At 37.5% G+C, this 260,571-nt stretch overlaps 1 long non-coding RNA gene and 1 other non-coding gene across 4 annotated transcripts; both read right to left on the bottom strand.

Annotated features, from left to right (window-relative positions):
• Window positions 1–44,749: 44,749 nt before the first annotated feature.
• On the bottom strand, window positions 44,750–154,762 carry LOC132596797 (uncharacterized). 3 transcript variants are annotated; one of them, XR_009562814.1, is made up of 3 exons: window positions 154,553–154,762; window positions 116,904–117,064; window positions 44,750–47,382 (listed from the first exon to the last, which is right to left on the bottom strand). It is a non-coding gene; the product is annotated as an uncharacterized lncRNA (long non-coding RNA). The 3 variants fall into 3 exon arrangements; XR_009562807.1 differs by lacking the exon at window positions 44,750–47,382 and adding an exon at window positions 78,203–78,330; XR_009562809.1 differs by lacking the exon at window positions 44,750–47,382 and adding an exon at window positions 110,003–110,187.
• On the bottom strand, window positions 140,297–140,423 carry LOC115846019 (small nucleolar RNA SNORD22). The gene has a single exon (XR_004036747.1). It is a non-coding gene; the product is annotated as a small nucleolar RNA SNORD22 (small nucleolar RNA).
• Window positions 154,763–260,571: the final 105,809 nt, after the last annotated feature.

Raw genomic sequence — 260,571 nt, 5'->3', positions numbered from 1 at the left:
TCGCTTCTCTGCCCAAAAGAAACCCACAAAGAGAATCAGAAGTGGGAAGAAAAAAAGCCCACCGTTTTCCTCTGCTTTTAGATCCCAAACTAATTAATTAGATGAAATCAAGTTCTACCTATTAATCTAACAAACAAAATATACTGCGTACAGAATGGGTTTAGACATCTTCCCTCCACCAAGTTTATTTAAGGTTCTTGGCAGGAGCTTCCACTGGAATAGGCAGCTTCTTGGATGCTTTCTACTTGCAACTAGACACCTAATGGTTTTTCTCTTGGCTGAGAAACTCCATAAACAGAAGTGAGCGAGAGACCATGTGGCTCCAGCAGTCCCTGGAAAGGAGGGGCAGGCAGGGCGGTGGGATGGAGGCTGCTCTTGGCTGCTGTTTTAAGATGCATCCAACAACGAAAACATCCTCTCTGAGAAGCATGAGGCCATGTCCTTAAGAGCCGGGGTATCCTCTTGACCTCTGAGAAGCTGGGTGAAACTTCCACTCCATCCTGGGTGAGCAGGTTGCTTTCAAACAGCCCTTTTGGTGCCAAGGCAGATGCAGGGGTAGAAAATCCTTTAGAGCTGAAAGTCTGAGCCTAGTTGTACCAGCACGGTGTACGATTTGGGGAGAGTTACTATGCCATTCTTAGCTTCAATTTTTTCATCTCTAAAATTGGGATAATATTTAAAAATTACCATTTATTCAAGGCAATAACCCAGGCACTACGCTAGCATGTTAGGTTTTCTCATTTAATCCTAAATAGAAAAGCAACCCAGAAGTAGAGTTTGAAGGTGGGCCCATTTTCTGACCTCTTCAAGCCCCAGTTTTCTCATCTGTAACCCGGAAATCACAAGAGTTCTTACCTCCCAAGGGTTGTTGGGAAGATTACCCAAATAATATACAAAAAATAGTTACAAGAGTGACTGACACGTAATCGGAACTCAGTCTATGATGGCTATTAACAGTCCTCAACAGGTAGCTATTATCCCCTTTAAGGATGTGGAAATTGGTACCAATAAACTAGCAGACCTGGTATTCACGCTTAGGTCCGTTGGCCTTTAAAACTTAGCTCAAACCACCAGGCTAATAAAAATTGCTGTTGCCAGAATGCTCTCCTTGCCTTTGCCTCACTCCCACCCACCCTGCCTTCGCTGGGCCCACTGATGTCTATGAATCATCCCAACACTCAGCGTTATTATTGTAGTTCCCAGACCAATCCTGACTTAAGGGAGGAAGTTCCAAACCAGACTCAGCCTCTCCATCCTTTGAGGCTGGAGACTGAGTCACTCTTCCTGTTACTGGGAATTCAGGACAAAGATTTCCAGCACTAACCACAGGGTCCTGTCTGTTCACTAAGGAAACCCCCGCAGTGATCTCACAAAGGAGAGGAAAGCCTTGCGGTGATGCTGACCACGGTCTCTGAATCCCACCCCCTCCCTCACTAGCTCCTCCACCTTCCGCATCCAGTCCTTCCCCCTCTGCAGCTCCCCAAACCAGGCTCAGCTTGCTGTTGGCAATAACAATGACACCGTGATGGGCACTTTATACACCGCCCCTCTAGTCGGCATCATATTCCTCGAGGCAGCTATCTGTCTCTCAAATTTAAATTGAGGAAACACGCTTCAAATGATTACATGATGTACCCAAGGTCACACAATCATTAACATTTATAAAAATCACAATCTTTTGCATTTATTCTTTACTGATTTATCTGAATCACCTAGAACAAGGTTTCTTCACCTCAATACTAGTCTAGGTATATTCTCGTGGGAAGTGGAAAGGGAGAAAGGGTTTGCCATGGCCCTTATTTTTAATTAATTTTTGTTGGAGTGTAGCTGCTTTACTGCCATTGCCTTTCAATGGCATAACATAGAAGTAGCACACATTGTCTGCCTACATTTTATTACCTCCCCTCTCATCCCATTGGCCAGAACTTAGCTATCTATGGTGGCAAGGAAGCCTGGGATGTTTGGCCTTTCTTTTGTATCCGTATAAAAATCAGGGATTGTGTTGGTTCATTTTATGTGTCAACTTGACTAGGCTAAGGGGTACCAGATAGCCAATAAAACATTATTTCTGGGGATGCCTGTGAGGGTGTTTCTGGAAGAGATTAGCATTTGATTCAGTAGACTGAATAAAGAGATCTTCCCTCACCAGTGTGGTTGGCTCTGCCCAGTATATGGAGGGCCCAGATGGAACAAAAAGGAAGGGAAGGGTGAATTCTTTCCCTCTCTCTTCTTGAGCTGGGAGGTCCATCTTTTCCTGCCCAACCCCTGGTTCTCAGGCCTTCGGACTTGGGCTGAATTACACCAGCAGCTCTCCTGGGTCTCCAGCCCTCAGACAGCAGACCATGGGGCGTCTTGGTCTCCATAACCTTGTGAAGCAATTCCTATAATAAATCTCTTCTTGTATGTTTTTTTTTCTATATCTGATGGGTTCTGTTTCTCTGGAGGACCCTGACTAATTAATACAGGAATTCTACTGTTGTAGAAAAAAGAAAATAGACTTTGGGAACCACTAGCAAGTTCCACCACATCACTTTACAGTATTGTCATGAGTCTCCAGGGCTTTGTAAATGTGAGAGTGCTTTGTGAGCCCTAAGGAGAAAACCCCCCCAAACCAACAACAACACTGAACTAACCCTAGCTGCAGACTTCTTCTAAAGAAACTCTTACACCACAAATCCTGAGATTTTTTACCAACTCATAAAAGTAAGAAAGATGGAGCAACAACCACATAAAGTTTCCCCAAGATTAGGGTTAAGGTTAGGGATAGAGTTAAGGTTAGGATAGCTTCGTTTCAGCTGGGAGTTGCAGCTGAGGCCTGGGTGAAGGGCTCAACGATGACACGGATTCTGAATGTACAGGGGTTTACCATTAGCTGGGCTACAAGTCATTTGATTTTCACGTATGTCATTTTTTCTAGAGCCGGGCTCGAAGAACCCCTCCCGTCCTCACGTGGCCGAGCACACAAAGAAGGCTGCTGATAGGCACAGTTTACGGCAAAGAGCCTTGGACTTGGGAATTGAGTCTGTCTCGAGTTGCACGGGTCTGCTTTGATGAGGACAAGCTACAGGTCTCATCTTGATTTTTCTTATCTGCAAAATGAAGGGAAAGGACTCCAGGATCTCCAAATTCTATCGTGCAACATCATCCTCTAAATCTGGGTTTCCACGGCCACTACGTAAGACGGATGGGGGACAGGGGCCGTGCCAGGGGCTCCCTTTGGTGGTCTGAATAATCCAGTGTGGCCCCCACCACAATCATTGCCTGGCTGGCTCTCTCGGTTCAGTCGAGGTCCAGGCATAACAGGCCCGCCCTGCTGCCTCTGACCGAGGTATATTTAGGGAGACGCATGTGGCTGTTTACACAGGCCTGGGAGCTGGGGCCTGGCTCACCCTGGCCCGAGCCTCTCACTTTCTCTGAGAACTGGAATTCCCCAAATTTTCCCCCAAATTAAAAGAACTAACAAACTGTATTACAAAAACAAACAGAGTTTGTTTTTCTTTTAACAAATAAAAACTAATTTATGCTCAAGCTTTGTTGCCTCGAATCAACCCGACCGCACGATTTCACTGCCAACGCTTTTCTGTATTAACTTCTCAAGTTCGTCAAGCTTAGCCCTTGCTGGAAAAAGTATAGGGTTTGCAAGCCACTAATTGGCCTAAAATGCTCCTCTATTTTATATAAACACACAGCATAGTATCAAAAATAGAGTTGCATTCATTAGCTTAAAAATCCAGCTTCCCATGTGAAACCTTTTTTTATACCCCTTAAGATTTAGGTCTGCGTCTGGAGTTAAAGGAAAACTTGTTTTTTAAACATGTACTCTGTAATTTCACATAAAACAAAAAAGATGGCTTTGATTTCTATCTTTGCCTATTAATGTATTTTATAAGCAGTGAGGCCGAAAACGAAAATCTTTCCCTCAGCTATTCAGTGCTAATATTATTAGGAAAGTAAATCTGAAACTACGCAAAACCAAAGCAATAACAGGACAACAACAACGACAGGAAGAAAAGAGAAATAAGCAGGTTCTTGTGGGTTCTGCCACAGGTAGGTGATTAAATCTCCGTCACATTTTGCAAACGACTGTTTGCCGTCCTCCGTGATTCCCAGTGGTCCAGCCCACTCCACCCCTCACTATTTCTGCAGATGACTCTTCCTCTGTTTCACTGAGAGAAAGATAATTCCATGTGTCTCCTTGGCCAGCTTCTCCCGAACTCGGGGTCCATCTGTGGCTTCCTCCTTCAGGCCTCCTTCCTCCGCTGGGTCTCCTTCTCCCCCCTCCTTTGTTACACGAGGCCCCACCTGTGTTCTTGGTTCCACAGCCTCACACCCCCTCCTCAACTTTACCAGCCTCTGCTTCAAATTCGTTTCGTCTACTGATCATCTGACCTACAAACACGTTTCCCCCCGTTCTCAAAACGATGATCTATATTGCCATTCCCCCAGCTCGTCCCATCCTAGCTGCCTCTGTATCAACTTCAGATTATCAAGAGTCATGTACATCAGATGCTACATTGCCTCATTCCATACTCACTTTTCAAAACTTTTGAAATCTTCACCTTTGAAATCTAACGTTTATGCCCAAAGAGACGCCTGACACTAGTCTTTCCATATTTAATGATAAACTCTGGATTATCAAATTTAGTGATTCTTTTTAGTCCTCCTGTGAATTGACTTCTGTAATAGGTGACACTAGACACACTGATCCTCCCAGTTGCCCGTTAACCCAGGACTAGAGACATGGGCAGCCCACTGCCCTTTCCTCGATGCCCTGCCCTGGCATCGAGCCTTGGATCTAGAAGGACACTAGTTTCCCCAAGGACAAAAGGCCCTGCAGGCCTGTTCCTAATTGTAGGATGATGACTCCAATTTTGACTACATTCAATGAGGCAGTAAATTTCTCCTTAGCGTCCTCTACAATATAGGTTTACTCTTAGCATCATACATATATTTCAATGAACAGAAGTTCTTACGTGTGGAAACTCAGCTCCCCGACAACCAGGGATCAGACCCATGCCCCCTGCAGTGGAAGTGTGGCGTCTTAACCACTGGACCAGCAGGGAAGTCCCAGAAGTTCTTACTTTTAATATAAAGAAATGTATGCATTTTTTTCTTTTGTGGATGGTGCTATTTGTATCTTGTTTATATAGGTAGCTTCCAGACCAAAAAGTATGGCATCAGCTCCTCCTTTGAGGGACCAGACACACATTTTCATTCACTTCTTGGAAACTCCCATTTGGTCCTGGTAAACGGAATTGATAACTGCCCAGTGTCCTGGGATCAAGGCTTCAGTGTGGTCTTTCATCCCTTCCAGGGCCCATCATCATAAAAACTGATTGATTCCATTTTTCAAAGGGTCTGGAAGGTGTCCATTATTTTGATACCTGCAGCCAAGGCCCTAGTATAAGCCCTTCCTACCTTTCGATTAGACTATTTTAATGCAAGCTCAGGGTCTCCCGGACTGGACTCCGAATGCTCTCATCTTTGGTTTATCCAACACATTGCTGTCAAATAACTTTCTTATAGTGCATAGCTGATCATAACATTATCTCTCTGTGATTTTCCCATGGCTCACAAGGAAAGATCACTCTCCCTTGCTGACCTGAGACCCACCCCCTCCACGATCTGCACCTTACCCTATGCACGAGTTCACCTGCTCTACTCACTGCATGCTGATTACCATCTACTCTTTATGTTCCTGGAACTGATTTTAGTGTGTTCTGCCTACTTGGAAGGACTTGACCCCAGAGACAGCACTGTAAAAGGTCACTGTCCCATTAAGTCTCAACTCAAATGTTATCTACTCTAAGAATCATTTCTGGATCCCTGTTTACATCCTCCTTTTGGAGTTATTGCTCTTGGAAGTAATTTCTCCCTCAACTTAAATCCCACTCATGTTTTTTATCTCCCATCCTCAGTTCTTTGAGAGGCAAGTTTCTTTGGGAGGCAAATGAGTTCTTCTTTATTTGAAGAATAAATTAATGGAAAGAGAAGATGGGAATAAAGAGGAAAGTGGCAGGGGAAAGAGGGAGAGGGAGAAATAAGGAGAAAGAACTTTGGGGAGGAAAGAGAAGGGAAAAGAAGATGTGGTGGGAGGGGGAGAAAAGGGAGACAGATGAGAGGCCTGAGTTGAGGAGAAAGGGGAGAAGGACCACAGCAAGGGAGGTGAGTGCTCAGCAGAGACACCAAGACAACCTCTACCACCAGATATAAAAATACTCAGTTTAACAGAGTGTGGCCACACCAGGAATAGACTAATAGAACAGACCTGTGAGCATATAGGGAATGTAATTCAAGGTGGACCCGGCAATCAGAACAGGGGACAAACTACAGAGGCATCTGATTAGTGATATGGAAAAGAATGAAACTGCATTCCCATCCCATATCCCCCCCCCCCACACTAATTCCATTTAGTTTAGAGATTTAAAACCAAAAGGAAAAAAAAATTAAATGTTTAAATAAACAAATATGAGAATAATTTGCATACGTAGGAAAGAGAAGGATTTTTTTAGCAAGATACAAACAGCACCATCCTTATAGGATGGTGTAGGAAATGTAGGAAAAAATTCATACATTTCATTACTTTCAAAGTAAGATCTTCTGTTCATTGAAATGTACCATGTTAAGAGTGAAAAGACAAGTCACAAGCTTGAAGTGTATACATGTAACATATATGAACAACGTAGAATTAATATGCAAATACACACTCATACAAACATGCGTATTTATACATTCTATAAAAAATTAAAAATAATTAAAAAGTTGGGCAGGTTTTATTCAGTAGTGAACAGAAAATAGATGGCTTCTAAACATGGGAGAAGATATTTAGGCTTTTTGTTAATAAGGAAAACAAAAAGGGTATGAATGAAATGCTCATGGTAGACAGGGAGACCTCCGATTGGGGTGCACCTTGCTACACCCACTTTGACAAACACTTGGCTTTAAATATGTTACACGGACATAAAGCCTTGAATTAGAGAACATTCTACTAAGAGCAGAGTCAATTTCCTGATGCCCTGACTCCTCTCTCACAACTTTCTTCCAAAAATTGAGGGTTCAGGATTGGCTCTGTAGTTATATAAATATAAAGCAAGTCCCCACCCATCGTCCTTGGCCATTACAGTGAAGTCACCATAAATCTGAATGCTGATGCTGCAGATTAAGATGCCAACTATTCTGTCCAGTGATGTAAGTGGGTGTCTTCAGCCAGAACCATGCCCTTGAAGAGGGTGAGAAATGTTTTGCCTAAGTGTGTATCTAGAGCTGGTAATTTTCCAAAAACAAAAGGAATCGGTTCCAGAAATTCTGAGAGCTTTCTCAGCCTCTCCAAACTAAAAGCTGCCAGCAACCTCCTAATGGCAGTTCCAGCAAAGAAAAAAGAGATTCTGTCTTTCCTGGGTACCAGCATCATACCTGCTTCACAGATAGTCTGTATTCTGAATACATACCCTAAACCAGATGTTTTCCTTTATATCAAATAAATTGAAAAGAATGGTTGAAGCTTTAAAAAAAAATTGATGGTTCATTCAAATATTCAAAGAGAAAACTACACGGAATGTACACATAAACATTACCCCCAAAAGAGAAAAAGGGAATGGCAAAAGAAAGTGGTTGTTGATGAACACAGATGTGAAAAGTATCGCCACTAAGAAATGGGTGGATTCTATGCTCCAAGATATTCCCCAATAACCCAAAAGGATATATGAAAAGTTTATTAGAACTACCGTTTAAAGTAAGTTAAAGTAGGGCTTAAAGAAGAAAATGACATTTCAGATGTTTAATTGGCAGATGTCAGAAAGTAAGTAAAGGAGGGAAATAAAGCCATGAGAAAGCAAGATAGAAAAGAAGTTGACAATCTAATTAGGAACAGAGAGGAAAATTGTAAGAAAGAAAAGCAAAAGTTAAAAAATCTATACTTTAAAATAATTTAAGTAATAGGAAAAAATAATAATTATAGAAAGTAGACAATGGGATCCAATCGACACAAGAACATGGTTAATAAAGAGGGTAATGGAGGAGAATGAATATTCAAGCATATTTTTCTGAAATACCAGGAGATAAATTTCTGGATTTCTAGGGTCTGCGGTAAATAGTTGGTGATGATGGGGGCACTACCCACCCTCTGCACCGTGCACATGCCACTGCTCACACCGAGAGGTGGAGGGTGTGTGCCTTTCATTGACCTTGTGACTGGCTTCTACCAATACCTGTGGTGGAGGTGAGGTTCAGGCACTTCTAAGCCCAACTCTTAAGAGTCCTAATGGCTTTCACTTCAGGTAAAATAATTCCACTTCAGGGAAGATTTCCTTTCCTGACCTCTCCAGGAAGAGTAAGGATTTTCCTGATGCTTGACATCTACAGGGAACTGTGAATATTTTTACCCTAATTTTCGTCACATTGCAGCAATCCCCCACCCAGATCTGAATGATCATGTTAAGATTTCTGTCCAACGAATAAATGGGTTGAATGATACATGAATGAACATCACAGAGATAGTAGTGACCACCATCAGAGAGAATAACGCCACTAAAGATAAAGAAAAAAAAAAAGGATGAGAATGAATAATCTATATTTAGAGGGTCAAAAGTAACCTGAAGAGTAAGATATTGTGGAGGTCCTTCCCACTCAGTTAACCAGATCTTGGATAAGCCTGCATGTGCATGAAAAGATTATTGGGCTCAGAAGTGAGTAAGAGAGGACAATTGAAAAATGAACTAAATCTAAATAAAAATGGAAGGAAGCTGAATGAAGGAAATTGGAATTGTTTTGATGGCATGTGATAATGCCCAAATGTGGCCTTAGTTTAGGGAGTCTAAGACAAGGTCCAAGGTCCCGCTGACAAGCTGAGAAGGTAAATACAGAAATCAGGGTGAAGCCAAGAGCCTCAGATAGGGCAAAGGAAACCCAAACTATCTACAGGAGAGAGGAACCTCATTGTTTACTCTCAGGATCTGCAGATTGAGCTTACTCAAATACAAGTTTACATATTAAAAAGAAAAAGATAACAAAACATTAAAACTTCAGTAACTTTCTAAACCCTGTGTTTTGCTTCCACTTTGGACCTATACATTTCAATTATTCCCACTTACCTCTCAACATTTAAATAATCAACTGTTATCCTCTAGGGAAAATTATACCTATAGGTACATATAAGTTATATCTATATATCTGTATCTATCTATACATCTGTATCTCTATGTATGTATTTAATTTCCAGGTTATATGTCTGTCTTTTCAGGAAATAACCAAACTTAATCATTATTTCTTGGTTCAGACATCACCATGCTATTGGCCACTCCCCAGCCTGAATCATCATACCACTTCTTTCGGTAATATCAAATTACTCATTCATTTATTCAATAAATAATTATTAAGTGCCTACTATATGCCAGACCCAGTGAAACAGGTGGGGATACAAAATAAACTCTACAAGTATGAACTCTGTTGTACTACTAGGGTCCAGGCTAAGCTTCTATAACAAAGAGACCCTGAAGTATAGAAAAACAAATAACAAAATGTTTATTTCTTTCCTGTACCAGTCTATCGACCGGTCAGGCTATCCTTAACACTTACAGACCCAACATGTCTGTTCCAGTGTTTGCTGTATTCCAGCCAATGTAAAGGAGAGCTCATGGGGAAAGAGCAGGAAAGTTCATGGACAATCGTATATGAGGAAAAGGCCTGAAAAGATCATACATCTATCTGCTCAAATGCTTTAGATGAGAGGGGAGACACATACCTCAACTGGCTGTCAGAGGAATGGGAAATATAGTCTTTAACCTGGCAGCTCTGGGTCAGCTAAAAGTCTGCCATGCATAAGTGGAGAGGAATGGATATTGGGCGACCAGAAGTCATCTGCTACATCTCTTGTCGGCCATCCTAGAATCTCCGTGATGTTTCAGTGATAAGTGATGAATAGTGACTATGCCTTTAACAGAGACTTTGGGGGCCACGGAAGTTGACCTGGATGAAAGTCATTTAAGCTGGACTCTTAGGATGTTTAGGGATTAGTAAGATAAAAGGTAGAGTGAAGGAGTGCTCAGGCAGAAGGTGGAGTGTGCAAAGATAAATGAGGGCAATTACGGCAACTCATGGAAAGTATCACTAAATCCTAGATTGGTGTCTGGTACCTAATTGTCCCTGGTACATAACAGACACTCAATACATATGTACTGGTGAATAAATGAATAATCCATTGAGTTCAAATACCAGCACCTCTATTCCCAACAAGCAGTTTTCCAGTCTCCAAATTCTTCTCGTGATAGAGAATTTCTATCAAAAATACTGGATATTTATTTATTCAGCCACCAAGCCAGCCAGTCAACTAGCATTTACTGAGTATCTGCTATTGTAAATCTTGGGACATAAAGCAATGAACCAAAAGAGAGACTCTATTCAAATGGCAGTCTATGAGGGAGGGCAGAAAATGAAAATTAGTCAACCACAAAATAAAAAATCAACACTGCGACAAAAAATAGTAAAGGTTGCCATGAGAGCTTGACCCAGGATTTGATCTAGATAAGGATGCCCAAGAAGGCTTTTCTGAAGATATGATTAAAGGACACTGAAAGATACAGAAGGATTAGCTACTTAAAAAGGGGAAGGAAAACTGTGTGTGGTAAGTTCCTTTGTAGAGTGGAATCCTGGGGTCATAAACGAGAGTCAGAGAAGCCCAGTTTGGCTGAATTGAGGCTGGAGGAAATGGTTGAAAATAAATCAAATGCTGGATGACCACCCACTAGTGAGTTTGTTAAAGACTGTTGGGTCTTGCCAAATTTTGATGTGTTCTTTTCCCCCTCACATATGAATGAAGGTCATGTGAACAATTCTTACCAATAGCCTGTGAGCAGAGCATCCCTGCCAACTTAATTAACAGCGGTTGTGTCTTCTCCATACTCTTCCTCTCTTTCACCCATGCACCTGGAGGCAAAGGGCTCTGGCTTTGTGGGTAGCACGCCTGACGTAGGGGCCCTAAACCCCTCCTTGTAGGAAGCACTGATTTCACTGACACCATAGGGATTAGAAGATCCTCTGGTCCCTTGTTGACTCATCCTCCTCTTGCGCCATCCACTCCTCTCCCTTTGGGGACGTTGCCCCAGCAGGGATTCCATTGCTTTGCAGTATCTTTGGCTCTGGTCCTTGCTCCTAGCATCTCCTCCACCCAGGTACCAATGATGGTAAATGGTATTATAGACGATCCTATGAAAGTCCTCAGGACAGACTGTGATGGTGCTGCCCAGGTTTCAAGCTTAGCCCTCATCACCAACCTCACTCGGTCACGTTCAGCCAGTAACTTACCTATCCAGGTCTCAGTCACATCATCTGTAAAATATCGATCATAAACATACTTAGTTTTATGCGTGGTGTGAGGATTAAATGAGTTAATATATATATAAAGCCCCGAGCACAGTATCTGGCACATCGTAAGCTTTCAGTAAACACCAGCTATTAATCTTATTTTCCTTATTAGACATTGAAGAAGAACTAAAACAATAGTAACAAAACTAAAACAAACAAGAAAACACTTGCACTCATGGCTAAAGAGACTGTTCATTTTCTGGTTCAATCAAGAGTTTTCTTTTTCTTTGACATGCAAGATCCTAACCTTTTCTGGACCCATGTGAATCTGGATTGAAATGCCAGTTCCTTATTTTAGGAACCTTGTGGTCATCTGCAGAGACTTGCCCATTCAGTTTATTTACTCATTGTATGTAACTGAGTTACCTTCTCCCATTTAATCTTCTAAAGGCCTGCCCCCGGTTAATTATCAACCCTGGAATGGCCTTTCTATTTGCATGGCCCTGCCTCTCTGCTTTGTATCTTTTGCCCCCTCACATTGGTATGGCCCACGCTTTCATTGGGTTATATACTGCCCTGACTTTTTTGGGAAGAACAGATGCCCATTTGAGTTAGAGACACAAAGATGTGGTGACGCTAAATTTACAACACTATGAAGCCATGCTTTCTCCCACTGTAGCTCAAGGTGGTTATTTTCATGTTTGCAAATTGGAGTAAAACCCAATAGGAAGAGTGAGTAGGAAGCCCTTTTTCTGCCATGGAGGGCATGGGGGAAGGAGCAGGGCTAACTTCAGGAAAGAAACAACATTGGAGACATGCTTAGAATTTTCTCTGCAAGGGAGGGAAGTGCATTCTAGACCAAAGGTCGCTGGGATGCCCTGTGCCTCTCAGTAGCTGTGGCCTCCCTCTGGTTGCCTGGGTAATGTATTGAAGACACACACAAGTCTGGCCCTGCACCATCTAAGGAAACCTGATTGACCTCATGATATCCACTGGCGACAGGAAAGTAAGCCGTGTAATATTTCAAGCTGTCACAAAGGAAACCACTTTCACAAAAGTTTATAGGGGTTAAAGGCCCCTCCACATTGCAACAGCTGTCACTGTTCCCTCTCAGTTCAGCAGCACCCGCCTCCTCTGAAGAGAACCATAGCAGTCCTACCCCCAGCTGGCTGTGTGGCCTGTCTCCATGGTAGAGGGCAGGCCAAACCTCCAATCAACCTCCCTCTCCTGGGGATTTCACCTAATGATGTCCTGAGAGACAAAAAATACTACAATAGTAGTAATATTTGGTCTCTGTTGAGTTCTTGTATCTCAGGCAGTTGTTATGTCTTTTATCTCTTACAACACACATCTGAATGTAATATTATTATCCCCTGTAGGGGAGAGGGCTTCCAGTGAAGTGATCTTCAAATACAACAAATATAATATATTCAAATAGACACATTCAATATGTACATGGAATAAATCGCTCTGGACACCTGGCTTATGAGGAAAAGTTATTGAGAAACATTTCAAACATATTTCCCAAGTCCAGCCTGCGTGTCTCATCTCTGCCTGTTTTCCTGTCTGGATCCGTCCTTTTCAAATGTGCTCTCTGCAGAGTCCTCTGAGTTCCTTGAAGCCTCCCACTATGACTGAAATCCTGACGGGGCCGAGGGAGACGGGTGGGAGAATGCCAGGGAAAAACCAGTGGTCCAGCAATTACAAAAGTGAGTAAGTCTGCAAAGACAGATGAAAACTGAAAGGCAAAAGGCTCTGCCTACCATGTAAAGGAATTATTTTAGATCCTTTAGCGACCTGCTCACCACAAAGCAGAATGTCTTCTGAAGGCAACATAGTGCTCTATGGATCATGGTTTCCAGCTACCAAATTTGAACAGTACTGGGACTCTCAATCGCCTTCCCCATGAATTCGACTGATTTGCACTTATCTTGTACCTTTGGATAAAAACCGTTTTCAGCTAAGCCCTTATTCTATCACCTTTCAAACCATCTACCATCCTAGCTACCAGGTAGGATAAGCACTTGTAGGAGAGCCAAAACATAAATAATACTATGAAAATGCATATCTCAAAGAAATATATCTATTCAAAGTAGTATGTACTTATTTCACAATATTCTCTTCTTAGGATAAGAATGGAATATATTGAAGACTAGATGTACTTCCTTCAATTTCAAGAAACTATGACCAATCTCTAGCTAAACAAGTTGTCTTCCTTAATACAAAACAAAGCTCTCAACCTGAATATCACTACTTAGTTTATTTTCCAAGCTTCCTCCATTTGTTTCTTTTTTTTTTTCAGAAAGGTGAAATTTTATTCATTTTCTAAAAGTTTCCAATTTAGTTTTAAAATTTTTTATTTTATATTGGAGTACAGTTGATTTTACAGTGCTGTGTTAGTTTCAGATATACACAAAGTGATTCTGTTATACATATACATATATGTATTCTTTTTCAGATTCTTTTCCCATTTAGGTTATTACAGAATACTGAGTAGAGCTCCCTGTGCTATACACTAGGTCCTTGTTGATTATCTATGTTATATATAATAGTGTGTATCTGTTAATCTCAAACTCCTGATTAATCTCTCTCCCCCTCTTTCCCCTGTGGGAACCATAAGTTTGTTTTCTAAGTCTGTGAGCCTGTTTCTCTTTTGTAAATAAGTTCATTTGTATCATTTTTTTTTAGATTCCACATATAAGTGATATCATGTGATATTTGTCTTTGTCTGACTTTCTTCACTTAGTATGATCATCTCTAGGTCCATCCATGTTGCTGCAAATGGCATTATTTCCTTCTTTTTTATGGCTGAGGAATATTTCACTGTATATATATGTCTACATTTGTTTCTGAAAGTGTTGTGAACTTATTTTTCATAATTAGGCAGTATGTCTCATCAGCTGACCAGCATATCAATATGTCTTACTGTGTTATGTATGACCCTTATCAGCAAAATACATGTTACATGAGCAATCCTGTCCCCTTTCGTGTCTGAGAGCACTTCATGTACCTCTGATCTCCAAATTGCTATCTTTAGGAGTGGCAAAGACAGGCCCATTTCTCATCTAACCTGCTTCCTGGCATCCCAGCTAGACTCCCTTATAGGTACTTATGTATCTCTTTGCCTCCCTTGTAAGTAAGACGTGACCAAAATATTGCATTCTCCCATCGGAACAGGAGTGCAGGCGACAGCACATCTTCCCGGCCGGCCATGCATGGTCCTCCATGCCCTTCCTCTTCTGTAGCCTGAGGCTGATGAAGCCACCTGTCAGAGAGAGAAGGCTTCAACAACCTATTGATCAAGAACCTATTTTATAATAACTTTATATGGAGTATAATCTGTAAAAATATCAAATCACTCTGTTGTGCACCTGAAACTAATACAATACTGTCAATAAACTATACTTCAATAAAAATAAAAATACCTCTTTGGGACTTTACATGAGCCAAAAATGAATGCCTGCAGGTTAAGACATTGAAATGAAGGAGGTGATGGTGTTAGAATAGTATGTACTACATAAACCAATAACCCAGCCAACACCTGCCTTGGGCTCCAGACCTGGATTTCTAAATATCTCTTGTCTACTCATAGCAAGCACAGCATATCCAGAACTGAAACAATTATTTTGGACTCCAAACTTATCTTTCTCATTTTTAATCACCACCCACTCTACTTACCAACCTAGGGATTTTGGCTCATCCTCTCTACCAGGGCTTCCACAGCTTTGGCACAAATACAATCATCCGGCAGACTTCTTATAACACTGAACTTCGCACCCCCCCCCCTCGCCGCACTTCCTCCATCCCACTGACTCTGATTGAGGAAGTCTGGGGTGGGGAGTGACCCCAGGTGATGCTGATGCTGCCACTGACCACACTTTGAGTAGCCCTGCAGTACACCGTCTCCTCCAAACCATCTCCCCTTCCCCTTCCAATTTGCTCTGAGTGCTAAGTAGCCTGCCCCCCAATTTACCTCTTAAACCTGTCCTCTTTTCTTCCTTTTTCTCTTGGCCTATTTTTATCTTCTGTTATGTTTATTGACTTGGTAAGTGGTCTGCCTCCTTCAAACCCATTCTTCAGACAACTGTCAGAGTGGCTTTAAAACCCACCCAACCCACCAGCCAACCAACCAACCAAGACATTGTGTATCTTGGTTTTCCCATTTCAAAATACTTAATATATTGATTTGTAAACTTCTTCCTTCTTTAATTAGTGTAGTTTTCCTTACACAGGAGAACTCTTTCCTTAATAACATTTTGTGGATGAATGAGGCTCGTCTCTGGCTGAACTCTGAACGGGGACTGGGATCCTGGTACTCAGTCCCCTTCTTTCACCCACGTGGCAGTGTCTGATGGATGTGCTGGTAAAACCTATGGCTTCTCAGAGTTTGAAGATGACTTAATCAGATGGAGTCTCAATGTTCATTAAAAAAGAGATACAAACCTGACAGCATGGCACTGATGAGTCGTCATCTTCCAGCTCCAATTTAGGTGTTCAGTTTCATGTCTTGACTCTTTCTTTCCTTCTGTGGATGTGAGCTCATCCTGGAGCCACCTGGCTGCTCACAGTGAACTCTTATGCTACCAAGTGTGTACTTTCCTTTCCTTAGGATGCCCTGGGCACACACCACTGAGCCCAGCACTTGTACCCCATCACCAGGAAAGCTCTCTCAGCTTCTCATCCCAGGACCCCCATCACCCCAAGATGGAGGTCTTCATTTTATCTTAATCTCTGTTTGCATCCCAGTCAAAATTGCCATATGTTTTTTTGAGGACTGAACTCTATGAAAGTAAACCCATGTCCTTGTATACGTTTGTATATCATCATTTTTTAATATGGAATATGGACACATGTGTTGGTAATAAATGTTTGCTGTGCCCTAGAGCAAGATAGGATGGTTAGCCATCAAGATTATCCTCATAAATCTTGTAGGATATAATTTAGAATCATTACAAGAAATAATTTCCTATTATGACAAAGAAATTAAGTACTGTGCAATAGTGCCACCTGTAATTATTCTATGCTTTTTATTTATAATACAGTAAGTCCCCTACATATGAATGAGTTCTGTTCCAACAGCGTGTTCATAATTCCAACAAAATTAGCCTAGGTACCCAACTAACACAATCAGCTTTGTAATTACTGTACTGTAATAGGTTTATAATACTTTTCACACAAATAATATATAAAAACAAACACAAAAAATAAAGAAAACATTCTTAATCTTACAGTACAGTACCTTGAAAAGTACAGTAGTGCAGTACAACAGCTGGCATACTGGGGCTGGTAGCAGTACCAGCTACATCACTACTGCTTTTACACTTGCTTCTGGACATCCTGGTCTTGGAATAAAGATACTATACTACTGTACTCTATACATTACGGTGCAGTAAAGTACACAAAAGCACAACCACTTGTAGAGGATGCATGCACATGACAGTGTATGCCAGACCCGTGAACTAACTTACGTGATTGGACATGCAAATGCACGTTTGCATCTTTGAAAGTTTGCAACTCGAAGGTTTGTATGTAGGGGACTTACTGTAAATCAGAGGAAAGATAACTTCATTGTATTAGTCATTTAAGGTCATTTGGCCATCCAACCCTTCTGATTGGAAATCTATGTCTTCAAAAGGACTCAGTTGCAATTTATTTTAGCCATCACAAGTGAGACATTATCCCCATCACAGTCTCAATGAATATGACTCCCATTCTACATATTCCTGGGGTGTAACAGAGTTATTATGCCAGAGTCACATGTAAATTTAATTCTCTTTCAATCTCATTGGACACCCCTGATTCCTCTGTGACCACCTCTAGCAGCAAATGGCTGATGAACTAAGAAATATTCTGTGCTGGAAGTAAGTATATTTCCCCCCTTAATTTGGAAAAACATGCCTTACTTCAATGCAAGAATTTTTAGTGTGTTGCCATTATATCTTAGCATGAATGGTAAATGACACAGACCTGATAAGTCGTTTCCAAGAAAGCTGGAAGTTAATTCAAAACAGGAGTAACCTCTTCCCCAATATATGTAAAATTGCTGCCATCCTGAAGTTCTGACTCCCACATGGATTACTAATTTCCAATAGCATGAGTGAGAGTTGCACATACTTATGAAGGAATAGGCTCCCCGAATACAGTTCAGTATTTATTGTGATTAAAATGTATCACGCTTTTATGTTTTTCTGCCTTGTTATGAATGTAAAAGCTGTTGTTAAATTATTTTCATACACTTCATATCACATTAAATGTATCATTTTAAACACATGGTATGACCTGCATTGTTTTCTTCAGGCTTCCAGATTTGTGGGAGCATTTATGCTGGTCATAACAAAGCATTTGGTACTCCAATAGTGTTTACGGTGCTTGGTAGTTTTGTCTCTTTAAATTTCGAATTGGTTGCCAGTCCCAAGCTGGTGCATTCTAAGCTATAACTTTCCATCAACTGATCCAAAGGCGTTCTTTCTCCCTTTTGAAAATCATGGCTGATTAAAAGTCTAATGCAACAGCTGTTACTGATCATGTGATTGATATGTTTTTAAAGACAGATGTTGAGTATTAAAAGCAGAGCCCTGCAGATTTCTCCGCAGTCAATGAATATTTCTGAGTGGCTGCTGCTCTTTTCCCCACTTTTCCACGTGGCCTTTTCTTATTTTTTTCTTCTCTTGTCTTTTCCTTTTTTTCTTTTTATTTGTTGAACTGAAATAGTTTTAATCAAACAAGTTATTTAGAAGTATATCCAATACCCTCCATTCTCCAAAGCAAGTACTGGAATAAAATCCATCTTTGATGGTGAAGGGTTCTCTAAACTCTCAAGAAATCATGAAAATATCTTTAGATTCTGAGTAAGAACACAGATACAGTGAAATTCAGTCACCATGTACTCCTCCAGTCGGGGAGTTTCTAAATGGTCTAAATTGCCCTAGAACAGAGCATATGTTCATTAGAAAGCATATTTCTAAATAACTTCAGTTTTCATGATTTCTTAACGTGTTTTTTCACAAATCAACTCTCACGTTAGGAAAATTTTAAAAAGACATCACAAAAAAATAGGTATCTATGTAATTATAATTGAATCACTTTGCTGTACACCTGAAACTACACAACATTGTAAATCAACTATACTTCAGTAAAAAGTAAACTAAAATAGACTAAGACATCACACATGCATTATCTTAACTCTTTTTGAACATTTAAAATCATGTGCTCTCCTGGTTTTACACATCCCTTTGATAACTCCTATCCTGAAGTTTTTGTGCCTGAATTTATGACATGCAGGTGAATTTATATCATGATACGGATGGTATGCTAGAAAGTGATTTATCGGGCAGCATCTCCTAGAAGAAAGAAACTGTGCTATGAAAAAGAGAGACAATATTATTTATAGAGAATCACAGCACTTTAGAACTGCAAAGAGCTTTGGAAATCGCTTCAGAAAGATCTTGAATGTAAAACACTTGATCTTGAATGTAGAAGCTTAGGAGTGAAACACAAGCCAGAGGGCCCACAGAAGGATTCTAAGCCAGCACATTTACCGTGGTGTTTGGAACCTTCTAGGTTCTTCCAGTTTGGGTGGTCTTACAGGATCCTGCCCACCTCTACTGGTTACCCAGCAAGAATGGAAAAGCCATTAGCAAAGCCCAAATGAAATCACCACGAAAGTTATAGGACTCAGTTTTGTGATAAATAGTATGCATTTAGGTAATAACGTTCACCCCTGAATTATCTGGGGAAAGTCTCAATATTATTCCCATTCCAGGTATAAAGAGCAAAACAGTAATTTATCAAAGTGACTGAGTAACTTGAGCTTTCTGTGAATAAAAAATGTATTATTAAAAAGCAAGTTATCAATTTATCTCAGTCCTTAAAAAACAACTTCTCAAAGGAAAAGCAAGGGTGGATCCATTCAGCTCAGGGGAGAGAAATCAGTACATCTTGCTTTTTCCTCATCAGCATTCCTGAGCTGTGTGTCATTTACATGGATTTCACATCTCTACTCATGTCATTACTATTATCCTCAGCATCAGAATCAGTTTTCGTTCAGTCTGCATGAATTTAGAGCAGTTTTCAAAAACTCTCACAACCTTTTTAAGTCCCCTGGTTTTGTCTTGACATGTGCAATATTTGGTCTGGGACTAATAACTTAGTGTGGCTTTCAACTTATAAGCAGCCGTAATCGTCAACACCATTTTCACCCACAAATGTGGATTGAGTAGGCTATTGCACCAGGCACGTTATCAAAGAATGTGCTCAGAGTGGCATCTACCCAGGGCCCAAACTTTGCACGAAACCATTTCCACCCTGATCAATGAGTATACTTTATTTTGAGTGTTGGTTAATACACATCAATTTCCTGGCACTTTCTAACGAGGCTGTGGCCCCTGAAATCATATTAGCTGGGAAATCAAGGGCATAAAAAGGCAATTTATATTTAAACATCATACTAAAGTGCACAAACATTTGATTTTTCTGAAATTTTAAGTGAATTTAGTTAAATACAGTCCTAAGCTGTGTAATACACTATGTTATTGTTCCTATTCAAAGGCTTCTTTGATTTTGTAAAAAAAAAAAAAAAGAATAAACAGAAGCCCCAGGAGACCAGAAAGGGGAGGGCTCAGTCCCTGTGACCATAGCAGAGCCCAATAGGAAGGAGAAATACTGTTCTTTCCTGCAAGGACTCAGCCAATGAAAAGCCACGGCCTCTTTGTTTACACAGCCCTCTTGACTTCCTTTCTCCTCCGTAAAATGTTTTCCTTCCCTTGCCACGTGGGGCTTGTATGTGGCTCACCATGCTTGCAGACCCTGAGTGCAATTCTCTGCTGAGATCCCAAACACACCCATCTTTGCTGAAGAAATATATGGCAGTCTATTGATTTTATGTCAACAATTTCAGTCGAGGAAGATTCCAAAATACCTCACGTCTGTACTGTATCTGATAATATTTTCAATCACCAGCAGAGAAGCCATAGAAATCTCCTCTTTCTAAGAAACAACTTTATTTACATGTGAATAGGTTTACCTCAATGCTTTAAAGAAAACTGTATGATTACTATTAAAACTAGTTTAATTCAGAATTTCTCAACGTCTGCTATATTGACATTTTGGGCTGGATACTTCTTTGCTATAGGGAGTTTACCTGCACGTAGTAGGACATTGAGCAGCATCCCTGACCTCTATCCACTAGATGCCAGGTACACTCTGTCAAGAGATAAACTGAGTCATGTTAAAAAGAATTTCAGGGGCTTCCCTGGTGGCACAGTGGTTGAGAGTCCGCCTGCCGATGCAGGGGATGCGGGTTCGTGCCCCGGTCCGGGAGGATCCCACATGCCGTGGAGCGGCTGGGGCCGAGAGCCATGGCCACTGAGCCTGCGCGTCCGGAGAGAATTTCAGTTTATTTGAGCAAAAATTGATTTGCATCAAGTAGCATCCAATCTAGTAGAGAGGAAGGAGCTCCAAGTTGCTGTGTAAAATGAAATACTTTTATAAGCCAAAGGGACTGAGAACAAGGAAGTTCTACTAGGAAAAAAATGAGGCTGGTTATTGCGAGGTTCCTTTCCTTTAGGGGATGCCAGAGGTTTATCAGGTGGATGAGCTCCCTAGTGCTGATCAGGTGATTCCTGATTGACAGGTTTAAGGTTCTATTGCCAGGAGAACCAAAACTGTAATGAAGTCTCGGTTTGCTGACATGGGGCTTGACATAAATGACACCACTTTGGGCCTGTTGTATCGTTTTCTTAATAATTTGCAAGTTGTGACATCAAAAAGTCTCCAGACATTGCTAAATGTCCCCTGTTACAGGTTCACCCCCTGGCTGAGAACTTCTAGCCTAACATGTAAATTTCTGTTTTCAGGGCTCATTGCTGGAATTGTCCCTTAAGATACTGCATTTTCATTGTCAGGGTCCTTCAAGATTGCTGGTCCAACAGCTGCATGGATTTCCACGGTGAAAGATATGACTTTAATTTCAGTCCCTATATCACTAATTCCAGGAAGCAATTGTTCCTGAGTTTCTCCACAGGCAGATTGTTTCTGAAAGAGTCACTGGCTGATGTTAGGTTATTATCAGACTTCAGCCTCAGAAATTTTTTTTGTTGGTTAAATTTTAGGGCTGAATCCTAAAGTAATATACAGTAGCTTCCGGAAGTTAAATTTTTTGTGATTTTTTTTGTTTTGTTTTTTGAGCAGAGAAAGTTTTATTGCAGGGCCAAGCAAGGAGAACAGGCAGTTCACGCTCAAAAGACCTGAACTCTGATCTTTTGTGATTTAATGTATGCATATACTAAAAACCTTATAATCTGCAAATCTCAGTAAAGAACACCAAATTACAAAAGCTTGATAAACTTAAGGAAGTGTCATAAGAAGTAGACTAATTTTTTCTAATAATAAATATTTATAATGTATTTGATTTTTTATGTGGTTTTAGTTTTATTATTTTTTTCTTGATATATCACACCCAAAATCTTATCATTGCATTAAATAAAAAATTAATAAACTCCAACTTTTTTCACGTTTCATCTCACTTTATGGCAAAGTCCATAGTTTGCCAGAATGAAGCTTGTACACAAAGAGCTTTTTGCCTTATTGAAATTCTCCAACAGCAGATGCATGTAAGCCTCCAATAAAAAATAGCTCTTTTGAAAATTTAAATTCAAGCAGCTACTTCGCTGGAAGCCAGTGAATTCTGGACAAGATCTGAGAAATCTGGATGTTATTACTTAATGTAAAATTAATCTTATTTTTTCCATCTGTAAAATGGTAAAAATATCTGCTTTGAAAATGTTTATAGAAATAATGTGATTGTTGTGATATGTGAGGTATGCTTCCAGCTCTTCCAAAGAAAAGCACTAGTCATTGTGTTCCTTTTCTGTTTGTACACATCAAGAGAATATACCAAATAACTCTATAAACTGTTGAACTTACCTGCTTAATAAATGCCCTTTGATGGCTGTAAGAATTTTAATCAGTTCAAAATGTCAACACGCCTGTGTTACCCTAAAGCTGGCATACTGTTAAAACATAGCCTTATATTTCTCATTTAATAACTTTAGACTGGGTGAAAAAGGCTTTCTTTCTTACTGTCTAGAACAACTATACTGAAACCAGGTATGGTTATATTCACAAAACAAACAATGCTTGATCTACTCACTTATGATTGTTGGCTGTTGCCCTGCTGCCTTTCTGATAGCTACATTCATTCCCAGTTTTGGAACAGTGCTCTCAGATTAATCATATTCAATTTGGAATATAGAAATGTAGCTCAAGAAAAGAAAAAATAAAAGGTGTCTTGGAGAGACTTTGGGTTTTGTGAGCAGATAGTGAAAAAATGGATGAGAAAAAGGCAAATACCAGGAAGATATGTTAAAATTTTATAATATATATAATATATAAATAAATATATATTTTACAAATTTATAAATTATATAAATTGATTGATTGATCTCATTCTTTTTTTATTGAAATATAGATGATTTACTATATTGTGTGAGTTTCAGGTGTACAGCATAGTGATTTGGGATTTTTTTGTAGATTATATTCCATTGTAGATTATTACAAGATAGTGGGTATAATTCCCTGTGCTATACAGTAAATTCTTGTTGCTTTTCTATTTTATGTATAGTAGTTTGTATCTGTTAATCCCATACTCCTAATTTGTCCCTCCCCCTCTCTTTCTCCCCTTTGGCAACCATAAATTTCTTCTCTATATCTGTGAGCCTGTTTTTTACATACACCTCATTTGTTTCATTTTTCAGATTTCACTAAGCATTATATTCTCTACGTCCATCCATGTTGCTGCAAATTGCAATATTTCATTCTTTTTTAATGACAAGTAATATTCCATTGTAACTATATCCATATCTATATCTATATCTATATCTATCTATCTATATATATATACATGCCACATCTTCTTGATGGGCACTTGGTTTCCTTCCATGTCTTGGCTATTGTAAATAGTGCTGCATGTATATTAATGTTTTATTAATTAAATATATATATTTATACATTTTATATATTGTATTTAAAACCACACTCATGCTTACCGTGGTGCCCTGATGCATACAGTAGGAGCTTAGTGGATACTTGTACAACATCTGATATATCTATGTAGCTCTCTGCCTCTCTCACCACCCTACACTGTGGAGTCCTGCCTTGTGTGTGTACAAACCAGCTCTCAGCCAAGTTCCCTGCTTTCTGATATCTAGGCCCATGAATTCCACCTGCCTCATCAGCCCTGCTTTGAGCTCAGCCTCTGTCAGCAGAATGGACCACTGTTCTCCACTTGGTTTCTACCTCTTCACGCTGGAGTATGGAAAGTCCTGGGGTTTGTTTTTTGTGTTTCCTGCTCTCAAGGATCATACCATCTGCCTTCTGTTGTCTGGTACCTTAAAGTGTTGTCTAGCATATATTATTCAGTTTTAAGATTATTTTCTGTGGCAAAAGTGAATGGGTGCTCGTGTCCAATTGTGGTACTCCATTGTGAATGGAAGAGGAAGTTGAAACACACATGCTGTTGGATGTTATGTCTGATATCATGGGTCACTACAATTCCTGTTTACTAGAAAATGTCAATGAGGATTTATCTAAAGAATCTACTTCCCTTTTTTTTTGGTAAGGACCTTACTCTCATCTCTTTTAAAAATCAGAGCCAAGTTGATGCTACGATATCTTGGCAAGTGACTAAGTGCTGTGTGTGTGCATATCTTTTCTTTGTTCTAATTCATTCAAGTTGATCTTTTCTTGTTTATTTAAAATGATAACTGAGCATGTCCTTTGAGCATAAAAATAACAAGGACAAAGCACACAAATAAATTCAAGAAAAGAAAGCTCTCATGAGAGGCCTGACTCTTCAAAAACAAAATACATAAACTCTACACAATGAATGGAAGCAGAATACACAGTTCCAATAAAACACTTCAAAGAGAATTCTGGTTTCTTCTTAAATTAACCTTCAGTCTGACATGTTCATAATGCCTGCAAAAGGCAACAGATTGGTATTAGAATGGTAAATTATATCAAAAGATGTGTTTCAACATGGATATTATATTAATTAATTAATTTATTTAGTCACAAGTTCAGTTTAAAAATAAACTCACTTATCAGGGCAGGTGTAGCTTAAGGATGAATTCAGAAAGTTGCAGATCTATTTCAGATTTTAGGAAAGTAGATCCCACATTCAGACTGATGCAACTGAAAGGACTTCCCATGAAATGTAGCTCTTTTGGCAGTGAGTTGTTCTACCCAAGGATTAATAGTAGCCTTTGGAAAAAGATAGAGGAAGGCTAGCAAGTTGCCTTTAGTAGCGCATATATCTTCATCTGTTTCCCAGAATTTGAGGTGGATTGAGTGAATCCATCCATACTTGTATTTCAGGGAATCTTGATGAGTTTAAGGACTTAATCCAGGGTCTTAGAACACAAAACTCACTGGTTCACAGTGTAATAAACATATTATTTTGGACTCAATAATTTAGTGTAGTTAGAAGCACAAAATAACTAAGTTAACTAAGTTCACCAGCTACAGAGAGACACTATAACCACTGGTTACATGAAAGAGGAATCTTCCAGAAAGTCAGAGCCATGGATGGCCAGATCTTAGGTGATCATGTAGTCAAGAATCTCAGGTTCAGAAGAGACTATTGCAGATCTCCTTTTTCAACAAAACACTACTTCCTTGCTTGATGGTCTTCAGCCCACATGTGAACCTCCCCATTGAGAGAGAACTTGTTATCACCTAACAATCCATTGAAGTTTTCAGAAATTTAGAAAAAGTACCTTATGGTAGGCTACGTGGTTTAGGAGAAAAAGCATGGCCTTCAGAAATTACTGAATTTACTTTAACCTTTGTTACTTCCTACTTTTCTCACCTGTCAAATGGATTTAACAAGGTGTGCCTCTTAATGTTATTTGTCCTATTTTTGAGAAGATGAAATGAGAAAGTCTTATGACTTCTTCAAATGTAGGAGATAAATATTGTGATAAATAAATACTATTGTTATCTTCAATAAAATGTGAAGAAACTGAAGCCCAGAGAGGTTAAAAGAATTGCTCAGTGTCCCACAGGTAGAGAGAGGCAGGGCTTGTATTGCATTCAACCCCTGGCCCCCACCCCTTACTCTTGGTTGATGTTTAGAAGGTGCTTGGAGCATTCACAGAGGAAGTTCCCCACGTGGAGCAAGTCCTCTTGTTAATTTTTCTTTGAAAGAAGTTGGCCTCTGTCCTACTCAGACCCCTTCACACGTGGCTTACTCTGTGTGCAAAGTGGGACAAGCAGGACATTTCAGCATTTCCTCTCTGAGACCAAGGTCCTCATTAGCCAGAAGTTCATGCCCCCAGTTGCTATACGGCATAGTGGTTAGTCTCAATGCTCTGGTGTTAAATGCCTGAGTTCAAGTCCAGGATGTCCTACTCACTGAGGATGGCCCCTTTGGAAAGTTACTTAACCTCCTTTTTTTCTGGTTTTAAATGGGGATGATGTGAATTCTCAACTCACAGCGTGGCTATATATTTCGTGTGATTGGGAGCGGTTGGAACAGAGTAAGTATTTGATAAATGCTGGACATCCTTTCTATCTCCCTGCACCAAGAATAAAACAGGGAAGAGTTTTGTGAGGTGCTGTCCAAATGGCAAAACAGGAAGAAGACCTGCTGATAAGGTGTTCTTTATAATGAACGGTTTTTCCCACTTTTGTGCGACATTATATGACAACAGTGCCCATCTGCCTAGTGCCAAGAAGGTGCAAGCCACTAAGGATGCAGCTCATGAAAAGATCCAATTTTGTCCCCAAACACCTCTGGGATCAAGCCCCCCGGTTAGTATCAATATATATTGTTTCCTGACTTCTGAGACTTAAATTAGCAGAGCTAAGAAACTTTCAGATACAAGCATAATTAATATATTAAACACACTTACCTACACTGACAGATGCATGACTCTCGTGATTAACCATTTTCCCTAGAAAATGTGTTTTCTGACCGATACTGAAGACCCCGACGATGACATCCTATAGATGACCGTGGTGATTACAGCACAGAGTGATTCATTAGCCACATTCGTTTTTAATATGTTATATTCATATTTTCATGTTCCTCCAGAAAGACGAAGGAATGATTTCTGATTCCAACCTGGACCACATGTCTCTAATAACAGCTCTTGCTGTGCCAATTTTCTTTCCTTTTTTGTTTTTTGGGTTTTTTTACGTAAAGATACATGGGTTGTTGAGTAGCTTCGATGTTCTAAGATTAAACTGATGAGATCAGGCAAGCCTGACTGCTTTGTTTTCTAGGAGTCAAACAGACTGCAAATTTACAGGGTATAAGTAGTTCAGTTAGACACGGAGGCACCACCAGGGAGACAGATGCTTATTAAGTTCATGGATTAATGCAGAGACAGCATGTAGAACATGCCTTCAAGGTCTGAAGCTTCCAGCTGTATGATTTGGACACCGCAGTTGTGGTTGTTAGGACAGGCTGCTGGCCGACACAAATAGAGCCAGTTCTAGGGCAGTTAATAAAAACCCTGCTAATTACCTTTGGTTTTGTTTGCTTCTTGATGGTTTGCTGTATATAAATTAAAAAAAAATGTCCATCAGTGCTTTCAGACTAAGATCTGCATAATGAAAAAAATGATTTAAATGTGATTCAAAAGTAACAAGTGAGGTCTTGAAAGAATCACAGAGAAAGATGGTGAAAAGTTTACAGCCAGAGTTAGCTTTTCCCCTCATTCTTAGATTGCTGATTGTAACAACCTTCTCTTTTATGTTGCATGGAGTTAGCCTTAAAAAAAACACTCGAGACACAGGGTAAATTACTTTTCTAGGCAGTCTTTTCTTCCTTTCTCCTTTCTTCTCTTACTTCGTTTATAATTTTTCTATTATTTTTTCCTCCTCTATTTCTTTATTTTGACTTAGATTCTTTTCATCTTTATCCCCATGCCTTGTTTTGCTGAATATTTGCCCACCCAGGCCCCCTGCTACAAGGATAAAGCACATTCTGATGGAAGAGAAATGAAGAGAAACTAAAGAGATCTGGTTCTATGTGTGACCCTAACATGGGAGACTGGTATTATGGGCTTAATAGTGATCCCCAAATTCATATGCTGAAGTCCTCATCCCCCAATACCTCAAAATGTGACTGTGTTTGGATATAGAGCCTTTTAAGAGGTGAGTATATTTAAAATGAGGTTTTTGTAGGGTGGACCCTACTCCAATATAACTGGTGTCCTTTCTTTTTTTAATTCTTTATTGAATTTGTTACACTATTGCTTCTGCCTTGTTTTGGTTTTTTGACCGTGAGGCATGTGGGATCTTAGCTCCCCGACCTGGAATCGAACCTACAACCCCTGCATTGGAAGGCAAAATCTTAACCACTGGACTGCCAGGGAAGTCCCTGCTGTCCTTATAAGAAGAGAAGATGAGGATACAGGCACACACAGAAGAAAGACCACGTGAAGACAGAGGGAGAAGGCGGCCGTGCACAAGCTAGTGAAGGAGGATCAGAAGAAACCAACCCTGCCAACACCTTGATCTTGGATGTTTAGCCTTCAGAATTGAGAGAAAATAAATTTCTGTTGTTTAAGCCACCAGTCTGTGTACTTTGTTAAACAGCCCTACCAAACTAATACAACTGGTTTAATATATTCCCATTCCTTCACAAGACTCAGAATATATCCCCATTCCTGCCAGGATAAATTAACATTATTCTATTCTTCAGTCAGTCAATAATTAGTTACCAAGATACATCTCATCACAATGACCAAGACAGGAAGAGATTTCTACCCTCGTGGAACTTACCAAAATGTCACAAGCAAAAGTGCTTGGTAAATAAACTTGTTAAATACATTTACTGGATTATTGGAAATATTTTTATTTTCAAAAGCAATGATGGAAAGGCCTGCATTAACAGAGGTGTCAAATTCCAAAGCTCAAGACTTTTTACATGTATTCATCCCCGTGGTAATAGTTAACGTTTATCAAGCACGTACTGTGTCGAGTGCTTTATTAGCGATAGTTTGTTTTATTTCCATTATGACACAAATAGGTAGATGCTTGTATTTTCCTCATTATACAAATAGGAGAGCTGGGACTCAGGCATTTAAATAACTGGCCCAAGATCGTGCAGCTGAAAATAGCAGCAAGTGACAAATCAGTATGTGGAAGTTGAAAGTAAAATCACAACACAATAAAGTCGGCATGTAATAGAGTTGTTAGAAATAACAGCTGGAAAGGTTTGACTGGAAGAAGTCTTCCAATGAGTCAGGCTCTGACCTTGGCCTCATGCACAGCCTCCTTCAAACACCAAAAACATGGTAAATGGAAAGAAGATGAGCAAATTAGGAAAAGGGGGAGATATATTTTGTCTGCTGATAATTTTTTTTTAATATATCTGCAGGAGGGGCTGATGTGTAAAGAGGATGAAAAATGAAGCAGGAAAGAAATGATAGTGATATAATCAGCAGAAAGTTTGGTGCAATGGGGCATGTACACCCCAAGAAGTCTTCTTAATTGGGCTTTTTAAATATCAGGTGACAGAAAGGAAGGAGCAAAACTATCTAATGGTGGTCTCCAATCCTGACTTGTCTAGAGAATTGCTCTGTAGAAATGGTTAATTTCTGATTGGTCCCAATTTTTATTTGTCTAATTAAAGGGTATTATAGTTTAATATGGATTAAATAGATTTAGTCTTTGTATATATAAATAAAACAATATTAAAGAGCCCTACTAAGAATGTTTTCTGGCATGCATGTGAGTGTGTTTATGTAAAAGTTTCTTCCTGCTTATAAAACAAAACAAAACAACAAACTGAAAAGCCATTATTGGTTGGATTTTAATATGTAGAAAAACTAAGTTTATTTTCCTTTAGGCCAAGTTTTTCTTGTTATTCAACTAAATAACGTAAGTCGTAGAAAGCCCTGAATTATTTTAATCTTTTAATTATTATAGGTGTGATATCCATGCCCAAGAAACTTAAACGTTGAAAAACAATAACATAATGACATGCAAAAAAAGTTACACATTCTCCCGTCCGCAGAAGTATTAGCCTTCCTATGGCAGCTGATTTATTATTGTTTTGTAGGAAAGCAAGTTCATGCACATTTATTGAACAAATATAGAGCTTTATAAACATTTTAAAAGCTATGAATGGACATCATCAGAAAATCTACAAACAACAAATGCTGCAGAGGGTGTGGAGAACCCTCTTGCACTGTTGGTGGGAATGTAAATTGATACAGCCACTATGGAGAACAGTATAGAGGTTCCTTAAAAAACTAAAAATAGAATTACCATATGACCCAGGAATCCCACTATTGGGCATCTACCCAGAGAAAACCATAATTCAAAAAGACACATGCACCCCATTTTTCATTGCAGGGCTATTTACAATAGCCAGGTCATGGAAGCAACCTAAATGCCCATCGACAGATGAATGGGTAAAGAAGATGTGGTACATCTATACAGTGGAATATTATTCAGACACAAAAAGGAACGAAACTGAGTCATTTGTAGAGACGTGGATGGATATAGAGACTGTCATACAGAGTGAAATAAGTCAGAAAGAGAAAAACTAATATCGTATATTAAGGCATATATGTGGAACCTAGAAAAATGGTATAGATGAACCAGTTTTCAGGGCAGAAATAGAGACACAGATGTAGAGAACAAACATATGGACACCAAGGAGGGAAAGTGGGGGTGGTGGTGGTGTGATGAATTGGGAGATTGGGATTGACATATATACACTAATATGTATAAAATGGATGACTAATGAGAGCCTGCTGTATAAAAAATAAAATAAAATAAAATTTTTAAAAAAGCTATGAAACTCTGACTTTTAAAAATTGTAGACATAATCCAAATAGGAAACATAAATAAGACTGAATGAAATGAGGATCAGGCTTGGCAGGGTGTTGAACACTTAAGGACAATCCAGTGAACAGAATGTGGTTGTTTTGCTGTTTTGATTAGTGTATAAATAAGCCAGAGCTTGTAAGATAGCTATACTAGAAAGACATTTAATACTACTTTCTTTATTCTGTATAAAGAAACCCAATCTGTAATGATGGTTACATAGGCCATGATTCAACTTTTATCTAGTATGTCAGCAGTCATAGGTTCTTACTTTCCTGTAGGACCACCACATTTTGTTCAGTTTTCATACAAACGTGCCTGTAGTTGATTGCATTTTTGTCCCTAATTGTTTGTTTCTCTCCTTGTAAGATGATCATACTTCTTTCTCCATTGAATTCAGACTTGGCTGTGTACTTTGCTTTGGCCAATGAAATGGGAGTGGCAGCGAAGTGTGATGCTTCTCAGTGCTAGTTTTAAGGGCCCTTGTGTGGTTTTACCATTGCTCTTTGCTTTTGACTTAAGAATGGCCCATCGTTGGGAGATGCTGTTCCTTAAGCCTGGGCCCAGGAATGAAGAAAATTGGAAACAGAGCCAAAACCAATCCATGCTGGAGATGTCATTTAAAGTTAAAACAAGTTTTGTTGTTGTTGTTGTATGCCACTGATACTTTGGGGGATGCTTATTACTGCAGCAGAATCTAGCTTAAGCTGATTGATACAGCATCCTAAATAAAGTTTCTTATTTGGCCAAAATACAGTTGAGATACTAAAATGAGTCACGTGGTCTAAAGTCCAGTGTCTTCCCTGTTTCTCCTTTTTCCCTTCTCTCTGTTCCTCTCAATTTCTTTCTGTGAACAGCTCTGGAGTGATAACCACTGTGTTGCTACATTTATAATCCCCGAGCATATCTAAATTAAAAAGGTGTCCCCACACATACAAAATAAATCATGAAAACATGATTAGAGGTAATCTCATCCAATGTTCTCATTGCATATAGGCCTGTAATTTGAAGTCCAGAGACACACATTGTGTTGTCCAAATTCATGCAGTGAGAGAGTGACAAAGTGAACTAGAAAGCTAATATCAAGGCTCCTGGTCCAGGGCCATTTCCATGAGAGGCTTAAGAATCCCCAAGGAATTTCAAGATGCTACAAGGAGATCTGACACAATATTCTTTTCTTTTCAACATTTGGAAAATGACTCATATACATAACAGACAGCAGGAAGACAAGAATGAGGCATTTGGGGAACAAAAAGATAACTTCTCAGTCTGTTTCTAAGAACTGAGAGGAAACACGGAAAAGGCAGGAATGCATGCACTATTGGCCACTTACCCTTGTTGGATCAAACAGTAGGGTTTCATCAGAACAAGCCAAGTGGAGCCCATGAACATAGGAATCTCCCCATACAGTTATTTTTCCATCACAAAAGAAAAAGAGGCAGCACAAACGCACAGCCAAGGGCCGTATCCTAGTTTCACTGCAGTTGGGAAAACTAAACCTCTCCCTTTGATTGTTACAATAAATGTGTTGGTACCATTATTTTTCAACCTTTCTCAGCCATAATTTCTCCTCTAGACTCAGGAAATAACCTCCTCACCACACCACCTCTTTTTGTTTTGTTTTTGTTGGGATAACATTGCTTTACAATGTTGTGTTAGTTTCTGCTGTACAATGAAGTGAATGAGCTATATGTATACATATATCCCCTCCCTCTTGGGTCTCCCTCCCAGTCTTTCTCCATCCCACGCATCTAGGTCATCACAGAGCACTGAGCTGAGCTCCCTGTGCTATACAGCAGGTTCCCACTATCTATTTTACACATGGTAGTGCACATACCACATTTTGACCCCTTCCAATACATTCCCAATCCACAGACTCATCTTTTGCAAACACAGCTCCTGTTATGTTGGCCTTCTATTAAACCATCAATCTTTCCCTAGCCATTGGGGCCAAGTCCTACAAGCGGTCTCCAAGCACCTCTTTCTCTACACACATCTTTATCTTCCTGTCTCTCCTAAGCTCCAGCTGTACTGGATTCCTCTAGGATCTTAAAACAGGCTCTCCCACTCCCGGGCTTCCGAACATTATTTTCTTTGGCTGGGACATTTCTTCCTTTGACCTCGCCTTATTTGTCCTTCAGATCTCAATTTCCTCTAGGTATCTCTGGCCAAATGCTTCACCCAACAGAACCGTATGCTCTTCCGTAGCATTTATTACACACCCATAAGCATTTCTTTAATCGTGTGGAAAGGTAGGTATCCATCCTTTCCATGGATGGGTCTCCAGCAGCTCACAGAATGCCTGGAAGGTAATAAGTCACTTAAAATTGTATTTGGTGTGTTACGATTGTCTGAAATTGTCACCAACTTCCTCAGGTTTCATTATAAATATCTCTCTTCAGGAAGGCTTTGTAAAAAGATGATTAGATGAGGGTATGGCAAGGGTGGGAAGGAAAAATAGAGGGCCAGGGGATTTGTGGTAATAAGGGTCTAGAGAAAGAACATGACAAAGTCCAGTGAAAGATGTACTCGGGATAAGTAAACCTCGAAGAAAGAGGAGAAAATTCAGGAAAGGGATATTGACCCAGCAAGAGGGGGTGACAGGAGGAATCTAAAGAACAAGAAAAACCCTTGACAGACAGAGTTAATTGATTTGAGCGGCTCTTGTTTTCCTCTAAGAAATCTGACCAATATTCAGAAATGAGTCTACAATGAAATTCAGTGTTTCAGGCCACTCAGTAGAGTTTCCAGGGGTTTATGTGTCTCTTATTTCCCCACATCCCAGGCTGGAAAAACACAGTCAGAGAAGTACAGGCTGCTCTATAGTTCACCGGGCACAAAATGCCTGACAGCTCTTTCGGGAGCTCCATATCAACAAGGAAAGAAAGCCAGCTTGTCAGATATGATCATCTCTCGCTCGTTCAGCACTGTGGCTATCTGGCCCTGGGATATCCCGTGGGGTACCACACAGCTAGACCGAGGATTTAAGTCTCCACTATGTTGTGACAAGATTCCCACGTTTTAACTTTGTGATCTCAATTCTTTCATTAGAGGAGATGTCTCTAGACCACATTGGAAGATAGAAAATCGTGCTATCATGTTTTAACTTTGTGATGTCAAATCTTTCATTAGAGGGGATGTCTCTAGACCGCATTGGAAGATAGAAAATCCTGCTATCTGGAATCTGTACACAGAAAATGTCTAAGAGCTGCCAAAATCTATCTTAGGCAATAGAATATTATCTTGTGTGTGAAAAGGAAGTATACTTAAATGGGAAGGCACATTTGTTATACACATGTTATATAACTGGTCCTGTGCTGAGCACTTTCCTATTTACAGGGAAAGTAACAAACACTCCTTTTGTCCAATGCTAAGGACATACCTTTGACTAGATTCTGATTCCATTTTTAACTCAATACTGGATATTTAAAACAATCTTGAAAAAGAACAAAATGGGTAGACTCATACTCCCGATTTCAAAACTTACTACAAAGCAACAGCAATCAAGATGGTGTAGCACTGACATAAAGTTAGACATGTAGATGGATGGAAATTACAAGGCTATCCCAGATTCACATGGCTTTTGGCGGGAGTTACTGCAAAATTGCATTGTAGAGGGCCTGAATAGAGGGCAGGGTGAAGAAATGTGGGCATTTTATCACCAATATGCAACAGTCTATATCTTCTGCCAGAGCCCTTCATATTCCTTCCACTTGCAAAATTTCTTCACCTCCTTACATATCCTCAAAGTGTTATCCAATTACAGCCTGAGGATCAAAATTCAGTATCTTGGGCTCTACATCAGGTCCTGATATGGCTCCTCTCGATTCAGAGATTTAAGGACCAAAAAGACAAGATATCTGTTTCACATCCCCCAAACCTACAAGGGTGGAAAAGGAGTATGGTTCACTTAATAATCATTCTCATTTGAAAAGGTAAGAAATGAGACATAGCAGTCATTGTTCCATAGCCTTTCAAAATCCTGTTGAACAAACATTCCCAGATTCCCTGCTCTGGCAGTGGGGAGTATTTCCACTGGAAAATATGACCTTCGAGGAACTTTCCCAGTTCTTTATTGCCTTTTTGATTTTCAAATAATTTCATTTTTAGTCTTGCAGCACTTTTGCTTACATAACTCCTTTAAGAACTTTTTAGGTTTTCTGTGAATCTGATTTCATTCAGTTCTAACGGTGAAGACTATACCTACAATTCAAGAGACAAGCCTTTCTCTAGATTTAATTATAGTTATTTAAGGCATATCAAGTTCTTGTGGGATTTCTAGAATCCTTTAAGATTTCGAGAAGTTCTTTTTTTTCCTAGCGGTTAGAAGGCCCTCTGTGAATGGGAATGCATCATAGCACAGAGCATAGAAGCATCATAAAAGATTGTATAAGCACCCACTTTACTTGATCTCCTCCTCAAGCTGTATTTTACGAACTGTTTTGCTGGCTAGAGAGGCTAGGGATAAAAAAATAGTTTTATTTTCTAACCCGACAAGGCTTTTCTCTTTGATATTTCCTCTAAATTCTTCTTACAAATTGCTCAGTTCTTTCTTTAGCCCATCTATTTCTATATCTTTTCACGCAAAGCTAGAAGCAACTTGCTGACACATTCAATATTCTAACTGAAGGTCTTCTTAACCAAATCCAAAAGTTCACTAGGTCCTTCATTTTCAATTTCCAAGTGAACACAGTATTTTTCTGCTACTACGTAGCCTGAGTCTCCTCTTTTCCAGCCTTAATACATTTTTTAAATCATTTTTTACAGGCTTTGCTAACAATTTTCTTGCCATTCTGTCAGCTTCTTCCTGCCACCTGGTTCTAAAGCCAATGCCATATATTTTAAGGTTTTTTTTATGATATTATTCCTTCTAGGTATCAATTTCTGTATAAATTATTTATTGACACAGTAAGCTACAATAATATCCCAAGTTTAATGCCCTAAGTAGCAAGCACGTATTTAATTCAGAAGTCATTTCTCTGGGCTGGTCTTGTCTGATAACCGACTCATAGGTCTACAACCAACGGGCTGGTCACCACCTCCCCAGAGGTGGTGTTTATGCCAGATGCATGGATATCATTCTGCTCCTGTCCCTTCCACATCCAACCTCTAAATCCTCTAACTTGTCAACCTCTCTTGCTCTCTAGAGCCTTAATCCCACCTTTCACCTTTTCTTTTATATTCTCTATATTCTGTGTTATGTTTCCATAAAAGATTATGTATCATAGATATGATATAATTTTGTAACTTTCTCCTCATTATAAAATATTTTAAAAAGCAAAGCACACATTATGCTTTTAATTCATCCTTGCAAGATGTACACAGGCTCCTGTACATGACCTCTAGCACGGATTATAGTAATACTTACCCGTTAACAATTCTCATACTGAGTTTTGATTTCTACAAATTCATTCTCCCTTAGATAGTCATTTTTGGTTGTTTGTTTAAATGGAAATCTAATTTCACCACTTCTCTATATAATAGCCTCTGATTGCTTCTGGGATAAAACCTAAAATGCTCTCACTCCCCAACTCTGCTCCCTATGTTTTCAGGGATCGCCTCTCAAACACTGCTCACATTGAAATCCTTGCTTTAGGGACTTTCTCTGGACAAACTTAACTGTGACATGTTCTGAATAAGCTTTGAAAGCAAATGATGAATGGATAAGTGTGAAAATGAATCATTAACCACAGTAAATATCAGCTTATGATGGAGTCAAAAACAAATATAGATTTGTATCTAAAAAATAATATTTTATTAAGAAATGTAAGGATTCAGTTTTTGAAGTTTGACATTATCGGGGAAGATAATTTCTCAACAGTGTGCTAATAGATTGTTCCTCTTGTTCGTGAAACTAAAAAGATGCTCATTTCAACTGAACCTGGTAAGTTCAGTTAGGAACTGAACTAGGAACTGAACAGTTCTGAACTGAACAGTTAGGAACTAAATTAGGAAGAACCTAATTTATCTTTAATGCTTTTACCATTACTTTATATTCTCTATATCCTGTATTACATTTCAGTAAAGATTATTTATCATAGATGTTATGTCATTTTGGAAATGTTTTTTCTCCTTATGAAGTTTTGTAATCACAAAACATGCATTCTGCTTTCACTTCATCCTCATGAGATATATACAATTTCCAAATAGTATTTTCTTTCTTTAAAAGAGTCAGGGCCTGAATTGATTTTTTAAAAAATTAGACAGGTTTCTTGAAAGCCTTTTGCTTTATTTTGCTTTATATTGTGAATGCTATTACACCTAGCAATTCTACCATATTTAGAATCGAGTATAATCTGCTTTCTATAATTCTGCTTTGCATCATTATTTTAAAATTTTTCCATTTTTGGCTTAAAGGATATAATTCTTTTTTTAAAAGTTACTATCAAATGTCCTAAGATTTGTATTAACTGTCTCTATTTATTAAATCGACCAAAAGTTCTTAAATGCTTTTGCACAAAAAATTAATAAGTTTAACCATCATTATTAATGTTTATATCATTTTACTAATCATAATAAGTACATATTTACAGTTCTATTGATCAATAGAATTTCAATATATAAAATGCATAAAAATATTTTTTCATTCAAAATTCTTTATCGGTCTCTATTTGAAGGAGAGTATCTGGATATTAATAACACATCTTAAGGCGTGCCTCGCAGTGTGACTAAGGTGGAGATGCCTGTCAGGTGTCGGGCAGCCTTTGTGTTCTCACAGAGGTCTGTGTGACCCCTGACCACGGGCAAGCACAGCCCTGACTCAAATAACAGTCCTCTGATTAAGTCCTTCAAAAGCCCAGGCTGAAGCTGAATGGGAGATTTGAGCCCAAATCTCTCTTTTTAACATGTTCTCTAATTTTGCCTCACAGCGACCCTTGAGAAGGGTATTATTCCTGTTTCACAGGTGAGAAAACTAAAATTTAAAGATACTGCATCATCTAATGAAAGCTGCTGACCTGACAAGAGGTGAGGCCAGGCCTCAGATGTAGATATGTTAGATTTTAAAACTGAACTTCTTATATATTATCTTAAGAGATCATCGTCTTGTGAGAAGGAAAAATAGAAGATGACAGAGTTATAGTACAGACTGGAGAGTAAGGAGAGCCATAATAGTTTCAAGGTTGTATCTCTCTTCACAGTGAAGTGGGTGGCCTCAACCTTCCCTCATTCTTTCTTCCAAAATTCCTTCTGGGTTCTCCTGTCCTTATTAACTCAGAGCACAGACACTGCCTTGGCAGATTCTTTATCTATCTATTTATCTATCTATCTATCTATTATCTATCATCTGTCTATCTCTATCATTTATTATCTATCTATCATCTGTCATTTATCATCCATCTATTTATCTATCTCTGTCATTTTTCATCTATTTATCTATTATCTATCTATTACCTATCATTTGTCTATCTCTATCATTTATTACCTATCTATCTATCAGCTGTCATTCATCAACCATCTATTTATCTATCTCTATCTGTCATTTTTCATCTATTTATCTATTATCTATCATTTATCTATCATTTATCACCTATCATTTATCTATCTCTATCATCTATCTGTTATCTATCTCTATCACCTATCATTCATCATCTATCGATCGATCTATCAATCTATCATCTATGTATCCACATCATACACAGACTTAATTCAGTGCCTACTCCAGCTGTTCCCGTACATGAAAACCACACAGAAAGCTCTTCTATGTCAAATCCAAGCACATCTCTGCTCTTTTCAGGTCTAGGTATCCTCTAAGTGGAGGACTGAACCAAGCCTGGTCCTGCTGCCTGGGGGAATGTGTTTGTTTATCTTAACACATCTAATAGGAGTCTAATAGGAGTATAGAAAGTAGGGCAACCAGCTGATTAATACTCCTAGAACATTTGAAATTAATCCAGAGACCAGAAAGATGGTCTCCACATGTTTTCAATTTCAATTTTCTGTTCTGCCTAATCATTTTATCATGAGGTTAAAATCATCATAATAAGTCTTAATTCATTTTATTACAGTTCTGGCATTACGCCTATGCAAAATGGTGACTTCTTTCAGTAAATAACATATGCTGAGAGGATTAACTTTATTAATGGTTCACAGAGATCTGTAGTAGAAAAATATGTATTTTTTCAGATATATTAAACACTATTTCCACTGATACCTTCTTTATAAGTCTGATAGGCATGTCAGAACTAATAAATTGCTTCTCTTCACTTCCATTAAGAGTGAAAAGAAAGGTTAATGAGTTAAATAGACAAGAGAGAAAGTAGGAATAGTTAGCTAATATGTTACATTTGATAAGTAATTTTCAAAATGCTGGTAAAGGATTCACCCAGATTGTCACAAGTACGTTGACACATGGGCTGAGTCCTGAGAGGAGAGTTGAACATGTGTTTACTCTAATGCCAGAACATTTTGGGAAATCAGCAAAAGGCTGAAAATAAGGATTTGGGCTTCAGGTGAAGAAAAACAAAAGGTGGATAAGATATTTGGAAATTCCTTTTTTTTTTTAACAAAGTATGACTAAAAGGCATGTGTTAGTGTTTCGTGTTCTTGTGAATTTCTTCAACAAAAGGGAATTTGTTGAAGATTCAACTCTCTTATATGGTGAGAATAAATGACTTCCGGTTATTATGCATAGGGGCATACCTAGAACAGAAAGCTTTCCTTGGGAGGTTTGGGGTGGTAGTGGGTGTTGTCTAATCATCACTTAAAAACTTGTCAAAATGATGTCTTGCTTATTTATTTTTTCTTTATAATTGACCTCATGTTATTTGAGAAGGCCCCATATTTTAGTTGTTTATTTATTTTACCTTTTTAAAAATTGAAGTATAGTTGATTTACAATGCTGTGTTAGTTTCAGGTGTACAGCAAAGTGATATATATATATTTTTTTTCAGATTCTTTTCCCTTATAGGTTATCACAAAATATTGAGTAGAGTTCCCTGTGCTATACAGTAGGCCCTTGTTGGTTATCTATTTTATATATAGTAGTGTGTTTGTGTTCATCCCAAGCTCCTAATTTATCTCTCCCCCCTTATTTATACATATTAGTGTAAAAATGGAGAGAATTAACCTCCTATGCAAGTCAAAAAGTTAAAAGTTTAAGATAAATAGAAAATTAAAATTTTGCCTGCAGACGTTCATGAATTCTAATCACAAATAGTATAGTTTTCCAGAACCATAGTAGTTAATGGTACCTTTAGGACCGATTTTGCAAAGTGAAGTCTCCAGTTTATGGAATATTTTACTGTGGGTCCTCTTTGGAAGAGGGGAGTGAGGTGGGACCCCCTTGGACCATAGTTGTTCCTCTGATCCTGCTGGGTCTTCTCAGTTGCTAGAGATGCAAATCAGAACTAGAAGTTATCCTTCGGTGCTTAACCATCACCTTTTTCCATCAAGGTGCTCCTGAACAGATTGCCCACATTATATACTCTTCCCATTAGGTATTACGTTCCTTGGTTTTGAACTGGTATCATTGCTTTTCAATCCTACTCTGCTTCTTGTGAGGGCAATTTTTTAAATCTTCCCAAATGCAAATCCAATTAAGTCATTCCCCATGATTCCTTATTGTTCAAATTCCTTAAAAAGGCAGATAAATTTATTTGGGGATATAGGCACCTGTATCACCTAAGCTCCCCTCCTGCACACAGGCATCTCTTTCTCACGTGTATCTTCATTTCATCCAGGTCGCCTCATCATTCTCCCTCCAGCCTTCATGCTTTAGTGTTTATTCACTTCATATTTAGTGTTCCCTTAAATGGGAATACATAACCTCCCTGATCTTTCCACTGAACTCAAAATTCAAACCAAACATAAACCCTATATTACTGAAAAGTTTCCTATTGTTGTAACAAATTTCTCCCAAAACAATATCATAAAACAACACAAGTGTATTACTTTATGATTCTGGAGGTCAGAAGGCCACAGTACATCTTACTGGGCTAAAATCAAGGTGTCAACAGGCTCCACTTCTTCTGAAGGCCCCGGGGGACAATCTGTTTCCTTGATTTTCCCAGCTTCTAGAGGTTACCTGCATTCTTTGGCTCATTGAATGGATGAATTCCTTTCTCCATGTTCAAAGTCAGTAGCAAGGCATCTTCAGTGCTGATGACCTCCTCCTTTTTCTTATAGGGACCCATGGGATTCCATTGGGTCCACCTGGATAATCGTCTCATGTCAACGTCCTTAATATAATCACATCTGCAGAGACTCTTTTGCCATGTAAAGTAAGGTATTCATGGGCTGCAGGAATTAAGATGTAGACATCTTTGGGAAGGGACATTATTCTGTTTACCTTAACCCCTCAAGCAAGTCCTCCTTTACCTCTCACACTTCTGACTCCATTTATTTTAATTAGAAAGTTAGCATATTGCACTAGGTATAGAGGCAAAACAAAAATACCTGCTGCAATTCCATGAAGGTGACAATCAATAATGATGAGCAGTGTTTTCCTTCATTGTATTTGTGTTCTCAGTCTTCATCATCAAATACCCCCCAGAAGAAACTTCTAGTTTTATAATTTGATGTATCTTGAGCTATGTCTCACATCTATTGTATATGCAAAATAGGTCTTTTGTAAGATCATTTTAATTGAAATGATGACAAGAGACTCAATCTGTTGTCATTTCTCATAGTGTTCTATGATTTATCGATTATAAAGTTTAGTATTATTTCAAAACTTTGAGGGTAAGAGCTGTTTGTTACTAAGGTGAGATTTCAAAAGAGATGGGAAAATATTAACGGCTTACCATACCATGATAAAATTAAGGCATCCTCTGAAGTTTTTCTGTCTCTTAAGGAAGTGAGGTGTACCTCCGATTAAAGGATGGGTTCTGGATTAGCACATTGAACAAGGGCTGAACTGAGAGATGGCAGAGTTCAGAGGGATGGCTGGGACCCCCAACAAAGTCTCCACTGCCAAAGGTCCAGCCAGCCTTTGTTCTTATCAAACATCGGATGTGAATCCAGGCTCCTGGACTGACTTTCTCAAATAAACTCTCTTCATTTCACTTCAATGTAATAAAAAGGACTTTTTCTTTTCCTTTTTTTTTTTTTTTTACCATTTCTCTACCTTATCCTATTTAAAATCAATAAAAACAAATATAAATTGCTATGGTTTAATCCAAATAGCCATTATAGAGATAGTTTTGTGTATGTGTGTTTTTAAGAATAGAAGGCATTTTTAAAAGGTATTTCTTTTGTAATGGGAAACCACATTTGTGAATGTCTTTGGGAATTGCTCACAGATGACAGGGCTTACTTTGTGTTGTGTTTTTGCACAGATGGTGGGTCTGTGCATGGGGGAAAGACTCATTTACTGTTAGGGTCCACTTTTGTCTACAGACAAAATTGGGTATGGCCTTATGTAACAGAAATCCAAATATTGAGTTTAATAAAAATTGAAATTCATTCATTTCCTTATTTATATATTAATTATTTCACTTATTTATTCATTCATTTTGTGATAAGAAGAAATTGAAAGGTAGGTGATTCAAGGCTGGTGCAGGGGCTCAACTGTATCCTGGCTGAAGACCCCTGGATTTTCTGAACCGTTCCCTCATGTCTGTTACACCTCCAGTCATCCTGTCAGCATTTCAGACAGATAGAAGGAGAAAGCACAGGTGCTAGTTGGTTCTCTTTTAAAAGGTTTCTTGATAAATTCCACCCCAATTCTTCTGCTCACATCTTATTGGGGAGAATACAATGGTTTCCAAGCTCAAAGGGAAGTGAGGACAGTTGAACAGTTGTGGATTTTTTGTTTTTGTTATTGTTTGTGCTTGGTCGTGTGTTTGTATATATATATATGAATAGTTTTTTTAAAGCTAGGTATATTGACCTACAACATCTAGGCTCTACAGGAGAATGTAGCAGTCTCTCAAACTAGCCATCTGCCAAAATTGTTCTCCTCTCAAGTATTTTAACTTTTAATTTTGACACTGAATCTTAATGTAAAGGTAAAATATACAATTGAAGATAACTCTGGAATGATATTGCTTGTAAAGATTTGTTCTAGGCTTCCTTGGTAGGCTTGGTTTCTCCTATGATCTTTAGTCAGTGATGATTTTGAGGAGAAAGGAACTCTTCTGTAGTTAGTAAATTGGGGTCTTGCTTTTATAATCTACTCTGTGTTTGCTTGAGAGGCTTCTAGAAGCCTTTAACAACAAAGAGAAAAGGTCCCACACTTTGTTTTTTCCTGGTACTGTTTTAAAGGTGACTCAGTCCTTTCTTCCCATGTGCTCTTGTCCTTATCAGGGACAATGTTTCACTGGGATGGGTGAAGAGGGGAAAATCCAGTTTTCTGGCAAACAGAACGCTGCTACCTTTCGTCTCTTCTCAGGCTGGTCCAGAAAAAGACACAAGAGACTAAGAATTAGAAGATAGAGCCTCTGTACTTCCTTCTGCCCAAACTTCACTTTTAAACTCACTTTCTGCTTTTGTAAATAACGGTGGTAATATTTCCCTTCCAACATTACTGGGTTGTTGTAAATATAAGGTCAGCTATGTAAAAACACGTCAAGAAATTTAGAAGTGCTGTATGAATTATAGGAAATGATAGACTTCTCAGAAGAGTTTACAAAATACTCCTTAGAGATAAGCAGAGTGCTCTACATTAACTTACCCATAAATGTTTTATTGCGAGAAACACAAAATGAGGAGTAATTCTATCTCCTAGGTGATGTAAATTGCAGGGGAAAAGTAGTGAATTGCTCAGTTCCAATCACGTGTCTTGAAATATAATAATAACTATTAGAAAAGCTTTTTCATCTAATTTATAGTTTCAAGGTTTTAAGGAAATGCTAATAACAATCAAAATAATAACTCTCAAGGAGGATTCAGTTAATCATTATACTGTTCTATGGTGTAAACGCTGTTATTAGCACCATAGTACACAAGAGGAAATTGAGGCACAGAGTTGTTAAGAAACTTGAATAAAGTCAGAAAGCTAAAAAGTATTAAAGGCAGGATGACCTGCTAAACTTCTGGCTCTAGAGTTTGAGCTATTGATCAGCGAGAGCTACACAGTTAAAAGTTTTCAGGAATAAAGACACAGACCTACTAGAGAATGGACTTGAGGACACGGGGAGGGGGAAGGGTAAGCTGGGACAAAGTGAGAGAGAGGCATGGACATATATACACTACCAAATATAAAACCAATAGCTAGTGGGAAGCAGCCGCATAGCACAGGGGGATCAGCTCGGTGCTTTGTGTCCACCTAGAGGGGTGGGATAGGCAGGGTGGGAGGGTGATGCAAGAGGGAGTGGATATGGGGATATATGTATATGTATAGCTGATTCACTTTGTTATAAAGCAGAAACTAACACACCATTGCAAAGCAATTATACTCCAGTAAAGATGTTAAAAAAAAAAAAGATCTGAAATTTTAAAAAAAAGTTTTCTTTCACGGCATCGGAAAATAAGGTTTAGTGTTCATCATTGATTGAGGAAGCATATTAAACATGTTCTGTGCTTCTTCGAAGTTTTCTGAATCAGTACTCACAACGTTACGTTCACTCAAATCTCAGGTCTATTTAGCTGGCTAGGGAGCTGGCTTAATTGAATTCCCAAAGTGTCCTGGATATCATGGTCTTTATACTTCAGAGACCACAAGGAACTGCTAACATAGACATGTAAGGACATATAGGCTTTGAGACTTGGGGAGACAATTTGTACAATTCTATTCAGTTCTCAAGAGCCCAGGGTAGAATCTGTTTGTTACTAAATGCCTGACCTTCTGGGTCTCAGCTTCCTTATCCATCAAATAGAGATAATGGTACCCAACTCACAGGATTATTGACAGTCAGATAAGTTAAAAACATATAGCACAGGTCATGATATATGGAAAACTCTTAACAGGTGTTGGATGAATTATAGCAAACTTTTCTGTGAAAATGGGGTAATACTTATAACTTGCGTTGTCAAAATGATTGGGTTGGAATTGTTTCTTGTTAGCCAATGAAGTAGAAAAAGAACCACTAATGCACAACAGGAGGCTGTCTATAAAATGAAACTCTATTTTCAAAATAAATCCCAACAGAGCAAATGTAAGTCAGCCATTAACACTTTTCCAAAACCTGTGATACAAAGTAACATAATCAAATCCTCTTCAGGCATATGTCATTCATGAGTGTTTATGAGTTGATTCTGAAAGGAATTCCCAGTCTGAGTAAGAATCTTAACTTGTCACTCAACATTTACACGTCTGACTAGATACAAGGAAGCTATTTTAGATAATCTGGAATATAATCTTGTAATCAATGTTAGGTACAGTTTAATAGATTATGTTAAGTGTAGAAAGGATATACAGCATTCTCAAAATGCAATAAACAAATTACACTATGTTATAGCTATCCTCATATAGTACTGAGTTTTCTCTGTCAGGGGACTTTTCAATTAAATCAGTTGAAGGTGTCCAAACATTGGGTCTCTAAACATTAAAACACACACACACACACACACACACACACACACACACACACTTATGCATATCCAAATTAAAAACAGCAGCTCTACAATCAGAAAGTAATTTTATATGCAGGTATGTAAGTATGTAGTAGGAGTCTACTCCTGTACTCTTTTATTGTTCATTCAAATATAATTCTCATAATGAAAAATGAGCTCTGAACCTGAATGAATCTAGTGGACAGACTGGGGAACTGGGCAAGAGGTTAAGGCAGGCAAAGCTTCTCATCAAAACGTCCCTAATTTGGGGCTTCCCTGGTGGTGCAGTGGTTAAGAATCTGCCTGCCAGTTCAGGGGACACGGGTTTGAGCCCTGGTCTGGGAAGATCTCACATGCTGCAGATCAACTAAGCCCCATGCGCCACAGCTACTGAGCCTGTGCTCTAGAGCCCACGAGCCACAACTACTGAGCCCACGAGCCACAACTACTGAGCCCGCGTGCCACAACTACTGAAGCCTTCATGCCTAGAGCCCATGTTCCGCAACAAGAGAAGCCACCGCCATCAGAAGCCTGTGCACTGCAACGAAGAGTAGCCCCTGCTCGCCACAACTAGAGAAAGCCTGCGTGCAGCAATGAAGACCCAACACAACCAAAAATAAAAATAAATAAATTTAAAAAAAAAAACCTTCTCTAATTTTTGTTTGCAGCCCTTCTTCACTTTATAGCACTTGTCTCTAGGTATATAAAGGTTCTGGAGTCAGATGGATCTAAGCACTTACATAATCTCTTTGAGTCTTTATTCAGTAACCTGGAAGTTATGACTAGTAGCAGCTGCCTCTAAATGTTGTGAGACTGATCTAACAAAATGTGTCTCAATTACCTGGCTCAATGCAGGCATTCAAAGAATAGTACTTATTATCATTCATGCTGTCACCTGGCTTGCAGGGACTTACAACTTGGTCCTATTCTCATGATGCTGGATTTTATTGAATGATACACATGCACATGCACATACACGCATATCCACAGAAATACACAGAAACACAAACATATATGTTACTGAAAGTGGGGTCTGCCTTCTTGCCACTTGAAAGCCAATACTTGGGAGGTAAGGTTGGTGGAAAGGAAAGTTTGCTTTGTTTTGGATGCCAGCAACTGTGGGGAGGGCGGACTCCTGTCAAAAGGCCGACTCTCTCCCTCCCACCCCCATGACAACCAGTGGGCAAGAGCTTTTATAGGCGGAGGGAGGGGGCTATATGCAGAAACAGCACAGTCAGCTCTGACACTCATCTTGAAATTGGTCATGCAGTGGTCCGACCAGCATCATCTTGATTGTTTTTTAAGAACAGTTAATCTTCAGTTCTAGGGTCTGTTTGTTCCCATTTCTTTGAGGCCAGTTCCTTGGAACTGTGGCAGCTTATGTCATGGCTACGGTCTGGTCGACATGTAGTTAATGTCTTCCATCTGGCGGGGGTTTCAGTATCTATAAAACAGTTCACAGGACATGACTATGAATATTATCTATAGCCCTTGAGGAGGAGCTAAAGGCCTTTGTTTAATGACTAAACTATTATTACTTGGTCTTATTTGACTGTTTTCCTTTGCTTCTGCATTTTCTCACTTCTCTGATGAAATTTATTCTTTTACTAAAGTTTTTCTACAGACAAAAGGCAGGCTGAGGACATGGGCGGGGGGGCTATCCTGGGAAGGCCCCAGAGGGTCCTGCTTCATTTCTTACATACAGATGCTGGGCAGTGGGTTTCATCAGAAATTGCAGAGCCATGACTAAAACATGGTTTCTACCGCTGAACCAATTCACAACTAATAGAGGAGATGGCAGATAAACAAATTAATTAATCTGGACGCAAGTAACTCCATGAGTAGATTAATGCATTTATACATGAGCAATGATTAGTCCCAAACCAAGGCGTATGGTCAGAGAGGGGCTGGGAAAGGAGGGGTGGGATGTCAGAACGAGTGATCAAATGCCCATGAGGAGCGAAATGATAGAGGGGGAGTCAGATAGCACTGAGAGGTTTCTGTCCTAGGTTCCTGGTGGTGGGGTTCAGCCAGCAGGGTCTAAGTAAGGCAATCAGATTTGGTCGGGGTGTGTTGAGTATAAGATGCTCTTGAACCTGAGGATGTACCAAGGAGGTTGCTTAAAGTTTCAGTATTGCTCCCAAATATTTCTGTCTATCACACAGTCTGTAAACAATGGAACATCTCTAAGTCCCATTAAAACAAACGTCCTCACCAGCATGATTGTGACAGATAAAGCTTATGATGTTCCCTCTTCTATATAATGATTTTATTTCAGCAAGAGCCTCAACACCAAAATATAATGTTTAATGATCCCCACCATAAAAACATAAATACACACACACACATGCACATACTAACACTGTAAAGTATGCAAAATGGATAACATAAGAAATTTTCTTGTTACACTGGGTCCAAAAGGGACACTTATTTTGCAACATGGTGTGACTTAGGTTCCCCTTCAAATGACAAGACTGCCTTCTCTACATTAGTGGCACTGGGTTATTCTAAACATGCTTTTCAAGGCTGCCAACTGCTATTCAGTAGTTCTTCTCTGTTAGATAGTTATTGCCATCTTGGAAGGTATTTGGATGAAACATTAGCTAGATATTTCCCAGCCCTGTTGTGCTGAGCCTCTGATGTGACATGATGTAGAGTATTCGCTGCCTGAAGAGATAAGGTGCACGTCCACAAGTGTCAGACATGAAATAAATGATTGGTTAGTCAGTGCTCTGTGACTCACAGTCCATTGACTCCTTGGCAGTGCCACATGACTTTGCGCATGTTTTGGAAGCCCAGCGAGACCTAGTGGAGAAGAAAAATGTGGATAAGTCAGTGCGTGTGTAACTCACCCCCTACCAAGTTGGCAAGTCAGCAACGGCAATAGCTGTATGATAGTTGGACTCACATACAATAAACTGTGGGAGGGAGATCTCTCACTATTCCTTTAGAAATGAAGTCTTTTTTTGGGGGGGGGACTTAAAAAAACATTTATTATCTCACTCAGTTTCTGAAGGTCAGGAAGCAGCTTAGCTTGATGGTGATGACTTGGGATCTAATGAAGTTGGCCATCGAGATGTCAGCTGGAGCTACTTTCATTTGAGGCTGGAGGGTCCTCTTCCACACCCATCCACATGACTGTTGACTGGACACCTCACCCCCTCACTACGTGGGTCTTTCCACAAGGCTGACCAAGTGCCCAAGTCTTAACTTCAGATTGGCCCCAAATCTATTTTTAATTCTGTATATGAATCAAGTAAAAGATCACCTAGAACCATGTTTATGCTACAAAGCTTATCCTGATCTCAGAACTGCATGATGTCTCCATCATTGATTGAAAGTTCCAGTTGCCACTGATTGGTAGTTGCTTGCTAGCACTTTATTTTAAGAAAGATCCTTAATGCTCTTTTGAGGTCACCCAAGATCAAGTGTTGGGTTCAATTACCAGGCTTCCCACAGTTGTTAGAGGGAGAAACACAGCTCAGAGATTCTCTGTAAAGAGAGTCTCTCCTTTGGGCTTAGATTTATGCCTATAGAGACTCAGCTCAGATCAGAAGCAGCCTTGGGTGGGCTCCATCTAATCAGCCCCCATAACCCCCTCCTGTGCATCATTTCCACACAAAATCTGTGAGCTCAAACATCTCTTCCCCATTTCTACTGATCTTTTTGAGGACTTGCTATTATATTACAATAGGCAGATCCTTTTATGAGTATCAGAGCAGGGCATCCATCCACACGGACCACGGCAGCAGAGACTTCCTGGAAAATTACAAATCTTCACAATCACCCTGAAAATTGTGTCCAATTGTGACAAAAGATCTGTCAATATCATGAACCACAGGTGAGTAGTTCCTGGAATTGTTCAAACAATAAATAAAAACGTTTTAAAATACCTGAAACTAACACAGCATTGTTAGTCAACCGTACTTCAATATAAAATAAAAATTTTAAAAATTAAAATCTCAAAACCTTCCAAAATACCTGAAAGGAAGCGACAGAAACCTTTTTATTAACTCTATTACAAGACTGTAAAATGCAAACACATTCAGCTCAAAGTCAATGTCTTTTCATGCTGAGGAAAGAAGTGAAAAGAAAAAAGGCTTAAACTTGACAGTTTCCTCTACAAGAGAAACTACAACACCTGCTCATTGCTGCTGAATACAATGGCTTTTATGCACACACAACAGTGAACCTCATAAAACAGTGTTTTCTGTTTTACAATTAAACAATTCTATCCCGTGTCTAAGACTATGGAGGGATACGCTTCAGTTGAATTACCGCTCTTGGCTCACGGTAAAAATTGTTAAAATGTGTAGAACCTGCTTTACATTAGGGAACCCCCTTTAGCCTTCTGGTGGCTCTGAGTCATATAAAGGTGCTCAACTCTCCAATGTCCAGTGTTGATAATCAGTCTGTGAATTATACAGACTCTGCAGGTTTTTCCCCTTCACCTCATCCTTGTCTTTTAGTCTTTTTGTTGTGGTTTTGTTTCTGCTTCTGTTTGCTGGCTTGACTGTGCTTTGGTGTCTCTGTGAGAGAATGGAAAATGGAGTGAAAGCAAACAAAACAGTCATTTCTTTTAAAGCTTGGGTTAAAACAGTGTCTAGAGGATCTTGACATTTCAAAGGAGGTCAGGTATTCAGGTTTTCCTGACCGCCCTCAACTTCCTGGCCTCCAAAACTGACTCCGTTGCCAAGAATTAAGGGTTTCCTGAAGAACTGGCTGAATGCATCAGAAAAACTAGCATTCCCTAAAACACGTGGACTAGAGACCCTTCATCCCATGTATACGGTACCCCACACTTTTTCATGTGTATCCCCTCTCTCATGTTTCAAAGCGAGGTGCAGCTGTACTGAGCTCCAGAGGATAAGATGAGGGTAAGAGGCAGAGCCGAGGTTTGGACCCAGTTACAAAGGCAACGCTCTTTCCTCACCTCCAAGTCAACTCTTTTTAGTGGTAAATATGAAACCGGGTTTAACAATTTGTTTGAAAGTCTCTGTTTTTATAACATGTGGTTTGTTGATCTCACAAACCCTCAAGGCTTAGCTTAGCCTCAGGATCAAAGTTTACTTTTCCCCATAGTTATGATGGTGTTTTCATATGTTATTTAAAATATATGATGGTGAAGGCACACTAGAAAATAATCTTGATAGTGAACTTTTGTTCTCCAGATACTGTACTTCCCCTCAGTGGGCTCAGTGAGGTAATGTGCAAAAGAGATTTTGCAAAATGAGGTGTCTTCCAGCTTGAGTGTAAGGGGTGCATCTGGGTCTCTCACAAAAGTGTGTTTTGAGTAGGTCTTTGACTGATTTATAATTCACTAGTTTTGCCAAATGAAGCATACGAAAATCCCCTATTTTGCCTACTGTGAATAAAGCTGCTATGAACATTCTTCTACAAATGTTTACATAAACATACATTTTCATTTCTCCTGGGTAAAAATACCTAGGAGTGGAATCTCTGGGTCATAGGTAGGTTTACTTCTAAGTAAATAAAAACACTTGAAATCATAATTTAAAAACATCTTCTCGACATCAGTGTTGTTTTCACTTCTCTCTCCTCAGGAAGAGATCATTATAACAAAGTTCTGTGGGAATTCCTTCCCACATGGCAACTTTTCTCTGTCTCCTGCCCTTTCCTTACTTCCAAGGTGAGAAAATCACAACATATTTTATGTACTGAGAGTTTGGGATGGACATGTACACACTGCTCTATGTAAAATAGATAACCAATAAGGACCTCCTGTATGGCACAGGGAACTCTGCTCAATATTCTGTAGTAACCTATATGTGAAAAGAATTTGATGAATAGATACTTGTATATGTATAACTGAATCACTTTGCTGTACAGCTGAAATTAACACAACATTGTTAATCAACTCTACTCCAATTTAAAATAAAAATTTAAAAAATGACTTGGTAGATTTAATAAAGATTTAAATTGAAAAATAAAATAAGATAGTCAAACTCAAAAGCAGAGAGTAGAATGGTGGTTATCAGGGGCTTGTGGAAGGGGGACTTGTTATTTGATGTTATAAAGTTTCGGTTATACAGATGAGTACGTTCTAGAGTTCTTCTGTACAATCTATGATTAACAATACTGTGTTGTACACTAGAACATTTTCCGAAGTGTAGATCTCATGTTAAGTGTCTTACCACAATAAAAAAAAGTAAAATAAAAGATAAAAAGAAATTAAAACAATAAAAACACACTTTACACACCTCCTTCTACTAGCTGGCTGCTTCTCTCTTCTTCCTGGCTCATGCTGCCAAGTAGGAGACTCTGAGCAGTTCAGCTGATCACTGTCACCCTACACTTGGCCAGCTCTCTCACGCGCACACAAAATTGGTTGCTGGACCCTACGATTGGCTGAGCACCCTAAGGCAAGGAGGTATCTTCCCGACATCCCACTACTTGTAAGCTTCACATGAGCCTCTCACCACCCACACAGCTGCTGGCCAGACGGACAAGGCTGAGGTTTCTCTCAGTGTCCTGTCTTCTGATGCCACCTCCCAAGATATCCGCAATGAGGCTGCTGGTGCCCTGGAGACCTCATGCTACACACAACTCTTGGGAAAAAGAGTTCAAGCCTTCTCTGTGCTCTTCTGCCTACAGTCTTCCTCCCCAAGGAGGAGTGACCTTGATAGATTGGTCAATTTCCAGGCCACGAATTCCCATTTTCTAGGGGTGGATGTTTCCAAGAAAATAAAAATGAAAGCCCTCCTCTTCATAACTTCTTTCCTCCTTCTGAAACTGAGAAGGTCCCTGTGGGACTCCTGGGCACAAAAGGAGCCCGTTTGTCCCCCGTTTCTTGTAGGCAAGACTCCAGCCTCCGTGACGTTCCCTGAGTTCCAAAGGGCAGATTCGAATAGTTGCTTATCAAGGGAGGAGAAGCCAAGAAACCACCTGAGGCGAGATTAAAGGGACCAGAGAAGCTCGTCAAGATTAGGAGACCCTGCACACACCCTAATCGTATCAGCAACCCCACCTTTGAACTATTGCTATAAAACTCCTCACCAAATCCTCCCGTGTTGGGACACACAGTTTTGAGAGGCATGAGCCTGCTGTGTCCCCCTTTGCCTGGCAAAGCAATAAAACTATTCTTTTCTACTTCACCCAAAACTCTGAGATTTGCTTTGGCACTTGTGCACAGAGACAGATTTCAGCATCATTTCCATCCAACCAGACTAGTGACTGAGGAAGTCCAGGCAAATGGCCAGTCAGGCACTCTCTCTCCCCTGAGATGTTGTCTTTTTTATCTATTTGGTGTCTAGACCGGAATTACAACCAGCTGGACTCTAGGCAGGTGGGTCAGCACTCAGTCTCACTCTTTCTCTCTGACCCCTCTTCTGGCACTGGTGGGGATGCTTGATTCAACCTGTCCTCCCATTGTACTGGTAGGCTCTGCTGCTTATTAAAGAAATCAGCACTTTCTCAGCTCAGTCTTCCCAGGTGTGTGGTTTCTACTGTTGTGTAACAAATACCACAACCATAGCCCCTTAAATCAACACCCATTCTTTATTGCATAGTTTTGTAGGTCAAGTTTGCACTGAAAGGCTCCTCTGGTCTTTGGATATTCAGGACAACATTGGCCCAAGTTAGATCCGGTAAAGGAGCACTTGATGAGCTAATTGATGAGTTTACAACAGCCCTGCCTTAGAACTCAGGACCCAAGCTCTAGTTAGCGACGTAGTATTACTTTGTGTAGCTAGCATCGATCTTATGTTCATATTGCAACCGGGGGTTTCACAGGAAGAAAGATAATTCTGTTGTGTTAGTACAGGTCCTCCAAATGATAAATGCTAAGACAGGGTTAAGCTTTCAAGAATTGTCTTAGGGGAAAAGCCTGTGTGAAGGAAAATGGGGTTGGTTGGGAGGTGGGAAAGGCTGGGAGAGCAGTCAGACCCAGAGAAGAGAGAGGGAAGGAAAGTTAGATAGAAGTGCCTAGACTTCTGTACTATCTAAGGAAGGCTCAGCAAGGCTGTCAAGGGCTCTTTTAAATTTTTTATTTTTAAATTTTTTATTGAAGTATAGTTGACTTACAACGTTTCAGGTATACAGCAAAATGATTCTGTTATGTATGTCAGGTTGGCCCAGAAGTTCATTCGAGTTTTTCCATTTTCTTATGAAAAATCTGAATGAAATTTTTGGCTAATCCAATAGGTATATCTATTCTTTTTCAGATTCTTTTCCATTATAGGTTATTACAAGATATTGAATATAGTTCCCTGCGCTGTACGGTAGATCCTTCTTGGTTATCTATTTTATATATAGTAATGTGTATATGTTAATCCCAAACTCCTAATTTATCCCTCCCTTCCCCTTTCCCCTTCGGTAACCATAAATTTGTCTTCTATGTCTTTGAGTCAGTTTCTGTTTTGTAAATAAGTTCATTTGTGTCATTTGTTTTTCTTTTAGATTCCACATAGAAGTGATATCATGTAATATTTGTCTTTCTCTGACTTTGTATGATAGTCTACATGGATAGACCTAGAGACTATCATACAGAGTGAAGTAAGTCAGAAAGAGAAAAACAAATATTGTATATATGACTTATATGTAGAATCTAGAAAAATGATACAGATGAACTTATTTTCAAAGCAGAAATAGAGACACAGACTTAGAGAACTGACATATGGATATCAGTGGGGGGATGAATTGGGAGAGTGGGACTGACATATATACACTACTATGTATAAAATAGATAACTAATGAGAACCTACTGTACAGCACAGGGAACTCTACTCAGTGCTCTGTGGTGACCTAAATGGGAAGGAAATCCAAAAAAGAGGGGATATATGTATACTTAGAGCTGATTCACTTTGCTGTACAGCAGAAACTAACACAACATTGTAAAACAACTATACTCCAATAAAAATTAATTTTTTAAAAAAAGGACTCTTTAAGCTAAAGTTTGGAGTCCCCTGTCACTCAGGAACTGGTTAATGTGTCTAAGGCAGGGCTTGGTCAATCTTAGGCCCCAGCCTGTACTCAAAGGTTGGCAAGGAGCAGTTCTGCAAAAGACATAGCCTCAGGGAAAATGCAGCTGGGTCTTTGGTCAACTAAGCTCCCTCTAGTTGAAGGTGGAGAGGCACACACCCATGACTACCAGACAAGCTGACATGGATTTTGGTATTCCTTGGTCACCTAATCAAAATACCTAATAAATGCTGACCTGAAAGCACTCCAGTTTATTGCCTGACACATGGATAGCCCTGCATCCTCTGGGCCTTAGGCTGCAGTCATGTGTCCATGCCCTTTATTAAAGGAAGCCAGCACCTTCTCACCCCAGTTGTGGCAAGTGTGTTAGTTTTCTACTGCTGTGTAACAAACACCACAACGTTAGCACTTTAAAGCAACACCCATTGATCACCTCACCGTTACATAAGTCAGAAGCCTAGGAGGCCTCAACTGGGCTCTCTGTTTGGGTCTCATAAGGCTGAAGTCAAAGTGTTGGCCAGATCAGACTCTTATTTGGAAGCTCTGGGGGTGAATTTACTTCTAAGCTCTTTCAAGTTGTTGGTAGAATTCAGTTCCTTGTGGTTGTAGGACTGAGACTCTGGTCTTCTTTCCAACTGTCAGCCAAGGCCACTTTCAGCTCCTGGAAGTCTGCCTTCAGGTCCTTCCACCTGTCCCCTCCAACTCTGCAAGGATCCTCATGTCAAATTCCTGCCCAAACACTTTCTGATTTTAAAAGGCTCATGTCACTAGATTGGGAACCTGGAGAATCATCTATCTCTAGGTCAAATATTAATAACCTTATGTACATCTGCAAAACTACTTTGTCATGTAGTATAACATAATCACACTAGTGAGATCTCATTACATCCATAGGGAGTGATCTTAAAATGCTGGCTACCATGCAAGATACTCCAAGGGGGCTTCTTCCAGTTCATGCTGCTTGCTTGTTTCTCCTGAGTCCCTCTCCTCCACCATCCTTTTCCTCACATGACTTTATCCCGTACTGAATGCAACACCTTTTCCATAATCCATCAATAGTATAGCAAATAAAAAACTAATATAGGGCTTCCCTGGTGGCGCAGTGGTTGAGAGTCCACCTGCCGATGCAGGGGACGCGGGTTCATGCCCCGGTCCAGGAAGATCCCACATGCCGCGGAGCAGCTAGGCCCGTGAGCCATGGCCGCTGAGCCGGCGCGTCCGGAGCCTGTGCTCCACAACAGGAGAGGCCACAACAGTGAGAGGCCCACGTACCAAAAAAAAATAAATAATAATATAATGTGCTTTTACTATCTGTTGGAGTACTAGTAGGAAATTATATCAGAGCATAATAAATACAAAATATTGAAATAAACATGAAAAAATTCGAAACTTTCTTCCTGGCCAAATCCTAATACTTGTTCATGACTGTCTTGTCAGGGTCAATTTTTCTTTTTAAAGACCTCTCCCTCCTTCTCCTGTGTGCTAATCATCAATGACTTCTTTAGGAGACAATGTCACAGTTCACCACTTACCCCCCCACTATCCAAAGCTACTCAAGCACACATTCTGGAGTTTTCTTAAGCAAAAGAATCATCAACCAGGTCTTCATTCTCAGCCATAGTCTCCATCCATGCCCTCACCTCCATTGGGATATAGAAAGGGGTTTTAAAAAAGATTTATTCTATCCCTGTATACAGCAAATCACTAGAGGTATAGATTTTTTGTTTTGTTTTGTTTTGCTTTCTTCCAGGTAAAGAAACTCACCATCAACCCCACCAGCTCCCAAGGAGAGCAGCACAGCCTGAAGTCCTTGTGTGTTTGTTGGAGGCTAAAAGATTGTTTTCTATATCCTAGTGCTCTAGTCATGCATTCCAAAGTAGCGTGGCTTTGTGCCCCGCTTAGTATAAAATAGTCCTCTCATCTCTACTCTAAGGACTCTCTCTTCCTAGAACATGTGTGGGTCTTTCAGGCTTTACATGGAAGGAAATCGACAGACATGAGATGCCACCTTCTCCTTACAACAGAGGGCCCCTTCCTTGCCATGTCTTTCTACTCAAGACGTTTCCCCCAGCCCTTAGTGCAAACCAGGTCTTGACGAGGAGTCTGCCCATCATTCACCAATGTGTCTGAAACGCTGCAAAGAATATGGACTCTACCAGTTCTGGAATAACCTACACAGAAGAATTTGCAAATTCTTCTTTTCCCTATGTACCTGGACAGAGGGTCTTCTAATCCCAGCATGGAAGTGCTTTACCAGTCTTACTGGTCAGATTTGAAATTGCCCCTTTCACTTCTGGTTTATATGGTTGAGGTCAGAGTGTTAAGGTTTATGTGTTACACAGAAAAGATTCACTGTTCCTTCTTGTTTTTCTTGTCATAAAGAGTACAGTACCAGAGTGGCAGAACTTAATGAATCAAGTCTTTAGACTGACACTCCAAGCAGCACCTGCTGGCAGCTGGAAGTGACCTTGCTATAAACCTCCTCCCCCAAGGTCAGGCCACATTCACACTAGGGCCTTGTGAACTCACTACCCTTTAAACTGATGATAAGTGTTCTTGTTTAAAAATGAGGTGTTTTAGGTCAAAATTTTGTTTTCCATGTGTTGAATCCTTCCCTGCTATCAGTGCTAAATATCTGTAAAAATAGAAAAGCGATGGTGAGCTGCATTTGTGTGTGTGTGTCTTTTTACTGTAGCTCCAAGATTGTACATCGTTTATATGCTCTGCCTACATTATGTTAATACCTAAAATAAACATGGGAATTTGATTCACGCTTAAAAGTCTTGCATATGCCAGGGATAGTAGCCATGTTTCCAGCTGGGAAACCAAAGTTCTGTAGTTATAATGGGCATGACAATTTCTGTGATTTTTTTTTAATTATTTATTTTATTTTTGTCTGTGTTGGGTCTTCATTGCTGCGTGCAATCTTTCTCGAGTTGTGTTGACCGGGTGCTACTCTTCATTGTGGTACACGGGCTTCTCATTGTGGTGCCTTCTCTTTGTTGTGGAACACAGACTCTAGGCCTGAGAACTTCAGTAGTTGTGGCTTGCGGGCTCTAGAGCACAGGCTCAGTAGTTGTGGCACGTGGGCTCAGTAGTTGTGGCTCACGGGCTCAAGAACACAGGCTCAGTAGTTGTGGCGCATGGCCTTAGTTGCTCTGCGGCACATGGGATTTTCCCAGACCAGGGCTCGAACCCGTGTCCCCTGCATTGGCAGGTGGATTCTTAATCACTGTGTCACCAGGGAAATCCCAATTTCTGTGATTTGACAAACAAATCAAGGAAGGGGTAATTATGATAATTCCTATGATTTGACAAGCATTGCCCATCACAAGCACTGAGGAACTGAATAGTCGGCTTGACTTTGAAAAGTCTTTTAGCTGCAAAATGTGAAATTATTTTCTCTGTTAGTTCCCTAACGAAATAGTGGTAAGAAATGTGTGACAGTTACTTTTTTAAGTTTTTCAAAATAAATGTGATTTTTCTAGAGACACTCTTTTAAATAAGTTCGGATAAAGACAGCCTGCAAGACAGCTAAGAAAATGCTCTACTTATCTCCGGGCAGAAAAATTACAGTACAACCAATCTTGCTTTGAGAAAATGCTCATGAAAAACATTTTACAACAAAAATTTTATTGTCATGCAAACAAGCATGGGATTTGATAAACAAAAAAGTGCCTCAAATTAAGTTTTCTTGTTGCTATCCAATCATTTTCAGGATTTGCATAGAACTTTACACAGGAAACTCCATCTACATGTTAAAGAGAGTAGATTCAGTGATCCAATAACCTCAGAATTTACTCTAAACAAATTGCCTAAGAACAGCAATATTTGGTTAGTGTTTTCTCTGTGTCAGGCTCTGTGGGATAGATTATTCTATTGAAGCCTTACAAAACCATTTCAAAATATGTATTTATTTATTCATTCATTTGTTCAGTTAGTCAATCAAAATTTTATTCATCTCCTGATCTGTACTAAGCATTATTCTGGGTAGTTAGTAGGTATCAGTGAAGAAGCAAACCCCTCTGCAGTCAAGGAGCTTACATTCCAGTGGCGGAAGAGAGAAAATAGGCAATAAATATATGTAAATTATGTCACCTATTAGAAGGGATTAATTTCATTTTACATTTCAAAAGGATGTCTCTCTTTGCCTAATGAAGGCTATAGGTAGGTAGCCAAAGGAAGCAGGGAGACAGAGAAATGAAGTAAGAGGCTTTCACAACAATTCACACAGAAATGAGGGTGACCCTGACCCTCATTTCTGGTAGGCTTTTTAAAAATTTTATTTTATTAAAGTATAGTTGAATTAACATGAACAACATTAACAATGTTGTGTTAATTTCTGTTGTACAGCACAGTGGTTTATATATATATATATATATATATATATATATATATATATACACATATATATACACATATATTCTTTTTCAGATTCCTTTCCATTATGGATTATCACAGGATATTGAATATAGTTCCCTGTGCTCTACAGTAGGACTTTGTTTTTTATCCATTGTACATATGTAGTTTTCATCTGCTAATCCCAAACTCCTGATTCTTCCCCCCATCCCCCCACCCTTCTCCTTTGGCAACCACAAGTCTGTTCTCTTTTTCTGTGAGTCTGTTTCTGTACAAAGAGTTTATTTCTGTTCATTTGTGTCATATTTTAGATTCCACATGTAAGTGATTTCATATGGTATTTGTCTTTCTCTGACTTACTTCACTTAGTATGATAATCTCTAGGTCCATCCAAGTTGCTGCAAATGGTATTATTCCATTCTTTTCATGGCTGAGTAGTATTCCATTACATATATGTACCACATCATCTTTATCCATTCATCTCCTGATGGACATTTAGGTTGTTTCCATGTCTTGGCTGTTGTAAGTAGTGCTGCTATGAACATTGGGGTGTATGTATCTTTTTGAATTATAGTTTTGTCCAGATATATGCCCAGGAGTGGGATTACTGGATCATATGGTAGTTCTATTTTTAGTTTTTTTTTTTGAGGAATCTCCATACTCTTTTCTACAGTGGCTGCACCAATTTACATTCCCACCAGCAGGGTAGGAGGGTTCCCTTTTCTCCACACCCTCTTCAGCATTTGTTATGTGTAGACTTATTAATGATGGCTATTCTCACCAGTATGAGGTAATACCTCATTGCAGTTTTGATTTGCGTTTCTGCAATAATTAGCAATGTTGAGCATCTTTCCATGTGCCTGTTTTCCCAAAGTGATAGCCTTTATAAGGAACAGCCAATAGAGTGGCCTGACTGAGTTGATTTCAGGGCTGACTCTAATATTTTGGCCTAAACCACTATTAGGATGTAGCTGTATTAATGGAGATGGGAAGGGTTACATGGGGAGCACGTTTGGGGTGAAGATCAAGGACTTTGGTTTGGGACCTGTGGAAAGTATGATATCTCTTGGACATTCCACTGGCAATGTCATGTATGCAGTTGGATATAGAAGTCTGCATTGACGAATGAGGGCTGGGCTAGAGATTAACTTTCAGAATCACTAGGATACAGATATTATTCAAATACATTTGGCTGGTTGAGATCAACAAGACAATCCTACAAATAGATAAGATGACCGAGATCTGGGCCTGGTAGGGGAAGGTGTAAGGATAAGAGGTGAGGAGGAAGAAGAAACACCATCAAAAAGGGCTGGAAGGAAGGACAAAGGAGGTAGAGGATAAACCAGAAGGATGATCAAGAAAGTACGGTGGTTGGAAAGTCAACTGAGTACCATGAAGAATATTATTTACCTATGTATGTGGCTCAAAAGGTTTAACAATTTGATTAAGTTTCATAGAACTAGCAGGTGGTAGAAATTGGACTTAAAACCTGTTTTTTTGACCTCAAATCCGGGTTGTTTTCTCCAAACACTGGAAGCTTAGCATAAGAGATATAGTTGTCATAACTGTAATAAGGACTACAAACGTGAATACAAGAGAGTAGTGCTTTCTTGTCTCCAACAAGAAATGTAGACCAAGTTTAACCCAGAAAAGTGAGTGCAATCCACTGATTTTTGAGTGACCTGTAGATGGTTGCTTGATATGAATATATTTGCGTTCTTATTTTACCCTAAAATGGTTTCTTGATAGTGGTTTACTGGAGATTCTATTCCCATTTAATTAAGATATTTTCAAGAGTATATTTTAAGAAGACTTAATGTAAAGAAGGCAAAATATACAGAAGAGAACAGAAGAGGCAAAAATGTGTAGTAAACACTTTCTATGGTACATTGATTGTGCTCAGCTTTGGGGAAGTAGCTACTCAGCTGAAATATGTGTCTAAAAACAGAAAGGGCTTAAGGAGTCCTTTTGTCCAAAAGTTATGTAACTGCCCTGGGGAACCACTCAGCTACCAAAGAGAGGAGATCTGAATTTTCGGGATTCCACAATCTTTTCTCCATTTTAATCAAAGAAGCATCCCTCATATCTGTTTTATACACAAGGCTTCCTAGTAAGATTTTCTTTGACTAAATGGTCTCACAAACAATTGATGCTAATCCAATTTTTATTTTATCTGTAAGAAAACTGAGGACCCAAGAGGTCTGTGACTGGTACAGGATCATAGCTATCAAGGCTTAAGCTAAACTCAGATCTTAAACTTACGATCCCAAATCTAATGTGTACGCATGTGTGTTATTTCTCTACACAATAGTCCCATCCTATGATGGAGGAGTGAGGGAATCCCACACTGTTTTTTTCTTTTAAAAGATGAATACGAAATTCTCACAGATTGGCTAAGTAACAGCTATGTTTAGATTTTAGTTCAAAGTAGTTATTGAGTAAACTCAGGGGAGAAAGTACCCAAATTATGCAGGGCTGACTTCTACTCTGTGTAGTCTAATAAGGCATCACACCTGTAGCAGGACAAAACCCTCAAAATTCTATCTCAAAAACTATATGTGAAGCTTTGGACATTGTAGGACCTAAACAAATTTTGCCATCACCAGGGTCACCACAGTGATGGAATACCATGCTTAAATGTGCCAATTGGTGCCTCTCAGACTCTTGAACATCCTCCCCTCCCTTTACGTTTCTCCATCGCGTCTAGAAACTCACTGCTTCTGAGTGCCTAAGATTCCTGCTAATTGTAATCGCTAATACTTTTCAAGTCTTATATGCTCGGCACCGCCCTGTGTTTTATATAATGCTTTATTTAAATTCACCACAACTACATGAGGTTTCTAAAACCACTTGTAGCTTAGAAGTGAAGAAAATTGAAGCAGTGAAGTAACTTGCCCAAACTCACTGGAATTCAAATCTGATACTCTGACTTGAAAGCTTGACATTGAACCACCAGGTGTGTGTGGGGACATAAGCAGGTTTGTTCCTCCAGGGTTTTACCATATGCCTCATGTTTCCTGAGTCATTCTTTCTAAGGATAATGGTTTTATTTTTCCATAGGACTGTACACGTTATTTTGTATTTTCCCTAAGCATTGCATCATGAAAATAGGCATCCAAAATCTCTTGCTGTATAACTCATTCCATCCAAGCCTTTCCTACACAGCAAATCTAAGAAACTAATATGAGGGATGTTATTAATAGTTCATGGTGGGATAACTTGAGTCCCCTACTTTGCACTCATCCTATATTACATTTGAAAAGAGACTTCTCTGAACCAAACACTAAATAGCTGTGGAAAGTTTAGGCTCCATAATAGGATTGAGAATGAATGCAGTTCTGACTTTGCTGATCTCAAATTACTCCATCTGAACAAACATCGCTGCCATCTATGAAGTTGAGCACATCCTAAAAGCACTCAATTTGTAAACCACTCAGCTTATATCCACCAAGAGTCTATTCCACGACCTTTCAACTGGGATGTTTTCTGTGCTTAGATGTTCTTCTGTGCTGAGTACTAATACCACACCTTCCCCCAACATTCTGGAAAATGATCCTTCCTACACTCCTTTTCTTTTGTTTTTCAAAAAATTTACTGAAGTATAGTTGATCCACAATGTTGTGTTTAATTTCTGCTGTACAGCAAAGTGACTCAGTGATATACTCTTTTTCATCCTTCCTACACTCCTAATTACAGGATTTCAGTTGGAGCAGTCGTGGGTTTACAGCACTCAGCCTCCTTAGCCAATCAGGTTGTGATTGTTGATTGGTCGACGTTGCCTGAATCAACCAGAATCCTGTCCTAAGGTTTTGGAATATGAGTATATTATGAATCCCTCTTGGTCCCCTTCTGTTTGCTGAGCTGGGGTGGGGGGGATGTGTTTTGGTAGCTGTGAGGTCATAATACCTACTGTACAGGAACTCGTGTCTCAAAATATAAAGCAAATCTGAAAAGAGAATCCAAGACAAGGAAACTGGTAGATTCTGGCAGCTTTCAAATGCCTGAGTCCAGCTGTGCCCTTGTCACCCTGCAAATTGGAAGCAAGATGCAGGGCTGCCAGAGCAACGCCTGCTCAGAAGAGTTCCCTGCTAGACCCCTTAAATTTCTCCCTGAGCTTTGTAAGAGAAAAGGCAGCAGGCAGAAGCTGAAGGAGTTTTCTTTTTACAAGAAAACCTCTGAAACCTTGAGTTATGACTGTGACAGTGTGGGAAAGAGGAGCAGCCACCCCTCTAAGTCCTGAGAACCATGTGGCTTCCGTTCATCACCAATTCATCAAGTCAGAGTCAAGTCATGTGTATTTGGCAATAGATCTATTGGAAAGGACACCAGAACTTCCATAGTGGTTATTGACACCAAGGGGCAGAGAAAATGTCATTGTCATTGGAATTGTGTAAAATACCTCAGAGACTCCCAGAAATCCTTTTGTGAACTTTTGGAATAAAGGGTAATTGGGGCTGGAAAAGCTGTTCTAGTTAATGTGAAAAAGTCATAAAAACATGAGTTATTAAAACAGTTACACATTAGTTTCCATTGAGAATCAGTAAAATATAGAATATACTAGTGCCATTTTACTTTATATTTTTAAAATATTTCTTCTTAAAATTACATGAATCATAGTTTTAAAAGATTGAATTGTATAGTGGTGTTCATAAGTAAAAGAGTAATCTCCTCCTCCAGTTTTACTTAGAAATAATTACTTAATTTTTTTGTCTTATCTGTATTCTTAAAAGTACATTTATGCAGCTACTTATTGATTTATCCACTTTGCCTAATTTATTGATTTTTTGCTATGATTCTCCCTACCTCCTCTACACCCTTTTAGTATATGGCTCTTCTGTTGGTAATATAAATAATATATTGTAAATATATATAATATAAATATATATTATATTTATATATAATAAAAATATATATAGTGTTAAATAATATATTGACTCTACTATTTCTTCTTCCATCAATATTGGCAGTTTATTATCACTCTCCACTTCTTTGAATGAGGGTACAAAAACCTCTAACCTTCTACTCTCTAACTTCTCTTCCACTTCCCATATTCTGGCAGATTTATTGCTGCTTTCAAATCAAGAATGGTAACATATACCTTTTGTCTGGAAACCCAAGTGAATCTTACATGCATTGCCCAAAGAGTGAAAATAATTTTGCATTACTATGACTCTATTACTGTTATTTGTGTCACAACCCAACAGTGTAATACAATACGTTGCAATGCTCCTGTGTCCTTCCTTCTTGCTCCAATGTGTTCTCTAAGGAAAACAATCATATGGATTCTCCTTTCTTACATTCTACCAGTTGCTCAAAATCCTGACAAGTGTGTAACTTTTTAACATATGTCTCTTTTGTGGGTCTTGTAATATCTACAAAATCTGATGACTATCCTTCTTCATCCTTGTTCTTCTTTGTTCTTAGGCTGGAAGCCGTGTGTGTGTGTGTGTGTGTGTGTGTGCTCATGTTTGTGTAAACATATGCATTTAACCACATCCATATTATTTTCTAGTATCATTAATTCTGTCTACTTAATGGAGTGATTTCCATTTTTATTCTGAAGGCTTCAGAATGCTTGTTTTATTCTAAACTGGTTAGATCACTTTTTTTTTTCATGGAAATTTAGATTTTACTCTGTTTTTTATTAATTAAATTTTATTGGAGCATAATTGCTTTACAATGTTGGGTTAGCTTCTACTGCACAGCAAAATGAATCAGCCATACCTCAACATATATTCCCTCCCTTGTGGATTTCCCTCCCTTTTAGGACACCACAGTGCATTAAGTAGAGTTCCCTGTGCAGAGCATTAAAAAAAAAGAACTCACTAGAGTTTTTCCTTTATATTTTCTTTCTTTGCTATATTCTGTGCCTCTATAAATTCAGAATTTCAATCAAAGATTTTATATATATACAATCAAAAGTTATATATATAAACACATATATGTATATTCAGAATTCTCTCCCACGACATTTTTTTTTGTTGTTATTCAGACCTTCCTTCTCCCAGAGTCTCTGTCTTCTCTACATAGAGTAACTCTTTCTGTGTTGAATTCAGTGATTCCTATAACAAACTGAAATAGCATCATTTTAAAAAAGTATGTGCGATGAGCCCCCCTTCCTGGGCAGCTGCTACAGCTCCATCAAACCTGGTGGCACACACAGTCCATGAGAGGGACACTCACAGAGTGACAGGCTCTGGTGGCCAGGGGAGATGGCACTTCTGGGCCACACAGAACAGCTCCTACGCAAGACCACTCCTGCAGGACTGAGGGAAGTCTCCGTTTCCCCTAATACATATAGACAAACACAGAGAAACAGAAAAAATGCAGACCCAGAGGAATATGTTCCCAGGCAAAGAACAAGGCAAATCCCCAGTAAAAGACCTTAGTGAAACAGAGGTAAGCAACATACTTGATAAAGAGTTCAAGGTAATGGTCATAAAGATACTCACTGGTGTTAGGAGACACATGGATGAACACAGCCACAACCTCAACAGAGAGATAGAAAAGTACCAAACAGAAGTTATAATTGAACTTGAAAATACACTGGAGGGGTCCAACAGCAGATTGGATGAGGTAGAAGCATGAATTAGTGAGCTGGAAGACAAAGCAAGGGAAAACACCCAGACAGAGCAGCAAAATAATAAAAGAATTAAAGGAAATGATAATACCTTAAGGGACCTTGGGGACAACAACAAACAAAATAACATTCACATTATAAGCGTCCCAGAAGGAGAAGAGAAATAAAGGGCCAGAAAAATTATTTAAAGAAATAATGACTGAAAACTTTCCTAACCTAGGCAGGGAAACAGATATCCAGGTGCAGGAATCCCAGAGAGTTCCAAATAAGATGAACACAAGAGAAACACACTGAGACACGTTATAATTAAAGTGGTAAAAGTTAAGGATAAAAAGAGAATCTTAAAAGCAAGAGAAGAGTGACTCATTACATACAAGGGAAACCCCATAAAGCTATCAGCAAATTTTCCAGTAAAAACTTTATAGGCCAGAAAGGAGTGGCATGACATATTCAAAATGCTGAAAGAAAAAAACTGCCAAGCAAGAATTCTCTACCTAGCAAGGTTATCATTCAGAATTGAAGGAAAGGTTAAGAATTTTACAGAAAAGCAAAAGCTAAAGGAGTTTATTACCACTAAAACGGCCTTACAAGAAATGGTAAAGGAATTTCTCTAAGCTATAAAGAAAAGGCACTGACTAATAATAAGAAAACTTATGAAAGTAATAATCTTACTGGAAAAGTAAATAATTAAGAAAGATAGGGGATCAATCATTTATAAAGCAAGCACAAAAGGGGAAAAAAGAAAAGAAGTAAAACTAATTAAAAATGTAATGATTAGTCAAAAGATACACAAAATAAAAAGATGTAAAATGTGTCATCAAAAATATGAAATGTGTGTGGGGCGTTAAAAATATAAAACTTTGGGCTCTTTATTCTGTGTTCTGATGGCTCTTTAGATGACTTATTTTGTTTTTTTATTTTCTGGAATTATTTAAGATCTCTTTATCCTTGGTGCACAGAAATTTCCTTTTTCTCTTATGTGCTTTTCTGGCACCTTAAATATTAGACCTTCAGAGATGATCCACTTTCTTCAACCTTTCTTTCAAAGTCTTACTTACTTGGGATTTTACCTACCAGGAGATGACTTAATTTTACATTTTAAAATTCCTATTAATTTTTTTGGCAATCACACATTTAATTGCCAAGATAATCATTGTGTTCTCTGTTAATTCTTTTTCATTATCGTCTGTTGCTATTTTATAAATATATTTGTTCCCAATTGTCTCTTAGTTACAAATTAAAATTTAAGCAAAGTCCTCTTCTTTTTTCTGAATTACCTCTATTTTCTCTGGAGTCAGCTTTTCTTTTTATGTTGGTCGTGATCAGTCATGATAACTTACCTGAGTAGTTAGTGATTCCTGCTATCTCCTAATATTCGTGAGTGAGGAAATTTCCTTTTTCTTCTTAACTCACTTGTAGAGATTTAAAGTTGCAAAAGACTTTAGGAGATCAACTATTCCAGAAACTTTATTTAGAGATGAGGAAATCATTTCATCTGGAAAACTCTGGGAGAATATTCAGTCTGACTTGCATCAAAGAAGCAGTGTGTGTTAGAGCTAGCCTGAAACACAGATCTCCCAATTTTTAAATTCAGTGCTTTCACCATGAAATCTTGAGATATTTATTCATTTTTTGTTTTTGCCATTGTTGCTGTTGTTGTTAACAGAAGGACATGAAAGGGGTAGAGGATGACTTTCCTTTGATGGTGGGTGGAATTAGTTTGAGGTCAAGTAGTTTCCTTTGCTGTGATTCAGATGATTCTGGCCATGCCTTCCCTAGAATCTATTGTATGAAAAATTGAGATGCTTTCTTACAGAGAGCTTCATTCTAAGAAGAGGAAGAAAGAAGGATTTTAATTTGAGCCCAATGTTAAAACCTTAGCCTTAACACGCGGGGCAGTTCGGAATTTAGCAAGGTGCTTGACATGGAGATGAGTCTGTTGGCTCCACCTATGGATTTATGCTTGGTTCTCTGAATAAACAGGAAGAACTACTCCATTAAGGCTGTATATGATATTGGAAAAATGCAGTTCTTCAGTACCATTTTACCAGAGAATTACAGCGAAAGATGAAAGAAGGTTACTTCGAGTTCCCCATACTGGCAGTTCTGGAAGTTTGAGTCAGCACTCCAGGGGGGTCGTGGTTCCCCAAAGCAGCAGAGCTTGGCGGCCAGATTGCTGTTATCCAACGAGATTGTCAGCAGGGAGAAGCAGTCCCTGCTGAGGGTGACTGCAAGCAGCCAAGAGAACAGTGATGCTAACGGAAGTGGTTATAATTCAATCGAAAGCAGAAGTAGAGAAAAAGAGGCTGGTGCGGTGTCAAGTTTGGTTTGGTTTGTAAAATCTCCTGGAACCTCTCAGAAATACTTCGAGATTGGAGGAAAGATAGGAAAGGAATTACTGAAGACTAAAGCCCTGTAGTATCCAGTGGACAAGATTTTCATGGAAATAAGTTAATTTCATAATCTATATATGCCCAAAGTTCATTTTATTTTGTAGTAGCCAAAAATCATCAATGAGATACCAAGAGGTCTTTCTTTAATTATTACTTAATTACATCAAAAATCTGAAGACTGTTATTTTTACTTAATAAGTACAACCATAGTTTTTACCAAAATTATTAAAATTAACAAAGCAGAGAAGATAAAAGTACTTTAGTACTTTGAGCTCATCTATTCTTTGAAAGTGTGAAATTTATCAAAGCAAAATGCCTCCTAACTTTGTAATAGAGTTGGACTTATAAAAAGTCATACCACTATTCATTTTGCTTTTATCAACCTCTGAACTATTAAAACTTAAAAAGCCATTTAAACTTTCTATTATGTCTATCTGTCACTGACTGCTGTAAAACATAACATTTTAAGAAAAGATTTAGTAAGAAAAGTGACAAGGCATAAAATAGTGAAAAAGTATAAAGAAGTACATCAGGAGATTTAAAAAAAAATCAGTGACAGAGGAAGGGCAAACTGCTTGCTTAACCAGCAAGCTTTCTACGTTAGTTATCCATTGCTGTGTAACAAATCACCTCAACACTTAGCAGCTTAAAAGAATGAAGACTTGTTATCTCACAGCTTCTGGGGTCAGGAATCTGATGCGGTTTGGTTGGGTTCCTCTTGGCTCAGCATCTCCATAGGCTGCAATCAAGGTGTTGGTCCAGCTTCAGTCACACCTAGATTGGACTACAATGGGATCCACCTGCCAGCTCACTCAAGCAGCTGTGGCCTCAGTCTCTCATCACGAGTCACTTTCCACCAAGACTGTCTCAGGATACAGCAGGTGGTTCTCCCCATAGAGAGTGAACTGGGAGAAAGCAAAAGAGAACCACCAAACGAGAAAACACATTTGTTGGTACCCTAATCTTGGAACTGATTCCCTCACCTCCACCACATTCAACTGGTTAGAATTAAGTTTCTGGGTCCAGCCCACACTCAAGAGATTGTGGCTATACAAGAGTATAAATATCTGTCAAAGAGGATCATTGGGGCCCATTTTAGAGACTGCCAACCACACTGTCTAAGATGGAAAATGTTGGATCAAGGGTTAAGTGCTATATTCATGAATTATTGGGCAGTTTGCATTTCGGGTGCCCTAATTCAGGCGTCCCCAACTCCCAGGCCACAGACTGGGACTGGTCCCCGCAAGCCCCCTGCTGTCTGTGGAAAAATTGCCTTCCATGAAACTGGTCCCTGGTGTCAGAAATATGGGGGACAGCTGCCCTAATTATTTCTTCTCACACTATCACTCTTTTTCATCATGAAAATCATCCAGATTTATTGGAAACTTCTCTGTTTAGAATTCCTTCATCTTTCTTCTGGATAATGATCATTTCCTCCTAAATGGTGTATCAGCATCTCCACTAGCAAACCCATCAGATCATCCTTCACACGATAACCAGAATGATTTTTTTTTTGAAACTCAATTGGATCATCCACTACCCTCCAACCCCCACCCTTACCCTTTGTTTTAAAATTCTTCGGTGGATTCTTATTGCACTTTGGACAGTAGACCAACATGTTTAATATGGCTTATATATTCTTACATGGCCTGGCCATAGGCCACCTTCTCAACCTCAAATGACAACAGTTCCGCAGGCTTTGTTTCATCCATACCATGCTGGCCTCTATCCTATCCTTAAACTGCCTTTCCAATCCCGCTGCTGGTGTCCACATTTGTTATTCTCTCTGCCTGGGTTGCTTTGTCTCCTTCCCTTGACCCCTTATCCTCAACTCCTTTACCACTTACCTCTACATCTGCAAATGGAAAATTTTTCCACTTCAGCAGAACTTGCCTGGAAGATATCAAAACTAAATTTCATGACAACTCTAACTGGATGTTAATTTCATCTCTAACTGGATGAAACTTGTAGAAGACCATGAACTTTGAGTGACCTTGGTATACCAAACCATTACTGGATCTAACTGAAGACCCTTCACTGGTCAATAAGCTATGAGGGTTTTTTACCCAACCTTAGATAGACCTTGAATTCCTTCATCATCTTATCCAGAGAGCTAGTTTTTAATCCTGACTTATCATATGGTCAACAATACCCTTTAGCACTCAAAAACCATAACTTTGCCCTGTCCCTGAATGACCTAATGAAGTTCTTCATTGGTTTGCATTCCCTTGTTTTGCAAGTTAGGAAGACACAGTCTTGACCTTTTTTCTCCTTTTTATGAGTTCTGGTGGTCTACTTTTTCCTCTCTAGGCCTTGACTTTAGAGCTCTCTATTAGCAAATTTTGTGATGAGTATTTTTCTGTGCCACTCTACTTCAAGTACCCAGGAGGTGGGACCACTTACCGTGATACCACTCAGCACTCAACAAAATGCCAGGAAATAAATAGGTTCCCAACACATATCTGTTGAATGGAAGAGTACACAACTTTGCATTTTATGACCTTGCATTCTAAACCAGGAAACCACATACCGTGAACTTATTCATTTCCTTTTCCACTGGTTTAGGTCTTCATTTTCAGGCAACAGCTGTCATTTTTTAAATTTAATCAAGATTCATCTATCTTAACTGTTGTGTTAGTTTGTGTTTACCAGTTGCAAAAGGCATTTAATGGTTTGGAGAAGGTGGTCTCTCCTCCCCTTCCTTCTGACATGCCCAGTAATGTGCTTGGCCAGCTGTGCAGTGCTGTCCGTGTACACAGAAATTCTTTTCTGAAAAGCACAGGTGATCAGGTTACACCCTGAAGCCTGAGATCTGATTACTCTTATTATAGTAGCTTGAAAAGTAACACATGTTATTAGGAGTCCTTAAATTACTCTCTTTGGCTCTCTAAAAGGAGCTCTGGTATTTGACTCAGCGATCTCACATGGCTGTAAATTCCACATTTTAAACATGCATTTTCATGGGACTTCATATTCTTTGACAGATTCTATGTGTTATTGCTCTGAAAGTAATGAAAGGAGAAACTGAGACCAAGTATTCTAATGGAAATTTATGGAAACCCAAGTCTTGGAATTAAGTGTGTGTGAGTGCTGGCCTGACCAAATTGTCTTCTCCACCCCTTCAACTACCCTCTTCTTTTTTGCTGTGTTCAAGCAATTTAATTCTGCATCTAATTTTAATCTGTAAACCATATCCTCTCCTGGAGTTGTAAAGCATGTTTTAGCACTTAACCAGCAGGAGGGGTTTGTCTAAGGTAGGAGGACTGATAGCACAGAACAGGCATCTAGAAATGGCTTTGTGTGATTTGGCCCCACTAGCAAAGGCTTATGTGCCTGGGTCCAAGCTGTCTGTCCAGGGCTTAGAGAGATTCAGGCAGGGAATATAGTGGAATCTTTTATTCTTATTATTTGGTGTTGATTTTCCAGAAAACTTTGCATGGGGAGGGGTGGTTTAAAGGACTCTGAAGGTATTCACAGAGGGAGCAGGAAGAATGAGTGAATTTGTCTGAAGAGGAAGTGGGACTGACTTGGAAAATGTGATTAAGACCTGTTAAAATTATATTGAATTGTGATGGTGTCGTGGAAGGTAAAAGAAAGGATTTGTAAAAATAAAAATTTAGCTGCTAGATAAATGCTAGCTCTTCTTACTACCTATAATTTATAGTCTTAGAAATTAGGAAAAATTTGTTTATACCTAGGAGTTATTCTTAGCTTAAGGTCAAGGGGAAAGTTAGATTTTTAAGTCAGCATCTAGGATAAACATCATGTAGAGATCAAACAACCCTTGGAAATTCTTAAAAACACTTGTAATCTTCAAACTGTGCATTTAATTTGTGGTCAATGGTGGGGAAAAATTAAACCCATTCCCAAAATCTTTCCATCATTTTTTTCTTACTTGCATTACCTTTTCAGGTTTGTGTCTATTTTTTAATAGAAGGAATGCAACCCAGTGGACTTCTGGGAATAAATATTCTATTTCATTGATTCTAGATGCATGTTTTATATTTTAACATCTCTTAAATTGAGATGTGTCTTATAATTGATGACATTTTAAAATAATGGTTAGAGTTCTTTTTCTTTCTTTCTTTCTACTTTCTCTTACTACTTTATACAATGATGGTCTGTGTTGCCATTATTGGTCTATTAGCTGGAAGAAATATTGTAGTTAAATTCATATATGGTAAATATATAAGAGAATGTTAGGAATCCACTCTGGAGGCTAGAAATTAATGCCACTGTTGTACATGTAGTTTTCTGAAAAAAATTACAGTCTCTTAGCCAAGACTCAATTTTGACCCGTAGTATCTGGCATAAAGCATCGTATCATATGAGTCAGTCATTGAGGGCTTGGCTTGCTATGTAGCCATGCTTATGACTCATTCATTCACATAATATTTGTTGAGCTCTTATCATGTCTTTGACATTGCTCTTTGTGCCAGTTTGAAGCAGCAACCAGAACAAGTAAGTTTCACTGATGAACAAGAAAAACCAGGTCTCAAATCACTTAAATTATAGTGCCATCCTTCCAAATATGGAGTCTGAGAGGACACACCTTGTTCTCAGACTGTATCTTTATATTTCACTTAAATCCCAGGGATACTTAACTTGGGCTGAATTATTGTCTTGAAAGGAATATACTATTCTTTCTTTTCTTAGAAGTTGTTATGCATTAACGGCTAGATTCTCAAAAATTGGATATAAATGAAACGGTAGAGTTTAGTGCTATCACTCCACCAGTTATGACAACAGATATATGACTTATTGTCTTGTCCCCACCTTCAAAATTGTATGTTCTTCCTCAAACGGTTCCTATGAGGATTAAAGAAGACAGTATACCTAGATCATTGTGTGAACTTAGTAAAGTAAATGATAATTCTATTTAATTTTATTTCTTTTTGCAGTTGACTAAAAGTTAAGCATAATTTGTGGTGTGACTTTTTTTGAAACAAGACCTAGAGTCTTTTAGGATAGTAAAGAGGTGAATGTTGTCAGCTTGAACAAATCAAAGAAAAACAAAGCAAAAAAAAGAAAAGAAAAATTAAAAAAAAGATGTCATGCATATGAGAAGTAAAAGGACCACAATTTCAGCAGTAAGAGTTAAATAAAAAGAATAAATTTTACATAATGGGATCCTATGATACATAGGATAGAGTTTACTACCCTTACTACTACTGAATGTTTATTGTGTCAGGTATTGAGCTAAAGTCATTGCATAAATTATTTCATTTATCCTCAGAAAACATTATCAGATAGAAAATATTATACTAATTATATAGTTAAGAAAATCGAGTCTTAAGGAGCTTAATTAATTTTGCCAAAGCTGCTTCTTTAGTAAGTTGGGATTTAATCCTCAGTTTGAGTTTTACTTAATTATAAGCAGGCTCTTCAGTCATGAAAACATTCTTGGGTTATTATTATTTTCTATCATATTCCTGTTATAATTAATTGCCGCATTCCCCATTGTTGGACATGTAGCTTGCTGCCATCATTAAATTTTTGAAAATAATGTTGCTTTGAACGTCTTCATACATACATACATTAAAGAGAATCCTAGAATAAGAATGAAAGATTCAAAGTTTACAAACATTTAAATTTTTTTAATAAATAGTGCCAAATTGTTTCCATAAAGTTTACATGAGTTCATATTCTCATGAGCACTGTATGGTTTTGAAGGCAAAGAATAAATACCAGTGTTAGCTAACAAATAAGCTAGGGTAAATTTCAAGGCTTCAATCAACTTGTAGATATGTAAAAGCCATCCAAAAGCATAGCAAAGACAGCTGGGAAAATGAGTGCTGGACTTGGAATTTTGTGGATGAAAGCTGCCCTGTCCATCTTTCAGGGAACTGCTGTTCTTCACTAATTACCCTCTGCTTCTGACTTACTGACACATAAGTAAAGTAAAATGAAATCTACCCCACATCTTCATGACATTATAGATCTCTTACACACCTACTACCTCCTGACTGATTTAATGGATTTTAGCTCAAGTTCCCAAGGGAAAAATTATGAAAGTCGCTGCCAAGCTTATGGACTAGCTCCCCTTGGGACAGGTGTGTGCCATTGGTCCAATCAGCCATCAGTGGGGAGGTCACAGTTTCAAAAAAGGCAGATCAAGCATAAAGTGAGTATTAGCAAAAACCAAAGATAATCATACATTATACAGTACGAGTACATTTCTTTCAGCATTAGTGGCTTCTATGTTCTTTTGTTCATCAATTAACTTTACTAAAGATAAATTACATCTCATTGTTTTAAACTTGAATTTTCATGAGTGAAGCAGAATTTTACATCATATATGTAAAATTTACCTCTCTCATTTGCATTTCTTTTGTGACTTCTCTGTTCAGATCCAATGTTCTTTTCTCTCTTGAGGTGTTAATTTCTCCTTATTGAATTTTCTATATTAAGAACATATATTTTTAAATTTTACATATTAAGCATATTAATAATTTGTCTTATTTATTTCTCATATTCTTTTTCATTTGGCAACTGCCTTTTCATTGTATGTTTTTTTGACATGCTAAAGATCGAAGTTCAAGTAGTCAAATCTTCTCATTATTTTGTTTTCCTTTTTCCCCCTTCTTTGTCATTAATATTTTAAAAGTTCTTCACCATTTTAAGAATAGTAACTCTTCAACCTCACTTACTTTAGAAAAATTTTTTAAATTGCAATTAGCTCCTTAATGTACTGAAATATAACTTGAGAGCTTCTGTGAAGTTTCAGGTAAAATTCCACTTTTTCCCACTAGGCTAATTTTCACATTTCCCACTAGAACAATCCATCTATTAAACATATTAGGACTTTTTATTCAGAGTGCATTAAAGGATTCTGTAACACAATTAATTTTTTTAAGGATTTTTTTTTCAAATGCTATGGGGAAAGTATATTGACCAGATGGCTGATTGTAGACAGAAAGTTAGTTAGGTGACTATGGAATAGTCCAAGTAAGAAGTGTGAGTTTCTCAATGACACAGGAGAAGTACATAGAAAAATTGGACTCTTAGCAGGATAGTGAGAAGTGGACATCTTTAGGACTTCATGATTATATGTGCATGGAAGAACAGAAAGGAAGAGTCAGGAGCATGTGATGGTGTCCAGATTTCTGGCTTTGGTTGCTCAGGAGATGAAGGTTGTTATCCCTTGGGGAAAAGACGATGAGTTTGCTGTGGTCATGGATGGACAAGGGTCTATGGGAAGAGCAGAAGACAGAGCTGCAGATTTGGGATATCCTGACTGGAAATAAACACTAGAGTATCAGCAACATCTAAGCAGATATAAACATCGTACAGGTGACTGAGATCCCTTGAGAGATTGTAAAGCATGGGAAGAGAAGCAACTTTGAAAACCAATGATGTGTCTCACAAAGAAACTAGTTATGCTAGGTTAGGCAGATTAAGATGGGCCTCTAAACAGTAAGACTTCACTGTAATAAAGACAGAAAGAAATTCCAATGAGAATAGGCTCACATCAATGGAGACTAGAGTTTAAAAAAGGAACGAATGTCAGTAGTGACAGACAAGAAGGGGTGTTCAAGTGGGATCACTGACAGAAAAGTGTGGTTTGTAGGATTCGGCTCTATGGAGCTTGCTGGTGATTTGGTCAAGAGCAGCTTCAATAGAATAATGTTATGCATGAGTGAGAGTAATGTTAGACGCAGACAAATTACAGACAATTAAGGTGAAATAGAAAGTCATCAAGTACAGAAAGTGCTGTAGCTGCCACATCCTATGTCCAAAGACCTAGCTTGAAACAGCAGGAAAGAAATGGGATGATTATTTGGAGGATACAGCGGTACAGAGATTTTTCTTAACTTTCTTTGTTTCTATTTGAAAAAGGAGAAAACTGAACTGTGTTACACGTTAAATGAAAAGAACAAATATGGCGACAAAAGAGAGAGATATTAGGGAGGAAGACCTGTCCTGAGCAAGGAGAAGGCAGTAAGAAAACCACAGGGCAGAAGCCTGGGCATTCAGAGACCATGAATGAGGAAGTGGGGGAACAGTCAGATGAACTAAAGCTTCTCGGTGAAAACCAGAGGTCACTATCTCTGCTGCAAACAAGATGGTGGAGAAGAGCAGTTGAGGAAAAAGGAGAAGGTTTAGGCTAATTCCTGGGGAGCAGGCTGGGAGAATGCAAGGTCGGAGTTGAGGGACCAAGGGATTTGGAAACCCATGAATACATCCAAACACAAAATCATAGGATTGTGTGATTGTTTTCAGCAACGCTGCAGCTGAAAGGACAGTTGTTTTGGGGATAAGAGAATGAGAAACTAGAATAGTAGGAGATGATAGGCTGAGAGTGGACTACCACAGTTTAGGTACTGGATGTGGTGAAATATTTGATGGTCATGACGAGATCTAGAGCAGAGGCTCAGGAATGGGCTTCTGCAGTGAGAGTTGAAGGTAAATGGAACTGAAAAGGGCAAGAAATGGGAAGAATAATGTATGTGACAGATTTTTAAAAGTAAACATTGAAGCCTTCCAGATATTCCTAATATGGACACTCTATAAGTATTTATATTGTGAGTATTGTAACAAGAATATAATGGTTATTATCATTACAAATGATAAGCTTAAAACTGCTGTGATCAAATTCAAAGACAGTTGTACTAAATAAAAACAGAGCCAAACTAGTTAGGAGAACAAAACCAGGCTGTATTATAAGCCCCACAGACTTATGAGGCTGTGGTCCTAAGTCTAATGATATAGATAAGGTTCTTAGAAGGGAAAAACACAAAGAAGGTGGATAAAATTTCATCTTCAAGCTGGATTTAATTATGGAAATTAATCTGCTCTCTGACTCTTAGAAGTGTTCTGACAGATATATAGTTATATATATTTTCTTCCCTCCTTAGCAAATTCCATGACAAGAGCAAGTATTCTTTGAGTCAGTCCCCACCCAGAGCAGCAGAAATAAAATTACCTGGTGATTATGTCCCAATTTATCAGGAAATCTAACAAAAGATGCAGAGAATGGATACTGTTAAGTGTTGCTGTTTTAAGGGCAACGGTACCAATGACAAAGATGCTGATGGACTTCTCATGCTTTCTTTTACACCCCTGTAGGAAGATGTGCAAACTTAGATGGTTATGTTACAGATTCCATGAGCCAAACAGTTTACCTTTTTAAAAAAGTGCTCTATTTATAACTTACAGAAGTGTAGAAGTGTTATTCTTGTTTAAACTAGTGCCTTTTTCATCGAAATCTGATCGTATGGTATACATTGAATAAATAAACCTGAAGACTCTGCAGATTGGAAAAGTTAAAGTAAACCATATTACTACTTTCAATGCATCTTTCAAGGATGAACTAGCTCTTGACTGCAAAATGCGGGGCCACAGTTGCATTCATCGTTCAGTGAGCTTGTCCACACAGCTCAGCCCACCGACAGCAATGAATGTTGATTGTGACCTTTTAAGAAATAACCTCTGCCAGGGGAAGAGAAGGTCCTGGTGTGTCCTGTTTTGGTTTCCTGTCTTCAGCAAATTCTGAAGCCACGGTGGAGATGGTGGTTGGCCATAGGGTACAATCAACGGTCGATGGTTTTGATTTTAATTCCAAACTCACCGACAGCGTTGAATGTTCACTGAAGCAACCTCTAAACTCAGAATTCTGTTGACTTTACAGGATCTGTGAGTATCTGGAGGGGGTGGGAGGGGAGACAGAAACAACAGAGTAGCTGTAGTCATACGTTTGATGCATTTTAAGCCATTTCTAAAGAATCAGAAAGAAGCAGCGTGATTTCTCCAACGGAGACTTTGGCAGGACTCCACGTCACATTGTGAGAGAAGGATCTGTTTTATTGAGCTAAAAAAATGCCTATCCTGGATTAGTTCCAGGGATGAAATTATCTCACTATTGATGACATGGAGAATTTGTTATTCAAAGTAGCTTGAGGTATCAAATCAAAACAATATCTTCTAATTTAAATATGGTTATTCTTATAGTAGGTAAACATGATGTATTTAGATTATACAAATTAAACAGAATTTCTTACATTTCCTAAAATCATATTAATGTTAGTCAGTGTTATCCTTTTATATTTAATGTATTTTTTCCTAAAATAAGGTTGTAAAATTAGTATCATTTAGAAACTACTGAACAAATAATAAATGAAGAAACCAACTCAACACATTTTTCGTAGCTTATGACACAAAGACTTCATTAATACTATGAAAGGTACAATCTTGGTATGCTTCAAAACCATTCATTTCCAAGGTTTTGGATATGAATATCCTGTTTTTTGTTTGTTTCTGTTCTTTTCAAAACCATTCATTTCCAAGATTTTGGATATGAAAATCCTGTTTTTGTTTGTTTTTGTTCTTTTCATATCTCCTTTCTCCAAGAGTTCTTTGTGATTTATACTTATTTTTAAATTATTGTGAACTCCAGTGAATGTATTTTTAGGACTGCTTTCAATAATTTTCTATCATCAATTCAAAAAGTCACTTTGCATGTATCAAAACCAGGGTAAAAAGTCACTATTTCATGCATTAAACTGGCATCCAATGTGGTTCTAATTATCTGTGGGTGAGACAACACACAACAATTTGGGCTACTACTTTGAAGGTGACCATAGTCTATTCAATTAAGACAGTTGTTCTTGAAATATAAGTGAAACAGGTCCTCTAACCTTTTATACCTTCTAATATTCACTCAGTTAAAATATTTTAAAGCCACTAATTGTTTAATACCTTCTAGACAATCTTTTTTAGGGGCAGAGGGCTTAATGATCTATTGGGAGTTCATACTGAGGTGACAAAATCTTAGAATATAAAAACGGTGACTAATCTGGATTCTGTGGTGTTTATTTCTTTTGAAATAAGCAAATTTTTCCTATGGGATAACACTCATTAGGAAGGTGTGCTTTATCAGTAGGTATTTCTGTGTTGCTGCTGGAAAGAATATTATCATGGGACTGGGGACTCACTTGTTTGCATTATCAATTACAAATGAAAGCCTATGACTCCTGCTCTGTTGTCTGTCTGTTGCAATATTAGTGTCAGGTCAACATACAACCATTTTCAATCATGCCTATTCATCTCTTGGTACATCTGCTAACATTTGTATAATAAGGGTGCTATGAAAAAAGGCTCTAAATTGTGTATTTTGCATTAACACAAAATATGCATTGGCCTACTAATAAGCAAATCTCTAGGGCAGTTGGAATGAATTGCAACACATAAACTTGTTTTTCTTTGTATTCCAACATATTTTCCTAGAAGTCCTTAGCAGAATATAATTAACTTAAAATTCTTAAATATAAAAATGATTCACTTATAGCAATAAGAAATTCCATTAAATGTCATATACACATAAAATAACAGTAGTAAATTCAGTAATGAATTCTTTCTTCTTTCCTTGGACTAAACCACATGTTTCACACAGTTATAGTTGGTTGAAGATAATACCTCATCTCTGAGTAGTTTAACTTTTCCACAACTGGAAAATAGGATCTTATTCTTGCTTGCAGGTACCTAGTGCCAAAAAAGAGAGTAAACTTTAGGGCCATATATTCTCCGATATTTTTGTTCTGTCCTTGGCTTTACTTGCTGGTTCAACTTAGTCTTTCACTGATTCAAACGTGGCTTTCAATCAGTACTTTACATCTTCCTATGTCTTCCACATCTTTATTTTCATGACATAATCCTTAGTTGTCAAATATTTATATTTAAAACATTGAGATTCAATGGTACCGAGGTTTTACATTTTCTGTAAGGAAGTGTGTAGTGTCATTTTGGGGAGAACACACTGTCCTAATTCCAGAACTCTAAGTGGATGGCAGCAATCTGAATTCTTGCATAGTTTTCCTTGAATGAAAAAAGCCACAAGCAATAGGTCATTTATAGACAAATATCTTCCTTTCCACTTGCCCATAACTTTGGAGGGTCGTGTGGGCAGAATAAGACCAACTTGTATCAAGGCCAGATTTATTTTAGCCTTTATTTCTCCATTCCTAAGCTTGTGAGAATATTAAGTATTTCAGTTTTCCTTAAGGTTAATAGGTCATAAATAAACAAAAGCAATTTCTTTGCTTTGAGCAAGAGGGTCACAGAATACATGAAATACCACTTTTAAACATAGTCAGTCCTAATGTGAATTGACAGAGGAACACCAGGAGGTAGTGTGATGTGCCCCTGTAAAAGGCCATAGGGATTTGGGATGCTCGAGTTGTCTGTTTTAGGAATAGATTATATATCTTGCCTGATGACCTGTGTTTAATTTAAGTGACTGTTTCTGCCAGTCCTTCCAGAGGGCAAGTGTGTGAAATAGAGCATCTCAATGTCAGTCTGCAGTTCTTCCCTCTGCCTGACGCCTTGACCTACATTGAGCACCCGGGCTCTGATCTGGACAAACGAAAGGGAAGGAGACTTTCCTACCGCATGAGTCTTACCCTTCATTCTACTTTGTTTGAATGCTTTAGGGGAAGCTCATATTCATGAATATTTATAGTTTAATCAGCTTTACTTTCTGTTCATGGAAATGAATATTTTCAAAATAGAAAGAGTGAGAAATGTTGCTTCAGAAAAACAGCCATTGCTGTTCCCCCTCCCCTCCCCTTCCCCTCAAAGGACATAACGCTCTCTCTGAAACCTATAAGACATTGAGAGGCCGCTTAACTGTTATTTGGGGGCCCCCACCCCTTTCTTAAGTCGATTTCCACTTTCTTAGAGGATTTCTTCCTCTTTCTCAGATATGAAATCTTATGAAATGTTTCAGCACTGGTGCTTTCACCTTACCAATTATACAGTTAAAGTGAAATATAGATCAATGGAACAGTATAGAAAGCCCAGAGATAAACCCATGCACATATGGTCACCTTATCTTTGATAAAGGAGGCAAGAGTATACAACAGAGAAAAGACAGCCTCTTCAAGAAGTGGTGCTGGGAAAACTGGACAGTTACATATAAAAGAATGAAATTAGAACACTCCCTAACACCACACACAAAAATAAACTCAAAATGGATTAAAGATCTAAATGTAAGGCCAGACACTATAAAATTCTTAGAGGAAAACATAGGCAGAACACTCTATGACATAAAACACGCAAGATCCTTTTTGGCTCACCTCCTAGAGAAATGGAAATCAAAACAAAAATAAACAAATGGGACCTAATGAAACTTAAAAGCTTTTGCACTGCAAAGGAAACCATAAACAAGAGGAAAAGACAACCCTCAGAATGGGAGAAAATATTTGCAAACGAAGCAACTGACAAAGGATTAATCTCCAAAATTTACAAGCAGCTCATGCAGCTCAATATCAAAAAAAAACAAACAACCCAATCCAAAAATGGGCAGAAGACCTAAATAGACATTTCTCCAAAGAAGATATACAGATTGCCAACAAACACATGACAGGATGCTCAACATCACTAATCATTAGAGAAATGCAAATCAAAACTACAAGGAGGTATCACCTCACACCAGTCAGAATGGTCATCATCAAAAAACTTACAAACAATAAATACTGGAGAGGGTGTGGAGAAAAGGGAATCCTCTTGCATTGTTGGTGGGAATGTAAATTGATACAGCCACTATAGAGAACAGTATGGAGGTTCCTTAAAAAGCTAAAAATAGAACTACCATATGATCCAGCAATCCCACTGCTGGGCATATACCCTGAGAAAACCATAATTCTAAGAGTCATGTACCACAATGTTCATTGCAGCACTATTTACAATAGCCAGGACATGGAAGCAACCTAAGTGTCCATCGACAGATGAATGGATAAAGAAGATGGGGCACATATACACAATAGAATATTACTCAGCCATAAAAAGAAATGAAACTGAGTTATTTGTATTGAGGTGAATGGACCTAGAGACTGTCATACAGAGTGAAGTAAGTCAGAAAGAGAAAAACAAATACAGTATGCTAACACATATATATGGAATCTAAAAAAAAAAAAGGTTCTGAAGAACCTAAGGGCAGGACAGGAATAAAGATGCAGATGTAGAGAATGGACTTGAGGACATGAGGAGGGGGAAGGGTAAGCTGGGACAAAGTGAGAGAGTGGCGTGGACATATATACACTAGCAAATGTAAAACAGATGGCTAGTGGGAAGCAGCCGCATAGCACAGGGAGATCAACTCGGTGCTTTGCGACCACCTAGAGGGGTGGGATAGGGAGGGTGGGAAGGAGATGCAAGAGGGAGGGGATATGGGGATATATGTTTATGTATAGCTGATTCACTGTGTTATAGAGCAGAAACTAACACAACATTGTAAAGCAATTATACTCCAATAAAGATGTTAAAAAAATAAAGTGCCTATTACAGATGCTCATTCTGGGTAATTATCATGGTAATTATTGGGACTTCTGGCTACTTCAATAGAAAAAGTGGAAGCATTAAAGCGTCAGAGTCTGAGTCAATGCAGAGAGAGCCAAGTTGAATACTTGGACATGGTTCTTCACCGAGAAAGCAGAAAAAGCAGGGCAAGTCATGCCAAAGCTTGGCTTGGGTTAGACAGCTTTTACTACTGAAACACTGACACCCCAGAGGGGCTATAATTTTGTTTTCCAACAGACTCATAATTACTGATAGCCCTTACTCCTGTTGACGGCAAAGGGCCAGAAACGTTTCTCGTTTTCCTTCTCCTATAAACTGTGGAAATAATTCCACACTATTCACTTTGTAAAATGTCTTTATGAATTTTTTTTGGAGAAGAGATGCATTTCTAGCACAACCTTTGTACTATTTGGCAAAGTTATTAGGAAGGAGGAAAAAAGTGTTTGATGTTTAATATATATATTAACTGGATATATACATATGAAACCCATACTGTATATATGTTCCAAAATACACTGTAAGTCATTGAAAACTATTTTTTTCACAGGTAAATCGGTCTAACTGACATTTATGGAGCCCTTATAATTTTTTTAAAAAATTGTATTTTCTGGAAAGATTTGTAAATCTACTGATGTGATGTTTGTTTTTGGAAGTATTCACAAACATATTTATGTCTTTTGTATAAAAAACATATACTACCTCAAATATTTACAGTTTCATTTAGTAGAGAAGGTTAACAAAGAAAGAACCAAATCGAATGTTTTAATAAAAGCCTAGAATTATTGATATTTTGTGCTTATCTTACTTTCCTTATATTAACCATTTATTATTACAAGTTGGATTAAAACTTTTTTTTATACAAACTATGTGTATATGTCTAAAGGTTTTCTCTGCATGGGAATTGCAGCAATTTAAAAGATGTACCTTACTGGGAAACACAATACAATAGTTAAAAAAAGAGCAAAAGAATTGGGTCATTGTTCTGGGGTCTGCCACTCACCGGCGTGGTTACCGAACCTCCCCGAGCTTTCATTTCCTAGATCAAACCTGGATAATAAAATCATCCTCATGTACACTAGTTCACTTTATTCTAAACAATCCTGTATAATAGATATTCTTCAGGGGATAGTGTGATACTTATTATATAAGGGGTAAAAGATTTAAATCTAGGTCTTGTAAGATTTTAATGCTTCTTCCCTTCAGAAACTGCTGCTTTCCCACTTCTAAGATTAAAAAAAAGAGAAATATTAGATTTATTTTCTAAATAGCTTCCTAATATGTCATTCTTTAAAGACCAACACAATAACATTCCCAGTAAGATCAGCCCTTTGCTCTGTCACCCTCTTACCTAGTAGGTGGTACTGCCTGACAGGTAGGGAGAGCCCTTCCAGGACACGTGGTTCTCAAGAGAATCGATGTTGACCTAAAAGTTAAAATTCATCTCAAACTCTCCTAAAGAACCATTGATTAACCTAATGTGTCTTTGTCTTCATCACCAACGTTAACACAGAGAGTGGGGACCAGAGCACAGTCAAGATGGCTTTTCCTGATCACCTTTTAAATTGTTTCTTGTCCTTGACCTCCTGTCATAAATCATTTTCAATCGAATAAGTGTGTCATGGGCTCTACATAGAATTAGACCAGTGTTTCCATATTATTGTACATTTAAACAGTCATCAAATCTTCATATTTTTTAATGTTTCAAAGTTTGTCTACTGGAAAAATATGTCAGCATTTCTTTGCTCTGAAATTTAGACTTTTTTCCGAAGCAGAAAAAGGAAAGAAATATATACATTACTACATTTTTCCAAAAACCGTGAGCTTATTTTTTAGTTATACTGAGCTATCAAAACTATTCCTTTATGAACAATTAATCATTTAAAGAACCAATTAACAAGAGCATTTTAAAAAATAGAATAAACCTTCTTTACAGAAAAAGGAACAAGGATGGTGTTCAGTTTGGAGTGAACTGAATATAGTGAAAAATTCAAATCATAGTTGAAGCTAGATTGTTGTTTGTTTGTTTTTTTTCAGAGTGAAGAACCATTCTGTCAATAGTACAGCCATCATGACTTCAACAAATGTGCCAATGTCATGTTCAGAATGTTTATTTTTAGCAAAGAAATATAATGTCTGTGATCTCAGACTTTGCAGGAATATTTGATGCATCCTTCAGTTTGGAAAGGAGATATGTGTTGACTGGTATTCAAAATAATTTAAAAATTAACTCCCAGGGAACACTATCATGGTAGTAACTCAACTTGTCTTATCCTGGTTTATTATTAATCATGTGAATTAATCTTGGAAAATTAAGAGCAATATGTGTGTTACAGAAAATAAGTCTTTTTCTAGGAAACATGCTAATTTTTGAAAAGAGGTAGACCTCTTGCTTACACAGATTGTTTAAAGTTTGTCAGCAGAAGAGATCAGATATGCATAATAAAAAAAATGCTAGATTTTTAGTTTTCATGTAAAGCAATCAAATACTACTTTATAATTATATCATTACATTATAAACTGAGATTACAACCATATTTTTAGATTATTGATAGCATCTTTTGAATTGTCTATGCTCCATTCAAAATAAGGTCTATGACTTCGAGTCTCCCAAGCTTTTTGACTTCATTCCCCACTAACTGTGTTATTAGAATATCTTACTATTTTTGGAAGATATTGTGAATGTATTTCTGGCTTCATAAATTATACAAGCATCTGTTCTGTTCTTTCAATCAGGTTACCAAATGTTTTTTACATCAACCTGTGTGAAACAATGTATATAATACAATTTTATTTCCCATGAGTTTTTAGTAAGCACTGACTTTGTAGCAAAAAAGAAAAAAATCTTTGAATGATTAGGAAGGTGAAAGGGAGATGAAAAACAGTAAACAAAATATGTATTATAAAGTAGGATCCATGGGAATTATAAAAAAGAATTTATGATATAAAAGTGGTTTATAATAGTTTTCTAGGGGTCCATTCTACCTAGAAATTTTAAAATAAATGAGATCAGCAGAACTCGATAATTTTTAAGTACAAGCTGTATCTCTATCAAAAGATTACTTCTTGTGGCTTTAGTATTATATAAAACTCTATATTTGGAAAATATGAGAGTTTATAAAGATTTTTTTATATCAAGTTCTGATATGCAGAACTTGATATAAAAAGTTTTGTTGTGCCATCAAAATCACTTTTTATTTTTTCTTTTTGGCCATACCTCGTGGGATCTTAATTCCCCTACCAGGGATCTAACCCAGGCCCCGGCAGTGAAAGCACCAAATACTAACCACTGGACCTCCAGGGAATTCTCCAAAATCACTTTTATTAGAATTTACCCTTAAGAATGAATAATCTAAAGGAGACTTGAACATGCAAGAACATTACCTAACTTGTGGCTGAGAAAAGATTCCAACCAAAAGTCAAGAGTCCATTAAAGTTAACTAACACATTGCTCAATAAATCTTATGAAAATGAAATACCTTAGCACAGTTATTCATCAGATAGATGCCATATGATATGTTTGAATTAATTGTCTAAGGAATTTATGCACTGATTTTGAATGCTGATTAATGACCTCTTCTAGACATGAAATTCTATGTTTTAAAATTCTACATATTAAAAGAACAAACAGGCAAACCCCCAGTATTTAGTTAACAGCTCACAGTACTTTTTTTAAAGAAATATTAATAGATCAGCTTGTTCCTTGAACAATAGGACCATGTGGCAACTCAATTTGTTGAAATCATAATTGAAGAGAGAAAAGACAAAAGACTTCATTCAGAGATTACTTTATGTTTGTACCATTGTAAGAATGTTCCTTATTAAATGTGTAGCAATAATCCAGATATTTTTACAATTTTTAAACTACTCATTGTATTCTTTATAACTGTTTCTCCTCCAAAAAAAGTTACACAGACATTATTATCTATTAAAGTACATCTCCAGAAAGAGAGGCAGAGACAGAAAGAGAAAGAGAGAGAGAGATAAGAAAGTAAGAAAGAAACTTTCCTTCTATCCAAATTTTCAAATCTTCACTGTTGGGCTGCTTTCCTTTCATATTGACATATTTACAGAAAATCAAATGGCTTAAATTTTCAAAAAGGACCATATGATAAATGAAAGCTTATGAGAGATGGAGTTAAACCATCTTTGATGTTACTAGGTAATAGTGGAAAATTATGATTTGATTTAAGCAATCTTTATGAAATTACTATTTACAACCCTGTAAGGACACCTCACCACCACTAATCCAGGGAGAAACACCTAGTTTCTCGCAAAGATATGTGATAACTGTACCATATTTTTCGGAATTATTCCTTTTGAACTTAATTCACAAGCAGCCTCTCTCCTGTATTAATCGTAAATGGTTATTGGAGACTAATGCAGAGGGAAACTGACACAATGACACATTTGTAGAACTGTTTTTAACAACCGTTATTTACCATGTATAATAGAGTGGCTCTAGAGCTTACAAGTTTTTAATCAGTGAGGGTATTAAACAGATAATCTCGGCGCAAAGTCAATGTAGGTGCTTTTTTTAATGTCCTCTCTGAAACTCCAATTAAATACACTATTCTTCCCAGTTTCCTGTCTTAAAACTAGTTTTTAGTGTTGCCTGGAGGCTGGTGAACAGCTGCAACATTCCAGCCATGAAGCTAATGCTTTTTAGTGATGAGAAAATTACACAAATGCAAATACTGTTACGTATCTTCTGGAAAAGGATTTACAAATACATAGATTTGGGGGAAAAAAAAACCCTTAGATATCAAAGGATTTCAGGCATAAGGGTATACATATGCCCATATGTACCTTAACTGCTTTATGGAAAAGATGGTGATCATTGTACAAATAAACACATCATATAGCCATAGGATGGAGACAAAGTTATTCTTTAAAAACATGAAATGTTATGCTCAATTGACATAGAGACTCAGATACACTGAATAATTGGGGACAAGCTATTGGACAGTGACAGAATTCTACTCCCTATCCCAGCCCCTTTTCATCATCCTATGTATACAACGTATTAGCTTCTATTTTTAGCACCTTTTCGTTGCCCAATTATTAGCTACGGATTTTTTAAATCAAAATTGCACAAAAGACAGTATAAATGATTCTGTATATATACTTTGAGACTTAAAGGCCATTTGCTATTTCCCACTGAACTTGAAAATGAGAGGAGAATAAGGAAGGATAGTAAGTTAAGGACAAGTACACCAAGAGATGTAGAATTCTAGTTTCAATACTGAATCTTTTTCTATGCGACATGACTTTCAAGAATAAAAAATAGATACACCCATCATTGCATGAAGGTACGTTGATAATGCTTCTCTTCCTTTGTTTGTTCTCTCACTAGACGGTGAGACCCTTGAGGTCAGAAACTGTTTCTCAATTATCCATGGACTCTGGGGACCTAACACATCTCCTTGAATACAGTAGGCGTTCAATGTTTACTTGTGTCTTCTTTAATTTTCGAGCACAGGTCTATATCCAGCTGCTCCACAAGACACAGTCTACATCCCATCCATCCCTCATTTACCTGACGATGAAACACGGGTGCGAGCAGCTAACTTCCACGTTGGGGCCCCATGCGTCTGGATGATGTAGAACTTAAAGTCGGTCACAGACGCTAGTCATCCTCCAAAATTTTAACACGGAAACATTCAAACAAATTAGTGCTCATTGGAGATCTTGGCCACCACCAGAATCACTGATATCAAGCAACGCCAAGGGCCAAATTTCAGACAAATAATTCTTTTTGGTTCTTAAATAAGGTGTTTCATTAAGTTAGGAATTCTACTCTTCTATGCAACAGACCATATACTTTCTTCTAACAATATAAAAAGGATGACACTGTTCAAAAACTTATACTCATGAACATGTTTCTAGACCTTAATGTACTTTTTGAGCAACTGTATACTTCTTCCAATAATATTCTCATTTTAGAAAACGTTTCTGTTGTCTCTACTGATCCAGACTAGGGTACTATGGAAAGTATAATAATTTGGGGCCTATTCTTTAAGTTTTCCAAGTTTTATTTAGTGAAAGCCTACATAATGTGCTCTGGGTAGACCGAAGTCCTCCGTAGAAATGAGCTTTTCTGCTTCTGTTCCTACCAAAACATACCTCTGGCTGTGAGTTTTGGGCTCCACTCCCTCTTGTATCTAAATATTTTAACCACATACTGTTTCCCCATTGAGGAAAGGTCCAGTTTAAAAAAAAAAAAAAAGATAATTTGATTCTGTCCATCAAAATGACCTTCAGAGTTATTTCATAAACACAGGTGAAAATTCGTGTTAATTTTTTCATTCCAGTCCGTGTGAATTAATCTGATCAGCTATTATATGCACCAAACTTTGTAACATTAAGGATATTTCGGCTCTTCTGAAAATTGAATCATCAGAGGAAAGTTGTCATCTTTCAGAATCTTTAAAAAGTAGGGTTAAAAAATAAGTGGGGCTGGATTTAAAGACAATTCCAAAAAGTGATTGGGGGCAGATCTCCTGGCTTGTGTTTCCACCATCTAAGGCGATTAATTCTGAAGGCCCAATGGAGTTTGGATTATATACTGGGATACATTTATCCAAAAATCAGTAGCATTAACATAAGCTTGACATTTATAAAAAGTCTCAGCAAATGGAAAATTAGCTCCACAGTCAATTTAAAGAAACACAAAGGTTTACTTACTAATGGTTAAGATGCTATCAATAACAATGTTCTTAAGGGAAAATGTTCCACCCTTCTTGGATTTTTTTTTTCTTTGTTAAAATTATGTTAGCTAGAAGATATTTTGCCCAAAAGATACCATTAGAAAGGCTTTTAAAAATATCATAATTTATTCTAGAGTCTTCTTTTTCCAACACTTCTTTTGCTGTTATTAAATTCAGCTTCTATCAGTGTCTAAGTTGATAATCACTCCATTGTCATGTTATTACTCTTATTTTATTTTTCAGTACAACTTTCTCAGGGAGATGCCTGTTTACATTGTGATCATCATATTATACCTGAAGTTGCATTTCTTAATGTAACTTTGGATTTCTGCTTATTGCTCAAAAGAAGAAACTCTGAACAGAAATCAACAACTTATATTGCATAGTTACCTAAAAGGCTAAGGATTCCCCAAACAGTTTCAAACATATTGACTAATTTGAGCATTCCAATTAGTTTCTCCCCATACCACATACTTTTCCACAGGGAAGGCATATTTTACATAATGATATTTACAGAGAAAAATCTGTCTTTTGGAAAGAAAGCTATAAAATATAGTATGTTTCAGTCTACTTTCAGCTTTTATTTTATGGTAAAAAAGAAAAATAATTTTGGCAATTACTTGTCAAAAAATCCCTTCGGTTATTTTCACTGTTTTAGGGTAACAAAAATATTTTACTAAATGGGGTTTTTGACCTAAACGTTAATTTAAAAATAGTTTCCTTCACATTTTCAATTCTACATTCTCCCCAGTTATGTTAAGATCACCTGAATGATACAAAGTGTTGCTAACTTATGCTGACTTAAAAGAAACCATAAAAGCAAAATTCTATGGACCGAAACTACACAACTGTAATTCTAATTAACAAGATTAAGTCCATGGGATATTTTTCAATGAGCACTTTTAAGTTACCACAGTTTTCCCACACTTTACTGAAAACCTCTGAGGGCACTGTAGAGAAATATTACCGTTTCTTTGGGATAAAAAATTAGTATCAAAAAGCTAAAACTGTCCTTTGGAGGCAAAAGATATGAACAAGATTTCCTTTCTATTATGGGAAATAGCTTGACGTATATGGCAGAAGGAATGGCAAAGGGCTCCGTTTTCCTAATGCCTTTAAATATAACTTTTTCTTTAGCTAAAGCCAATCTTACATTGAAAGTACAATTTTTGTAAACCTCTGTGGTTACTAAACATACATTACTGAAATGGACAGTAAAATTTCAAAATTAGCTGTATACTCATTATCACAAATCTGGAATACTTTGGGAGAAATAGTGGAATAAAAAATATACACAGTACACTGAGAAATCCAAAACAGATGTCTCCTAAAATTCAGTATATTTACATACTTGTAAATAGTATATCTTTCCAAACCATGACATTTCTTCTTTAGGATAGTTTGTGTGTGTCCATGGGATAGTGGGGGTGGGAGAGGGAGAATACATTTAATTCAAACTTAAATGCTTGATGAAACTAAGATCGAGTCCTTAAATTATTCCAAGAGCAACAGAACATTTCTATTTGAAGCAACATTTGAGTGAATAAAGATTGTTGATTTGATTTAAGTTGATTTATTTTCACACTTTTGCATGCATCCTGTGGAATATTTGCTCAATACTCACTCCATGGTTTTTATATTTTTAAAGATTTCAGAGATTGATACATAAAAATACAAGCCAGGGCTGTTTTCAAACATCTTTCTGCAGGAAGATGGCTGAAATTAGAGGCTTCATCTCTTCTCTTATTTTATGGCTTCCTAGCTTGCTTTGGAATTCTCAGCAGAGTATCGTCAGGTAGTAGTTACAAAACCTTGGAAACATAGGGAAAGTCTTCAAGAATCTGAAGTTAATATTTCCAAACAGGATCAACCCATTTTTTCCCTTAGATTTAGAAGCTGACGTGAAAACCAAATGATAACTTCTATTGCTATTTTAGCAGCTGCACATCAAAGCCCCAAATACAAATTGATAAAATATTTTTCCATCTAAAGCTACCCTTGCATAAATTGTTTTCTTAGTAAAATAACATAATAAAGAAAGGAAAGAAGAGATGGAGGGAGGGAGGGAGGGAAAGGGGAAGATTTCTAAATGGGCATGTTACTATCCTAACAGCAATTTCATCTTAAAAGAAAGGGAAAACAAACCAACAAACAAACAAAAAAACTTTTTAACATTGCTTCATCTTTGTTTTTCTTTGTGAAATTTAAAGTTATGAAAACCTATGGTTTAGTTACAGGGAATATCAATGTGAGAGGTTGATACCAAATAGAGCACATATTATACTTTAAGTAAGTGGCTCTGCAATACTTCTTTGATTACAGATTATCAACTGAAAGTGATCATAAATTTGGATTATTTCCACTTTAGCTAAAACACAAGCATACGCTCTCTCATAAGAAGAAATCTTAAAAAGTAACTCTAAAATTAATGATGATTTCATGAAGTAGCGTTGACAAATGATTCGAGCTCATTCTGTTGATATTTCTTTTATTATAAAGAATATTCTAGGATTATGTTTCCTATCAAAATAAATTAGTACTTAAACTCCAATTCTTTTGATTTTTTTCTTCACCTAGTCTAATCAAAACACTTTATCTCATAAAAGAGGAAATGGATGCTTAGAAAATTTAAGTGACTTTGCCTGAAACCCACTAAAAATATAGAGTTAGAGCCCGGAGTCAATTCACAGTCACAATCGTGGACCAGTTTCAATCATCATTTCCTCTTCTTTCAGGTGCTCCGAGAAGCTCATGAGGCTACAATTCTTTTTCCAACTTTCAGGACTGTCATTATTGCTCCAGCCCTTTTTCTATTTTTTGGTTCATCATATGAATTTATTTTTATTTTGTTTTAGCCAAAAGATAACACCTAGAGTTTTATAATCTTTCATTATAACATCATGTATCTCCTAATTGTTTTTAATCTCCTTTACCTTTTGATTTTAAAAAATGCATTTAAGGGACTTCCCTGGTGGTCCAGCGGTTAAGACTCCATACTTCCACTGCCGGGGGCACGGGTTCAAACCCCACCCCCCCAAGATGCATTTAAGCACCTAGAACTTCCCAGTTCCTTCGGATCAATGTCATCACACTGGTGCCACAGGGACAGTGAATCTCCTGTCCAGCCCTCCCTGCCCAACCACCCCAAAGCCACTGGCAAGTACATTTGATCTCAAAATGCCATAAAACATTAACCTCCATTCATTTGCATTTTGAAGGGCAAGGATGATTAATGTATTTTTTTCTTTGCTATTTTTTTCTGGGACTAGGAGTGGAATGCTTTCTGTTTTGTAATAAATAAAAACTTTTAATCCTTTAATCCTTAAACCCCTGGATACTTTTTCTTCCTTCCTTCTCCCCCTCCCCTGACCCTCTCCCTCCTCCTGTTTCTTCTTCTCCAAAAATAGCTACCTTATTTTTCATTATTTGGAAGGAAGAAGGGGAAATATAACTTGGAAACAGAATAAAGCATTACCTGCAGAACTATACATTGGACCTTAAAATTGTATGTTCTCAATATATCTTCCCATTATTGAACTGATATTCAAAAAAATCAAAAACTCAAGTTCCATTTGATCCACGTGAGAGATACGTAACAATATATTGTGCGAGATGTTTACCAACATGTGTTATTAATATAGACATTTAGGTTATGGAGTAACCATGACAAAAGTTCGGATTTTGCTATTTACGGCTTTGCCTCTTGCCTTTCACCTCCAACCAAATCTGTATACACCAACGTGTAGATCATTGGATTCTTAAAATATAAAACTATTCTAAATATCTAGAAGAGTGGAATATGAGAAGCGGGAAGTCCATAAAAATGAAAAAATAAATTTTCTGAAGTCTTTTCAGACCAGCAAAAAAGCTCATCACAGAGGTCTGCGACTCTTCAATAGAGTCTGTGCTTTGTCAGACATCAGAAGCTGTCCTTGGCACCTGTCCTCTCCTGTGACAGAGTTGTGGCCCCATTTTTGCCTCTACAACTATGAGAAGAATCCATAAACAAAAAGGTGTGTTAGTTTTTTTTTATCTGTGATCCTTGATAAGAAGATTGAGGGAGTAGGTTTCCCAGAAATAAAAGAAGTACTAGGTGACAGTTAAGTTGGGTTGTTTGAACACATAATTCATTGAAAGTGATTTTCCTACATCATTTTATTAAGTGAAAGGAAGATACTTAGAAAAGGTCAGGTAGAATACTTTTTTTATTCTAAATGAGAAATAACCAAATTAAAAATCATTTTCCTTCCATTTGAAACAGAGCAGTCACCTAGTAAGATGACTCTGAGAGCCAATTGCAAGGTGACAGCCGCTGACCCTTTGTGCTGTCAAGGCCGGAGATGGCCGTGCTCACCTAACGATGTTCCTTCACTTCAGGCTCCTGTGAGGAAGCAGCATCAGGACCCTGACGCTTGGGTTTGAAAGGGCAGATGTAACCTAAAGGGGCTGATTTGGGGGTGGGTTCATTTCTGTTTCTTTTTTCTTTTTTTCATTTCTGTTTCTTTTTTCCCTTATGTATTTATGTTTTTTTTAATTGAAGTATAGTTGATTCACAATGTTGTGTTAGTTTCAGGTGTACAGCACAGTGTTTCAGATATATATGTATATATAAATTTTTTCTGATTATTTTCCATTGTAGATATTACAAGATACTGGATATAGTTCATTTCTTCTAAGGAATATTCCAAGGGACCTCTTAGCTCTCTTCCAGGGCTCAAGTGACAGTTTTCAGGTGTAGGGCCAAGGGCCAGAGCAAGTCCTCTGACCTAGGGAGGTGCCTGGTCCCTGGCCAGGCATTCGTCTCAAGGAGGACTCAGCACATCCATTAGAAACAGAAAGTCTGTCTCCAAGGAAGCCGAGGGGCAGCAGAGCGCGCGAAGGAGCCCTTGTCTGCAGCTCCTGGCTGTCTGCTGAGGGTATAATTACAGGCTGGAAAAATGCAGCCCCACAGAGGTACACGGGCCTGAGTTACAACATAGCAATTAATTAGAGCAGCCCATACTCAAAGTCCTGAAATATGAACACGTTTTCAGGACAAATGGAATTAATTTATAATGTATAGTAGGCAGTGTGCCCATTGCCGTGCCTTTTGGACAAGCAAAATAATTAAAAGCCTACATGTTCTACCAACTCTACGTGAATTTTTGGACCAATTTCTAGAATTCTTTTTGGGATTAAATACAGCACATGCTTTTTAAACTTGACAAGTAAAATCTGTATAGCACAGGGAAATATGCTAGATACCTTGTAATAACTTATAATGGAAAATAATATGAAAAGAATGTATCTATCTATCTATATGTAAACATATATATGTATGTATGTATAACTGAATAACTTTGCTGTACACTTGAAACTCACACAACATTGTAAATTAACTATACTTCAGTTTTTAAAAATCTACTAAATAGATTAGATTCTCGCTATCATACATAGAATTAGACTAAATGAAGTATAAGAAAGGCCCAAGACTCCTATTTGGCGTCTTTTGAAAAAGCAGCTTCCTTTCTGTGGTGAGGCTGAAAGGGCATGCTCTGGTGTTACATTGAATCTGTGGGCACCTTGACAATGAATTATTAGGTGATTTGAAAATGTTCTTTTCAGAAATGCCATCATATTTATTGAACATTCCAGAGAATATGCTGAATGTAGAAAATTGTTAATAGAAAATATTGATCAATAAGGTATTTAATAAAGCACAGTCTTTAATGCTACCATGTACCCTCTTGCTGGGGATGATTATAAACATACCCAGGATTGGGGTTGAGATTATCAATAGTGATAAATCATTTCCTCCAAAGGTGGATAGTTTATAGAGGTTACATGATCTGCCTGGTAATGTTTCGGTGTGCTTGTGAGACCAAACAGTAGTTTGGAGTAAACAACTTCTGTGACAGGAAACTATTTTCATTTCACTGATTGATTATTTGATAAAATACTGCTATATATTATGAACATAAGTGCAGAAAAATCCGTAACACAGACTAGGACTAAAATGTTTCTGGTTCTGTTACCTACGAAACAGAAACAGACTCACAGACAAAGAGAAGAGACTGTGGTTGCCAAGGGGGATGGGTGGTTGGGAGGGATGGAGTGGGAGTTTGGGGTTAGCAGATGCAAACTATTACACATAGAATGGATAAACAACTAGGTCCTACTGTAGAGCACAGGGAACTATAGTCAATATCCTGTGATAAACCATAATGGAAAAGAATATGAAAAAGAATGTGTATGTGTGTGTGTGTGTGTGTGTGTGTGTGTGTATAACTGAATCACTGTGCTGTACAGCAGAAATTAACACAACGTTTTAAATCAACTATACTTCAATAAAATAAATTTCAAAAGATGTTTCAGGTTCCATGAGTGGGATGGCTATGCATGATATGCCTTTTAAAAAATAAGCCTAGGACTTCTCTTTTTATTATTCTTTATGTATTTTCTTAGGTAAAACTTTCCTCGTGCCCCTTTCTATCCTCAGTTGCCTTCTGGGTGTTGAGTTGTTGTTGTCATAAGGGCTGTAGATTGGGAAGAAACTTGAGCATTCATTTTGTTGTTTTTCTTTTCTTCGACCTATAACCATGAATCTATCCATGGCATACAGTAAGTAACTTGTACTGAATACTGTGTATACATCAGATATTCAGCTATGTGTGTTAATTCTCTCAACATCTCTCAACACCTGAATTTGGTAGGCTCTCTTATTATCAAATCTACATCCTCATCAGGGTTTACATCAACAGCCTGGATAATTCCTCTCCCTTTGTCGCCTAGCTCTCTTCTCCTTGTTCACTCTGCTCCAGTCACACGCGTCTTCCTGCTGTTAATAGAATGTGCCAGATACGAACGACCTCACGGCCTTTGCACGTGTGGTTTCTTCTGTCTAGAATATTTAGCCATCAGTTACCCCATGGCTCATTTTTCTCACTTCATTCATGTCTTTTGTCAAAGGCCTTCTGAGAGAGGCCTTCCCTCACCACTCTATCAAAATTAGTACCCAAGTTGGCAGGACTAGTCAGGAGCTAAGCTGGGATTCAGTCTTGGCCAGTGTGATGCCACAATCTGTGTTAAACAGGGGTCAGGAAACTACAACCCACTGGCCAAGTCCAGCCCAATGTTTGCTCTTGTAAATAAAGTTTTATTGGAACACACACATACAAAAAATAAAATAAAATAGTACCCTGGTTTCTCTCTCTATCCACTTACTCTATCTTGCTTAATTGCAGATATCACCATAGGACATATGTTAGATTTGAATGCAGTCATTTAATAAATAGATCACAAACCCCTGACAGATACCAGCTGCATTCTAGGGCCTTGGGACAGAGTAGAGGATAAAACAGACAAATGTCCCTCCCCTCCTGAAGTTTATCCTTTAGTGAGGAAGATGTAACATAAACAAGACAAATAAGTAAAGATAGGGTATGTTAGCACTAAGGACCAAAGATTTTTAAAAAATCAGGCAGAAAAGGGAATAAAGATGTGACAATGGTGGAATTGAAATTTAAAGTTGGTATCCAGTAAAGGTGACTTTTAAATACGAATCTTAAATTCTGGGAAGGGGCTAGCCCTTGGTCCATCTATAGGAAGAAAATTCCAGGCAGAAGGAAGACCTCACTATAGGTGGAGGAAGCAGAGGGCCCATGTCACTTATCAGCTGATTGTCCCCTAGCACGAGAATTCACCACCAAGAGAGCAGGATTTATCGTTGTCTGGTTCACTGATAAATCCCCAGAGCCTAGAACTGAGAGCTCCCACTAAGCATGTTTGAATGAATTAAATACGGTAATTACGCACAGTTTACAAGTGAAGAAGTCGAGGCACAGCAGTTGAGTAACCAGCCCAAAGTACCCAGCTGGACATAAGCATCCAGTTGGACATAAGTGGTGATACACACTTTGAACAACACCAAAAATCTAAGCCACAGCCTGAGTTCTCACTACTGTCTTCAGATGTTCTGGGAGTCCCCAGTTCTCTCTGAAGGTAAGAACACAAGGTATGGAGACTAAATGCTGAACTGGGAATCAGAAAAGATGACAAAAAGAAGAAAAGAAAGGAACTATCCTGGATTATCCATTTCATTCCCAATTTTAAATTTAGACTCAGATAGGCTAACACATGTCCAAAGTTTAATTCGAGAATTATCTGAATTGAAGACTGATGTGATCACCACTGGAGAGACTGGCAAGAGATGGGCAATTGGTTTTGGGCCCACCATATCACTTTATGACTTTGGGCAATATTTTCTCTCCGTGCCTCAGTTTCTTTGGCTGCAAAATGCAAAGACTGGACTAGATAATCCCAACATCTTTTTCCATTTTAATAGTCTCTTTTCTCTAAATATTAAGTCCTGAAAATACTCTGGAAAGTTTTGAAGAATTCTTGTCCATTAAAGAGATAAACAACCCGATTAAAAAATGGGCAGTAGAATTGAATAGACATTTTTCCAAAGAGGAAATGCAGATGGTCAACAGGCACATGAAAAGATGCTCAACGTCGCAAATCATCAGGGAAATGTGAATCAAAACCACAATGAGATATCATATCACACCTGCCAGAATGGCTATCATCAAAAAGAACACAAACAACAAATGTTAGCAAAGATGTGGATAAAAGGGAACACTTGTACACTGCTGGTGGGAATGTAAATTGGTGCAGCCACTATGGAAAACAGTGTGGAAGTTTCTCAAAAAACTAAAAATAAAACTACCACATGACCCAGCTATTACACTGCTGGGTAAATATCCAAACAAAACAAAACAAAACAAAACAAAACTCCAAAATACTAATTTGTAAAGACACATGCACCTCAGTGTTCATTACACCACTGTTTACAATAGCCAAGACATGGAAACAACCTAAGTGTCCATCAACAGAGGAATGGATAAAGAAGATGTGGTACATATATACAATGGAATACTACTCAGCCATAAAAAAAACGAATGAAATTCTACCATTTGCAGCAACGTAGATGGACTTGAAGGACATTATGCTAAGTGAAATAAGTCAGACAGAGAAAGACAAATACAATATATTACTCATATGTGGAATCTAAAAATTACAACAAGCTAGTGAATATAACAAAAGACAAGCACACTCACAGATAAAGAGAACAAACTAGTGGTTATCAGTGGGGAGAAGGAAAGGAGGAGGGACAATACAGGGGTATGGGATTATACATGCAAACTATTAGGTATAAAATAAGCTACAGGGATATATTGTAGAAGACAAGGAATACAGCAAATATTTTATAATAACAATAAATGAAATATAACCTTTAAAAATTTGGAATCACTATATTGTACACCTGTAAGTTATATAATATTGTACATCAACTATACTTCACTTAAAAATAAATAAAGAAAATAAAAATGAATAAATAAATAAAGAGATGAGTAGAAATTATCCATAAACAGAAATGGATAGAGGTGTTCCAAGGAGAAAGGGTTTTTTTTTAATACATTTTATTTTTATTTTTTAATTTTATATTGGAGTATAGTTGATTAACAATGTTGTGTTAGTTTCAGATGTACAGCAAGGTGATTCAGTTATACATAGACATGTATCTATTGTTTTTCAAATTCTTTTCCCATTTAGGTTATTATAGAATTTTGAGCAGAGTTCCCTGTGCTATACAGTAGGTCCTTGCTTGTTATCTATTTTAAATACAGTAGTGTGTACATGTCCATCCCAAACTCCCAATCTATCCCTACCCCCCGAGAAAGGAATTTTAAGAGAAGGCAACAGGGCATAACAATTCACGTGTTAGGGAAATGGTACCCAAGTATTAGATGGGTAGGGCTGGAATATAAGGCGGGGAGAGAGGCAAAGAGGATGTTTGAAGAAGCTAAGTTCCTGAGCTCAGAAAATAAAGAGTTTTCCACACCGTGGTAGGAAGTTTGGACCCTATTTGCTGGGTAGCAGAAGTATGGACACTTTCTACAAAGAGTTCATGGAGGGTTGTTGTATATATTTCATGTGGTCACTGTGCACTACAGCAACAGTTGATCGGTTTCTTGTCCTAAAATGTTTTCTTTGACATGAATTGTTTCAATGAGAAAGAAGAAAGAAGAGACAGAGCTTTAAAGACTGATTGGAAGAATTATACAGATGTAAAAAATAACATCAGAAGACCACTCTATCTCCCTTCCACTCTGTCCCACGCGAGGTCCTTATAGACTGTGAGTCATGTGGTCCATACTCTCACACAGCTCATCGCCAAGTGGAAGACAGTGTTAAACAAACACAGAAACTTGTTCTCCAAGTCACCTAACAGTATATCATGTCTAAGACTTAAGAGAGCAATTCTAAGTTGAATATGAAATTCTAGAATGTTCAAAAGGCCACCAGTACATGAGAAAGGTAATTGTTAAAAAGAGTTGCATTTATACGTGGAATCTAAAATAAGACACAAAAGAACCTATCTACGAAGCAGAAACAGACTCAAAGAACAGACTTGCGGTTGCCAAGGGGGAGGTGGAGGGAGGGATGGAGTAGGAATTTGGGGTTAGTAGATGCAAACTATTACATTAAGGATGGATAAACAACAAGGTCCTACTGTATAACACAGGGAACTATATTCAACGTCCTGGGATAAACCATAATGGAAGAATATGGAGAAGAATGTATATATATGTGTAACTGGGTCACTTTGCTGTACAGCAGAAATTAAAACAATATTGTAAATCAACTATACTTCAATTTTAAAAAATGGTGTTAAAAAAAAGAGTTGCAGGTCTCCTTTAAATGGTTGGTTCAATGGTCAAGAAATTAAGGAACAAGAAAAGCTGCTTATAGACAGTCCCCCTGCCTACCTCCACCCCCAAACATCATTTATTTTTCCCATCCCTGTCTCTCCCCTCCTCCCCTTCATTCCTTGTCAGGCTTTGCTGTAGCCAGCTGCATGAAAAGCTCAAAAAGCTTTCTTTACAGACTGAGATTCACCAGTCTTTACACAGTATTGTATTTCTTGAAGACTTACATGTCAAATAACCCATGTGTGCCCTTCATTTTTAACCAGAAATTGTGCTCTTCCCCCAGAATTATATATAATTCATTTGCTTGGTAACACATTAGCATCTCTACAATATAGGCCAATAAAACATATTAAAATACAGTTTCTGGTAATAGCTTGTAAAATGCACTAACAGAATTTTGTAGAAATCCATTTCTGAACAGATAAGTCAAAAAGACAAGAAAATACTCTGGGCTTGGACCATATTCGAAAATTCCAGCTACTTTCAAATCTAAATATTTAACTCATAGTGGATCAATACATTTGACTTAGGCCAAACCAAGTTACCACTGTAAAGAAGAGTGACCAAATTCTGGAAATTACTACAATGTCTACCAGAACATTGAATTCAAAAAATGAAAATCGTTGTGTGTAATAGTGATTGTTTCAAAGAAGAAAGGGGATTATTGCATTGATGGTTTTGATGTGTCTGTGTATCACATACATCAATATTTTGGTAACATACTTGTATATATATTTTAAAAATAATATCATTGCCTTGCTGTAAGTAGTTAATTCTTTTCAGAAGTAAATTAATGTCATGTATAAGCTTCATCTTCCCCTTCCCATTAGATCCTCATATTTCCTAAGTGATGACAGTCATAGAACCCGCTTATTTTCCAATATTGTTCTTTCCCCTTCTCGGCCTTCGTGACTACCATTCATAATTTTTAAATTAAAGCCTTCTTTTACTCACCTACCCTCATATATTTTTTTAGAATATATCTCTTACCTTCAAATTGTTCAAAGTTTTTAAGAACATTCTGGGTCTCACTTTTTGTGTACCTTTGTACAGTGACTATTTGGAAGTGACGAGAAGAGCGTCACTATAAAAGAAGAGCCACTTCACAACCTTGAAAACAGGCTCTGGAGAAATGTCTTCTAAGAATCAGAATGTAACCCTTCCACACATGAATGACTATATCAGCGGTAAATGGCAGATTTTTTCTTTTTAATGGCAGATACTTTTTGCAAAGTGGATGACTGAGAGATAACTAGCTCAACCTTGTATGGAAAAAGACTATGCAATTAGTTAATCCATCATAACAAAATCAAATTTTATTATTTTAAATGGAGAAAGTGAGGACAAATAACCATTCTCCCTTGGAAATGAAATTATCCTGATATTTCGGAATGTTTGAATTTTTAAAATGTGTACAATACTAAAACTATAAACATAGGTATGTTTCTATTTTTCTCTGGTGAGCCCTATTTTGCTTGCATCTGAAAATATTTCCAAATTATTATCAACTATCTTTTACCAACAAAATAATTTTTTAATTCCTTTATTTTAGGTTTAAGTAATGATTAAGCTCTGCTCTGTTTTATGCTAATAAAACTGAAATGTGGAGTAAGTGAAATCAATTGGATAAAAGTAAAGCTTACTTAATAATTCATACTCCAGGAAAGAAGGACCATAGGGGGCGTGGATGAGAGCTTGTTCGGGCATAGGCATTAGTGGTGGATTAGTATACGGGAGTCTCTAGGCTGAAATGAAGCCCCATGGTGGGAGAGGTGATAACAAATACACTTGTAATAAGAGGATATGATATCCATTTTCTTAGCAGAAACCTAGGAAGGTATGGGTCTGGATTTTTTAAAAGCACCTCATTTATACAATTATGTATTTTAACATTTACAGCGCATTTCTCCCCTTTCTTTTTGGAAGGACATTGCACTAAAAGGGGCAAAGATATTTTGATGAAGTGACTACAGGGTGAAATTTTTAGGCCAGACAAAATGAAAGTTCAATTAATCACATTTGTACCTGTTCATTTGCATACGAGTGTATGGAAACTGCTGTCCAGTTCTTTGACACAAACTGGATTAATCCAAAAGATAGTGAGTAGTTAACTTCAGGGGATTTCCCCCTGTGTTGCACAAGTGACATTTTTATTCACTATAATTCAAACCTGGCTAAATTAAAAATATATCTAGTGATAAGCACTGAATTTTTCTGTGGATAGATGATTACCATGTTGGAAACTACTAAAAAGTGATATTACTGGGAGTTGCTAATAAAAGTGAGCTGAGGTGGCAACTCCTTAAGGGATCCAGATTAAAAGCACCCATGAAATTCCTACTATATCAGATCAGTACTAGCAGGATTGTATCTAAGCTTAAAAATATGTTTAATACTACAGAATACACATGTGCTGTAAGCTTATACTTAAGGAAACATCTTGCAGTAGATTGTCTTAAGTGTAATGAGATTAAGGTCCAGATGATGGCAATCCGCTCTCAAACTCAACAAATCTAAAATGTGATACTTGTTCTCTAGGTAAAAGAAGTATGGCACAGGGCAGGTTTTATCCTTTATGTAGTTTCAAAAATATCCATTCCATGTAGAGGGTTCAGACTTTATCTCTGGGGGGAAAATGCTGTATATTAACTTCAACAAAAACTGATGGCACCCATGGGATGCATAGGTTAAAAAATGAACCAGAGGACCTGAGTTTTTGCTATACCAACTATCAGCTATGAAATCCTTATCAAATGATGGAAACTCTCCCCTCCTACACTGTCTGTGGGAATGTAAGTTGGTGCAGCCACTACGGAGAACAGTATGGAGGTTCCTTATAAAACTAAAAATAGAGCTACCATATGATCCAGCAATCCCACTCCTGGGCATATATCCAGAGAAAAACATGATCCAAAAGGATACATGCACCCAATGTTCGTTGCAGCACTGTTTACAATAGCCAAGACATGGAAGAAATCTAAATGTCCATCGACAGAGGAATGGATAAAGAAGATGTGGTACATGCATATAATGGAATATTACTCAGCCATAAAAAAGAATGAAATCATGCCATTTGCAGCAACATAGATGGACCTAGAGATTGTCATACTGAGTGAAGTAAATCAGACAGAGAAAGAGAAATATCATATGACATTGCTTATATGTGGAATCTAAAAAGAAATGATACAAATAAACTTATTTACAAAACAGAAATAGACTCACAGACTTAGAGAATGAACTTATGGTTACCAGGGGGGAAGGGTGGTGGGAAGGGATAGGGAGTTTGGGACTGACATGTGCACACTGCTATAGTTAAAATGGATAATCCACAAGGACCTACTGTGTAGCACAGGGAACTCTGTTCAATATTATGTAACAACCTAAATGGGACAAGAATTTGAAAAAGAATAGATACATGTATATGTATAACTGAATCACTTTGCTGTACACCTGAAACTAACACACATTGTTAATCAACTATATTCCAATACAATATAAAAAGTTAAAATTTTAAAAAATTTTAAAAAAGAAAAAAAAAAAGATGGAACCTCCATAATTTCATTCCTCAAGAGAAAATGAAAGGCTGCCAACACCCCAGGAGACCTCATGGTGTTTGGGTAGGGATTAGGTTAGCTAAGGGAGGACAGACTCTATCACAGTTAAATGGACTTTGGTACCAGGAAGACCTGAGTTTGATCTTTGACTTTGCTGATTTGTAATCAAAGGACCTTGAACACTTAACCTCTCAAAACCTCAGTTTCCTCTTCTATAAAATGGGTATGAAAGGGTTGAGCCAGTATTACTGACTGGTTATCTGTCTATCTATCTATCTAACTATCTAGCTGTCTTCCTACCTACCTATCATTTTATGTATCAAGTAATCATCACATTGTGAGTTCTGCTAAATATTAATACAGTAAAGTATTGTGAAGATTAGTATGCCACACAAGTGTAACCTGTTATTAATAGAAGTAGCTTGAGAAAAATTGCATATCTAAAATGCATCCTTCAAAGTATCAACATTATACCTATAGTTAAAACTCAAGCAATTTCATATTATTGGAGTATAGCAACCTGCATATTATATCAATATCTAATTTTTATTCCTAGATGAAACGAATGCATTTAAGTAACAGAAAAATAATGTAAAATAAAAAAAGTATGAAAAGTGTATTTTCTCTATCCTTCCTTCTTTCTATCTAAAGAATGTATTCTTAGGATTTTCTTTTAACACCTAGAGGAGTAGCTGCCCAGGCTGCTGATTCATGGGGGTTCTTAAAAAATCTTCACACCTAAAGAGAATTGAAAGCAGGGGCTCAAGTAGATACTGGTACACCCATGTTCAAAGCAGCATTATTCACAATAACCAAAAGGTGGAAGCAGCCTACTGTCCATCAATAGAAAATAGGTTAACAAAATGTAGTCTATACACACAATTAAATACTAGTCAGCCTAAAAGAAGGAGAAAGTTCTGCTATATCATGGATGAAGCTTGAAGACATTATTCTAAGTGAAATACGCCAGTCACAAAAGGACTAATACTGTGTGATTCAGCTTTCTTGACGTGCCTAGAGTAGTCAGATTTACAGAGACAAAAAGTAGAAGGGTGGTTGCCAGCGGACGGTGGGGAGGGGAGGGGGAATGGGAGTTTTGTTTTTGAATGGGTGTGGAGTTTCGGTTTAGGAACATGAGAAAGGTTCTGGAGATGGATGGTGGTGATGATTGCATAACAATGTGAATATGTTTGAAGCCACTGAACTGTACGCTTAAAAATGTTTAAAGTTTATGTTATGTGTATTTTACACCATAAAACATCTTGCGATCTAATAATTTTCTCTATGTTTTTCTGCCTCCTTATATTTAAAATTGTAATCGCAATCTTCAGTTTTTGGTGCATATATTCAGTATCTCCAAAAATAACTTGAATGGATTGAACAGGGCATGGAAAGGGGAGTAAAATAGGTCATTTTTGCTTTGGCTGAATCCTCTAATTTTAATCCTTCTTTCCTAAATTTAAAATAAATACATTTAATCCATGTTAAGATAACCAAAAGGGTTTCTGGCTTTGCTTCCTCTTCTAGCTGATGGATCTGGATAGAATGATTAATTGATTGTTTCAGCAAGCCAGGCATTTTATAGAACCACCCAAATAGCTACTTATCAGTGGAATTGATGCAGAGCCACAAATAGTACTTGTACACATATTGCAAGTATTAGAAACTTTTTGTGTCTTTTAAAGAAAGTCCTATCTAGCCCAAAATAATAATATTATTTACATAGGAGTTTAAAGTTTTATTTTTCACATATATGACCTTAATCCACACATAAATCTTGCGACTCAGAAACCCCTATTCTAGTACATACCTTAGAGCATTTCTTGCCCATGCATACCAAAAGACATATACAAGGATATTTACAGCAACAGCGTGTGTAATTGTCAAGCAGATAACAACCCAAAGTCAAAGAAGAGAATAGAAAAATAAATTGAGGATATGGACATAATGGAGAACCACACCGAAGTGAAGTACAAAAACATTCAACTATATGCAACAATGTATATAACTCTTAGAAACATAATTTTGAGTAAAAAAAACAAAACAAACTAGTTCTAGTAAGACCATATAGAAAGTGTTACTTTTATAAAGCTCAAAAAAACAAAACTATCAGGTATATGAAAAGAATCTCAAAGCAGCCCATGAAAGTGGCAGAGCCATTGTGCAAATCTGTGTAGGTTACACACTGCACACTTCAAGGGGCATAATTCACATGAGGCTCAGCTGGATATGAGGGTCAGCATCTCTTAAATTTGTAAAGTGCACACTTTGCACAACTTTCTGTGGCAGCCTTGATAATAGCAACTTCTGGGGAAGTAGGGGAGATAGAGGAGAGGCATCATTTTGGTACTTTTCTAGTTCTCAAATTGGATAGTAGTTTTACAAGTGTTCATTATATTGCATGTAATCTTTTGTATTTATCAAATAATAGACTCCCCAAGGTATTTCTAGGCTATATCTTGGGGTTTGAGGCAGAAGAGAATGGGGATATATAATTAACTACTTTACACATAAGGAGAATTTTTCATTCTATTCTGTTCTCTTGCCCCTAAAAATCATTATATTTTTGGCCCCAATACAAGAAAAATATATATTTCAAATTAAAATGACCCCATTTAGCTACATCAAAATCTGATGGGAAAATATTTGCCACGATTTTTTGTCAATTGTCAACAAACTGTGGAGACATCCAATTCTGATTCCATGAAAAAGTGATATATTAAGTTGTGCCCCTTCTCAATGAATCAACTGCAGTTCCTCAGGTAAATTAAAATATGTTGAAGAATCCCTGGCATTTCCAGGTGGTGAAAAAGACCTTATTCTTCAAAGCTACCATATGTCCAGTGATTCCCTTCCTTCCTACTCTATGTGTAGCATACAGAATGTGTGATTTTCTACACAAAAATATTAGGAATAAAAGTTGGTCAAAACTGTTTGGAAGATTAGGAATCAATTTATTTGCAGTAGATGGCTTTTCCCCAAACAGATACATATTAAAATATATCTATCTGTTTGGGGAAAGTTGAAGCTTAACTGAAGTACTGTCACTTAAATTTAAAACAAAAAACAAAAAATAACCACATAAATGTCTCCCATGGGCACATTAAAGTCACTTATTCTCAAACAAGCATCTTGCAACTCAATCTTAATATGATTTAAAAGTTCATTATCTTTTCAAATTATTTAAATCTGCTTGAAAATGCTTGAAGCTTCATGTTGTATTTTTGAAGCATGAAAGCGAAGTTATCCATCAGTTACCAATCAAACATATGCTCCTAGACAAAATAAGTTTCACTTTTTTGAATACCTGTAATAACTATTTAACAATATATATAACATTGGGTAGCAAAAAAGGTATAAGATCACTGATTGCATGTTCCTGCTTATATCTATATGTAAGAAAAAGCTCACCACTTCTGTAGAAATGTAACATCTCATTTTTATATCTGCAGGAATATTCTAAGTAAACTGCTAATTTTATTGTTAAGTCATTATAATAAACATTCTATTAAAGTACACATTCAAATTAAAACTTGTCTCTCTGGTGACATTTGAAACATACCATCTGCATTGTGTGCTACAAAAGAATTCAGATTACAGCCCCTTTCACTTATATGTAATAGTCACTCTTATATATCAGTTTAAACTGATATAAAACACTTTGCTTTGAGGAAAAAATATTTTAGCTATAATTCCCTAATGGACACGCATTCTTGATTTTCATTTAATATGTGTCTATAGTATACCATGCATCATGTCATATATAAGAAAGATGATAATACTAAAAACAAACAAAAATGTGGAGGAGGGGCTTCCCTGGTGGCACAGTGGTTAAGAATCCGCCTGCCAAGGCAGGGAACAGGGGTTCGAGCCCTGGTCCGGGAAGATCCCTCATGCCATGGAACAACTAAGTCCGTGCGCCACAACTACTGAGTCTGCGCTCTAGAGCTCGAGAGCCACAACTACAGAAGCCCGCGCACCTAGAGCTTGTGCTCCGCAACAAGAGAAGCCACCGCAATAAGAAGCCCGCGCACCACAGCGAAGAGTAGCCCCCGCTCACCGCAACCAGAGGAAGCCCGCGTGCAGCAAGGAAGACTCAACACAGCCAAAAATAAAATAAATAAAATAAAAATAAATAAATTTATTTTTTAAAATGTGGAGGAGGTATTGCAGAAAAAAAGGAAAACAATCTATAAATTGGTTTAAATTAAATTAAAATAACATAAAGCAAAGTAATCTTTTTGTCTCGCTTGACTAGGTCAACTCATAAATCCAGTTTAAAAGACAATTTGTTCAATTTTTTTCTAGCAAAAGAGAAAAATGAGGACAAGTACAGTATGGAAGGGTTTTAAAATGACATACTGACAGATTATAATATGGTGTCTCATCAGATGACGTGGTGTTTTGACTGCATGGCTACAGAAGGGCTATAATTTAAATGCCATTAAAGACACATAAACTCTAGCATGGAGACAGGAATACTGAAAAATTTTTTGGTCTATAGTCACAATGCAGATAAAATTGTTTCTTTGATCTTGCAGTGCCAAAATCTGTTGTCCAGAAGGGAAATGTCTTTGTGTTTCTCTCTTAAGCTAAGACAGATTTCATTTTCCATCTAAGTCGTTTTGTTAACACCACATAAAAAGTAAAGTGTATTTTATCAGCAGAACTTAGTTTTCTTCCATTGTTATTTTAGGTTACTTTATGATCACGTAGTGCTCAGAAAATGTACCCAAAATACACGCATCTGGGTTTAAAGTGACAAAACTCTAACCTCAAATGTTTTCATAGGGGCAGTTTAGTAGCATTTCTATCTGAGGAATTAAGAACAACGCAATCTTCTTCTTTAATACATTTTTCTTTTTAAAGAATAAGGACACATTTTGTTTATAAGACTCAGCAGAACATAAACATTCATATTTGACCTTTGTGAGCAATGTTAGCAGCTAATAATCTGTAATAAAATATATACTACAACCATTTGCAAAGCAGAGTGAATTCTCTCCTGAGCAAGTTTCTAAATTATTGAAAATCTTGTGAAATTTTAAGATTTTTTTTGGCTTTAAATTGTAATTGTAAATTATATATTACATTTTAAGGGAAATATTTCGTGTGGAAATTTTTCATTTGATTTATTATGTCTTATTCTTTGGAAAACCAGACAAAAGAAAGCAGTCACCATGATTTTCACTTAGCCTCGATGGCTCATTGTACAGGAGCTGATTACATTTATGTCAAAATCATATATTGTTTGGAGACCACAGTATGCCAGTGATAGTTTCTAGAATTTAGTGAACTTTAAGACTTAAGCATTTATATTTTGATTCTTTTATATTAAAATATGAGGAATAATCTTTTAAAATATAGATACTGAGTTGGAAATAGTTTTGCCAAGATTGAATCTAATATTATAAATCTAATTTGTATCTATCTCTCTCTATTCTCATTATACTTAAGAAGTAGATCCAATTTCTCTTCCAGGTGAAATTTTGGGGATGATTGAAAGCAGTATGTTTAATGGCCAAAAATAACATTTTTATCCTGTCAAATTTATGCCATCAAGTTGGGAAAATCTTGATAATAAACTACCAAAGCCAGGTTTGAAAAGCTTAAAGGCAAAATGTCTACTGCACAAACAGTGTTTCTTGAAATTTTTTCTGCCTTGATACATATTATTGTAACATGGCATAACTAAATTCTAAAGTCAATTTTTTTGATTAAGAATGCTTTGGAAAATTAAAAGTTATTTAAAAAGTGAAAGAAAAATGTTGAAAAGCTTAATCAGCACTATTTCCGGCATCTATCCTGCTCAGGGTAAAACAGCTCAAACGCATTGGGCATTTCTGCAAAACACCCATCAACAAGCAAGCGAACAAAATCAAAACCCAAGCCTGTGACTGAAGTCTTCCTTAATGCTGTTCTTCTATATATTTGAGAGAGTGGTTTGTATTCAGTAGAAATGGGGGTTTCTTTCTTTTGCTGCCCATCCCAACGTGCAGACTAGGGGAGAAGTTTCTGTGTAAAACTCTTCCCTAGCGTTTACTGTCACCCACCTGCAGCACCTCATGAGGAAAGACTCTAGACTGTGATCCCCTCACCCGGACCCCACGCAGTGTTCCAGGCATCCTTCCTTGCAAAGCCCCTAGAGCTCATCAGACCTGGACCAAAGGATGAAGTCACCACCTGCTGAACGGTGGCCCAACCCTCTTTTGTGCAGATTGATTCCTTGACAATAAAAAGCACATCACTGGCATTCTACTCAAACCTCTGCATAACATAAAGGCTGTGTTAAAACTCCATCATATAAAAATAACTATGCTTTTGAAACTATTTCATCTGCCTATGAATGTCCAGGAACAGCCCAAGATTGACACAAAATGTCCTATTACTCAGTGCCTGCTGATGAAAAGTGAATTCTAGTTAACATCAGAAGAAAGGCAAGTGGCATGGATGGCAACAAAAGAACAATCCTAGGGAATATATTGAATATTATGTATCTGATTTTGAAATGTTATTTTAAAAAAATTTCGTAGCAGCATCTTTCTGGAATCCATAATTGTTAACGGTTACAAGTATTGGCCCCAGGCAGATTGCCTAGCAAGGTTTTCTAGAGTAGTAAAGGTAAACAAGCCAATTACTATGCAAACAAATATTGTTTTTTATGGTTATTTAAACACTCAGTGTACATTTGAGTATTAAAATACTAAGAGGAAGCACACTATCTTCTGGTCATCATAGGAATGATTGGATAAAACAGAAAAATGCTTAAGCATACATAGCATCAGTAGCATAGGGAAAATACATTAAACACAGATCAAAGACATTTCTAACCAGAGCGGTATCAGAGATTACAGTCACTAGAATAGAAGGCATAAGTAATTATTTAGAATCAACTCTTAAATTATGAGAGAGGGGACTGATTTCATCACTATGAGTTTAAAATTCCACAAGAAATAGCTAAGCAAAGAGAAATATTTTATTAAGTTGGAGTTGAAAGCCAACACAAATATACAGTGGTAAATATTGCTATGTTTTGGAGGAAATGTAAGAAAGAGAAAACACATTATAAAATGTGTAAACTAAATACAAATCATCTGTCATTGTATTTTTGCAGAGTTCTGCTCTGAATCAGTGCAGTCTTGAATGAGTTCTGCAGCAAACCAGTTTGGTTTCAAGGAGATCACTGGTAATAATTTTGATTAATAAGGTAATTGTAGGGTGTTACTAAAATCCATTTCATTCTCAATTTGATGAGTAAAAAGCACTAATGTTCTTACAATGAAGGTAATAATTATTTGTAGCCATTTCAATGATAAATTCACAGTAAATCCATCTAGTAGTTATTCCCTATGATTCTTTTAAAAAATTAAATCGCCGTGAATAAACAATATATAGATCTTATCAGCTCAAAACCAAAATCATTTCAGACATTTAGTGAAGCCAAAATACAGTTGGGTTTGCCCAACATTGAGTGATTTTGCACTTCTTTGGAGCTCTCTTGATTTCTAGAAAATTGATAAGTACCTGAAAATCTCTGTTAATGGAGCATTATGAGAGCAAACCCAGAGCATCATGATTCTCACAGTACTGCAAGAATCGATTTCTAGATTATATTAATCCATTTTCTTCCAAAAATTTAGATTATTACTTGAGAAAATGATAGCAGAGTGAGGTCATCAAATAAACCATGGAGAGTACTGTATGAACAGAATCTCTATTAATTCTCTCACAAAGCACTCTATATTTAACATGGTTACATTTGGAATTTGATCACCATATGCAGCTATAGGTCATTAAGAGAAAGACAATATCCAATACCTATAAGTAGTTCAGGTTGTGACAAGTTACGCTTTTGTGTATGGTTCCAAATGTGGTTGGTACAGAAGAGTGTGTTCTCCAGGATCCAAGCTTCTTGAGCTGCCAGAAAATATCAAAACAATCGGGGCTCTTTGGAATGCGTAGTTAACTTCCTGCTGTAGGACAGGAATGCCAGCTGCTCCTGTAGCAGTGGGTTTCCAGATGTCAAGGCTGTATGGATAGTGAGGTAATTGCAGGAAGGAAGGGATACAATTTTGTTATCACAGATTACCATCCCCATTGAAAACCATGGCTACAGCATTAATGTCAGTGCTTTGGAAACACACAGTATGAATGGGAGGTCTCTGTGTTGAAGTGTAGGGGTTTGTACATTTGCTTCTGTGGAAGAGGATAGGCCCAAATTATTAAAATGCTTGGCAAACCAAGAGAGGGAGCCTTCTCAAAGCTGTAATGTCGGAGTGATAAAGCATCTGTAAGGCTACAGGCCTTATCAGCTAAAGTAGGTCCAAGAACAAAATAACAAGGTTTAACTATAAGTGTTCTGGAACTATGGCTTGCGCATTGCGTTAAGAAAAATAAAATGTTTGGGTGCAAATGAATTCATCAACAACTCTATTTAGGGCTGTCTTTTGGTATTAGTGCCTGAGTAGGGGAAAGTGGATGATGATTTTCCGGTATTCAACCAAGAATAACTTATTTCTCAATTTCCCCTGCTGTGTTACCAATAGACCATAAGTTATCAAAAGCCCTATAAACATTTAAAAAAACATTTTTATTGGCACGCAGTTGATTTACAATGTTGTGTTAGTTTCAGCTGTACAGCAAAGTGATATATATACATATAGTTCAGATTCTTTTCCCTTATATGTTATTACAAAATATTGAGTAGAGTTCCCTGTGCTATGCAGGAGGTCCTCGTTGGTTATCTATTTTATATATAGTAGTGTGTATACATCATTCCCAATATAAACTTTTATTTCAAAGCCAGAATCAAGATGCCACATTTCTATCTGGGAATTTTAAAGGCTACCTTATTTTGGCATATTCCACGGGCAAAACCAGTCCATATTTGTTCCCAAATTATGGATATTAATTGAGAAAATTTAATGTAGCAATTTCTTGGCTTTCTGTCTGAAGCTCCCGATTACCTACATGCTGAATGTAGCACATGTGTGTAATGTTGTTTGTAAATGAACAGAAGAGTTGGTGCCTTGGTTCTCCTACTAACATAGCAGGGTTGAAGATGATGTCTGAAAAGTCCTTGATTCTGGAGTCATTCTACCATCCACGAAGATAAGGGACTTCTCATTTTCCCTCACATCAGAAACTCTGTCCTACTCAGACACCAAGATGTGCATGGTTCTTCTGGGCAGTTTCGTATTATGATTGGCTTAACACTGAGCTAAGAGCAGTCAACTAACTAGATATAAATCGCATGTGCAATTCTTAAGCCAGGTCTCCCCCACCCTGCAGAGTTTTGTGGTTATGCCTGTCCTGTTGAACCTGCCCTATTATATCTGACTAAGGCACACCTGATGGCACAATTCCAGGAGTTCCATTTACATCATCACCTCTGTCAACGGCACCTCCTGGAGTTGTACTGTGCACAGTTTCTATGGCCATAGGTGACAGCCCTGCATACCCTTGAAAATATTTTTTTGAATCCTGAATAATTTATTCAATATATTACACATCCCGGAGCTTAATGACATCCTAAATATCATAGGATCTTGCCAAGTGCAGTGCATTGAAGCTACGAGATATATAAGGACAAGAGCTGTTGCATACATTGGGAGGGGGGACGTTGAGGGTGGAGAACGATAAAATCTGTTTCTGGCAGGTGGGAAAAGAATGAATAGGGAAAATATAAACAAAATATGGATAGCTAAGTGTTTGCTGGTGTAGGAAAATAAACTTTTACTTTGTAGTACGCATTTTAAAAAAGTTTTTAGCTCCTTTAAATCCCTGTTTGGGAGTAGTTCATCAGTTTTGTTTTTCTTTTAAAGTTTCCTGTCTTTCAGTGGTATGTGAAGACTCTTGTATTAAAAACATGTGCTCTCATAAGTCATTCTTTCCAGTGACAAAGCCGATTTGGTCTATTGCAAATGAGTAAACCCAAATTTATCTTTTATGTCTTTGTATTTATAGCCTCTGCCATTTTCAATAAAGAAAAAAGTTATCAAGTCAGACTAAGAAGCTACATCTGAAGTTGAACTTGTCTCTAGGGCAGTGGACATCTCTGGTTCTGGATCACCTGAGAACTTGTTAGAAATGTTGGTTCTCTGGCCTTGCCTACTAATCAGAAACTGGGCAGGAAGCCCAGTAATTTATATTTCAACAAGCCTTTCAAGTAATCTGATACAATGAAAATTTGTGAAACTTTGACCTAGAAAATCTGTGGTAATAAAAATGTTTCTTCAGTAATTAAATAGCAAGCAATAGTCGCAGAGTATGTAGGTAAAAGAAATGGTAATTTCTTTTTAATTTCAACATAGTTGCTCTAAAAGTGTTTTATATTTTTCAAAATTCACTGGCAATGATAATTTCTCATATCCACTTCTCCCCTTGTTTTCATCTTATATTATTTATTACCAGGGAAAGCTTCCTCTGTTGTTAAAAACATGCACATGGAGAAATAAAGCATTATCACACTGAGCTCCTACAGTCTTATTTTTTGTATCTGCAGAAAATATTTGCATTACAGAACTGTTCTTCTCTTGGTACACATGAGTTCTTTATGCAGAGTTTCTACTGACGGTAAAGTGAAGAACCAACGTAACTCATTTTGCAGTGAGATAAGGGAAGAAATGAAAAATGTTTAGACAAGTGGTTCTCCACCAGGGGCAATGTCTGGAGATATCCATGTGGTGGGGGAGGGATGCTGCCCACATCTGGTGAATAAAGGCCAAGGAGGCTGATAAAAATCCTGCGATGCCTAGGAAATCTCCCACACCCATAATTATCTCGTCCAAAATATCAATAGTGCTTCTGTTGAGAAACCTTGTCCTAGAGAAAAATAAAGTCCTATTTCATCAAGTTAAGTTAGTCATAGTTACTATAATTTCCATGTTACCCACTTGGGAAGCCAAAGCCTTCCATCATAGCTGTAAAACCCTAGAACATGAATTAAATTCCCTTTCTTATAATCAAAAGCCCCACTTCCAAACCAATCCTCAAGCCCTGAAGAGAGCTTTCCTTCTTAGTGCAGAAGATACGGCTAATTATTACAGACCAGTATTGAACCCTCTTTTAGGAGCTCACATTTTCGCACTGGCATTTTGAGTTCCATGGCACATTGCCTTGTGGGAATGTTCAGCTCTTAGTCAACTTCTTTTTCTGAAAAACGTTGCTTACTTGAAATAAGACTTCATCATGAGAAAACAAGCATTTATTTCACTATCTGCACGTTTATTGCTCCGCACAAGATTCCTTTTTACATTGCATCTTTTTCTCAATTTCTATTATGATTGAACCCTATCGATCAGGTTGATAAGATACTAAAGCACAGCCCAGTTTCTAAACAAAACATATTTTCCATTAGTAAACATCTTTCAATGGTCCTTTCAGCAACTTCTACAACAGCTCTGAAAATGTTTTCTGAAGGGCATGTGATGACTTTTTCCTTTCTTAGCCAAAGGATGTTTTGGGGCTTCTCTGGCTAAAGAAGCCATTCAAAACTTAGTAGAACTGTGCAACATAAAATTTAACAAAGGACAAATGTTGTGTGTGTATGTGATTTATCTGGAAATATAAAGAGCAGACTAGGAATACTGTATTTCTATGCAATCTGATTTGAATTTTCATGAAGTTACATCCTTTGGGCACTGTCTGTAGAAAGCAGGCAGGTGACACACAGCTGCATCCCCCCTGCTCCTGAAGATTCTAAGAGAGGCAATTTGACACGAAGCCTAATTAACTCGGCAACGTTTGATCACAGATATTTTTATTAAGAGCATACGTACCACCCACCTGCAAACTCTAATGTTAGCCATGGATCTCTTCACATAGCATTAAGACAAGAAATACCAAACTCCATTGTAACAGAATTGTCTACAGAAGTACCGGGAAAATAACCATGCAAATCCTCACGTGTGCTGATTCCTCTCACTTTTTGTCTTAGGGAATAACATTCTACCCTAAATCCGCATTCGTGATACTACACTGCTCTGTGTTTTCCATACTATTATGTAAATGATGACAATAATAGGGGCAATTCAGATCTTGATGCTGTTTAGCTGTATTTGGAGTCCCTGAAACATATGTCAAAATTTAACATGAAGATGATCACAAAATAGCTGTTTAATTCTTTTTTAAAAAAATTAATTTCTCCTAGATGTGTCCTCGATATTTGGGGACTGAAATATGCCCTGAATAAGGAGCCAGTGTTTAATAATCTCCTGATTTTTCCTATTTCATTAAAATGTCCACCTTTAACTGAGGACGTGGCCATCTTTTAAATATTTTCATCAAAACGTACTTCAAACTAAAAAGTTAAACAACTTCTAAGATCTATGTAAGATTTGCATTTTTAACCTTAAGGCAGTGGGTCAGGCTTTTTGCAGCCAAGACCTTCTACATGTTTAATTTATAAAAATACTCATTTCTAGTAAACATCACTATACACATTTCCATATGATGTTTCAAACATTAATCTGAGTAAATATTTCTTTTTGAGTTGTTTGATATCCTAGAAAAACTAGAAAGCCAGTTTAGGGGTATAATTAAAAATTTAAAAGCTTTGTTTCATAAACATACTTTAGGGTGTGTATAATATCTTGCTTGTTTGTTTAACATTAAGTCTACTATGTCTTCAAGAGCAAATTTTATTTTCTCTAGAATACTACTGCCTGCCTTTAATAATAGGATCTAGCTGTTTATCTGCAGTAGATTTCTTCCACTCTCTCACTTCTGCCAGTTCTTTTGAGAATACTCAGAAGTGGAAGATAGGGATTTTTCTTCTTCATTTTTTTAAGAGTGCAACGTTAGTGATGGAAAACAACTTCTGAATTTCCAATATGCTTAGGACAACTTACCTTCTTTTCTTCTGGGTGATCCTTTTTGTTCTAATTATAACTATAGAACTATGAGTAATATATAATTGTAATACAAAAAAGGTCAAAAAGGGGGTTGTACTTGTATACAAAAATAATATTCATTCATGTGCATCATTTGTATATGGTTTACATACTTTATACAATGATTAAAGGATGTTTTGCTATATGAAAATATCCCCAGGTGATTTCAATATATATTATAGCCTATTGAATAATAGTGATATTTTACTGCATATATATTTTCATGATGCTATCTCTTCTCAAACATTTCTAACCAGTTTTGGGGAAAATATATTCTTTATCTAAAAATACGCAAAACTACAATTGAACCAATGGCACTTATAGACAAGCAGAACGACTTAGATTATTTTCTGGGCTTCATTTTCTTTGTTTCAATTTGAGAGCTGTGTTACAAAATTTCTATGATTTCAAAATTTCTATGATTTCTTCCAGACCTATGACTCGGTTAATTCCAATAACAGATATTGGGTTATAAAGAGAAGGCCAAATTATGAATTGAAACACCCAGGATCACAGCGACTATTATGGCACCTATATCTCATCATTTTATGAGCGATTTGTTACTATTATAATTTATTCTTCAAATCACTCTACATATGGATGTTTGATTGCCTGATATCCATATGTGCATACGTGTTCTTTAAAACCATTCCAGAGGAGGGACTTTTTCTGAAAATCTACAGCCACAGCATGTCCAAAAATGAACAAGGTCAAGTAAGGATGCTCCTGAGATGCAGTGTCTCTTTTGAAAACACGTTCTTTTTTGCCTGGGAAGCCCCAGCATGGAGCAGTGGTCAGAGGCCAAGCCACTAGTGTTTCAAATAAAAAGTAAAAAAGGTGAAAAAATGGGAGGAAGGAAAGTAATATGTGGAATTGCCAAATACAGGGATGGAGTCAACTGGTATGGGGAAAGGAAACATAGACAAGCAGGAAAAGGACCCAGCAAGTAATCCTGACCGTGTAGTGAGTCTATACTGCTGAGTCATGGGTATACTGTAAAGTCCCCTCTTCCCAGACTCTATGCTTAAGTGACTGTATCTTTAAACTGCCTGATCCAACAGCTGATTCAGTTGCCACCACAGAAATAGAAATTATAGCTTTCAACCCTTCATTTTATCCCTCTTACCTATAATCCTCTAGTTCCAGTCTGTCTGACCACTTGACAACGTTGTTGTTTTTTTTTTCTTTATTTTTTCTTTTTTTTTAATTAGCATAGCTTTGGGGGACCACTTAAATATGCTTTACACACATAGATAACAGTAGACACCCCTGGAAACTCTTGATGAGAAAAAAAAATCCTGCTGGGAATATAAAATGGCACAGAGAACACACAGAAGGGATTCTCCTAATTGAAATTGTCATGTGTCTTATTAAAAGCCATCATTTACCTGGAGGTCTTTCTTTAAAGCCTAAGATTCTTCACAGATTTTACATAGGGATATCTTTTCAAAGGCTCACTGATCTACTTTCACATGTGTGTTGTTTGCTTGGGTCCTTCAAAGGGCTTCAAAGTTTACTTTCATATTTAAAACGAGTAATGATGAAGGCTATTATTTGAATGCAATGCCTTCAGTGAGACCAAGATGCTTATTATAATTGCCCTGATGAGACGGTCAAAGCCTCTCATGGCTCGCAGGCTCCTTAATGTGTACTTAGGTGTGCTGCCGGATGGCTCGCCTCAGTGATGTGGCATAGATTTGATGAAAGGACAGTAAACAACATCAATTATAAAAGACATATGTTAATGAGAAGAAGGAGAGGAAGAGAGAGAGGGACTAGGGGAATAAAAAGAAGAATTATCTGCAGTACAAAGAACAAAGCATTTCAACTGAACTCAAAGAAATGACATACCTGAATCACGTCCTAATTTTAGGGTATAACTATGCTCTTTGGAGTATATGTCTTTGGAGACATAACATATTTCTTCAAGTTTTGTGGGACTGTTATTGAAGGTGTAGATCAAACTGCCTTCAGTTTCCGTTATGGACTTATTGGTAATTTTGCCACGATCCCTGTACAAAACAAAGATGTTATGTAAAACTCAGGTCATGTTAAGCAAATTAGCTAAAATTGATTTTTATCCTCTTATGGAAATGTTTTCCAATCCAGCAATCCATAGAGATCTGTCAACTTTTCGTATCCTAAATTTTCCTTTTTCTAAGACTACTAATTTAGCCCAGAAAACATTGTTTGCCCACCTCTCCATAAAATAACAACCAGAGACCCCTGAAAAGGTAAAACAAGTAGTTTTGCCTACCTCCGCTATGCTAATTAATTATAAGGATTACTTTTCCTTTGGAGGTATTTCCCATGTGTAAAAAGGTTTTAAAATATTAAATACTATTAGTACAACTCATAAATAAGTCTAGATTTTATTCCCAAACCCGTTAAATATATTGCTTTATTTTTTATCTAATTTCTCTAAAGAGACTAACTTATCTATCTAAATAATACTGTGCTATATTTATATCATTCTTCTAGTCTATGATAATGGTTGAATCTTCAAAAATAGAAATATTGAATGTGATTAAGCCATGTGGTTTTCTGCCTTTCAATGAAACTAAATGAAGACAAGCTAATGTGGGGTTTTTTCCCCCTTTTTACTGTAGAATCAGAGAATCCTGGTATTATGTTTAAGAAAAATACTGTAAGAGACAGTGTTTAGAATTTATGAGTTTGTTAGACAATGTTAGACAACTCATTTCTTCAGTTAGACAATGTATTCTCCCCTTAGGAATGTATTTCTGCTTTTATTGTAAAAGACTATCAATATTTTCTGTCCACATAACAATATGTTTCATTCCCGTACTTTTCCTCTGTGCTCCTTGGCACCTGGGGTGAGGCTCTCGAGAGTGCTCGGGGCACAACTGAAGGTGTGTAAATACCCCTCAGCTGAAACTACAAGGGAGAAGAATGTTGAACAGCCTCCCACGTGCCCCCTGCTATTCCCAAACCTTCCCAGGCAGAGGCCGTGGGTGTGGCAGTGAGGGGGGGCGGTGCTTAGCACAGCTCCTGTTTTCTGGCTGGGGTTTTGAGCATCACTCTGTGCATACCCACTTAGCAGGAAAACGACTGACAAGGGGAGAAAGAGTTCATATAAAGAAATACGTCAGATATGCTTTAAGAAACTTAAAATCACTCTGTCAGTTTTAACGTTACAGAAGGTTGAAACATTCTGAAAAGGCCATGCATACACCCATCAACTGGTCTGCGGTGTGGCGATTGCCTAGCTTTTGACTAATTTATTTTCCTGAATTCACCAGGGACTTCCTATTTCTATTTATGACACTGAATTGTTCTCCATGTGAAATTTAAACTTTTCAAACACAATGGAAGTTGAACACACCCCCTCCCCCTATGCACTCACGTATGTCAGCATTTTGGAGTCCATGCTGCCTTTGCAGATTCATCCCCAAACAACTTTCTATGACTGGCAAAATTCCTCCTATGATAGATAGGGAAACTGAAGCTCAGAGATTCACTAAAGTTACAGAGTGATTGAAATGCATAAAAGATTATGCTCCCAAGGGTGTGGAGAAAAGGGAACCCTCCTACATTGATGGTGGGAATGTAAGTTGGTGCAGCCACTATGGAAAACACTATGGAGATTCCTTAAAAAAACTAAAAACAGAGCTACCGTATGATCCAGCAATCCCACTCCTGGGCATATATCTGAAGAAAACTCTAATTCAAAAAGATACATGTACCCCAATGTTCATTGCAGTACTATTTACAATAGGCAGGACATGGAAGCAACCTAAATGTCCATCAACAGAAGAATGGATAAAAAACATGTGGTACTTATATACAATGGAATATTACTCAGCCATAAAAAGAATGAAATAATGCCATTTGCAGCAACATGCATTGACCTAGAGATTATCATACAAACTGAAGTGAGAAAGAGAAAGACAAATACAATATGATACCATTTATATGTGCAATCTACAATATGGCACAAATGAACCTATCTGTGAAACAGAAAGAGACTCACAGACATAGAGAACAGACTTGTGGTTGCCAAGGGGGAGGGGGGTTGGGGGAGGGATGGAGTGGGAGTTTGGGATTAGCAGATGTAAACTTTTATGTACAGAATGGATAAACAACAAGGTCTTACTGTATAGCAAAAGGAACTATATTCAATACCTTGTGATAAACCATAATGGAAAAGAATATAGAAAAAAGAATGTATGCGTATATATAATTGAATCACTTTGCTGTACAGCAGAAATTAACACAACATTGTAAAGCAACTATACTTCAATTAAAAAAAATTTTTTTTAAGTTATACTCCCAAACAAGCACTCCATCCACCATACTCCCTTCTCATGGCAAATAAATGGGTGCCGGGGACACTTAGATTATTGTTAGTGCCACAAATAAAATCTCAATGTTATGAACTCATGTTATAAATTTACCGTATTTTGATTAGATTGGAAAGGATAGCTAGAAAGTATTTTGACCCGAATACTGTGATAGGAATGAAGAGTGTATGTGAAACATTTTAATGGTCATAGAATTTATCTACTATTCTCATTTTCCACTCAGCCATCCTTTATTAGATTGCGAAGTCAATTTTTGGTCGTTTTTCTCTCTGCTATTCCTATTAACTAAAGAAATGTAAGAATAGCAGGAGATTGGAAGAGAATGGTAGAGGACAAAGGATGTCCTGAATTTTTTAAAAAATAATTTTTGTAAAGTTTTTAAATTAAGTCTTCCCCAGGGCAATGTCTTGGTCTATAGCCCCTGACAGCTACTATTAATTACATTTTAACCTGTTAATGGTCTGACACTTTCCAGTGTATTTTAAGCCCATCCCAAGTATTCCACAAGGATTGAACCCATTTACGAAGAACAGAGAACTGTTGAATGGATTGGGCTGGGGATGCAAGCAGACTCATTTTGGGAGAGAAATATTTACTAAAGGTTTCAGTGGAGCCATCAAAGCCCAGGATATTTGAGTAAGACAAAATTCTATCAAATGGTCCATTTAAATCTTCTTATAGGGTTCTCCTGTTTAAAAGTGGTCCCATGGTCGCTTTTCATATACAACTGAATGTGCCTCTGCATGGTGCATGAAACAAAAGAAGTACAAAGACACACAAAAGTTGACAAGCTAAGAAGGCAGGTGGGAGAAATCTTCCTCCCTTGCTTTAAAAGATTATGATAAGTTAAAACTGCAAACTTTCGGGACTTCCCTGGTGGTCCAGTGGTTAGGAATCAGCCTTCCAATGCAAGGGATTCTGGTTCAATCCCTGGTTGGGGAACTAAGATTCCACATGCCACGGGGCAACTAAACCGTTGTGCCTCAACTACTGAGCCCACGTGCTGCAAACTACAGAGCCCACGTGCTCAGGAGCCCTCGTGCCACAACAAGAAACCCCACATGCGGCAATGAAAGACCCTGTGTGCTGCAACTAAGACCCGAAGCCGCCAAAAATAAATAAAATGTAAAAATTAAAAAAAAAACCAACCACTATCTATAAAAAATAAATAAATGAAAAACAAATAATAAAGCTGCAAACTTTCCCTCTCCCTCTCCCTCTCTCTTGCTCTCTCTCTACGTATCTACAATACATTTAGAGCATCACTTGAATATATGTTATAAATTAATTCCCTAATTCATTTTGGGAGTTTTTTTTTCACACATTTCTCTTTTCACCTGCAAATGTCACCCTGAATTTAGAGAGGAAGAAAAGCATGACCTTCCATAGTCAATGATGATCTTTCTTTGTTTCCCAGTCCCAGGCTTTGCACCTACATACTGCCCCAGCGCGGTATGGAGGCCAACCAGACAGCTCTCACTGCTAGATACCAGAGAGACTGTGGAAGCCAGAGACCCTGGGCTCACAGGCTGAAACTTGCTTGCTTGGCAAGGCTCAGATGCCATGGTTTGAATCTCTAATAAACAGCTTGCTGCCTCGCCAGTAATGTACCCTGGGGCTGCTGGGAGGGGATTCTTTTTATAGAAAACATAAGGATTTAATATCTCTACGAACTCTTTGATTTAATAGAGTTTTGGTTTTTTTTTTTTTAAACTTTCCCCTTTATTTTGTAGACCCTGTGATGTGAACCAGTGTTAATCCTTGATGCGGCAGGAGGATGTAATCAACATCTCTCTACTGGGCTCAAGATCCTTTTTCCTTTTTAACCATGTGCTTAAAAGAAGCATAAGATAGCTTGCCACCGAATGTCTTTTTACAGACTGAAAAGACTTTTAGGTTAAACAACATTTGTGAGGTTTTTGATGCAATCAAATGCAATTTCAATCTTCTTGAAAGATCCAGCCCTGCCTCTCGAAAACTCCTCATATGTGTCAGCTTTCCATCTTTCTCACTGGTGTTTTACACATGAAGTCTATTTTCACTGAGAAAATGGAATCTTTGTGTCTTTGTCTCTGAGAGTGCTGCTCTCAGGCATGTTCTGGCAGGGGCTTTGACTGTCGAGGCTCTGGGGGAGGGGCCTGGCAGTCATTTGTCAGCTGTTCTTGCATCTGTAATTTCTGGCCACTCAGCAGTATTAGGGGGTCTCAGAAAGGGGGTGAAGAGGGTTGAGAGGAGAGCTTGTCACTGATGAAAGCCAAACTCCGCATAACTGCCTGAATTAATGACCAAAGAGAGAGAGAGGGGGGAGTCTGAAGAACTTTTATTGTGCCTTAATGAAAAAGATTTTTTGGAAATGGCTAATTTACAAAATTGCACATGGTAACATTTTCAGATCTCAGTTGAGAAAGCCCCTGTCCATATTCTGTTACCGATTTCATTGCTTTTAGCTTGGCATTGGCTCATGAAACTATTTTAATTTTCCACCAGTGGCTTCTGGTTATTTCTGTCCTTATTTCCTCGTAACGTAACTGACAGGCCAATTAAACATCTGCAGTTTTTTAATCTGGATTTTCCCCCATAACTATTTTGCTTTTCTTCTAAAACTTCCAGATGTTTTGGCTCCTTTAGGATTTGACGGCATGCAACTATACTTGCTCCTATTTCAAAGACAGAGAATCAGATGGACCGGCCAGATGTTTCTATAGGAAAAGCTTGGTAACACACCAGTAATCGGGTCAGTATTTTTGTCTCTTTATAGATACTTTTACCCTAGTACATATCTTCTTGTCTTTTAGCATTTTACTATTTGAGTTGATCTTGGAAACATTTTTGTAGGTGATTAGAGTTCAGAATTCATGCTGTTATCTGTTAAGTAATTTGTTATGGCCAATGAAGAAAGTATCCAATTCTGTTATCGCAGTGTCTAGCGATGGGAATAGAAGCTGCTGTGATTTGTTTTTTATTATTTCTTTTTTTCCCCCTTTGTGGGAGATAAGAAGTTGTAAAACTATGTGAGGCAACAATGTATTTTAACTCAGTTTCCGGCTTTGTACAAACATTAAAGGAATCACCGATATCTTGCCTTGTCTGGAGAAGAGTTAAAAGAGTCTCTAACGTACTTCAAGAAAACCTGTTTCCCATAATTAATAACAGGAAGCCGGGTAAACAGACATTTGCTGACACGTGAAACTGAAACAGTAACATATACACAGAAACCTGGGAAATGAAACAACGCAGCAGCCCTGTATGGTTATACTAGAGGGCAGCTCGGTTGCGATAGATTTATTCATAGTCACATAAAGTCCAGGGTAAATGATCATTCACTTTACATTGCAAGGTGACTTCTGACCATTCAAACACATGCTCATAGAGTGCAATCATTTCTCCCACGGTTAGTATTTGGAAATGATCTCAAGCTATTCATGCTCTTAAGATTTAAGCAGAAAATCATTCTTTCCTGGAAGATAGATTTTCCGGACAATCAAGTAAACATGAAGGAAGACAAACTTTTCTTTTTTAAATATTATTATGAGATTTTAAAACCCATTCTTGCTACACTTCTGGAAATAACACTTAACGGGATAATCTTGGTGTATGTAAGGTCGCTTTATCGGGGTTGGGGGGTAGTGTATATTTGTGAGGTCTCAGGAAAACTAAAGGCAGCAGTTATTAATTAGACACATAAAGGATCACTGGGCACCCTGGCCCAGTTGTGATTACAGCTCCAGACCAGCTTCCCGGGGAAGTAATGTGTCTTTATCTTCCAGTTGTATCAGAGAGTGGGGACTGTCTGTGCTCAGTACTGACCTTGAAAGCAGCAAACTGATGCAAACTGATGTGTAGTTTCCCTGCTTCTTAGAAGACACTGAGCTTGATTTGAATTTGGGGATTTTTGTACAGCGTTAGCCACTTAATGTGCAGTTAATTTTGAGGTATGAGTGGCTTGATCCTTTAAGTGAAACATTTTTCATTACATTTTAAAGTTGACTTTCTGAGAGCTGTTAAATGTAAAATGAAGCTTCATCGAATGTTTATTTCTGGTTTGTGGGATGAATAGGAGAATAAGGAAGGATGGCAGAAGTGAGGAAATGTGTGTGTTTTATGATGTACATATTGCAAACTAAAGGATGTATTTTGACTATTATAGTGTCATAAAAAGAAACCTACACTGTTTCACACAGAGTTTTGTGTCTTCCTGGTAAGCTCCCAGTAAGTCACATCTTAACGCTAGAAGAATGCAGTGTCCTGGGTACCAGAATCAGAGGATTTTGCATCCACGTAACTTATCTCAAAACTGAAAGCCAAATTTATTGTTTTCTTAACTATATCTGCAGTAGATATAAATTTAAGGCAGAGGTGTTATACTCAGGTCCAATTAAAAGTAAACATAAATTGTTTCATGTTTTATATACACATGGATGAAGAAAAGTAAATAAGAAACACTTTATCTTCAGAATCTTCTATTCGTTGTGGAATTTGGAACCCACCCAATGAATATCTTGAATTTCAAGAAACAATTGAGTTGCAGTGAAGCTTTTTTAATTGCAAGCAAAAAAAGAAGACATTTTCTGAGCTGCAAGATGTTAGTGAGTTTATAAAGGCGCAAGAAAGTATGTAGACATTTAAAGTGATTAATGTGTACTTACTTATTTGGACATTTGTTAAATATAGGATGGACTATATATTGAATATTAGGAGTATACCAGCTATCCAGAATATTTTTTGTAAGAGAAACAGAAGTTAATGAATTACAAACAACAACAACAGCAACATTGCTGTTCTCCTTGTTAAGCCTTATGGAAAGAAAAGGAAAGCCCAGCAGGTTTGGTACTAGAATTATGCCATTTGCAAATTGATGCTGTGGAAAATAGAAAGTATTTTTTCCAAAATTTTTTAGGTGAGGATCGTCTTGGAATACTTTCAAGTATAAATTATAAACTTTCAACTATTAACCATAAATTTTAACCATATGGAAACAATGACGATGCATTAAAAAATGATTTTCACAGGCAGACTCATTATTGTTCACTCATGTCATGATATTTAAAGTTGTTCTTGGAAATGGTTCGTCCTAAAGATCCTGTAGATGATCTGAGTTACATTGTTCAGTGAAGATCCCAGAGCCACCTGAGATGTGGTTACTCTTATTCCTCAGGTAGGTTTGGTTGAACAGAATTAGCAAAGTCTGGTAAGAGTAGCGTTTCCCTTCCTTTCTTTGACTCCATCAGAGCACGGTGTCGTTACATGAACCTGATGGAGAAAACCTGGTGAATTTATTAAGAGAACAATGAACTCACAATTGTGACAGAGTCAGTAAATCCTCTTGCTTTTGTGGAAACTACTAACTAAAATTTCTTAAAAATGAGATCTGGAAGCAAAAAAAAAAATTTTTAAGACATGAACCTCAGTGTTATATTGAGCTCAGATCAATATTTCGAATAAAGAGCTAAAACATATAAAGCAAACTTACAAGTTAGACCTGTGTACATTTTCTAATAGTATCTTTTGGTTCAAGTGGTTTGTGTGTGTATGTGAATTTCGCTCATCTGTTTGCTCATCATATAAATGTCCACTTGATGGTTGTTCTGTCACACTGTTTTCTAGTTTCTATTTGCTTTGTAGGAACATGCCCAGAAAAAGCTGAACATCTATTTCCTGACTTTTGCCTTTCCCTCCTTTATTTTTATTTATGTATGTGTTTATGTATATATTCAGTCCTTTGTGAATTTTCTCTAAAAGGTATTTCATAGAGATAAAATGTATGGATATGAATGGAAGCTGGCAAAATTATTTATTGATGACTTGGTGACTCCTGCTTCTTACAGCTTTAGTAATCGCTGTAGTCTATCTGGTACTTAGTGAGTTTCCAGTACAAGCTTGGAAATTTCTGTTGTGACTGCCAGGTGTGACCTGGGCAGTGCTTGTTACCAGTGTTGACTAGGAAAGAGTTGGGGATATTGGAAAATTTTTTGTCAGAGAATTTAGCAGTTTCAACATGGCCTTTCCTGTACCCCCTTAAGCTTCATTGCTATGATCAAACAAAACTCTAAGACTATTCCACACTTCTCAAAACAAGGAAGTGTTTCAAACTTCAACCAGGTTTCTGGAGATCTTTCTGTCTTGCGTTTTTGTGTGCTTTAGTTAGCACTTCTCAATATATTTCCTGTCATTGTCATCTTTCTAAACACTGCAACTTGTGACACACACTGAACCCATTGCTGGAAAACCTATTATTTTGCTAATAGTGAGCTAGCAGCAGAAATGATTAAGATTGAAGGGCAGTTTTTAAACATGTACTCGAGCATGAATAAACGATGGTTGTGATGGGACCTCTATTGAAGTGACAATTAAAAATGTCTTTGTAGTATAAATATAGGTCAGACCTGGACAGGTATATGGTCTATGAATATTAGGAACGCTGATTCCTCTATTAAAAAAAAACACAGAAATTGCCTAAGATGTAAAGATCAACCTCTTTTTATTTTTTGCCTTACACTAAAAGAGTGAAATATCACTGCCAACCAATTAGTATTCTTCTTTCTTTCCTGTCCTACCACTTATATGTCTTCCTCCTATAAAGGGAACCAGATTTGCTTTGCTGGAGGGGAAATTATGTTTATAAATTTTAATTTTAGAAAGTAAAAGCATAAAGTTTGCCTTGGTGGTTTAACAGGTCGAGTATGTCTCACGCATAATATATTTGCAAGATGATTTAGTTCTGCTTTACAACGTCCGCCGATATGTAAGAATAAAAGTAATTTTAAAGTGTAAGTTACACTTTAAAGTGAACGTCACTCTTTAAACGAAAACTCTGAATGATGTTGCTTAAGAGAATTCCTAACTTTAAAAAAAACTGTGGATTTACTTATCAGTTGCTTAGAAAATCTAAGTGTGTATCATGAATTTTGTTGAATTTTACTGGCTTCCAGATAAAAACTTTATTGAAACTTTAAAACCATGGTACACAAATTCTCCATGAAAGAAACCTAGAACAATGCACAGGCAACTTTTAGGAACTGATGCTGTTCAATTCTACTTCTTCTATTCTGTATGGGATAAAATCTCCCTAAAGTTTTCAGCTCACTTGTATTGAAGTGGTATAAACAGGCAAGTCAAATTGTACAGAGAGAATAGGACACGAATCAACTCTGCCTGTTTCTGCCGTTTCTTCAGCAGAATAGTTACTAAATAAGTTGTATCTTATTTAGTATCTGGATACTAAATAAGATACAATAGACACTAAATAAGTATCTATTGCATCTTGTAAACAGGGTGTGTGCCCTTTCATTTAGCAGATCCTGTAGCTTCACTGACCACATTTCACAGGATGGGAATATAATCAACAGTCTTTTATATATCTGGGAAAAATTGATTTATTGAGGAGGAAAACCACAGATTTTTTTTTTCTCTTTGGTATGTTTTCCACTTTCTCTTGTAAATTCAGTGGCAGCCAGCATCATTAGGTCAAATTTGGTTCACGAGTTTAAATTATAATTTCACATAATAAAAATTCTTGCTTTAACAATGTTTATTAAGCAGAATCATTCAACACTGATTTTTCTTTCAGCATAACGTACACTTTTAATGTTAATCAATTTAATTAACATAATGCAGCAATATCTTTTTTAAATAAATAACTCTTACCAAGTTAACACAATCAAATTGTGAAATTTATTGTCACTATATTATACAAAAAGAACTTCTTTAATTTTTATATTATATGAGTAAATTTCTATGTGTAATTGCAAGAGGGATTGTTTGGTCATGGCCTTAAAGCTCTATGAGAAAATATTTCTAATGTGAATTATTGGTTTCATAAACTAAAATATTCGAGACATTTGTGGTTTTAAGTGGCAAGGTACTTTTTTGTTAATGGGATTAGAAAATGTTGGACCCTGGAACCTAACAAAATGACCAAAAAACCATTGCATTGTACTCGCCCATCATGTTTAGTATAAGCATTGAAAACAGAACAGAACAACAAGAAACAGAAGACACAGAGGATAATACACTGTGATTTCTCCTCTCACATGATCTTTTGAAAACACCTAAAATATGCAAGCAGGGTTGAAGCATGCCTGACTTTCAGACAATCCAGTTTACAAGGGAGTGGGTTTGAGCCTCAGTGCCTCTGACAGGATAAATTATTCTATCCTGCTTACAGGGAATCTATCTACACACATCCATTCTAGCATCTTCTAAGACAGGAAGAGTCACCTGTTCCCCTTAACATATGTGTAGGAACATGAAATATTTTCACGGGACAGAGCCCTAGACACCATCTAACCAATGAGACTATTCCCAACAAGTATGTGCGGCCATCTTGAGTGCCCTGGGAGACTCTACTCACTTAGACAGAGGCTGCTCATTTCTGTATTTTAATAGAGCCTTACTCTAGTAAATATGCATGAATGAATACACCCCCAGCACCCCCCCCCCCACACTCACATCTGCAAATTCTCCTACCACCAAGGTTTGGCACAAATGCCGAGGAACGAAATGAAAAGAAGACTCCAAAAGGAAAATACCTGAGAAGAGATGACAGAACTCATCTTTGATGGAACAGAAAAAAAGGTTAAAAAATTCCATTTGGACCGTTGAAAAAATGCTCATTTTTTTTTCTTAAAAAAGAAGAAATCGGTAGACTTTATCAAGTGTCATTGTTTAGACCTTCAGCCTAACAGCAGGCTTTTCCTCAGATCATGTAACCTGAAGGCTTATTCGGGAGTCAGGTCTTCCGAGAGCAGGGGCTGTGTCCAGTTCTAGATTATTCTTCCTACCTCTTGGCCAGAATTGCAACCACAGGGACCATCCGCAGATGCACAATGCATTCAATTCAATTTCAGTTTCCAGAGGACAGGGTTGGGGAAGAGAAAGAAAGAAATTCTTGACTCAAGAGGCTGAGAGTTTATTTGAGTCAGGTGTGGGTCTAGGAGAAATATGCAAAAAGAAAAAGTCTTGTGGAGGAAAAATGAGTCACAACTATGTGAGGAGGAAGCATCTTTAATGTCAATGTCCATATTTCTTGATTAAAATATGGGTATTTGCATCATGCTGTAGCATTCTAAATATAATAGCAGCCAAGACTCTCTAAGAATAAATTCTTATTCAAGAACAGGAAGGAAAGAACTGGTTAGAACCCTAATGGTACAATAAGAAGCACTGTCTAGCACAATACTATTATTTCAATAAACCCTGTTAGCTGATTGGTTAATGTCTCATAGTAAATGCACAGGTGACTGAGAAATTTTTCAGGATTAAAAAAATAGGTCATTGGCTAATATTTCAGAATACATAAATATGTGAATAGTCACGACTAGCAACACACTTACATTTTTACTCTTAGAGTTTCTTAAATGGTATTTTCAGGTAGGCTTCTGATAACATTTAAATTTTTAAACACACATATTTAGAAACAGGGCAGCACAGAAAATATCACTAACCAAGGATAAGCACTCCCACACGCAGGGTGCTTACTGAAACTGCTCAAATATAAACTGTTGCATTATTGTGGTGGCTACAAAATAAAAGCATTGCTAAAAGTAAGTACACTAATCCTTTGAGAATAAAATGCTAGTAAGCTTTTTATGAAGCTAACCATTTAGTCAATATTCAGAATTTTTCCTAATACTAAAATTACCTTACATATGGCCTTTTGGATCAAAGCTCCTCTTGGGTTTGCAGAAGAACACTGGCAAAATGTGAAATGTAGTAGAAGGAATAGTAGCTTTGGAGCTCTGGGATCTGGCTTGACTTCTGACACAAGGCCTGTCACCCAGCCATCTCTGAGAACCACCGTTAATCCTAATAGATACGGCCCCTAGAGAATAAGGTGGGGCGTGATTGCCAGGATAAATTAGATACCACAAAGCCTCCTTAGAAAAGAGACTTTTCTTTCATCTACCTCTGGTAGAATCCTACTTAGTAAAAGTCTTAAAGAATAATTTGACCTTGGTTCTAACAAAATATATCCAGAATCCAGCCACTTCTCACCACTCTGCTGCTACCATCCTAACACAAAGCACCCGCATCTCTTGCCTGGGTTCTGACTAGACTGTCCTAACCAGCCACCATGATTCATCACTACTCATCACCACCAGCCTAGCCAGCCCTGCTCTGCACACGGAAGCAAGAGTGACCTTTTTAAACCTGGAGCCAAATAGCATCAAGTCCACTGCCCAGACTCACCCCAATACATCCCCATCTCACTCAGAATAAACTCCCAAATCTTAACCGTGTCCTGCAGGGGTCTGCCCACCCAAATAATCTTCATACCTTCAGAGCCTTTGCACTTGCTGTGTCCTGGTCTGGAAAGTTCCTCTTTGGATATTTCGACTGCTTCCACGAATGGTTCATCCAAGGCTCAGCTTGAAGACTACCTAACCTAGAGGTCTCTCCTGAGAGCCTCTATAAAAATCTCATACCCTGCTTACTGGCACCTTATTGATTTTATATGTTTACTGTGAGCAGGGAATTCGTTTGTTTACCATCTTTTCCTCAGCAACTAGAAGAGTGTTGGACTTAAAATATAGGTGTTTTATAGTATAGTTTGAAGTCAGGAGCCTGATTCCACCAGCTCCATTTTTCTTTCTCAAGATTGCCCTGGCTCTTCAGGGTCTCTTGTGTTTCCATACAAATTGTAATTTTTTTTGTTCTACTTCTGTGAAAAACGCTATTGGTAATTTGATCGGGATTGCATTAAATAGGTGGTTTGCTTTGGGCAGTAGAGTCATTTTCACAATATTGATTCTTCCATTCCAAAAACTTGGTATATCTCTCCATCTGTTGTGTCGTCTTTGATTCCTTTCATCAGTATCTTATAGTTTTCTGGGGACAGGTCTTTTGCCTCCATAGGTAGGTTTATTCCCAGGTATTTTATTCTTTTTGTTGCAATGGTAAATGGTAGTGTCTCTTTAATTTCTCTTTCTGATCTTTCATTGTTAGTGTATAGGAATGCAAGAGATTTCCGTGTATTAATTTTGTATCCTGCAATTTTACCAAATTCGTTGATTAGCTCTAGTAGTTTCCTGGTGGCATCTTTAGGATTTTCAATGTATAGTGTAAAATAGATAACTAATGAGAACCTACTACATAGCACAGGGAACTCTACTCAATGCTCTGTGGTGACCTAAATGGGAAGGAGATACAAAAAAGAGGGGATATATGTATGTGTATTGCTGATTCACTTTGCTGTACAGCAGAAACTAACACAACATTGTAAAGCAGCTATACTCCAATAAAAATTAATAAAATACAAAAAACAGGGCTTCCCTGGTGGCGCAGTGGTTGAGAGTCCGCCTGCCGATGGAGGGAACACGGGTTCGTGCCCTGGTCCGGGAGGATCCCACATGCCGCGGAGCGGCTGGGCCCGTGAGCCATGGCCGCTGAGCCTGCGCGTCCGGAGCCTGTGCTCCGCAACGGGAGAGGCCACGACAGTGAGAGGCCCGCGTACCGCAAAAAAAAAAAAAACCATAAAAAATAAAATAAAAAACATATAGGTGTTCACTAAATAAATGTTGAACAAAAGAATGAGTGGATAGCAATCAGTCTCAGAGGTATATAAGCCATAAAACGTCTTAGGATTACATCTAATTACATCTATTTCTTGCAGCCTAAGGTCTCCTCTCCTCCTGATCTTAAAATGGAACTTCTGTTTTACGTATTTCACTTATTTCTCAAGGTTTCTTTGATGAGCTCTTCATCTGTAGTTTTTAATGATTAACATATAGGGCATACTCCCATTTAAAGATTTTTATATTCAGCTTATAAAGAAAATTGAGACTGCTTGATTATTACAATTTAGAATGAGAAAATTTAGTGCTCTTAAAATTATTAGAGTTATTTCAGTCCTAGGACCAACTCATGGATTTCTGAAGGGGTTTTTCTCAGTTCTTACTCATTCATTCAATATTTCAGCAATATTCCCTTTGCACGTATTAAATGAAGAGCACGATTCTGAGTGACTGAGATCCTACCTTCAAGGACTGGTCCTCTAAGGATGAAAACAATAACACAAGAAACAATGTGCTCAGTGCCCTGAAGGGGTAGAGCTAGGTTATTAGAGTTTAAAGAAAGGATTAAGTCCAGCAGAGGTAGGGGATGTGGGTTGGAGAAGGCGGCGTTTGAGTTAGGCTACATTTGGACATTCAGAGAAGAGCAGGGGAAAGTCAATTCAATAGGAGGAAACAGCATCAACAAACCAGGGAGGTATATGGAAAACAAAACAATAGGCTCACATAATAATGGGAAACCTTGTGCCATGGATGTTTATACACTTAAATTCTCTGTATAGGAGCACACTAGCTCTAATATACAGTATGGCCTAAATTTAAATACACTTCTGGTTGCACTTGAAAATATGCATTTAAAAAAATAAAACCTTGGGCTTCCCTGGTGGCGCAGTGGTTGAGAGTCGGCCTGCCGATGCAGGGGACACGGGTTCGTGCCCCGTTCCGGGAAGATCCCACATGCCGCGGAGTGGCTGGGCTCGTGAGCCATGGCCGCTGAGCCTGCGCGTCCGGAGCCTGTGCTCCGCAATGGGGGAGGCCGCAACAGTGAGAGGCCCGCGTACCGCAAAAATAAATAAATAAATAAATAAAAATAAAACCTTTCCATTTTTCCCTGTTGTATAAAGTAAAACAAAAAGAAATCCTCAATGATCAAAGTAGATCAGAAAATTCCGTAAGTAATAATTACATACTATTCCAGGCAATGGATTCAAATCTAGCTTTGAGTCCTTGCAGGAAAAAAAAAAGAAAAAAAATACATAAATTTCTAAACCATTCCTTATCACCAGTGTCATTAGGAAATGTGCCACATACATTAGATAATGTTTTAAATGTGTTATCGTTGTCAGATCTTTGCTTGAGTGGCAAGATACCTGCCTACATGCGCACGTTGAGATGTGTTTCATGCTTTGTACCCAGTGAATATAAACATGGAGAACTCTCTAAGAAACCTTAAGGTAAAACTATTCTTCCATGTCTATATTTTTAGTGAGAATCAACATTTTATCTCCCATGTGCAATTCATGACTTGACTACAACTTTCTTGATCCATTGCATTACTGGCAAATATACGACAAAGGAAGGGAATTCTACTTTGAGTTAGAATGGCAGCTTTGTGTTTTCTCCACATCAAAAGCCTCTTTCAATTCATATAGTTTCATTTTCAGATGACGAACATCAAGATTCCTGTGCAGAGTGGATTTTGAGATGGGCAGAGCAGTGACACTGGTGCTGGGAGCCAGGCTGAGCTGTCCCTTACGTGGTTTGTGTTTGCTTTTGACATTTCCAACCTTAAAGTTCTACCTGGCCTGAAATCGCACTGACTTAAGTGTGTGCTCCTAAGGTGTCAATAAGCACTAAGACAAGGAGGAAAATAAACAGCTGCTTGTTTTTAGTATTTTGTTAGAAGAATAAACAGTTTGGGGAAAACACAAGTTCTATTTCATGCTTGGATCATTATTTAATTTTTGGCAATTACAATGTTACCTCATCTGAACTGAGGCCTCAGTTATCCTTCTAAAATGCAAATCTGATCTTATCATCTGTCCTCCCCTTTGTCATCCTCAGATGGCTGTCGATGCTCCTCAGTGTGTAAACGGACCATGTATTTAGGGACCATGTGTTTAGGAATGAACTTGATGGGATTCCCAGAATCAAGTGCTCCATGTGTACAGATTGGGTTTCACTCCAAGAATGGAATGTTGTGTATATTCCCCTGTCAACCCAGGATGTTTTGTGGGAATTCTGTAGCTGATAGCTTTGCACTCCCACTGCAACTCTGCCCTGGGTCTCCAGCCTGCTGTCCACCCTCAGGACAGGGGCTTGCAGGTTCCTTGCCTGCAGCAGTGAGACCTTGAACACACCTTTCTCTCTCTCCCCTCTCTTTCTTTTCTTTCTCTTCTCTTCCCATTCCATTCCCTTCCTTCCTTTTCTTTCTTCTTTCTTTCTTTCTTTCTTTTCTTTCTTTCCTTCTTTCTTTGTTTCCTTCCTTCCTTCCTTCTCTTTCTCTCTTTCTTCTTTCTTTCTTTCTTCTCTTTCTTCTTTCTCTCTTTCATTTCTCCCTTTCTTTCTTTTTTCTTTCTTTCTTTCTCTCTTTCTTTCTTCCTTTCTTCCTCTCTCCCTTCTCATTCTTCTTCCTCTCCCTCCACCCCCCCCCCATATATATCATCCACACCAACCCCCTATTGGTGTCTGGGGAAACCTAACTGGTCCAGGAATGGTGGGTGTCTTAAAGATGGCTACCTGAATACTGAGCAGCCTCTTCACGTGTGTTTTGCTGTGTGACTCCTTGGCAAATCCTATCTTTCTTAGAATTATGTTAGAACTAGGTCAGTAGAAATCTGTTTGCTGTGTCAGCTTCACCTGTGCACCAGAATTATCCCACAGCGTGGGAGTGGCTGTCCCAGGCATCACTACAGCATCTCTAGAACGTCTGTGCAGAAAGGCTGCAGCTTTGAAAGTTATTTCTGCTCCACATGCAGCTGCCCTGTTGGAAGCTGCCCCCAAAGGCAGAGGGTTGGTACTAGCAGAAGGGCCAAGAGCAGAAGAATATGCAGGAGAGACAGGAGGGAGTCCCAGGCCCTGTCAACATTTCCAGCAAAATTGTCTCTATGCCCTGCAGAAATTCATGAATGCTACATGGAGAAATGACTTGGCTAAAGGTGTTTTCTTCTTGTGACTATGATGAAAGACTTAAATATTTGGAGAAGACTTTGATCAACTATGACTCTCAGGCCACAAAATGTTCATATGACACATTATTGAGGGAGTTTTAGAAGAAGCCTTGGTAGTAGATATTTTGAACAGAATCCTTTATTAAAATGATGTGATACTGATGGTGGGAACATAAATTGATACAGCCACTATGGAGAACAGAATGAAGGTTCCTTAGAAAACTAAAAATAGGACTACCATATGACCCAGTAATCTCATTACTAGGCATATACCCAGAGAAAATCATAATTCAAAAAGACACATGCACCCCAATGTTCATTGCAGCACTATTTACAATAGCCAGAACATGGAAGCAACCTAAATATCATCAACAGAGGAACGGATAAAGAAGATGTGGTACAAATATACAAAGGAATATTACTCAGCCATAGAAAGGAATGAAATTGGGTCACTTGTAGAGACATGGATGGACCCAGAAACTGTCATATAGAGTGAAGTAAGTCAGAAAGAGAAAAACAAATATTGTATATTAACACATACATGTGGAACCTAGAAAAATGGTATAGTTGATCTTATTTGCAGTGCAAAAATAGAGACACAGACGCAGAGAACAAAAGTATGGATGCCAAGGGGGAAGAGGGGAGTGGGAGGAATTGGGAGGTTGGGATTGACATATATACACTATTGATACTATGTATAAAATAGATAACTAATGAGAACTTACTGTATAGCACAGGGAACTCTATTCATGCTCTGTGGTGACCTAAATGGGAAGGAAATCCAAAAAGAAGGGATATATGGGTACCTATGGCTGATTCACTTTGCTGTACACCTGAAACTAACACAGCATTGTAAAGCAACTATACTCCAATAAAAATTACTTAAAAAGATAAAGTAAAATGTGTCCCCTAAAAAAAAAAAAAAAAAGAAGACGTGATTAATGTGATGCTGAGAGCAGAGGTGAATTGTTGGCAGAGGGGCGGGAAGGGGAGGGGTGATTTTCTTGGGTCTGGCTTGGGTGGGAGATCAACCTTTTCTGCCCTCTACAGTTTGGAGCCCCATCCATAAACCCTGGATGGGACAGAGGGAATTTTTCTCTGGTGAAAACCCCCAAGGGTTCTCCATGAAGACTGGTGACAGTCACTTCAGCCTTGGTCCCTGCTTCGCTGTGGTGAAGTCTTGCCTTATGACCACGTGTGTATAGGTATTTGTCAGCTGCTTTGTAAATATCAATTTAGATAAAGACTCAAAGATGGGATGTTTTCTTTCACCTTAAATCTACCTTTTCCTATTTTATCTACTTTATATTCTACTTGTATTTCTTTCATGCATATCTTTATGAGAAAGAGTTTCTCTTCCTGACTTTCGTGTGTGGAGTGATTCTACCATCACAATACTCTTAGCTCTCTCTTTTCTTCTGTTCCAGACAGGCATCTAATTGGAAAGTTTGGAAGGAAAAACTGGGCACGTGAGCCAGCAAATTTCCATATTCCCTTCTTCTGTGTGTGTGTGTGTTTCTGTCTCTCAATCACTCTGCTCCTCCCCCTGAAGAACTGCTCTGCCTGCAGAATTCACATTCCCTTGTATGACCTCCCTGCTGTGATTTTCAGCTCACATGCTTGTAGGTATAAGGCATAGTCTTCAAAATGATCAGCAGCAGCAGTAATAGAGGTGATATTCTCTCCATCTGTTTTATTTTTTACCTTATTTCAGAACTTGAAGGGGAAAGAAGGGTGTAATGTCTTGAGAACCCCAACTATCTAATGCATCGCTTGAAACAAAGCCTTGTCTTCTGCATGAAAACCAAGCATCGCTAACGTATATTTACCCGTATTTCATGCTATTATTATGATATCCCATTTCCTTTTTTAATGGTGACTCAGGGCTGTGTGTGTAGTAGGGCCCAATCTGACACACTCTCATTTTTCCCCTTAAACAACATAAATCAAAGTATTCAATTACAAGTGCCCATACTTCATTTTCTTGGGGGTAAAAATGATAATCTGTACCTAAATTAGGTTAATAAGTCAAATGCATACAGATTAAGACTTTTGATGGCAAACACCTGTATCATGCCTTCCTTTCCTCTTTTAGGAAATATAAATTTGACCCAAAACAAAGCAAACAGTTTTACCGATTTTCTTTTTCTGTGTTTTAGCCCTGATTGTGCTATTTTGCAGAACTGACATATGTGGCCATTACAAATCTTTTAAATTCCTCATTACCTTCAGACCCACAAGGAGCTGAGGTAAAGGTTGATGATTCTGCACTGAGTTATGATTTCTTTACCCTTCCTGTAGTGTTCCCATTGATTCAGAGAAGGTATTTCCCTCCAATGAGAAAAACCATTAAAACCAAGAGCAAAATAAAAATCTCCCTTCTCATTTACTTTCTCAGCAACTGGAACCACTACGTGACTCCAGTATCCTAAATTTCAACTATATAAGAGTGATAGCAATTTAGTCAAAACTCTCAAAACTGGCTGCATTTGGGTCAAGGAGGTACAGTAAGGAACTAAAAGCCAGTATTCATACAGAGAGGCTCATGAGGGACGAGGCACAGGGTGACAGGGAGGGAGGTGATTCCTGGGGAGCATCCTGCTAGCTGTTCTCAGAGCTGCTGGGGATCCCACAAAAACTAGCGAAGAGCACAGAAGCCCAGGAGCTGCCTTTCATGACCCTTGAAATCTCTTTAGAGGTAGCAGAGCAAACCTGAGTCTCTGACCATCTAGAAATGCAGCTTCTGTTTCCGAAAGCCTCAACAGCTTCCTCCTGATTCCTGGTCAGATGGCCCCCTGGCCTCCCTCAGTCTTCACAGTGTGCCCCTTTGCCACCTCCCTGCAATTCTGTTTTCATTATAAAACAATTCTATCTATGTTATCTTGGAAACTATCTTGGCTTAACATCTTCTTAGCAGTTTTCTTTGGCACCTATCCTCCCAGGACCACACCCAAAATGAATCAAAACTCCTGACGTTGATGTGGCAATTTCTAGGAAGTATCTTCTGGCTCAAATATCCCCTAAGGTTAACAGTGGATGAATCGAAGTGAAAACAAGCCCCTTCCCATCTGCCTGGTACCTAGGAGGGAGTAGAAAAATAATGAGGGTGGTACTGATGGATGGGATGGAATTAAGATGAGGCATCAATGGTAAGATAAATGTTTTAAGAAAGTAGACCTATGTTTCAAGGAGACAAGGGGCAAGAATTCACTTGGCCATTGGACCAATGGCTTTCAAATCAATGTTTCCATGAGCTACTACTGCTACGAGCCTCCAAGTCATTCCAGAAATGACAGTTTGATGGGAGTATCCTATCTCCACTTGTCTAGCCCCACAGGCATCATGGCATCCATCAAGTCCACTGCTTGGAAATAATTCTGAGACCATTATTTTTGTGGTTCTCAGGTCTGCTGAAAAGATTGTACGGTATGATGCATTCAAGCCACAAGAAGAGCCCAGCCTGATTGTGAAAATTCTTGAGACCATCCCAGGTGGGACTGAGTTGACCCAGAGCATGTGGTCAATGCTTATGCTAGCTGTCTTCAGACCATGCTACCCACACTCTCAATAATATTGATTTGATGGAGATGCACCCTGGGACACTGAGAATGACATGAAAGAATTCCAAGACCCCAGATGTTATTTGAAATGTATCTGAGTTCTTCCAAATGCCTGCAGATTTATTGGAACAAATTTCTGCAGCAGAAGCTACTTGTTTGGTCACATAGAAAATATTCCTACTTGGTGTCTCTTTCCTTTCATGACAAGGGCTTACTCTAGGAATCGAGGAGAATATGATTGTGGTCCGCGAATAATGACTTGACAGCACTTTTTATACACTATTAAAGCAAGCAGTTAATTACCTGATTTAAAAAATTCCTTCAAATGACATGAAATGGGAAACGTTAATACAGATATATCTATTTTTTTCTGCAAATGAACTGACACATTTGATTAATCCTTGGATTATCATTTTCAAATATTTTAGGAATCAAAGAATAGACTTTATCCAAAAATTATACTGAATACAATCCAGTGTTTACTTTTATAATTCTGAGAGTTTAGAATATTTACTCCTTTGGTCTTCATGATGGAGATCAATTATCTTTGAAAAGCGCTGAATAATGACAATTTTGAAATTGTAATTTCGCCCTGTGTCTGCTTCCTAATAAAATAATAATGTGACCAAAAAAAAATGTAATTCCCTGAAATGTCTCCTCCTTTTGGATTGTGCATATTTGAAATGTTGCTCTCCTCAAATTTAAGATTTTTATGATAAAATTTCTTGCTATTAAAAAGAAAGATAGTTTTCTTTTTTAACCTCACTCTATATTTTAAATAAAATAAATGTTAATTACTTTGAGTATTTTTATTTGATTTTGAATCAAATTATGAACCCCTTGGATTATGAACCCCTTGAGGGTGGAGAATATTTTTCTTGTGTTTTTGATATACTCCTTTCTGTGTAGCCCTGTATTTAGAGTAAGTAAGAGCTCAATAAATAGGACCTGAATTAAAGTAACACAGTGATCCAGTTTCTGTCTTTTCACCTTGACCATAATCTATAAAATTCAGTCAGCATCTCTTTTGCATTCTACTCCTCAGGGACACAGTGTTAGTTTAAATTTACTCTTTCTCTATGTGGTAACGTTGAATGATTGATTCAGAAATCACTTATGAATATGAAGGTCAAAGAGAAAAATGGATGCAAATTATGGACAAGCATTCAAATATAAAACTTTTTGACAAGAGTTTAATGACTCTTGCAATAACTAATCAACAACATTTGAAAGACTGATTGGAGCACTTATTTTTCAGGGATAAATAATGGAACTTCTTCAGGAGAACCCACATAACTTTAGAAAACAATTTCAAATTATTGCAGTATTTCTCAGAATTGAGAACAATGCTGCAGATAGGAAATTACCACAGTAACCTCCAGCCCCTCGCTATTATGTTACCCTTGACCTTCAATAAAGTTTTACTATAGTAGGCTCCAGTTTCACACAGACACACTAGATTAGTGTTTTAAAGTGAATACCTTATGAGGTATTTTCAAGTGAATGAAAAATATTTGGTAGGAATCCCTTCAGATGTAGCATATAATAAAAAATACTCTACTGCTGTTTGTGGAATGAATGCATTTCTGTAGTGAGTTTCACTACCTGACATGAAATCAAGAACTTTTTTTTTTTTTAGAAAGCTGAGAACTAAAAACAAAATTTTCTGGCAATGACTTACATTTCTTCTCCAAGAGAGAAGTTGATTTGAGTCAGAGTTTCACATCTAGAAATACCCAGTTGATTAATGCTTAAAGAATCACGAGAGAGAGTCTTATGAGTCCAACCAAGTCTCCCCATGAAACCAAATTTTAGTTGTTCACACAAATTTTAAAAAATGCCAGACAAAATTTGAGAGATGCGAGATTTTAGGATTTCTAAGTACACATTTTTAATCCTTGACAGATCCCATTAACTTTGATCCAAAATTGAGATTGTCTACATTTTTTTCTTTTTTTAACCATGAAATCATGAACTGTGTTGATGGCCAATGTCTTCCCCAGAGCTAACATTCAATAAACTTTTCAGATTGATTATGAAATGGCTACATTGTAGCAATTTGACAAGCACTGTCTTTGAATAGAATTTTGCCCTTTTGTAAGGATTATCTGTGGCTACGTTCATTTGGATGGAGACCACGATAAGCTGCACTCCTGTGCTACTATAAATTGTCTTATTGCCAAGTTCAGTGCATTCGTTAAAATGCTATGAGGTTAATTTATAAATTTGCAACTATTACTAATATACTTTAAAAAAAACAAAACTTTTATTTAGAAAGGCTGAAATGATTGTATGCTAATTTGAACAGGTAGGTTGTATAAGAAAATTCCATTTTTGATATCCTTCAAGAGTGGATTCCATTATGTGTGCTTTGTTCTTTCTTCAGACCTCTTAACTTCAGACTGGAGTTGAACAGAAATATGGCTTACTCCTCTCCCTTCAAATCATTCTCAGGCTCCAGACAAGGAGCTGGACCTTTGAGCAAACAAGCAGGTAACTGGCAATGGTACCTTTTAAGTCTGGAGGCTTTCTAAGAGTATACAGGAACAAGGAACAAGCTGCTCCTGAATGAGAACATCATGTAATTAGCAAAGTATCTAAAATAGCCAGAATTATTCCAGCTAGGGTTAATGGATAAGCCAAGAAAAGCTAAGCAAATGATATCTTCAGGCATTTGCTGTACCTCAGACAGCTCCTTATAGAACAAGCTTTCATTCTCTCTCCCAGTTAGCCCCAGTGGATTCACCATTACTGGCTCTGGGGCTAGAACAGAGGTAAGACAGGATGCTTGCTTTCCTCGTTGGCTAATATACTTTTTTTGAGGCATTACTCCTATTAAGATGTAATAGAAGAATACAATATGTTGATTATCTAACAGAGATAAAAGCAGGAAACTGATGAACCACAGGGAAATATGACTGAGAGCAAACTGATTTCATAAAACAAATATAATTGGTGTGGACATGAAGTTTGTCTTATCCACACAAGTCAAATTCTAATACAGTGAAGTTCAAGAGAGCTCAGTGCAGGAATTTTAGATAAATAAGTAGAATAAATGGGCTTTTCCATGGTGCTATGTATGTTCTATCTCAATCTTTCTTGTAATAGAGCTCATTAGAGAGATCAGACCTGCACATTTATGGATTGATTACCCAAGATGATGTGAGATAGACCCAGCATCCTTTCTAGTATTAATACCATCTTGCATTTGTAAAATGTTTTAATACATTGATGTTCCCACACACACATCTATTACTTCATATTTTAGGACAATAAGGGAAGAAGAGCCAGGAAAAAAGCAGTTAGATGCACAAGTTAACAGTCTGGCCTTTGGGTTCAAATGTAGCCCTACCCCATAGGCTTCACGGCATCTTAGACTTATTACTTAGTCAACCTGTTTCTAAGTGTTTTCATTTCCAAAATAGGGATAATAATGGGGCTGGCATCATATAAATGTTGATGAGAATTAGGTGCAGAGTACATGGGCTGATGACTTACTGGGTGTAAGCATGTAATAAACATTCCTAGTATTGTCAGATGTATAGGGTATGTGTTGGACTGTTTACAAATGAGGAAATTGACTAAGAAAGAGGTTAAGTGCTTCTGTAGGAACTTTGACGTTCCTTATTGTAACAAATTGACTCAGCTTTATCTTTAGTAAGACTTTTATCAAAACAAATGTTATGAACCAAATGGAATTGTGGTGCTTTCCTCTCTATGCATTTTCCTTTTTCCAGTCCTTTTTGAAGAGACACACGAGAAATGGAAAGAAGTCTATACTATCACTCTAGATAATTTATTCCATGAATTTGGATTCCTTTCTTCTCTTTTCAGGCCTCAGTTTCTTTGTCTCCTGGTAATCTCTGAGGCCCTTTTCTGAGTGGAAACAACATTATTTCACAAACTAGAAAATCAAACTCTTGACCTCTGATGTTTGACTCTAATAAATAAATATCTTAAATGAAAAGTAAAAAGGATCCACATTTTGATCATAAAAAGATGTTGTTATATTTTATTCTATGCATATTATTTAGGCACTGACATTTCCTAGGTCAGTTCTTCCTTTGGTTTAACATCCCATTTCAAAAAATGTTATAATGGAAATTCAGATGCATAAATTCAAGTTAGTATTGACAGCAGTCATGGAATTAAAGTTTTCCCTACCAAGTCCAAATAAGACTATTAATAATGTATTGTGTATTAATGTGTGCATATGGTATAATGTATCACAGCTTCACATAATGACAGACAGTATCCAAATCTAAGTAAATATTTCTGAAATTCTACATGATTTTCATTAAATACCTAATCTCACATTTTCAGCTAAAGAACTACTTTCTAGATTTAATATGATCTGCTGTTGTATCTTTTATTTTTCTCCTTTATTTCTTCCTTTCTAAAGCTTAGGCTTATATGGGTATTTGAATACAGTGATCTTTTTTATTAAAGAAGGATTAAGAAAATCACAGACATTTCTTCAATTTCATACTATGGCTAGTTTGATGACTGTTGATACCTGATTTTTGTATACTATGAATAGCTACAAAAGTGATTTAATTTGGATCTATTCTGTGTTTATACACTATTCTAGAGGCAGACATAATTTTGGTGGACAAATAGGTTAAGGAAATTTGTTTCTAATTGCTTTATGAGATGATCTGAGTAGTTGTTGATTACATTGGTATTTGCAATTTCCTAAAAGAATAAATTAAATCTTTTGTATAGGCTTTAGTAGAAAAGAACCCTCAATATTTTTACAACTCTGTATATTTCAAGTGGTTTTTTTTTTTGTGATTCATTTTATATTTATTATTTAACTCACTTGATGTGGTAGTTTCCTCCACAGTCTCTCAAAACTCATGCTGCACTCTTGATTTTTGGATTGTTATTAATATCCCTGCTTCTGATATTTGAAACTATAAGTTCAATTCCTTTATTTTCATTCCCCATGGAAGTTCAGTGTATGTACACTACAGTTAAAAACTCATGTAAACATAAAGCATAGCGTGAATTAGCGAGAGATTTTATAACTTACCTAAGTTGTTCATAAACAGAAACCTGAGTTAATTTGCTAAAATTCAGGGTAAAAATGTTGGCAAAGTTCAACAGTCTCTCAATGATCAACTTCCCTATCATAAAAATAGTGGTAGTGCTAACTCGAAATATAATAACTTTTGGTAATACCTTGAGGGTGTCTATTATGTAACTCTTAGTGTTAATGACTAAATCAGCATTTGGAAAATCCCCACAGTCATATCAGATGATTGCAATAATAGCAGTTAAGATCCATCCCGCAGCAAATCCCTTTTTTTGTTGTGCAACTCAATGGTTCAAGATTTTTGTGGAGTTTGCAAAAAAGTCCCACTCAGAAAGGATCTGTACAAAGAAGTGACCATGTTGTTCCCTGACCTTACTGGACTCATCAGTAAAATGTATTGCCAGAATTGTCCAAGATTTCTTTAAACTATACAATTTTATATATGATAGCTTCACACCAAAAATCAGCTGTTTTCGTTGAAGAATACCCTTCAGATGGCACATTTAGGAATCAGAGTTTATACACAGAGGAATTTAAAAAGTGAAAATTAAATACTTAAAAGGAATAGGTATAAGTGTGACTACATTTTTAAAAGGATGGACCACTTGACCCATGTGTAACATATTGAGATAATTTTGAGAGCTCAGAATTCATCAGAGTCTCAATTTCAGTTAATCATGCAGACATATGTCCCAGGACCCTGGAGATCTACTAGCTCTAATTCTCCAAACTACTGAAAGGGAAATTGAGGACCAAAAAGAGTCAATAAGATATTTAGTAAAATGTCTTCTTACTTCTTACCCAGTGCCCTTATTTGCTGTATGACTATGATGAGAAACAGACATAAGAATACTAAAAGGTAGTTAATGAATTGACCAGAATTTTGGAGAAATGTGAATTAAAAAAACCCCAATGAGTGGCACCGACTGTCAAGTTATCTGGGGAGAAAGAATATTGGTAACTTAAAGGCTAAAGAACATGATAGGTGGCTGAGAAGAAGAAAGAAAAAGTTGAAAAAATACTAAGTCAGTATATTTGAAGCTCTTTCTGACTTATAATAAGAGAAGACTCTTTAAAGATAGATTTCCATACTCCTGAATTCGTTTTATACTAAAAATGTGATGTCTTTGAAAAAAGACTTTGTACACAAAACTTATAAAGAAATGCATTTTAAATATGTTATGTAGCAATATCTTCTTTTAAGAAATGATGCCAAAAAAATCACTGTGCCATCTTTTTAAACACCTAGCATAAAAGAGATCTGGAGTGATATTTATTGAGGGCTACGATATACTCTGATTTGAACCTGAAAAAAAGGTGTAGTCTTGCATACTTTCCTGTCTTTATCTTTAGACTGTGTTAGCCTAAATATTGCCTGAGGTAAATATTACTAGTGGCAATTGTCCAATCTTGAAATAGCATATAGTCCATAAATGCAAGTTGAAAATAGTTTAGCAATCTCAAGTATCAAACCCAGGTATGTTAATTGCATCTTTTCCATTTGGGCATTAAGATTGTGACTTAAGTTTTAAATTGACTGTACGTATCTCTTGATATATTGCTGCCTAAATAATTAGTAGGGAAATGATAGGGAAAAATACATTTAAACTCACCTTTGTGTTACTCTGAACCTTTCTCTCTGAAGATTATGCTTAAGATAACACAGGACCTTAAAGGTGCTGATGTAGAGTTCTACTCTGATGCCCTCAGAGAGATGTGTGAGGGTTAAGAGGTCTCTGGCGATGCATTGCCGCATAGTTCATGCAAATCCACAGTAATTCTGTGTTCAGATAAGGATCTCGGTTTCAATATACTTTTTCAGAAACGCATTTGCTTCTTTTTTAAGGGAAATCTGGCTCCAGAAGAAGAGGCCAAAAAAAAAAAAGAAAAACACCCTAATGTCAATGCTCACTTATCTAACTCTGACATTGCTGATATTCTCTTGGCAAATCAAAAGAGGTAACTTTGTTGACTCCTTAGCATAATTTAAAATAAGCATCCTAACAAGATGCTATGAGTGTATTTTATGAAAATTAATATCCATGCATGAAGCTGCCTACAGCACATGCTTTTTTATGAAAACAAAAAAATGAGAGCAATGGAGGTAATAAAGTATAAAGCTTTAACCATATCACCAATCCCTTATGCAGCATGAAAATGGTTAGAATTTAAATGACCCAGTTCTAAAGAATTTGAATAAAAAGGAGGTAGGAGGCATATTTGTCAATTTCTGCAACCAAGGAAATTTGTTGAGGCAGGAGAATGAAATTTTTTCATTTAAATTTTTATATTTAATCAGCATTATGGTTTTTTAACCAAAAATAAATAAGTAAATCTGTTTCCAACGAACATGTTTGTTTGAAAATTTTCCAATAATTTTAAGGTAAATTTAGAAACAGCAAATTTAGGAACTTCATAATTGATACCTTGTTCACTTTTTGTTTCTGTTTTTTGATACATAATTAGGTGATTACAGTGTAAAAATGGAGATATGAAAAATGACCTATCAAATGAAATATAGTGATTATTTCTATAGCCAGAGGGACATCAGGAAATGGAAAGGGGATTGGAATCCTCAACTGTATATTTATTTTTTAATGGCTTGGAATAGAGAAAAATGTTAAAAATTATAAATCTTTGTGGTAAAAAGATGAGGATGTTTATTACATTGCTTTTACTTTTCTGTGTAGTCTGAAACACTTCTAAATTGAAAATTAAGTTCTTTTCTACTTTTTAAATTCTAGCTAAAAAAACCATGTTCATATATGACTTCTTTAGTGAAACTTAAAAACTTTCGTTTTCCTCATTAGTTAGAGATTTCATTTTCTTCAGAGTTCAAATTTTATAATTAAAATGAGTAGATTTATGTAATTTAGAGAGTTGTTTGCTAAACAAAACACTCAGCAGTAAGAAAAAATAAAATCCTAAATCTTTTTAATATATTCTGATACCAGAAGACCTTTATTTCCCCCTTTTATATTTGTATAGTTAATTTGGGGTCATTTTATGTGCTTTAATGCAAGTTAACTAACATTTCAGAGGCATAAATATGACAATTTTATCCAAAATAGCAATTAATAAGTATGTATAAATTGGTTTTCTCTTATATTTATCAAACACTATGTAAATGCAGAAATATGCTTTATGGAATTGTTAGAGCAGGAAAAGTTTTACTATACTTCAGGATAAAATTCTAGGGAATTTTATGTGTTTCTTATGTGTTTCTTTCTCTTAGTTAATGCAATTTTAAAAGTCAAGTCAAATCGTTTTAAAAAAGACAAAAACAAAACCTGGAATATAACAGCCTCTTGTATTACTAAGAGTGGACATGTGAAAATTTTAAAGAAATCACTATATATGTTTTTCTGTGTTTACGTCAAAGAGAATTTTTTTAGACAGGAATCATTATTTTAAATATTCTTGCAAAACTTCCTTATAACAGCAAAGGGACCATGCTGGTTTAAATGTAAGTTGCACCTGAATAGCCTTAGTTATATCTTGAAGAAGAGCTATAGTCACTGTTTATTAATTATAAAAGGAAGTGGATTTAAGTTTACAGGTCTTCACTTTTTTTTTTTAATGTGGGCATCTTAACTCCTGGATTGTCTACACGCTCAGCATATATGTTTATTCACAATTTGAAGTTTGCACATAGTTTCCAGTAACGGTAAAGCCCTTGCAATAATGTTGCACCTGGACCAGGCAAGCGGAAGGGGAGCAGAGGTCAAGACCAGCCCTTAATGAGCATTGACTCCACAGACTTAAGACTCCGTGAAAGGTCCAGACGACCCCTGCAGCGTCATCTTACAGCTCTGATTTTCTTCTTTTCAAGATGTAGTATAATCCATAAATACAAGCAAATCACGAGCAGCTTAGTCTTTGGTTTTTATCTTCCAGGTTTGGTCTTTTTTTTTTTCCCTCTTCACAGAGGTTTGAAAAATTAACCCTCTTCTGTCCTCAGACTAAGCAGAGAATGCATTTCTTCACCCTCACTGTTGTCAGCTTAAATCTTTAAGTCCTTTCAAGGTAAGAGGCACTTTGTAAAGTGACTTATAACAACCAGAGAAGCGGCCAGTGGTTCATTTTCTCCCAATATAGGTGAATAATGTCTTGATAGGTGACTAAGAGTCACAAGGCAAATCAGTGAAATATGTCTCTTTTATGAAAGTTTCTAAAGCAATAAGCTTAGATACTTAAAACCTTAAATGGAATTTTTGTTTAGCTCTGATTTCCCATCACACAGAGGCTATATTTACGCACAGACTTCTAGATAATCCACATGTATGATAAAAATGTCTCTAATCACCTTTTCTGACATATTCTCTTCATATTGGATTATCTGGTGCAGCTCACACTCTCCTATTCTGATGGACATAATCTCTTTTCACAGTTACGTTTTGTTTCTCTAGCCCAAACTTTCCTGAAAAAGAAGTTAGGCCCTTATGATTAAAACAGTCATTTCCCTGCAGGAAATACACCCAATCACATGTGCACTGCAAGGATGAACAGAATCCAGCTCAGGTGCATCCGTGGAGAGGAGCCTTCCACCCTGAAATGGGCATGGTCTACGTGTTGGAAGCAAGGGCTAGCCAATCAAATTCAGTTTTATTCCGTCCACAGCCTTGCAGAATTTCAGGATGCCAGAGACATCTGCCTCTGCCTTGACATATAGTCTTTTGATGCCCTGTACACACTGAAGGCCCCACTCTCTCCACAGTTTAAAAATATAAAGTTTAAGGTCCTACTGTATAGCACAGGGAACTATACTCAATATTTTATAATAACCTATCAAGGAAAATAATCTGAAAGATTATATATATATATATATATGTACATATATAACTGAATCACTGTGCTGTACACCTGAAACTAACACAACATTGTAAATCAACTATACTTCAATTTAAAAAAATTATGTATATATATATATATATAACTTTAAAAACTATAGCTCTGAGTGTGAACCTTAGCTGTATAATTCATGGTGAGGCCAAGTGTTACCCAAGCAGAAATGGCTGAGAATCTAGCACAGTGGGTGGGAAGTCTGGAGGGTTCAGACGTTTGCTAAGGGCTGGGGAAAGAGCCTTTAGAAGGAGCATAAAAATGGATCCAAAGGGGGTCCTGGGAGAGCCAAAGGAGGTCTGGTTCCTCAAGGATCTCTATCTCCGACAGACACAGTATCACAGAACAGAAAGGGGACAGAGTGAGGGGCAGACATTTTACACAGCTCACAGCTTCAGCTCTGATCATACTTTCTCCCAGCCTGTTCCCCTAAAGCATCAGGACACACAGGAAGACCTCCACCATGACCTCATGGAAATAAAAATGCCAACATTCACTTAGTATTTGTGACTCTCTATGATCCTGCAGAACCAGACCTGTCTCTTCTTCAGAATAACATGGAAGAGAGAGAATGGGAGGAGTTCAGAGTACTATTTCTTATTCACACCTGTCTGTTTTGAACATCTTAGCTTCAACCATCCGAAATTACAACACCAATATAATTTTAATAATTTTTTCCCAAGATTCCGTTATCCATCACCTCCTCTCACATACAGGGCTAAATTCATTGCTCATTCAAATCCGTTATTTTAAAAGTAAACCTAAGCTAAACAAGTGTCTCATTTAATACCTTAGACTCTGTATTATACTGTTTATATTTTGACTTCCGTTTCTGACTATATTTTATTCATTTAGGGTAGTGGAACTAAATCACTAACATATATATATTTTTCTAATGGATTTTTATAATTCATAGCTCAGTGGGAAGTATCACCAAATATGAATGGTACATAGAAATCAACATATACTTAATGACATAGTGAGAGTTCTAATATTTCGGTAACACAAATTGACTCACAGTTGTATACATATATGTATATATGACAATCATCTCAGAAATTTAAATTACAAGGTTCAAAGCAAACTGACTTCGCATGTTGGTGGCTTAGAACACACCTTCATAGCTGTGAATTCCATAGCCAGTTCCACTTTAGTTTTTGTGTAATTTGGAGGCAAAGAAATTCTAATTGATCTTATCAGTCACAAGACACATTTTGCAAACAATTCCACTAGTGTGGCTTCTGATGAGGTATCCCATTTTTGACAACTAGTAGACTGGCTTGAGATAAAAGGTTACCTGAAGAAGAATGAGCAAAGAATTCCAGAGACAGTGCTGCTGTGTGGCCAATACATTTTCAATACCACTGGTAGTTAATTTGGGGTTTTTCTTATCTCTATCATACAGTTTTTAAAATATGCCCCTTTGGTATGTGTTTCTTTCTATCGTTATTAGTCAAATTAATTAGTTTCAGAAAGAAAACTTGTTTTCATCTAACACTGTTAAAATTTAATGTAACACATTCTAAAATTAAATTTTTCAAAAGAGAACATCTTTGACTCTTTGCAGTAATAAATAAACTCTGAAGAAAATTGATTCAAGAACTTATCAAATAGAAAAAAAACCCCTGAGAACTTACATGCCTACTTTTACAGCAAATGTGATTTGCTAAGCTACAATGACTCTGCAGATTATCTTCATTTCTTGATATATCTTTTACTAATCCAAGTCCAAATGAAATGTCCAGAAAAATATAGTTTTCTTTATATAATAACTATACATATAATGAACAAAGAGTTTTAGATAATGGATACTTTCATGGTAAATTAAAAAATATATATATATACATATTCCAATAATGATGATTTATTCAAGTGACAAGAAAAATAAATTTAGCATCATCACTTTTTCATCTTAATTCAACCATTATGCCAAATCTCAGTGCATTTTTTAACCAATACATGGCTTTTCAGCTAGTTGAGAGACTGTGGAAGTGCATGATAACTTTAAAAAAAAATGACTTGTGATGAAATGGCAGAAACAGCCAACTCAAATAATTTATATTGAGGATTAACCTTGCAGCTATATTAATATGAGTAAAAATTAAATATTTTAAATTTGTTTAGATGCGCTAGCAAGGGGAAAACACAAAGACAAAACTGAGGCAAGGAGGCTCACAATGACTCCACTGATTTCTCCATTGGTCCTTCCTCTGCACATGGTCAATTAGAATTGAAAATCCTGTGCTGATTTCATTCGCTGGAATTTTTAAGCAGGTCAGGAAGAAAGATGTTATTGAAAGGAAAAATCTCATCTAAATAAGAAAGGAGCACAGGGCCATCTGGTCTGAGCTATACATATAAAAAGTTATTTCAGCTGAACTGCAGGCTTGATGTTTCAAAAGAAGTGCCAAAAATGAACCCCAAACCTGTTTACGGTAAAATATCCCCAACGTTCCTCTTTAAGCCTCAAATATGCGATACACAGTTCATTTCCTATCTGTGATTCATGAGCCCATCTGACCCCAGCACCTCCCTGGGCTTCACTGAGTCTCAGGCAGCAATAGGGGTGTTCAATCACTCTTCAGATACATCTCCCTCGTGGGGCATCAACGGGACCATGGACCTTTTGAAAATTGTGAAAATGACTTTGATAGTTTTCCCTCAAATGGATTTTGAGTGCAGCCTGCATGTGGGCTTGGAAGGATAAAATCTGAGGCATGAAGCAACCAAACCAGTTTCCCTTCTTTCCTCCTTGAGACTGGCGGTAGGTTCCAGTGCATTCTCTGTGCAGTGCCCAGGCATCTACTCAGAATAATTCCAATCCCAATGCCTAAAGGCTAAGTTAAAAAAAAAAATCCCAAATCTCTCTTTTCATTAAAGAGAAATTATGAGTGTGAGTCTACGCTCAGAAATCATCTTCCTAATGGTAACAGAGATTTAAATATATATATATATATATAGTGTGCTGTTTGTCAAATAAGAGTCCTATGTTTTGATAGAATTAAAATATTTTTGACATGAGGCATTTGCAATAATTATATCATCAATACCTTAATTTAGCCAATATCTGACCACAGACATAAGTGGCTGACATTGCCATCAAAATTTCATTGTATTAAAGTGTTAATATTCTAACTCAAGAGCATTTTAAAAACTCTGGTTATAATACAATACTAACAATTATTTTTGGCCATAAGACTATGTTCAAATGTATCATTTACATGTACTGTATGTACTACATACATGTCCAAAAATACAGCATTATAATATCAGCCCATGTTAAGCAAGAGTACAGGTTTTAACTAAAGTCTTCCAATAAATAATTGAATTAAGTATATTCTAATATATGAAACACCAGAATCTTGATATATCCCTGACATCAGATGTCATTGGTTGTTTTTGTATATTTACTATGTTTGTTCTGCCATTTCAAATAAATCATTACTATTGTGTGAGAAGAATAAACTGTCCTATAGTAAATTGTTCTTTCTCCGTTATGCTCTGAAAAACCATTTGTTCTTGGCGTTACGTAGTTCAACTATTTCAATCAAGTCCATTATCTTCTTTTCTTTGAAAGATGCCTTTTTAGTAACCTGTATCCCCAGTGGGCCATGTTATGTTTTGTTTTTAGAAAGTAGGTGAAATTTAAATCTAACTATTTGCTCACTTTTTAATCTTTGATAAAACAATTTTATAATTCATCCTCAGGCAAGAACTCCACTATATTTTGGAAGAACTGTTTATGTAAAAATTATGGAGTCAGGTCCAAGGATTTCTCAGAAAAGTTATTTATTAGTTCACACTGCAGTCTTACCCCAGAGAATGTCACCTAACTTGTGTAGCTTGCTTTTTCTAACTACAAAATGTGTTTGTTCTTTAGGCTATATACTTTTGTCAATAATAGTAACACGAAAGCAAAACAGAACAAAACGCTTTTTCACTTGTTTTAAAAGAATCACACACTACATCAGCAAATTAATCTCATTAATTTGTGTGTTGACAAATAAATACTGCTGCTCATGTACATATGACTTGCAAATCCTTTCAAAATTAATCCTTTAAGTATGCAAGAAAGAAATATTAAGAGCAAACTCCAAAATTAAGAAAATAATGTGTCAAATACTTAGTATGTAAGAACTGGTAAGTATACCCAGTCATTCTATATTAATGAAGTTTAATTTAAACTACAGACCAAAACTTGGTAATTGAGACGTTACACATATACAGTTGTTCTATGTTTATATCTCAGATATGGCAATGTATTTTGTTAAGATTATTAAACTTTGTTCTATTTGAGTTAAGTAAAATAAAATCATGTACTTAAACATACACGTCATTAAAACTCTGAACACTTGCTTGGTGAATAACTGTTTAGCCTAAGACCCATAAAATAGACTTGAAAATAAATACAAACGCTGTACCAGCCCACAAAATTTTAATCCAACTATCATCTAACCCAAAGCACATGAAAAGAGCATTACTTCTAAAGAATCATTTATATAGGAATTCTCTATGCAATAAGTAAATAGTAAAAATGATTTAATAGGTTACAAAAATTTGAGTGTCAAATAAAAATCACCAAGTCATAAGAGATATCAGTGTCATAGCGTTTTCTATCCAAATGATTTCAAAATGCTCCCCATTTCCACATCCTATTCGCATCATTGAAATTCAGCCACCTCTGAAATGTTCACCCAGCATGTTAATAAGGCTTCCCAGAACCAGGAAACTCCGCCTGACTACATATGTCTTGATAAATATGGCCATACCGCCCCATAACACATCTTCAAAAGAAAGATAGCTGCAAATAAAATAGTCCTTTCCTGTGGGTGTCGGTTAACCCCACAGACATGAGAACTTCCTACGGGCACACACCCAGCATATACATTGGCAATTGATTAGGTGATTGAAAATGTTGCCCACAAAGGCGAAATTTTATATGTGATGACATCATCAGCAAACCTGGGTTTCTCTGCGATAGAATGATATACGTGCCTGGCTGAGTGTGTCTCTGGAGTGTGTGTGTGTGTGTGTGTGTGTGTGTGGAGAGAGTGAGAGACAGAGAGAGAGAGAGATGCTTAAAGAAGAGCATCATCAGAAATGCTATAACCTTCCGCAAGGTTTGCAAGAATCTTTCCACAGACCTTTGACTTTCTTCAGATTTCACACAGCTCAAGTTCATTCAAAACTGCATTTCCCACACCAGCAAATCGTGTTTTGTTTAGTGAGCACTGCTGTTAATCCTAAAATACCCCGGTGGGTCTGTGGAGATGCGATTTCTATAACCAAATGAGGCGTGGGCATCTGTGTAATAGTGTGCGTGTGTTACAGAGTCCCTGGGGACTTGCATTGGAACGGAGAAGACGTCTTGGTTTTCCAGGCAAGGAAAGGGTTAAAAATTGAGGCTGTCTGGGGTAGGAGAAAGGGGATATTGTTGTCTTTAATCTTTCCGCAGTCTGTGTAAGACTTCCATCCCGGATCTGCACAGAGCAGTGGGACAGGCCGGGCATGCATTGCGTGCAGGCTCCTTGATTGTAGAGGGGGGACCTGGCTGGGGTCCAGACAGGCTGGGGCTCTGTTGATCATTATGTCTGGCCTTCAGGTGTCTCGGCGCACAGTGGGCGGCGATGGGGGAGGTGTGGATAACAGGAGAGCAGACAAAGAAAAAAAATGGTGTATTTAAAAAAGATGATGCGAAAACGTGTGTCCAAGTCCTCTTTAAAAAATGACTTCTAACGTCTTAGACTTTTATAATGAGAACACGAGCTCTGCTCTGGCAGATCTCTTTAAGCCATAATTAGTTATGTCTGGAGCCTTTGAATAATTCCTTTCCATAATTGATGGAGTTAATATTCTCTTTCAAAAATGAGGAGGACAGGGTATTCTCCCAAACTCCCTTTGGGTCGAAGGTTTTGCCGGTCCAGATCTTCATCAGTGAAAAATCGCATCGGTTTGATTTACCTTTTAATTTCTTAGGAGACTTAGCTTATAACTTTTTAAGGATTTGGATGATTCTAGAAGTGAAGGCATAATGCATTGCTGGATTCCCCTCGCTGAATGTAAAAAGAAAGCAATAGTACAGGATCATTCTCCCCCATTTGTTTCCAATTATTTTATAAATAATAATTTAAGAAAACTGCTTTGTATGTTGCTTCTGTTTGAAACTCCATCAAAAAAACAAAAATCTTACCATGAAAGTGACTTCGATGCTAACCCTACCCTTGCGTGCCAGTAGAAAGAAATCCCAAATTCCTTTATTCTTTAAGCATTTCTTCTATAAAAGCAGCTTCCGCATGCTTCCTCCCCACCCCCACGTCCTCACTCCACCCTATTAGGAATTTCAAAAAAAAAAAAATCTTTATACATGGAAGGCTGAATCCCGAGACAGAAAGCTGTCTTTTTCTTCTGTCTTTGCACTGGCCGCTTTCAGTAGTCTTTCCCTTCTGCCGGAACTTGATTTCACATTTTGTGGATGAAAACCCTAAAACCAGTTCAGCCTCTTATCATGATGAGAACATGACAAGTGGTGGTTAAAAAATAAATAAAAAGAAAGCCTTGGCTTGAAGCCATTGTTCAGAATTTAAGAGCTATTTGCCCCCAAGTGTCTTAGCCGTCTTTCATAGCTAATTATAATAACTGTCAGATGTCTGGAGAGTGGATGGTGCCCTCATCAATAAAGTCAGCAAAGTTTGTCTTTTATTTTTCTTGGGGACAGATCAAATCTGATTAGGCATTAAGAGCGAAAAGAAGTGAAGTAAGTACATATGTGTGTGCCTTCATTTTTTCTTATGAACAAAGCAGCGCGCTGGAGCGATGTTTGAGGTGCAGCCTCCTGCAGCTACTCTTGGAATGCCTGACTTTTATTTTTCATTCTTTCTCTTTCACCGAATCAAGCATGCAACAATTGTTTCTGAAACCTTCTCCTGCCAGCTGAACACCCTTCAAGACACACATATAACAGTAGCTCAGAAAAAAAAAAAATCTTCACATATCGGAAGCTTATGACAGAAAACTATTCTCATCAACACACTGGACGGAAAGCAATGGATACTTACAATTTCCAAACGGTTATTTGTGCTAGTTCCTTGTCCCCGGGGGCACGGCTGAGGCTCTGGCCAGACTGTCCATCAGGCAGGTGCAGAATCCTGGTTTCCAGGCAGGAGAGAGTTAGCAAAGTGTTTCCCAAAGTCCCTCGGAACTCAGGCACTTGTGCCCAGGCATCCCTGGCTGCTGTGAAGGCTGTACTATCTGCAGTTCTGAATTGAACTAAATTACAGCCCATGTGAAAGACAGGGGCAGTGAGTCATGTGGGAGATACACAGCTATCCTATTGGCCACTGAAACATAGCTTAGGCATTCTGCCTTCTCCTCCATTGGTGAATAGTTAAAAATGAAAGCATCTGGGTCCTCCTCTCCAGCTTATTTGTCCTTTATGTGTGGAAGAATGACTGTAGGATTTTACAGTGACAGAATTAGTTAAGAAAGGGACTGAAGTCATCTTTCACAGAGGCTGGTGGGAGGGGATTGGAAGCCCAGCTTTTTCAAGATTTTTTTTTTTTCCTTTTTATCCCCCTGCCCTGCAGTTTTGTCTGTGATTTGCCTGTTTGCCTGTCAGGAAAGTGTGTGTGTGTGTGTGTGTGTGTGTGTGTGTGTGCGTGCGTGTGTGTGTGTCTGTGTGTTTCCCCAGTTAACTTTGGAAGTGACAGAAAGTAAATTATCTCATTTCTTTGCAGAACTCAGTCGTGTTTGGAAGCACAAATCAATTTTTCTTCGATGATGAATTTTCAGAGTTTATTTTGATGTTGAAAGAAGCTTAATTGCAGTTCTCAACAGCCTAAGTTGTTCATTATTGACACCCAGAAACAGAATTAACTTTTTTTGAGTGGCTGTTACAGTTTGGAGAATGTAGGGGGGAAAATGACACTGGAAAATATTAAAAGACAACAATAGCAAAGAAGCTTCAGCTAAGCAGGGATGAAGAAGAAGTATACTTTTCCAAAACCATTCTTTAATTTACCTTTTTTGATAATGCAACACGACCATAAAATGGACAGGCAGAAGGTGCTTTTCGGTTATCCCAGCATTATTTAATTCACCTGATTCGTAAAAATCTCTGGTTTTTAGATTTAGATTTAGAGGTGTGAGTTCCCTTAGAGACCGTCACATCCTTAGAGACCATCACATCCCATCTTCCCAGTGTAAAGGTTGTCAAAGGTGAGGAAGGTGGACTCTGGCAGGTAACACCTCGCTATTCATTTACCTGGATCCAGGATTCACAGAGTTATGTAAAGTAAATGAAGGCGACACCAAAGTGAGTAGTACTGCTTTGCTTTTTCTCGCAAACCTACTACGAGCCAGTCACTCTTGTTTAATTGCTACAACGACTCCTAGGGTCAGTTTTATCACTTTCATTTCTTGGTGGCAAAAACAGACTCAGATGCTTTACTACCGTGGTAGTTCTTGATGTGAACCCATATTGGACTGATTTCATGTCAACTTTTTCAGCCAGGGATATTGCCTTCCAAAATAATAGTGGTCATCCCTTGTAAATACCTTCCTGTTGTGTGTGCCAGGTAATGAGCCAAGCACTTCACATCACCTTGTTCAATCCTTACAACTATCAACGAGGTAGCTATTCTATTATCTCCATTTCAGAGAAGAGGAAATGAGGCAGACACTCAGTTTCATAAAGTTGGTAATTGGTGGTACTTGATTCGAACCAACTTTCCTCTAGTTGACACACTATATGGATTTTCATCACGGTGTTGAATAAGTTTGTTTTTTTCCCTTTCTGGTGTAACAGATTTGAATATTTCATGTATATGGAGACTATCCACTGTAGTCGTATAGGTGTGCTTGGTTCAGACCCACATCTTACTGTTAAGTGGCTATAAATCGGCCTTAGAGGGGCAGCTGTGGAGCCGTATTTGCCTTTGCGGCCCCTCAAGAGGCCTTGCACAGAATCCTGCAGCAATAGAAGCTTCCACATTTACTGAAGGAACAAATTCACCCAGCACATCATTCTGAGCCTTAGGTGCCCTACGGCCGGTCCAGAGCTTGAAAACACATCAAAAAGCAGGATAAGGCAAATCCTGGGTCCTTTCCAAAATAGCATCAAAATTCCATGTCAGCCAAGGCAATATCAAGAGTCCACGTGGAGTTTCCTTAATGTGTCTCCGCTGCAGCCCCAATCACACCAATTAAAGGACATTTCCATTCACACCACCTGCCCTCGTGGGATCTGTGTGGAGACTGGAGATAATTACTCAAGGAATATGACAGCATCCTCACCTGTGGTGTTGAACGTACACACTGCTGTCGCTCAGAGGACAGGGTGGCTGGGCTCAGTTAAACATAGGTAGATAGGTAGAATTAGAAGATCATTTTTGTCTTCTTGTTTTTTGACCTTTTTTTTTTTCTTTCCTTGAGTGGTACTTAGTTTCCCCCAAATTGTCATCACCTCCTTCCATCCAGAGCTCTTCCGAGTCTGCCTTCTCATATAGCACCCATGTGATCATGTTATGTTATCCTATTTTCACTAAGTTTCTCTATTGAAAATATTTCAAGGACTGGGCTGTATCTCACTCTTTTTTCATCCCTCATAATGCTTACCATAGTAGAGATGAGATAAATATGTGTTGATTTTTTTCCCTTTGTCTTGCAGTGATCAAGTCACAAGTAAGCTATCGGATCTAAAATAAATCGGGTAAGATAATGCTAAGGTGTTAAAAATAACATTTAAAAATAAACTCTACGGGGACTTCCCTTGGGGTCCAGTGGTTACGACTTTGCCTTCCAATGCAGGGGTTGCAGGTTCAATTCCTGGTCGGGGAGCTAAGATTCCCACATGCCTCGTGGCCAAGAAACCAGAACATAAAACAGAAGCAATATTGTAACAAATTCAATAAAGACTTTAAAAATTGTCCACATAAAAAAAATATTTTTAAATAAAATAAAATAATGTCAAAGTAAATGAGTCCGACACTGGAGGACAGGAGGGAAATGATTTTGAGAGCACAGACTCTCCCCACTTTTGGTCTAGATTAACCATGGGGCGCGCTCACATTGGCCAAGCTGAGGTTCCCAGTGTTGGCACACGCTTACTTAGCTCCTCCTGGCCATCACCTATCAACTTCTCTGTCCTTCTCACCCACTGGGGACCGGACGTCCGGTTCTCTTTATCGCTGGTCCTATTGCTGTCTCTTATCACTGGTCCTACTCTCCCCCCAGTTTAGTTCAGTGTTCACAGAGCAATATATCCAACTATCTACTATTTTGGTTCACTGACCTCTTCAGTGCTGATGATTCCCACCTCCACTCCCACCGCAGTCACCCCTGCCTGCACCGTAGAGGTTGGGACAGTTTGCTTTTGAAATTGTCAAATGAACCCACATGCTCTGTAACCACCACCTTCAACCTTTCCAACTTGATCACTACGCCTCCCTCTCACCCTTTTTGGTCTCTCCAAACTCTCTGGCTCCTCCATTTTCCCCGTATCTATCACCCATTTCCATTTTTCTTTCCCTTTCCTTTCATACTTCCTTCCCTGTGAGAGTCCACATTTTATGAATTCCTACAGCATCTGGTCAATAGCCCCAACTTCCTTGCCTGTTTTCCTTCTGATGCCTCATCCAGTCCACCAGGTAAAACCCATTTTTGGATTAATCCAATTGATTATCTCCTCTAGACTAATCTGGGCTTCTAAGAACTGCCAAATCAAATTCTAATGTCTGTAAAGGGTATGACTATTATAAACACATCATGTCCAAAGTTGCCTAGTTCCTGAATAACACCTGTTTGCCCACTCAGCTCCTTTTCTCACTGTCTACAATGCTCTACACTCTCTCTCTCTCTCTCTCTCTCTCTCTCTCTCTCTCTCTCTGTCTGTCTCTGTCCCATCCATCTTCCTAGGTTTCATTGCCTTCTCATTTCCAGGGGCACCAGTAAACTTACCGAAATGAAGATTCGTCCTTTCCTCATTTCTTCCCATTACAATGGAAAAGCTGTTTTCAAATCTGTCCAAGGCAAATCACTCCCCGTGTACAAGGATGTTACCTCCCCTGCCTGCTCAGAAACTTCTTCTTATATGTTTCTACCCTCCTCACATTGTCAACAGCTCCCTGCCTACTCAGTCTTTCTTGCTAGCATTTAAAAGTATTCAGTTCTCTTCAATACTTAAAAATCCCTGCCTTGGGTACCAGGTCCCCCTTCTGTATTCTGTCCTTCCTGGACAAACTTCTTGAAAGATTTAGTGACACACAATTTCAACTTTCTTTTCTATCATTTCTCTGCCTGCTGAAATCTGGCTTGTGTCTTCTCTCTGCTGTGCTGATAAGACCACCAGGACTGTGTGTTGCTAAATCCCATGGCTTTTTGCTACTTGGCTTCTCTAAAACTTCTGTGCAGTCGGTCACTCCCTCTTTCTTGAAGCGGTCTCTCCTTCTGGCCTTGTGTGCCCCTGGTTTTCTTTCTATCATTTTATGTCTTCTTGTTCTCTTTGGTAAACTGTGTTTCCTCTTCTTGTTTGTAGTGTTTGTATTTTTCAGCCTTTCAGAGGCTCTATTATCTTCTCACTAATTCACCTCCATGGTTTTGATGATGACTGTACAGATGATTTCCATCCTTCTAACTGCAGCCCAGACCTTTCTCCTGAGGAACTGTAGATCCCCCACACCTTTCCCCTTGAAGTTCTCATAGAACCTCACACTCAATATTTTCATCATCTCTTCTGATCTGTGTAACCTTCATTACTTTCATCTCCATGAATAAAACCACCAGGGACCAAAGACAGAAAACTGGGGCCGAATATTTAAATCTTCCTTTTCTTTTCCTAGGCTCATATCCAACTCATCAGCATACCCAGAGACCTCTTGACTCTGTCCACTTCACTCCATCTATTTCCTGGTGAGTATGCTTCAATATTAGTAATACTTCAGATCAGATTCCCCTCTGCTTCAGCCTGGGTCATCCCCGCTCCATGTCCCCTCCTGTAATAAGCTTTTCTCAAATCTTCCATCTTTTAAAGGGAACACTTCAGTGGCCCTTATTTTCCTTAAGGCAAAACCTGAAGTCCTCAGAGGAGCCTGTTTTTTAATCTCCTATTTTATCTAGAAAAAATTCATGGACATATTTAATTCTACCTCATAGTTTACAAATGCTACTATATATGACATACATTAAAATTAAAGCACGTAAAATTTAAAATAAATTTTAAAATGAAATATATAAATTGTACATACTGAATACATACATTTAAAAATTAAAATGTATAAATTAAACTTGGCTTCCCAAGCCTTTAAAATCTTTGAGTAAAATTGATGGATCAGCAAAGCACTATATTTGTCTAGTGGTTTAGAGAACACTCAAGGGAACTAATATCCTAGTTCTAGAGTATAAAGACAGAGTGGATTCAGTACCTTTCTTCTGAGGGAGCCTTGAAAAAGCCCATTCGCACACTCGGAGGGACTGGGTTTCCTTTCCCCTGGCTTAAAATCTGTTTCTCTTGAAACTAGAGGACTTCTGAGAAATCTGAGTATTCTTACATACTTCCTCCTCTTCCAGGGATCTGTAAAAGTAAGGGCTTCCTACATTTAAAAGAACTAATTGAAATTATGAGGTTGGTCAAGTCACATGGCTTTCTCATTTTTTTGAGTCTCCTTCCCCCTGAGTTTCCACGGATAAGTGAATATTGTGAGGCTTACCTTCCAGATAGTCCTTAAACGCAATAGCCTCTCTCCACATCTTTCACTGCTATGCATGTCCCAGCCACTATTACCTCTCACTTCCATTACTGTAACCACCTTTATCTGGTCTCTCTGATTCTGCACACGTACTCACTCCCACCACGATCTGTGTTCCACGCAGCAGCTAACTTTTAAAATACAAAATATACCTGGTCACTTTCTTACCTAGAGTTCTCCAGTTGCTTCCCATAACATTTCTATTAACCTCCTGGTTCCTCGCTGTGACCTGTAAGACACAGCTTCACCCTATTACTGTTCCTACCTGACACTCTGATCTCACCTGGTATCCACCCCACTTTCACGACTTGCAATCACACCAGCCTTCCTAGTGTTTCAGGATTTCCTCAAGCTGTTGGATTAGCTGTTCCATCTGTCAAGAACACCCTTCCCCTCAGTCTTCCTGGGCTGACTCCTTTATGTCCGTCACCTGTGTTTCTCTTCAAATGTCACTGCTCAGAGAAAACTTCCTTCTAGAATGGTGCTCATCTATTGACGTATATAACTTAAGGTCTGGTTTTGTTTTCTGTTCATAGAAATTAATACTATCAGAAAATATCTCATTTTAACCCACTTTTCTATTATATGTCTCCTTTCACCTGAACATGACTCATACGTTTCCCCCAGTGCTTAGAACATTGTGTTGCATAAAATAGGCACTCGTATATTTGCTGAATGAATGAATGCATAAATAATTATAAGGGAATTCAATTAATGTATTTGAGGGGAAAGAATCACCTAAGTGTAACAATAAAAAATTATTAACGTAGTTCCATAGTGAAAACAATAGAGAAACTCTTGCATAGCTAAAAGCTAAAGTCAACTGTACAGATTAACTAGAATATATTGCTATTGAACGTTCAGTGAACTATCTAACTAGAATATGTGTCTGGAATTTGTTGTGTCTATGGTTCAAAGTTTGAGTCCCCATATTCTAAGTATAGTGTACAACCATTACATATATTCATTTACAAAGGAATTAGTTGAGAAAACAAAATTGAATAAAATGCCCAAATGAGATAGTGATGAAAATAAAATAAAGACTAATAAATGAGTTTTGTGATTATATGTTCACTCACTCTTTCAAAGTTGTAGGTATGTGCTTTTATAATTGTTCAAGGCCAGTCACGTAAAGTAAAAAAAGAAAGTAAATCTATGTTTTTGTCACATAAAGATATTTCTTTGTACATTAAAAAGGTCAATTTCTGTTTTCAACTTACTAAAGGAAAATCTATTGAAGAATGAATGTTATCGATGGCAGAATTGGGCCTGTTAAACTGCATATTATTAAATAAGCCCAGAATATATACCATATTATAAATCCTAAAATGTCTTTAAGAAAACACACTCACCAATGACAACTTCTTCCATTTATACAGCACTCAACACACCTCAAAGCTATTTCATTGCCACTGTTATAGTTGATATTTACAATAACACAATGAGAAAGGCGGTACAAGTATTGATATTCCCTTTACTATGTATAGAGAAACTGAGGTCTAGGAAATTATGTGATTTGTGGAAACTCCTAATGCAACATCGAAAGAGCACCATGTCTCTGCTCGTCAACACTTACAACCATAACGACTGTGAAAACGTAAGAAGTTCTGTTAAGACTTCTAACTTGGCCTTAAACTTGTATCCTAAAGGAGAGGGTTCACAGACAGTCCTGCATTTCACACATTTATATACAAATTGTTTTCATTATAAAATTAGCTCTTGGTAGCAATTTTGTTTGTTTGTTTGTCATGGGTGGTCTGAATCTTGGGTGGGAAAATTGGGATCAGATGAAAATGAAAGCTATCTGAGCAGGAAGTTTCTCCAGCATTCTGAATTTACAATGAGCCCACATTGGGCTATGTGGTCAGCTCTTAGATAGTTACGCCAAGCATAGTAAAAAGGGTGCCTCTTTTTTTTTTTTTTTGAACTCTGTAATAGACAAACCTTTTCACGAACTTAGATTTTTGGCTTTAAGTGACTGAAATGCTTTTGACTTTTCTTGGTTTCTTATCCTCTCTTGGGTGTGATGACCACATTTCCTACAAGTATGTAAAAGTCAAACATTCAGACATAGAGGATTTCCCAAATATGCATATGATTCATGTAGAACAAAGTCAAAACTCACTATTTTGGTGTTCCAGTTTTCCTGTGGCTGTTTTGTCATCAGGTAGAAAAAGGAAGAGAAGTAGATTGATCTACCTTTGTCTCAAATTTCTCAATTTCCAATGCCTTAGCTAATGAAAGGCAAAGTATATTTTCTGTTTTCTTCCAATCATAGGTAAATAGCTACATAGACAGCACACAACCTGTGAACAGAAACTCTAAGTTTTAGAATTAGATTAACCAAAATATATATATATTATTATTATCTGGTCTCAGATTACAAGAACAAAATTTTATTTATTTAAAAGAATCATTACTTTATTAGAGTTTTAAATTTATGTATCCGTACATCCTTTGAGATACTGATTCTGTAGGTTAGAGGCATGGTCTTAGCGTCTGCACATCCCTCTTACAATCTCCCAGGTGATGCTGTTATGCTGGCCTGCTGAGCACACTGGAGGATCAAAGCTTCAGAAACCATTTAAATGTATCAAATTAGTACATAAGGTAGACACCAGCTACTCAGCAGGGCTTACTGACCATCTCAAATGAGAGAGAGTTTCTCCCATCCCCGGTTTTCCTTTTTCTCCTCTCTTGTCAATTCTCACCCTCACCCTCTAAGTTTTGTCCTATCTTGCTGGCATTTGATACCTCAGGAAGTTGCCAAAGTCCAGGTGATACCGTTAGGAAGGGTCTCCGCAATCCTTCTCTGCAAACCCACAAAACAGAATCTATAAAGATTGACTTGAACCCCTCCACAGTACCTCATCAAAGTCCTGCTCCCTCATTTACCTATTCAAGGTATCACATTTATCTTTCATCCACAACTTTAACTCTGGAATGCTTTCATTCAGCGCTTGGACTGTGGGGCTGAAAAAAATAATTTTTGCTCTGTTTGTGTTTGTTGTGATGCCAAGATGAATTTGCAAATAACCTACTGTTTTTTTCTGAAATCTTTGCTCAGTGTTCTGCTGGCTTGATTTTGTTAAAGATCATTCCCCAGTAGTGTTGTTCTACTAGAGGGTACCTGTGTGAATAAGTATAATGAGGTAAGACATTTATCTATTGGGAATCCAGGGGTGAACATCTTTGGCAATGACTACCTGGAGAGGAAACATTTTGATAAAAGGTGAGATTGTTTTATGATCTTCAAATAACACCATTAAGTGACTATCTACTGCATTCTGCTTTGGGCATTCATGTTTCTTCTAATATCACACATATGATTAATTTAAGCTGTTCTACCTTCCTTGGCATAAATTGAGTATCCATGTAATTGTAACAGGGTAGAATGTCAGATTGAAATATTTTAATCCTATTTAGGGGGTTGTAAGTATTTATAGAAACTTGTGCTGAATGCTGTTTTAGTCTTCCTGGGTCTTCCTTTTACAAAGATTTATTTTCTCTTATTTCTTATTTATCTTCAAAAATATCACTCAGACCATGACACTTTATTGAATGAAAACAAGTGTTTTACGGGCAGTTAACTTTAAGAAATTACCTACTGAGCTTGGAAAACAAAATAGAAAAGGCACAAGGAATCCGAGTTCACTCTACAACTCCAGCCTCTTGACCTAGGTAAGTACGTGGCTTTTACAGACACACCAAATTACCCAGTAAGGTCTTCAATTATGAAAATTGTTAGGCCTTCCAGACATCACATTATGTTTGAGCTGTATCTATATATTCACTTCCAACTCAACTCCCAACTCTTGGGTGGCCTAAAATTGAGATAATTAATTAAACCCTTTGAAAAGCATCTGCCATCCACATTTTGTCTTGGATGAAAGAAATTATTTCATGCTTTACTTAAGGAAAGTTAATACACAAAGCCTGCACATTACCACTGTCTTGAGTTAGAACTTACCAAAGCTGAGAACTGGCTATTCACATGCAATCTCCTTTAATAACTTATGAAAATTTAAATTAAATTGGATTAATAATTTACGTAGAAAGTTCCACCAATGAAGCTCCACATTTCTAAGCTTGAGACTAAGCAGTGAAAATATCAGTTAGAAAAATGGGTGGTTGGATGTGCTCTTTCAAAGATAGTTTTAAAAGACTTTAGAAACAAGGAGAAAAAAAATCCTTCTTGGGGACTTGTCTTAGAGTAATATACAATATAATGGGAACAATACATTCTTTGAAAGAAACGTTTAAAAGAAAATGGAACCATTCTTTCCCCTCCCCTGAAGAGAGAATTTTTTTCCATGGGTATGGGGGTGGGGTATGAGGGGAATAGTAACATTAGTTGGCTGCTTTAATGGGCGAATGTTATGTTGGAAATTTCCAGTTTGAGCTTTTGCATTAGAGATGGGCTCAGGGAATGAAAAGCAAATGACAAAACTATGCTTCTTAGTCAGTGGGGACGGAAATGACTATGTAGTGAGCACAACCATCAGTGAAGTGTATGAGAACCTGAGCTGTTGGTCTAGATAGGAAAAAAAGAGAGAAAACGGATGGGGTGCCAACTTGAGTACTAAGGTGATTGTAGACCTGGTCCTACTACTACATCCAGTATGTATACATAGAGCTGATTCACTTCGTTGTACAGCAGAAATGAACACAACATTGTAAAACAACTATACTCAGAAAAAAAAAAAAATCCACGCACTCAATCTATCCAAGGGAATCCAGAAAGTAATGGAGACATGGAAATCATACAGGATGTATGTCTTCTCGTTTAGGGCAGACCTCCTGCCAGCAGCTGGCTGCAGGAATATCGTAGATGCCTGTTGGATTGTTTCCCCAGACTTCTGGGAAGTTCCATTCACATATTTATTTGCATCTGGAGCAGTCATGTTCTTATTACCCAGCACAATGTGAGGGTCCAGGAGTGGGACTTGATCTAAACACAGTGTGTCACAGTCCTTTTCTTAGGAATTTGAAGCTGTGACTAAGAGATTTCCACTCCAGTCTATTGACTAAGAAGGAAAGTCTATTTTCAGCAAGAATATAGACTAGGAAATCAAGAGAGTCAATCTTCAGCAAGAACGGAGAGTGATGCAGTCTGCAGTGTGGATGGTAGACTTCTTGAATTTTCTACAAAGCCATAGCTTGCTTCTGTCTTAATACTCAGCTACATTCTGACCACTGGGTTTCCTGACATCTTTCCTTCAATCCCCCACACATCCGTTCCCTGGATTGAGATCTGACATGGCCTGGCCATAGAAACAAACTTCCATTCTAGACAGATTTGGTGCAACTTCTGATCATAACCACCAGATCAATGTATACAGGCCTCACTTTCCCTATGACTTATATAACAAGTTGCATCTTAATAGAAAAAGACACATCTCTTTTATTGGAGGGACTTCTTACTTCCTGGAGCAACTGAGAAGTTGTCCTAATGTCTGCCTGAGACACCACGTGGGGCCTCACTGTTTTCTTCATTTATAATATGCACAGTAAGATTGAATCAGTCAGCTAACGAATATTTATTGAGAATGGACTATTTTCCAGCACTATCATCAGTTGGGAAAATAAAAGTGAGAATAATGCCTTTTCTTACCCCACAGGAAGAGATAACAAGGTATAAAATCATCGAAATGCATCTAAATATAATAAATTCTTAGGCTTCCTTTAATATACTGAATAATATGTAATCTACTATATGTAATCTAAAAACAAGAAGCAGATAAGAGAAGACAGCTTTGACACTAAACAAGTAAAAGTCTGGCCAACACAAATATTAATGTTCTCGAACTCTGGAGAACATTGCTCTGCAAATCTCTTATGACTATTTCCCTTTGGTTTTTCATGCTTTCTGGTGCCTATAAATGGCATGATTTTCATTAAGTTCTATGGGGGAGCTTCTTGTCATTGCTCTTAGTTCATCTACATCATTTCACATTCACTGATCCTCTCCTTGATGTAGAGTCAAATCAACTCCTACAGGAGGGAAGGAAACTCAAATGACACTGATATATTTCATCTGATTCTGACTTTTGACCCTAAATTAGGGGTTTGCCTAAATATTCGGGGTTTTACAAATAATAAGATATCAGTTTTCTCATTCGCTTATATTCATGAAAACAAAAGTGAGATCAAACTTTTCATCCCCCAAAGAATTTCAATTACAAGAGCTTTTCTTTCTCCTTCTACCCTCTTTCCCCAAAGCCACATCCTCTGCAGCCCTGACTCGTTCCAGATAGCTGTGAACCTTGATCTCTTCAGATCCTTGCTATGAAATTCAAGATCTCTGCCTCTCAACTTTGACGTCCATTCACTACTGGACTTCCTGTGCTCTGCAGTTTTAGGGGAGAAGAAATTTCCTAAGACCCCTCTGTAGTCATGAGCAGAAATGAGGCTATCATAAAGCATTCTGTAAGGACACACCTCTTCCGGCTATAACACCTCTAAAATTCAGAACTGCTAAATATATTTGAGCTGCCCTTTCATGCCATTTTCCAGAATATTAGGGCATCTAATTAAATTATGCATGCTGCCTTGACCAAATAAGGCATTTGCTTCATTTTAATGGGGAGTGACATTTATTTTCCTACCCTAAAAGAATTCCACAGAGCTTTCATTGGAATAAAGGTTAATTTTATCTTTAATATGGTAACTATATAGACATAACCATATCATTTTTTTTCAGATCAGTCTTCTTAATTTAAAGAGGTAAATTTTCCTTACCTGCATCTTAAAATTAACAATAGATCTGATAACTAACTTCAACTTTTCATCCTGGTTTTATGGCATATGTTCTTGTCATATCCCCAATCTGTGAACTGAACATATCATTTGAAGGCACAATTGAGAATCAACATAATTATTTTAAATGGGTTCTTTCGATGTTTTAGATGACTATTGAAATTTGTACAATGGGGTCAAATTGCAATTTACAAACTTTTGTGCATTTTGAAAGTGATTTCTTTGGCAGTGATGTTTTCAACAGATGATGATGATGGCAGTTATCCTCTGCTGGTCTGAATTTAATTTTAGTCATTTTTATTCATGATATTCTAACCCATGGCATATTAAAGAATACATAACTTCCAAAAGTGCTGAATTATCTCCGAGCCGCAGTTTATCTCTGTTATATACTATACATCACAAGCAAACAGTTCATGTAGAAAAATGTGCCTGTTCTTTGGAGGGAAGTAAATAGATAAGCTGTCCAAGGTACAAGGAAATAGAGCATAGATAATGCAGGTCTGAGATACTCTCTTGCTTAAGTGATGCATTAAATCAATATTCTGCAAAGTCTTTTTCTTGTTATGTTATTTACTTGGATACTGTCACAATTTTCCATTAAATTGTCTATTTCAGAAGAAATATTTTTTCTCAGTTCCCAATTTCATTTGATTAGTATTCTTTAAACTCATTCACTATATATGCAAATGATCAACTATTTCCATTATGTCACTCTTCTGCTCAAAGACCTTCAGTGGTTCCCCATCTCTTGTCACATCACATGTGACCATTTTTGCCTGATTTTCAAAATCCGCAGTACCTGCGTCTTCCTCTAACTAAGCAACATTATTTTCTAACGTTATCCTACATTTTCCCTAATCCAGCCAGTGTTGCTTCTGACTATCATAAACACATATCATGCTAGTCTCATGGGCCGTCACTTCATCCCCTTCCTCCTGATGTCTTCCTCCTCGTGTGTGTGTGTGTGTGTGTGTGTGTGTGCCTTTTCTCCTCTTCCCTTTCTTTAGTCTTTAAAGGCTGAAGAACCTTCTCTTTAAAGCCTTGTTTTACTCCCTAAAAGATAACTGATGGCCATCTTTAAAAATTCCTGCACACGTAGGCACATGTCGTCTCTAACCATGTAATGTAATTAGGTCTTATTAAATATTTTTATTCCAAGAGCCGTTATCATATACCAGGAGGTCTGTGATGTCTAGTTACTTGGGATAAACGAATACAGCATGGTAAATGTTTGTCCACTCCTACATAAGTGCCAGAATCAAGAAACAAACCCATATCAGAATCCCAAAACTCACTCCCCTTTACCCTACTGACCTGGTTATATCACGTGCGTGATTTCTCTGTGGTTAAATTCCATGGATTAAATGAGGGAGTCAACATGAAGCACTGGTAGGAGTAAGATAATAAGAATCAATCAGTTCATGCCTCGTCTTAAACTCACTGTGCTGGCTGAGGGTCTATATAGCTCCGAACTAGATCACTTCTCTCTGTTTCCTTAAAGTTCTGTCATTCCTGACAATAGTTAATGGTTCTTTACTTTTCGAGAAGATGATAAAACACTGAGGACATGCTTGGCGTTCAGTAAAAATATTTTCAGTAAGAATGTGCTGATGCAAGTTGTGATTCTAAAGAATCTGGCAAATCAACTTGATTTATGTATATTGGAACTTATGAAGAAATACATAATTGGTGACATCTGTCATAAAATCTTCAGGTAAGAACTAAAAAATTTTCCAACACAAGATGGGTATTGAAAAATATTTCTTCATGTATAAATAACCCAACTTTAAAAATGAACAGGGTATTGTACTATACTTAAGAAAGAAAAGCCAAGGCATTTGTGACAAATGCATAAGCTGAAGTTCAAAAGTAATCACAATAATCCATAAATATTAATAAGATAGATATTTTGTATCTTTATTTTGGCCATGCCTGAATGTTCAGTGAAAGTTTCACGATACTGGGTAACTTTGTTCCTGCCCCTGAAAAATGGTTGAAACACATAGGCTCCCTTGGAAAATATTTTCTTTAATATTTAGTTTTTTTTTTTTTAAGGTGATAGACCAAATAGGGGGCTGATTTTGAGTTCTAATCTCTGGAACCTGTTAATACTACGTTAAATGGTAAAAGACATGATTAAGTATCTTGAGATGGGGAGTATCTGGAGATTATCCAAGTGAAGCCAATGTAATTACATGTGCTCTTATGAAAGAGAGGTACAGGGAAATTTGAAACAGAGAAGACACACACACATATACACACACATGCACGCGTGCACACACACACACACACACACACACACACAGAAGAGAAGGCAATGTGAAGATGGAGAAAAGATTGAAGTGATGTGGCCACAAGCCAAGGAAGGCCAGCAGCCACCAGCGGCTTGAAAAGGCAAGAAACAGAATGTCCACTTGAACCTCTGGAGGGAGTGGGACCCTGGCTGACACCTTGATGTTGGCCCAGGACGCTGATTTTTGATTTCTGGCCTCTAGAACTGTGACAGAATACCTTGTTTTAAGGGACTAAGTTGTGGCAACTTGTTATAGCAGCCACAGGAAGCTAGTGTAAATGACCAACTCTTAAGATTAAGCTCTGTCATATTAGGAAAAATTAAAACAAGTTAAATGTGATAGAAGAGCTATACTATGCTTCATAATTTATTTAACTCATCCATACATTCTTATACATAATTTTTAATTTTGGTGTACAATATCATTTGTGTTTTTTATGTAATATTCTCACCTATTAAAGATATAAACTATTGATTTTAAAATTGAGAATTATTTTATCAATCATATTGAATCAATTGTAGAGCTTAACTAGCAAGTGTTTGTAGAAATAACCCTCAGAGAAAAAAATCAATACCACCATAAAGTGTATTGCTATGCAAATACATGCTTTTTATAAAATCTGATGATAAGACTAAGAATTTTTTAATAAGGATAATAGGGAAGGTTTGATTACAAACCACATATGCAGGATGTTTTTTTAAAAAGGAAGGTTTTCAGTGAAGTGCTGGTAAATGTTTGACTCTGGGAGCAGGGTTAGGGGGAGGAAGGAAAGAGTCCTGATTTACAAAATTGGTTGATTTCCATGATGCAAAAACACTTAATGTGGCTGATATGATGTCACTGGACAGGTTGGTAGGAGATATGCAAATTAGCTCCTGCAAACCTGTCCAGCTGGGTTTTGACTCCAACCGCTAGATATTTTTCACTTTTACACTAGATATCAAAACAGGTATCTTGGAAATGTGCTTTACTGTGGTTGCTTCTATTCAGAGTTTATTTTCATATGTTGTTACCTGTTTCTATGAGTGATTATCTACACGCTATAAAACATGTCTAGCAACGCACATGACTAAAGACTTGCCGAGACAGTGAAATATCAAAACAACCCAGTAACTAGACCGTATATTCTTTTTTTTTTTTTTTTTTTCCTGAAAAGACATCATAGGAAGAGGAGTGACTAGTTTCAGGCAAGTTCAGAGAAGGCTTCATGTAAGTGGTGTCTTTGAGTTAGGTCTTTGGAACAAAAAAATTCCAATGGTCAAAGAGAAAATTTTATAACACTTCATACAGGGCATGAAGGGCAGGGAACTTTGAAGAAAAAATGAGACATTCAAATCAAATGTATTGATTATTTTAGGGAAATACCTCTGGCGGCAGCATGGAGATTAAACTGAGGTGGAGAGCAGTTTTGTATTAGGATAAGCAGTTTTAAGGGCTTTGCTGGCATGGCTCTCTGAAAGACCTTAGTCCCTTTACTAATTGGAAAATCCATTTTTCATTAGAAGCCCTGAGTTGGAGAGTTCCTAGGTATGGAGGCATGATTCCACAATTCACAGTTTAAATGTTGACTAAATGGCTCCCGGAATTGGTTTCAAATAAACAGTTAAGATCAAGGAGACTTGCTACTCCTCTGAGCTGGGGAGACACCCCTACTGGCTGCATAAACCCAAGCAGAAGTTTGCTTTTGGGTGATGTACACATTGCCCCAACGGGTTGAATTCCTCTTTTTTGTGTGATAAGTAAATACAACCCTGACGACTGTATGCCATCACAGCAATACCAATCAACTGCTCCTTGGGGTACAGAGGTGTAAGAGTTGTGGGAATAAATGAGATATAACAGGTTTATCAAGCGGACCAAAGGTGGAATAGAAAGATGGAGAACAGGAGGGGGCGGAGGAAGCCCACTGTGTCCCCTGGCTTTACTCCAGTAAAGAAGAGGTAGCAGAGGACATGCTTTGCTAGAGGAAAACTGTGCATGCAAGTGTTTAACCAAAGAGCGGACAGACATTGGGGAAGCTCTCAGATGACCTAAAGATGGTAGGAGGAACACCCATGTCCCTGCACAGAGCTGTGTGAGCCTTTCTGGAGAAAATGAGGGGCTTAGAAAAGTAGAAGGTCAAGAAGAGAGATGAGGTGACTTGGGAAGAGCCTCCTTCTTTCTCAAGGTAACGTCCTGTGTGCGTGTTTCTAAGGGGAAGAAGGTGTGTGTCCCTCTTTCCTCTTCGAGGGTGCCCGACCTTCCTTGTAATGCAGGGTTGAGGTCCACCCTGCAGAATCCACCCACACAGACTTCCCAGTCATCCTGCAGCAGAGAGAGGAATTGCAGACTTACTGAGGGAAGGAGTTGGGCCAGCTTTAGGAATAGTACTTCCAACAAGCAGAAGAGACCTCCACCACTGGACTCTGGAGGATGTCGGCATTGCTGTCCCATTGGAGTTCTGTGTCCCTCATTCTCTAACTCATGCTTCCCACAAATCACGTCCAACATAATCTTTGCATTTCTGATGGCTAAGGAATACATGTCCAAATGGTGCCCAGTAAAGTGGCTTCTCTCACTCTTTTTCTGACTTTTGTGGTTTTAATTGAGCATTTTTTATGATTCCATTTTCTCTCATTTCTTAGCATAGCAGTTATACTTCTTCTTTAAACATGATTTTGTAGCTGCCCTAGAGTTTGCAATACACAACTACAACTAATCCAAGTCTACTTTCAAACAACACTATGGCACTTCACGGGCAGTTTGAGTACCTTATAACATCAAGATAATCCTAAATCCTTCCTCCTGTTCTTTGTATCATTTCTGTCATTCATTTCACATACATAATCTTACATAAGCATAAAGGTATACATAGGACAATGTATAGATATATGGTATATACATAAGCATACATAATCAAGTACATTGCTGCTGTTATGATCTTGAACAAACTGTTATCTGTTAGATTGCTGAAAAATAAGTTTTATTTTACCTTCACTTACTCCTTCTTATATGTTCTCCCTTTATTTCTGTAGAGCCAACTTTCTGACCTGTATTGTTTTCCTTCTCTCTAGAAAACTTTTAACATTTCTTGCAAGCCATTTCTACTGGCAACAAATTCTCTCTCTCTCTCTCTCTTTTTTTTTGTCTGAGAAAGTCTCTTTTTCTCCTTCACTTTATTTATTTATTTATTTATTTATTTATTTTTGGCTGTGTTGGGTCTTCGTTTCTGTTCGAGGGCTTTCTCTAGTTGGCAGGTGGATTCTGAACCACTGTGCCACCAGGGAAGCCCTCTCCTTCACTTTTGAAGGAGAATTTCATAGGGTACAGAATTCTAGGTTGATGGTTTTGTTCTCTCGAAGCTTTATATATTTCATCCATTCTTTTCTTGCTTTCATGGTTTCTGAGGAGAAGTTGGATGTAATTCTTATTTTTGTTCCTCTATAGGTAAGGTGTTTTTCCCCCTCTGGCTTCTTTCAGGATTTTTTTTCTATCTTTGATTTTCTGTTATTTGAAAATAATATGCTGATGTGTAGTTTGTTTGTCTTTTGCATTGATCTTGCTTGGTGTTCTCTGAGCTCCATGGATCTGTGGCTTGGTGTCTGACATTAATTTTGGAAAATGGTCAGTCACTATTGTTTCAAATATTTCTTTATTTCCTCCTTTTCTTCTCCTTTTGGTGTCCCCATTTCACACATTACACCTTTTGTAGTTGTCCACAGTCCTTGAATATTGTCTTTTATTTTTATTTCATTCTTGTTCTCTTTTCAGTTTGGGGGAGTGTATTCTAGCTCAGAGAGTCTTTCCTCAGCAGTGTCCAGTCTGCTAGTGAGCCCATCATGGGATTCTTCATTTCTTGTAGTGTTTTAGATCTCTAGTCTTTCTTTGTGTTTCTTTCTTAGGATTTCCATCTCTCCGTTGACATTGACCATCTGTTCTTGTGTGCTGGCTACTTTGTCCATTAGTGCCTTTGGTGTATTAATCATAGCTGTTTTAATTTCCCAGTCTGATAATTCCAACATCCCCACCTCATCTGATTCTGTTGCTTGCTCTGTTTCTTCAAATAGTGTTGTTGTTTTTTTAACATTATGGCATACCTTTTAACTCTTTTCTTGATAGCCAGACATGACATACAGAGTAAAAGGAACTGATGTAACTAGGCTTTAGGTGAGGTGTGACATGAAGGGAAGTGTTCCACAGTCCTATGATGAGGGCTCAGGCTTTCAGTGAATCTGTGTCTCTGGGCTGTGAGCTTCACAAGTGTTTATCAGGTTTTTCTCCCCTCTTAGGTGGGACAGGAAGGCTAGAGAGGCTGTGGTTGTTGACTGCCTTTCCCCAGGTCTATTAGGCTCTGATAACCCCCAGCAGGGCTTAGCTCTGGTTAGTTTCTCCTGAGGGCACGCCTTGTTGAGAAGGACAGAGCTCTCTGACACTGTCCAAAGTGGTTCCTTTTCCCTTCTCCCTGCTAGAAGCCCAGTGGATTGATTCCCCCTGTGATATGGAAACCTGGCCGAGCTCCTGGAGGTAACCCTCACCATATTGTGCTCCACGCCCCATGACTGGGTTTTTAACTCTCAGTATCGTCTTCACTGAGCACCAGCAATTCAATTACAGATTAGGGTTTCCTATCCTGGCTCAGTGTTCCTAAGGCCGTTTCTGCTGGCGAGTCACTGCTCCCATAAACCATGATTCCCTGTATTCACCTATCTCTCCAAATGTTGGGACATCATGTTGCCATGTGTCCTTCCTGTTCTTCTGGATCTGAGAAGAGTTGTTGATTTTTCAGTTTGTTCACTTTTTTTAGTTGTTCCTGGGTCAGAGTGTTGACATCCAAGCTCCTCATGTGCAGAACCAGAAATCAGGAGTCCACACATAGCAGGGGAGGGGCACGGTGACACAGACTCATGCAGGAGGTCAGTGTGATGGTTTGACACCAGCCTCTTTGCTCTACTTTAGTTGTGACAGGCACTAGTGTACAGGAGACACTGGTGGGCTCCTGTGTGGTGTAGCCCCTTGGAAGGATGTTTTCTGGGTAACATCTAGGAAGCATTTGTAGACCAAATCCATCACAAGAACCATCTGAAGGAGGAACACAGGGGAGACCCCGGGGACTCAATCAAGCTCATTCATAAATGGATGGGGGGAAGGGGTGGTTATCCTAACAAAGGAAAAGGAAGTGTTCGGAAGTACCCAGCTTTTAAAACATGAGTTCAAAAAGTTGAAATTAACCTTCACCCCTAGACCTCCCAGCTAGGAAATCCTAAGAGAAAATGAAGGGAGGAAAAATCAGGATCTACTGCCCTCTCCACTCCATCTTCAGATCTTAAATACAAATTTTAAAAGGTGATGACATAACTGCCCCTCTGGAGGAGGCCAATGGTCCAGGTTAGAATTCTGCCCAACTGGGACCACTTTTGTCTAAAAATCATAATATTGCTCTAATTAGAAACATATTGTCATGTTCTGCAGTTATCATGTTTAATTTTAGCCAGATCAACAGATGCGGGGGGCAATCTGGCTGTAGACTGTCAGGGGTGATTTCACTGAAACCTAATAGCTGAGCAGGTGTCCTCCCCCACCCCACGCAAGTTCCACCAAAGAATACGCCAAACTTGTTATACCCGGAAATCCCTCTTCAAGCAAAGTGATTCCCGTTAACCAGCAGAATCTGAACCAGGTTTCCTAGTCTGTGAGGACAGAGATCCTATCACCAAGTCCACATGAATTTCCCAGAGTACCTAGCAGGAGGTGGGGTACAGACTAATGATTGATCCAACTTGATTTCCACCTGTAATTGATTATCTTTTTCCTTCTTGGACTGGAATTAGATGAATGTGTCGTCTAGTTGTTACCAAGTCTGCTAGACCCATGTTTAGTTTCCTATTTCCCTAGAATTCTCAGTTGCCTGAGAATTCTACTTGTTATTGGTTATTTTTCAGCTGAATCTATTCTAAGAAGATGCTTTATTCAAGCGTTTTTGTGCATCTGGCTGTGGGTATTCACTCATCACATCAGATATTTCTAACAGTTTGAGTTGCAATCTAATACTTTATTTCCTTATAAAAAGGTTTAAAATGAAATAATTTGGAGTTAAGTTTTATGATACTTCTTGGTATTATTTATAGTGCTCTGATATATAACAAAATCAGTACTGAAAATAAAGTTGTTATTCTTTAACAGTAAATATCTACTTGTAATTGTTTTATTCATTTGAATATAAAACTCAGGAAAATATTCTAAAACATCAAAGATAATAAAAGGATTCTAATAGTGTTTTTTAATGCTCAACTTACCTCTTGTTGAGATATTTTTTCAAAAAATATGTTACTTTAGAAAAGTTATACTTGAAATACTATATTCCACATATATTATCTTCCAAACTGAAATATTGATAATGCTTGGTTTTTGCTACCAAAAGTAGATACATGTTTACATCAAATACTTGTGGGCATATAATTTGCTACTCAGATATTAGTAATTTCTGGGACAATATTTGGTTTTTATATTCAAAGTCTATGAATGCAGGTTGTCTAACAGTTTGCATGAGACCATTGCTCTCCTGTAATACTAGTAATAGTAACTTCGATTGTTATGTATATTTAAATACGGGTGGGTGGGATGCCAAAAAGCATCCTTCAATTATTTTTAAATAATTATATATTTCTCAAATGTGCATTTCTATAGCAAGTATTGGATATGAAAAGGGTTTTTTAATGTCAAGAATTTCTTTTTCTAGGAATTCTTATCACTTGGTATCGCGGAGTGGATTCTTTAGTCATAATTTTACTGACATGCATCTGTTAAATTATCTTGAAGAAAAAGTGAACATTTTCATGCTTCTTAAAGTGTAGTCATGTGATCACTTTAGTACAGCTTTCAGTTTGCCCAAGAGTCCTGCTCTGGTTTTTTCCCATAATTGGCTCTCATCCAGTTAATGTATGACCCCTTTTAGCCCTTGTAATATCTGTTCCATAATGAGAAGGAGGAAGGAAAAAAAACTGTTGAAACTCTATCACGTAGTAACTGTAGCAAGAAGATGAGGTGGTTAAAGGTAATATGTAGCATTACTAACCAGTGATGTGAAACATTCACCATAAGTCTGCACTCCCAGGTCGGGGGGATGGGTGGAAATATTCCTTACCTTTTTCATCCATGTAAGAAAATAAATCTCAGGTTTTCATTATATGGAGGAAGGGAAAGGGTCATAAATTACAGATTAATATGTATTTCATAGTCTTTCCCCCTTTTCTCTGTTAATGGTATATAGTTGAGGCCATGCAATATGGATTAATTAAACTACTTGAAAATCTGGTTATGTATTTTATGAAATCAGACATTTGTTTCTGGAGAGAAAACAATGTATATTAATGGGATCAGCTTTATGGGCAGGACTCCAGCATGCTCATGTAATTTTCATGCAGGACAAATTCAAATTAGCAAAACATAAAATAATAGAGAAAGAGATTGTCTGGATATTTTAAATTTCAGCTGGGCAAAAGGCACTTTGACAGTGATTCTGATGAGAGGTTTGGTTTGTGTTCTTTTGTTTGTTTTGGCGTGCTTTCAGATTCTCATCCATCTAGGCTTATCTTCAATCTGGAAAATGCTGACAAATATCATTAAAGGAGAATTGGAACTCACATTGCATTATGACAAAAATAAGGAATTTCTTTTTGTTTTAAAATGAGTTCAGATTTTCATGATCAAAAGAAATACACGAAGGCACTAAGATAACTTTCAAACATGACTCCAGGACCTTTGGGAAAATTTAGAGAAAGTGGAAATGTTTCCATACAAATTAAGAAACATAATTGTACAGATTTTCATGAAGGGTAAATAATGAAAAGATTCTGGAAACTACAGAATTGCAAATTTGATGTGAATTCCCGATAATGACCAAGAATAAATGCTCAGAAAAAAAACTGGACTGATTAAGAATCACATGAAAAATGAATGATCGAAAAGAAGCTTGAAAACAGATTGACGTAGAAAAGTTGGCCAATAGGACACAATAGTAAGAAAGAGCTTTCCTCAGAAGAGGTCACATGGAAGAAGAATTAGATTTCAACTTGGTTCCAGAGGACAGAGCATGAACCAAACTCTTGGGGGAAAAAAAAAAGAGAGTGATAGGTTTTCCAGACATTTGGGCTATTTGTATATGTAATGTGCTATAAAAGTAAGGATTACCCAGTCACTTGGAGTTTAAGCAGAAGTTGGATAAATACAGCTATGTTTTAAAATAATAACAACAACAACTTCTCCCCTCCCTCCTGCAAAACTTCCTGCGTTGTGTCAGATGAGGGAGATGACTTCTAATGTTATTGTTATTTGAATGCATGTCAGTTTCTTTTATCTCAGTAAAATATTTACTTCCTGTTATCCCATTTTTAAACCATATATAATGTGTTCTTTAAATTTTTCTTTATAGTAATTTAGCTTTGATGGTGAGATTTTAAATTTATTAAGTCTAGATCATGACTTAGCAGGTAAGGGATAAATCATTGGATTTTTATATCTTCACAAATGATGCCCCCAGAAAAAAGGATTTTTTTCTGTTTTTGTATTTTGTTTTGTTTTGTTTGTCATTGGCTAGTCATATAGAGATTCATATTGTTTCACACAAACTAGGAACATAGGAATTGCTGATACTCGACTTTATTATTTTCTTCTCTGAAAACGCACAAAAATGTAAAGAATGTGAGAATTGAAATGTAATTATTTTAAGAATATTTTTATGCTTGGGCTTGAAGCTGTTTTAGGCAGTGTTGGATAGTCTCCAGAAAAAAAAAAAGTAAAAATCTTTATATGTTCACAGGATCATGGGATGCTGGCCACATGGTTGAAATTTCAAAGTTGGTTGCTGTGGCTCTTTCCCCTCTGAATTAACTGTAGCATTGAATACATTTTGAATCGTCTAAAGAAAAGTGCTACCTGCAAGTAGAAATCCTGCTGTGTATGATTTGTTTTGCCTCTGGAGAGCAGACACCACGGTACCCTGTCTTCTTTGGCAGGTAGTGTAATCAGGTAAATGAATTAGTAAGTTCCTGTCCTCCAAAAGAGGAGGCCATGGAAGAGAGTGTGAGAAGGAAAAAAAACTCTAGGCCAATTCTGATGATACTATCAAAAGAATTTTCTGATTTTTCTTGGGTGGGTCTCCAGGTAAAGGAAGAATTGGAATTGACTGCTGAACAGCTAGGCTTGTGTTGGTGTCTTCTTCTGAAACCAAAAATTCAGGGAGGAAGAAGTGGGTGCTGTTTTAGTGGGGGGCTGGGGGAAGAAGATCAAATATAAACATGTGAATTTTTGGATGGTGATGAGGCATTTATGAGGGCCTGTCAAATGAGATGCATGAGTCTGGCACGTAGAAGAATTATCTTGGCTGTAGAAGACAAATTGAGAAATCTCTATCTTTATGTGGTATTTAAAACCTTAGAAAAGTATTAGTTCATCTGGGAGAGTTTAGAGAGAGAGAAATGGAGGCTGACCTGTAAAAAGGTAGATAGACAAGGTTCGCCTATTTTTCTCCTAAAGGGATTTAATCAGAGAAAGGGACACAAAATTTGCCCAAGAAATCAATGACAAGAAGTCATGTAATCTTGGGTTTACAAGATTATATGTGATGACAATCTATGTGTATATGCATATACATATATATAATACAGCTGATGCTAGATTTTTCATAAATACTCCACCTACTGTAAATTTTGGTGCCTGAGTTGTTTTAGAAAATTTAGCACAATGTATTAAAATCACATGTTAGGAAATTTCATGGTCTCACCTACACAACTTTTATTTTGGAATTGAACTATGATTAAATTGCATCTAACTCTGGACTCCAGTTTAATTATACTCAGTGCTTCTTAAGGCTTCATTTTTCCAAACTTTAGGGAAAAAAAGTGCTTAAACTCTTCCCCAGACACTCCTGAATGGACCCAGGAGAACAAGTGAATTCCAATTCCAAGCTTGACGAGACTGGACAGATTACAGAGTTGAGAAGACTAGGTTGGAATGAAATACCAGCCATAGCATGAGCTTGGCAACCAAGGCACTGAGTCAGCTGCAGGAGGTGGGGATTGTGTTTGAGAGGCACACATACACACACACACAAACAGGCCAGCACATCAGGGTCGAGCTGTATAGCAGAAGTCAGGAATGGATTGTGACGAGTGGAGCTTGGTAAGAAACCGTTGCCTTTGGTGACGCCAGGACACCCACAGATGACAAGAAGCAGTCAAGCCTCGAGTGACTCTCCCTTCCATTTGGGAAATCCGTGGTGCCCAGAAGATCAGCACAGGGTCACAGTCACCAGTTCTGAATTCGATGACTAGATATAACAATACTGAGCTCTCTACAGAAGCCACACTGGCATGTGGATCTCACCATCTGCCAAAGTGGACATCTCATCCCTGCATCCCAGTGAACCCTCTCCCCCTCTGTTGATGTGCTTGTTACTCTTCTCATTCACCCCGGAAAGCACTCAAGTTCATAACTTAAATGTCAATCAGTTCACATCCTTCTCCCCAAGAAACTCCTCGAAAGGCTTCCTTTTGCATTTATAGTAAAATCCATGACTTCAAAGGATGTTCACATTCAGATCCCTGATCTACCTTCCCCCCTCATATTATCCATGAGACCTCTTACTACCTTATGGACAACCAAGCCGTCACACAGTTAGATGCACTAACATCTCACCTTGGTTCTTTGACTTAGTTCCCTTTGCACAGAATGCACTAGACCCTACTCTTAAGGCAAGTCATGTTCTTCCCTCAGATTTTAGCATAAATGTCTCCTTGTCAGAGGGATCTTACTGAAGGTCTTACTTAAAACACTTCCCCTCTTTTATCCCCTCAGCTCACTTTGTTCTTTGTAGTAGAATATTTACTACTATATGTTGACTTGCTGAATGTCTCCCTGTTCATTAGATTATGAACTCCATTAAGGGTAAAAATTATGGCATTTTGATTCACCATTATATTCCCAGTATTTGGCATGTGGGATGTTAACATTAGCAATATTTACCAGAGGAATGCATAAGTACATGTAGAAGTGAATAAATGAATAAGTGAATGAATTAATAAACAAAGGAAGAAATTTTCTCATTAACATCTGGCTTTTTAGTGCATGAACACCAGCCATCAGCAACAATAGTAAGGTTCAGGCAATCAACTTCTTTCTACAGTGTGTGAAACTACAAAATGTTGTTAACAGTCCTACTTCAGTAAGTAAAATGTCATGACAACATCTGTCCCTGGATTTTGATGTTTTTGAGACTTGATTTAGGTTTTTTTCATATTGTTCTAAATTTTAAATTACAGTTGTGAGTATAGTTAATGCATGTATATCTTAATTGATGTAGAAACTTACTTCTATTTTCAACACGTTGTGTCCAACTGATAAAGAATAATTCATTTGTTTACTCCAGACTGAATGTGATCCAAATTTCACAACTTACTAAATTTCACTACTCCTTTCAGAATTAAGAAAACTTAATTGTTCTCTTTATCCTAGGAAATTACTTGAGAATTTCAACTTTAGTCTGAGTTTATTATTAAGAAGCAAGAAAAGATATGTTTGGACAGTAGATTCCACACTGGTTCTTGTTTTTAAAACTAGTTTGTTTTCACATTAAATTTATATGAAAGTCCAAAAGAAATGAGTGTGGAAATGAGGCCAGTGTTTTGCTCTGGTATCAATAATATTTGTTGGGATAGTTGTTGTAAAGCATGCTAAAATCCGTAGTCTGAGGAGGAAAACAATATATCAACTATTTTTCATTCCAATATAAATTTTCTTTAAAGTCACAAGTTATCTTGACTTTTGCACATGCTAAGTCATGTCCAGTATATAATAGGGACTTAATCGATGTTAAATAATGGAAAAGAGTCTTAAATCAAAATTCAAACACTGACGTAGCCAGTCCTTACTCTTCATGGTCCCAATACACATGGATCTCAGTTTCCCGTGGTTTAGTTATGTAACACCCGTCCCCAAATGATGTAGCTCAAATTTCAGTTACCAGGTCATATTAACTGTGAATAATTGCACAGAGTAACACACTGCTGCTAGCTCTTCACTTCACAAATCACTATGTAAATAACAGATGCAAATCATGTTCACGAGTGGCCAATCATAGGTCAGTGTTTGGTCACATGCATCTACTCTTCTGTCCACACACAGACAGGAAAATGTGTAGCAGTGTTACCTCCTGGCCTCCCAGGACATGTGACATTTGACAAAACAAATAATCAAAAGAGAGCCTTAGACAACAAAGATGAAATTTCAGTAAAAGAATGAAATACGATCACCCTGGCAGTGAAATGTGCACAGATGGAAGTGTGGATGAATATTACAGAAGGGTAGGGCGTGTACGGCTGTGCATCCAGAGGGGCTTAATAAGGGTGAACTTAGCAACATAAGAGAAAAGGATGCGAGGGATGATAGGAAAGATAAAGATGTCCTAGAGGAAGTGACACCGGCAAAAAATTCATGTTAAAGGGATTCTCGGAGATAGTCATGACTTTGAAATGCAAAGGATAAAATGTTGGAAGCTGATCCAAACTTAGAAAAGAACACGACAATTCACTAAGACTTCTAAGATGCCCACTCTGCATCTTACGTATAAGCTACATTATGTTATGGGATGAAGGCCAGCACTGTTTAAACGACAGTTGAAGATTTTTTATAGTGCTATACAACACTTTAATTCTCAATGATTTTAGTGCTTTAAATTACAGTGTTATAAATAAATATTAATTTCACTTTTTGTTTTCATTTCCCCATACATTTATAACTATTAGAAAGAGGTTTTAATGTTTTGGAGAAAAACTTTATAATCATAGAAAAAATTTTACTTTTCCCACTGATTATTAAGATCACTTTGTACAATTTCTGTTTGTCTTATTCACAGTCCAAGACTATTGTGGAAAGCAGGGACTGCCAGTACTAATTTCTTTACTTCATCTGAGTGATCAAGAATCAAGTTCAGTATATTTTATCAGGTAACAGGTACTGGGTGATTTCCAAATTATCACTAATCACACTTACATAAAAACAGTCTATAGTTTTGATATGTTTTGGAAGTTATGAATGATCTAAAATTAAAGACAATTACTAATAAAAATTTTTTAACATGGGCAGTAACTGATCAACATTTCAGGACTGATAAAACCTATAGAGTTTGGTCACATATAATTGGAAAATATATCATATTTCAACACTGCAGAAAAAGTAATTTAGGAAGCATAATTTAAGGTTTGAAAGACATATGCAAAAGCTCTAACTTATTATTTTGAAAAAAAAAAAAAAAAGCTCATCTACATGTTTGCCTGTCCCTAGAAAGATGTCATGATTTTGGAGAGAAATGTTATAAATTATTATCATAGCTCCTCCGGTCATAAATAAATTAATTGTGCTAGGATTTGCTCCAATTATAGGAGCAAAGGGCTAAATTAATAACACATTTCAGTGTTAAAGAAGTAAAAGTGGTGGCTTATATTAGCCTTTATATTAGCCTAAACTGAACCACAATCTGGTAAGCAGAGGAGAAACATTCTGTACCAGTCAGAGCCAAGGCTGGAAACAGAACAGAACTAATATGGTTTAAGAGATGTTAATGAAGGGTTTGAATAGAATTAGAAGAACCAACAAGGTTTGTTGAAGCAGCCAGAGATTAGCAAAGTGAGAAGCCTTTCTTACCCTTGACCTAAAGGCTTAAATAAAAGAGGACTTTAACAGCCCAGTGAAGGGATACAGGTTCCTGGGCTAGAGCCATGGTCCCAGACTATCCAGCCACTGCCCAAAATGTGGCCTAAAGAAGGAAGAGAAAAGAGCAAGAAACACCCTGAATCTCCTACTCCCCCTGCCTGCAATCTCCCACCAGTGGATCCCATTGGCCAAAACCTACTGGCAGCAGCCAATCAAGAGAACCCATGATAAAATTAACTTCCCGTGGCCCTAAGCAGAGAAGAGAAAAAAGTTTAGTTCCAGGGCTATGTCAAACAGAATAACCATCAGAATAGCCAGCATCATAATAAAACCTTATCAATACACTTCTATCCCACTAAATTCTGTTTCAGAAGCAGGATCTCAGGATTTGAAAGTAAGTAGAAGTTTAGTAAACGCTACTTGAATTCTGGGGAAAAAATATGTTTTATTACATATTTTTATTGTTTTATTACAATAATGTTAAAATCTCAAGGAGGTGTGGTCCCCATTTTTCTATTTAATTTTGTTTAATCTGCATTTCCCACTTCATTTAAGCTATGTTTTCCATACCTTTATTTTGAGAAGCTTGTAGGCACCAACGTGGAGTGGTCAAATATACATACAAAATGATTGAAATGTAGCACGGCGTTACCGAAAGGAGTGGGTTCCATGTTGCCTGCCCATTAAGAGGTGGTCAGGGGATGTCCTTCCGTGTGATTATTACAGGTGAACAGGCACCTGCCATCTCCAGAGAGATGAGGCAGTCTGTTCAGAGGTCAGGAAGCAGGAAGCAGCATGGTGCTTTCTTAAATCAGCAAGCAGTTCCATATACTGGGCACAATAAGAACGTGACGTGATACACACTTGAAGAAGAACACCCTTCTGCAAAGGATGCTGCCTTTTGTGTCTTGAAAGTAACATTGGATTTTATATTTTCAGAAAAATGGAGAAACATGAAAGAGTGAGAACTAGGGGAGAACTAATTACTTTGAAATCGTGCTCTGCTGGCCAGATAGATTCTGGCTTCTGTTCAAATGTTGGAGCCATTTAATTCAGGATTAAACTGTTTTTCACTCTGGGGGGAAAACATGAAAAAAAAAAAACCCTAGAAATGGTGATTATGTTGTTTCTATAATAATAAATAATGGCTACTAAAATGTTTTACAATGACAGGGTCAAATATTTAATTAAGAACTATAAGGAGGGAGCTATAAATGTTGCACCAGACCACGTATTTGGCAGTGGCTACAGCATCAGTCTTTAGGTATCCAGACAAAATACGTAAAACGGTATGGACAAGCATGGTTGCCACTTGAAGCTCCATATTTGTGTGAATCTGGGAGTTCTGACACATCACGATGCAAAGACATAGAAGAGAAATCGTGTGGATAATCGACCTGATATGCAGCGTCAGCTCTCTGGCTCAAGGCACGTGAGAATGAATTCTGAGGTGGTAGAAGGAGGAAGGCAGAAATCATTTTACGTAAGGCTGAACGTATCAGCTTTGGTGCCCTGACCAGAGAATCTAGTCACAATGGTTAGTACAAGCAGTTGTGAGCCGTTCAAATTGCTTGCTAGTTTGCTTTGACTCAGAATGGTTGAGATGCCAGACACTTCCTGGTAGAATGTAGAATAGAATCCAAAGACTCTGGAGATCCTGTCCTCTTCAAAGACCTACATACCCTTCCCTTCATCCAGATTTTATTTATTTTTTAATGGTGATGGGTATATTGTCATCTTTGAAAAATAATTTTGTGGAAATTTCCTAGAGACCAAGGGTGCTGATGGTAGGTGCTGTGGCTGATTTCAACAAGAGTGAGAGGTGTTGTTCCTGCTGGGCAGTGGTGGTGAAACCTTAACTCCAAGAAGGAGAGGTAACCAGGATAGGCAGCAGGAAGAGCTTGCCCACTAGAGGGTCTGATTGGCAAAGACTCACTGATTAGAGCATCCCTAGGGTTGAACGAGATGGGCCATCCACAAAAACCTTCTTTGTGGTATATATTGGGGGAAAATTTATGCAGTAAATGTGCCTGGGATGAGATATCAAAATAGAGAATTGTTGACCCCTCACTCCCTTTCCTCACGTAGCCAATTCACAAGATGCAGCTCTGTGAGTCAAGTGCCTTCAGGAAAGGCTCTGTGAAAATATTCAAAGTACATATTCTGAAATTTCCCCCAAAGAGACTGGCTTTTGTTACTAGGCAGTTATGCACTGGGGGAAGGAAAATACCTAGATGTTGTTTCAGATATTATTGGCCCTGGAATCTGAGGTTGTTTCAATTCCTAGGGATTCAGATGCCTTCATAAGCTCTCACTCAGGCAGGGAACTTTCTTCCTTGGGGTCATTTAATGGTGGACTTTTGATTTGAGCTCATGTTAAACTAAGGTCATTGGGTCCTCAAACCCATTTCTTAGCCCAATCCTCAGTTCTCATGTGTGTAGTAGAAATAGAGATTTTCAGCAACTGGCAGAATCTGCAAGTTGTTCTCTGACCAGTAGATATCTTGTTAGAAAGACTAAGGAACTCCTACTCTTCACCTAAATATTAACCCAAAGCCATTCTATGAAGCTAGAACAGTCACAGCGATGAGGGACACCATCAAAGACTTGAAAAACGTGTGGGTAAGGATTCCCATCACATCACCGTCTAATTCTCCAGTTTAACAAGCACCAAAGACAGATGAGCTTGGAAACTGGCGATGGATTATGGACTATTTTCAACTTAGTCAGGTGGTGACAACAATTGCCATTGCTATTCCAGATGTTGGCCTTAAATGTAGTAAAACAGGAGTCGAGTAAGGATTATCCAGTGAGTCAGAGAGGAAGATTTAGGAGAAAAGAACAGAAGAGACAGGGAAAGAGGGCAAGAACCTCCTACACTGTCTGGCCAAGTTTATCCACAATAAGTAGAGGAGGATGCTTTCTACTGGAGGGGTGGGGTGATATTAGTCCAGGAAGAATGGACACAACAAGATAGAAGGAGGTAAGTGACTTCATTACAACCTCTACCCCAAATGTGCAATGTTTCATATATTTCAAATATTTTCTCTTCCCTCTCCTTTTGTGAATTCAATTCCATGTAGGTAAAACTGCTTGTTATTGACCTATAGATTATTGAGGCTCTGCTCATTATTTTCTTAGCCTTTTTTTTTCTCACTGAGTTTCAATTTGAATAATCACTATTGTACTGTACAGTGACTGTTGGGGTCTTTTCTTTTACAGAGTCAACTGCAGCTAAGCCCACCTGGTGAGGCTTTCATTTCTGTTACTATGTTTTCAGTTTGAGAATTTGCATTTGGTCCATTGTTATAGCTTCCATGGTTGTACTTAAATTCCTCATCTTTTCACTTGAGATATATGTGTGTGTGTATGTGTGTGTGTGTGTGTGTGTGTGTGTGCGCGTGTGTGTGTATTTCGGGTTGGCTAAAAAGTGCCTTTTGTTTTTAAGTAAAAATAAAGGACACATTTTTCATTTTCACAGAGAACTTTATTGAATAACCTATTCACCCTTTTGTTCTACTACCTTCTGCCATTTTTCGGGCAAGTTCATAATTCCATCTTCCAAAACTTTTTATCTTTTTGAGCAAAGAACTGTTCCAGGTGCATTTTACAGTCTTCCAGGGAATTGAAATTTTTTTCCATTAAGAGAATTTTGTAAAGACTGAAATAAATGGAAATCCGAAGGCGCAATGTCTGGTGAATACAGCAGATGAATCAGAACTTCCCAGCCAAGCTGTAACAGCTTTTGCCTTGTCATCAAAGAAACATGTGGTCTTGCATTATCTTCATGGAAGATTATGTATTTTCTGTTGACTAATTCCAGACACTTTTCGTTGAGTGCCACTTTCAATTGGTCTAACTGGGAGCAGTACTTGTTGGAATTAATCGTTTCGTTTTCCGGAAGGAGCTCATAATAGAGGACTCCCTTCCAATCCCACCATATACACAACATCACCTTCTTTAGATGAAGACCGGCCTTTGGTGTGGTTGGCGGTGGTTCATTTCACTTGCCCTACGATCTCTTCCGTTCTACATTACTGTACAGTATCCACTTTTCATCGCCCGTCACAATTTGTTTGAAAAACGGAACGTTTGCATTACGTTTAAGTAGAGAATCGCATGTGGAAATACGGTCAGGAAGGTTTTTTCACTTAATTTATGTGGAAGCCAAACATCAAAGGGATTAACATAACCAAGCTGGTGCAAATGAGTTTCAATGATTGATTGGGATATTTTGAGTATGTCGGCTATCCTCCCGCATGGTATAACGTTGATTGTTCTCAACTAATGTCTCGATTGGATCGCTATCAACTTTAACTTGTCTACCCTACACTGGAGCATCGTCCAGTGAGAAATCTCCAGCATGAACCTTCTCAAACCATTTTTGACATGTTCAATCTGTCATGGCACCTTCTCCATGCACTGCACAAATCTTGTTTTTTTTTTCATTTCAGTTGCATTTTTACCTTTCTTAAAATCATAAAGCATAATATGCTGAAAATGTTGTTTTTTTCTTCCATTTTCATTATTAAAATGGCTACACAAAAATTCAGCAATTTTGATAAGTTTTTTTTTTAATGCACACTGATATGACAGCTGTCACAATACAGTCTAACAAAATTTTTTCGAATGAAGCTAAACACAACTAAGCACTACTAGAGCCATCTTACGGAAAAAAAACAAAAGAACATTTTGGCCCACCCAATATATACACACACACACATATATACATAATGATGTAATTATATAATATATATAAGCTTCTTGATGTTTTAAACATATCTTAATAAATGTTTTAAAGCCATTGCCTGCTAGAGGCTCACCTTTTACTCCTTCTTCTCATGTCCAGTAATTTACAAGGTTTAGATTGCTAGGAGCCTATTTTTATTTTCCTTTCAAGATGACAGGTGTGTTGGCTTTGGTTCTGGAAGGCAGTTGCTAAGCTGGCAGATGAACTTGGTCCTTGCTTGTTAGTTTCTAGAGTATACATCACTCCTGGTCCAGAGCCTACTTCCCTCTCATCAGTGACTATCCTGAGGTCGCAGTTAAATGTCTAAGTTGTTCACTGTGTTCTCTCCACTCTGGATCTTTGGAAAATCTCACATTTCCTGACATGTGAGGTGTCTAACTCTGTTCAGCTCACAGCTCCCTTGCTGGTTGTCTTTCTGCAGACCTCACATCATCTCCCCTAGCCGTGCACAGTTAACATCTGGATTGAAATATTGAGGGAAGTTCCTAGGCAGATTTCTAGATCACTTGCTCTGAATGACTTTCTTCCATGTGGTATTGCACCCTACGTTCTCCATCTATCTCAACAGCCTGCTTTTTCTTGTTTTGTTGAGATACTGTCTAAATATTCTGCAAAATACAGACAGAATTAAGGCAAATCTGCAGTACAAGTATATAATTTTGATAAAGAAAATTATAAAGGATATAAGGAAAATTATACATTGATAAAGAAATGGTATAAAAAATAGAAATTAATTAAAATATACAAATTATATATATATAGAAGTATAGTTGAGTTACAATATTGTGTTAGTTTCAGGTGTACAGCACAGTGATTCAGTTATACATATATATCTATATATTCTATATACAAATATAGACAAAGAAGGAAATATGGGTAGCTGATGAGGTTTCTGGAGTGTTTGTTACATGGTAGGTAAAGAGCCAGAGCATTGACATTCTGGTGAGGCATTAAAGTTATATCAGTAGCTCTGCCAATTATCCATAAGGATGACTTTTCTCCCTGTAAATGCCATAGAAATAGTTGAATATAGTTACAAATGAATGTATTAATTTTTGGCAACAAACTATTAAAAGAATAAATATAGACATCTTTTTATGTACTTATAATATCTCAGAACATTCAACCAGACTTGTGTAATAAGCCAGACTTGTGGCATCAGTTTAAAAGGTATCATTGAATATTGATTTAGACTCAGGATTTTAAGATTAAATTGTGTTAAATGTATATTTAATATCAAAACATTTAAGAAAACATAAGGTTCACTGCATTATAGGCTCTTTTGTTATATTTTTCAAAAAATATTCAGTGCTTATAGATTTTATTTACAGTTCTGTTGGTTATACAATTGAGATACTTTAAAAGGAAGTAGAATATGATAACCATAAATTGTGCTTTGTCACCTACAAATTAGCACTAGCCATGTATCTCTATAAGGATTAAATTATGAGCTGCTGTAGAACTGCTGACCTTCAACACCCCCTGAAATGAGCTAAGGGTGGAAAGCAGAAATGAGGCACTCTGTGCTCTGGGAAAAACTGGTAGAACAAGTCTTCAGATAGTTAGATATTTTCAGGAGACAATTTTATGAGTCCAATTCTTGCATCTCCTCATATCTAGAAAAGCACTAAAATCTTTCATGGTGACATCTGCTCCTTGTGAAAAGCAGTGACCTTCACAAGACTAGCAGAAACCTTCTGCAAAAAATATGTGCTTGATTGCATGTACTCCCACTTCACTAAAATCACATATATACTGACCTTCCCCCCAACCACTTTGGAGCAGTTCCTCAGAGCTATGTGAAATGCTGTCTCCCAGACTATAGTCCTCATTTTGCCCCAAATAAAACTTGACTCACAACTCTAACGTCATGCTTTTGTTTTTTCAGTTGACAGCTTAAAATGTTCAGATGAGTTTAAATAAAGCTTATAAATGAAACCAAACAATCAAGGCTGTACTTAAAACTATGCTTAAAATTAGCTAGATTTATAAATAGAATAAAATTTGAAAGCTGAACTTAAAAAGCTTAATACCTAATATCAAATTATATTCTAAAAAAGCATCAAATTGATACTGTTTAGTGCACAGAACCTGCCATCAAGGACACTTAAAATCTGATCAACACTGCTTATACAGCACTCTATGTACTTCCAAATGTCGTAATTTTACATTTGTGTAATTAATTTCTGTCCCTCTTATTGACTATAAGCTTCATGAAGGCAAGACCAGGTTGGTGTTTGCTCTTATTCAGTCCCCAAGGGGAGTACTCAGAGTAGGCCTTCAAAATGTATTTTTAGATATGATGAATAAATTTTAACATCACTTTTCCAATGTGAATGAAAAATGTTGCCTGCCATATCAGTAAACAAAGGATGTTGCAGCCCAAGCCAGCAGCCACCCCCAGCTGTGCACCCTGAAGGGATTCAGGATGAAGAAAAGCAGGATACTGGCCCTAGAGAGCTGAGGTGCATATCAAAGGAATGATTTTGATTAGCCCAGACTCTTGCATCTTCCCATACATAGAAAAGCGCTAAATTCATTAACTAGAGATGTTTGGTTTTCTTTAATTAACAGTAATATTTTGATGTTCCAATGACCTGGTTTTTGTTGCAGAACTCCTATGTATCCTGGCTCCTCCCTGATCTCTTCAGAGAAGTCCCTCAGAGCTCTCTGAGATGCTGTGTCCCGGGCTTGAAGTCTTCAGCAAGTCCACCAAATACAACACAGTTCTCAACTTTTAGGTTGTGTCTTTTTTTCAATCGACATAATTATACAAGTCTGAATCATCTTTATATTTAAGTAAACATTGATATAAGTGTAAAAGTAATGCAGATGTTCCATTTAATTTTCAGGTAAAATATAGAACATAAAAACTTTGAGCCTTACATCAAGGCAGCTTCAGGTACTTTCTTCTAATACTAGAGTATCTGACACTTACCTCTTCCCCTGTCTGCTTCTGTGGGAAAGGGCAAAGGTCCTAAAGCAGAACCATGGTTGATGTCGGTAAGGACTTTCTGGAGGAGTAGAGGCCAGAGGAAGGCTGCAGGGGGCTGGCTGCAGTTTATCAAAGAGGGTGGCTGTGATGGGAAGATACTGAGAATAGGGGTGTAGACAGCAGTGAGGTTGCTTTTTTTATGGGCTATTTTTTTAAAAAATGATGGTGATTGGTCCTATTTACATTCTTATAGATAAAGAGATGGACCAGGCAAAAGGAAATGTTAATGTTGTGTTACCTCCACGGAGTGGCTGGCCTGGTGTGTGTTCTGGAGGACTTAACCTTGGATATGAGGAGAGGGAATATTTCCTCTAAAACAAGAGGAAAAGATGGGAGTGGATGCAAATATATGTAAATGTACACAGGTGACACAGGGGATACTGGGGCAATGCAATTTCAGGCTATCTTACTGCCCCTTCCTCTTTCTCAAATCCTCCTAACTCATTCAATGTTGCCTGAAATTCTGGTTTTTAGATATAAGACTGTGACTTCGCTTCTCAAGGTTTGAAATGAAATTTTTCTTAGTCATTTTTATCTTAGTTTGAATATTTTTTAGAAATATTCCTACTAGAATTTTTGAACATGACTGGCTTAAATAATGAGCATCAGAATCACATGTAGTGGGGAACAACTTATTTCTAGAATATCTATAAGAGTTTATCCTAGAAAAATTGGAAGGTAGCATAGAGACAGTTGAAGGACATCAGCTGAGACCAAGCAGTGTCTCTTTCAGCTGACCCGTGTTTTCCAGAGTGCCTCCCTTATACCGGTTCTCAATGAATATTTGTTCCATTATTGAGATAGGAAACAGTTCCTTGACAGTTTTATGAGGTAGACAAGAAGGCTGTGAAAGGTGATATATGCAAAAAGTGTGGAGTCAAATGTATAGTAAAAAGAAATATGCAGAAAGCAAAGAGCAAATGTGTAATACAAAGAAAGAGCAAAAGAGGTAGAAAAGGATAGAAACCACAAAGACAATTTCTGTTTTACCCATACTCCTCAGCAATAATACCTAAGAACTCTTAACAAGTGCTCCATCCACTTTATACCTCCTGATTTACAGATTCCACGATGGAGCTGGGAACCCTGGGGCACGTTCGTCACAAGGCCATGACTGGTACTTGAGTTTCCACTTGGCTCTGAGCCATTGATTTGGGCTGTCCCCCTCAGGACACACAGGTGATTTCTAGGCAAACCTAGCCAACAGTTGACTACTTTACTGATCATCAATCTTCCGTTTTAAGTATAAGGGTCTGAAAGTAAATACTAATCACCTGTTCCTGGAAAGACGAAAACATCAAAGGTTCACAGAGAATGGGCTGGAATGACAGAGGGAAACATTAGGAAAATGACTCTGCAGGATGAACCCCCAAGGATCCTAACACATGATGCTCTTTTCATAAGACTCAGATTCTATATCTTGTTCTTACCCAAACTCATCACTCTCTATAATACAATGGTAGGTAACACTCCCAATCCTCACTGTTGGTAAATAGACTTATGTTAACATAAACCCATTGGGAAATTTTAAATCATGAGCAACGTGATAAAATCCTGTATTTTAAAAATGGAATATTTCCCCTTTCATGTAAACCCAAGGAAGGCAAAGCATGTTTCTGTCTTATTCACAGATGTAGCCTCAGCGTCTAGCATAGTACCTGACTCAGGAGAAATTGTCAGTAAATATTTGATGAATAAATGAATGAATGAGCTATATTTCATAAAATCTAATCAGTCAACCTCACAAGCCAGCAACTGTGCTAAGTACTAAAAGGAATACAAAAAAATGTGCATCCTGTCTCCTTTATGGTGTACTAGGAAGAACATAAGAATTATGGAGATGGGAGATATGAAGCTGGAGACCCTGGCATTTAACAAGACTCTTAACATACTTGAGACTCTGCTCCTTGATCTGTGAAATGGGGACCAGTATGCTGAGTCTGACGGACATCCCATGAATATTAAATGATGTATGTTACTATTTCCAAGAATTTTCCTCCAGGAGTAGATGGAATTATTTTCCCCAATTTTTTTACTCCCTCCTCTCCTTACAATAGCATCATGCATCCCTTTCCTGATACATTATTGGCGACTTGTTTTGGCCAAGGTGAAATTCCACTCCTGCTGCACAGGCAGTTAGCAGGAGCTTCTAGAAGCAGCACATTTCAGCTTTATCTCATGTTCTCTACCATGCCTCAAGCAAGGCCATTCCTGCAGCCTGATTCCCAGAATAAAAAGGAGGCAGAGCAGTCCTGATCCTGACTCACAGCCAGAAGCAAAGACGCAGCAGCCTACCTGCAGCTGCTGTGTCTAGTGTGAAAATAAATAGTTACTGTGGTGAAGCTCTGCGTTTTTGAGCTCATTTGTCAGGCAGCATGAGCTCCTGAAATCTGACTAATGGGGTCCTTCAACCACAAAGGTGAGGAAATGTGTGTCCCTCCCTCTCCAGGGCATAATTTACACTGGACAGTTGAGGCCCAGAAGTCCTTTAAAGTCTTATGCTCTCAAATAGTTAGTCCATGATATTTGCTTTTGTTAAGGTATAAACAGTGTTTCAAAATCACAGTAATGTCATGGTCCCTTCTAGGGAGGTTTCCAAATATGTGTACAAGTGGAACATCACAGCTCTTGTGAGATTCACAACTCAGTGAAACTGTGGTGTATGGAAGATTGTTTTTTGTTTTTCCTAAAATAGAATAAATCTGTACTTACAACTTTTTAAAATGTAAAAATAAACATTTTGTAATGTGAAACTTAGGAGATAGCTTGATTTTAAAAGTAGGTATGCAGAAAAAAACATAACTTACATATATAAGCCGGGCTGAACAGGGCTAGCTGGCAGGCATGTATATACATGCATGCTAACAAGGATGCATGTTAGCGTAAATTATTCGGTGGTGACCTTTTTCTTATTCTTAGGATTTGTCATCATGTCATCTCCATAGAAAAGTAGAGTTTCAACCATTTTTCATTAGAAATAAACTATTTTCAGGTATCAATAACAAATGAGCCCTGGGTATTCCCAGAGCTTGGAGTCAGCTGAGCCTTTGTGGAAGCCTGATTCTGCTTTGTTGTTTGACACTTTTTTTCTTTTTAGCATTTTGACAATGGACAGTTTTCTTTTCCTTTCTTTTCTTTTTTTCTGGTTTAAAAGTTTTATTGAGGTATAATTGACACACAATAACTGCACACATTTAAGTGTACAATTTGAGGTTTTCACATGTATATATACCCATTAAACCATAACCAAAACCAATAAAATAAGCATCCATTTCCCCCCAGGTGTTCTCATGCCCCTTTAATATCTCCCTCTAGATACTATCCACTCCTTCCACCCCTACCATCCTCAGGCAATCACTAATCTGGTTTCTATCATTAAAGATTTGAGGGTATTTTCCAGAATTTTGTAGTAAATGAAATCATAGGGCATGTATTCTTTTTCGGTTTGATTTTTGTCATTCAACAAAGTTATTTTAGGATTCACGCATGTTTTTATGTGTATAAGTACTTCATTTCTTTTTTATTGCTGTATAGTATTCTTTTTCAAAAATATTTTTATACAATTTTTAAAGGTTAATTTCCATTTATAGTTATTACAGAATATTGGCTCTATTCCCCAAGCTGTACATACATCCTTGAGACTATCTTACATCCAATAGTTGGTGCCTCCCACTCCCCCACCCTTATAATCCCCTTCCCCGCTTCCCTCTCCCTGCTGGTAACCACTAGTTTGTTCTTTATATCTGTGAGTATACTTCTTTGTTGTTATAATCACTAGTTTGTAGTATTTTTTAGATTCCACATGTAAGTGATATCATATAGTATTTGTCTTTTCTCTGTCTGACTTATGTCACTTAGCATAATACCATCCAGATCCATCTGTGTTGCTGCAAATGGCAAAATTTCATTCATTTATGACTGAGTAGCATTCTATTGTATATCACATCTTCTTTATCCATTCATCAGTTGCTGGACACTCAGGTTGATTCCATATCTTGGCTGTTGTAAATAATGTTGCTATGAACATTCTTTTTGAATTAGTATTTTTATTTTTATCTTTTTGTCTATATACCCAGGGATGGAACTGCTGAGTCATACAGTGGTTCTATTTTTAGTTTTTTGAGAAACCTCCATACTGTTTTCCACAGTGGCTGCACCAACTTACATTCCCACCAACAGTGTATGAGGGTTCCCTTTTCTCTACATCCTGGTCAACATTTGTTATTTGTGTTCTTTTTGATGATAGTCATTCTAACAGATGTGAGGTGATATCTCATTTTGGTTTTGATTTGCATTTCCTTAATGATTAGCGATGTTGAGCATCTTTTCATGTGTCTGTTGGCCCTCTGCATTTCCTCTTGGAAAAATGTCTATTCAGTTCTTCTGCCCATTTTTTAATTGGGTTGTGTTGTTTTTTTGACATTGAATTGTATGAGCTGTTTATATATGTTGGATATTAATCCCTTATCAGTCATATCATTTGCAAATATTTTCTCCCAGTCAGTAGGTTGTCTTCTTGTTTTGTTGATGGTTTCCTTTGCTGTGCAAAAGCTTTCAAGTTTAATTATGTCCCATTGTGTATTTTTGCTTTTATTTCCTTTAACTTGGGAGACAGATCCAAAAAAATATTGCTGCCATTTATATTACAGAGTGTCTGCATGTTTTCCTCTAGGAGTTTTATAGTATCTGGGCTTACATTTAGGTATTTAATCTATTTTAAGTTGATAGCAATACAATATTACTTCAGGAAACAAGAAAAATCTCAAATAAACAACCTAAACTTATGCCTAAAGGAACTAGAGGAAGAAGAACAAACAGAACCCAAAGTTAGTGGAAGGTAAGAAATCATAAAGATCAGAGCAGAAATAAATTAAATAGAGACTTATAAAAAAAAGAAAAGATCAAGGAAATTAAAAACTGCTTCCTTGAAAAGGTAAACAAAACTGATAAACCTTTAGACAGATTCATAGAAAAAAGGGGGAGAGGGTCCAAATTAATAAAATCAGAAATGAAAAAGGAGAACTTATACCCAAGACCCAAGACAGAAACACAAAGAACCATAAGAGACTACTCTGAGCAACTATATACCAATAAAATGGACAACCTAACAGAAATGAACAAATTCTTAGAAAGGTACAATCTCCCAAGACTGAACCAGGAAGAAATAGAAAATATGAACAGAGCAATTACCAGTACTGAAATTGAATCAGTAATTTAAAAACACCAAACATACAAAAGTTCAGGATCAGATATCTTCACAGGTGAGTTCTATCAAACATTTAGAGAAGAGTTAACACTTGTCCTTCTGAAACTTTTCCAAAAAAATTGCAGAGGAAGGAACACTTCCAAACTCATTCTATGAGGCCACCATCACCCTGATACCAAAACCAAAGATATCACAAAAAAACAAACTTACAGGCCAATATCACTAAGGAACATAGATGCAAAAATCCTCAGCAGAATACTGGCAAACTGACTCCAACAGCACATTAAAAGGATCATACACCACGATCAAGTGGAGTTTATACCAGGAATGCAAGAATTTTTCAATACCCGCAAATCAATCAATGTGATACACCACATTAACAAATTGAAGAAAAAAAACCCTATGATCATCTCAATAGATGCAGAAAAATCTTTTAAAAAATTCAACATTGATTTATGATTAAAAACTCTCCAGAAAGTGGGTATAGAGGGGAAGTACCTCAGCATAATAAAGGTTACATATGACAAACCCACAGCTAATATCATACTCAATGATGAAAAGCTGAAACTATTTCCTCTAAAATCAGGAACAAGACAAGAATGCCCACTCTCGCAACTTTTATTCAACAGTTTTGGAAGTCCTAGCCATGGCAATCAGAGAAGAAAAAGAAATAAAAGGAATCCAACTTGGAAAGGAAGAAGTAAAACTGTCACTGTTTGCAGATGACATGATATTATACATAGAAAATCCTAAAGACATCACCAGAAAACTACTAGAGCTCATCAATGAATTTGGTAACGTTGCAGGATACAAGATTACTATACAGAAATCTATTGCATTTCTATACACTAACAATGAAATATCAGAAAGAGAAATTAAGGAAAACAATCTCATATACCATCACATCAAAAAGAATACAATACCTAGGAATAAACCTACCTAAGGAGGCAATATACCTGTATTCAGAAAACTATAAGACACTGATGAAAGAAACTGAAGACAACATAAACAGATGGAAATACATGCCATGTTCTTGGATTGGAAGAACGAATACTATTAAAATGACCATATTACCTAAGCCAACCTACAGAATCTGCAATCCCTATCAAAATACCAAAGTAATTTTCCACAGAACTAGAAAAAATAATTTTAAAATTTGTAGGGAAACACAAAAGAGCCTGAACAGCCAAAATAATCTTGAGAAAGAAGAATCATGCATCCTGACTTCAGAGTATACTACAAAGCTACAGTAATCAAAACAGTATAGTATTTGTACAAAAACTATTAGATTGATGGAACAAGAGAGAAAGGTTGAAATAAACCTACATGCTTATGGACAATTAATCTACAACACAGGAAGCAAGAATATACAATGGAAAAAAGCCAATCTATTCAATAAGTAGTGCTGGAAAAACTGGACAGCTACATGTAAAAGAATGAAATGAGAACATTCTCTAACACCATACACAGTTTCCTTATCTAAGCCTCAGTGTTCTCATCTGTAAAAATGCAGCAATTCAAGCATACCCCATAGATTTGTTTTGAAGCTTAAAAAATTAACATGTTTCCCAAGACAATTTTTTTGTATCACAGACACTGAGTGAATGATATTTTTTTCCCTTTCCTTAACATAAAAGCCTTGTATTTTGTGGTTCTTGTATCTATTTCTAAGTGTTCTCCTATATACTATCACATTTCACCTTCACAATAGATTCTAAGTATAAAACATATTATGGTTTTTTTACAGATAAGGGAATTGAGACACAGAAGGACTAAATCTTGCTTTAGCTTTTATAGAACTTTTGAGAGGGGTCCTAGAGTATGTTGATTAGAATGACTGTCATTTAAGAAGCTGCAATTGTAAATCACAGCATTCTAGATAACTCTAGTCAAAATCGTGAAAAGTTGCATTTATGGAAGACAGCTGGAATTTTTGGCCTGCCCTGTAATCTCAGAAAGTTCCTTCAATACCCCAAGATCCAATTTCTTCACTTGTGAAACATGAATAATCAAGAACAGCTATTTCATGGGTTAATTGTAAGGATTCAGTGGACACATGTTTGTGGAACATTTAACACAATGTCGGCTTCTAGGAAGCATTTAATAAAGTTACCTATCTTCATAAATATTGGCTACTTAAAATGAATCCTTATTTTTATTTGTATTTTGTTTTCCTGGCTTTTTTGACAAATCTGCTAGGTATGCATAAACATTTATCAGTTTGAAGTCATCTCTTTTTGTAAAATGTATTGAAGTGTATGTAGGACAATGATGTTTGATGTAAGTTTTCTCTAGATGGTGAGATTATAGGTGATTTTTAGTTTATTCTATTGCTTATCAATATTTTATGTAATTCTGATAAATATGTATTAATTTTATGATAAAATAATTATTATATTGTACAACAGATTTTCAATTAAGAAGGTTTGAAAACCAGAATACACTGTTATAGGGCTCAAAGGTGTGTAATACAAGGACAGATTTAAAATGCTCAAGACTAATTTCAACATATCATAAGGTCAGCAAATCCATGTTCCCAGATGATCCTCTTGAGAATTTCAAATGTTTGAGTGACCTTTTTTTTAGAACTGATTGAATTGTTGTTATTTTCACCCTTTAACATGGCTAATGAGTGACTATAACAGGGAAAGTATTAGCTCTGCCATTTTCTTGTTGTTTGTTTTGCTTTTATTTTTGTGGTATCTTCAGGTCACACTTTATTGCCAGAAATTTTTTTTTTTGGTTGCTTGCCCAAGTTTTGAGCATTTGTGTTTTTAAAATTTGAAAATATCGTTCATAAATAAAGCCATTCAACCAGGCACAGAGAAGCTACATCACAGTGCACTTAAATCAGCAAATAGGTGGGGAAGCTCTTGTGACAACTTTCCTTCATGAAGTGCTCACCTTCCCTTGGAGGGAGCGCATCATAGATGGTGGAAGACAGGTTTACCTGGCAGAGGGTGAGGAACCCTGACAATACAAACATCAGTGATGTTTCATGCCTTTTTAACTTTTTAAATTAATATGTGTATGTATGTATAGCAATTGTATGTGTATATATTATATATGTATGTGTATATAGCAATTGTATGTGTGTATATATATATATATATTTCTTACTGAAACAGTAGAAAATCATGCTTACACTTTCAGATGTGGGCATTTCACTTTGGAAACTATTGTGATGAATAATTATTGAGCAACTACTATGTTCCAGGCACTGTACTAGATACTAAGACACTCGGCAAGTCAGATGAAAAAGGCAGTTGGCAAGAAGAGAAGCAGAAGGAGATGAAAGAATATCAAAATGGGATGAAGCTAATTTAGACATTGTGGTCGAGAAAGTTCTCAAAGGGGAGTGATGTGAATGAAGGCTTAGCCCTGAAAGATTAGATGCCATGAGTCACGGGAACAGTCAGGGTTGGGAAAGAAAAGGGTGTGGTGTAAGGAACTTTCCAAGTCCAATGGGCCTGTGATGTAGTGAACAATGAGAGGAATAGGCCAAGAATGGGTCAAGGAGTTGGGTGAGGATGGATTATAACACGTTTTGGAGGCCACTGAATGGGTTTTAATTTTAATCTTCATGCAGTGGCCAGGGCTGCATGGAGAACGGATTATAGGGATCAACAGTAGAAGATGTAAAACAAAGTTGGAAGCCATCTGTTTAGAGCAGGGGAGAGAGGATTGATGCTTGGGTGAAGGCACAGGATTGGGGATGGATTTGGAGAGTTTTCTGGAGACAGAACATCCAGGACCTGCCAATAGATTGAATACATGGTAGAAGGAAAACAGAGTTGTCAAGGATGATGACTAAGCATTTGGCCTGAGCAATCAGGTAGATGTAGAAGGCCAAGGCATCTACATTTATTGGGATGAGGAAAATTTGGGGAAAAATGTGCTTCGGAGAGTAAGTCAAGAATATGCTTTTACTTTGGAGGTATCTTCACTATTTTCATGTGGTCACGGTTTCATGAGCTTAGACTATGTCAAAACTGATCAGGCTACAAATGAACTTACCTACAAAACAGAAATGGAGTTACAGATGTAAAAAGTAAACTTATGGTTACTGGGGAGTAAGGAGGGGATGGATAAATTGGAAGATTGGGATTAACACATACACAATATGTATGTGTTATATTTTATACTATACATAAAGTAGATAACTAATAAGGACCTACTGTGTAGCACAGATAACTCTACTCAATACTCTGTAATGGTCTATATGGGAAAAGAATCTAAAAAAGAGTGGATATACATATATGTATAACTGATTCACTTTGCTGTACACCTGAAACTAATACAACATTGTAAATTATTCCCCAATAAATTTTTTTTTAAAACCTGAAAAAAAAATAGAGTATGCTTTTAGCTGGATTATGTTACTGCCTTGGTGGTGAGTTTAATGTCATGTGCAAGAGAGAAATTCAGATTTCTGTCTTGTGTCATTGGATCGATAGTGGTACAATTCACGGAGAAACAGGTTTCTCCTACCCTAGCCTGGTGAGATAACCAGGACTCTATTTTCAGAGCAGGCCTATGAGACATTTCAGAGAAGATGCTGTGTATGAATTGGGGCCTGCAAGTTTGACCTGCAAAGGAGAAATCTGGGCTGGAGTATTCATTTTGGAATCAAAATATAGAAATGCTATTTAAAGCAAGGGAAGTGGATGATGTAACTTGGGGAAAGAATGTAGAGATAGAAGGAAACCTGGTAGCAAGACAGTAGCAGCATTTGTAGTTAAAACAAAAGAAACAAACAAAAACTCACTTCTATTCCGGAACCTATGTCTCATAGAAAAATCTTAAAATAAGCTATCAGGCTTTTATATAAACTCCAGTTTTTTTGAATATCATAACAATATAGGAGAGCATGCATTCTTCAAATCGCATATAACAATTTGAAAACTTTTGGCTACTTTCAGAGCCTATGTCACAGAAGCAGCCTGATCCTTTGTAACCTGATTTCTCTTGTTCTCAGTGACAATACTTTATTCTAATTATAGTTACTGTAAAACGATATCATTCACTACCTGCCAGGATCTTTGGTAGATGTGGTTAATTAGTATCCATCCTCCTTCTGTGTACCTGCCTCTTATGCAGAATATGAAAAGTTAAAATGTTGTACTTTCCAGTCCCCCTTACAAGCAACAGTAGCAGTGAAAAATTAGATTCCTCCAATGAGATGCACCAAGAGGCTGAAGTCAGTTTACTGATGATTCTGGCTGTTTCCTGTTGGGAAGTTGTGGAGGTGCCAGGTCAGCCTTGAGGATGTTGAGAGACCATGATGGTGCTCAGGAGTTTGGGTGTATCACGATTTAGCATCTAGTTCCTTGGGTGGTAATGGGATTTTAGCAGCAATGATCAGAAAATATCGGGGTCTAAGCAGCTGTGCGGCATGGGCCCTGTTTCTGGCCTCCTAATCCCACATCTCAGCCAAATCCACATATCCTCACACTTGGTGGCTGCAGTTGCCACAGCCTCCTGATCTCCCACTTTCCTGATTGTTAGATAAGTCAGTGCTTGTCAATCATTCTGGAGTGGCCACCGTGGAACCCATCAGTCTAGTAGAATCTGCAACAGTTTTCAAAGAGATTTATTTCTAATTCCCTGTCCGTACAAAAATAACTAGAGACATTTCCATTTCCTTCATTGAAACAGGATCTATATTCTAATTCACAGAATCACTGTAATAGAAAACAAACTTATGGTAACCAAAGGGGAAAGGTGGGGGAAGGGATAAATTAGGAGCTTGGGATTAACATATACACACGACTATACATAAAAGTAGGTAAACAACAAGGACCTACTGTCTAACCCAGGGAACTATAATCAATATTTTGTAATAACCTATATGGAAAAAGAATCTGAAGAAGAATATATATATATATGTATTAATATATATATAAATATATATATAAATTATATATATATATAACTGAATAACTTTGCTGTACAGCTGAAACTAACACAACATTGCAGATCAACTATACTTCGATAAATATAAATTTTAAAAAATCCTGGAGGTAAGTAGGGTATCAATCGGAATTAAATTACAAAATTTTTGATGGAGGAGATACTCAGAATCATCAATTTTTTATCATTTAACTTAGTATAACACATCTATTTATTATGGCCTTACAGTGAGAAGTATAGCCGAACTCAGTAGCCAGTGCCCAATTCCACAATTTATGAGGTAATTCCTAGGTAAAAATAAGTGACTTGCAGTCAAGATGAACAATTCACAGGATTGTGCTTAATGCCCTTATTCATTACACACAAATTGCAGTAATTTATTTCTAAAAGCACTTTATTAGCAGAAAAAGGAAAAAAAAAGATTCATTTATGTAACTAACGCATAATAAAATTGTCGGGATCATTCTATTAGGAGAAACAAGCTACCTTCTTAAAGACACAAATAGATCCCCTTTGACGGTTAAAATATTTGATAAACTTGTGATTTATGGCATCTCAATTGGACAACCTAGGAATGTAAAATGTACTCTTTTCAGACTTTGTCATAAATATTCACTGTTCTCAGCTCATAACCATTATCTTTTATTGCTATATTTCAGAAAATATTGAAAGAAGAGGGATTTGTGGCCGTCAGAAGTTAATCTTAGTGTTTTCTTACGTGGGAATTAAATAGAGCAGATATATTCCAGACACAGCACGGTGCCGAGCAGATATCAGGTGATCAGTCATTATGTGTCAAATGAATAACGACTTAGGAGAGTCTAAACAAGACAAAATATGTGGTTTGGAAAATCACAACAGATGAGCCTAGTCCCAAAGATTTAAATACAATTATTAAGCAGGCGTTATGATAGAGAGGACCTAAATGGACTTTGAAGCCAGTTAAATTGTCTTGGGTTCCCAGACATGTCCTTTATATAATGTATTACATTTGCAAATCATGAAAAATCTATAAGCTTGAGTTTCCTCATCTGGAAATAGGGATAACAGCACTTTCCATGGATGGTGATAATAAATAAAGATTATACGATAGGTGCTCAAGAAACAGTAGTGATAAGAATTACATGGGCATTTTTTTTAACATCTTTCTTAAAGAGTATAATTGCTTTATATTGCTGTGTTAGCTGCTGCTGTATAACAAAGTGAATTGGCTATATGTATACATATGTCCCCTCCCTCTTGCATCTCCCCCCCACCCTCCCTATCCAACACCTCTAGGTGGACACAAAGCACCGAGCTGATCTCCCTGTGCTATGCAGCTGCTTCCCACTAGCTATCTATTTTACGTTTGGTCGTGTATATATGTCCATGTCACTCTCTCTCTTCGTCAAAGTTTAACATTCCCCATTCCCGTTTCCTCGAGTCCATTATCTACGTCTGTGTCTTTATTCCTGTCCTGCCCCTAAGTTCTTCAGGACCATTTAAAAATTTTTTTAGATTCCATATATATGTGTTAGCATATGGTATTTGTTTTTCTCTTTCTGACTTACTTCACTCTGTATGACAGACTCTAGGTCCATTCACCTCACTTCAAATAACTCAATTTGGTTTCCTTTTTGGCTGAGTAATATTCCATTATATATATGTGCCACATCTTCTTTATCCATTCATCTGTCAATGGATACTTAGGTTGCTTCCATGTCCTGGCTATTGTAAGTAGAGCTGCAATGAACATTGTGGTATAAGACTCTTTTTGAATTATGGTTTTCTCAGGGTATATGCCCAGTAGTGAGATTGCTGGGTCATATGGTAGTTCTATTTTTAGTTTTTTAAGGAAAGTCCATACTGTTCTCCATAATGGCTGTATCAATTTACATTCCCTCCAACAACACAAGAGGGTTCCTTTTTCTCCACACCCACTTCAGCATTTATTGTTTGTAGATTTTTTGATGATGGCCATTCTGACTGGTGTGAGGTGACACCTCACTGTAGTTTTGATTTGAATTTCTCTAATGTTTAGTGATGTTGAGCATCCTTTCATGTGTTTGTTGGCAATTTGTATATCTTCTTTGGAGAAATGTCTATTTAGGTACTCTGCCCACTTTTGGACTGGGTTGTTTGTTTTTTTGATATTGAGCTGCATGAGCTGCTTGTATATTTTGGAGATTAATCCTTTGTCAGTTGCCTCATTTGCAAATATTTTCTCCCGTTCTGAGGGTTGTCTTTTTGTCTTGTTTGTGGTTTCCTTTGTTGTGCAAAAGCTTTTAAGTTTCATTTGGTCCCATTTGTTTATTTTTGTTTTAATTTCCATTTCTCTAGGAGGTAGGACTAAAAGGATCTTGCTGTGATTTATGTCATAGAGTGTTCTGCCTATGTTTCCTCTAAGAGTTCTATAGTGTCTGGCCTTACATTTAGGCCTTTAATCCATTTTGAGTTTATTTTTGTGTATGGTGCTAGCAAGTGTTCTAATTTCATTCTTTTACATGTAGCTGTCCAGTTTTCCCAGCACCACTTATTGAAGAGGCTGTCTTTTCTCCACTGTATATTCTTGTCTCCTTTATCAAAGATAAGGTGACCATATGTGTGTGGGTTTATATCTGAGCTTTCTATCCTGCTCCACTGAACTATATTTCTGAATTTGTGCCGGTACCATACTATCTTGATTACTGTAACTTTGTAGTTTGTCTGAAGTCAGGGAGCCTGATTCCTCCAGCTCTGTTTTCTTTCTCAAGATTGCTTTGGCTATTTTGGGTCTTTTGTGTTTCCATACAAATTGTGAAATTCGTTGTTCTAGTTCTGTGAAAAATGCCATTGGTAGTTTGATAGGGATAGCATTGAATCTATAGATTGCTTTGGGTAGTATAGTCATTTTCACAATGTTGATTTTTCCAATCCAAGAACATGGTATATCTCTCCATCTGTTTGTATCGTGTTTAATTTCTTTCATCAGGGTCTTATAGTTTTCTGCATACAGGTCTTTTGTCTCCTTAGGTAGGTTTATTCCTAGGTATTTTATTCTTCTTGTTGCAGTGGTAAAGAGGAGTGTTTCCTTAATTTGTCTTTCAGATTGTTCATCATTAGTGTAAGGAATGCAAGAGATTTCTGTGTGTTCATTTTGTATCCTGCTACTTTACCAGATTCATTGATTAGCTCTAGTAGATTTCTGGTAGCATCTTTAGGATTCTCTATGTATAGTATCATGTCATCTTCAAACAGTGATAATTTTACTTCTTCTTTTCCTATTTGGATTACTTTTATTTCTTTTTCGTCTCTGATTGCTGTGGCTAAAACTTACAAAACTATGTTGAATAATAATGGTGAGAGTGTGAAACCTTGTGTTATTCCTGATCTTAGTGGAAATGCTTTCAGTTTTCACCATTAAGAATGGTGGTGGCTGTGTGTTTGTCATATATGGCTTTTATTATGTTGAGTTAAGTTCCTTCCATGCCTACTTTCTGGAGAGTTTTTATCATAAATGGGTGATGAATTTTGTCGAAAGCTTTTTCTGCATCTATTGAGATGATCATATAGTTTTTAATCCTGCAGTTTGTTAATATGGTGTATCACATTGATTGGTTTGCGTATATTGAAGAATCTTTGCATTCCTGGGATAAACCTCACTTGATCATGGTGTATGATAATTTTAATGTGCTGCTGGATTCTGTTTTCTAGTATTTTGTTGAGGACTTTTCCATCTATTTTCATCAGTGATATTGGCCTGTAGTTTTCTTTTTTTGTGACATCCTTGTCTGATTTTGATATCAGGGTGATGGTGGTCTCGTAGAATGAGTTTGGGAGTGTTCTTCCTCCTGCTATATTTTGGAAGACTTTGAGAAGGATAGGTGTTAGCTCTTCTCTAAATGTTTGATAGAATTCGCCTGTGAAGCCATCTGGTCCTGGGCTTTTGTTTGTTGGAAGATTTTTAATCACTGTTTCAATTTCAGTGCTTGTGATTGGTCTGTTTATATTTTCTATTTCTTTCTGGTTCAGTCTCAGAAGTTTATTCTTTTGTAAGAATTTGTCCATTTCTTCCAACTTGTCCTTTTATTGGCATACAGTTGCTTGTAGTTATCTCTCATGATCCTTTGTATTTCTGCAGTGTCAGTTGTTACTTCTCCTTTTTCATTACTAATTCTGTTGATTTGAGTCTTCCCCTTTTTTTCTTGATGAGTCTGGCTAATCGTTTATCAAATTTGTTTATCTTCTCAAAGAAAGAGCTTTTAGTTTTATTGATCTTTGCTACTGTTTCCTTCATTTCTTTTTCACTTGTTTTTGATCTGATCCTTATGATTTCTTTCCTTTTGCTAACTTTGGGTTTTTTTTTTTTCTTCTTTCTCTAATTGCTTTAGGTGTAATGTTAGGTTGTTTATTTGAGATGTTTCTTGTGTCTTGAGGTAGGATTGTATTGCTGTAAACTTCCCTCTTAGAACTGCTTTTCTGCATCCCACAGGTTTTGGGTCGTGTCTCCATTGTCATTTGTTTCTAGGTATTTTTTGATTTCCTCTTTGATTCCTTCAGTGATCTCTTTGTTATTTAGTACAGTATTGTTTAGCCTCATGTGTTTGTATTTTTTTATCTATTTTTTCCTGCAATTGATATGTAGTCTCATAGTGTTGTGGTTAGAAAATTTAACTGATACAATTTCAGTTTTGTTAAATTTACCAAGGCTTGATTTTTGACTCAAGATATGATCTACATTGGAGAATATACTTGAGCACTTGAGAAGAAAGTGTATCTGCTGTTTTTGGATGGAATGTCCTATAAATATCAAGTAAGCCCCTCTTGTTTAATGTGTCATTTAAAGCCTGTGTTTCCTTATTTATTTTCATTTTGGATGACCTGTCCATTGGTGAAAGTGGGATGTTAAAGTTCCGTACTAGTATTGTGCTACTGTTGGTTTCCCCTTTCATGGCTGTTAGCATTTGCCTTATGTATTGAGGTGCTCCTATGTTGGGTGCATAAATATTTACAATTGTTATATCTTCTTCTTGGATTGATCCCTTGATCATTATGTAGTGTCTTCCTTTGTGTCTTGTAATAGTCTTTATTTTAAAGTCTATTTTGTCTGATATAAGAATTGCTACTCCAGCTTTCTTTTGATTTCCATTTGCATGGAATATCTTTTTCCATCCCCTAACTTTCAGTCTGTATGTGTCCCTTGGTCTGAAGTAGGTCTCTTTTAGATAGCATATATACAGGTCTTCTTTTTGTATCCATCCAGCCAGACTGTGACTTTTCGTTGGGGACATTTAATTCATTTACATTTAAAGTAATTATTGATATGTATTTTCCTAATCCCATTTTCTTAATTGTTTTGGGTTTGTTTTTGGTAGGTCGTTTCCTTCTCTTGTGTTTCCTGCCTAGAGAAGTTCCTTTAGCATTTGTTGTAAAGCTGGTTTGGTGGTGCTGAATTCTCTTAGCTTTTGCTTGTCTGTAAAGATTTTAATATCTCTGTCGAATCTGAAGGAGACCCTTGCTGGGTAGAGTAGTCCTGGTTGTAAGTTTTTCCCTTTCATCAATTTAAATATGTCCTGCCACTCCCTTCTGGCTTGCAGAATTTCTGCTGAAAGATCAGCGTTTACTCTTATGGGCATTCCGTTGTATGTTATTTGTTGCTTTCCCCTTGCTGCTTTTAATATTTTTTGTTTTTAATTTTTGATAGTTTGATTAGTATGTGTCTTGGCATGTTTCTCCTTGGATTTATCTTGTATGGGACTCTCTGTGCTCCCTGGACCTTGGTTGACTATTTCCTTTCCCATATTAGGGCAGTTTTCAACTATAATCTCTTCAAATATTTTCTAAGTCCCTTTCTTTTTCTCTTGTTCTGCTGAGACCCCTATAATTCAAATGTTGGTGCATTCAATGTTGTCCCAAATGTCTCTGAGACTGTCCTCAATTCTTTTCATTCTTTTTTCTTTATTCTGCTCTACATTAGTTATTCCACTATTTTATCTTCCAGGTCATTTATCCATTCTTCTGCTTTAGTTATTCTGGTATTGATTTCTTTTAGAGAATTTTTAATTTCATTTATTGTGTTGTTCAACATTGTTTGTTTGCACTATAGTTCTTTTAGGTCCTTGTTAAAAGTTTCTTGTATTCCTCCATTTTATTTCTAAGATTTTGGGTCATCTTTACTATCACTACTCTAAATTGTTTTTCAGGTAGACTGCTTATTTCCTCTTCATTTGTTTGGTCTGGTGGGTTTTTACCTTGCTGCTTCATCTGCTGTGTGTTTCTATGTCTTCTCATTTTGCTTAACCTACTGTGTTTGGGGGTCCCCTTTTTGCAGGCTGCAGGTTCGTAGTTCCCGGTTTTTTGGTGTCTTTCCCCAGTGGCTAAAGTTGGTTCTGTGGGTTGTGTAGGTTTCCTGGTTGAGGAAACTGGTGCCTGTGTTCTGGTGGATGAGGCTGGATCTTGTCTTTCTGGTGGGCTGAACCATGGCCAGTGGTGTGTTTTGGGGTGTCTGTGAACTTAGTGTGATTTTAGGCAGCCCCTCTGCTAATGGTTGGGGTCGTGTTCCTGTCTTGCTAGTTGTTTGGCATAGGGTGTCCAGCACTGGAGCTTGCTGGTCATTGAGTGGAGCTGGTCTTAGTGTTGAGATGGCGATTTCTGGGAGAGCTCTCGCCAATTGATATTACATGGGGCCAGGAGGTCTCTGGTGGACAAGTGTCCTGAACTTGGCTCTCCCACCTCAAAGGCTCAGGCCTGACACCTGGCCAGAGCACCAAGACACTGTCAGCTGCATGGCTCAGAAGAAAAGTGAGAAAAAAAGAAAGAAAAAAAAATAAAATAAATAATGTTATTAAAATTAAAAAATATATTTTTCAAATAAAAAAAGTAATTAAAGAAAAGAAAGAAGAGAGCAACCAAACCAATACACAAATCCACCAATGATAACAAATGCTAAAAACTAAACTCAGTTAACCATATAAATCAGAAACTAGTCAGTTTGCATATAGCAAACCCCAAGTCTACAGTTGCTCCCAAAGTCCACCTCCTCAATTTGGGATGATTCACTGTCTACTCAGGTATTCCACAGATGCAGGGTACGTCAAGTTGATTGTGGAGATTAAATCCGCTGCTCCTGAGGCTGCTGGGGGAGATTTCCCTTTCTCTTCTTTGTTTGCACAGCTCCTGGGGTTGAGCTTTGGATTTGGCCCCGCCTCTGCGTGTAGGTCGCAGGAGGGCGTCTGTTCTTCTCTCAGACAGGACGGGGTTAAAGGAGCAGCTGATTCGGCGGCTCTGGCTCACTCAGGCCCAAGAGAGGAAGGGGCGTGGAGTGCGGGGCGAGCCTGCAGCGGCAGAGGACGGCATGACGTTGCCCCAGCCTGAGGAACGCTGTGCGTTCTCCCGGGGAAGTTGTCCCTGGATCATGGGACCCTGGCAGTGGTGGGCTGCACAGGCTCCCCAGGAGAGGAGGTGTGGACAGTGACCTGTGCTCACACACAGGCTTCTTGGTGTCGGCAGCAGCAGCCTTAGCGTCTCATGCCCGTCTCTGGGGTCCACGCTTTTAGCCACAGCTTGTGCCCGTCTCTGGAGCTCCTTTAAGCAGCGCTCTTAATCCCCTCTCCTCACGCATCAGGAAACAAAGAGGGAAGAAAATGTCTGTTACCTCTTCGGCAGGTCCAGACTTTTCCCCAGACTCCCTCCCGGCCAGCCGTGGCGCACTAACCCCTGCAGGATGTGTTCATGCCGCCAACCCCAGTCCTCTCTGTGTGCTCCGAAGCCCGAGCCTCAGCTCCCAGCCCCGCCTGCCCCGGCGGGTGAGCAGACAAGCCTCTCGGGCTGGTGAGTGCCGGTTGGCCCTGATCCTCTGTGCGGGAATCTCCCCGCTTTGCCCTCCCCACCCCTGTGGCTGTGCTCTCCTCCGTGGCCCCGAAGCTCCCCCTCTCTGCCACCCGCCGTCTCCGCCTGCGAAGGGGCTTCTAGTGTGTGGAAACCTTTCCTCCTTCACAGCTCCCTCCCACTGGTGCAGGGCCCGTCCCTATGCTTTTGTCTCTGTTTATTCTTTTTTCTTTTGCCCTACCCAGGTACATGGGGAGTTTCTTGCCTTTTGGAAGGTCTGAGGTTTTCTGCCACGGTTCAGTAGGTGTTCTGTAGGGGCTGTTCCACATGTAGATGTATTTCTGATGTATTTGCGGGGAGGAAGGTGATCTCCACGTGTTACTCTTCCACCATCTTTAAGGTCCTCCTACATGAGCATTTTATAAAACCCAGAAAACCCGAGTGTTGTCTTTGCTTCTTTAAATAATAAAGCAAAGTTTTTTCTGGACAGCTCTTTAGGTGCCTCTGGCTCTGCCCTGTGATTCCCTTTCCTCCGTGCATGTCCTTCACCTCAACTGCTCCTTGGAAAGAAGATTAAATTCAGTACTATAGTGAATTCTTTCCGCAATTTAATTCTCTTGCATAGAAAGAGAAGTAGTAAAACATAAAGCCATTGCTTCTTTAAATTCAACCTTAAGAGGGTATGTTTTTTCACATTTAAAAATTATGTTGGGGCTTCCCCGGTGGCGCAGTGGTTGAGAGTCTGCCTGCCGATGCAGGGGACACAGGTTCGTGCCCCGGTCTGGGAAGATCCCACATGCCACGGAGCGGTTGGGCTCGTGAGCCATGGCCGCTGAGCTTGTGCATCTGGAACCTGTGCTCCGCAACAGGAGAGGCCACAACAGTGAGAGGCCTGTGTACCGCAAAGAAAAAAAAATTATGTTAATGAAGGTTAATTGTATGTACATGTAAATATTCATGCCAAATGTGTTCATCCACATATATCATTATGTATGTTTTCCATTAAGTGGGTGTCTCATCACATGGGATGTGGGGCATCCATGTCCCTCCAGGACAAACAGAAAGGACCAAGCGTGGCAACTGTGTAGTGAGGAGTGACACTGGAAATGAGGAGGAGACAGAGGAATTTGGCTAATTCTCAACATGGTTTTGAAACAAACTCTCCATTTTAAAGCTGCAAATATATCCCTAAAATGCTATGTAAAATTTGACATTTCTTAATTTATTAATTCTGGAGTTCACACCAAGATTATAGCAGATTCTGAAAGAAAGTGTCTATTTGCCATCTTATCATCTAGTGAATGTCATGGTGATGACAAAAGAAGCACACATTGTTTAATGTTTGGAGTTCAATCCACAAGATGTTAAATAGAACTATCTAGTGTGTGGGAAGCACTGTAGATTAAAGTTAACTTGCTCATATTTATTTTCAAAATGCATTTATTAAAAAACTAATTACATATGTAGGTTACTTCTACTAATTCTAACAGCAACACATTTCCAAGGACATCAGGGTTTTTCCTGAATCTAAATATTAAAATACCAGTACCTATTTAAAAGTAACCTTAAGAAATTTTGCTTATGGCATAATCACACGTGGCACAGTACAGTAACCAATGAAAGAAGAAATCAATGAAAGAAGGAATAAAATTCATCCAGGACCCATGGTGCTAAATGGGGTTTTTAAATGAACTATTAAAAAGCAATAAGGAACTAAATATACATATTCTATTTCTTATGTATCATCATAAGAAATTTGGAAGAAGTGAAATCAGCAACTGAATTGGTAGTTGTCTTGTACTGTTGTGCCTTAGTTGTCTATAAAGAGTTTTATTGCTATATAAATATACGATGAAATTTGGAATGATAGTCCCATTAGGCAGTGTAGTGAATAATTAGTAAACTCAGGAGTACAAATTGAGTTACACTTCTGCAGAGATTTCAAGAAAGAAGCAGCAATGAAAAAAAAATCATCATGTGGAGAATGTTTAAGATCTAACTCACCCAAACAAATATATTTCACCCAAAGTGATAAAACAAGGAAAAATATGTGGGGGTGCCAGTGGTATTGGTACTCAGGGGACAGCCAAGCTAAGCAAGAAGAAATGGATGAAATCACAAAGTAATGAAAATAAATATTTTCAAAGGACCAAGTTCATGATATGTAAAGCTGAAGGCTCATCAGTGGCCTGGGTCAACCCCAGTGAGATGTGAATTTCTAGAGGATTTAACAACCTTCACACGTGCTGGTGAGTCCTAACCAATCAATAGGAAATACTGTGTGATGATCAGGGGACTGTATGGCCTGACACAAGAGTAGACACGATGCAGGGGGTTATAAACAAGGACATGACAAATCTTCAGTGCAATGCCCCTACCTTGTGTTACTTTCATTTTTAGAGAAGACCTAATAATGAGAGAAATCACTCATCTCTTGACTTGAGGAGAATAGAATGAGAAATTTTATTGATATACTAGTGTTTTCTTTGTTAAAAATCTTAGATTTATGCATTCATTCATTTTAAACTTTGGTTGCATTTCTTGTTCTTTTATTGAGACAGCAGAGGCAGGTGTGCCCGATCCAGTCATGAAACGTGAGTAGCCAGGGAATAAGGATGCATGAGATGGGAACAGGGAAGAGGGGCTGGTTCTGCTCTCAAGATCTTTGCAGCTCCCCTCCACCTGCCTTTCTATTTATAGCCATGTAGAAGTATTGATATAACTCTGAGGGCCTGTTAGTATGTATCTTAATATATATTAAGCAATATATTGTGGGAACATCAAAAGCATTTTGCATCAAAGATCAGCTACTTGAAGGTTCATAATAATATCTATCCTATGTTGTACATTCATGTCAACAATCTAAAGCTTTCCCTAGAATAGGGAAATAGAAGGAAAATAATAGTTAGGAAAAATATTTTTATTCCAAGCTTAACATTTTTTTGTGTGTGTGGTTAAAACACAAAATTATCAAGAGTGGCATTTTCACTGGGAAAGGGAAGAAATTTGGTGTGGTTGGAGTTTAAGTTTTATGAGAGAGAATGGCCAAGGAAGAGCCCAAAGGTGATGGTGAGTGGCAGACCTTGAAGGTTTTCCATTCATAAGCCAAGAAATCTAGGCTTTACTTTTGAGCCTGAGGGAGGGTGGGGACAGCCAAAGTTATTGAAGTGACAGATTCCACTTTGGTTTAGAAAGATATCTGCTGATCGTGAAAGAACAGGTTGCAATGGGGAGAGGCAGGAAGACATCGATTTCAGTGGTCCTCATGAAAGGTGACTTGTGATCATGGAATTGAGAAAAAACAGTAAGAGAGCATGGCAGTATTCATTGGCCAGTCGGGTATCAGTGATGATATATGAAAAATGTCAAGGAGTAACAATCTGGGCAGTGACATCATTAGCCACAATTTGAGAATGTCCTTTTGATAGAATGGATTCAAATAAAATTGATCACATGAAAATTCAGTGCTGTAATTTCAGAGAACTAAGACCTTTACATACCAAAAATAAAAGTTGAATGTCCTTTTAACTGTGGTTCTCCCCACAGAAACTGGTTTAAACAATAAAAACAAAAACAAACAAAAAGAGTAACATTTTCATAATGTTAGTGAATGTGAGAGTTATAAGCTACAATCAATTGATTTTTAAAAGAGCACCACTTACAGATGTCCATGTTAACAATTTTCTTCTTTTCCATTTTGTCCAGTATCTAATAGAATGGCTTCAGTTCCTCATTTGTCTAGGAAGAAGCTAGACAAAGATTGTCTGCTTGAAAATTGTCATAAAATATTGCCCAGTATTATAGTGGTCTAGAGTGATAATTCTTTTTATGTTTCTCTTATTTTATTTCTATGCAATAAATTTCCTAGATAGATATATCATCAAACCTGCCCCCAAATTTATTAGGAAACATCCTTTAAGTTTCCTTGATTGGATTTAAAACTTTATCAGTACTTCTATACCCTTTATATCTTTATACCCCAAAGCAGTAAAATTATCAAACTACAGAGAATATATACTTAGAAATTGACATTATATACATAATTATATATAACAATTACAGTTATTATATTTGTATATAATTAACACTAATATGTATATTAATTTAGACATATCTCTTGTGGGAAAGCATGTATTTCCTCTCAAGAGAACCCCATCAGTCTTGGAAACTCTTTTCGTGTACGTTATGTTATACTCCACAGTAGATGCAGGGAGTGGGTTAAGGAAAACACATCAGTAGAAAAACAAATGTAAAAATTCTTTCCTCCAACTTCCCTTCCAATTCAGCCACTACCGAACTAAAGGCAAAAAGACTGAAAAATTAAACACTTTCTCTAACACTGTCCCACCCAGCTAGTGTGAGACTGAACTTTTATACCTTTGTCAAGATTTGAGATATGTATGAAAATCTAGATTGTCTATGCTTTTCTTTGTTTGGTTCTAAAGATTTACATCATGACCTACTTATCAAGAGCTCTGAGGTGGGTCATCATAAGTTCAAGTGCAAAATAGGATCTCCATTTGCATTTGAATTGCCTCTATCCTCAAATAACCAATCAAGAAATGTCTACTTTTGAAGGGCAGGTGGGTGGGAAGAGAGATTAGTAAATATCATTTAATTCCAGGTGACGTTCCAGACCTTCCCCCACATACTATTTTTCAAACTGGGAAAAGAATGAAGGAGTTGAGTGATTATTACTGTCCTTGCATTTGGAAGACAAGGAAATAGCCATGCAATCATCTTCCCCAGTTCATTTCCCTGAAGGAGAAGATCAATTAGTATGGTTATTTTCTTTGGTGTATGGTAGTCTTACAGAAAGTATGAATGATTCTTGTCATTAGCTTAAATGTATACCACATTATTCCACAAGATGCTCCAGTACTATGCATCATAAAATTTTATCATGCTTGTTTAATATGAAAGCATAAATGATGCTAAATTTTATTTCCCATGTGATCCCCTAATATTTCATGTTAATGATTAATGTTAAGATCATCATTTAATCATAATCAGTGAGCTAGAATTAAGTGGGGGGAAAATAGATGTTTTGTTGTGCCCTGTGTCAGAATAAGTGTTGAAATGTTAAACAATTTTTCATCAGTGATTGAAAGGGAAAAATATAAAAGCCACACTTAATAGAAATGAAAAGAAGCATTTATAAAATTTGATAGTTTTCAGGATGCAAATATACAATTTGGCATGCATTAAAAAGATCCTAGTATGTATTATAGGATTTGTATACCTTGCAATGTATTCACTGATACTAATAACCATAGTGGCATTTAATTAATAGACTGTATTCCTATTAGTTATATTGAAAGTGAGAATAAAATTGAGCTCAATCTCTGGCTTCTTTAAAAAGACTGTGTAGGAGATATAATAAAGAAGCACAGTCCCTACAGCTTAACCAAACTGATCCATGTATGGTTATATTGATGCTATTATAACAGCTAATTAATGAGCAGTTAGTAAGTGCCATTTGATCACCACAGGGCCAAATCAAATGCACTATTTCAAATGGCCCAAATAATGTGATATGCCATTTCGTCATTTTGTTAATTTATTAAAACCGATGTAAACATTTGGTCAATAATGCTATCAACAGGGTCTTCAACTTCAAATATCACAATAAGATCTACTTCTTATAAAAAATATTTAATCTAAATGATATCAACATTGTGCCCATTCTACCCCAGAGCATAGCATGGCTGCATTCCATACTTGAGTGCCAGATATGTTGTCTGGCTGCTCTGGGATTAAGATGCATCCAAATAAAAGCAAATGCTTAAAATATGTGGAGGTCTACGTTCAAAATGCAATTCTCTGTAGCTTTAAAAATGAATAGGACCCTCCATAAAGAGAACCACAGGGCAGCGGGAGATTTTGAACATCTATATGTAGCCACCGAGCGAAGAGCCATTTTTCCTCCACACATCTCTTTAATCACGTTTGTGGAAATCGGCATTGAAAGCCATGTGGTGATTAAGCTGAGACTCAGACCCCAAATTTTCACAGTCGGTGCACATATATGGCATTTTGGCTACTTATATTTCTGACCATCTGTCAGAAATGGCAAAAGGCCCAATTCAAAGTTGCTGGACCCGAGCAAGTAGGAGTCAGATGGTTATGAGTTTCAAGGGATGTTTTAAACCGTAAGTAACACTTGTCAATTAAGGATCTCTGGCATTCAATCAAAAGGTAAATAGTATTATACTTCCTTTTGCACCAAACTAAGTAGTGTCTAGATAATATCATATTACCTAGCAATGAAGTAAATAACTGGGAATATCTTGAAACCATGGCTAAGAGTATTACTTCTGGATTTTTGCTTTAGTCGTTACCTCCTTTAAATAGTTAAGTATTTTCCTGTTCAATAATGAACCTACGTTAATTAGCCTGAATTGGGCATAGGGGTGGGATTCGTGAAGTTGGGGCCACAGTCTAAAATGGAAAGTCCAAGGGACTTCTCTGGTGGTCCAGTGGTTAAGACTCAACGCTCCCAATGCAAGGGACATGGGTTCGATCCCTGGTCAGGGAACTAAGATCCTGCATGTCTCATGGCACAGCCAAAAAAAAAAAAAGTCCAGGAACCTGGAAATCAACCTGGATTCTTACTCTTTTTTGCCTTTATAAGCTTTTCAGCAAATCAGTTAACAGGTCCAAGTTTCATTTTCCTCATCTTTAAAATGAGGTAATTAAGCTTAATAATTGCAAAAGTCTTTTTAGCAGTAGTACTTTATGATTCTAGAAAGTATAGAATACTCTCCGTTCCTCATTGCCCACCTCAATGCTCTTCTTTGTGTATTTTTTAAACTCCTTCCCCTCTGGCCCAATCAGGCTTATTCCCTCCTTGTCATTCCTGTAGCACTTTTTTTTATAAATCTGTAGTAATTTCTCGTGCAAATTCATGAATGTTATGATCTGTCCCTGCTAAATATATTGTGAGCTGCTCAAGAGCTGACACTAATGTTTTTTCATCCCTATATTTAATATGGTGCTTGGTGTGTAGTAGGTATGGAATAAATATTTATTACAGTAAATATAGATAAATACAAATAGGTGAAACATTAAAGTGCAAATAAATAACTTTAGAAAAATAAAACCGTATGCACACACATTATGAAATTTTTTGCAAATTTCAACACTCTGGGATGACTATATCTTGCCCTTAATTCCCAGGGAATGAGTTTGTGAAATGATAAAACGTATTGCTTTTTAAAATTTATGCATTGATAATAGCTTCTAAGATGTGTCCCTGCCAACATTTTAATGAGGTGAGAAATCTTACATTGTTTTAGAAGCTGTAACTAGTTATTACTTTCTTCACAGAGACCTTTATATCCCTCTTTCTTCTTTCTAGACCTCATCAAAACTTGCTTGGGTTCCATTTCCAGACAAATGTATGACCTTCTCCTACCTGCTGTCAACCCTGTTCTCTCAAGGATGCCGTATGGTCAGCATCCCTGTGTTCGCTCTCATCACCTGCATGGCGGCCAGACCAGAGGGTCCTGGGCACATCACCAGGCCCAGCCAGCCTCATATGCAGAAACTTACAGACCTCCTCTGAGTGTGGCATCCCTTGTAACAGATTTTACTGATGACACTAATTCCTAATATTCTGTGATATGGGTAAATGCGGTAAGTGATACAGGTGGGATTTGAACCCAGGTCGTGCCTTTCTCACAGCTCAGACTTCCTTCCACTGGTTGTTCTTTCAACCATTTGATCTGTTGACAGTTGTCTGTATAATTGGAAACAAGCTCCTGTGTGGTAGTCGTGAGCTTACTCACTTGGTACCTGGCAACCTCAGGTTCAAGATGAGAAAGGGGATGATTGAGAACCTTGTAGGTCACACTAAAGGAATAAGCCTGGTGAGACCGTGGTATGAAAAGCATCGTGCAATTCTCATGAGCAGAGTTCAAGGTGTAAGATCAAATATACACACTACTAAACATAAAATAGATAAACAACAAGGACCTACCGTACAGCACAGGGAACTATACTCAATATTTTGTAATAACCTGTAAGGGAAAAGAATCAGAAAAAGAATACATGTGTGTGTGTGTGTGTGTGTGTGTGTGTGTGTGTAACTGAATCGCTTTGCTATAAACCTGAAACTAACACAACATTGTAAATCAACAATACTTCAACTTTTAAAAAAAGTGCTTGGGAAAGCAAAAAAAAAAAAAAAAACTAAAATGAGATCAAAGAACAGCATTACTTGTTGGATAAAATAATAAAATTCAAATGCTTCCAAATTACTTTCTTGAAGAATATAATTATTAAATGGAACTATGCTTTCATTTCCTAAATAAATATTTCATAAAAGGATCGCACAAGCCTTTCTTTGCATTATGTGTTACTGAAGGTTGGTCAAACATGTTGAATATTCAACAGTAACGGGTCTGTGATGCAAAATGGTAATTTTGCTAGAAGCCGTGTTTTCTTTAGAGTTCTTCCTTATTGAAATAAATTCCCTTATCCTAGGCTTGATTCATTTTAGTTTTACTTTACTTTCTTAAATGGCAATAAGAGAACTTTGGAGGCTAAATTATGAGGTTCGTGTTATAATATGCCTTATCATTTTTAGTCTCCCTCAATTTTTCTAAATAGACATAATCTATAACATATAGAATTTGTGGGGGTTTTGTAAAGAACAGAAAATATGAATCTAATTTGAACTTGGATCAACATCTGAAATAAAATGTGGGAAAACTAGAAATATGCAGTTTAAACCAGGACCTGAACTTTAGCTGAAAAACTTTGGGTTTCTGAGAAGGAAATATCAAAACTGCAAGGAAGCAGAAGTGATTTAATCTAAACAATTTCAGTTTAAACAGATAGTAATTAAAAAAAAATAAAGAAGGAAAAATACGGAAAAGACTATGAAATACCTTTCCAGAAATTTTACTTCCCCTGGAAGGAAGATACCCTCTTGTGTTTCTTTCCATGATGTTAACATCGTGAAGTTGCCTAACTATTTACTAAGAAAAACTATGCCTCCTGGCTTATGGCACATAATTTTCCAGATAAAATGGAATGTGGGCTATAGGCCAATGCTTTCATTTATTTCTTAAAATAGTAACACCCTAAAATCTTTACAATGTACTTCAGGTTATTTCCAAACAAGGACCATGTTCCAAATAACTTAGTAGAAAAACTTCTTCAATTCTTCTATGAGAAAACGTGTTAGAGGTATTGGCACACAAATATCATTTAAAGTAGGCAAATGTACATCAAGAATTGACCTTTAAGTGGATATTATTATTTTTATTAGGCAGATATTTTTAAAAAAAAACTCACTCAGGGTTTCTTCTTTTAATAAAATCATGCAAAAGCAAATTACATATTAATGTATTTGAGTGTCTTCAAGTGATAATGAACTGTGTAGCTCAACAAAGCATCCATTTAAATGGGCCCAAGGCATTTCATGATGTTGTGGAGTGATGTTTAGGATTTGGATAAAAATGGTTCTACAAAGCTCTAGTTCTTTGCCTAGATTTTTTATTCTTTCTTTTTTTCTTCCTTCTTTCCTTCCTTCTCTCCCTCCCTCCCTCCTTTCTTTTTCCTTCTTTCTTTCTTTTGTGCCTTTTCAAAGAGATTTAATCACCTTGAGTCTGATTAATTTACCTTCCTTTCATCAGAATGATATTTTGCAAGAGTTGGATATTTGATATCCAGTTATCTATTCTGGACCTTTTTTCTTTATACAGGGAAATGAATATTTTTGCCAAGAGCAAATGGAAATTGAATAGGAAGAGTTTGTGGGTTTGGTCTGCCATTTAGTATGTTCCAAAGTTATAGAAATAAAATATAGTTGTGATCTGAAATTTGTCCATACTTCCCATCCTCAAGGCCTCATGTAAGAAGTGGTCTTTTCCATAAATCTGTCTTAATCATACTTAAAAAGCCTTTACAATAGACCACACACTGCTCTGAACACTTGACACTTGCTAACTTATTTCCTTTTCCTACCAAATCTGTAATGAGAACACTATTATGAGACCCATTTTATAGATGAGGAAGTGTTTAGTAATTGCTCACGGCCACACAGATCTTAAGGGGTAGAGGTGTCCCCAGGAGCTGTGCTTTTAGTCATTTTGCTGTACCAATGCTGGCCCGAGTTTTCAGGTTGGGAGAGTGAGGCCTAAATTTGCTTCTGCAATGAAGCAGCTACAGTGGGCAGCTCATGGATCCCACTAGCCACGTGAAAGTTCTCATTTGACCTGAGTCATGCTCAGGAGTGGACAGTAATTCCAAGGAAAACACGGAGCTTTGACTCAATAAAATCAGGACCCAGGACCTCCCCGAGCCACCTCACGGTTATATTAACACCTTGCTCTGTGGGTGCCTATTCCCAGCACAATCTTTTACAATACTTTCCACAATTTGGAACGTTTAGCAGACACCTCATTTTACCGCAAACGTTGCCCATTTCAGGAATCTAGACAATTCCTAAAGGACTGTTCATCGAGAGCAGGATATGCAATGTGCATAACATTTAAGGCTGGTGAACTACTTGCCCCCTGCATGATTTGGGCCAAGTTGTTCTACTTGGCTACACCGAAGTTTTTCACTGTAAAATAAAGATGATAGGAACACCTACAACATCAGCTTCTTTTGTGGTTCAAAGAAGAGATGTAAAGACCCTCAAACAAGATAACATGCAATACTAAGTACAGAAGGACATGTACACAAAGGGAAAATGTCTGCAGAGAGCCACCCAGCGGAAAATGAAATGTGCAGGGAGCAGCACGTGGTCTGGTCTGCTGTGGAATGAACTCCCGTCTGGGTGATAAGGGAAGACAACAGTTCCACGGGAGGCTTTTCTAGAAGACAGGGCCTGATGAATCTTGTGTGAGGCAATGGCTGGCACAAAGGGCGGAACAGGGAGGGCATTTCCCCCATTGCTTTAGAATAGAGCAGTAGGAAGCCCAGAAGCTTTGGGAGACTCAGTGCTGAGGAGCCTGGGGTGTATGAGGGGCTCAACCCTTGGAAGGGACATTGGATTTTCTCATGGGGGGCAGAGACTGATGGTAACAGGGAGGCCCCACCTTCCAGGGATGTGTAGGGCGGAGGAGAGATGTGGAAGAAGGGGGGCAGGGATGCAAGGACATGCAAGGACTGTGCAGAGAACAGGGGAGACTCTCCTCTGAATTTTCTAGAAATAGCAAGATGAAACCTTGAGGAAAGCAAGCTGAGAGTTCTACTTTTTGTAGATAAATATACATCTGTACACATTAGACATGATCCTATTAGTATCTGCCTTGAGGTTAGTAAAGTATATTAGGCATTTGTTTTGTTAGGCTAACTATATTGCAATGTCTTCATGGGTAATCTGATTTCATAAACAGCCCCCAGTATGGGCCCAGCACATAGATGGTTGATCATTTTTCCCTGCTCCGTGCTGTACAGTGCTTTGCATAGCGATCCTAGAATCACCTCAGTCCTCAAGGAAATCTCGCAGTGGTAAGTTATCCTCTCAGGCTCCATTGGGGCTGATTTGGAGCGATTTTATTTTATCTTTCCTGTTTATTTTCTGTACCTCTCCCCAGGTGTTGGGAAGTAAATGTTCTCAGGTTCTTTCTCAACCTCTCACTCTCAGCATTCTAAGATTTCTGTTTCTTTATCATTCAGGGAGGGTTTCTTTGGGGCTTTTTTTTGCTATCTTAAGGGTTTTTTTCTATGATACAACATGTGTTCTAACATAAGTTTCCCTAATGCTGTGCAGAATATCCCTGAAAACAGTCCAAATTTGCAGAAAAAAGAAAGGAATAAGAAAAATACATGGTGAGGTGAGGGTGATAGGGATGAATTCTATTTTATTTTTTCTTAAGCTGAAATAGTTAAAATCAAGATCTTGAACTGAAGGTGTACAAAGAAGGGCTTACATAATTAATATAATTAATGTTTGGGGGCTTTTCCTATGTGAAAAAAGTGACACAGTAGTAAAACTTTTGAAATGAGCTGGATTTACACCCAAGTAGAGGAGGATTATGGCACAATTAAAAAGAATTATCTTCCAAGACATTTTCTCTAAACATTGGATGAAATGACCATATTATCAGTTTTAACTGTAATAAATGCCATAAGAGGAATAACATTTTAAAAGAAGAGGAGGAGAAGCTGGAAGAATAACCAGAGACTTCGATACATGAAAGCAGTTTTAGGTCGATGCCAATTTTCTTCATTTCTGTACTGTTGTGCAATTGTTTTCTAGGGTCTCATATCACTGAGGCAATTCAAACTTTGCTTTCCTTTTTGGTGGGGGACGGTTATATTAAATCAGTGTACATTTTCACTTTCTTTCCTGGGACTTTCAAACACATGGGAAAAAAGCTAACACTCTTTTCTCAACGGGCATTGCTCCCACCTAATGCATTTTTCTGCGTTCTTTCTTCCTGCATTTCTAACTGGGTTGCACCAAACCAGAGTACTTTCCCCAATACATCCAAGAAGTACAGTGCGAATGCGGGCTGGCCCAATCATTTACAACTTCCGCTGCCTTCCTTCTTAGTTTTGCCTGTTCCCTCTCCCCTCTGTTGGCAAATAGATCAATTCGAGGTGTCTGCTTTCTTTCTCATGAGCATATGTAAGCACTTATTTATGGGTTTTCTCTTAATGCATTCCATATTAGAAAAGGCCAAGAGTACAACATTTCTTGAAAAATTCAAATTTCTTAAGAAACAAGGAGGTGGCGCGCAGGAGGGACTGTTAACTTGGCAGACGGTGGTTAAAATATTTTGCACAAGGAGCCCCCTGAGGAGCTGTTCATTCAACTCCCACCATTTTGCTATGAGAAGTGAATGTTTCTTCTGGCTCTCAGTTGATGGGATTCTTAAAGGTTCTCACAGGTTGAAATAAAGAAGAAATCACTGTTTGGATGTATACTTGACTATCCAGGACTCAATTTTCTCCATTATAAAGAGGATTTGTTTTTGCTTGAACTTCACACTTCTTTTTATATTTTCCCTGTAGAAAGCATAATATATGGAAAGCTTTCATCAATATTCTAAGAATAACGAGAAGGAAGGAACCTCGGGTTTACTCCATAATTTTTTTCCCCTTGTTTGCATTTGCTTGATTTTGGAATACTATTCACTACATTAGTCACTGTCTCAGGAAAGCAACTACATCTTTGAAAAGCACAAAATAAATTCTGTTCACTGAGTGGGTGATTGTTCAAGGTCACCCATTCCTTGTTCTGTCTTGATCGTTTGAATTAGAAGTTCATAATGGTACTGAAATGTGAATGAATTATAAGCAATGGGGCATATTTTGGGGAGTGTCAGGACATATTACAGGGCAATTAATGTTATCCAATAGCAAAGCTGTGTTCCCAGCAGATGTCCTATAATTACTGTGTTTAAAGAGTGTAAGGCTTAAACTAAGATTATAGCTTTTATATTGTCTGCCTTTAGAAGTCATATTTGGAATTTATTCAGTTCATTCTCCTGCCCTCTCTCTTTTGTTCTGATTCTGTCACTTAACGTTTTAATTTAAATGTCGTCTTTTTCTGAATTAAAATAAGTATCAGCAGATGGTGCTCAGTATAGGTGTTTATAAAATAGGAAAATTATTGCAGATATATGTTAAATGACTATTGATAGTTTATGTTAACATTATTTACTTGTTACTTATTTCTTAATTTCTGTAATTCAAATGTTTTTACATCTTAAAGAGTTCACAATCTGATATTTCTGAAAGTGTTGTCCGAATTTGTTCACTTTTAGTAGGGTAGTAAAAAACCATTTCAAGAAATGTTGAGTTATATATCATCTATTATCTAGGAACTCCTAATTTTTAAAAGCAACACTCGCTGCACATTTAATTTTTCCTTTCAACACTGACCTTTCATGTTGGCTTTGTTTCCTTAAGTTTTTCAGAAGATTTCAAAATGAGTAGAATGAAAATTCTTCCCTCCCCTGTAATAAGCAGTTTTGATTTTCCAGACGGAGCCTCTGGAAATGGCAGGCCATGCATTGGTTGTTTCCGCTGCGAGTGTATTTGATGCAGCTAACGTGGGGAAAGGCTTTCAAAACTCACTGCAAAACATACTTGGTTTCCTTTTATTGACGTATAGATATGTGTCATTACAAGGCCAAGTGGACTATTTGGAAAAGTATTCTTATTTATACCTCAAGGTCGATTTATTTGGCCAACTGGTAAGTTATCGGAGGACAAAGATAGTGAGTGGATAAGCAGTCTAGCAAAGGCTCCTCATTTGTAGATCACTATCATCCTGAACCATATAGAAAGTTTAACAGAGTTAAAAAGACATAAACATAAATAAAGGACGAGGGTTAAGAAAAAAAATTCAAGCATTAGTATCGAAAGATCTCCAGCTGACAATCAGAAAGGTTTGCTCACTTTCGTGTCTTCCACTGAATCCAGTAGATTATTTTGCTAATACAAAGGCTGCTATGGAAGCTTCCCTGGTGGCGCAGTGGTTGAGAGTCCGCCTGCCGTTGCAGGGGACACGGGTTCGTGCCCCGGTCCAGGAAGATCCCACATGCCGCGGAGCGGCTGGGCCCGTGAGCCATGGCCGCTGAGCCTGCACGTCCGGAGCCTGTGCTCCGCAACGGGAGAGGCCACATCAGTGAGAGGTCCGCGTACCGGGGAAAAAAAAAAAAAAACTATATTAAACATTTCCTGTTCAAATCACTGTGTGGTTCCCCTCTCCTGACTGGATCCTGACTGATACAGTGGATAAACAAAAATCAAATTATAAACATGGATGAAATTCTACTTCCCAAAAGTATATTAATGGTAGTTGTCTCTGGACATATTGTCATTATTGTGTTAATCTGCATATTCTAAGTCCTTATAACGAAAATGAATTATGCTGTAATAAGAAAAATACCACCTTACTTTTCTTAATCCTAAAGTAAAATGTTTTAACCTACATGTAGGCAGTAAAGAATGATCTTCAATTACTTCCAATTATTCAGGATGATTTAATTTAGGCATAGTCACATACTGCATGATAAATTGAGATAAATAATCACCAGAAAACAGAGACTGTGTCCTGTTTCCAGTACAAATTTATGATCCAAAATTGATTTACTGATGCACTAATGTTCATGGACAATTGTAACCAATTATTTTCAAAAATAAAGTAGATGCACAGTAGAAACTTTAGGGTCTCAGCTTTCCCATTCCATGGAAAATTTTATTCCAATAAAATTGGAATAAAATTCCAGTGGAATTCCATGGAAATTTTATTCCAGTAAAACTAAGTATTTCTTCATTGGTTTCAATGTCTAATATATACTTAGGGAGGTTGCAGGGGAGTTTTAAACTTTTTGACATTTCCATTTGAATTTTAGTTAATATGTTATAAAAATCAGCAATTGTACTCATCAGAAATACTCTAATTTTGAAAAAAGCCATCATTTAAAACTTTAGTTTCTGTTGATGATATTTTTGTTTGTTTGTTTTTTTGTGGTACGCGGGCCTCTCACTGTTGTGGCCTCTCTCATTGCGGAGCACAGGCTCCGGACACGCAGGCTCAGCGCCCATGGCTCACGGGCCCAGCCGCTCCACGGCATGTGGGATCTTCCCGGAACCGGGCACGAACCCGTGTCCCCTGCATCAGCAGGTGGACTCTCAACCACTGCGCCACCAGGAAGTCCATTGATGATATTTGTTTTTGAGTTCCAGGGCATAGAAACTCTGAACTGATGAAACTCTTACCCCAGGAAAAGTTAGGAGTTGTACTTTATGCCAGTGTAAGGGTTAGGGAACACCACACAGTGAATATAAAGTAGCCCTTTTAACGGTTGGTTCAGACCATAAAATGGTTTAGAAACATGGCCAATTCCTTCCTCTCAGAAAATACATTACTTTCACCTTTGACTCAACTCTAAATTAACTTGCTTTGTAGCTTCCACATTAGTGAAATCCAGTATTGCTGTATTTTTTAAAACTCTATCATTTCACTGTTGGAAAAACTTAATGGCTGTCACAACCTACATTTTCCTTTGCAATAAAACTGAAAATTACATTATTTGCATTTATGTGGTTCACTATTTCTTAGAGGTAATTATATTACAATCACCATAAGTGTGTCACTAGTATGTTAGCAGTTAATCTGACTTTCCCTGATTTAGCCTGAAATTTCTGCCCTGGAAAGAAAATTGGTAGATTTTTATCAGGGTACTTGATGGCAGCATTATGAATGCAGCAAAGGTGGGTTCTGGGATTAAAACACAATGTTTTCTTTCAAGAATTGAGAATTTCAGGTAACATTTTAAAAATATGAAAAAGGAAAATGACTAAATGAATTTTGATAACACGTCATTGTGCAATATCACATATGAAATGCATAGAACTGATAAAGGGGACCAAGGGGACAATTTAACTGAACAATTTAACTGAATCGTGCCAAACATCAGCTGCTCTTGACAATATGGAAACTCAGATCGGAGTCATTGCCATAGAGACTTGATAGGAATAGTTTTATTTTTGTCCCCTTGAGTTGACTGCTGTTTTCAATATTCTCTACTTCTTAACTTACTAGAAAAATCATTGAGAATATTTAAGAGCTTATCTCTTTTTCCTGGAATCTCAACACATTTGTTTTATATTTCAACCTGAATTTGCTCATATTTAGTTATTGGCCTGATTTTTCCTAAATTTAAGATAATAATATCTTGTCCTCTCTGTTGTCATAATAGAAAAGATCATTTCATACACAATTTTGGTTAGCTTCTCGTTGGCTTTGTCAAATTTAGAACCACTTGAACATTGTGGTTTCTAAATTTAGTCAAACCCTTTGAACTTTAAGTTCCGTTTGGCACTGGCTGAACATAAGCTGCTGCTTTGAAAAAAAAATTCCCTTGTTACCATCAGAATCGAGATGTGTGCACAGCACAGACCTCCTCTTATTTAAAAGAAATACATTCACTTTTATTTGAAAGTTGGGAGCTCCAAGGGGATAAATAATAAAATATGAAACAAAAAATGGGTCATATTTTAGAACAGTTCTTAAGCAGAATTGGGCTCTTGGGTTTAGGGCATGGTATTCTAAAAAAAGAAAGCAAGAAAGCAAGCAAGCCAGCAAGAAAGGGACCTATTTTAGTCTTTTTAAAATCGGCTTGCTTTAACTTGACTCCATGAGTTAGAGCAAAATTGGTCCATTAAGTGCCATTCATTTGGTTTTACTAAAGAGGGTCTTGGTGAACAACATTTTTAAAGAATAAACTCTTCTCCACAATATGAGAGATAATTAGGGTATCTCAAAGTCAAATGGATTTATTTGTCTCTTTTCACATTTTTGCTACCAACTTAAAGTATAATGGTCATAAACTATAACATTCACATAGAAGACATGTCAGGCCATGTCCTGTTTACGTGTATTCATTCATTTAATACAATCATCTTTTAAGATATGCACTGTTGCCCCCGATTCACAGATCCGGAGACTGCTCTGAAGGGACTTTCTAAATGTCACACAGCTGGTAAGGGGTGGGGGCCAGGGTCAGAAGAAGAGATGCCTTTCTGTAGAGCCCCCCTTTTAACCCCAACTGTGCCATGTCTCAGAAAGCTGGACTAAGTTAAAAACCACAGTTTCAGGGATCCAAGTTCTCCCCAGCCTGTGCACATCTGCCACATTAGCCTCTGTTTAGGTAGCAAGGTTTTCTTCCCCCCTTGTGCCCTCAACCTTCACTTCAGGCTCAACTTCATCACACCTCATGTTCCAACTGTAACGGAACATGAGGTTGTGAAGTACTGACATCTTCCAGGATGACCTCGTCTGCCTCCGAAACGTTGCATAATCTGTTCACTTACTTGGAAGTCTGTCTCTGGGGACCCACCAGACGCTGCCCCCACCCCACCCCGCACACACCTTCACGTGATTCCTTTCGTGTTTCCCTACACACCTTGTGGCCTTCCCCCAAAGGCATAGTACATTTCAATACGTGTGAGTTGTGAATTCACGGAGAGCCAGAAGAAGGAATGTTGATTCCCAGAGATCATGTCTCATGGTCCCTGAGATATTACTCTTGAAACACAGAGGGTGAGAGACTATTTTGTGGGCACATTCCTGAAGGCAGATTAAGTCTTCCCTTTGCCCGAGAACAACCACAATCTTGTTGGGGGTAGGGGCACAGACATAGTATTTTCTCTGTGCCTATTGCCCATCTTACAAGAAAAATTCAGAGTGGTCCCCAGGAGAAATGGGAGGATCGCACTGAAAGGTCCCCGAGAATCCTTCTGAAAACACTTTGGGATAAAGCTCCCCACCTCCTGTGAGACTGTCTATTGGTAGCAAACAAGACAAAGCACTTAGCTCCATTTACTCTTTCATGGAAGTGTCAACCTGATATGTAAAATTTCCTAAATCGTATTTTCTTTTGTTATTTTTGTCTTAGTTTTTTTACTCTTGTTTTTCCTTCATAAGGATAATGGAGGTCCAAGAGGTTTGTGAGCGCCATGTAAAGGAATTATTTGACAGCAACCAGCCCTGACCAGCAAAGAGGTACCCCCTTCCCCCTTTCTTTATTTAATCTGTCTCGTATAGTACTTACCAGAAGAACTTTTTGAATGGTAGCCCTAACACTGGGCACTCAATACATGGTTGTTGAGCTCCTATGGATTGAATATTTAAACACTTAACCTTGATGATCTTGGATCACTGTTTTCATAGCAGCAGATTGAAGTGCACAAGTTGTCTCTATTTTATTCTGGATTATACATGACATTTCTAGGAAGTAAAAAATGGAGGAAATTATAGAGGCAATACTTTTTGGAGTACTGGAGATAGAAATACCAACAAAAGGGTGCACTCCTAGCTCATTCTCTAACTCTGGGTGGTTGAGTTCTATTCTGTATCTTTCAGTTATTATTACTGCCATGTCAAAAATTATAGTGACCCTCCTATAGTTATTTCTTACATCCTTCTGTAGCAGAGTAAGCAAAATCACCAATGACACATTCTCTGCGCAGATTCCTGTAGATGGGACTTAAAAAAATTAATGGGAGTTGAATGAGAATAAAGGATAGAAGGGCTACAACAGCCAAAAATAAACACATTTGTGAAACTCTATCATCTTGCATCCATCTTTTCCATGCACTCCAATATACAAATCCCTTTTTCCCCACAGAGATAGATGACAGATTTTGTAAATGTTTAGGTATCATTAAAACAGTCACCATCTCAATATAGGAGAACAATAATAGTATATGACTGCAGCCAGGAGGAAATTGAGAAATGCCTACCCACCCTTCAAATCAGTGATATTTCCTTCTACTTCTCTTCCTTTTCCCTTTCTGAATTCTAATTTTCCTTTTTTAACCTGGAACATACTGATTTCACAATAGCCTTTATTATTAGCTCTTCTCTGCAAGTTTTGTTTGTTCCCAAAAAATTAGGTTTTCATGGAAATTTGCTTTGGTGAGTGAACAGTAGTGAGAATATCATCTTGCTCAAAGTGGGCTCTCAAAATGTAATGGCATATATTAATGAATGTGTTTTACTTCATGTAAATGCACCTTTTCAATTATACAGCTTTGAATAAGAAAATTTTAAGAAGAGATTATAAAGAGAGGGATCACACTTGAAAATCCATTCTAGCTCTAAGCTCCTTTTCTGCCATCCTTTTTGGGTCATCTTGTCTAAAATGTCAAAATTAGTCTCTGAATATAGCGTGAAACAAACCTAATCTCTACTTAGTGAAGAAGAAAAATGTAGCTGTCAGAATGTGATAAAACTATCCAAAGTATGTTAAATCTGAAAGAACAGTTGGCAAAAACACACAAAACTGCTAAATGTTTACCGGGGGTGGGGGGTGGGAGGTGTGATGGGGGAAGTTTGGGGAGAATTTAATCTCTCCCACTAGATTATGAATTTCATAGGGCAAGAGTCATATCTATTTGTTTGCCTCTATGGACCTAGCTGCTGGTAGAGGGCCTGACTCATGGTACAGACTCAAGAAGTACTTGCTGATTCAATGGTATTTTATTCATTTTCTTCTGTCTTGGTTCCCACAAAGAGCAAATATTACTTTTCTAGTCATAAAAATCAAGATAATAAAACATGTGCCATATGGTTGTATTGTAGGACCTCCATAAATCTTTGTTGAATGACTGAATCCAAGCAAAGAGCATGAAATCACCCAGGCAAAATATGACACATGAGTCGCCGTTCTTTCACAGCATGAAAACCACACATTTTTCATCAGGATAAAATTGAAAACCTAACACGGGTATGCACAGATAATCTGTGATCCTGCCCTTCCCCAAATTTTATGTGACTGTCCTGGTGCTGGGGAGCCCAGAGCTTTCCTGTACGAGCTTAGTCAGTGCATCTCTGCTCCACTCCAGATGTAACTCTATCTCCATGCACTCGCTTCTCTTTCCCTCCAGAGTTAGAGAAAGAAGTGCTGTTGTCTCCAAAGCTGATGTTTTCTCCCGTGACCCTGATTCCAACCCCTCCTTCCTATTCCAGGCCTTGATTCTCTCAAGACCCCTCATGTTTTTCTGGAATGCAGCTCCTTCACCATGGCTGCTGTCATTCAGTCCTCAGCCGTGCACAACTCGTGTCTCCTAAAAATAAAAACCCAGACCCCCAGCACCCAAATAGTTGATCAAAACTATTGCCCATTGGGCAACTTCTCTCCTTCCAGAGGTAAGTTATTCACTGAAAATCTGAGTAGTATTTAAAGACTCTGGGGAGACTAGCAAGGCGGATGGATAGCAGCTTTGGTAGTCTCCGGGGATGCGGCATGATGCCACCTACTAGGTTTGGCTGCACTCTCCTCCCTTGGGTACTGCTGCCAATTCATCATTTGAGTTTCCTATTCACAATTCTGATTATTGTATTGTCCTCAGGCAGCTCTGTGCTGTCCCTAATTGGGACAATTGGTAATTAGCCCTGTCACTCCCCTGTGGTCCATGACCAGCTATAACTTGCCCCCTAGCTGCCCTCACAACTACCTGAATCAGCTTTTCCCAGTCTTGAGGTGCTGATAAAATAGGACAAAGCTTTTGTTTCCTGATCACACATTTTTGCCTTAAATCTTATGCTTTGGTTTCTGCCTTCACCACTTAGTGAAATATTTCTGAGGTAACCAATGAGCTCTTAATTTCAAAATCAATGGTATTCTTCAAATTCATCATAATCCTCCTCTGTCAATCATTTTTTATTCCTGATGAAGTGGCATCCTGTAGATGAAATTAAGATTTCAAGTGTATTTTCTATACGGGCATTGTTTTACAAAGTGTATTTTTTTAAGTCAATGATTTGATATGGGGCACACACCGTTTATGGTGTCTCTGCCCCATCCCTTATTACTTTACACTTGGCTGGCTTCCATGATTATTTGTCTGACTTTTCAAGGGGTTTGAGTTTGTAACTCTTATTTAGAATATCTCTCCTTCAAGGTGCTTTTCCAGTTAGGGTACTACTCTTGGTTTTTATTTATTTATTTATTTAACTTTATGACCACTCTGTTCCTTCTCCCTCAACTTCTTCCAATTCTGCTACCTCATTACATCTTTGAAATGTAGATTCTTTCTAAAGATTTGCTTGTACTCTATTCTCTTCACCCTTGGTGAGCTCACCCAATCTTATACACCCAATGGCCACCTTGACCTGGAATCTCTCAGGAGTCTGCTTGACCACTCTTGGTGGCCCCCATGGGTTCTGCTGTGCATTTCACATCTTCACTCACAATTCCGAACATCCTTTGAGTTCAATATGTACAAACTAATTTTTTTTCCTTTTAGCCTTAAAACCTAGCCTTTCCCAACATTCCTTATCCTTCTAGTTATCACTAATATCTTAATCACCTGGGTTTAAATATTGATTATTCTTCTCTTTCTCTGATGCCCCTTTATTGTCAAGTTCTGTTTATTTCCATTTGTTACTCTTCTTTATTCAGAATTCCACTTCCCTTATATGATGTTCATACAAAATCATCATTTCCTTATGTGCTTATTTCCTTATTATTACCCTAATTTGATAGTGCTATTTGTCAAGAGTTAGCAAACAAAAGTATAAATCCCCTACAAAATAATACACACCCAATATTTTCCTAGACCGGCTACTACCAATCATATTTATTTATTTATTTATTTTTATTTATTTAAAAAAATTTACATTGGAGTAGAGTGGATTAACAATCTTGTGTTAGTTTCAGGTGTACACCAAAGTGATTCAGTTCTACATACACATGTATCTATTCTTCTTCAAATTCTTTTTCCTTTTAGGTTATTACAGAATATTGAGCAGAGTTAAGCTACCACCAATCTTTTTAAGTGTATTGCCTTTGGAGGATGCTAATTTATGTACAGTCTGTCTTCCCTTCCTTTGTTGAGTGTCATGGGGGCTCATCTCTCACACCTGAGTGTCTCACAGCCCATCTCTGCTTCTTACAGAGGCATTTCCAAAGAGCATCTTCCATTGTATCTGTGTGTAAAGGGAAGCCTCTAATTTTGATGTATTAAGGAACTGTTGAGTGATGGATCACCCTTCCTTTGTGTATTGCAGTTTAACAGACAAAAGTTTTATTTTAAATTCTGAATCTGTGGTCATATGCTCTCCACCAATAATCATTATTTAATTCATCCTTTCAACAAGTTAATAAATGATTCACATTTCTCCCAAATCAATTCTTTTCTCTCCTTATTCATTTTAGAAGCCATTTCCAGATTAAATTTTCTGAAGCCTAGTTCCATTAATATTTCTCCCCTGTTCAAAAATACAACCATGCTCTCCTCTTGTATATAAAATAATGTCCAACTCCAGAGTAAGCCATTCAATTCCTCCCATGATCTCAATCCAAACTTCTTTTCCAACCTGATTGTATTGATGGTCATGTGTCACACTTTACAGCCAAACCAAATATTCACCTCTCACCCTGTGGAAGACAGACTCTAAAGTGGCTTTTCATAATCCCATCTCCTGGTGTTCACAGCTTTGCCCAGTACTGTCCCCAAGAACGTGGGCATGACGTGTGATTTTCTTCTAACAAATAGGATACAGCAGTGGGCATGAGAGGTCTCTGAGGACATCTCTGGGTCATCAGAGATCTCTCTGATGACATGTGTCACATGTAAAAACTGTGTCACTACCTTGCTAGAGTCTATCTTTCCCTGGTACGTTGCCATGTTGTGGGTTCCATGTTGCATGGTCCAAATGGGAAGGAACACAGGGTGTCCTCTCTAGGCTGAAGGCCGTTAAGAAACTGAATATTCAGTTTTTCAATGCAAGGAACTGAATTCCACCAACACAAGTGTATTCTTCCCCAGTCGAGTCTCAGATGACACTGTGGTCCCGGCCAAACCTGTGACTGCAATCTTGTAAGACCCTAAACAGAGGACTCAACTAAGCTATTCCCAGATTCTAGGTCTATAGAACTGAACCGTGGTATCGATGATGTGTGTTGCTTTAAGCTGCAAATTAGTGGTAATTTCTTACACAGCCACAGAAAACTAATACACATCCTATACCTCAGGCCTGAAAAGTCTTTCTCTATACAATCAGGAATTTTAATTCTACCATATCTCATATCTCAGTGCCACTTACCTTGAGGAATTCCCTCCTGTCTGAGAAAGCAAACTTTCTCATTTCTTAACCCCAACACGACCTGATTGGACCTGCTTCTATGGGACATATTTCTTCTATATTTTTATATTGGATGTGTATCTTCTCTTTTAGACCATAACCTCTCAAAAGGCAGAACTTGTGTTTGATTCATCTTTAGTATCAAGGAACCTAGCACATTGCCTTGCATGTGTTAGTAGATTAATAAATATTTTTAATAAATTAATAAAACTTTACAAAATAACTGAGCCTAAAAATGTAGGTACTGGGGATATTAAAATATGTACTTAACTTTCTGTTTCAAAAAAAATGACACAGCTCAGTGGTTATCTGATTGGACTAGAAAATATTGCGGAGAAATAGACTTAAATTTTAAATCATTTATTTTTCCTAAATCTGCTCTAACTGCTTTGCACTGTGAAATATAAGACATTTTAAAAAGAATGATGGAAATGTACACTACTGGAGAAAACATGTGAATGTTTAGAAACTAATATTTACATAAATGGCAACAGTTTTCCTAAAAGTTTTACAAGGCCCTAAAAATTAAAATAGAGGCAGAGTAGTTTAACTTCATTTCCTCATGGTCTATGATGTTTTAGTTTTCTATTCATAATGAACTTTCTATCTGCCCTACTCAAAACTCTTGCCTGTATCAGTAGGGTGATTTTAATTAACAAACACAGGAGCAATGATTAATAATTTAACTGTTTTCATTTCTGCAAAACAAAATGTGTAAAAGTAGAATGTGACATGAAATAAATATTCTATTTAACATGAAGACAGTCTGGCATGTGTGTATGCTTTGTGGAACATCGACATTGTATGTGAAAGGTAGCTATGCTTTCATAAGAACTGCTAAATATTAAAGGAACTGTAATAATGTTTAATATTACATATGGTAATGCTATTATAATATAAGGGGATTAAGAAATGTATTCTGCTAGGAATGTAGTTTCCTGTGTCAGCTGTGCCTGTATTGTGAATGCATGATTATGATATCTATATTCTACACTAATTGGCTAATTCCCTAATAGTAGCAAGTGTCAGTGTATCCAGGGATATTAAATTGTTCTAAAAACTGCTTAAATGTCATTGAGATTCAGAACAGTGTTCTAAACATTCAGTGATTTAAAATTATTCATTTGCAAGACTCTGGTTTAACAAAAGAACATTTTCAGATCTTCACCATACAAACCAGGAAGAACTAGTATCACAGCAACTTTGTTTTACATACAAATCTAAAGCACTGACGATAGGATGAAAATGATCTTTTGTAATCAGAGATTTCAAAGTGGAACTCTTTATCTCAAAAATCTCTAAAAATAAATAAAAGGAACAAAAACCCCACAACAAATTGATGCTTTAGTTCTTAATATGCTTCTTTCTGGCATGAAACATGCCATTAGCATTCAGAAACTGCATTCAAACCAGCCTATATCAAAAGCATGTTCGCTTGCTAGAATTTCTGTTGTCATTTTGGAAAATTATTTTAAAGCAAGCATCCTATAGCATAGGAAATGCTATTGTCAAAAAAGTCATAACGTGATATTTAAAAGAACACGTTAAATTCTACACTATTGTAAATATGTTTTTCATAATGGTGTTTGCTAAAATACTTATAAAATATCTTTGAAATATGGGGAGGGGGAAGGGTAAGCTGTGACAAAGTGAGAGTGGCATGGACATATATACACTACCAAACATAAAATAGATAGCTAGTGGGAAGCAGCCGCATAGCACAGGGAGATCAGCTTGGTGGTTTGTGACCACCTAGAGGGGTGGGATAGGGAGGGTGGGAGGGAGGGAGACGCAAGAGGGAAGAGATATGGGAACATGTGTATATGTATAACTGATTCACTTTGTTATAAAGCAGAAACTAATACACCATTGTAGAGCAATTATACTCCAATAAAGATGTTAAAAAAAAAATCTTCGCGTTTTCAACAGTTTTTCATTGAATAGGAGAGTTTAAAAGGATATACTCTAATTTTGTGCATTTCTGCAAGGTGATAATTTCAGGGTTATCATTATAATGAATACATTCTTTAAAATGTAAATGTCTAAATGCCAATATGCTTATAGTTGTCTGTGAATCTACATATACCTGTATCCACACAAAATTCTTGTGAATATAGATTTTGTCTGCTTTCCTGTCTTACAATTCATTTTCCTAGAAAACAATTAGAGATATCCATTTAAAGTGAAGCCTAGGTTATGCCATTCTCCTACTTAAAATACTCCAATGTCTCCCCATAACACTGGATAAATCCAGATTTATCTCATATGACGGCTCCCTCCCTGACCTCTCTCCTCTCATTTCTATCATTCTTCTCCACTTTGGGTGCAGTGGTTACAGTGGCCTACCTTCTGGTCCTGGAATATCACTGAATATCCCAAGATTCACCTCTGCGTTATCTTCTCGTGCTCATTTCCCTCTTGATATGCAAATCTTAGCTTCAATGTCACCTCCTCAGAAGGGTCTTTGTGGGTCAGCAACACTAAAGTACCAGCCATTGCCTATAGGGCCACCCTGTTTAATTTTCCACTTAGCTATCACTGTTTGTGTATGTGGGTGTGTGTGTAATTATTGTCAGTCACACCCACTCAGGCATAGACACACTGCCTGGAATTGAGCAGGTGTTCTGAAGGAATGAGTGAAGTATTAGGAGAAAAGAGTTTATGGTAGAGTTCTACCTGACACTGAAAGTGTGGCTTTCTCTTGCCTTTGCTGTATAACCTTAGGCAATTACTCAAATTCTCTAAGTTGATTTCCTATGAGCAGAAATGAGATCATAATATTTATCACATTTCCTAAGGACTGTTTGACTAATAAATGAGATAATACATATGCCATATTTAACCTGTTGATTGACACCTAGAAGTCAAAACTTGGTTGTCATTTCATTGTTGGACATTATATATGCATATATATGTATAGAGAGAGAAACAGTGACAGAGACAGAGATGGTAGACAGAGGGAGAAAGAGAAACAGAGAGACTCATTCTCAAGTTAACAAATAATATCTCATCTGAAGCTGGTATTTTATGGCATTTATGAATATTTTAAAATTTATAAAATAACATTTATGAGAAAAGATAATAGTTTGATTTGTAGACAAAGCATTAAAGGCTGCATTAGGATTTTTAAACAATTTTGTCAACTTATTTTCAAGTTATTTTTCTCCTTAAATTTTGTCCATATTTTATTACAAATATAAAAAAATCAAATAATACAGAAGTATATGAAATAAACTTTCAAAAGCACCTCATTACCATCCCAATTGTACAATTATCAGCTTCATCTTATATTGTTTATGCTTTTGTGAAAGCATGTTGATTCAAATGCTCTATTGCCTTTATTACTTCATGACCTATTGGAGGTTAACATAATTTTTTAAATTGACCAGTGGGCAGACAATAAATGTTATTTGATAAAAGAAAAATATTAATTTTTAAATTTTTAAAATATGACTGAGAATTTGTTTCTATAAAATATATTGAGCTCTCATTTCCCCAGAAAATTTAAGTATCTCACATTTAGAATTTGCTATGCTTCTATAAGAGCCTTCTGTTTTGTGATATCATTGGAAACAGATTCTCTTTAAATATTCATTTAGAATGTTGATTTTAAAAGTGCAAAATCTAAAAAAAAAAATAGGGCTTTGATAAAGACCTCTGGAGTTGTCAAGGGAAGAAAGTTTACAAGAATGAATGAATTTATAATATTCTGAGACAGGTAATTGTAGGTTCCCTTCATCAAGGTACAAACTGTGCTGATCTGTTTAGGTCAGTGTGCAAATGTTGACTCGGGAATGAGATACAGCATGAAAGCAAGAGTCTTATACACCAACCAGCCACATGGCGGTCTGAACTTCTAAGAGATGGGTGGGGTCACCGAGCCTTTAGAAAAGCAAAGTCATCCCACTTTTGATACATCATATATGGCTTTCTTTAGTAAAAAATGTGGAGTAACAGCTATAAAAAGAAAGACTGATACCAATTACCTGACTCTTTTATACCACTCGGGAAAAAAGTTCTTAGTTACACTTATTCTTTTAGAAAAGTATATGTCCAACTGAAGAAGGAACCACAAGGGTTTTGGCATTCTTCTCTCCCCTCTTGCCAAAGGAAACATGAAAGGTTTTACTGAAACGAAGATCAAAATAAAGAACAAATTGAATTTGCTTAAGTTTTTGTTAATAATCTCTAATAATTCTTCTTGCAAAGTTTAAAGACTAGGACTAATTCAGTTCATGGCATTTGGGTTACAAGGAGATATTTCAAAAGTATCAAGTTCAACGAGTGTAGTAGAACTGAGTTCTGAAATACAGAACTCTTCAGATTCAAACTTGCATTCCATCCACGCTATGTTAAATTACTAATTCAAAAGTAAATACAGAGACAGTACTCTATATATTTGCTTGTATATATGTTCCAGAAGGAAATTTATTGCTTGTTCATCATAAAATGATGGAAATTGGCTTTTGGTTCATTTTGAAAAAGAATGTGAATAACAAGTATGGGAAAAATGTGGGGACTTCTTTTAAATGACGGGCTATTGTTCTATTGTGGATATGGCGAGGCTTAAAGAAGTTCCATATGGCTGGAGTATGGTAACACCACCGATAATTAAAGGCTGCACAATGTCTCTACTTAGCTATGGTACTGTACTATAACCATAATTATTTTAGGACTAAAAAGAATTACAGTTTTCCTCCAGTCCAACCCTATCATTTAACAGTTGAAGAAACAGGCTCAGTTAGATGAATTTGCTCATTCAAGGCCACTTGGCAAGTTTGGCAGGGAAAGAGGGAATGGAACCCACATCTCAGAAGAGGACCTTTCCCTTGATTGCCTGACCTCTCCTGATAATGAAAATGGCATATATTTTAACTACTTTATTGACATTGACTTTTATTTGTTTTCTCTAGAATAGTAGCTCTGAAGAATTATAATGAAGGTGGCAATGACAGTAATCTGGATTAATTTTTACTTTCAGTTACATGTACATTCTGACATGTCTAGAAATTCATCTTCACCCCTGAAAATCTGCTATATTTTTCTCTTTTACTTACAAGTTATGGCAGATAATAAATGAGTATCTCAGAAACATACATTTGTACATTAGTACTTTTTCCATGGTGTGTTTTTTATCTTTTCAAAGTAAAATTCATGATTAAAGTCATTTGAGTAATACAACATGTATGATTTTCCTCCCATCAACTCTTCTCAAGCACCTGGCAATTGGATATACTTTAAATATGGTTTTAAATAATTAACATAAAAGTAAATATATTCACTTTACATAAACACACTGTCTCATAAATTAGCCGTCATAGTTTTGTTCCTTCTTTCTTTTTCCTTCTTTCTTCTTTCCTTCCTTCTCCCCTTCCCCCCATTTCTCCCTCCCTCCCTCCTTCCTTCCTTCTTTCCTCCCTGTCTTCTTTCCTTCTTTCTTTCATCTTCCCTTTCTCTCTCCTTCTCTCTACCTCTAAGCCAATCGTGTGTTCTAAATAAATCATTTTACTTTTATCTCCCATTTTTAATCTTCACAGTTCTCTTCCTTATGAACAAAAGTCAATGGCTTACATCAAGCAATTAACTGAATGGATGGAAATGGTTTTACTTTAGTCAGGTTAACTCTAAGGCAGAAAAAGTGGATTTATGTTGCCTCTCCAGTTTGAATATGTTAGTCTAAAAATTTCCAATTATTATTCCAATTATAATTATTATTGTATTATCCAATTATTTGTAAGAATTAAGATAAATTATTACTATAAACTATGACTTAATTAATCAGATTAGTTTCCATTCCCTCCCAGGTTTCTGATAAGTAGAATGAACAGCATTCATGGCTTCCTTCTGAGTTGATGGTTTACTGGGCATCAGAATGGGGGTGGGGTAGCAGCACTTAACTAGAGGCAGAAGTGACAGAGAAAAAATTGTCAGTTCTACTGTTTTGCCTGAGGCTGGCCCTTAACATGAGGGAAAGGCCTTCCTTCTTAGACTTTTAGGATACATATTCTTTGGGCATGCTTCAACCAGACATGCCTAAATAAGATGTTTCTAACATGTTTTCCTTCCCTGGTCGTATGCAACCATGGAGCAGAGTAGTTAAAAGGACTCACTTTGCTGCCTTAAACATTTCATCAAATCATGTTGGACTTCTACTCCACCAAGACAGGGAACCCGTTCTGCCCACGCTCTAGACCTGCTCTGTAATACTTCTTCATAATTTCAGAGATTACTTCTTGGTTCATGCTGTTCCAGAATGGTGCCCACTATTTGATTACTGTTAAGATTTTTCGGCATATAGTGTCTTTTATCATTATATAATGCCCCACTTTGAATCATATCTTTCTTTTAGCCTAAATGACATCTTTTCCAATATTGAGTCTCCTACTTTTTTATTGCATTTTTTTCTTATTTTTGACTCACTCTTTTACTCTCAGACCTCCTGTGTCAACTGTTTTAAGTGTGTCTCATGTAAACATTGTGTACATTGGTATTATATTTTTACTTAAAATAGTAATCTTCCTTTAATGGCAAAATTCATTCCATTCACATTTTGAGTGAAGATCAGTGTATTTCATGTTTATCGCTCATTTTAAATTATTTTCTTTTTTCCCTTTCTCCTGTTTTTTATTTGCCCAAATTGCTAGTTATTTCATTTTTCCTCTTGTTAGTTTGTATTTAAATCATATTTTCCATTCAGTCAATAATGTTTATCCTTTTTTTCCTGCTCTTCTATTTAGATACTTATGCCTCTACTATTATTTGAAAAAGACAAACTGTTTTCCCAGTTGAGATGCATTATTTTACTCAGCACAATATTCAATTTTCTTTGACTTCACCTGCACCCCTTACAACACCAACAAAAATGTTAAAACTTTAGAAGAGTTATACCAGGTCCTTACACTCTTTGCAATATGTCATTTCAATTTCAAGAGTTTTTATTTAGCATTAAATCACCCACTACTAGACGTTTATGTATTAAATATAAAGATATAGATTGATAAAGAGATACATGATCAGACTGATGGATGAATATGTATATCACCTTCTTTCCTCTTCATCTTCCTCTCTATAGAATTAGTTTTTGATTGGTTAGAGCCTTTTTTTCAAGTTTTTTTTTTTTTTCATGCGGGGTACTTGGGTAATACATTTTCTAAATTCTTGTGTATTTTCGGATAAATAACAACTCAGCTGATTATAGGATTCTTGGGTTGTAGCTCCTTTTTTCTCTTTTCTGGCTGCTTCAACCATTACTAATAAGATAATAAGACAATGTCAAACACACTTTTTCCCCTTGTATGTAACTTTTATTTCTGCTTGGAGGCTTGTGTGCTTTTAATCTTTTGACTTTAGGAATTTTACCAGGATGTGTTTGATGTGTTTTCTTATTCATCAGTTTGGTTTAGAAGTATGAAAGGCATTTCATTCTACAGACTTGATTCTTTCTCCATGTCAGGAAAATTCTGTAATCTAGTCTAATTAACTGTTGCCTCTCCTCTTTCTGTTCTTTTTTTTCCTTTTAGAAATTCTATCATTTATATTACATCTTCTGGATCTCACCTTAAATTCTTTATCTTTTCTCTCATTGATTGACATCTCTCTCTCCATTTTTGCTTTGTGATTTGAAATTTTATTTGTACTTGATCTCACAGACCACTTATTGTGATTTCTATACTGCCCAACTTCTTTATTCAATTTAGATAATATATTGCTTACTCTGAAATAATGATTTTTGTTTTCTTTTTGTTATTGTTTTAGCACAAGAAAACTTTTGTATACTGAGTGTTCTGAATATGATTTTGTTATTTCAGATTTTCATCTGTCCCCACCAGCAGTTCTAACTCACTGCAAATGTGTCCTCATTATTCTTCCTGATATTGTCTCCCTAGCTGCTGGGAAACTTTAAAGAGGTTGCTATTTTTTCCCTGCTATGTCATGGATCTTAGGGCTAGAGGTTGGAATTGCCTAAATGATTAGACTCCTGTTGGTAAGAAAAGCAGAAGAGCTTTGGTGGCCAGTCTAGAGGCACAGATGCCTGTTCTTTGCCAAAGCACCTGGAGGAAGGTTCCTCACTCTGTAGTTTCATTGAACTCTCCCAGCCTCCAAGACACATCAATTTCCATCTTGATCTTCTAGGGCTCTGGAACACCTTGCACACTCACTCAGAATGAGATCAGCTTTCTTTTTATGAGTTCCAAACTATAAAAAGATAGCAATCACAAGAGAAAAAAATAAAAGAATTGTAGGCTAAGTCCAGAAGATATAATGTTGTCAACCTTCTACCTGTGGGTACACAAATCTCTGAAAGGTAGGGTCATCTTAGGATCTACTGCTTTGTGGCCCTTTCCCCTAGGCAATAATTACTTTTACAGTAGCTTACCCTGGCCCAGTTCTTTCTGCTGTGATCCTAACAGATGTCAGATCCCAATTACGCCAGTTGTCTGTGAGTTCCAAAATCTCTTTGGTCGACAGAGTCAAATAGCTTGGAGTGGGAGTTGATAGGAAGGGCAGGTAGCCCTACTGCCAGAATCTCTGCTCATGGCATTTATTTTCTATTACATTCAGACAATGCGCTGGTAAAACATGACATTCACTCATTCACGAAACATCTGGCCATCTGCTGTGATACCAGAGAACTATGCCTCGATGTTTTTCCCCCTCAACTAACATGTACGTTCAAGGAAGACAGGTGTAAGAGTCTATATTTCTTTCACAGCATAAGTGGTACCTTTGTGAGTGTTGAGTGTTGGAGGACCTAGTAATTGAGCTGCTCCAAGGATGTTCTATGAAGATTTATAGTGAAGCCAGTGAACTAGAGATGCTAGACATCTGTTCTAATTAAAGAGAAAGTAATTATAACACAGTCTAGAACAATAAGAATATGAAAAAGATGTGGCGTGTGTATTATATATATATATATATTATACACGCACAATGAGATATTACTCAGTCATAAAAAAAGAATGAAATAATGCCATTTGCAGCAACATGGATGGACCTAGAGATTGTCATACTAAGTAAAGTGAGTCAAAGACGAATATTATATGATATCACTTATATGTGGAATCTAAAAACAATGATACAAATGAACTCATATACAAACATACATAGATTTATAGACATAAAACAAACTATGGTTACCAAAGGGGAAAACAAAAGGTGGGAGATAAATTAGGAGTTTGGGATTAACAGATACACACTACTATATATAAAATAGATAACCAACAAGGACCTACTGTATAGTATAGGGAACTATACTCAATATCTTGTAATAACCTATAATGGAAAACAATCCTATATATATATATATATATATATATATATCACTTTGCTGTACACCTGAAATTAACACAACATTGTAAATTAACTATACTACAATTAAAAAAAAGAATATGATTCCACAGTGTAGTCATTCATGGGTCAAGTGTACTTCTACTTGTACACTGCTACTGCTTGTACCAGTGTTTCTGATCATTTATAAGCTATACCTCCTTCAAATAAATATAAAACCTTCATGCCCAACTTCATAAGACTTTTCCAGGTAGTACCCATTGAGAATTATCCTACGTAATTTTCTCTTGAGTTTTGTTGAAGTTTGGATTTTAATTTTTTTCAAAATATAAAATTGTAACATGGAATATATTTTTCAAATTCTATTTCTGTCCTTCACCCACGACAATGAGTTTAGAATCAGTGACTCATGTCATAATCATTCGTTTAGCTTGTTAGTAACCTGCTACACCATTAATAAATAGATAGCTGTTGTGACCAATTTATTATCTTTACTCTGCTGAAATTAGAGCATCCAAACACATTATGGTTTCAGGTCATTTTAGAGTTGGAAAACATCTTTGATAGCACACAGCGAGATCTCAGATATAATGCTGTATAACTCATCATTTCTGTTTGGTTCAGTATTTGCAGCAATGATTAATACATGATTTAGAAAGCAACTTTAAGATGTGGCTCTGAATCAAAACCTTTGTGGAGTAGGGGTGCTGGTGAAAAGTTGTTTTAAGACATAGAAACTTAAAGTAAGTCAATGCTATCTCTGGCTGTCAGACAAACAAGCTAAGAAATTACCCTAATTCATTGTTAGGCTGCAAGGGTGAGAAAATATCACATGGAAAGATGACGGCAGGTCTCACCTCTAAAGAAGTATATTCACAGCATTAAAAGCATGTATAGCAGGATGTCAAATTTGCAAAACTAGAAGTAAATTTAAAGTACTTCTACTTTCACAGCACTTTTGATGTTGAAATTCCCTCTCTAATCAGACACCCAGACCACTTTGGGATCATAAATCATGTTGATGAATCAGTCTCTAAGCCCTAAGCAGTGCTGGCTGAGGCTCTGCAGGCAGAAAAGGCAGCCCATACCTAGAATATGTGTCAGTTCCAGCCAAGATAAAACGCTGTCCCTTCCAGGGTGGAAGAGGTCCAATGCAATCCATCTGCTACCAAGTAACTGGTTCCCTTTGAGGGTGATGTCGTATCAGGGCTCTGCACTGGTTCTGTTGCTGCCAGGCTGAACACTGGACAGCAGCAGTTGCTACATCATTCTTGGTGAGTGGGAGCCCATGCTGTTGGGCCAATGAATAGCCTTCTTCACTGTCAAAACAGCTATTTTGCTCATGAGCCTCTGTGCTAGCACCAAGGCAGCTGAAGTCAAGTAGCTGAGCCATTCTCTCTATTTTGTTTTTTTGTGCCTCTGATCCCAAAGGTACCACTTCTGTCTTAAGATGCAACTGTGTGGGATTTTCCAGACCCTATCAATCTGTGGATCTGTCAGAAACCAGCTCATGGTGAACATCTCTGGTCACATGATCATTTGGTGTTCCACACTCAGGTGTGTGCCTGGAGCAATGTCCCAAAAGGAGGCATCCTTTTGTCCAAGAACCATGGGAATCTACAATGTGACTCTCTAATTGGGACTTTTCATAAATTCCTCCATGATGTATTTTTATAGAGCAGTTTTCTCCAAAATAATAAGGTCTACCAGGTCTTATGGCTCCAGTAGCAGAGTCAGTGGTACTGCAGACAGGACCTTCTATAGAACCATTTACTGCTCTAAGCCCTACTCAAAGCCTTTAGGGTCATTTAGAGTTGTATGGATTGAGTAGCACTCCCAAGTGCTAGTAGTTGGATGGGAGGTGCTACATGTAATAATCTTGCTTTATTTTGGAGAGCCTATCTTGTCATGCTTAAGACCACTGTACCCCTAAGACCTTCACTGATGTGCAATTCTCCTCAGTCTTTGTAGGTTTTGTCTCTACCTTCTGAGTATCATGTGACTTAAAAATTCTTCCAATGTATTTGCTCCTCCATGTGCATCCGGTCAAATTAACATAATGCCATTGATAGAGTGGGGACCAATGTCATGTTCTGAAGAATATCAAGAGGGTCAGACTCTTTGGACTATAGTGTGACAGTGGACATAAGAATTAGCATAGTATATAAGATATATGTATACTGTTTTCTGTCCCAGATGGATACACACCATAAAGATGGAAAAGATTACCTTTGTTAAATTAATGACCACGTAGGTTATGTGCATAGGGCCTTGCTCCTCTTCTCTAGCAAAGATATTTTATATGGTGCAGGGTCTGTAATTGAGATAAACTTACTCAAGTTGTAGAAGTCCACTGTCAAGCTCAAAGATCCACCTGACTTTTGTAGGTTGGTAAATAAATGGAGATATTTTGGCAGCTACCTCCCATATGTTCCTAGGTCTTGAAAGGTCTTGAATAGTGGTAATAATTGTTGCCATTTCCCAGAAAGTAGCACGTTTGGGATTTACTATCTTGACGGGAGAGTGGGAATGTTTCAGAGGTTTGTTTACATTTAGCCTTCCTTCTCACAACAGCTATTCCCCCACAGGCCGAGGAACCAATGTGGGATTTCTTCCAGCTATAAAGTGTGTCTACTCTAATTCTATATTCGAGATCAAGGAAATGTCCCAAGGTGAGTCCATGGGCCTCATACCCCCACTGTGAGCTGGACCTGTCCCTGGACCCAGGTTTAAGATGCAGCCCTCATTTTCTCTGACTCTAGTAGGACGGTGTGAGATTGCGTCCAGGCCCTGTTAGTGTATGTCAACTCTGGTCCTGTGCCCACCTGTCCTTGACATATGGATGTTCCCTTTTCCCCACTGAATATTTACCTGAGCAAATGGTCACAGGCCTTTTGGGGAAGGACTGGGTGATTTTTACCTACACACTCGCCAGGCTAGTGCAGGGTACTTCAGGCCGAGGACCTGGCCTCTGATCTGGTCAGCGAGTTCCAGGCCTGTAAATTGCCTCAAGTCCTATAATAGACAAGAGATTGTTTACTCTTTACTGAGACAGGCACCCTTACTCCCCTGATTATCCCTCGCTGAGTTTTGCAGCTTGTGCACACTGAGTTAGACCTTGTATCAGATGGATATCATAGGTGTGATGAGAACATTTGGAAATACGTGGGCTTCTCAATGTCCTCTTCTGGTTGAGTGGAGAAAGTTTTGCAGCTCTCTGCGTCTGAGCCTCAGTTCACCTTGCCCACTTGGCAGTAAGAACATCATCGTGCTGGCACTGCTTCTGGTCACTTCTTACCTCCTTAGGAAGCCAGATCTGGTTTTGCCCTCAGGAATCTCCACTCTTGATTATGCTCTAAAGTGACAGGTTTCCACTTTGCTTGGTTCTGAACAGTCTCAGAGTCCACTGTGTAAGATACAGTATCACCTGCTCTCAATCATTTCATCTCTCCACAAACTGACTCACTGAATTAGGCTGTGCCTGTTCCACATTAAGAATAAGAATAAGCAGTGGAAGCACCCTAAGTGTGCATCAGGTGAATGGATAAAGTTGTGGTACCTATATACAATGGAATATTACTCAGCCATAAAAAGAATGAAATAATGCCATTTTCAGCAATATGGATGGATCTAGAGGTTATAATACTAAGTGAAGTAAGTCAGACAAAGACAAATACCAAATGATATCACCTATATGTGGAATCTAAAATATAACACAAATGAACCTATCTATGAAAGAGAAATAGACTCACAGACGTAGAGAACAGATTTGTGGTTGCCAAGGGAGAAGGCTGGTGGGGGAATGATGGATTGGGAGTTTGGGATTAGCAGATGCAAACTATTATATATAGGATGGATAAACAGCAAGGATCTACTCTATAGCACAGGGAACTATATTCAATATCTTGTAATAACCTATAATGGAAAAGAATCTGAAAAAGAATATACATGTGTATAACTGAATCACTTTGCTGTTCACCTGAAACTAACACAATGTTGTAAATTAACTATACTTCAATAAAAAATGGTTAAAAAATAAAAACAACTTTAAAATAAGAATAAACAGAAGTGTGAGTGTATGTGTGTGTGTGTGTGTGTTTCAGGTGGAGTGGGATGGGAGAGGCTGTGGTGGAATATCTCTCTCAAATATCTTTTTTTCTTTTTTATTGAGGTACAGTCAATATATAATATATAAATTACAGGTGTACAATATAGTAATGCACAATTTTTAAAGGTTATACTCCATGTATAGTTATTATAAAAATATAATATTTGCTATATTCCCCACATTGTACAATATATCCTTGTAGCTTATTTTACACCTAGGAGTTGGTATCCCATTTTCTTCTATACAGTACCTCTGACTCACCTGTCCACTATATTCTAGCACTGAGACAAATAAAAGGTAACTCTCTGGGTTTTCTTCAGAGCTCTTTCAGAGCTCTGACAATGCACACTGAACGTAGCTGTCAGAATGCATATTGAGTTCTCAAAGGCATTTAATAGGTTTCTCATGATATTCTTGCAGATCAAATGAGTGACTGTTGAGTGGATGATAATAAACGTATCACGGTAGCTTTGAGTAACCACTCCCAAAGTTTGTCCAGCTCTGAGTCCCTGTCACCCTAGTTAGGTTTCTTGCGACATGCCTTGGGTACTGTCATCTTCAATATTTTAATCACTGACTTGGGTAAAAATAAAGGTATACTTATCAAAGCAGGGGCAAAGGGTAAAATTAGGTTTAAAAATGGATTTAAATCGTGGTACAAAATTAATAAGGTGGAATTTAGAGAAGCACACTGCCATTAGAATTCTAGTGGCTAAAAGACCGGGCAGTTCAAACCACCGATTTTATGGATGAGGAAACTGACACCCCGAGAGATGAGGTGATTTACCCACAGTCACTCAGCCTGCTCATAACACAGCCAGGCTTGAACTCCGGGTTGTTTTTCCAGTGCTATCCACACTGTTTTCATTTTTCTCACTCTGCAGATATCCTCAAAATTATTCTCAAAAATTGATTTTTGATTTGCTGAATTCTGAATAGATTTCAGAAACTCTGCTAATGAATGTAGAGTCCTCTATTTTGCCCCAAACACAAATTCCTTGCATTCGTGCACTATGGACACAGCAAATATGGGGAATACATGGGTTTTTTTCAACAATAAGTCTCTAAAATGTGATTTGACTTCATAAAGAGCTAATTCCACCTAACAGATGTGAAGCATTTGGATTGAGGGTGGCTTTTGTGCATTTGGTTCTGTAGTGAGATGCCACTGTACCTAGGGTTGGGCTGCACCTTCCAACAACTTCACAAAACAGAACTTTCATCACAGGACCATCTGCAGGGAGAGGATCTGAAAATCATGACTGAAACCGAATATTTGTTAAAACTGGCAATGAGATACTTGGCCTGGGGAAAACATGTACTTTAGTTACGTGTGTGCTTGCTTATTTGTTTGGTACAAGACATTGTGAAACAGCCATGAAGTGAACAAGTGACTTCTTTTTCATCATGTTTGGTTCTGTCTGAACTGATCTAAATTTTCTGTAATAAAGAGACTCTGGTAAAGCTGAATTCTTTCTGATTAAAAACACCGTTAATCCTCTTTGTTTTTATTAATCTACAATGACTCAAGGTCCCTTTTTTAAGAAACCACAGTTACGTTTCTTTGTTTAGTACCCGAATATGTTACCCACTGAGCCAAAAGATATAAACCCCAAAGCACTTTTATTCTTTTGGCTGTTGGGCTGTACAAGCGATCTGCGGTAGAAATTTTATTGGAGTGTTTCTCAGTTAACCTCGCCTGAATGCCTGTAGGTTTATGAGTTGCCCCCTTGTAGTCATAGGCTTGTTTTAAATCTGTGAAAGGATTTTATTTCAAAGCATAATGTATTTTATTAATAAGTAATATCTTATTTCCACATGGTGTTAGTAGGTAGCTCAAAAAGACACTGAACATAAAGTGTGCATTTTCTCCTTATTCTCTTGAAATATCCTTTTTCTTACAATGAGAAACATTTTAGATCTATTAGAAAAATTGGGTTGAACATATTTTATTAGTCAAAACATTCAAAGACTATACGCATTCATATAAAGCAAGCTGTGATCAAACTTTCCCTAAGTGGAAAATTTTAAATATTGTTATGGACCATCTAGAAAGCCAATTTCTCTGATACAATTAGTATTGAAATAAAAATATAACTCACACTGATTTTTGTCAGTGAAATAAGAGAAGACAGTGACAAGAGTTAAGTTTAAAAACAAAGCATAAACACTGATAAATGGCCTTTGACTCTGTTATCTAAACTTTCATGATAAAAGTACTATGTGTAGGGTTGGCACCCACTGCATTCTATTTGTAACATGAACAATACACCCAACGAATCATTTAGATATAAAAATTGTAAATTTCTTTATTTTTATAATTCAACCAAATCTCTGTTTGCAGACCCTACTTAATTCATATCAGAAAATATAATAATTGTTGACTTTGAGGAAACAGCAAATACAAGTTTAAACCCAGTTACTTCAGGTTTTCCTACAAGCCTCTTTCTCCCTTGGGTGCACCTAATTTGGGGAGATTGTGTCCCAGAGGCTCGGGGTGTTGTTGAGGGACATCGCTGGTGGCCACAAGCTGGGTGTGCTGGTCCCCAGAGTCCTCTGTTCCCTCCTGGAGCCACTGGGTCGGCCACGTTGCTGTTAGCCCACACGTCCTCTGTCCTCCTCAGTCTAATTTCTCTCCCCCACCATTTCTCACTGCTCTCAGAGGCAGAGGAAATTTCGGGGTGCAACCCAAGAGCACTCAGCACAGTGACAGTCCGGGGGGCTGGATCAGGTTCCATTCGTCTGCATTTGGCATGCCGACATTTCAGACCATTTGCTGAACCATTTGGGGTTCAAGATTATCTGGAATTTACCCCACGTATCTGGTCCCATGTGGGAAAAGGCAAAGTCTCCTCTCTGAGTTCCTTACTCTCTCCTGGCATCCTACCATTCATTCCTCCGGGGCCGGTGCCTTTGCTCTTTCAAGAGATCCTCATCCAAGTCTGGCTTTCTGACTTTCTTGCTTCCTACTCCCATTCTTTTCCTCCAAGCCCTCAGAGGTTTTTAAATTTTACCTTACTCTCTTCTCCATTTGGAGCAAAAGAAATGACTTAGAGTTTTTCCAGTTCTTTCTCTCCTAAACCTTGATCGGTATTTTTTTCATAAAGCCTAGGGTTTCCTGCCAGCATTATTTTTTGGCTCTGTCACAATACTTCTCCCTTGGGGAAAGAGAGTGTCAAGTCCCCATGGCAGCGAAGTGGAGAGAGAGGCATCACTAGGTTGAAGGTAAAAGCGGGAAGGGGGAGGATGGATGGGTAGCAAAGCCCACTTTATACTTTATAATATTGTCTGCTCTACATTTTTTTCCTCTCCTTTTCTTATTTCATTTCTTTTATTTTTATTTTCTTTTGTATTGGAGTATAGATGATTAACAATGTTGTGTTAGTTTCAGGTGTACAGCACAGTGACTCAGTTATACATATACTTGTATCTATTCTTTTTCAAATTCTTTTCCCATTGAGGTTATTATAGAATATCGAGCAGAGTTGGAGATGATCACACTAAGTGAAGTCAGACAGAGAAAGACAAATGTCATATGATGTTGCTTATATGCAGAATCTAAAAAAAAATGATACAAATGAAATTATTTGTATCAAATAAGAAACAGACTCAGAAACAGACTCAAATAAGAAACAAAACAGAAACAGAATCACAGACTTAGAGAAAGAATTTATGGTTACCAAAGGGGAAAGGGGGGGGAGGGATAGATTGGGAGATTGGGATTGACATGTACACACTGCTATATTTAAAGTAGATAACCAACAAGGACCTTCTGTATAGCACAGGGAACTCTGCTATACCTTCTTTATAGTACTTATTGGTTTACTAAGGAGGTGCCTATGTGGAGAGAACACTGGTGTCTCTCACCAGGACATAGCTCCCAAGGGCAGGGAACTGGCTTTGTCTCCTTGTACAGCTCCTGAGTGGTACCTGCCGCAAGCACGTGCTCAGTCAACACTGGCTGAATGTTTGAAGGAAATGCTCATCCCATATCTCCATTGAAAACATACTTCAGCTCAGCCCTGTGCTTCACTGTGGACCTGAAAACAAATCAAATGAATGACAGCTCTATCTTAAAGCCAGACTGAAGCTTTGAGCATTTCAAAATGAGGAATAGGTCCATTTTTAGAATGCATCTTTGACATTATAGGTATCTCTAGTGGGTCATTTTGTGGTTGAACTCTCTGACAAATGTCTCGAATGTGAGTGTCTTGCTAAGTGATGAGGATGGCTATCCTGTCTGCCATGTCCCTAGACCCTGGTCACCTGGAACCTGCCCATGAGTGCCACACCATCACCTGTGCCCAAATACACAGAACAGGCAGGGTTGGGTCTAAAGGAAAAAGTCTGACCTTTATTCAAGTTATCTAACCTCTCTGAGCCTCAGTTTCCTCTGATGTTAAATTACCAGATATTGAAAGTAATGTATAGAACATATGAAATCACCAAGTACATAAACCCATATATATATATATATATATATATATATAGAGAGAGAGAGAGAGAGAGAGAGAGAGAGAGAGAGAGAGAGAGAGAGAGAGAGAGAGACTGCCTATATATAATAAATATTGACTGCCACACAGGTGCTGTTCAGTAACACTGGTTGTTATTATTACCTTATATGTAGAAAGGCTGATTTTGAATAAAGCTGTTTATGTTATTGGCATGTTAGTTCTGAAATGCACGTCAGGTTAAGCAGGAAAGAATTTCTCCCCATTTTAAGATATTAATTTTGCAACAAATGTATTAGTTTCTTAAGGCTGCTTTCTGGAACCTGAAAAGGAACTCTGTTATCAGGGTATAGGCAAATCCAGATTCTCTTAGTCCATCTTAGCTAATCCAGTAGCTATATCAAAAAATTTAGAAGTAAAAAAAAAACACCCAGAATAATATATGATTTTATACTTTTTCTGATCGAACCATTCTGTATGGTTTTTATCCACTCTGATTTTAGCAGTATGCTGTGCTACCTGCCTTGAGGAAATATTAATGACCTATAAAATTAAAAGAGTAGTTTGAACCAAAGGCAGTTCCTGACTATGGAATTGCACATTCCTGAGAGATTAATGAAGACTTTCAAAAGACATGTTCATTACTCATTCCTTTTCTCAGCTAGATTCCAACTGTTTATTCCTGCATAAAATTGTCCATTTCTCTTATAACATGTTAGATTGAGAATCCCGGGCAGCGATGCGTTTTGAAAGCTGGAAGATGGTATTTGAGGGATGAAAAAGAAGGTTATAATTTGCATTCTTATTTTGGAAGATGGACTACAAGATTCCAGGACTTCATCCTGAGAGATCATCGAAGACTTAATTAAGAAAATAATTTGGCATGAGAAAAGAAGGTCATTCAGTGATGCTATCTAAATAATTTTGGCAGCTAGGGATATATTATCAGTGTTACTTTTATTTTGCAGCACGTGATTAGCTGTGTTACAGTAGGATGGTGTAACAGGATCCCTAATTTAAAAAAAAAAAACATACTCCATAATGTGGAGAGATTTTGCACAGGACCCAAGTGAAATAAAGGGTTTAGTAATCAACAGATTTATGCTCCTGTAATTTTTCTTTCAGAAGCCTAATAGTATTTACAAATTTTGCATTTATAGGTACCCCTGATGGCTGAAAGAAACACTATTTGTTGAGACCCATTATTATCCCCCCCCCAAATTATTTGGATTATCTAAATTGTATATTAATGTTTATTCATTATCTAAAATCAAAATTCCATCTTAGATTTTAAATCACTTATTTTTTTTTCATTGTTCTTTTTCTTCCTGGCTATCTTTTTAAAGCATAGAGATTAAATGACATTTAATTGTCCCAGAATGGAATAGTCAAGACTGCTTGCTACCCTTCTACAATCTTAGGCCGTAATCGAACGTGAGGCTGTATTTCTCCTTGCACTGTTTGGAAAGAGTGCTATAAAATCTTCTTTAGACCTCAGCGTATTATTTTTATTAAATTAGAGCTTGTCTTAACCCTTCTAATTGCTTATACTAGCCAAATCACTCAGGGCAGCAATGGGGACAGAGTAAGTTTTAAAAGAAAGAAATCACTTATAATCCATCTTAAAATATTTACCTCGAGACAAAGGCATAAGTGCTAGAGGATGGGTTTTAAACAATAACATTGGTCCCTTCATTAGAAAATAAATGAAGTTCTCTTAGATTTCCCACGGCTGCCATTTACTGTTATGTTGTTTTGATAATGAGCTTGACCTGGTATTTTTCTCTTTGATTCAAACTGCTCTCCCCAGAGAAATAGTCCATAGGGAAGTAATCTTCTCAATCCAAATTTCCTATGCCAGGACCATTGACAATCCTGGTATCCGAAACCACTAAAATCATTAAGTCAGATAATGGCTATTTACATAAAGTTCAGAAGGTTGTTAAATTGATTCCAGATGTCAAAATGATCTGCATTTACATTATCTAGAGGCACATCATATATATATATACACATTAACCTACCACCTGTCAACTTTATCAGGAGAGTAGAACAGGATCAGGAATAATAAAATCTTATTAGATGTAACCTGTAACTCTGAAGCTGATTTTCTGAAATGAGCCAAAATCATATGTGATTCACTCACCTTTATCAAAATTGTTTTGAATTAAGGATAAGAGAAAAACCTTGGACCTTAATTCCATTATAATCATGTCTATTCTGAACCTAAGGTAAAGTCTGAGAGGTATGTTAAAAAGTGAGGTCTCTGCTTTTCATTACTCATTCCCAGAGAGGATTTTAACTGTTAGGAACTTAGTATAATGCATTTCCTAAGGGTTCCTCGAGAATTGTGGCCATTCCTAGGTATTTCTTTGTCTAAGAGAACGTGGATTGTTTGGGAAGATTTGGCCCATGGCATAAACTATCATGGGTTGGAAATATTGATTTGTGTTTGTGTATCCCCTTCCTCCACCTCTAATAACCAAATGATCCTGGAGATAAGATGGTCCCCCGTTCTGGTAGGGCCCCATTGTATGTCTGAAGTTACCACTGTCTTAGGCAGAATTCTAAATCATAATAATGTCTAACGGTCGTAAACAGAGATTTTAGATGTGCTACACTCAGATATTCTCCCAGGAGTTATCTTTAAGATTAAGGCACCTACTTGGGGCTAGAATGATTTAGGTTCTTGAAGGACCATGGTAGCATTAATAAGAGGAAAAGAAATATATGCTCCCTTAGGGCGCAGGATTTTTTTTCCCTATTTTTCGTTCAACAAGTTAGAAACAAATCTGAAGATACATAAAATATTTGAAAATCCACACTCTAAAATTTGGCACATTGCAACGAAGTAGAAATGATAAAATAATAAAACCTGTCCTGCTGAAGGTAATCTATGAGCATCTTATAATTTTTCCCCTAAAGCAGTGATTCGTCATTTTTTAGGGTTGTGGTCACTGAGGTAAGGAACTTTCTCACCAGGAATGGCCCTGACCCCATTTCATATATAATTGACCACCTCCTAAAGTCAATCTCTGAGCTTCCTAGCAGAAACCCTCCTCCACACTACATCCTCCACATCCTAAAATATGTTACAGTTCAATCAAGCAGTTGAGGCAACCACAAACAAATGTGATTTATGCCTCAGAAGGTTTGCAAGGAACTTTTATGGCAGTGTAGGTGAGGGGACTGTTATATACTGATAGAAGGATGTCAGAGTTTCATGTTGAAGATTTCATTTAAAATCAAACTAGGTAATATACTGGATTTCAGAAGAAACAGACTGGTTGAGCATACTCCAGACAGATGAACTCATGTGAGGACAAGACCAGAAAAAAGACATCTCTGGCATGTTTAGTGATCAGGTTAATTCCTTAAACAAATGGGCCATGAAATGCAGTCATTTGAAAAAATGTTGGAAAGTTGATTGGTATCACATTCTTGGATATCAGATTACATTAATTTTTTTTTTTTATTGTTGGTAAAGGCAGCCCATCGCAAATATTCAAAAAAAAAATCTGCAATGTTATTAGAGCTGCACTGGAGAGATTGATGTGATGAAAGTCATAGGACAGGACAAGAAAAAAAAAAAAAGCAGTAGGTAGAGAGATAAAAATCCAAACTAGGGTGATAACACTAAAGAAAGAGAGGAGTCAAACTGTGAAAAAAACCCACAATTTGTGCTTGCTTAAATGTGGTTATTTAATTAACAATTGTAGCAGCTGCTTTGTGTAACAAAAGAGCCCAAAGCATGATAAAGTTTTAGAAGGAATTTCAAGGGATCTGAACTATTCTGCTCTGGAATGTTCAGAGTATTAACAAATTGAAGTCTAAAAGAAGCCCTGCTTAACTTTATCTCAGCAAGAAATTCCCAAACTTATTAGAGAGTAGAAACTTTGACATGTGTGTAGTTGTGTGTGGAGCTTCCATGAATATTCTAAAAAACTAGTATTTCTTAGTACACACATTCTGTTGCTTATAGCCATAATAAACATTAATCCACAGTTCTGCCTTTTGTTGTGACATAGACATATTTGCTTGTCATTTTTATTCTACACATATCGTTGCTTATCAATGTGTGCATCTTTGGGAAGGGGGTCATTCTGAGCCATGTGTATTTTTGAATCATCAAATATTTTGAAATGGAAGATTTTTCAAGTCTAGCTTCATACAGGTGAAACTCATCTACTTGAAAATATCTTGGAAACTCATAATAGAGTGAAAACCGTAAGAGCAAAGACTATAAAACAAGCAAAGATTATAAAAAGCAGAGCTCCTGTAAGTACTCGATTTATGAAAAATAATTCAAATAAATCTAGCATTTTAAAAATAAGCAGGTAATATAACTATGAAGCCTAAGGATTGTATTACAATACTCTTTATAAAGAACATAGACATAGATCTACTAGTTTGTTTTTCCAGTTAATATGGGGTAATTTTATATTTAGATGAAAATTTTAAGGCATGTAAAAGATGCCTTGATACGTCTTATTTTACTAGAATAAAGACATCATAATTCTTTCATTTCTTACACAAAATGTAAATCTATGTCTTCATGTGTGTCAATCTAATTTTAATTTCTATTCTTAGGTCTATAGTTGCTACTGCAAAATAATACATTAATTCATAAAGTATATGATTTAGAATCTAATTATCTTAAAATTCTACAAAAGTTAACAAATACATAGGTAATGAAATGTTCTCACTTGGATTTTTAGAAAAATGTAAAGAGTTATATTTTCCAAAAGAGAAAAACAAATAACCATCATGTTGTGACTCTGGGACAGAAAAGATTTTGTTTTCATTTTTGGTATTATCTGCTGGTGTTCAACAGTTGCAATTTTTTTTTTCCCGCAGATGAGAGCTGTGCATCAAAATTCACGTCCCAAGAGATGTTATCAGTCTGAACAGCCCAGTGAACAAATATTTGTGCGCCTCCTTCTAAATGAAATGTTCTATAGAAAGGTGGAAGTGGTGAGAAACCGTTGAAACAGTGGTTAAGAAGGTAGGTCTTTGTGGTACTGATGGGAAATAGTCGTTAGGGAAAGCTGCTCCACCACACAGGAAACAGAAAAACTCTTGAAAGCATCTTGTCCAGCTGTGGCAGACAGAAGAATTTACATAGATAACATTTTTAAGCCCCAGAGTTTGTATGTACTCAACTGGTGACCAAGAAAGGAGGAGGTGCAGGGGGAGAGGGAAAGGAAAAGGTTTTAAGGTTACAAGAGCAGTTTGGTATGCATTTTGCAAATCACATACCTACATAGCTTCCCAGAAAAGACATTTAAAATAAAGACCTACACCTCATCATATTGAAAAGCTAGATAGGCTCCGATGGAGGTTAAAAAAAAATAGGTTTGCAAAACAAATTCAAAGAAGCGTTTCATAATTGAATAGAACTATTGTTGAACGGCTTGAAATTAAAATATTTATATAGTCTTTTTATAGGTATTGAAAATATAGCAAATACAAAGATTTATAATAAGAATGAAAAATGATTATAACAAAGGTTGCCAATTTTTTTTTTTTTGCTCACTTTTTAAGAGCTGCTTTGCTTTTGTGATTTCATTTAATTGTTTTGAAATTTAAATTAAATTACATCCTAGATGAGCAAACGAGGCTCAGAGTGGATGAGGTTCTTAACCAAGATCATAGACCTCAGGGTTTGAACGCAGGTGTGTTGAACTCTGAAATTTGTGCTTGTGAAACATGTTGGGCTATTTCCACCATAATATTCTGAGCCATAATCAAGATCATTACATTCTGTTTTTGCTTAGTTATCTCTTCTAGTTTTCGTTATGTTTTCTTCCACCGTATCATATGTATCTTCCATACACATCCACATATTGTATCCTTAGAGAAAACTTTGGGAATGCTCTCTTGCTATTTAATCTATTTAATGATTATTAATGATTATTAATGATTATTCTTCCACAGGATTTTGATCATCCTACCCGATTCATTCCATTTTGAACACTTTGAAAATATGGTGACTGCAACTCAAATTCTCACCCTCATGTAAATAGCTATGCATTTCGTTATGAAATATGCAGAGGGAAAAGAAGGCAGAAAATGACCTAGAAGTGAAACTCTTTAGCAACTTGATGCAGTGGGTTTTCATCATGTTCTATTCGCCCAGTGAACTTATAATAGTTTAAATGTGCTGATAGTTTGTTTTAGCAATTCAGGTACCATTATCGGGGCAGGGGGGGAATCCCGAAGGTAAAACCCTGATATACTGATCTATAACTTGAGGCCATCTGCACAGACAAATAACCGGTGTGCATATTCCTTCTATCTTCTTGCCTACTTCATGGGTCTCCTTTTGGTAGGAGTTCTAGTCTAGCAAGAAAGCCGCCCCCCGCCTCCCACCCCCCACCAGGTGACTTTTTCCCTTGCACCTAAAATCTACGCAAAAATGTTGCACACTAGCCCTTCCTTCCCGTTGGCCCTAATCTAAGTACTTCAGGAGGTGATGTTTGGTTTGTATACCTGCTTCATCCATCACTCCATGTTTCACTTAAACACTGCCTAGTCCATTCCTAAGTCTTCTTTTAACTCTCGTCACTCTGCCAATGACTTCTTGAACACAAGAAAAGTCAATCTCTCTCTTTTTAAATAGAAGAGTTCTTCAGTACTTTTCCCAATGTTGCTATGTGTTTCTATATCATACTCTAATGGAACTTATATCAGCCTAAAAGCTCATTTCAACACTATTTTACTGCTTTTGTTTTGCGAAATGACTAGTTTCTAATAACACGTTTTTGTGTGTTTTACAAGCGTTCACAATTCATGTGTGATGTTTAGCTAGGCTTGTTTGGGCTTTCCTGAGACCCAAGGTAGGCCAAAGAATGATGATAGATCACCCTCTGAGAAACAACCTTTTGTGCTGTAAAACTGGCTATACTTGTAAACATTTAATGCTTGTCTAAAACTCTCTGCAAGGTCCGTGGTCACACTGTCATCAATTCCTTTAATGCAGCTCTTTTGGATTTTGAGATATAATAGATTCCCAGGATTAAACTCTTTAAATGAGAGGGACTGTGTGGAGTAATCTAGTCCAGTCCCCTCATTTTACAGCTGGGGAAAGTGAGACTCAGCCCTTTAAGTGCATTGAAGATTGGATCAAGGATCCAATGGTTTTCTGATTTCCAACGCTGCGTACTTAATTTAGTATAATTACTATCAGCTGGTTTCAGTCGATAAGGCACTGGGCCCAAGGGCTCAGGCCAGATTAAAAATAAATGTTCAAAATAGTCTGAATGTCTTTTAAATGCCCAAATATTCCCATTTTAAAGAAAAAAAAATGAGGACATCAGAGGATTTGGTCAGATGCAATGTTTGGACATCCTCATGGCCACCGATTGACACACATTCAAACCTTGAAAGCACAAATCTTTAACAGCATTTAGACATGACCATATTCTTTTGCTCCAATTGGATCCTTAAGGCAACTTCTAGAGAGAGCCATATGAAATCACTAAAATGGAATAAGCCCCAGTTATTAGGAAGGACAGCACACACAGCCAGGAATGAGCAAATATAAATTCCATGACTAATGATTTGAGGACTTACTACTTGACTTCTGTAACAGTGTCTTTCACAGAAATATTTCTTGTACTGCCCTTTAAATGTGGTTCTTTGTCTGGTCTAGAACAAGCTGGAGAAGAAGTGGCCAAGAGCCTTCAGTCTTCACAGTCTCTGAGTCCTCTTGTGGTCCGTTTTCTAACTCCTGCCCTGTACTTTGTTGTGTTCCTTTCCTTAAACCCACGATGAAACACAAGCGGGATGACCTCGGCTGCCTTTGAAAAGAACGCTCATTGTGATGTTTGTATTTGCAAGCTCTTTCTCTGCATTCCACATCATAGGGAGATGTTTTGTTTTTCACTGTCTATATTTTTTATCTTGATCCATTCTGAACAAATAACTGGCCTCCTCCTGCCAATTTCAATTAATTTCTTGTCAAATTAAAATGGCTCACACACACACACAGGGAAGTTATGATCACTGTATTCAAGGTTCATCTTATTCATGTGCACAAATAATAATTTTTGTGCTATGTATTTTCAGACGTGCATTCTTGGGGCCTGTGTGTATTTTGGAAAGCGATTGTGAATTTGCTACTGCTCACTGGTTTTATAGACATTACTGCTGAGACCAAGTACTTTGGAATCTAGAAGCTGAAATACGATGGAAATGAGTTTGATTAGATAGTTCTCGTGGACAGAATAGCGTAGAATAGCATAGAATAAGGCAAAGAGAAAGAACCTTATTGAGATTTTTTAAAATGAGGTTATAAAATTTAAGAAAGAATTGAAATATGCTAGAAAATACAAGAGGAATAAGTTGGGGAAGGACTAAAATAGAGTTCGAAGGAAATGCAAATTTAAACAAGTACAAATCTGTTAGGCAAAATGTAAGAATATTGGGAAAAAAGATAAGCAGACTGACTACTTTGGCTGTATAAAATAAAATATCTCTATCCATCTATATACCTATCTCTATAATAAAGAGCAGAGAGAACAAACCACAAGTCTGAAATATTGATGCATGAAGAAATGAGAAATAATCACTGCCATTGCTATTTCTTTTACTTTTGGTCACATGAAAACACAAATCATTGACTACATACTGAATACAGTATCATTGTATTAATCAAAAGTAATTCATATTTAATTCTAATCTTTTCTTCAGTCTCACTCTTATAAAATGTTTATATTGCATTATTGTTCAGTCAAGTTATTGCATAGTGATTTATTATTCCCAGTCTTGTTTACATTTTAGACATTTCTAAAAGTGCAGAAATTTGGATTACTATGTAATATCTGATTAAATAAAGATCATTTCAAAAAAATACCTAGAATGTTTATCAAAAACACATGGGCTTCCCTGGTGGCGCAGTGGTTGAGAGTCCGCGCCGATGCAGGGGACACGGGTCGTGCCCTGGTCCGGGAAGATCCTACATGCTGCAGAGCGGCTGGGCCCATGAGCCATGGCCGGAGCCTGTGCTCCACAACGGGAGAGGCCACAACAGTGAGAGGCCCGCGTACCACAAAAAAAAAAAAAAAACAAAAAACCCCCACCAAATTGTTTCTAAATCCCAGGGCTCTCTTACAAACACTTTCTTCTCTGTGAATGGGAAACTTTTTTTTTTTTTTAATTTTATTTTTGGCTGTGTTGAGTCTTCGTTGCTGCACGCAGGCTTTTCTCTGGTTGTGGTGAGCAGGGGCTACTCTTCTTTGCGGTGCACGGGCTTCTCATTGCAGTGGCTTCTCTTGTTGTGGAGCATGGACTCTAGGCACACGGGCTTCAGTAGTTGTGGCACACAGGCTCAGTAGCTGTGGCTCGTGGGCTCTAAAGCACAGGCTCAGTAGTTGTGGTGCACGGCTTAGCTGCTCCACGGCATGTGGGAATCTTCCCAGACCAGGGCTCGAACCTGTGTCCCCTGCATTGGCAGGCTGATTCTTAACCACTGTGCCACCAGGGAAGCCCAGAAACATTTTTAAGTGTTTAGTTTAATACCTGAG

Source organism: Globicephala melas, chromosome 1 (assembly GCF_963455315.2).
Source record: "Globicephala melas chromosome 1, mGloMel1.2, whole genome shotgun sequence".
Lineage (NCBI taxonomy): Eukaryota > Metazoa > Chordata > Mammalia > Artiodactyla > Delphinidae > Globicephala > Globicephala melas.
Note: the sequence above shows the minus strand (reverse complement) of the source record. Positions and strands in the feature narration are given on the sequence as shown.